This window comes from Leuresthes tenuis, unplaced genomic scaffold, assembly GCF_036924035.1.
Source record: "Leuresthes tenuis unplaced genomic scaffold, fLeuTen1.0.hap1 SCAF_24, whole genome shotgun sequence".
In the NCBI taxonomy this organism is placed as follows: domain Eukaryota; kingdom Metazoa; phylum Chordata; class Actinopteri; order Atheriniformes; family Atherinopsidae; genus Leuresthes; species Leuresthes tenuis.
Genome location: NW_027325378.1, coordinates 8,698,390 through 8,927,130, shown reverse-complemented (window position 1 = coordinate 8,927,130; position 228,741 = coordinate 8,698,390). Strand labels below are relative to the sequence as shown.

The 228,741-nt window shown below is 39.9% G+C and overlaps 12 protein-coding genes across 15 annotated transcripts; 4 read left to right on the top strand and 8 right to left on the bottom strand.

The window, feature by feature from the left end:
* The first annotated feature begins 9,269 nt into the window (after positions 1-9,269).
* On the top strand, positions 9,270-11,451 carry otulina (OTU deubiquitinase with linear linkage specificity a). The gene is made up of 3 exons (XM_072378259.1): positions 9,270-9,486; positions 9,693-9,814; positions 10,821-11,451. The coding sequence occupies exons 1-3, from the start codon at positions 9,370-9,372 to the stop codon at positions 11,242-11,244; spliced, it is 663 nt and encodes a 220-aa protein (XP_072234360.1). The 5' UTR covers positions 9,270-9,369; the 3' UTR covers positions 11,245-11,451.
* Positions 11,452-12,191: 740 nt separating this feature from the next.
* On the top strand, positions 12,192-24,618 carry LOC140284525 (uncharacterized). Its single transcript, XM_072378402.1, has 11 exons — positions 12,192-12,500; positions 13,049-13,323; positions 13,886-14,473; positions 16,410-16,607; positions 16,893-17,201; positions 17,866-17,912; positions 17,999-18,105; positions 18,188-18,331; positions 20,513-20,644; positions 22,446-22,715; positions 23,208-24,618. Exons 2-11 carry the CDS (start codon positions 13,178-13,180, stop codon positions 23,415-23,417), a joined length of 2,151 nt encoding a protein of 716 aa, XP_072234503.1. The 5' UTR covers positions 12,192-12,500; positions 13,049-13,177; the 3' UTR covers positions 23,418-24,618.
* Positions 24,619-25,476: 858 nt separating this feature from the next.
* Positions 25,477-36,136, bottom strand: LOC140284457 (progressive ankylosis protein homolog). The gene is made up of 12 exons (XM_072378320.1): positions 35,515-36,136; positions 34,305-34,521; positions 33,970-34,088; positions 33,653-33,736; positions 33,376-33,546; positions 33,154-33,288; positions 32,453-32,545; positions 32,269-32,361; positions 27,928-28,057; positions 27,697-27,820; positions 27,419-27,518; positions 25,477-26,341 (listed from the first exon to the last, which is right to left on the bottom strand). The coding sequence occupies exons 1-12, from the start codon at positions 35,608-35,610 to the stop codon at positions 26,213-26,215; spliced, it is 1,491 nt and encodes a 496-aa protein (XP_072234421.1). The 5' UTR covers positions 35,611-36,136; the 3' UTR covers positions 25,477-26,212.
* Positions 36,137-40,837: 4,701 nt separating this feature from the next.
* On the bottom strand, positions 40,838-48,785 carry ssr1 (signal sequence receptor, alpha). Of its 2 annotated transcripts, XM_072378217.1 has the most exons (10): positions 48,639-48,785; positions 46,177-46,310; positions 45,453-45,549; positions 45,265-45,368; positions 44,995-45,153; positions 44,722-44,798; positions 44,543-44,621; positions 44,172-44,265; positions 43,894-43,908; positions 40,838-42,816 (listed from the first exon to the last, which is right to left on the bottom strand). In XM_072378217.1, the coding sequence occupies exons 1-10, from the start codon at positions 48,706-48,708 to the stop codon at positions 42,749-42,751; spliced, it is 897 nt and encodes a 298-aa protein (XP_072234318.1). In that variant the 5' UTR covers positions 48,709-48,785; the 3' UTR covers positions 40,838-42,748. The 2 variants fall into 2 exon arrangements, with proteins under 2 accessions (XP_072234318.1, XP_072234319.1); XM_072378218.1 differs by lacking the exon at positions 43,894-43,908.
* A 705-nt stretch (positions 48,786-49,490) lies between these two features.
* LOC140284516 (uncharacterized) lies at positions 49,491-152,032 on the bottom strand. Of its 2 annotated transcripts, XM_072378383.1 has the most exons (73): positions 151,726-152,032; positions 147,715-147,809; positions 124,829-124,913; positions 119,373-120,036; positions 111,069-111,376; positions 110,237-110,308; positions 107,062-107,163; positions 106,781-106,891; positions 106,430-106,540; positions 106,213-106,323; positions 104,798-104,908; positions 104,574-104,687; positions 104,252-104,362; positions 104,013-104,123; positions 102,869-102,979; positions 102,564-102,674; positions 100,963-101,073; positions 100,756-100,866; positions 98,664-98,774; positions 97,900-98,007; positions 97,554-97,664; positions 97,356-97,466; positions 96,868-96,978; positions 96,356-96,466; positions 96,003-96,113; positions 94,099-94,209; positions 93,413-93,523; positions 92,259-92,366; positions 91,912-92,022; positions 91,114-91,224; positions 90,731-90,841; positions 88,316-88,426; positions 88,031-88,141; positions 84,909-85,019; positions 84,219-84,329; positions 83,995-84,102; positions 81,931-82,041; positions 81,448-81,558; positions 79,913-80,023; positions 79,715-79,822; positions 78,820-78,918; positions 78,621-78,731; positions 78,306-78,413; positions 77,588-77,698; positions 75,422-75,532; positions 74,931-75,041; positions 74,647-74,757; positions 74,171-74,278; positions 73,884-73,994; positions 73,654-73,761; positions 73,057-73,167; positions 71,607-71,717; positions 69,435-69,545; positions 67,767-67,868; positions 66,834-66,938; positions 66,470-66,583; positions 63,450-63,554; positions 63,048-63,152; positions 62,846-62,953; positions 61,818-61,928; positions 61,233-61,349; positions 61,044-61,154; positions 60,404-60,508; positions 60,212-60,316; positions 59,964-60,068; positions 59,054-59,146; positions 58,699-58,791; positions 57,539-57,643; positions 56,673-56,850; positions 55,672-55,764; positions 53,823-53,942; positions 53,423-53,556; positions 49,491-52,364 (listed from the first exon to the last, which is right to left on the bottom strand). In XM_072378383.1, exons 5-73 carry the CDS (start codon positions 111,306-111,308, stop codon positions 52,188-52,190), a joined length of 7,776 nt encoding a protein of 2,591 aa, XP_072234484.1. In that variant the 5' UTR covers positions 111,309-111,376; positions 119,373-120,036; positions 124,829-124,913; positions 147,715-147,809; positions 151,726-152,032; the 3' UTR covers positions 49,491-52,187. The 2 variants fall into 2 exon arrangements, with proteins under 2 accessions (XP_072234484.1, XP_072234483.1); XM_072378382.1 differs by lacking the exons at positions 119,373-120,036; positions 124,829-124,913; positions 147,715-147,809; positions 151,726-152,032 and adding an exon at positions 114,704-115,572.
* A 2,646-nt stretch (positions 152,033-154,678) lies between these two features.
* On the bottom strand, positions 154,679-156,410 carry LOC140284513 (caspase recruitment domain-containing protein 8-like). The gene has a single exon (XM_072378379.1). It carries the CDS (start codon positions 156,379-156,381, stop codon positions 154,693-154,695), a length of 1,689 nt encoding a protein of 562 aa, XP_072234480.1. The 5' UTR covers positions 156,382-156,410; the 3' UTR covers positions 154,679-154,692.
* Positions 156,411-163,274: 6,864 nt separating this feature from the next.
* LOC140284979 (caspase recruitment domain-containing protein 8-like) lies at positions 163,275-164,822 on the bottom strand. Its single transcript, XM_072379039.1, has one exon. The coding sequence runs from the start codon at positions 164,820-164,822 to the stop codon at positions 163,275-163,277; it is 1,548 nt and encodes a 515-aa protein (XP_072235140.1).
* Positions 164,823-171,031: 6,209 nt separating this feature from the next.
* On the bottom strand, positions 171,032-171,785 carry LOC140284532 (GTPase IMAP family member 9-like). Its single transcript, XM_072378407.1, has one exon. The coding sequence runs from the start codon at positions 171,765-171,767 to the stop codon at positions 171,084-171,086; it is 684 nt and encodes a 227-aa protein (XP_072234508.1). The 5' UTR covers positions 171,768-171,785; the 3' UTR covers positions 171,032-171,083.
* Positions 171,786-172,490: 705 nt separating this feature from the next.
* LOC140284978 (uncharacterized) lies at positions 172,491-173,343 on the top strand. Its single transcript, XM_072379038.1, has 2 exons — positions 172,491-172,515; positions 172,712-173,343. The coding sequence occupies exons 1-2, from the start codon at positions 172,491-172,493 to the stop codon at positions 173,341-173,343; spliced, it is 657 nt and encodes a 218-aa protein (XP_072235139.1).
* A 2,655-nt stretch (positions 173,344-175,998) lies between these two features.
* ezh2 (enhancer of zeste 2 polycomb repressive complex 2 subunit) lies at positions 175,999-192,402 on the top strand. 2 transcript variants are annotated; one of them, XM_072378399.1, is made up of 19 exons: positions 175,999-176,158; positions 179,233-179,356; positions 180,186-180,314; positions 180,394-180,513; positions 180,632-180,752; positions 182,431-182,610; positions 183,403-183,508; positions 184,347-184,510; positions 184,766-184,863; positions 185,002-185,260; positions 187,254-187,420; positions 187,611-187,746; positions 188,421-188,546; positions 188,638-188,816; positions 188,947-189,042; positions 189,778-189,859; positions 189,943-190,023; positions 190,109-190,193; positions 191,946-192,402. In XM_072378399.1, the coding sequence occupies exons 2-19, from the start codon at positions 179,240-179,242 to the stop codon at positions 192,004-192,006; spliced, it is 2,307 nt and encodes a 768-aa protein (XP_072234500.1). In that variant the 5' UTR covers positions 175,999-176,158; positions 179,233-179,239; the 3' UTR covers positions 192,007-192,402. The 2 variants fall into 2 exon arrangements, with proteins under 2 accessions (XP_072234500.1, XP_072234499.1); XM_072378398.1 differs by having other exon boundaries at positions 175,999-176,995.
* Positions 192,403-195,819: 3,417 nt separating this feature from the next.
* On the bottom strand, positions 195,820-220,349 carry LOC140284522 (cullin-1). Its single transcript, XM_072378397.1, has 22 exons — positions 220,182-220,349; positions 209,563-209,956; positions 206,614-206,788; positions 206,347-206,514; positions 205,763-205,813; positions 205,587-205,677; positions 204,160-204,323; positions 203,841-204,003; positions 203,284-203,414; positions 203,013-203,120; positions 202,803-202,909; positions 202,396-202,444; positions 201,331-201,462; positions 201,136-201,253; positions 200,840-200,916; positions 199,623-199,741; positions 198,108-198,213; positions 197,953-198,000; positions 197,555-197,637; positions 197,360-197,465; positions 197,100-197,213; positions 195,820-196,590 (listed from the first exon to the last, which is right to left on the bottom strand). The coding sequence occupies exons 2-22, from the start codon at positions 209,700-209,702 to the stop codon at positions 196,510-196,512; spliced, it is 2,331 nt and encodes a 776-aa protein (XP_072234498.1). The 5' UTR covers positions 209,703-209,956; positions 220,182-220,349; the 3' UTR covers positions 195,820-196,509.
* Positions 220,350-221,981: 1,632 nt separating this feature from the next.
* On the bottom strand, positions 221,982-227,306 carry LOC140284528 (uncharacterized). The gene is made up of 5 exons (XM_072378405.1): positions 226,718-227,306; positions 224,018-224,076; positions 223,827-223,910; positions 223,666-223,742; positions 221,982-222,436 (listed from the first exon to the last, which is right to left on the bottom strand). Exons 1-5 carry the CDS (start codon positions 227,140-227,142, stop codon positions 222,392-222,394), a joined length of 690 nt encoding a protein of 229 aa, XP_072234506.1. The 5' UTR covers positions 227,143-227,306; the 3' UTR covers positions 221,982-222,391.
* Between the last annotated feature and the right edge of the window lie 1,435 nt (positions 227,307-228,741).

Here is a 228,741-nt window from a genome sequence, read left to right as displayed (position 1 = left end):
TTTACTCTGGCTGAAACGGAATAAAGTCCTCAGACTTTATTCAGACTCAGCAAGGTGAGGCCGACTGATGAGTTTAAGATAAAGAAATGAATATATGTAACACGTGTACAGTATAGTGCAGAGATCAGAGTTTTCACTGTGATACAAATGTTTTTAAAACATCCGGGATTTTATTTTCATCTTGTCAAACTCTGTGCAAAAAGGAAAAAAAAAAAGTTATTGTGAGTGTGAAACAATATCAAATTCGCTGACTTTCTCTTCCTGAGGTCACGGTCAAGTGCATCTCAAACACCCTCGTAAAGCCTTTGTGCTGTACAGCTTGAACTGTATGACATATTTTCAGCAGAAGGATGGGTGAATGATTCCAATGGCCATTTGAGGTACTTTAATGGGACAATGTGCTTTTTAAAAAGCATCTTGGCCTTTTATTCTGATTTATTTTGGGTCGATAGAGAAGAATACATGCTTCTCATCAGAGCATTGTGTGTTTGTCTCACCAAATAACAACAAGACAAGTGTAAAGAAGAAGATATATATAAATAAATGAAGAGAAAGCCTTTTGAAACTAAATTCAAAGTTTGACACAGCTTCCCTGCCCATGATGCCTTTGAAAAACGGGCAGGCTGCTGAAAAGAAAGTAGTAAATAAATAAATAACAATAATAAAAAGCACAGACAACATAAATTATTAACATTAGACTGAAAACTGATGTTCAAGATGCTTTTTCGTCTTCCTTTCAGCTCTCCCCCCTTCATTTCAAAACACTGGGTGTATTTTTGAGCAGTGATGGCTGAGGTGTACGCAGCTCGAGCAAGTTTATTTGAAATTCTTTTGTGTTCCATCTGTGCCATTTCCATTGTCTTCATCATTAACAATGTAATTGTGCAGACGCAGCTTCTGACCCACATCTGTTTTCTGAAGCAGTTTGTGTTGTGCTGCTGATAAAAGTTTACTTTCCCTCCTCTCTCTGCAGCGGCACGGCACAGCTTTTCAGTGAAGAGTAATAACTTAGTTGAAGAGAGATCCCACGCAGATGTTACTAAGTAAATGTTGGGGTTTGAGCTTTTTATCAGTCATTTGTGGATATGAATCTGGTAAGAATGAGTCACACTGAAAAGTTGAGTTCTATTTGTGCCCAATTTAAAGTTTTACTGCATTTAACCAGAGAAGTAGTGAGTTCAAATCACGAAAGTTGTCTCTTGTTTATGTCTCTTTGGATGCTCTTCATTCTTTCACTTGTGTAAACGTGCCAAACTAAAACTATGTCAAGACATCCTAAACACCTGAAGTATTTGTATTAATTGATCAAAGCAATTTCCGTGAGGAATTTCTCTAACTAACAAAATATTTCAGAACATAAAATGATCAAGATTGACAGTGGATGACCTGCACACTTATTGATCACTGAATAATTGTGGAATGCATGAACATCTTTCAAACAGTTAAGTGAAAAGAGAATTGACTCTAAATGACAAATTCTTTGTTTTGTTTTCCTTTTTATATTACTGTAGCAAGGACAAAATATGAAATTGGGATGACGTAGATGCGACCAAAATATAGAAAGCTGTAAGAACAGATGAAACAGGACAGAGGAGAACAGAAGTCACTCATAGTGGCATGCTGACTATGACAAAAATAAAAAAATTAAAGTTTTATAAACTACAAAGCTCACATTTTTGTTTTAGGGTATGTAGCATGCAAAACATGAAGGCAAAACAGAAACTCATTTTATCATTTGGGACAAAGTTGAGTGAAATAAAAACAGGTTGCAGTGATTTGCTTATCTTTTAATCTCTAAATTTTCAGTTAAAATTTAAAGAAAAAAAAAACCTTTTTAAAGATTCTATTTTGATGACGAATCTATTTTTAAAAAGTTGAGGTGAGGTCAAAAAGAATTCTGTGGCTTCTCGGAGCTAACGGCAACAGGTCAGTGACATGGTTGGTTATAAACAAAAAAGAAACTATAGACAGAAGATGCTTGTTTTAGGGGTGAAGTATGAGCAGGAAAGACTCTGGCCAAATAAATAAAGAATTTAAAAATAATATTTCCATCTATTTTCTATACCTGCTTAATCCAATTTAGGGGGGGCTAGAGCCTGTCCCAGCTGCCTCTGGGTGTGAGGCAGGTACACCTTGGACGGGTCGCCAGTCCATTACAGTGAAAAACTGCTGAGGTCATACACTCTCTGATAATCTTGTGAGGATCAAGCAGCTATTTTTCCTCACATTACAAAACCTGTTTTCACATGATGAATGAACGAGTAATTATCCAGTATACTAATTCTGATGAGAAATACCAAGGCATAAAATGAATGAAGTTTGATAATGAGCACAAATTCAGTCCAATACGGGAAGATGTTTCACAAACTGAAACAGCAGAGAAACGTATAAACCATAAAAGGGAGATCTTTTTAATGTTTGACTTTAAAACTAGGCTCCTAGAAAACTGTTTCTTGAAAAACCTACATTTTTCTTCTTATTTTCTTTACTTATCGGAGATGTAAGAGCAGCCTACAGTAGTTTCAGGGTTGCAGCCCAGCCTGTGTGATGTATGATGTTCCTAGTAAAGACAGCTGAGCAGTAAAGAAGAGTTTTGATCTCTGAATCTTTGTGATTCATTGTTTTTGTTTTTTTTCTAACCTACAGAGGCTAACAATTGAAGTTGAGGTCTCCTTAAGATGGATTTAAAGTCAACTTCTTCTTTTTTTTTGTCTGTGTTTTCTATGAAGACATAGAATGACTTGTTGAAATAAAACACTCCCGTTCAACCTGCAACCACCTGAAATTGTCCCGAATGGAGAGAGGGAGGCCGAATAGAAATATAATGACATGTCGGCGCTCCAAATGGATTATGTTTCAATATCAGTCAGGACACAGAAACAGAAAGGTGCAGGGAGAGAGTGCATGTGTTGGATGCAGATGGTTTTAAATTGCTGCCTTTGTTTTCCATCAGGCATGAAGCATTCACTTCCCTTATCTTTCAGACAATATGCGGTGGGCTGATGTTCAGGGTAAATGAACTGTCTGTATATCCCTCACCCTCCACTCCTCCACCTTCTTGTTTTCACTTCTTCCTCAGGGTTGAGATGTTGGTACACTGACTGTGAAGCCCAAGCTGCTCAGGCGTCTCCCACTTTGCTGCTCTGCACACCCAGATGCCTCTGGGGGTGCAATTACCAATCCTCACATGCAATCGAGGTTGGCCATGCATATGATCCCCTTTGCTTTTGCTGCTGTTTCTGTTTTTCCTGCCTTTTTTCAGCATTATTAGCAGTGACACACAGTGAGGTATTTGCAGGTAGAGGAGTTAATAGCCCAGGTCTTTACAGAGACACCTGTCTGACTTGAGCAGCTGATTGCTTCGGCCCATAGTCCATTTAACTTTGCAGCAACCCAGTTTTTGAATGCACCTCTTCAGGCTATGATGTCTCTGTTTTCTAACAGCCCCGCACAGGAATCTTTTCCCAAAGTATCCTAACCAAACGGGTGAGAGGCTGCAGCCGCACACCTGCTCGCACTGCTTTCCACCTGCCTCACACAAAACACAGTCAATAAAGAAAAACGATCAATAATGCTTTATTTAAAAGTTCACATCCACCTCTTTAACACTGGCTCTTAGCCATACAAATACTTTTCCTCTGAATGCAGTAAACATACACAAGGACAGGATGAAAATAACTAGCATCAAAAAACATATTCATCTAGGCTGTTGCATTTCTTTAATTGAGTAAATAGTCAACACAGAGTAAGCATACAAGGTATGCTTGTGGTTAACCGTTAAAAAAATGACATTATGTCCTCAGATCGTCAATCTGTCCACCTAAGAAAACACTAAATCGTTTTGTTTTTTTGCTGAGTGAAATGTTTTAACATAAGATGTACAATCTATTTGAATCTCTGAGTTCTCTTAAAATTTTTAGGGGTTGAATTAATTCACGCAACTCCTGCTGTATACAGTTTGTAGAGTCCCACAGTACATCTAAAACTATGGCTTTTGCTAAGATTCATGAGGGTTGCTTTTGCTATGAGTGATTTTGTTTTTGGTGTGAATCACTCTGCAGAAGCCTAACGGGTCCAAAAGTTTTCTAATAAAAAAAATAATAATAATAATAAATATTGATACAATTCATACAATTCACTTGTGAACAAACTTCGAATGTAAACTCATCATTAAATCTTAAACCTTTTTTTCGCCTTTCTAATGCTCATTTGAAAAAATGAATCAGTAACTTTCATACTGCATACTGTCTGGCAGGTCAAGATAGGTTCAGACCATTATTAGGACCAGACGCTGTGTGAAAGGGACCTGTGTTAACATCACTAGCTTACTTCTTATGGCTAGAATAAACAGAGAAAATCTAGATATTTTTTGTCTTTCTCTCTGTTAGAATAAAACAGAAATAAAGATAATTCACTGTTTCTGTGTCTGCTCGTCCACAAGGCCTGTGAATCTTGTTATTTGCAGGGCCCCCCCTGGCCCCTGTGCACCCAAGTATTTGGAAATGTACAAACTATGACTGTGCATGTGCCTGGATCAGTTTCCATTAAGAAAAACAACTTCTCATATATAGAAGATGAGGCACAGCATGGACTCTTGTTTTAAGGAGAGAACAGCAGGAAAACACAGTGCTTCCAATGTCCTGTAGACCAATTAAATGCCCATGTATTTTACATCTGAGCGTAAAGGTAGTGTGTATGTAAACTGGGTATGCGGGGGTACAAAACCATGCACTCAGCCATAAATATTAACAAATTTGGTTACGCCTACAGCTGTTGTCAACAATGTGTCTTTACTTTGATTCTGAAGAATAAAAACAGAAGGGTCATAGCGTTCACTGTATTTTCTAATTATGACCGCCCCCTATCGTGAGAAATGATGTTGTTACTGTTATGTTTTATCCTATTGTAGTTACACCTGGATGGGTTAGGGTTAGGGTAAGGGTTTCTTCAGTATGAAAGTAATTCAGAAATAGTTTTCAGTACACGTAATCGATCACAGCAAGAAGGATCAGCTAATGCAGCGTGGTCAATTTTCTAAATCATGAAAATAAAGTTTTTTGCTCATGATGTTACTTTCTCTATTCCATGGAGTCATATAGTTCTGGTAACTTTTAAAATGGGACATGTGCTTGCACAAGTGAAAACTTTTGATATGACATTTTCCAAGATATTCAATGACCTCTGAGTCTGTGGATTTACTTACAGGAGTAACAAGAAAGTAGGGTCAGAGTGACTTTGGTATTGGGAGGCAATTGGATAAATTGTGATTGTAGAGAAGAAAAAAAACAACTTGAAACTTGAAAAATCTCTTGAAATGTGTTATTATCAGATATAATGATTACAATTTGATGAAAACTAAATAGTTGAGATCTCCCTGCTTTAATATTTCTACAGTATTTTACAGTTATATATAAAAGCTCATTATACAAGCCTGAAAACTGTAACTATGAGGTTATGAATTCATCTCCATTACACAAACCGTGGGTATGCAGAATAATCCAAAATAGCATATAATCTTTTGTTACATAAAGTCTGCCAGTGAAAATGATTTAAATGAGATATTGTGCCAATGGTCTTTAAGCAAAAAAAATCTAAATCTTATCAATGCTGGTTTATGTACCGAAAACAAATAAAGAAATAAATAAATGAGTAAATAAATAACTATACAGATATAAGATTTATTCTGCTGGGATTCAGCGTTCCTTGTTAGTTTAGTGCTTTAAATATCATAGAAAAAGACGGAATCATCACAGCACATTTTGTCTGACATGGATGATTTTGAGTAAAGAGCAGAAGATAAAAACTGAAATAGTTTTCCTCCTGTTAGGTGGTTTGTAAACAGTACATGAAAAAGCCTTTGGCAAAGTGTAACTCTGCTGCACATGGGTCATCGCAGCTTTAAGAGCCAGAGGAAAATAACCGGCTCTGCCCTCCATCATCCTCTCATCCCGCTGACCTCTGCATAGGGTATAGTATACTTACAGCACATACAGACAGGAAGAGGTGGACGAAGAAGGGGTGAAAAGAGAATGATTGCATATCTGAAGGCATCAAGAGCAGATATGGATGGGAGAGGAGTGACATGGTCGGACACATCTTTGCTTTCTTATTAGTGAAGGCCTGTACGGACACTTTGGGCCCTTTTTATGGGGCCATGATGAAACCCCTCTTGGTGCATCTGCAGAAAATGGCCAGGGGAAATCACAGATGAGAATCACTCAAAGACAGGGAGATGTCAACAGGCACATAATGATAGCTGATGGCCCCAGAACACTCTCCCCTCTCCCTCTCAGCCTTACCTGCACAAGTTGCACTATCCTTGAAAACATAATTAGAGGTAAAACAGAGAGCGACGGAAGCTTTATCTGTCTGTTTTCTGTAAGCAATGCTCTTTGTTTTATACATCTGGGAGCCCCCCCTTCCCAATCTCTCTTTCACTTCATGGAGACAAGGAGGAGGAGGAGAGCTCCCTCTGTGAGACGCCAAGGTGCTCCCAGTCCATTGTGCTGCTGGCTGTCAGGTTAAATTAGGGAGTACAGGCTCCGTGAGTGTAAAAAAATCAATACTTGATGGAAGATTGCTCCCCGGAAAATCTGTTTTGATTCCAGGATTAATTCTTGACCAAAGGCTCCTGCAAAATGACATGCCATTAGCCTGAAAATGAACACATTCTGCAGTGGAAATTGGATGGAAATGTGTCAGGTGATTGCCCCGGCTGGTTGTTTTGACGATTCGAGAGAGGGGACTGAAGGTGTGGCTGCCGTGAACCAGGCCGCTGGGCCGACTCCATTTCCAGAACAGAGACAACTCCAACGTGGCCTCCGAGTATTCTCAAGGCCATTGTTGTCCGACAGCTGCAAATGCACTCCACCAAGGTGAAATGCATTTACCCGCTGTCCACTCTCTCCTGTGTTTTCCATAAAGCATGGCATGAGGAATGAGAGAATCTGAAAATAAAACAAGGGGGAGTGTTTTTCCCCTCTCTACTCAACAGTGAGAAAAAGGGTAGTGAGATGCATTATTGATGAGAGAATAATGTGTTTGTCACGACAGATGACATTTCCTGGGTTGAAAACTTAAACAGAAACCTGTGAATATGCACTGGACAGTGACTTGAACAGCCAGATATAAGCATTGGTACGACCGTTTATGTATTTCAATTATTTCTGTCACTCATTGCAACAATTTTCAAATGACAGTTGGCTCTGGTTGTCATTTGTTTATGGTCATGTTCATGTTTTGTTCATCAGCTGAAGCATCGGTACATATCACAGAACAGAGTTCAAGTTTCTTGTCTATACCATTTACATGCCTTAACAATGCATATTCAAAATATCATTAAACTTCTGTTTGCGTTATCTTATCTTTCTTTTTGTTATGTGTAATTCTGTTTTTACTCATGAACTTTATTTCTTGCCTCGGGCACCAGAGTAATTTAGCTAAAAGTGAGAGTATAATTAATTTTATACATTTGATTTGATACATCTAAATGCCAACAAATACACACACCCAATTCACAACTCATTAGATCTGTTTCAGATGCTGGTAGAACTTGGATAGCATCTCCAAATTGTCATCTTCCCAAAGAATGACTTAAAAAGTCTGACTTTATTCACTTTGATAATGCATTATTACTTATAATCTTTGGAGTTTTTCCATCACAAGACAACTGTCTGAATCTAGGTTTTATCTTTTCCATTTAATTTAAAACTCTGAAATATGAGAAATACTTTTGTATAAATGAACAAAGATAACACAGTTACCATATTTTCTCTGAATCTCTGTTAAGCTTTCATGCAAATTCTTACAATTGTGTATTCAGACTGAGAAGTGTAGATAAGTAGATACATTTGATTGTGTTTTTATTACATTTGCCCCAGTTTGACAGAAATTAAAGAAAGGAAGGCCAGAACAAAATTGTTCTGTCACTAAGAGGATTAAAAACACCAGACATAAACAAAATACAAAAATAAATACACAATGACAATAAAACTTCAGGAGAAGATAGAGCGGAACATGTTGATGATGATGCAGTTGATGATAATGAGGACGATGATGTACTGTGGATAAAGGACCCCGTTCACTTTACAGTGAGGCTTCAGCGCCACCTGCAGGTTTTATCTGTCAAATGCTGGTATGTATTATCCCTGTACCAAAGTGTCAAATTACAACTCCCAACACCAGAGAAGAAGTGAATATATTAGAGCGAAATTCCACACTAAAATAAGATTTGTATTGACTCCTTACTGTGTTCCGTGGATTCGCTCAAGGTGCTTGTGAATCTACACAGAACTCAACAAGGACCAGGAGAAATACATGCAAACAAATGTTCACTGACATTCATAATCAAGTAACAGTTCAAACAATATAGATTTTATACAGGCAGTGCACTGATGTTAGTAAGATGGGAAGGTGACAGAGAAACCGTTATAAATATACAATGAGATATAAGACATTTTTTATACATATAGTCGATAAGCAGTGTGCACATTTTCTTGTCTGTGAGTAGTATTTACTGTCTACTTTTTCTGAGTTTTACCTTTCCATTTTTTTTTTGCAAGCTGTAAAGTCCCCATAAAATGTTTTCGCAACAGTACTTTAAAGTTTGTCATTTCCTGGAAAATGAGGCAAAAATGCTGCGTTCACGGGTTTCAACTAGTTTTCGATCCAGTGACGCACCTTAAAATGTTTAAAAACATTTGATCAGGTAGAGGTCTCTGCAGAGCACTAGAGGGCGCTCATCAGTCAAAGAGTCAACAGGTAGAGGTGGAACAAATCTAAATCATGATTAAGGTTAGGCCAAGTGATCCAGCTAACCATTAATTATTTTTTGTTTTTACTTGAAGAAAGCTCACACTGTATTCAACATAATATGGGCATTGCATGTCTGCAAAAGTTCATTAAAGTGCGTCTGATGTTGTCATCAGAGGAGCTCTGTAAGGACACATTTGAAAATATGCTGTGATGAAAGGTCAGAATTGATCCATTTGAGCATACGTGGAATAATAATTTCTGTCAACAAAAATCTGCTGTTTGATTGTATCCATCCTTGGTCCCTGTAGCCACAATGCGTATATATTCACGCACTTTCCTAACATTTATTTTGATATTATAAACATTCAAACAAATATCTTGAAGTAACATTAAACAAAACAGAAGTTCTTTTGTTCCAATCTCTAAAAGACATTATTACCCGACATTTACAGCACATTTCCCATTTTAGTTGTATTTTCTCTGTCGGTCGCAGGTTGATGACGTTTCGTCAGTGGCTTGAAGTTGTTGCTGAGGCATCAAAGCATCAAACCTGTGTGGCTGTTCTGACGCTTCTAAAACGCGATAGTCTCAGGAACAGGTAATCATTTTTAGCTCATGATGTCTTGGGTGAAAGCTGCGTCGTTCAGCGGGGAAGATGTTTTTGACGAGAATGCGGACGAGCTTAATTTACAAACTAAAGAGTGGACATCCAACATGAAGAAACGCGTCAAGGTAAAGTTAGCATTAGCTTACCTCAGACTCTAACCTTCGCATCTGTTGTTGAAACTGGGTCTGTATTACACAGATGTAAATTCAGTATGTCCCTGACACACAGTATACTGCCCCATGCTTATATTTATATTAGCTATTTGTAGTTACAGTAATGCTAAATGTAGCTAGTTAATATGGGATTCTGGTGCTGCCGGTGTTGTGGACAGGATGGTTATGTAGATGGAGTTGATGCCGGGGAAGAAGCCTCGCTGCAGATCGGATTCAACCTGGGCTTTAGAGAAGGAGCAGCTCAGACTGTGGCTGTGGGCCGCCTCAAAGGAATAGTAAGGTAAAAACACATGTTAAAAATTTAAGAAAACAAAATAGATGAGCAGAAACTATTTCAACTTCATCATGAAGTTAAGGGATGTGACAAGAGGTTAGTGACCAATCGCTCTTCACTTTGAAGGTGTGACAATTCAGAAAATTTAAATAATCCTTCTAATCAGACATGTCTCATATTTACAGTAGTTAGAATTGTTAGTCTTGTTGTATACTAGTTCAATTTGGATGGTCTGACTTTTACAGAAATAGCTGGATCAAACAGAAATATCATATTTTCACATCTTTTTTCGCATTGCTTTCAAATATTTCCATGTTTATTTGCTTGTATGGTTTGAGCCACAGACTATGTGAGGTGCTTAACTTTTATGCAACGTTTTTAGATAATCTACACATTTGAATGTCACGCGTTTAGTCTCAAGCCAAAAACCACACTATTGCTTTGGAGACATTTTGGTTTCCAGTCAAATAAATTCCACTAAAATGTATTTTTACATATGTGCCAGAAGACTCTGTAGGAAAACTTACCAGCAGGGAAAAAATGTCCAATATCAGGACAATGTACTCGGCCAGTATCGTTCATATTAATGGTCAGCATTTTAAAGTTGCAATGGAATGAAAAATGTGCGTCAATTTTAAAAACATCCCAAACAATAATTTTCCTCTTCTCTAAACAGCCATGGCGTAATAGATGGTGTAAACATTTTGAAATTAAGCTTTCGGGACAGAGAAATTGTTCAATTTTTTTGTTTTTCTTTCATATCTGTATCACTTTATGTAGAAATTTTCATGATTTAGACGTTATTTTTCCAGCTTTGTCAAATAGTTTTAAAATATCCCCTGAGGTGTAAAATGTTCTGGAGTTAAAGCGTCTTTCCTGTAGAGAATCATCCTGAGTCTCTTTTGTTTGAATGGTTATTGAAGTCTCTTTTCTGTCCAGTAGACGCCTGTCCCAGTCACTTCTCTATGCCATTGTGTACAACACTGTTGCCTCTTTGTGTCTCCTGCCACAGTGCTATATGGTGCTGGTGCCAAAGCCAGCATCCAGAAAGCCCCGCCCCAGCTTCTGTGACTGACCTCCTCCAGCAGGTCACACAGCACGAAGACCTAATCAGAGACGGCATCAGAAAGGCTTTGGAGAATCCTCCTCCGAGTGTAAGCGACGTTTCAGAGAGCATGGAGGATCTGGAGGTGAAGCAAGCAGATCCGGGCCACTGTGCAGGTGAATGTAAAGAGCCTGACTGCTGCAGGAAAGCAGAAAAAATGGACTTGGACTGTCCTCGCCAGCCACAAAATGTCTGTTCAGGGCTCACTGACTGCTCCTCCAGTTCAGGTGAAAGTCTAAATATCCTGCTGCAGTGCTGTATGGATCTTGTGTCAGAACTGGGACTGCCGCAAGAGCTGATCGGTCACATAGAGGAGCTGAGGAACATGTAATTATCAAGCAACAACATCACAGTGGCACTGAGCCACAACAAAACTTATACTGTTACACAAAGCAGGTTTTAGTGACTTTTTTTTTTTTTTTAATGCAGGAATTAAGTATATCTGATGTACATAATATAAAATATTTTGTATTTGCGGTCTCTCAAATATATTTCGAAAATGTTTGAAAATAAATGCAGAACTCCTGTCACACAGTTACGGTACATTGTTGTCTTCATAAATTGAAATCCAGTCGTATTTATTTCACATTTTTAGACCTTTTGGGAAACGGCGTGACAGCCATTAAATTAAACAAATGAATAGAATTAGCAAAAAGATCCGTTTTGACTGATTTATTTTTTCAATTTACGTGGCTGTTCATATTTAATTTATGTCAGAATATAACAAGAAGCTTAAAAATATGGTTTTATACAAACAAACTTTGTGCTGAACCTTAAAAAGACCCAATGTTCAAATGACTTGTTTTTTGTGACTAAACTGAATTTTTTTACATGGTATAAAATTGGAAAAACAAATTCATCACTTAAAGGTACAATACTGTTTGCATTGTTTGTGTAGCTTTTTCCAGGGTGAATGGGAAATATTTAATCTATTAATTGATTTCCCATCTTTACAGACTTAATAAATCATTTTTTAGATAGTGTTGCTATAAAGGTACCAGCAGCCTGTGGGGATTACTTTATATTACTTGTTTGTTTCAATAAAATGTGTTTTATCAATAACTTTATTAGATATATTTTACTATATATAATATGGACAGGCGGGAAATGATCGTTTTTGGGAAGATGGGTCTTGTGAACAGCTGTGTTTTTTATTTTTAAGGTTTACTGGAGTAGTTTTAGACCTCACAACTACCGGTACAAAGAAAAATTACGACTTTTGATGAGGGCACTTGAATGCTTCAACACTGTCGTCGCACATGAGTATGACGTCATGCGCTCGGACCGAGCCGTGACCTGCTGCTCCGGCTAAGCTAGGGGTCCGTGCGAACAGATGTTCGGCAGAAAATACCGTAAAGACCCGCCTTATATGAAATGTTCTACATTGAGGGATATCAGCGCAGGTTCGAGGAGAGATAAGATTGCAGCAGGAGCGATTTTATTGAGCGGCAGTCACCTTTGTAGCGCTTGTTTGTATGTAAGTTTAGCGAAGCTAGCTGGCTAAAAGCAGCTTACCAAAAGTGAAACAAGAGCAGGAGCTTCATGATTGAAAGCTCTGAGAGTTCACTTCAGCCAAACTGAAACAAGGTTTGTTTGTTTTTTTCATTATTACAGTTTTTAAATGTCACTTATATATGTTGTTAAGTATGTCACTGTCTTTATGAACGTTACTTCCTTTTATTCTGATGAAATTAACAAGGGGGCGTTACTTTTAAAAAAACGAATAAAATAAGGTTAAAAACGCTGCATCAAGTCTAAGCTTAAATTCTTTGGTCCAAATAGGATTTTTAACTATACTGCCACTGCATTTTTTTTTATTAAAAAACGCTTGTTTACTTCCTGTATTGTGACGTAAAAATCCTGGTATATGATGAATTGAGGTCAAAACGGACAACCAAACATTGTGAGCCTGGCTATTTAGCAAACGTTTTATTTTAGGGAAGGCTTTTTAACCACTAAAAGTTATAGTCAAAATTTATTGTCAAAAACTGCATTACCAGGTCTGATAACTTGCTGTGTCACCTCTTACACCACACTGCAGGTGTTTTACTCATCCATTCAGTGAGGCTGGATATTCCGCCTTTAGGTGTCTACACCCTTGGCAAAAATAACCATAGGTGTTTCCTGGCTTACAGATTGAACCACTTCATCATGGACCCCTGAAATTTTTCAGGCTTTGGCGACTCTTCAGGTCGCTCGTGGTTGTTTTGGATCAGAGGCCACAGTCCAGCCTGTCTGACCTCCCAAGTAGAGGGAGCGAGCAGATGGGGAACAGTTGCTGTCACTCTAAAAGTCCCTGTAGCAGTGTGGAGGAAAGAAGTGGTTTGCTGGAAGATGAGTCAAAATTCAAATGCGCGGGTGACAGTGTAGTGGACGGCACTTGCGGTCCTGGAGGAGGGGATGACATGAGGTAAGCTATAGTAACTGAGAAACAAGTAGGGGAAAATCAAACTGAGTGTTGAAGCTGCTGGGCATCAGTAAGAGGACAAACCCTCTGCATTAAAAACATCTTGCCAGTAATGTTTTTTGTCTTCCATCTAATCATGAGTTTGTCTTAGAAATCAAAAATTTAACTCCTACGAGCATTTTATCTCTTAGTGAGGAGATTAGATTTACGTGCACTCATTAAAATACCTCTGAAGAATAAATTAACACTCAGACTTTCCACTTTGGTTTGCGTGGGATGCGCTGTGTGACCAAATCATATTTTATTTGTCCCGTTTGAGGTCACATTTGGGACAGAGGGGATTTCCACAAGTTTAAGGGGTTTTGGAACAGAAACACTTGTCATTTCATGCTCTCATGGGTAATGCTGGGAAATAAAGAAATAAGTGACTCTTCTGGTTTAAGGTTTCTTGTTTCCTCTTCACATACAGCACAAAAAGAAGAACAAAAAACTGTGTTCAGAGCGGTTTGAGGGATGTTTTTTGTTGTGCTCTGTGACACTGCTCATGCTGTGTTATGTTACTTAGGAGGGATACCGATGAGGAAGCTGAAGATGCGCAGATGAAGCGGAGTCCTGAGAAGGGAGAGACGGAGCCCAATAGCGCTCAGGGAAATGGACCTTTGCAGAGGGAAAGAATTCAGACCGCGACACCTTCTCCATGCAAAGCATCTAAACTCAAAGAAAACTCCACCAGAGCACAAAAAGTAATGAAGGGCACTTCTGCTGACAGTGGACAAGCTGAACGTCTACAATGCACTTTAAAGTCCTCAGCTGATAGTGAGGTTGTTGTACCCTCAAATCCAGAACCAGAGGGAGAAAATTCAGCCTCAGTGCAGGACAAAATCCCAGATGGCGTCCTGCAACAAACTGAAGCGGCCTGCTCTGACAACTCTTCCCATGCTGAGACAAACACAACAACAGAGCCCATTACAGCAGACGATGTTGAGGAAGAATGCTCCAGAGAGGCTATCAACACCATAGCCAAACCATCAGGGGAGTTGACTCAAAAAAATGAAGCGTTATCTGTGCCAAACACTCAACTCGCTGCAGCAGCAGGTCTGGAGGCGTCTGTTTCTGTGGTCAGTCAGGAGACAAACACAAAGGCTCTGAGCTGGTAAGTTACCTGGCAAAAACATATTTCATGAGGTTAAATCCAAACCAGTGCAGTAATGATTTGACACAAACAGAGCCAAAATGCAGAAGCAGTGTGCAAATGACTGAGTGAACCCTTACTGCTTCCATAGAAATGAAGAGGGTCAGTGGCAGCCAGGTGCTGCTAATCAAATGCACTTGATTAACTGATCATTAGTAAGTGCGGCCAGTGCAGCCTTTAGAAAAGTATAGCAAAGTATTGTAGAGTCGTATGTGAGGCCATCAGTTAAAGCTTGGCTGAAAATGGATAATGCAACAGTACATTGATCCCAAACACAGCTGCAAATCTACAACTGAATGACTAAAATAGAAAAGAATCAATGTTCCAGTCAAAGTCCACCCAGGTTTAACAGCCTTAACAGTTCATGTAAAAACAGTTAGAGGTGGCATCAGAATCACAATTATGTTTCTGTTTCTATCTGAACAAGCTGACAAAAGAGTGCAGATGATCTGGTTCTGGACTGGATAGTGTAGTGGTAAGATTGCCACCTTTCATGTGGGTGACAAGGATTCAAATCCCCCACATGAAAGGTACTACCTCCACTAGGGGTCCTCAGGCAAGACCCCCGTACCCTGACTGCCTACCAGTGTAAGTCGCTTTGGATAAAAGCATGCTAAAAAAAAAAAGCTAAATGCATAAACATAGATATGATTGGGTAAGCCAGTAAAAGGTGAGGTGTCGGAAAGGCGATTTAAAAGTGATCAAATAATCACATTTCCATGAAAGAAAGGAAATTTAACAAAATGATATATTTATGAGCTGGTTGGAAACCAGGGAGATTTGCAGACTGATGAACTCTTAAGATGAAGAAGCTGCTTTATTTTTTATTTTTATGAATGAATCCTACCAACAGTGATTTGACTTTCTTCCTTTTAAACTTTATATGCATTAAGTTGCACAGCACTTACTGTTGTTTGCTGTCTAAAGTTCATCATCCCTTAAATCAGGTTTATGGTTGTATTGGACCGAGGGGTGGGCGATATGACGATATTAAATCGTGAACGATCGCAACGTGAAGACGATCCGTAACGATCTGTCAAACTCCAGAGATCGTGGGATCGTCGAGGGCACATTCTATAGATTGCAGTTCTATGCTGATGCACAGACGCACCAGACGTATTACGTCGTCAACCTGACCAACGCATCACAGCGAATTACAGGCAGTGACGCGCTTTCTTACCCGCCTCCTTGTTTGTGTAGCAGTAGCCGCATGGAGAGCCGTGGCTGAAAGCCAAACAGAGGAGTTGGTCGCTTAAAAAAAATTCCACCTCCATTATATGGAGTTGGTTTGGATTTTCCGCAACTGATCAAGCGCAAGCAAATGTAATTTACAAAGTTTGCACAGAAAAGGTTCGCATGTCGGGTGGCAACACGACGAACCTGTTCAATCACTTGAAGAGGAAGCATCCCAAACAGTATGCTGAGAGCCAAACAGCGAAGGGCCCGATGGCACCGATGGCACCGCAGGCGGAGGCAGCAGCAACATTAACACAGGCGTCTGACAAAGGCAAGTCAAGCAAGTGATAGAAAGAGGTAACAGAAGCCGTTACCTTTTATCTTGCAAAAGATATGGTGCCATTCAAGACGGTAGAAAAGGAGGGGTTTGAACGCCTGCTGCAAGTAGTTGAGCCGCGGTACGAGCTGCCCAGCCGAAAATACTTCTGCAACACTCTGTTTTTCATTTTTCAATTTAAGATTGTGATAAAATCAAAATCGTGATTTTTTTATTTTTTTTTAAATCGTGATATATTTTTGCCATATCGCCCACCCCTAATTGGACCATCAAATCCATTCTTATGATCAATTTACTGGATTTGTCATATATGGAATGCTTTCTGTAAGAATCTTTATATCTATTTAATGTTAAATGTTGAATTTTATTATATGTTCTCTTCAGTGCTGTGATAATGGATTCGGACAACAGCGGCTCTTCGGCGTGCAAAGAGGATGCCTCTGAGGACATTCAAAGCCATGATGTCTCCAAGTCTTCCCCGGGATTAGATCCCACAGCACTCAGCCACAGTGTAGAGGAGTGGGACTCTGCCAGCTCCGTCACAGGGCCAGAAGCCACATCTGCTGCAGATGCCAAGGAGAGGTCAGAGGTGTCAGAGTTTAGTCATATCAAAACAAGGCACTTTTCTTTTTACAGAAATCGCATTGCTTGTGTTTTTGGTTGCATCGTTGTCACCACTAGAGGGGGGGGAGGTTACAGCTCAGACGTTCAGAAACTCCTCTCATGTATTTTCCTGCAATATTTGTACAACTCAGCACAAGTGTCTGGTGAAATATACATTAACTATACTAAGTATATGATATTGGTTTAAGGTAGAAATAATAAACTTAGAATTGTAAATAAATAAAAGATGCATTGTCTTTACAGATTAAAGTCTGAACAGGAAGCAAAGCTAGATCCTGAGAGTCGAAGTCCAGCGTGCTTGATAGAGGTAATTTCCTCAAATAAAATTAAACAGGATGCTGTGGAGGAAACCGTGTTGGGAGTGCAAGGCGAGGATAATTCCAAAGCACAGGAGGAGGAAGAGGTGGAGGGTGCTCCTGCAGAGGCTCCTCAGGTTGAGAAAGATGCTGAGACTCAAGAAAAGATTGTAGAAGTGGAGCAGCTGACAGGAAGCACAGATCTAACGGCCAACATTCAGCCTGCCACAGAGGAGGAGGACGATGTAGGGAGCAGGTCAGTATAGATGATTTATAGTCCTGAGCTGGATTTCAAAATGGCATCCCGTGTAGTTGCTGTTTTACCTGTTGAAAGATTGAGTGTTGAGGAGGTTGCGATGCTGCTCACTGTGTGTGAAACACGTGTCACACAAGACAGGACGAAAGTGTTTGGAAGTATGTGGCCATGTTTTTATTTATTGTTTTCTCTAAATGCGTTATTAAGAGTGCAAAGAGTACAGTAGTAATAAATCTAAAACAGACTGGACTCTTTGTTATAGTAGCTCTGAGATTTTTATTGTACTGATGTGTCCCAACAGATCGTGTCCCACACACACACACACACACACACGTATCTTCCTGCACCACAGCTGTCAGGCTGAGCTGAGACGAGCTCATTCACTGCACCCTAGCAGGGCTTTTCTAATGCGCTGTGTGTGAACACAGGCTCTAAAAAGAGCCAGAGAACCATAAAAGATTAGCTTGCTCACTATACTGCGTGACTGACCTGACTAATTTGTTGAAATGGATGAGCTTTATGTGTGTTTTTTTTAGCTACAGACTCGAGAGTAAGTGGTAGTTTGTTGATTGGATCTTTCAGTTGTTTATCAATATGTATTTGCTTTGAGGAAAATCTAAGTGTCAGTTTTTTATGGTAAATGTGTTTTTCCTTTCCCCCTTAGTGAAGAAGACCTGTACAGAGGAGCTGAGGAGCTGTCTGCATCACAAAGTAATAAACCATGGCCACCATCTGACTGAAAAACTAAATATTCTCTGTACATTATTATGATTTATGTAATTACGCTCTCCTCTTAGATTTAAAGGTGGAGGACAGATGCAGTTTGGCTCCGGCGGTGGATATTCTGTCTTACAGCGAGAGAGAGTGGAGAGGAAATACTACCAAAAGTGCTCTCATTAAGAAGGTCGGTGCCCGTAGAAGAAGTGTTTCGGATTAAAGCCAGTTTAGGTGCGGAGCGTTAATGACTTCCTGTGGTGTTGCTGCAGGGTTATAAAGAGCTGTCCCAGAGGTTTGTGCGTTTGAGGAGAGTGAGGGGAGACAACTACTGCGCCCTCAGAGCCACGTTGTTCCAGGTGTTGTCCCAAAGCGCCAGGCTGCCTGCATGGCTGCAAGAGGACGACGTTACTATGGTAATTGTTCACTTTGAGATGGTATTTGCTAAAGGCTTGCACGTTGTTGTTTATAATGATGGCGCTGAAACAGAATGATTTATTGATTGAAGTGTGTCACCTCTACTACAATAGAAGCACACTTTCAGGTTTTCCCAATGGACCTATTACATCACACACTGAAACAACTGCAAAAATATTAAACTCCCAGAAAATGTGTACCATGTCAAACAGTGAGTTGAACAGCTTTACATCTCTGTACATTTTGTAAGTGATGTAAATGAGATGCTTGCTATCCTTTATGGTTATCCTCTGCTGTTATCGGCTTTACCTCCTTGTCAAAGCCTGGGGAGGGAACAGTGGCACAGAAGGCACCTGGGTCAATTGAACGGCCCCTAGCTACAACCTGTGGGAAAAGTGGTTTTGGAACACCTGCTACGCCGTAACCTTAACCCCTGCCAGTCAAATTGGATGTGAGCAGAGTTGGGTGGTCCAACAGCAGGCAGAACTACTCGGGCCACTTTTAGTCCAAACGAACGAACAACACGCAGGACTAATTCAACCCGAACTAGCATTAACTGGGTGTGTTAGTCTCAGTTTTGTGGTACAGTTCCGGTCAGACTAACATATTCACATGTATGTTTATTTGTTTTAAACGTTGTGTAAATGCACGGACTGAATAAATCAGATTTTTGCTGAGCTTGCATCTCTGGCAACCGAAAACATCTCATTCGTAACCTGTGTTGTTGAGCAAAGAGTAGTCGGACTCACCTTTGCAGCCGCTTATGGGGAATTTGTTAACAGGACCAGCATAGAAACATATTACATGGCAGCATGCAAAGAATTCCCTACGACAACAGCTTGCGAGATCCTCTCGTACTTCCTCATAACATTCTATGCCTAAGTGGCCAAAACCCAATCTCTGTCCGGCACCACTGTGTCTGAGATTGCCACAACATCTTCCGTTATCACCTTGACAGAGAACATTCTGACCCTAAATAATATGCGGTATGAGCAGTGGCAAGGCCCTGCTCCCTCCCACAGTACATTACTTCCATTTAAAAGCATTGTAAAAATCTAAAAGAAATGGTCTGATAATTTGCAGTGAACTATTTCCTGCTGAGCTTTTATCCTGATACACAGAGACCGTAGAGCTTGGAACATCAACAGGAATAGTTTTGGGGGATCTCAGTTTCTCAGCCTTTTTGATGTAAGATTCCTTTATTGTCACAAAGTACAGGGAATATTTCAAAGCAGTCCATGATGGCGGATTTAGACTCATAAACTGCGTGGATCAAGCTATTAATGAAACCTGTCCTAGACTAAGCCGGCTGTCATATTTCTAAGTGAATAATTGCATGGCCTGATACACATCATGAGAATGATAGTGTTTTTACAAGTAAATCATTAGATGCATGTATATATATTCTTTGTACAGTTTTAAGAGACTCATAAGAGTCTTAATATATGAGATCAGAGGTTTACATTTTTAAGACATGAGCTGCAGAGACATTGTGGTCTTTGGGACTTGCAGGACCTCAGTCTGCTCTTTCACAAACCTGAATCTGCAATCTTCTCCTCTTGGCAAGAGGCTGTGATCCCCTTGTAATTTTGAACACTTTCCGTCCATCTCTTTAGGTGATTGGTGAAGTTAACTGGCTTGTCATCTCTGTTTAGGAGCTGGGCTCTGCCAAATAAACTGGGTTGAGTGCAGCTTTCTGCCCCCCCCGCTCTACATGCACTTCTGCGATGACGTTAGTCAGAAACCCATTTATAACTGAAGCGAAGCAGAGTCAACTCTGAGCATGTCATACCTTATTAGAAGAAGTTGAATTACTGTTGTACACACAGAAATGTATTTTAACAGGGCTGTGAGTGCAAAGTTAAGGAAAACAAACTACCTAGTCATTGATTTTCATTTTCTATTTTGTCGATATCAAACTATCTGCAACAATACCTCCTAATGAGCCACCTATAGTGGCTGAAGACTCTTGTGTATCATTTACTGAAGTTTTCATTCATTTACCACACTGATTTCAAACCTGCTGCGAGTCATAAAAGTGTAGCCCTAAAAAGTTAATACCTGTTACATAAGATCATGCTTAAAAAAAGAGGAATTTATACAACAACTGACTAGCCTGCTGCCTTCATTGCCTCAGCTCTTGTTAACACAGCTTATCTTTTACAATTTTTTGTTTATAGATGCCAATGCAGCTGGAGGAACATGAAGGGCTGATAAGCCAGTGGAGATTTCCTGGGGAATGCATGCAGGGAGACTGCACAGGAGATGCCACCCAGCAGCTTAAGGGCTATTTGGAGCTTCTCCGAAATACGGTACTGACCGCAGATCTGCTCAGAAACATATTGTGGGAAATTATTTTGAAGACAGCACGAGCGAACCGCAGCACTATTTTTAAGCCATCCATAGACACCAGGGCATTGATTCCTCAACAGAACTTTTGGATGTGATTGCTACCATATGTCAAAGGGAGGTAGTTTCCTGAGGGCTGCAAGGCGTTTTTATTTTTTTTCCTGTGTCATTAACTCAGCCTGGTAATTCTCGAAGGATTTGGAGGGATAGATGGGCCCTCAAAGAGCTGTTTGAACTGATAAAAGTACAGTCCGTCTTTACTGTAACAGTCTGAGGCCTGTGGTAGAATTTATAGTCTGTCACTTCCACTGGCAGTATGAGGAATTCTGGAGTTTACTGCACACTCGCTTTTTAAAAGTCAAACCTCTGTTGTTTTATTAGCTGGTGTGACTGTTTGGACTCTTGTGTTACTCTGGTCTGAGCTGATTGGACAGGAAAAAAACATCCCTCAATGTTATAGCTCCTCATTAAATGAAACTGTGTCGACTGACGCTTAAGTATGCAGCTTCAGGTTACATAAAAAACTTCCCATGAAAGCCTTGTTTCTTAAAATGTGGAATTGAATCAATAACCGATGACAGATAAAGAAAAAAAAGGCTCCATGTGAGGCAACACAAACAACAGGAGCAGAGAGTCAGCATGTTGCTCTTGTTGTTTAAGTGGTTATTGTAAATGAGACACGGCGAGTCGGACAGAGAGCATTTTCTAATAAGTACATATATTGTAGCCACAATCAATCAGATAGTAGTTAAACCTGCATATAGAGCTACAGATCATATTTTTGTCTCATAAGATGTCACGAAACAGTGTGATTAGCTCAAAACCATTTGCTGTAAGGTTTTATCTGACCAACAGATACTAAAGATGTTAGTTTGATAACAGAGACAAAGAAGATGAGAGATTGGATGTAGTTGATGCAGGAGATTAAATCAGCTTGAGGCTCGCTTAGCTGTGATTGGTTGACACCTCATTAGCTGCATCTGAGTGAACCTACATCTAGCTGCTTAGTAGCGAGAAGCAGACCAAACGTAGTCTCTGCTTAAAAAAAGCAAAGGTCCGGTCTAAATGAATTCTTCAGTCTGGATGTCCTCTCTACGAGCCGTCTTACAGTCTTTAACTGATCGTGAATGTCATTAGAAAAAAAAATCTAAACTTCATCTTTCTGTTTTTATTATCCGTTGAATTCAAATTTAGGGGTTAAACATGTAAATCGTGTCAAAAACTTCATCATAATTGCAGCTTTTTAAATGCCTGAATTTGCTGCTTTTAATAATTTGGGTTTTTTGTTGGACCAAGCGAGCATCGTCATGGTGTCACTCACTCACTTTGTAAGATTCAGTTAACAGATACAGAACTCATCTGTTCTCCTTAGATTAGTACAGCTGAGGCTGCTCATGGTTTCAGTCAGAAGGGTGAAATTATGATTTAGAGGTTTCTGAAACTTATTTCGACTAAATACCAGCAGCAAATCAGTTTGAAAAACATTAAACTAGCAGATATTTAAGTTTAGATCTGACACAGGTGGCTGCAGCACAAACATTTGTTATTAACAGTTGAACCATGAGTTAAGAGATGGATGAATTTTGAATTAACTTTAATTTGATCTGATTAGAGCTGCAGCATCTGGGTATCAATCCTTAGTAAGCTGTCATTTTGTTTCCTTTAACTGATCACAAATGTTAAAAGCAATGTATCTTTGAAAAGCTAAAATCAGCTGAAGTTTGCACTTTTTAGATGACTTATGCTCCTCTGATTGGTCTCCAGTGGCAGGCAGCAGTGGACTGCATCTCCCCTGAGGAGCGGCTGCAGCTGTGCGAGCGAGTGTTCCAGGGAGGAGAAGAGGAGCTCGGGCTGCTGGAGGCGCTCAAACTGCTGATGCTGGGCAGAGCGGTGGAGCTGCACAGCTGCATGCAGGGAAATGGAGATGTCCCTCTCTTCTGCTGGCTGCTGTTTGCTCGGGACTCATCAGATTGTCCACGTTCCTTCCTCTCCAATTACCTCAGGCATGTTGGCCTCAGTGCGGGGCTGGAGCAGGTAGAGAAACCAAACGCTTCTTTTTTTTTTTCTTGTTGTTTGCTAATCAGCTTTATGATAAAACAAGAGCTACTGGACGGGATTTTCTTCCCTTCCGTTGAATCTAAACTATTTCTCCTTGTATGAATCACTGTCACACGGAAACACAAACAGCAATTTATGTTAAATGTCACGAGTTGGGCGTGAAACGTTTTCAGAATCAGAGAGCTGATCAGTACAACATGCTGATACTAGTGCTGTTTTCCAGTTGCTGTACCTCTTTATCAGCCCCGGGCGTTGAGGAGGTTTCGGGACAGACGGGCTGTTGACTCATTTAATTGTTATTTTCAGTATAGTAAACAAGGCTTTTACTGGCAGGGCTTCCAGAGAGAGGCTCCGCTCATAAGTATTGTATTTGTGTGCAGATGATTAAACACCATGCTATTCGAGAGGTCTGTTGGAGTTACTCTGGAACCCTGCAATTATCTCTGTGCTCTGTGTACTCTCATGCAGGTGGAGATGTTCCTGCTGGGCTACGCCTTGCATTGCACCATTCAAGTTTACAGACTATACAAGGCGGACACAGAGGAGTTTGTCACCTACTACCCAGATGACCATAAGGACGAATGGGAGTCTGTGTGCCTCGTCACAGAGGATGACCGCCACTACAATGTGCCAGTTGTGGAAGCTGCAGAGCCTCAAGAAAAGCTCACCTTCCTCTGATTGCCACTGCAGGGAAACCTCCTGCCATACAAAACACCCCTCAGGTCGATCAAAATGATAGATTAACTCCAATTAAAGGAATAATTTTGGGGAATATGCTTGTTCGCTCGCTTCCCAAAAGATAGCAGCCTGACACCATCCTTGTGTTATTACAGTTTAGATTAAATTGAAGCTTAGGGCCCATCAGCTAAGCTATAACAACAAAATGTAAAGGGGAACGTTTCTCAACCATTGCGCATGATTGGCTGTGATCTCTAATTCCAAATAATTACTACAGTGGTAGAGACCAGAGGAGGTGGAGTCTGGAGAGCATTTTAAACGTTGTGTCAGCTGGATTTCTAGCCAAAGATGAGTGATGTAATTAACTTAGTTTTCTGTGACAGATGCACACTTTAAGTGATCGCTCCTCTCATGGACAAAATGTAATTCCCCTTCAATTAAGAGGGAAGCTCCCTGCTTGCGGCTCATCTTTTCTCACCAGGTTGTGCAGCGTATGGTGCCCTAACCCTGTTTCCATCAACTTTTTTTGGATGAGCAGCTCGGAAGGACTGACAGAAATGGCAAAAACTTTAGGAATTAGTTTTTGTTTTTTTGAAAAAGCCTAGAAATAATTTACGTGTATTAACGTAAGGCAGCGAAAACTTAGTTTAGATACTTAATTTAGTTTTTTTTAAACATTTGACGATTACATGGAATAAAAGACCAGTTTGCATCGCCATCCACAAACCAGAAACCCCTGTGAATGCACAGGGAGCAGATTTTCCTTTTAAAACACTGTAGTTCTACAATAATTTAGTTCCATGAACTTTTATCGATGCAGTGAAATGGAATAGTCACCATTTGTCTCTGACTCTGATCACCAGTTGGTTCAAATTAAATATGGCCTGTCCCTGGAGTGAGTTTTAAGATGTGCCTAAATGTGGGATTTGTTACTTTTGGACAGAGCCAGGCTTGCAGTTTCCTGTTTCTAGTCTTCTTACTGCAACTTCTGACTTTCAGCAAGTAAGCAAACAAGCATATACCCCAAAATGTCAACTTATTCCTTTGAAAATATGCTGATTTCAGACCCTGTGCAAGAAGTGGTTTACATGCTCTTGTACACACTGTACTGTATAGAGTTTTCTACTTGGGTATGTGTACATATCAGTTGGATCCAGATTAGCTTGCTGATTGCCATTTAAGGTAAATAAGTTAAAAGAAACTCGAACCTTGAATGTTTTGATTTTCTCTGCTCGTAATGAGGTCGAGCTGCCAATGACAAAAAGATGAGAAACATCATGTTTACACTGGAATTTGGGAATTTTTCTGTATTAATTTATTGGGGGGGGGGGTTGTTATTGTAAAAGAAAAGAAAAATCCAGTTTAAATGAATAGGTGTAAAAACTCTGGAGCAAACGGCTCAATTAGTCAGTGAAGAGTTTGATTTGTCAGGTTTAAAACCAGATGATGATCTGAAGACTCAGATGATTAATTAATCTGTGTCCGTGTTTGAAGATGTGTGTTAAATGTTGCCTTTAACCAGGCTGTTCTGAATGGAAGAAATGTGCCAACGTTGCTGCAGAAACGGGCAAAAACTTCAAACTACCAGCCTCTGGATTCATTAGACAAAGCTCGCTTGGTCCTCCATGTTGCCTTAGAAATAATGCACAATATGAATGAATGTTGGGTTATTTGTGATAAGAGGATGTTCCTTAACCTAACTGCACAGCAGAAGCTGGGCAGTAACGTTGATTATGCCATTTGCAGGGAGGTACTTGCACTGTCAGTTTTGGATGGCTTTTAAATAAATTTGGGAACGTTTTTTTGGAAAAGTTTGGACTTTCTTACATTTTATGAGCTTTGCTGCAGAAATTCGTGTTTCAGATTTCAGGCTCCAGCTCTAAATGTTCATACTGCATGTCTGAAAATTGGTGTTGACCTTTTCTCTTCCTTCTAACACACATTTTTTCCCCGTTGTTGGCATTTTACAATGTTTGGAAGTGGTCTAAAGAGGAGTATGACCTCACCAAAACATGAAAAAACAAACCAGACAATATATTGCAGTCATCCCAGGTAAGTAAAAGGATTAATTATAATAAAGCACTTTATTTGCCAAATAAGAATGCCTATACAGTATATACAGTACATACGACAGTCTGAATACTACCAGGAAAATGCTTGGCAAAACAAAAGTAGATCCGTTGACCAGACTGTATGGAAAGTGAACAATCATAACTGTATTCTGTTACACGCAGTGATATAATGTGGGATTCCTGACCCCTCTGGTCAATTAAATATACACAATGCATTACCTATAGAAAACGACAATAATCTGTACACCGTTGTATGTAAAATACGATTGCACAACCCAACAAGTCCCACAATGTGTTGTATATTTGAATCCAAGCAAGGCCTTGCTGCTTAATCTTGATTAAGTAACATAAAATAATGAACTCTGTATTTTGGCAATTCCACTACCACTCGACAGACGTCATTCTTGCGGCTGAGGAGGAACAGTTCTCCTGTGTCAATTTCCCTTGTTTACCAGTAAACACATGAAAACGCTTAGTACACCCGCTGATGCAGAACTAAAGAGAAATGCAGAAAAAGTCGGAAGACGTGACGGTATTTACACAGATGGATGAACACTTGCAGGTGCATGGCTTTCTTTACAGTGTGCGTTTTAATGGGTGCGTTGGTCAACACGATGAAGACCTCTGAAACAAAAGCAGGTCCTCTCTCCGGCACCGGGACACCCGGCAGTCTCCTCTTAAGCAAAGTTCCACGCTGAGTTCGACTTCTTCTGCCATAAATGCTCACTCCTGCTCTTCCTCCTCCTCCTGGAGCTCCTCGATTGCGTCCATCTGAGTCCTGGAGGACACCTCGCTCATTGGGGCCGAGTCCTCTCCCTCCACGACCAGCTCGTTTGACAGCTCGCTGTTTCTCTGTGGAAATGACACACGAGTAAAGAGAAATGGAAACCATTTCTGAACAACAAAGTATCATGCGGACGGCACCTCTGAACCTGGGTCGTTGGTAAATTAGAATGGAGGATTTGGCTTTTGTTTCATTTTCAAACTTCACACACATTCAGAGAGCAGCAGGAGAAGGGATCTGTTTCTGGACTCTTATGGACAAACCAAAATAAAGAATATGTGCACAATGACTTTCGCAATTTGAAAGACAGAAATCAAGTATTTTACAGACCATAAGCACTGTAAAGCAGAACTCACTTATTGGGGAGTTATGCATGTCAGATACAAAGAAGAGGAGAACGTGTCCGTCTCTGCCGACTATACAATGATGCAACAGCAATATGTGGGAATGTATTGAGCCAAAAAGGTTTACAAAACTGGATTACTGACCTTTGTCAGTGGAAAAACAGTAAAATACAGTATCACTTCTGTATTTTAAGACGCTACCATCATGGGAGCTTCAATCAAGAACATACGAGTGTGGTACACATCAATCAATACCACATTTTCAGCATTGTCTATTCTTTGAAACACCAGAAACCACCATTTCCTTTAGAGACGTGTCTAAAAGCTTTGAGGTTTCTATGGATATAACGGTCTGAACTGAATATAGATGAAAAAGATTAACCGCAATATTCAGGACAGCATTTATAATGCATGAAGATTATTTTGCTCGCTGCTTAAATGGGAACAAGGACTGACTGTCCTGTCATTTCACATGTTTTGCTTCTCTGACTATCAGTGAGACATGGCCTCGCTGCACAGAGAGGACTAATGGTCTGTGTAGCATCACTCTTATCGTTTAAAGACAGACATCGCTGCTAAAATAAAAAACAAAATTCACACCCAAAATATGGACTAGGTGTACAGAGGTTTTTGTTCTTGCCTGTATTTATGGATGATTACCTTCCTTTTATATTCCAATTCAAACCAAACACCATCATTACCATTCGTAAAGGAAACACCTGGTTCAACTGATCTGCAGAAAACACAAAATGAAGGTATGTGGTCTTGTGTTTGCAATTATCTCAGCCCAGGTGTTCTTACCTGTTGTCGATAAACGTAGCAGGCTGCTATGGCAACCATTGCTGACTCCCCAATGAAGCCGGCTAAGAGGGATCCAACGCCGAGCGTGGCTCCGTGGACCCTGAAACACAGAGAATTACACTCATCTAACGCCTTTTAAAAGCAGTTATTTCACGGCTTTAGAAGTGTGGAAATGAAGCATCGAGGAAGCAGGAACCGCACACAACGTGGCGTTAAATAACAGCAATCCTGAGTCACAGCCCCGACCCGTGTGAGCCGTCTCTGGAGTGTTGACTTACCCCATATAAGGCAGCACAACCAGACTTGTGATGAGGACAATGATGCGGAGAGCAGAGCTGGGGGCCAGCACAAAGGTCTTTTTCAGGGTCATGAGCCATCCAGTCAAATGAGCCCGAACAGTCACTGAAAACGCACAAACAAATTGGAAACATCACCTCACTAGTCTGAGCAACGGCCCAGTTAAAGCTACAGCGGATTCTTCTGATGAAAAACGTGTAAACAAGTCTTACCTGGAAGAGGAAAGAAGGAGAAAATCCTGAGTGGGATCACACACAGCTCAGCGAAAGCATAATCCACCCCGATGATATCGACCAGGATCTTCTCCGACAGGCGAGGAGTCCAGAACAACACAAAGCAAAGCTGGAAAATGGGAAAGGACAATCAATTTAGTTTTTGGCGTTGGTTTATTAGGGCATTTGGACTGAATGTGGGCCTTTGAAGCCCACATAAAACAAGCGACAGAGTGAACACATCACAATGTCATTGTTTCGGGAAGCAGCTGAGGCGACACGTGCTGCATTACCATCAAATCTCAAAGCACTTACTGTGTGGTCAGAACATTAGAGGGGATTCAGCAGAGGTACAAACTGTCTGATCTGAACATGAATAAAACATCCATTTGTTTGAAATTATCAAACAAAATTGACAATTGTCTATTTGTTTGCACTCCGGACTTCAATTGAGGACTGGGAAGCAAGGAGATCAATAACAGCTGTTATTCTAACCAACTGCTTGTTCCAAAGTACAGCGGTTTGTATTCCTAACTTCCCAACCGATGCCTAGCTGCGAGCAGTTTAATGCGTGTATAAACCTGTCACGCCCCAGAGCAGCTCGGGCGACTCAGACACGTCACAGGCTTCCCCGATGCTTTAATCATCAGCAAACTGTTGACTTTTGTCAACATAACTGAACAAGTTCATGAATTAACATGTTCAGAACCATATTTGATCCTGTGTTCATCAGCAAAGGTAATAATCCACATTTTACAGATTTACTTTTACTGAACAAATAAAAGCAGACGAGTCATGTAGAAAAACACATTTATCTCGTTTTAAACTTAAAAAAAAGTTAGAATCACAGCTTCCACATAAAGTAAAAGGAGTAGAGCCTGCTTATTGGATGATGGACATTTCAGAAGTAAATATGTTGTGATGGAACATATTTACAACAATTTACTACTCATGTGATGATAAAAGGCTTTTGAATCATCTAGAGCAAATAATTCTACTGAAAATGGTCACACACTTCATATTACAGTTTCCACTTGGTGCCGGACACGAGGCCGCGCATAATTCAACTTAACTGCAGACTCAAAAGGCGTCTTCTAAGATGCCAACATTTCATCTGCATTTCAGGAGACAATCAGGAGGAGATTAGAGCGAAATAATAACAACTCTGGATTCACAATTCCACAGGAACAGAAAACAAGCTCGAGCACAACCCTAAGACAACCTATCAGATGAACCACCACCCAAGGGCTGGGTTCACAGTGGTAGAGATGTTATGGTTTGGGTTTGCTTCACTGAGACGGGCCATTGTGTAGTTATTTATTCAACTATGAATTCTGCATCACATCATCAAAGACTGCGAGAGGACATCTGCCCAAAGCTGAGGCTGACGTTCAACAGCATAATGATCCTCAGCACATTAACAAATCCTAAACCGAAACGGCTCAAAATGAAGAATCGGATTTGAAACACGCTGAAATTAATCTTTACATTTAATAAAACCCTCAAACATCCTATGAGGCAATACCATAGGAGTAAAGTTCACAGACTTCCACAGTTATGCAAACCACCCAACAAGAAGTTGGAAAATGCTAGCTGCTAAGGCCAAGGCTGCTCTGACTTTCCATCCGACCGTTACATTAATGGAGTGGTATACGAACATATGTACTGGCTTTTTCTTATTATGTACATTATGTACAGGTTACGCTGAAACACCTCAAATTCTGCACGTCCTCCGTCTATGATCATGAGTATGATGAGTTTGCACAATAACCCCCATCCTTCAAACAGAATACCTCCACCTGATGTGAAAGAGCCACAGAATCCTAATAGTTTCCAGCCTTTCCAGGAGTCTTCGCTCACTTCCACCTGCTTATTGTCACATGTTGACATCCTGCCTCTCACTGCAACCTGAAGATGTCCAGAAACACTCATCTTAAGCTGTGCTTTTCACCCATCAGGCTTTCTCTATACCAGGCGAGGACATCTGAGAAGCTTTCTAATTAGCAACAAATGGAAATTCAGCCTATAACCCTCTCTGTGCAACCCAAGTCTCAGCCATAATGATGTCTCCAGGTTAAATCATTCCCCACAGAGTTTCAGCAGATCCTGGTTCCTCTATTGATGGAAAGGCCATTTTAAATCCACCTTAAGTTGAAAACAACCGACCAGTTTCACTGACATCCTATCTATTGTTTAAGAATACAACATTTTCACCTGAGGCTCGGATTTCGAGCAAGTCTGGTTTCGAGACATGTCATACCAGTGAACCCGTAACAACTGCTAATCTGCTACCAGCTTTTGTTCCCATTCACATTAAAGACCTCAGGAAGGGCAGCCGCTTACCAGCACTGAAGGTTAACGGACCTTCTCACTCTGTATGACGAGTAAATGACTGAGCCCGTCCTGTGTGGTCGCAGTGAGGTGAAACTCACTTGAGCCGGCTGGCAGGTCTTTATCTGCCCAGCTTCGGCTGCAAAAAAATATATAAATTGTCATGAAATGACTTGGTGTTGAGAGAAAAGCAGAAAGACACAAACTCTGAAACATTTACCGTCTCACTCAGGAGTTGAGTTGTGCAAAAGCCTTCAGTTTTTCTTTGGTCCCCTGAACCAAAACATGAGTATGGATTACATGATGATATCATTTGGCATCACCTTACCAGCTATCATTACTTCAGCAACATTGGGGCATATATGACCAATTTGCATGGCTCAAGCCAAACCGCCGTCTCTCGTGACTCAGCTTTCTAAACAAGGTGAGACATCCACACTCACTGTCGGTACATCTTCAACAAAGTCTGTTTTCATAAAGTGGAACGATTTGTTACGCAACGTTATTCACAGCCCCCTTTAACATTCACTTAATCTGCTGTACAATCAAACAAGTCCCGACACGAGGGCTTGTTTTCAGCACCACAGCAGACCATACCTACAGTATCTGGCTGTAAAGCAGTGCTGAGCACACACCCTCAAATACTTGTTTACAACTCTTGGTTCCACATCTGGTGTACCATTCTCCTCCTCCTCCTTAAAAAGACCCAACCTTTGCCACAAACTTCCTGTTTTTCTTACTCAAGCTGCTAAGACAGCAAACTGGGGCTGTGTCTTCTCACGGAAATCCAATTTGAATCAATGAATCAACAGTAAATTGTTGACACGCAGCTGTAACTGCAGCACGCATTGCTCAGCAGAAAAGTGGACCTGTGAGGGGGCATTTGGAACGTGTTAACCGGTGTGTTTTATGTGAAAGTCCACTTTATTAAGCTCAAACGTTCAGGTGGGAGAGTTGTGGGATACAAAAGCCCCTTCGCCTCTTCACAAATTCCACCCTAATGTGTCTCCCTCGCCCTCTGCAACCTGAAACCAAGACATGGAGGGAAAAGTACATTCAGTCCGTCTGCAATTAAGCCGCAGACCCCCCCCCCCCCCCCCCCCCCCCCCCCATCACTCTGAACATTAGAGCAAAGTTGTAAGACACGCCGAATGTCATCTTAAGCATTTTCAGAATTCACACAGATCGCTTTTTATCGCAGAATGAGAAATGATCATGTGAGACGCACGTCGTGCAAAGATCGTGTCAAACGTGCTTCTGCACAACACCAGACTGGTTGCGTCAGAGTTGGAGCTGCGACAAGCCCTCTAATCTGCGATGCATCGGAGCGAGAGAAACTACCAACACAGCAGACGACAGCCGGGTTTTGAAGAAAACCTACACATTAGAGAGGTTTTTGTTCCTGGGTTGGTTAGAACCGGCAACAACTAGAATACAGAAGAAAAGAGCCAAAAAACAACCAGTAAAGCTCCAACGGGGGTAAAGGTGTCTGCCACAACAACTGGCTGTTGTAGTTTATTTCTGAAACGTGGGAGGTGTTGCCCAGCAAAGTACTAAAAACATACTCTGCAAATGGCAGCTGGAACTATGTGCCAATACAAATACCCACGAGAGGCTCCAGGTTGGAGTCTTCTGGTCTTTGGTCCTCTGGCCTGCAGATCCAGATAAGCGCTCCAAAAAGTTAAGTCATCAAATGAAAGCTGTTGGGTTTCCAGACTCATGTGAACATAATGCAAAACCCATGTTCTTTAATCTGACTTTATGAATGATTGAGTCTGTCCGAGGGTCATCGGGTGCACAGGATACCTGATCTATCATAAATATTTCAGCTGAAACAGAGGCAGCGTGCAGAAGTTCCTCTCATTGCTTTTAATGCTCCAAATCTCATTCTGGAATCTCTGGATCGTTTCATCACAAACCACAAAAACAAACCACATTCTAAAAGCATAACTTATTCAATTCTACGCCCAAAAAAAACAAAAAAGGAGAGAAGATTACCCCCCGTCTTACCGTGAGTGACAGCGCCAGACAGCAGAATGTAAACTTTTTGATATGCGTCTTGGTGACGGGGCTGCTGGCATTCAGCTTGTTGCTGGGATTGTTCTGTCGGTAAGAAGATCTCATTAGTTGGCAAAGACATAAACACGATCTGTTACCACTACACCAAACACCGACAGAGAGGGGGGGGGGTTACCTTGTCAAAGGCAGGATACACTGCTCTCAGTTCGGTTAACCAGCCGTAGGGCATGTGACCTACAGGGTATGTGGCTGTGAGTACAGCCACGGCCTGGAATGACAAAGACACGACAGCTAGAAGTCCTCAGCACGCTGACACTTAACTTGGAAAATACCACCCGCATCACACAGCTAAATTAATAACAGCACACTAACAATAGCAAGCATGAAAGCAATATGTGTCCCTCTCACTTTCTTTGTATTTTTCATCAGTTTACCGCTGGATGAAAGCCTTGAGCTTGTTATTGTGTCCTGAACAACAATAAGCGGTGTCCGGAACAGTAGAGCCATGTAGGAATGTTTTCACTCAGTGCAATCATGCCCCGAGTTTCGCATGTACGTGGTGAATCACCCAAACCACTGGCAGCCAGTGTTGTCAATGATTTCCAGTTCATTCTGGTAAACAGCTTTGTATTGTCTCTAGTAGCCAGAAAGCCAGAAAGCTCCAGAGGGAGTCTGTTAGCATCTGGCATTGGATCTATAGTAACTTGAAGGGAATATTAGTCCACCAGCTTCACGTGGCTGTAAAGTGTCTCTTTATGATTCTGTTCATCTATAATGTTACCGGTAGTAGGTGATTATGGGACCTTTACAAATAGAAGGCAGCTTGCATGTGAGGTACAGATGTGACTGATGGAATTACATGTCTGATGCACCCACCTCTGTGGCTTCGGAGGTTCCCTTCAGGTCACGAGACACAAAGAGGTTGACGATTGGTCGACTGATGCGCTGAGTGGCCAGGATGAGGGCCAGGGGCCACCAGAAACTCAGCATCTTTTTGATGGTGGCATCGCCCTGCAGGAACCAATTCTTTTTTTTATACTGTGTGAAAAAAATAAGAAATTCTCCATTCATGTTGTACAAGAAAGAGGTAGCACGTACCCCCACGTCAAGTCCACTAGAGTCTGGGATGTTGTCGTGTATGTTGCAGTAGTAACCCAGGCCGACGATGCTGAACCGGACCAAGGCACCCATGTACAAGGAAAGGATGGGGATCAGCAGAGGCTCCACACATTCCAGATTACTGTGCAGGAGAATGGCCACAAACACGATCTGCAGGACAGAGCAGCAGCGATAACCTCAGAAAACAAACTGCGAAACCCCACTCCAGTGTATAAAGCTTTTCTGCATTTAAACGAGAAAATCTGCATCCGATTACCTGGGCCACAACATCGGAGATGGAGGCTGAGCCTACGATGACACTGTACTTGTGCTTGAGGAGTATCCCTGCGTGAATCCATGCCTGGACGCAGAAAAACGGACAGAGAAGTTAGCTAAACATGCAGCTCGGTGCAAAAACAAAAGCCTCATTTGGTCCCTTAGCTAAGCCACAGCTGGATGTGAGGCTGTTTAACAAAGGTGAGCTAGACTTGAAACGAGCATGACCAGAGGATTAAAAACCGCCCATTTCTAGGTCAGATGTGTTCAAATCTATGGCTTCCCGTGTGGATTAATCCTGCCGCTCTGTACACTCACCATCGCATCCAGCAAAGGGAATGCAGCCAGGTATAGGAATGCCTTTCTTGTCTTGCGCCCGACAGAATCATCCACATGGTGAAGCTTATTAATGATGTAGTATCCCAAATCCGTGTAAGCTGCAGAAAAAGAGAGAAAACCACAGGTGAGAGGCGGCTACTTGGATCGCTGTGGACATCCTGGATTCTGAAATTTTCCCAGAGAGAAAGCAGTCAAAAGATGCTGCAACAACAAAGACTTCAGGTTCACCGCAAATACCAAGACTTCCTATTTACAGGATGCGGCTTAAGCAAAGCGTGTCATCATGTGAGCACAAACAACCGTTAAACACACACCTATCAAGATGTGCAGGACAAAAGCGATGACCCCGGCTGCCACCATGCAGAATACAGCCTTCCTTCGGTCCCGCCTGCTGTTGACAAACACCAAGCCCACATTCTTGAAGTCGCTCATGGGACCTGTGAAGAACTTCATCAGGGAGTAGGCCAGACCATAGCTGGCCAGCATTTCAACCGCATCCTCCTTGACTGTGGCTATGCCCCTGTTGAGGGCCTGGAGCAGATGTTACAGGGTGGGAAAGGAGAGGTGAGACAGCACAAAGACAAGTTCAGTATAGAGGCATGACTTGGCCGAATGTTATCTCTGAGCAGATGGCCAGAGCAGCACCACCATGCTCTGCAAAAAAATGCTTATCTGGGTGTGCTTTTCAGTTGAAACTGGGGGGGAGAAGTGCCTTTTAGCTGGTATGAAACAGGTGCAATTTTAAAATCTAGACAGGAAACACCCACAATACCTCAAAACAGATATTTTTCCGTTCACTTTTACTTCCAAGAGCAATGCTACTGCTGCCCTTCTCCTTTGCAGGGCTTTGTGCTATTTATACCAGCAAACACATCCATTACATAAGCTTAATCCTGATATCTCCTGGCTTCAGTGTGTTTTTACACGGTCACACTATCTGCTCAGCGTCCCTCTGCTGCGAGCAGGCACCAAATCTGTGAGCTGGCTGAAACAGAGCAGGAAATGTCCAAGCCGGAAAACATGTCTGCTAAAGGCAAACAATCAGCTGTGCGCCTGTCATCTAAAAATGCATCCTTATTCAGATTTATTGACAAAAGGCAAATGGTGTAGTGCATTTTCAGGCAGCAATGAAAGCGTCACTGTTTGGAAAAGCAAGATAAACAAGGGCCTTCCTCCGAGTGAGGGGTCCACACGCCTCTTCTTCCTCTAAATAATGTACATAAACCTCAATGGAAGCCTTCACAGAGCACTCACCAGCCTACCGGCTAAGCTAGCTCTTGCTATCTAGATAAAAGGGACCGAAATGCCCGGTGACAGATTTAAGAGACGGCGTCTGGTGTTTTAATTCGGATCTATAAAAATGATGCTCTGCAGCCGCACGCCGAAGCACACCGCTGTCAGCAGCGGAATAAAAGCGGTTTTTCGCCGTTAGCGGCTGCTAAGCACACACACAAAAGCAGCCGTTGAGCTCCTTTTTCCTTTTTGATTTAACCCGAAAAACAACAAGCAAAGCAGAGACGTTACCTGTTCCCCGAGGTCGATGGCAACATTGGTGATAGCCAAAGGCACCAGAAAGCGGATGAGAGGCCAGTAGGGACTGAGAGATGGAAACTCCACCATAGTACAAGCCGGGACGACAGAGCGAGGGGCATCTGCCTCGGACTTTGTTGATTAGAGGAAAATCAGAGATTAGCGGCGAAAACCCAGTCAAAGCACCTGTGTTTCTGGTGAGATCGAGGTTATGTGGGGCAGCGGCGGGCGCCGGGGCGCTCCTGTAGCGGCGGCGCGTCACAATGCCTCGGCGGTGCTGAGAAGATCCGAAGGTCAATGACAATTTCAGACCGGCGCATCTTCCTCGCGAATCATCGTCGAGGGGGGAGGTGAGGAGCGACGCAAGGTGTTTCGAGCGGGGAGGCGTCCCGGGGTGTAGCCGCTCGTGATTTGGATGAAAGTGATAATCCGTGACTGGTTAGATTACTTCTGTCGCTCCGCATTTGACCGCGCCTGAGCTGTGCAGTTCGGCTGCTGTCGACCCTCCCAGAGGCTGGAACCCGCTGCTTGCCCGCACGTGGGCCTGGCATCCCAGGCCGTGACATCATCACCCAGTCTAAACCTGGCTTCTATTATTGTTGCACGCGACACACGGGGTAGCATGTGTTTACATTACAGCAGGGGCGACAGGACACAGAAACAGTGCTGTTCCCACTAGCAAGGTCGCGAGTAAACACGCACAGATTTCTGGAATATTGCTCGTGTATGTACAAGTCAACAAAAACAGACAAAAGTCCTGGTTGGTCTGATTAAATCACGCGGTGAATAACGGCAGTATCCACTTGAGTATGCCGAAATTACCGTCACGCTGCAAATGATTTTGATCTCGTGAATGTGAAGTTAAACTTTATTTCTGTAAGCGTGTCGGATAAAAAAGAGTAAGCTCTGAGATGTTGACAAGTGGTTAAATACTGACACCTGGTGGACGGGAGATGTAATGGCGTTTTATGGAAAAAACAAACGTTCAATTCAATTAAATTAAGATCTAATTCATCAAAAACAACAACGATAATACATTTTTATCACTTTAAATGTTTGGTTAATTGTTTCTGGTTGAGTAGTCAATGCTTATTTAAAGTCTTTCAGTTATATTTTATCGATCTATTTGGATATATCTTTCTTATTCTTATTCCTAAACAGTTTTCATAATGAGTATTTGTAGTTTCTGTTTTGATCTATCATCCTTATTCATCACGTTATTCGTGTTTAGTTTTTCAATGCTTTATTGTTTCTCATTTTATTGCTATCATCAGAACTCTTATGATCATTATTCATTTATTCATTTTATTATTAGCATCACATTTGTTTGGTGTCTCATCATCTGTTTAACGCTGTCCCGCTTCAGACGTGCAGGGAGGAAATTAAATTATTGATCAAAATGTGGCATGGTAGCAGAACAGCTATTGATACAACTCAGTGGAAGAGCAGCATTTTCCAGACCTTTCTCTTTTTTTTTTTACCACTTTCTCTCATAAATTGGTTTTTCAATTCTTGCCAGACAAGTTAAATATTGTCTCAAATGTTGTACTTGTTGCATGTGGAAAATTATTCATTTTCACAATGAATAAATGTATACATTGCATATTTGCAGCCTTTGTTTGAGTGTGAGAGTTCACTTTGGAACTTGGGAATAACGGTTTCACATAAACAAAAGACCAAAATTGAAGGTCACACTGCCAGTTTTCTTTTGTTTTTCCTGAGATTTTCACATTCACTGTTTCCTACTGTAGAGTTAAGTTTTTGTTTGTTTTTACCAAATTCCTTTGCTTACTTTGTTTAACCACCAGTGCCAGTAAGAGCTGTGAGTAAAACCTTCCTGCACAATCTCCAGTCAAAACACAAGCTTGTTGTGCCTCTGCCTGGTGCCTGAGGGAGGATCTGCTGTGGTTTTAATAGTTGAAACGGTCTTTTACAAGCAGACATGTCTTTCCTTTCGCAGCTGTAACTCAGGTCAGATGTTTACTGAGGAGCTTGTATCTTGCAAGTGTGCTGTGTGGGCTCAGTCGAAAGCCATAATGTTATTCTTACATGATGTCAGGATTATTTTGTGACTTCTGCTGACCGGCTACAGGCTTTTAGTGAAAATAAAGAGTCTTTAGGTTTTCTTTTGAAAGTAAACAGTGAAAAAGTCCAGTACATTTCAAAACTCCTCATTAAGTCAACAGGTAAAATGTGTTTAATTGCCAAAACATCCGACTGGTAAATTCACATCTTTTGACCTGGTTTCATTCAGCTCTGTTTGCTCTTGCAGGTGTTGGCTTTAGCCGCTTTTTTAAAGATTTTCCATGACTTTGGAAATAAGTGTGCAATAGTTTCCCAGATTATTAAACTTTGTCATTTTTAATCCTTTTCATGATTTGAAGACCTTACTCCTCAGTAGAAAGCCTTTTAACTATGGACTCGCCGTAATAGAGGACTAAAATGCTGTGCATGGTATGAGGTGTGTCTTAAAATACCCGTTTAAATGCTTTCAGCATTTACTGTAATGAAGACCGCGTTGTTTTGCATTGTCCTGATTCCAGGGAATCAATTATTTCAGTGCATTTGGTTGCCAAACATAAAAAGAGCATTTCACACCAGTAGTATAGAGAATAGGACTGTGTCTTTGTAAGCAAAGCTTTGTTGAAAGAAAACACTTCTGAACATACATACATATATAGAACCTTTTTATTTAAAAAAAAGTAAAAAGTGATTATTCAAAAGCACCTACATATTACACATCATTGACTTGTGAATGTGAATTAAAACTGATTTATTTCTGAGTGGGTGAGTGAGAGGAAAATGTAGGTTTTAATAAGTAGTAAGAGTTTTCAGGTGGTTCAATTCGCCCTCTAGTGGCCACACAGGGTACTCAGCGTTTTGTTCACTAACAGCAAGCTAAGTCTAAATGTTTAGTTTATTTTTCAGTTGTGATTAATTTGGTATTGTATTGACATGAAAAGACAATACACTCTCCATAGACACTTTTTGAGGCTTACTTTCCTTTGTAAATGACTCTCTTATTCATTTTTACCTGGTACAGAGTAGCGGTTAATGTTCTGATCTGTTTGTTCATTTCACTGTTTGTTTTATTCTGTATTTATTTTATCATCTCTATAATTCATTGTCCAATTTGATCATACATGTGCTGAATTGTTTAATTCCGTATGTAGTACTTTGTTACTTTGTTAAAAGTGTTCTCTAGTTAAACTTTATCAACATACACATTAGATATTTTATGAAATACCAAATATGTTCTTGCACAAGAATTTTTTTGCTTTTTGTAGAAACTGTATGCTTGATGGCAACATCAGCTTCAACACCTTTGTAATGTTTATAAGAGTGAAGTCTTCTTTGTGCGACTGTGACCTGAAAAAAAAAAGGTCATTTATTTACACTATGACAGCCTTCACTGACATACTGAGAGAGAAGGTTTGGGAATCAGACAAGAGAACAGACCTTCTTTACTGAACACACTCAGGGTTTAAATGAGATTAAGCTGCATGTCTCTCAGTGTGATATGCAGCGTAAGATAAGAACAAGGAGTGCTGCAGCAGCCGATCTCAATGTCATGCAGTCAGTCTGGACTTGAGGAGACAGAGGACCATGAGACAGTCTGAATTAAGATAAACTGTGATAAAAGTGATAAAAGTTCTCAGAGATAATTGAAACTGCCTGCAGTAGTAACTTGGGTTTTCATGCACACACACTTTCAAAAATGTTGTCGTTCAGAGCACAATAGGTGGAAAGCTCTACATTTTCTCCATCTTTACCCAATCAATCATATGTACCACAGGCTTGAAGCATGAAATAATGTATCTGAGTGTTGGGAACATATAAAAGATGTTCTTGATTTCTTTTCTTCGTCTTGTTCCTTTGCCTTTAATCTTTGGATTTTTAAGGTCATCGTCTTACAACTTTCCATCAACTCCAAGCCTGAAACATGTAGATTAACAAGCCCTCGGCACAACCACAAATTCTCCTCTTCCACAGGTCAAAGCCTTTCTGTTCTGTCTGTTGGTGTGAAACTGACCCAAAATACTTTAAGAGGGCTAAAGTCATCCAAAGTTCTCAGATCATTATAGTACTGACTCCACTTTCTGCTAGTCAAACATTAGAAGTCATTTTATAAATCTTTCAAATTAAAAGCCAGCTGCTTTGCAGGACTAGTATTCAGGTGTAATTTCATGTTGCAATTTTCTGTGAATGACTTTAATTACTGTTTTCCATCAAAAACAACAGAGTTTTAATTAGAAAAGAGAGGCCAGTAATTATAACTTACCACTCCTCATTTGGTCAATTCTGTGTCTCTAGAAATATCTTTTTATGGGATCTCAAAGCAGTTACTGTTTGTCCTGTCTGTGCAAGCCAATGCTGTAGACCTTCGACATTCCCTGCATCTAACTCACCGGTTTTCTAATTTTTCCTGTGAGACAACAAAAACTCTCTGGTGATTCTAATCTGTGCAAAATAGCCATATTTCATTTCTTCTAATACCCTGTAAATGTTCAGGCCAAATAAAATGATTGTTACTCATTTCGTGAAGTGAAATCTGCGGCTGTCACAGGCTGCTGACACCAATCCTCCTGTTTTATACTTAAAAACATGAATCACATTTAGCACGACTGGATGTAAATAATTATGATAAATATTAGAATTTATCATTTAAAAAATTAACTATAGTCTCTATAAAAGCTGCAGCCACAAGGAATTTACTTCCGGGTCGTTTCACTCAGAAAAGCTCCTCAGCTAACTGGATCCATTTTCTTTTTAACTCGACGGGGTTCAACCATGTTGGGAAAAAGTGGAAACTTGTTCTCAGGCTTTTTTCTTTCACCAAATACTTAATGTGAAACCGTTTCAGATTCTCAGATGAGACTCAACAGGAAGAGGCCATAACAGGTCACATTAAAACTTTAAATTTCACCAGGTTCAATTAAACAAAAAGTCATTTATACAAGATTGTCTCAATGGATGTGGATCTGAAGCCCATTTCAGACACTAATGGCTCAGTTCATTACAAGCTGCTTAATCATGGAGTGGACTCAGTTTTAATCCACCGATTCTGCACTTTGTCTCAGTTTTTCTTCAATAAACACGAAGAAAATGTGATTTTGTTGACCCGATTCATAAAATCGTTAAAATTCAAAGACTGCGTACTTTTTATAGGAATGTAATAAATAAGCTAGCCCGTAAAAGGGCAAAAGCTTCAGCTGAAACTAAAAGATTTAATCTGTCCTCTATACTCGACTTCCTTTAAAGACAAAGAAAAAAAAAAAAAAAAAAGGACAAAACAGCTTAAAGAAAGCAGCAAACGTACAGCAAATCATCCACATTTATTTTCCTGCACATTGAAAAGCAAAGTTTGTATTTCTGAATTAAAGCCCCCAACATTTTAGAAAAAAAGCAAACATCAGATACGTCTTGTGAATATGTGGGAGTGGTTTCAGCGAGCTTCAGTTTAAAGTTTCTGCAGTTTCTTGTTTTACTGTCAGTAAATGAAGCAGCAGCACAGAATCCAACACAGCACCAGTTCAGACTGAGCTCAGATTCTCCTAAAGCCACAAAGTTTTACTGTAAAAAGCTGTGACACAGAAACCCTAAACCGAACCTCCAGTCAGTAACGCCCTCTAGTGGTAAGTCAGACGAAAACACACCATATAAACCCCCCCATTGAAGACCAATTTGCTTGAATAAATTAGCTTGGTAATTTTGCCCACAACTCAGCCTCCATCAGCCGATATTTACACCAGTGCTTCAGCCACTTCAACATTTATACAAAGCAAAGAAGAAAAGATTCACTGTTTGTTACTTTTGTTTCTGATTTCAAACAAGCTGCTGGAGAAGATGGAAGAAAATTAATTTACACACAAATAAAAGGTAGAAAACGGACACAAACCCAAACTGGTCAGGTCTCAGGATGACACTTCAACCTTTAGATTAACATGATAAAACCTCCGTGGTAACCAAACAAAAAGGGGCAGGTTCACTTATTTAGGTTCACGAGTTCCACGCAGCTCTGGTGGTCATATATCAGAACATTACTTTAAAGGATAAAGAGTGCTGCAGTCCTTCTCTCTTTAAAGCAGATTTCTGAAGCCTGTTCATCGTTTTCCAGATTCATTTTTAGAAAAATGTTTCTCACAGTTCAATCTTCTTATAGTTTGCGTTTGCCCATATGAATAAAGTATTTTTACTTGTATTTGTGTTTCTGACAGCTTCCGACTACAAAGTTTTGGTCTGATTATTTTACAGAAGCTGCAAAGACGGATCAAAACTTTGTCACGAAGCTACTGACTCTACAGTGTTCCGTCTCCACGTTTAGTTCACATCATGAAGCATTTTCCGTTGAAATGCAGCCCGTTACGGATCTCCACGTCGTCACACTTTAACAGCAGGACGGCGCCACGTTCTCAAAGACTCTCAAAGTGTGAACCCGTAAGAAATTCTGAGAACAAAACTTCTCTCAAGGTCAATGGAGGGAAACGAGTGAAGATATGAAGGGCAGAGACGCAGAGAAGCAGAGCAGGAAGAACAAAATCGAAAAATCAAGAAGTGCAGACTGAATCTACACGTCAAACACTCATAAAAAACCCAAAGAAAAACTGCATTTGTTACCGTTATCGTAGCTCCTTAACGCACCAGAGCAGGGCTGCAACTAACCAATTGTTTTTCTGTCAATGACGCTCTCAAAGAGTCCAAAACGATTGAAATTTGGAGTCTTTAAAAAAAAAAAAAAGGACGATTTTAAAATATAAAAAAAACATGTTTAATTTCCTGTAAATCCGTCTGTTCCAGCCCTACGCCAGAGCGAGAGGTAATCAACAAAAACACAATCAATACTGTCACACAATGATAATATCAGCAGTTATCTCACTAAGGCTTTGAAAAACAAATAGAATCTTTAAAAAGAAACTTTCAGAGAAAAATGTCCTTACATGCGTTTTAAACCCAACATGCCTGTTTGAGGATCATCCATCTTTATCCCACATGTGACAGCGTCAGAAATTAAACAAAAAGGAGTGAGTTGTGTGTGAGTGCGTTTGTTTTCAACGGTTCGGAAGCTGAAAGTAGAGCCAGCCGTCGCTGAGCTTGGCACCGGTTAAAGTTTCTCAGCAGACTGAGGCAGAGTGCACCCGGGTGGAGCCTCAGTCCACCTCATCTTCTTCCTCCTCCTCCAGCGTTAACGGGTGGTTGAGGGTTCGCCCGCCGTGGTGTCAGGTGCCCGTCACTCGTCTGAGCCGGCCGAGCGTTTCTGGTTCCTTTTGCGAGGAGATCTTCTCGGAGAGGCCTTGTCTGGAGAAGAAGAAGAGAAGACTGAGCGTGAAAGATCACTGAAACACACAGAGGTGACGGCAGACTCAGTTTGATTTGTGAAAAATAATCAACATTCCACTGCAGCCTTTTCTCACTTAAGATCCAAAATGTAAATATATCAGTGCTGTCTTAACGTTACTTCTCTACTTTTCTTTACGAATGACAACTGCTGCATTAAAGGTCATATATGGACAATGTTACTGTTCCTTCTGTAAACTGATCCTTACTTATTATTTTATACAGTAATCATCATTATTACTGTCTTAAATAGTTAGAATTGAGGCTATGAGGTAAAGGCTGCAGTTTATGTTGGGATGTCAGTGGAGTTTGAATGAAGACAACATGAAGGATATCATGGAAACAATTATTAAAATTAATCACACTGCAAACGTCACTCGTGTCAATCAACAGTCGAGTTTCCATCCACTAGTGATGCAAATCTGCAGCAATCTTTTGAACAGCTGCAAAAAATCTTTTTCTAGCGACTGTCGATTCAATTCAGTTGAAAGAAAACTTTGGGAATGTCTCCAAATCCAAAATGAACAGACAACAGGAAAAGTAGAACAAGCTGAGTGTGGAGATGGGCTCAATGACCAGAAAAGAAATGTTGAGGATGACGACAAACAAAACCAGCAGCTTTTTAAGAGTGAAAACAGTCTCAATGGTCAACAACTGGTTTAAAATAAGAAGCTGTAGACAAACTCAAGTGGGAATAAACTGATTCATTCAAATGAATTCGAGAAATGTGGAAGGAAAATGACTGTTGTTCCAGCATGAAGCCATTTTTGTTGCTCTGCATCATAACTGCTTTCTCTGCTGTAAATTTATCTAAAAAGAAGGTTTTACACACATTTGAGGCAGAGATGCCCAAAGAGACATTTTGTCAAACTTCAAAAATTTGAATGACTTTCATGTCTTTGAGTGCTCCATCAGAACATCTGTACCATAAAACAGAGGATGCAGATGTACACACACACAAAAAAAAAAAAAAGGGGGGGGGGGGGGGGTGTTTCGGAGCTCCGATTCACGACACACACGACATGCAGCAGACCTCACCTCTGCGACTCTGCACTGAAGACATGACAGCAAGGAAGGCAGAGAGAGAAAAAGAGAGAAGAGGGTGAGTGATCCTCATGCAGTGAATGTTAAAGATCATTCTGAAACAGGTAAGCAGGAAGAGAACAGAGACACCTGCTGATTCTGAGGAAAAGAGACATCAAAGGTTTGGACAGAAAGAGGTTCGTTCTTTCAATCATTTTCTGCTTTTCCCCATCATTATTTAAATAAAGCTTCCAGGTGCACGTGTGTGAATGCAGGCTGTGAGGCGTACGCACTGATCTGGTTGAGTGTTTCCTGAGGGATCCAGCTCAGATCGACGTCGTTGTGGCTCGAAGTTCCCGTTTCCACCTTTGGTGCTGGGCGCCTCCTCTGTGAAAAAACACATCCATGTTAGGTGCCTGCTCGCCATCATGATGAACTCACCATTCTGTCATTTCCGTGTAGTTAGAACATCACTCCAATCACTGATAGAGAACACGATAAGCCTCAGAAACTTATGCTTATCTTTATACCCCATTTTATCTGACCAACAATTTTAAATTAGTGACATTAAGGTAGAAAATCTGCAGGTTCTGCAGCTTAATAAGCTGGATCCAACTGCATCTATAGATATAAGATAATAATCATTGAATGAAACAGCGTCCACCTTTCTGGACTCCAGCAGCTGGTGAAGGCCTACGATGACGAGCAGCCCGAGGCCTGACAGGAAGACGTACATGAAGATCCTGCCGGACATGAAGGAAAGAGAAACAAGTGCATAAAAAATGAGATGCAGCAATAAACAAACAGAAGGTTTGAGGATGGAAATATCAGTAAAACTCTTACGTTTCTCCATCCAGTCCATCCTCCCTCTCAGTGACGGTGACTGTCTGGTTGAACACAGCATCCTGGAAAATGTTTCCCTGCAGGTGGGAAGAGAATGAAGGAGTGAAAGGAATGAAAGAAAGCAGGGAGAAGGGTAGAAATGGGCCAGAGAAGATGGAGAGAAAAGGAAAGTGAGGGGAAGATGGGAGGAGAGAAAGTAGATTAGAAATTGATTCTGTATTTTTAACATCTCTGACACAAAATGCAAGTTCAGTTTGATCTGGTCTTTCTTACAGTGCTGTCCTTGTAGTTTAGGTTGATGACGAGTCCAAAGGGCCGCCCACCCATTGGTTCTGCAGGGATGAAGGAGTACTCGAAGGTGGCCTGTCTGCCGGGAGGAACCACGATGCCGAGCTGGAGAGCAGTGAAGTTCTGGATGTAGAACTGGTAATCCTGAATGGGACGATGGCAAACACTTTGCAGGTCAGAGCTCGAGTCCCAGCATTAAAAACATTCACACCTCCTTCAGTTTGTGTCTGAAGCGGGAGATGACTGTTTTCTTACCTGAGGGTAACGGAAAGAAGCATCCAGAGACTCCACGATGAAGTTCTCTGACCCCTTGTTGGTGAAGCCCATCAGGAACTTGACAATATCGTTGGCTGGGAAGTCTGGAAAGAAAAGAGGGCATACAGATCAGTTTTGACTATAGCTCCATCTAAAATGCTGACATTGAAATTAGATGAATCCGAGACCTTCTCCTTTGACGAAGAGGATGGTGGTGTCTGCATTGGGGGAAGCTTTCACCTCACCAACCAACGCTTCTTCCTCTTCATCTTCTTTTTCTTCCGTCTAGACAAAACACAACTTGACTGTTAAGGGGTTCTAAACAAAAATGCAGGTATTTCTCTTTATACATACTGAAAAATGAAGGCAATCATTGTAAAATGCTAACACAGCCCTCCAAAATCTTTAAAAAGACACCAAGGAGCGTGATGAGGGGAAGCTGAGACGTTTCATACAGACATGATCTGATGTGCAGAAACTAAAACTAATCATGTTCAATTCAGTTCCCTCTAAACATAAAAACAAGAGGCGGTTAGTTAATGGTGTGCTGCACATGAGGCTAATCAAATTCAAAATAACTGGAGGAAAAGTCCAATGATGAGGTCAACGCTTCTTCACTGTCCGGGCAGTTTAAGTTGGGTCATGTCCTCTAACATCTAACCGAAACGGACAGGAAATCCACACAAAAAATGATATTCGACAACCTGCTCACAACATTCTACAGTCCAAAGCAGTAAAATCTTCTGCAGTGCTTTAAGCCCTGCCCCTCTCCATCACACAGTAAGAAAGAAGCAGCGTCAGATCAAGTGTTTCATCTTTAAAATGAAAAACTAAAACTGACCTTTGTGTTAAACCAAACTGTTACCGTATTTATTTAGAAGTACGGTAATCTTTAATCAGTCGACCACCTACCAGTTCCGTATTCTCGTCATCTTCCACTTCAGCCTCATCGTCTTCGTCCTCCGCTGTCACATCATCAACAACATCTTCATCCACAGCCTCGGCCTCCTCATCCTCCGTCAGATCCTGGGCATTTGCCACCGGTCCTGAAAAAAGGAACGTTGTAAAGTATGACCACCACTAAATGCCCAGGAACTTTATTTCTTTATATCTAAGAGAGGTCTTGTGTCTTTAAGCCACATAAAAAGTTATTCAGTGTCTGTAAAAAAAATCTATTTTCCCTGCAGAAAATGACCCAATTCTTTGGCCCAGTTATTTAATTTAAATCAAAAGGAGTTATAATGGGTTTTTATCAGTTGTTGTATGGTTTGAGATGTGATGTTTGAGGTCAGTCCTGCTGAGTGGACAGAAAATAAAGAGGCTTAGTGCAAGAAAATAGAGTCTCTGCATACAAAAGACAACTTTAATAACCACTAATCACACAAAAATTCCAATATGTCAGCCTATCCAGGCATTTTTTTTTATTAGAAAAAATATCAGCATCACATAATGATCTAATTGAGGCTGCATTGAGTTTCCATTAAAAATCATCCATTGTGTAAATTCAGCGATTTTCACAGCACATGTCATCGCAACGCACCGTTTACATCCATCTAACACATTTTCAAGAGTGTAGGAATCTTTTAAAACACAGACCAAATAAAACTGTGCTCTGCACTCCTAAAAACATTCATCACCAACCCCAGCAGCAAAACTATGATCCACGAACAACTGAAAAGGAAAAATCCTGAGACTCAACGACTTCAAAACAACGAAGCAGAAGCAAAGACATTTATCAGTGAGTTATGTTCGACTGTTGGTTGGTATCAGTTCCTGGGAGTCATCATTCATGACAATTTATCGAGTTTAAAACAAACTCAATATTAAGCCAAGTTGACTCCATACAGCCTAGCAAATAAACAGCAAAGCTTCTGTCAAGTTTGCAGGATGCAGGCTGATAGTTGATGTGCAGGGTTTGACGATTCATTTACTTCAAAATAAATCCAGCATCAGTGCAGGTCTGAGGAGGTGCACAACTCCTGACCAACAACTGTTCCCACCACCTCCACCAGCACCTGGATATTGCTTGCTACCTTTTCTTTAAAGATCTCTTTTTGCTGGTACTTTCCAATTGAATTTTAGCCTTGGTAAAGTTCAGGAAAACCTGACTGTAATAACTGTATTAAATATCTACGAATCTAACATTGACCAAATCAATAAAATTGGAATTTTTAGCTTGAATTGGGCAGCCCAATATAGGGAGACTTAAATTAAGTTATGGTTAGTTATTAGTGAGTTAAATACAATTTCAATCCACTAAACAGAACGGAATTGTGAGATTAATCTGTAAAAAAGTATAAAATAAAAACGGCAGCTGCAGCCCTTGATTTATATGATGAACAATCTGCTTCTTCTGTGACCCATTGTGAAGACACAGCTTCCACAACAATCACCCAACATCTCTGCAGTAAATCCACAGTATTAGCCAAAAGTGGACATTCCTCACCGTCTGTTACATACATTAAAGGCTGTTAAGACTATCTCATTAGTATGTATACTGCTGGGGCAACATAAACTCTAAATATGTACCCCGAATTTATCCACACGTTTACCTCAGGCTACTGATATAAACCAGCAGACTTCAAATGACAGGAAGGTGGTAAATCGAAGCTTTCAATGTTTCAACTACGCCACAGGTTCCAATCATAGCGAACATGATACTATTGATCAACCAACTCGGCTTCAAACGCCCCTTGACCCCCTATTTACTGAAGATCAACAAATACCTGTTCAGATTACAAACCAAAATGTGGCTATGTGTTTTATAAAGACTGGCTGTCGATAATAATACAGTAACAGTTTAAGGAACAGTAGTTAAAGGAACACAACCAGTGAAACTTCTTTACTGGACCCGTATATATGCTAGCTGAATGAGCTAGCCATTAAACAAGTGACTTTCTATAGTTACTGGAAACATTTAGAACTGTATTTTTGCCACTGGTGAGGTTAATTGGAGTTGTTCAAGATATTAGACTTAAAATAAAATAGTTCCACATCCAGAGAGGAGCTGAGTAACAGCGAGCGAGGTAATAGCAACTTAGCTGCCCTGCTAACGGCTAACGAACCGACACTAAGGACACGTCAGACTAAGCAGGCGGATAAACTGCACTAATTTCAGACAGCTAACGCTAAGTCACATGTGATGTAAAATCAAACACAAAAGGGTAAGAGTTCAACGAAGTTGTTCTAATCTACTCAACATATATAAGAAAGTTATTCGTTTTAAGAAAACACGGTTGCTTTCAGTTAGCACATGTCAAATAGAGAACGGCCTGCCACTGGCTTTGCTGCTAACACTAGCATGCTAATCCTTACTTCCTCCTATAACACTACCATTTCCTCCGTCACGGTGTGTAGCAGTACTTCCAACTTACCTTTGATGAGGAGAGTCGCCGGAAAGGCCAACAACACCAATAACAACAGTTTGGGTAGAAATTTCATCATTTTCAAGTCAAAATCAGTGCGTTCTCATTCAGAATCGGCCAGAGACTTGCTGCAAGCGCCTTTTCCGTCACATTTATTTTCACGCATGCGCTGTGTATACTGACCAGAGGTGTATTGCAAAGTCCGTTTCCTCTCACAGATTGTGTCTACTTCAATGCTTAGTAATAAAAAAACAACTTTAAGACCGACTTTTCATCAAAAATATTTCATTTAGTCTTTTTATTTATTATTTTTTAAAAGTATCAAATAAATCCACGCGGAAAAAAATTACCGGAAAAAGTCAAATATTAAACTTTTAAATCCAAACCATCAAACTAAATGATTAAAATACTAGATCTAGCGGTCGTCTCTTTACGTGTTTGTGAAAACAGGCCAAATTAACTTTTTATTTACATTGAATTTGTTCGGCACCGATAAATCGGACTGAGAAACAGTAAATAATACTTCTTTCATTATTTAGCTTATCGGGATTTCTTTCAGTACAGATTTTTAAGATTGTTATGGAAATTTTAAAAAGATAAATCTTTAAACCATCTTACAATGATAGCAAGATAAATAAATTAATAAAAATGAAAACTTACAACTGATAACTAAACAATGAATCCATGTATAACGTCTGTAAGTACAATCAAAGCTTACTTAGAGGCATGTAGTATTAATGTATTTACTCATGGATCTTTTGTGTATCTGAAATTGTAATGAGCATGAATAAAGGGACGATTACTGTAAATCAAAAATTTAATATGGAAGTAGTCTCACTTCTCAATGAGAAAACATCACTCTTGACTGTTCATTGGTTTTTATTTCTTTCACATGTAACACACTTTAGTTATGGCAAAATAACAACTTAAACTGTGTGATATATTTACATGTCAAATAACATGTAAATAAATTCAGCATAATCTGTGCTGACATATAGACTAAATAAGAAAAAAGAAAGAAAAAAACTTTACCATGGTGACATCAGAAGCCACAATATCCTCAATGCAAGAAAAAAATTAAAATAACACAGAGTTCCTCATCCAAAAGCAACACAATTAGCACATTTAATAAATCATATTCTATTGCATCTATTTTTCTTCAAATTAAAAATACAAAATGCTCTCCAGCTAGAGTGACAAAGAAAGGCTGAGTGAAGGTTTTATTCAGTACACAAACTGGGATGCAATCCACACAGCAAGACAACAAGCCCTAAAAGCACAACTTTCTGGATACATACAAGTGAAAGTGTAAAATATATCTTTCCGAGACTTAGACATAAACCCGTGTATCAAAATAGTCTGCGGCGTACAGAAATCTCAAGCCCTGACATGCTGACACAGTCTGTTCAGATTCTAGTCCATATAAACTGTTACTGTATGTAGAGATGGTGGTTTAATTACCCAGAAAGCAACACGATGTGAAAACTTTAATCAATTCTTAAAAATAGAAAAACATGAACATTTGATACAAGAAACAGAAAAAAACACAGTGTGTTAGTTAAGTCCTTTATAAACACCAGAGGTTAGTGTTGCTGTTTAAAACTGAAGCTCTGCCGTGTGATTGTTCCATCTCTGTATAGATTATTGTAGATCTGAAGTCAAAAACTCAACTACACTCACCCGAACATCAATTAAACTCAGGATAAAGACACGTTTAAATTCAGAGGATCTCTAATTTTTGTTCATCGTAATGTTATCATCTTTAGTTCCTCCCCTTCCTCCTTGGTCTTCCTCCTTTCCTTTGGTTGCATCACTTCGAAATTTATTATTTTTTTTTTACATTTTCAGCATGTGATTTTCTCCCTCTTTCCTCCTTTTCCTCATCTCCAGACAACAGAAGACAGATCACTTTCCTTTCCTGCACCCCTTCTTTTTCTTCACCACCCATCAGTTAAAGTCTGATAATATTCTGTAGTTTTCTTATTGTCAACAAATTCCTCAAATAGATCAAAATCATCAGTCTGTCTGTCAATCCTACCTGACCTCCTCTCTCTACTTTGGGAACTCCGATCCAGACAGATGCAAATCTTCAGCTCTTTGTGTTGTTCACAGCGTGTATACCGAGCTCTAACATTCATATCTTAACATGAAATATGGGTCAGATGGCAACGCTCCAAACATCTCCTCTAATAAGGACACTGGACGAATAAATAGATGACTCAGTCTAGAAGCAAATAGAAAAGTCCACAACTGCTGTCTTTACACGCCTTCCTCCGAATAGTTAAATAAACGTCTTAATGAATGATGCTTTGCTTGTGATGACGATCTATTTTCTAAGTCCCGTGTGCTAGTGGATGTGGATTTAGTGAAAAATGTGTTTTTTTCTCTGCACTGACTCACCAGAATGGAGTTTTCATGGCTGATTTTCGTACTGATCCATGAAGTATTCATGGCCAAAGGTCACATTTTCAATGTTTTAGGAACCCTCTTTTGGAGTCTATTGCTTCTGTTGGTATTATCTTCATATTTTACTGCTATTTGCAAATTGCATTTATGTGCATTGCTTTTTTATCCTTTGAATCTTATATGCTATTCTTTATGATTTTGCTCTGTAAAGCTTTCTGAGATGCATTTGTGTCGGAACATACAATATAAATAAAGCTGAGGTGCGTTGGACATATTTGTGGTAGCAGGATGGTGTATCTGGGATTAAGTGACTGACTACAGAATGTTTTAGAACATGACAGATGAGAAATCTTCTTACACACGAGTAACTGTCGCTGATACCCTTCGGTGTTGGTTTAGGTCTTGTCATGGGTGTTGTTGGCAATGCGAAAAACACAGAATATCAACAGAATTGTATTTTAAACTCAGACTGACTTGTTATTTAGTTTTCAAATATTTTTTTAATTATCTCCTTCGCTTTGAGACATGATTAAACTTTGTAGCTCTTTCTAATCTCTGATTTTCTTTCTTCATGCACCCGTCTTTCCCTGCTTTTGTTGTAAATGTTGATATATGTATGACAGCATGCTAGATTTATGCCTCTACTGGTTTTCGTTCTTTATCCACTTGTGTTTCCTCTTTAACAAAACCACCCTCAGACCAATGTCAGACCAACCCGATGTCACCAGTCTGTGATGTTCAGTGCATTCCAGTTTCATTCCAATCATATGTTTACTTCTTTAGGTCATTCTTTAGGTTCCTCACAGACAGCCTCATTATTTTGTGGTGGCCCATGTTTCCCATCTCGCTGTATTGCATATGTGGAGGCTGCTCTCTATATAGAATCATTTTAAAGAGCTCTTAATATAAAACTGCTTTACAACCCAGTTTCAGTCTCTGCCTTAAAAATCCATAAGAAAAGCTGAAAACATGTAGATGTAATGTCAATGCATCTGTTTCCCATTGGAAGAAAAAACATACAAAATGCACATGGATCCTGAAATGCAAAGAACATCAACAATTTTTGCTGTAATAACACTGAGAGTGGATCTTAATCTGTAAATTTAGCTCCTGCCTGTCTTCTTCTCCTCCCCTGCCTCCCTCCTCCATGCTTCAGTTGCAACACTCCACGTAATTTGCCGGCAGCATGCCAGACTTGCCGGTTCTCTGCACCGTGCCATACATCCAGCCTTCGTCGATGGGCTGAGCGTTGATGATGACGTCACCGTCTCTGAATGACACTTCATCGTGGTCCTGAGCTGCGTAGTCATACAGCGCTCGGTATACACGCTGTGAACAACACAAAGACACAAAGTTAGGCTCCAAGATGAGATTACTATCATGTGAAAAATACAGTACAACCTATCAGGATAAATAAACAAGTAATGATCTGGTCATTAACCAGGCCTTGAAATGAGGTAAATCCAACCTCAGATGAACAACACATGACATAATGCACTGAGTCATTATCTATTGGACAAAGACTAAGACAAAACACAGAAGCAGTGTGTGAAAAATTAAGTGAACCCCATGATCCAACAGCTTGAATAACCACCTTTAGCAGCAATAATTTGAAGTAATGGTTTTGTAATGTAATGGTTCTGTATGTTATCAGTCTTGGCTGTGGTTCACATGGTTTCCAACATTGCTTCAGTTTATTCAGGTTTGAAACCCTTCCAAACAAGCCATACTTGTTCAGTTTTTTTCTAATTGTGCTGCCACAAACTTTAACATTTAACATGCTCACTGAGGCCTGTAGAGTCTGAGGTGTAGTTCTTGGGTTTTTGAACTTGAAGTGAACTTGCTGGGACGTCCACTCCTGGGAAGATCTTGAATGTTTTCCACTTGTGAATAATATTTTTGTCTGTAGAATGATGGACCCTGAATAGTGTGGACATGGCCTTATAACCCTTCCCAGATTGGTGATGTCTTTCCTCCTTGGCATTGTGTTAACACACACCTGAATGCTCCAGACCAGCAAAGTGACAAAACTTCTGCTTTTATAGAGGTGCTCACACAGATTTGAAAGAAGGTGGTATTTTTCTCACGGCTGTATCAGTTGAGTGTCAAGTAGTACTCTGACTTTAAGTTATATGGTCCACATAACCTATTATTAGTCTGCCTTCATTGGTTGCCACTTTTAATTTTTCTATATTGCGTGTAAATTTTCAACAGCAGCAGCGACTAAAATCTCCAAAAAGGCATCATAAACATCTCCTCAATATTTTTAACAAAAGACACTGTTATTTGGACAGTAGTTCCCTAAAAGAGAGAATGACTACTGATGGTGTCCGACATTTCAAGGCAAAAGAAGGCTGTACAACATTCATGTGTGGACAAGAACGTACCATGGTGGCTGAATGCGGCGGTGAGGTGACGGATCTGACAGATGACATGCTGGTCTGGTGCATGTAGCCGTGATACTGCTGATGCTGCTGCATCTGGATGCCCTGATGATGGTATGCTCCGGGGAGGACAGGAGCTGAGTAAAAGATACACAAACACACACAGGCAGAAGTCACACACCCAGAAAAGTGTCTCCAGTATCTGCTTGATTATGTAGGTCGACACTCTGCTGTGAATAAAACAAAAGAATGATGTGAGTTGTTACAGAAGATAAAACCTCAGTGACGCTCATGCACAAACCTGCAAGGAGACAGTGGATTAGTCTTATTTATCTGTGGATTAGGGACATATGCTGGTCCATGCTTTCACCAATCAGCAGGTCAGAAACATGAAAAGAGATACCAGGAGTGCTGGTGCCGCTGCGGTCCCACAGGTCAGAGGTCAGCGAGCTGACAGACTGAGCCTGGCTGTGGGTGAGCGACTGCTGAGAGTGCTGCCTGCTCAGTCTGCGGTCGGCCCGCTCTGACAAACAGCCGCCACCAGGAGCAGCACAGGACAGAGGTAATCCCAGCAAAGACCAGTAACGACGAGGAAAGGATGGAGAAAACAGAAAAAATGAGGGATCCAGCTAATAAGAACAACCAAAGCTATGATTTAACTGAATATAAATTCAAAGTTTTTGGACAACAACTATAGTACAAACAAATGTCTTAAAGTCTGAGTAAAGCAGATTCAGGGATTTGCATGGAAACACGTTACATGTGTTAGACACTAGTTGCAAAAAATGGGTAAGTAAATAGCTAGCTAAGTGTTCTGTCTTCATCATGGAAAAAAGTCTTCCTTGTTTGCCACAATTTGCAGAACTTGTCTACTAAAATTGTAAAGTAATAATGAGAACAATAAATACTGGATTCATTTAGTTAAGAATGAAGCTGAAAAGCGGCATCACAGATCTGGCAACAAACCAGTTTGGAGGCCAACTTCAGTATTATCCAGCACAGAGAATCAGATTAATACTCGGCGGAGTGTCAGTCAAGTTAACCATCTCTCAACGGCTGTTGTTACGGACTGTTTGTGCATGACATCATAGATTCATTTTTGAAGAACCAATGACGCACTGTGGAGGTTTCAGGGCCGTGCACCTGCTCAGAGAACCAACGTTTTCGGTGTAATTTTTTTGTGAAGAGAAACGGTGATCAAGTGTTCAGGGTCACTGCACCTATTTTTTCACCTAGTACTTTTACAAACTTTTATCATTAGTGATAACGATAAAAGATAGTTGAGATTAATAAATACACTGCTGTAAATACCCGGCTGAGTCTGTCACTCTCCTGCTTGCATGCTCACGCTACGCTAATGTGTGTCTGCTGAATCCTCTGCTACTAGAATATACCTGCCAAACGTATTCAAGTAGACTGCACAATGTTGTAAACTTAGGTCATTTTCACTCAGTTTGGCCCCGTCTTTTTCAGTCATTGTACCACACATGAACCTAACATAGGGAGACTTTCTGCTCGAAATCCTGAGAGAAGCAGCTGCAGCTCTCACCAGCACATGCACTTACTCAGGTCACAGCATATACTCCAGAATATTTGCTGATTCGTGTTATGTGCTTCTCACGTGTCACCGCTCTGGAGCATCTTTAGAACAGTTCAGGACTCGAGCTTTAGTCCACAGCTAGAAGGAGACTAAAATATTAATTATTTGTAGCGTGCGTTCGGGATTTTGAGTCTAAGCAGTTTATTTCAGTTAAAATGAACTCAGGGCTGAGATAATCATTTATTTTTTCATGATTTTGAAACCCAATTGTATTTACTTGATTATTGTTTTAGTAATTTATGTTTGGCTAGATTGTTAATTAACTTTTTGTCTATGATGTGACAAACACAGAACTTATTTTTTGCTGCGTTACTCTGACTTTAAGCTCAGGATGGAAAACTACAGCAGTTAGTTGGATTAATTCAATCAAATTTTTTGCCCTTTGAAGAAAATGACAACATCAGGGTAAATTTACCAACATAAATTAGAGGAAAATATGTTAATATTTTAATGTTCATGAGTTGTTGTGGTATTGAAAAATAATAATAAAATGGAGAGAGTGAATTAATGAAAAATAAGAGTAAAACAGACGCAGACATCTTTTGTTTTATGTCATCTCAACTTCTTCTGACTTTGTTGTAATCAATGGCCAGAAAACATGAATTTCTCATGTTTGTTTTGTTAACATTTTGTGGGGACTCGGGTAAAGTACCAGACATCCTGCGGAGGCTCTTGGACTGAATGTTGTCCTCCAGAGGGTCAAAGTCAAAGATGGAGCCTGGATCTGTCCTCCACACCTTCAGGTCTTCAGAGAAGATGGAAAAGTAATTTCTCTTTACACTGACTGCAATAATCCTGCAATGTTCACGTGAACATATTAAATAAAAATGAGCTTGTTTATAATTGGTTTCCTCTGTGTTTCCTCTCCACCTGTGCAGAAATTAATCTACGACATTTAAACATTGCCACTGTGAAATCAGTTAAAAGTTGTTATAAACATAGAACACAACAGATGGATAAAAAAGCCAAAGCTGAAGCTTGTCGACTCACCCTGAAAATCAGCACATCAAGTTCAAATAAATTATACAAAACTCTGAGCAGCACTGAGGAAAGTTTTAGTTACAGTTTGTCTTGCTGTCACATGAACAGCAGATAATATATTGGTACTTCTATTAAAGTTTCAGTATGTAACAATAATTATCTGGGAGAAAATATGATTATATTAGTATCTTATCACTTTGCAAAATACATGTTTATTTATTGAATTAGAAGTAACCATTTATATCTCTTTGTGCAGCAGCTCCTTTTGCACAGGAGAACTGTCAAATTACCAGAATAAAAGACACATAAAGAAGAGTTGTGCTAAGAGATTCAAAGAAGAAGCAAGTGAAAGATTCAGATGTGGATGCTGTTAAGTGAGAAGTTTTCAGGACATATATTTGATAAATAAAGAAACATACTCATTAACATGACACCAAGCTTATCAAAGAGGTAAAAACATGAAGAAGTGAAGTGGGGACAGACAAATACAGACACTTAGCTGCTGCAGTGATTACAGACTGTCTCTGGTCAAAGAGTATCTTGCTAAACTGACTGTGTTTTTGCTTTAGGTCTTTTTCCTTTTCTGCAGTTGCATTTTGTAGTTTCTAATTTGCAATTCTGTTTTCGAGTATCTAAACACATACTAATACACTTAAAGTGTGGGTCACTGACCAACAATGATGCCTCCTGGTCGTCTATCCATCTCCATCGCCTGGGGGTGAATCCCTTTGCTGTAGCCCGCCTCTGCTATCATCTGATTGGCCCTCTGGTAGCGCTCCATGCTGGGGTCATCCAGCCCTGGTGTGAAGCCTCGTCCACGCGCCCGCTCGAAGTCCTCGTGGTACTTCGCCTATTGATGGGCAAAACCAGCAAATGCAGAGGCATCAGTATCACCAGTGATGACAAGCAGAAGGAGCTCATGCACACTCCAGCGTGAGAAATCACAACACACACACACAAGTCAGGGTGCGTTTGGTCAGTGAGCAAATAAAACACACACACACACAAGGTTTTTAAAAGCTTTATTCATTAACTCTCTCACCACACACACTTTTACACACTGTTTTGGACTCTTGCACGTGCACACTGGAGATTTGTTAGCCAAACGGTTTTAGGACCTAAAAAACTGATCTTACAAACACCAAAAACTGAAGTCCCGAGTCTTAATAGTATATAAAAAAAAAGACAATAAGCATGTTATATGCAACTATATACAAATTTGAATCTTAATGTTTGTATTTTGATTGTATTTACAAAGGTCAAAAAACTTAAAGTGTCAGTCTTTATTTTAACGTTTAATAAAAATCTCTTTGTGAAGGAAGTTTGTGTGCATAAAGCCCGGTTTGCCTGGTTTAAGTTTGATAAGCTTAAACTTTGTATCTTTTCTCTTTTAAATATGTCTAATGAATTTACACACACACACACTCCTCCCTTTGGTGGGGATTAATATCAGTGCAGCATTCCCGCCTGCGGTGCCACGTCACTCATGTTAGCTCCTCCCATAGCCAAGATGAGAGCCATGACAACCAGGCTGCTACCATGGAGACCGAGTCTTGTGTCCTCCTAACACGCCTGTACTCAGGTGTGTCCAGCTCAGTGCAGCTTCGGCCCCTCAGCTCCTGCAGCCCGCGCTGATATTTCACCTGTTCAAACACACAATTCATACGCTGTTAACCTGAGAAACACACAGCTTTGTCAATGCTTGTGTGTGTGGGCCTGTCTTTGTGAGGACCAATTAAAATTGCAAGGAAATTTTGGCAGAGGGGACATTTTTGGAAAGTGGACATTCTACAGTATTGTGCAAAAGTATGGAGACAAACACCCCTCATTTTTCAATATATGTCCAGGGAAACAGGAAAAGGCAGAATCTATAAAGATAAATATCGTATATAAGGCAAAATAGAGTTTGTACCATTCTAACAAGCTTAAAAGTCAATATTTGGTCTGAGCACCTTTATTCTTCAACACAGCCTGAACTCTCATAGATAATTTTTCTGTCATTTCTTTAAGTAGTCTTCAAGAATAGTTCTCCAGTAGATGCTACTGTAGATAGTTTTTTAGGCCTGACACTTCTTCTTTTGTCCTCCACTTGTCCAGTTTCCTCAGATGTTTTAAGGACACACCGCATACCATGCTGAGATATGCCAAGTTTTCAGCTAATAGCTCTTTGGGAATCACCTTGTTGATGCAAAAATACTCTTTTCTGTCTGTCGAACTGTGTTATCTTTGGTGTTTTTCATAGATGAAACTAAAGAAATGGGAACAAATGATTAACAAAGTGCCTAAAGATACAATTTAAAACTGGTTCTTTTACTAAGTTGTCCGTTATGTGTCGACACAACACTGGTTCATCCCTTGAGTTAGGAGCCTTTTTTCTGCTTGAATGATTCATAGGTCAGAGTTAAGTGGCTTAAGAAAGAAAATTAACTGGACTGAAAATGAGTGAAAAAGCAGCCAAAGACCTTCAGAAAGCCTGGAGAACTGTTGCTCAAGACCACTTTAAAAGATTTAGAGAACGTCTGGCTGCTTGGAAGGAAAAAAATCATTTTAAAATAATTGCTGGATCAGGTTTTTGTACAGGACTGTAAATAAATCTAACTGATATAGATAATGGAATGTTATGCTTGGTTTAGGTGTTAGACATACATCTTTCTCACATAGGTAGTAGTACAAATGTGTGTGTTTGTGCGTGTCTTGCCGAGCTGATGTTTTCCTGGTTTTGTTTGACTCTCTCCACCTCTGGAGTCACTCCAACACTTGTGGCCTTCACAACACTCTGTTTGTATTTCACCTGGCGTGAAGACAGACAGGAAATCAAACTAACAAAATCATATTTTCTTAAGACAGTTGCAGTGTCCTCTGACACAATCTGACCAATCTGAGCTCACAGAGTTTCTCCCACAGTTGTGCAGACCCTGCTGGGTCATCCTTGATTTCCTGCTTTTGGGCCCCTTTTGGTTCATCACAGCCACATACAGAACATTACCAGCCTCACCAGCTCTCTGATCCCTGAGCTCCTCTGTTTTCAGCATCATGAGTGTCTCTGTACTCACTGAGCTGATGTTATCCTGGTTGCGTCGGACTCGTTCCATCTCAGGTGTGTTCATGACAGCGGTTCCATGGCCCACGTCCTCTCTGTACTGGACCTGAACAGAGACTGACGTGAAGCAGCTGCTGCTCACAGTTTTAACAGACATCTCATTTATTTTTTTAATGTTCGGAATGCTAAAAGAGAAGGCACCTGTGTCTGTCTGAAGATGTAACTGTTCTGGTTCTAGCAGTGTTGCTACGTCTTCCTTTAGTGGGTTTTTAGGTTTAAAAGAGGTAGTTTTGTCCTGGAGAGGGCTGCTGTTGTCTTCTCTTTAAGCACTTTGGACTACTATGACCTGGGTGGTGTTTGTTTTGTTTTGTATTTAGCACCTGTCATTATTGATGAGGACAGATATGAGCTTATTTTACTTAGTGTTGGTCGTTTGGCATATTTTGTTTGGATTGAACAGCACCCAAAAATGTTCAACTTTTAGTGTCTGAACAGGGTCACAGGAAGTTTAATCTGTCAGAAGCTGACCTTTTAAGTGACTCCAGAATGAAAATATCAAATTCAACATATTTTCAAACAAGCATACAAACAAAATAATAAAAATTCTTATGTATAAAATAAATAGTTAATTAACAGCGAGATTCCAAAGTCTAAAATCAAAGTCAAACTCTTTTAAAAAGTCTGACCTTTTATTGCATTTGAAGATTAGGAAAAATAATTAGTTGAGGTTTGGACTCTGCAGGCTAACATGTAAGATCCTTTTGAGAATTCTGAACTACATTTGGCCATTATATAGATTCATCCTCCATCAGAAGAAACAAAGTAACAAAACAAAGTTTTAACGGACAAACAAACCTGTTAGACTTTTCTGTGAAGTCCATTTTCTGAGCATTTTGTGATTATAGAACTATGAGTAAACATACATTGCTAATCTTCTTGGCATTCTCTCTGGCGAGGACGATCTCTGGCGTCTCTGTGACCGACGCCATCAGACCTCTCATCAGCTTGGAGTCCCAGCTGTACCGCAGCTAGGGGATGACAGAGAGCTGCTTTAACACCACTCAGAACGCATACAGGGAAACAGGCCATTTCAAATGGATTAGAGGTCACTTTTGGGAAATTGGAACACTTTGACTATTATAGGACGATCAAAATAAATGTGCGTTCTCACAGAGCTGATGTTTCTCTGGTTGGTTCGAACTCTCTCCATTTCTGGGGTTTCTGAAACAAGGCTGTAGCTTCCCTTCAGACGCTCCGCCTCGTCCTTATACTTCTTCTACAGAAACACACAGAAGTTCTCAGAGGCAGAACTTTTTTTTCAAACATTTTCTTTAATAAGAGTCGGCATAGTGTACTCGCAGACCTGGCTATAGATGTCTTTGAGGTAGGAAGCGTGCAGCAGTTCAGGGGTGTCTGTAACCGTCCCGTATGAGTTTTCTCTGAGCTGCGCTGTCTGTTTGTAAGAACTCTGCATCACAGAAACAGCTCATTTGTTGCACGGTTGCACTAACAACTACTAAAAAAGTGGATATGCAGATAAATACAACTTACAACATACATAAAAAAAAGCAATACTACTTTAATTTAAGCCAATTACACTATAAGTCAGAACATTGTACTTAATCTATAAATAAAAATTGGACAAATATAAGAATTTGAACAAGGGCAACTTGCTGGTGCCTCTCTGCTGTGCTGCAGCTCTGCCTCAACACCTCTCCTTTAAGCGAAAGTTATTTCTATTCAAGATATTAAGTTCTACTTGACAGTCATTTTCAAAATAATTGCTAGAGTATACTGTTTTGTCAATTTCTGCATTTAAGAGTTGAATTTGGTCAAAATGAGCATAGTACAGAAAGTACCAATTAAGTACTAAAATGATCCTCTTAAGGCTCCTTTAAAATTTAATAAAAATTTCTTGGTGACTGGGTTGAATCTGACATGTAATGTGAGGATCAGCAGAGGCCCATCAACCATCTGTGGGGGGGGAATCTGAGCCCAGATACCTGACTCTGGATCTCCGAAGCTCTCTTGGCTCTTTGCATCTCCAGGACATCAGAACTCAGCTCCATGCCTTTGCCCATAATTTCCCTCTCCAGATCCCTGCGATATTCCTTCTGTGGGTGCAGACAAACAATCACTGCGGTTAAAGTCAGATCTATTGTCTAAATGTGTGTGTCTGGAGGGTGCTTTACCTGGTTCAGTATCTGATTGGCATTCTTAACCCTTAGAAGCTCAGGCGTTTCTTCAAGACCAACACCAGACAAGCCTCGCCCCTTCACTTCCTGCTCAAGGTCCTTCTTGTACTCTTTCTGCAAAGAGACAGAGGGTTTATTGAGAATAGTGATCTCTGAAGGATAGCTGATAGTGTTTATTTTGACTTTACTTCATGCTTGATGGCTTATTACCTCAATAAATCCTCAATAGTAATATTTGTAGAATATCAGATATGTTGATAGGATATGTATGATATGTATGTAAAAGTTTCATAACACTGACACTTCCACCTTCACTGGTCTTTAAATATCGTGAAAATAAATCATATATTGGGTACTAGCATGTTCTATCGGATCTATCGGATCCCAAAACAACGATTTTCTTTTCACCTTTTCTGGTCTCTAAATGAGTTCATTCAAATTTGATTACCAGTATGACCACACTTTGGCCATAATCTGCGATGATCACAAATTTTCTTATTTTAGGAGCTCAAACCACTTGCAGAAGTTTTAATGCGCCTCTCAGAAACAGCTCAAAACACAACATGTCTGAGTGTTTTATACCTCACTCAGAAGGCTGCTAGCGTGGCGGGCTGTCAGGTATCCAGGTGTTTGGTCGACGTCCACCAATGGTTTTCCCTTTATCTGCTCCTCGTAGTCCCTCCGATACTCCCTCTGAGAGTAAAACAGGGACACAAAGCAGAAAGATATAGTAAAACTAAACTATGTGGCTTGATTTCAGGGATGTTAGAAACCTTTCTGAATGGTGTCTTTCTGTGAATTTCTAACTGTTCAGGTGTATCGTGAGTCTCATCATTACATTTGTATGATAATTCAGACCTGCTTGCAATATTAGACCAATAAACAGCCAAACTGCTTCAACATGACTTTTCTCTCTAAGTGACCTCATTTTATTAATAATCTGCTAAACATGTCAGTGACATGTAAGGGAAAGCTGACCTTGGATCAAACGGGGACACAACAACACACAAACAGGAAAACACAGAGAAACACATTATGTTTTCAACATGACAGCACAAGAGATCCAGCTGAACGTGTTCAAGCCAGAACCAGATCCAGAACATCAAAGTGAGCAGCAGGATGTATGTTTGATAAATCAGTAGCTGCTGCTGTGGGTAACTCCGTGTTTCTGAGCGGTTGTAAAAGCAACAAACTGATATGTTCAGTTGTCTTCTGCATACATTTATCAAGACAAAGTACCTTTAGTACCCTTGGCTGCATTTTCACGCAGTGTAACCATGATATTCGTACTAAAATGCATTGGTAACACAACAGACATTTGAAAAAGTTTCACTCCCTGTTTGAGTTACAGTGTTGTCCTGGAACAACCTTGAATATATTTCCAAATTAATACCTGTGTCCAAGCTACAATATCTAACTGGATTTAACTGATAGAAGTCAAAACATCCTGAACATTGGACCTTAAAATATGTCGAAACCAAAACAAAAAGTAACAGACCATTAACATGTTTCATGATGCTTTTAATAGAAAAACATAGGCTGTTATTATCTCACACTAATACATGCCTGCAGTTTGGATAAGAGTGCAGGAATAATCAAAGAGTTTTTACCTCACTCTGCATCTTCTGTGCTTCCTTGGACACTTTGTATGTCTGTGTGTCTCCAAACTCCATCTGAGAGCGACCTTTATTCTTCTCATACTCCTCTCTGTACTTCACCTGAAACCACAAACACACAAACCAATCAGCTACTGAAACAGGTGGTAAAAACACAGCAGGAAAAATAGAATAAAAGTGTGTGCTCGTGTGTAACCTGGCTGTGCAGTACTGCGTTCTCCCTGTGGTGGAGCTGTTCAGCCGTGTCCAGAGCTACGTGGTAGTGGGCCTTTGTTTGCTCGTACTTTTTCTTGTACTCCACCTAAAAAAATGTCACAACAAGAACTAAGATCGGCAACCATGAAGACAGAAACACAAGAGCATAATACAGTGATACATCGGCCACAGTAATAAACTCTTTGATGGCACCTGAGGTTGTGGTGTGTGTGTGTTATCAAAATCATTATCTTTTACGACGTAAATCGGCTAATCTGAACACTTCTGGTGTTATATCCCATAAAAGTGTAACATGTTGGACTTTTCTGCAACAATTGTAATAAGAGGTGAGAGAAGATGCTGTATTGTCAGTTTCTCTTGCATATGCAGTGTGTGTTTGTACGTTGCTTTGTAGCTTGCTGGCATGCAGGGCGTGCTCCAGCTGCAGGAGGTTCGGCAGGTCGGACCAACCTTCTGGTTTCTGGTTCTGGTTGGACTTATACTTCACCTGAAGGACAGAGGAGAAGATATCAAGGTTAAACAATGTCCAGTGATTTCAAGATGATTATTTCAAGAGAATAATGCACAAGAGTCTCAAGTAGTTCGTCCTTTGCGATAAATGACTACTTTCCAGGAGTGTACAAAGTAAAAATCAACTGCATATAATAATATGATGCAGTAATTATGTTTAAAAACAAGCTTTATGATATCTAAGGAGGAAAAACACCAAACATCCAGAATAATCTGATTTTGTTCATCAGCTGGATATCTTAAACCAGATATCTGAGTGTGCATGGGAGTAAATGACTATTCATACAGCTGACCTGATGTTATTGTAGCTTGCAGAGTCTGCCAGAAGTATATGCTGCATACAACCACCTCTGCATTGCTGCTGTGACTTGGTGTTCTGTAACTGGGCCTACAGTCTCTTTATTAAATCATACATTTGTACTAACCTAAGGCAAAACATTTCTGAATTATATATATACACAACAACTGTGTGAAAGAGGAAAAGTTAGAACTGAATTTTTTTCTGTACATCCTTTTTTCTCCTAAATGTTTCTTCTCACTGGTTCGAAGCCAGAAACTCAGGCTGAAAATCTGCCTGTATCATGATGCAGAGAGTCTGCTCAGAGAGGCTTTTCTAAAATCGGCTGAACGTTCAGCATTCCCAAACACCAGGCAGCGTTCAGCACAACAAGCTGTTACATAACTCTGTGAAGTGGGGAGGCTCTTTTCTGTGGCTGTGTGGGCTGCAGCGGTGCTAAAACTGAACTGCATCTGTGTGTGTGTGTGTGTTTGTTTGTGGATATGTGCATGCTGGCAAGTGTGAAGAATGTGGATGGACATTTCTGCACTGGTAGGACCTTTCTTATCTGTCAGACTGAGGGTTCAGATGTGGTTTTAGGGTTCTGGTTAGAATCAGGTTTAGGTCGGGGCTGGGATTAGATGTCTGGGATGAGTTTTTGTCAACAAGTGTCCTCACAGCGACAGTAAATCCATCATATATGTGTTTTTCGTGTGCATGTAACCTCTTCAACTTCTCCAGCTTTCATCCTACAATCCCCCTGCATTTGCCTTAGAAAGGTTGCCATGGTTACACCCACACAACAGCCTGAGTTATAGAGTGTATTTCAAAGTGTTAGGCGCGCGCGCACACACACACACACACACACACACACACACACATGCGCACACTAACAGACAGTTTGCCTCTTGGATTTGTTTATCTCTGAGGCTGATAAGAAAATAGAAGTGTCTGCCGGTGACCTGAAGGAAACAAACGTGAATATTCTCTTCTGTTCAGTTGAATTGTTGTAGATCTGTCGGGAGGGCATTCATAAAAACACAGCAGAAAAATCAACTCGTTGCTTTTACCTGAACAGTGCATTCATCCTGTTTGTCTCCATGAGAAAACTCTAAATAAAAGCTCAAACCAAACACCAAACACCTGAACAACGAGGTCTGAACAGCACCTCCACCTCCCAGGGGAATATTCATTTAATGGCATCGTTTTAAACTATCTGTGGTATCAAAGTCAGGAAACCTAAAGAAACCAATTTGAATGATTAAACTGGCAGACTGACAGTAATGATGGATATGTTCACGTTTCTGCACTTTGCTTTGACTTGAACAAATTACACTTTAAACTACCGATCAAGTATCTTTAGTCAGTGTTTAAGTAAAAATAACTAGGCCTTTAGTTATCTATATTTCTCAGTCTTACGTGCATATATGTTTAACTACTGCTTTTGTTACCAACAAGCCTTGTTATTTTTAGAGAATTTTTAGTTCAAAGCTACAGTGTCTTACTTGCATTTGCACTTTTATACGTTTTGTGCACTCCATTAACTTCAGTTCTAATCATTTTAACAGCGTTCAATTTAAGTGTTTACATATAGTTGGATTCTTTGACACCAAGTCAAAACTGTGCTGTCTTTGTAATGCCTTTTATCTTAAAAGTAGATACAAGTTACATGTCTTTCATGTTCTTTCTTTAGACTTAATTATTTTACTTTAGATTTTACTTTTTACTTTAGTAATTATGGTCTAATTTAATGTGGTCTAGTTTTATGTGCAACTTGACTCATTTTCCTGGGCATCCTGGGCCAGATTTATTGTAAGTTTTACACTTAAATTAACCTGAACAACCACTCTGGTAGGTTGGTATCTAAAATGGCCTGTAATGTTGAAACAAGGTGTGTTGTGGGTAAATGACGTGCTCCAGTTTTTCAGCAGGTGGACTTTTGTAGGCTGCTTTGATCATTACTAGAATGAGCTGGCTGCATTTGTGTAGATAGATGAAGTGAAATGTTAATCTCAATCAGCAGAACAGTCCACTTCAATCAGGTCTGTTTCTGAATTGTAACCACATGCTGATTTTCCTGTTGAAGTTAATCCAGCCTCATTTAGACATACTCACTTACTACATGCAGTAGCAGTCCAATTTAAGCAAACACATACATATTCATTTTTTGTGCTCTAATGTTTACTTCTCTTATTCGGAAATAAGAGAAGTAGGAGGGATGAAACATCGTTCTTCCAAACAACATTTCCTAATAACTTATTTTGATGATGACCTTTGGATAACACGAGTTAAAAATCTTCAAAGTGAAATTCAACTGGATTATGATCTTATCAATATATTGATATTGAAGTAAATTCACTGCTATGCTTCAGTTTGTTGACATTTTGATTAATTAATGAAAATTCGGTTTCGGTGGAGGTTAGCACTATTTTTTTCAGCTCTCCTTTGTGGTGTGTTCAGGTACAGTCTGACACCCAACACAAAAACATGAAGTGCGTGAAAGAATTTGCTTCATGTTTTAGTAAGTTGAGTGAAAATCCAGTCATGGACAAACATGATCATGGCCTGAGTTGAAGCTGTGTGAGACAGATCATGTGACCACATAAAACACCCACCTGACTGGCCAGGGCAGAAGCAGCTTGTGTGTGTTTGAAGGAGAGGCAGTCCAGCGGGTTGTAACACGGTCTCTGGCCCTTTAAATGTCTGTCAAAGCTTTCCTTATACTTCACCTGCAGGTCAGAGAGGTAAACACATCAATCCATTCATCCATCCATCATCTGCCGCATCAACCTCTGATGTAAACACATCAAATGTTCCCTGATATCACACTTACAGAGACTGACTGATGGGTTCCTACAGGCACAGGCTGTTAAATCTAATAAGTGTGTGTTTTCCAAGTCTGTTAACACCCCAATGTACTGGTTCTGGTTCCATATCAACAAGGTCAGTGCATGATGGGTAGCTATGTGTTTGTGTTACCTGGCTGGCCAGTTTTGAAACCTCGTTGGCATGCAGGATGTCGGTTCTGGAGAGAAGGGAGCCATCACTGTAAACGGGCTGTTTAGTATTGTTCCTGTAGGCCACCTGTGAATGTACATATATATTTTGTAGGAGAATAAATGGAGGGGGGGTAGACAGAGAACCAAGTTAGAGTCCCATCTAACTCAGTATTGTCCAAAATCATTTTACTTTGCTGTCAGTTTAGGTTGGTTAGGGCCAGGAGTAAAAAACACACGGTTTGTATCACATCACCAGGACGTTTCTCTATACAAACGTTTCTCCTCTAATAGACATCAGAGACAGTGGAGACCTCAGGTGGAGTAAAAGAGCATGTTTTTCTCAGATTTTTAACAACTATGCTTTGACTACAGCACATTTAAATTCTAACTATTATAAGATTGACAGTTCAAAAAGCTTAAATGTGGCTTTGATTCAAATCTCAACTGGAAAAATTTGTTAAAATTCCAGGAACAACAGCCTGTAATAGTGATCCTGTTTGAATGGTTTTAGACATATACACACAAACTGGTATCCTGATTAAAGTTGTTCCTGTGTCAGATGCGCTCACTCTCTCAGACACACACAGCAGCCCTTAACCAACTTTTTATTACTCTGACCGGAATCTGATCCTAACTTCAACACTCAGTCCTTACTTTCCACAAAATGCTCCCAGTCCCAAGATCTGAAACACTGTCCTCACAAAGATACGCACACACACGTACAATCTAACACACACTTCCCGTGAAGATGGATCTTACACAACAGCAGATTTGTTTTAAGAGCAGAACATTTTCTATAATTAATCAGCACTTTCCTTCGGTGAATAGCTGGTGAACGCGACTGTTGTCATGGAAGCTAATGTACAAAAGGAAGGGACATATTTATATACCACACACACACACACACACTCACATCGCTGGCCAGTTTTGTTGCATTGGTGGCGTTGACTATGTCAGGTCTGTCAGGCATTGTGTTGTAGTGATGAAGCTCCTCTTTACCTCTTCTGTAGCTGACCTGAGACCAATGGAGGCAGTTATTATGAACAACAGTCGTGATAGAGCGGACTGTAACATCAAACCACAGAAGAAGATACACTGCACTGAATTCAAAATAACAAATCTAAAGCAAGACATAGAGGAGTATAAGAGAGATACAACATGAAGGAGCTTAAATAATTTAACCTGGAATGGGTTGTAGTGCCTGCAGATAGCAATTTAAAACTAAAATATAGGTAATGACCAATCTTTGATTCGTACAGTATATGATATAAACCTGTCCAGGGTGTAGCCCGCCTCTCGCCCAATGACCGCTGGGATAGGCTCCAGCCCCCCTGCGACCCAACAGTTGGGTTAAGCGGGTAAAGAAATTGATGGATGTATATGATATAGGTGTGATGACACAGATCTCCTCAGGCATATCCATTTAGTTTCAGTTGTCTTTTATTGTTAATTTTATACGGTGACTGGTTTTAGATCTGTGGTATTGGCACTATTGACTTTCACACTTTTGCTGCAAATCAGACAGATTTTACATTTATGTGTTAGACTGCTATCTTTATGTCTGGAGCCGTCTTCTTGTCATATTTATCAGTCATATGACAAATGTGCTGAAATGACATGTTTCTGTTGACCACATCTCCTCTACCAGTCAAATATGAGTATGGTAACATATCTTCATATTAACCAGTATCATAAGTGTTTATGTTTTGTGGGTATAATTATCTGTCTGTATCAGTGTTGTCTCTGGCAAACAGTTCCAATTCCAAAATCATCTGAAATAATGACCATTTCTTTTTTGTATTCAGCCTCTCCCTTTACAAATATCCCAGTGTCATATTGTTGGCAGCAAACAGCCAGTATGGTTCCATGTATTATTTTGACATTAAATGTGCTGAAAAAAAGTATTTAGATGTCCAGACTAAATCATTTTCAACCAAAACTCAGTGGTGAAATCAAGGTTGGTGCTTTATGATCTTTGTCAAGATTCACAGACTTCAGTGTGTATCTTACAAGAATGAACATTTGGAAGAAAGATAAATATTTGGAAGCAATGGAAATAAATGCTGAGATGCGTATGATACTGCAATAGTTATGTACAGGGCTGGACGAACCTATATTGAGATCAGCTATTTCTCTTTATGCTGCCAATCCTGGTGATATCTGGGATATCTTCAAATAGATGTTGAATAAAACATAAGATGCCTGCAGTCCAGATCTTTGTTTTCTATGTTTTTTCTATTGTGAATTAAACACTGGTTTATCAAATTCTACTTCCATTTTACACAATTTCCCAACTTTTTTTGGAATTGGGATTATAGATGAAAATGTATAAGAAATTTTCATTTCTTTGGGATCCACAGAAAGTAATTTGTTGTGTAACAGCTGTAAAATTAAGGATTTTCCTCTTGACTCATGGACTAGAATTAAAAATGTAATACTCTTTCAACAAGACAGATTGAATAAATTTTTAATGGTTTGTGTTTTTCCTTCCATTAAACATGTGTGAGCAGCTGCCTGCACAAACATTTCACAGTATTGTTTTATTACGCTGAGCATGTGCATGTTGTGTGAGTATATTCACATCGCTCTGGTTCCTGTTGACCTCCATAGCGTGCTCCACCTCAGGCAGCGTCTTCATGTTGGTGTAGTTGGACTTCCCCTTCTCCCGGTTATACTTCTCCTTGTAGAATTTCTACAGAGAGACAAAGGCAGGAAAAGGATGTGAGTGGGATTAAAAAGAAAAGAGAAGGCCTGGGAAAAAAGAGGGATAAGCAGAACTAAACACAAATGTAGGGAATGAGGAGAAAGTTGGAAAGAAATAGATGGAAAAACAGCAGTTTGATAGGTTGAGGGTGAAAATATCTGGTGACTGATTCAGCCTGGTGTCGTCTAGGTCCTGAAAACTTCCAGCTGTTCACATTTAGCTTCAGTCAACTCGTGAGTTATGAGAGTTAAAATCAAATAAATTTAATGGATTTGTCAGTTTGCAGGAAATACTGTAAACTTTACATTTTGCATATAAACTTAAATCAGAGATGAGCTCAAAAAGTCAGTTTTTCCAATATGAATACGAGCCAAAGTAGACAAACTCGTCACATCATAAAGAGAAAAAATTTAAAACTGTATTTTCAGCCACACAGTTTAATGTAAAAGTCATTTTAATAAATATATCAACGGTATTGTTCCATGATTGTCCTGAGGTCAGTCCTTCCAGCGTTCTGCAGACAGTTAAGCTGTCTGAGCTGCTGTTGTGTTGTGCGCATACGTTATACGCTCCAGTTAGTGTAGCATTGCTCGGTCAGGAAACCAGGAAAGCATCAGGCCTGTGCCCCAGTTTACCCACAGCTCTCATTTTCTGCCCCCTGGGCCAACACCAAACAATTATCCTCATCTGTAGCTCACAAAGTCTGCGCTCCCGACATGAAACACAGTGGGGGTTTTTTATTTGTGGAAAAATTCTGCAAAAAAAATTTAAATGTATTCATAAACTAAATCAACAGCAGCGCCAAATCCCTGCAGTCCCATTAAAGTTGTGTAAACAGTGAAAGGAGATACACTTAATGATCTGTTTTAATAAACTGCTTAAATATCTTCTTTATAAAATCAAGCAGAAAGCTGCAGCTAACCAGAGTCCTTAGATCAGAGCAGCGGATCACATCAGTCTGTACTGCTCTGTAATAATTGGTCCAAACCTCCCAGGTGTTCTGGAACAGATGTGTTTGTTGCCCCATAGTGAGAACTAAACATACAGAAACACTATTCCATTTTTATGATCCAAATATCTGAACAAACAGATCTGTGCAGCACTCAGTTCCCTTTAAATCAGGGCAGCAGACTCTTTTGTTGCTGCTACATGATTTAATCTGCTCCTTTAAAATCTATTCTTGTGTTTCTTTCTTCACAAATCAGCTGCAACATTAAAGCCTCTGGCAGGGGAAGTGAAGAACAATAATCTTGTTACAATTCTGCTGAAAAACCCTGTGTCCTGGCATTCATGTGAGCGTTACACTGACTTATACTGCCCACCTAAATATCAAAAAGCAAGCATTCTCCCTCAGGCCAAAACCCCCCCATTGGTACAACAGAGACCTTCCTAAAGCTGCTCAGGAAAAATGTAATGAACACAACAAAGAGCTTAAGGTGTCGACCCAGACTCCAAACTCTCCAGATCCAAAACTGAACATCACACCACTCATGAAACCAAAACTATCAACGCCCAGAGGTCCCATTGTGTCCATTCAGCCGTTCGGAGCTCTACAGCTGCACTAACAAGGTGACAGGGAGCTTGTGTTTCTTTTAAATCTCATTTTGTTGTTGGTGCAAACAAACTTTTAAACAAATTGGCAGCATTGCAGGTGATCGCCAGTGGCTCAGAATCACCAGTGTTCTGAAGTTTGGGCGACACACTCAGTTTTCAGCAGCAATCCAGCAATGTGTCTATGTCCCAGTTTGTCTCCTCTGTGCACGTGTGTGTGTCAGCATGTGTGCTGTGGGTTATAGGTCAGCGTCTGTGTCTGTGTCCTCAGGCTGTTGAGCACAACACAGCTGCTCCCATTGTTCATGTTTGATACTACCGCACACTCTCCCACTGTGTGTGGTTTTAGGGTGGATTTTATTTCAGCCTGTGTGATATTTGTCTGAAGACGTTCGCTATAACTATGGTTGACACAAACAGCCAAAAAAGCTGCCCTTTACCCTCTGTCATTTTATGAACAGACTGGTTAACATGATTCAAAGATCACATCAGACTCACATCGCTCTGCACTTTGGCCACTTCCTTAGCAAAGACCGTCTCAATGGTTTGGGGCATCTGAGCATACAGACAGCATTCAGCATCCTTCTTCCCCTCCTCCCTGTAAGCTTTCTGCAACACAAAACACATTTACAACAACAGAAGCCAAATTATTGTTCCTTTAGGGAGGCAGCACAACTACATTTAGTTCTGTGGTGCAACCATTAGTTGCCTCAATATAATATTCAAATATACAGTACTCTGCAAAAATCTTGAGCCAACCTTCAGTTCTTTATATATTTCCAGGAAAATAGGAAATAGTTCCCCCGATTCACTGAAATATGGTCAAAAATAAATATAAATACAGCATATAAGGCAAAAAAGAGTGTAATTGTGTAACTCCAAAGAGCTCTAAAGTGAATATTTAGTCTGAGCACCTTTATTCTCCAACACAGCCTGAACCCTCTTAGACAAATTTTCTGTAATTTCTTTAAGTAATCTTCAGGAATAGTTCTCCAGGCTTCTTGAAGAACATCCCAAAGCTCTTCTTTGGATGTTGGCTGCCTTTTGTTCTGTTCTCTTTCAAGATGATCCCACACTGCTTCAATAATGTTGAGGTCTGGGCTCTGGGGAGGATTCATCCCTCCATAAGACCTGTTGCCACTGATTTTCAGTCCACTTCTTGTGTCATTTGGAATAGCTCAGCCTTTTCTCCCTGTTTCCCTTCCTTAAGAATGGCTTCTTGACAGCCACCCTTCCATGGAGACCATTTCTGATGAGGCTTGGGAAAATACTATGTTCTGTCTGTCAAACTGTGTTATCTTTGGTGTTTTTCATAGATGAAACTAAAGAAATGGGAACAAATGATGTGTCTTTGTGACAGGCTGCTAGTAACAAAGTGCCTAAAGATACAATTTAAAACTGCTTCTTTGCTAAGTTGTCTGTTAGGTGTCACAACACTGGTTCATCCCTTGAGTTAGGAGCCTTTTTTCTGCTTGAATGATTCATAGGTCAGAGTTAAGTGGCTTGACAAACAACAAGGTACAAGAACTGGTCTGAAAATGAGCGAAAAAGCAGTCAATGTCCAAAGAAAAACTCTGAAAGACCTCCAGGAAGCCTGGAAACTATTGCTCAAGACCACTTTAAAAGATTTAAAGAAAGTCTGGCTGCTTAGAAGGAAAATATACAGAAATGAGGGCTGGATCTGCAGTTTTGCACATTACTGATATTTTTTGTATTTCTGTACTTTCTGGAGGAGAAAATCAATGATGAGACAGCTTCACAGATATCACAGACGGCCAACAACTCGAGTTTAATGTCTCAACATAGTTTTCATGTAAAGATTTTATTTCTTTATTGCAGTCACATGAGCTCCTGTTCCTGAATAAACAGACTTTAATCCTCAGTCGCAGACAGTAAAACTGAAGTTGAAAATCAAACTGTTTATAGAAAAGTGTAAGTTAAAATGTACCTCACTGTACAGCTGAGTTTGCTCTTTGGCATGCTGAGTTTCTTTGGTCTCAGGCAGCAGCGAGTACAGAGAATTAACCAGCTCCTTCTTACCGGCCTCCTTGTATTTATTCTGAGGATAAATAAACACTTTAGATGAATGACTGCACAATGACACAGTGCACACTCCTGTAGACCACATACCAATAACTGATATTAACAGACAATGTCCTGCACCACAGCTCATTGTGTTTTCTAACAGGTCAATGTGACAAGGAGTTAAACAAACCTGTTTGCAGATGATACGAAATACTGTTTAGCAAAATGACAACTACTGATGGAGACAGAATTAAAAGCAGATAAAATGCACTAATATTCATGTCTTTTATAACAGACTATGTAATAATAACACTTATTTGAATCAATCAGGTGGATTGATGGAGAAATATTTAAGATAAACAAAAACAGTCAACACAGAAGTGCCTTCATCCACTGCCCACGAAGAGATTCACACACATTCACAAAGAGAACCTGGTTATCAACATTGCATCTTTTGATGATTTCCTAATGTATAACATTACAAAAACAAATCAATCAAAAGCACACACAGTTTCCCCACCTCACTGTGAGTCTCTGCCATCTCTTTAACAAAGTGAGTCTGCAGAGTTTCAGGCAGCAGCGAGTACAACGTGTTGGGAAGATCGTCCACGTCTTTCTTGTACTTTGACTAAAAAAGTAAGAGGTACACATACAAAAATACATGAAAAGTTAGATTAAAAGATTAATTTATTTACTTTGTCAATCAGAGTCTGCCTCAGAACAGCCTCATCATGAAAAGCTTCATCCCACCTCACTCTGAAGCTCTGAGATCTGCTTTACAAACTCCATTTCTCTGGTCTCTGGCATTTGGTGGAAAACAGTGCTGCTGATCTCCTGTCGGCCTTTCTGCTTGTATCTATTCTGGATCACACAAACACTGAGATGAGACCATGCAAATCCAGCACGTAAAAAAACTCCAAAAAGGCTAAGTGTAAAATATGTGAGCAAGGTGTTTTTTTTTCTTTATTCCAAAATTAAACAATCAATCAAATTTAAAGTCATATGAAAGTTCTCCAGGGAAGCAGTGATCCGCCTACCTCGCTCTGAAGCTCCGCGACAGCTTTAGCAAACTTAATCTCCTCTGTCTCAGAGAGCTGGGAGTACAGGTTGGTGCTCTGATCCTTCTTGCCTTCCTTGTACTTCAACTGGACAACACAAAGAACACAAACTACAGCAAAACTGACAGCAGATAAATACAGTGTTTAAAAGCTTTCATCCAATCAGCTGATTCTAGCTACGGTGAATAAATTCTGGACGGTTAAACAGCATCTTCCATCAAACTTGCATTTTGGTGCATTCAATTTAAAGGAAATATCAAAGACCTACCAAAAATAATTGACACTAAATTGTGCTAAAAGATTCCAATAATCAGCAAAAATTATTCAAAAATGAAACTAGTCAAAATCCTTTACACATGACTTAAAACATCCAAAATGTGTAGCAAATCTTCATTTGTCCAGTGTTTTCATAATATGTCCTGTATATGTGTGACTCTTTGTGAGTGTTTGTGTACCTGACTTTGTAGCTCAGTGGCCTCTTTAGCGTGTAGCGTCTCCAGAGTTTCAGGCAGTTGATGGTACAGACAGCTGCTTGCCTCCTTCTTGCTTGCCTCCTTGTACTTAGCCTGAAAAAAACCATCCATTAAAAGCATTTGCCTGCAGGTAAAACAGCTGCAGTGTTTCTATAGGAGCTGTTAGGTCTGGAGGTTTCTAGATTCTAATTCAGTGTAATTACAAAAAAAAGATTAAAAAAAATAAATCACAAAACAATTAAAGGAAGTAGGCTTTTTTTTCTCACCCCGCTCTGCAGCTCAGAGACAGTTTTAGCTAACTGAGTTTCGGTGGTTTCAGGTAGCTGCGAGTAGAGACTCTGAGAGAGACTCCTGATTCCCTCCTCCTTGTATTTACTCTGAAGTGAAAGACAGATACATAGAAGACTGAAGACAATGTGTGAGAAATCTGATTAGGACATCAAGAAGAAACCAGATTGAAGGAGGCCCTGTGTTAAAATCCTCAGGTGGAACTACAGGCAGGTGACAGCTCAAAGGAAAAACCAACATGAAGTGTAGTGAGATGCTGGACCCCCATATCAGCTAGAACAGCTTCACTTTGCCGTCATACTGTCATCCAGGAAGAAATATTTCATTATTACTTTAATGAACATCTCTGAGGATGTCGGCAAATCATTCCACAGCACAAAAGATCCTCTAACTATAACTGGGTTCAGGTTTTCTTTTCATTTGTCCCCATGCGTTAGAGCAGGTGTATCATGTGTCTGTATGTGTTCACCTCACTCTGCAGCTCGGACATCTTGGCGGCAAGCTGCGTCTCTGCCGTCTGCGGCAGCTGAGCGTACAGACTGGATGACATGGACTTTTTCCCGCTCTGCTTGTACTTGCTCTGAAAAAAAAGAGCACATAGAACAAAAGTAGATGAGTGTCATTTATTTTCATGTTACTACTTTTCACACGAGGCAGGAGATGAACTGTCCTGGAGTATGAGGCGCTTCTTGTTTCTCAGTGAGAGGCCAATAGATGCTTCTTCCCCCAGGGTTTTGCTCCAAAACTAATTTTACAAAATAAAATGAAATATTTTTTATGCAATTCTATTCCCCCAAACATATTTCTGATTTTTTTTTGTCAGAACTGGTGTATTTCTGAAGCTTTTTCTGGGATTTAAAGGAGGAAAATTCTTACTGCTGGTGAGTTCTGCTTTTATTGGTAACGCCCCAGTCACAGCGCAAAGGTGTAATTTCCAGAAAAGTTGGGAAAAGTTTCGAAATAAGATAAAACCTCAAATCTGTAATTTTATATTTTACAGAAGCAATTGCAAATAAATGACTTTCAGTGTCTTCACTGACCAACTTCATTTTATTTAGAAAACAGAAACAAATCTAGAATTTGATGAGCAAATTTTTTTGATGAGTGGCAAAGAAAAAAAGTTTATAGAATCTACAGTAACTTCGTTCTGGAAGATTCTCCAACCATTAGATTAATTGGTGCCCGGCAAGGGTGTCAGGATTGGGTATAAAAGAAGCATCCACCAAAGGTTTAGTCTTTCCTATAAGGATGGGTCGTGGCTCACCACTTTGTGCCAAACGCCATCAGACAATCATCAATAAGTTCAACAAATATTTCTCATTTCAGTGTGGAAAGGCCAAGGACAGAAACCGCTGTTGGATGACTTTGGAGCCCTCAGGCAGCACTGCATGAGAAATCATCATGCCACCATGATCAATACAGCCACATGGGCTCAGGAGGCACTTGAAAAACTATTTTCACTTAGCACAGTCCATGGCTGCATCCAGAAATGTAACCTGAACCTGTATTACACAAGGAGGAAACCATATATTAACTGTGTGCAGAAACATGGCCGAGTTCTCTGGACACAAGCAAATCTCAGATGGACAGAAAGACAGCGGACACGTGTTCTTTGGTCAGATGAGTCCACGTTTCAGCTGCTTTTGGGAGAAACTGACCTCTGCTTCTACAAAGATGAGAAAGAGCATCCAGGCTATTATCAGAGAAAAGTGCAAAAGCCAGGGTCTGTGATGGTATGGGGGTGCATCAGTATCCATGGCATGGATGACTTCATAGATGTGAAGGTACCATTGATGCAGAGGTGGATGTTGGAGTTTTCGAGAGACATATGCCACAATCAAGGTGACATCTTTTCACGGGAGGTCATTATTTCAGCAGGACAATGCCAGACCTTATTCTGCACAACTTCCATCAGCGTGGCTTCATACACACAGAGTGTGTGTGCTTAACTGGCCTGCCTGCAGTCCACATCTGTCTCCTATTAAGCATCATGAAGAGGAGAATCAGACAACAACAACCACGGACTGTTGAGCAGCTGAAATCTTGGGTTCAACAAGAATGGACACAGATTCCTTATGAAAACTGCCAGAGTTTGAAAATTTCCCAGCTTTTCTGGAAATGGGGTTAGTAAATCACTAGCCCCACAAAAACTCCTGACCAGCACACAGATGTGAGGTGTCTAAAGGTGTCTCTACAAACTTTAATTAATTTAATTAATAAACGCTTCTGTTCTTCAGTGACAAAATGCAGAGAAACTTTTGCTCTCACAAACAGCATTGCAAATGTCTCAGATTCCTTACTGAGCATCTTCAAAGCACAACATATTATTCATTCATCAAATCTGAGGAGTTATATATTCATTTTCAGCTTCACTTGTCCGAAGAATGCAATACAGTGACTGTGTGTTAAGTGCTGGAGTGATAAGATGTTTGTTCCATGACTCCAGTCTGTCTTTACATGAAAATAGACCAAGTGTTCATTTAAACTGCTGCTAACCTGTTCAAATTGACTAACAAGACTAAAAAAAATGACTACACTCCAAAATGAAAGGAAAGAGTCACTCTTTAATGTTTTTATGCTAAAAAATTCAGTCATGAAATGTGAAAAAGAGGGTGTGAATAATGGATGTATGTACCTCGCTCTGCAGCTCAGTAACCTCTTTAACATGCTGCGTCTCCAGAGTCTCAGGCAGCTGGTGGTACAGAGAGCTGCTGGCTTCTTTCTTCCCTGCTTCCTTGTACTTAAACTGCAGGAGAAAAAAAACAGTATCATGTTTTTATGTATTTTACAGTTTCTCTGACATTCTGAGAGACAACAACATGCCTGCACATCCTTATCAAGGCTCACTTTAATCATAGATTTACTTTTAGGTTTGTTGAGTCCGCTTAACATTAAAAAAACAATCCAGGAAGCAAACTGAGAGAACAAGATGAGAGCTGATGTCACTGATGTCAGCTGATGTTTCTGCAGCTAAAGAGGAGGTAGAAAACAGAGTGATGTAGGGGAAGTATCCAGCAGCACTGGCGGGCTTTTGATAACAGGACCAGAATAGACAACAGCCGTCAGTTTATCTATGTTGTGTTAACATGCTGGCGTGGCTGAGATGGGACACACACCCAATTTTGCCTCTTAGGGCATTGCATAGCGATGCAGAAATTCTGTGTAAACTGTGTTTCAGTTTGTCTCATCATGTTTGTGGTTCTTTTGGTTCCCTCTAAACACATTTAAATCTTTAACCTTTTGAGAGTTGATACAACACGCAAGTTTTCCAGTTACTGTTTGTACTGGAAAACAAAGCAACTTACAAATAAGTGGTTTCATTTTTATGATGAGTAAAGGTCACAGTTTCCTACCTCGCTGTGTGTCTCAGCCATCTCTTTCACAAACTGAGTCTCCAGAGTTTCAGGCAGCAGCGAGTACAAAGTGTTGGGCAGATCCTCCTTGTCTTTCTTGTACTTCGTCTTGCAACAAAAATAAACATGGAAACATTTGAGTGACTTAAAACTTGATGCAAACTGACATAAAAGGAGAAAAGAAGAAAATTAATTCCCATTGATTCATTTATAGTTCAATAATCTTTCGAATAATTAAAATAATAATTAAAAGATCCTGATGAGACCATCCCCCTGCAGACCACCTGTACTGTACTAGATGTTCAGGGTCCTCACCTCACTCTGTAGATCTGACATCTGCTTGGCAAACTGTGTCTCTGCAGTTTCTGGGAGGCACGAGTACAAATTTTTACCAATTTCCTTCTTTCCCTCCTCTTTGTACTTTACCTGAGGGGGAAAAAAACGCATCTGACTTTAAAAATCATCCAGACGGACACCCGGTAGGGATACCACTGTCTGTTTGCATGTTCATCACCTCACTGTAGATGTCTCTTAGATCTTTAGCCAGCTGGGTCTCTGTGGTTGCAGGTAGCTGATGATAAAGAGAACCGCTCATCTCCTGTTTATACTTCACCTACAAAAAGATGACAAAACATAATTTACTTGAACATTTGGAGGTTGATTGGTGTGATGACCAGCCACACATGATAGTATCCACACCTCACCACCAGTGTATTTCCACTTTAATTTACTTTTCTGTCACTATTCCAAACATTTAGACACACTACTTAACCCATTATTTCTTTACCAATTTGATTTATTTTCTCAGAGGTGTTATGTAGTGCACACATGCCGACACTGCAAGGTCAAATTCTGTTTATGTTGTATTAATACTCCTTTCTTTCTAATGAGTTATCTGGGATTAAGCTTCTCCCTCCTGGTGCTGCAAAGGGTGTGGCCAAGGACTGTAATATGCTTCAGCCAGCCTTATTCGACAGATCCATGTGCTGCATGTTCATAGGAGCGTTTGGGGTTTATTTTGTGTTTCTGCTGTTTGTTAAGAATGGAGCAGCCATTTTGTTTCCCCTTTGCGTTCTACAGGGTTTCGCTGCACCAGTATTTAAGTTGCCCTTATGGGTCTGTGTAAGTAGGTCAGTTTGTTATGTTATGTTCATTTGTTTGTTTGAGTTTCTTTATTCCTGAGTATGTTTTAGTATAGTTCTATTAGGTTGACCTCTTTTATGCTCCTGTTTAGTTGAACTTTTGATTTGTCAACACTTTTCACATTTTTGGGGGGGGTAAATAAAAACCCAGTTTTGAACAAAAGCTCCTGTGTCTTTGTACCCTTACTGCTTGGTCCCTGACAATGGGAAAGGACGAAACATTTAGAAATAGTTGCCAGGACCTGAATACGTCGTGATTTTACATACGTGACTCTGCAGCTGTGAGACCTCTTTAGCATGCTGAGTCTCCAGAGTTTCAGGCAGCTTCGAGTACAGAGGGCTGGATGCCTCTTTCTTCCCCTTTTTATACTTGGTCTAAAAGATGAGGAAGGGATACAACAGTTAGAAAGTCATACTGAACTGAAGCTTTTTATAAAACATTTTCTTTACATTAATGTACCGTACCTCACTTTGTATTTCAGATACAGCTTTGGCAAACTGAATTTCGTTGGTCTGTGAGAGTTGGGAGTAAGCACTCACAGTCTGGCTCTTCTTCCCACTTTCTTTATATTTGCTCTTGAGATTAAAAGACAAGAAGATATCTTAGCTACCAGAAGCTGGATACACTTGTTTTGTTTTGTAAATGGATTGAACATTTTTGTACAGATTGCACCAACAGAAACGGACACACATCGAGACGACTGAAGTATGAAGTATCAAACACAATCCCAAACAAAAATTTTTAAAAATCTCAAATATCCTTTTAAATGAGCTTGGACCCTAAGCTTCTGGAACAGGTTTCTATGATTTATTTGAAGATTTATTAGACAATCACTTTCAGAAGTGTTCTCTATGCAGCGAAGATCACCAACATTCAGTATTAGTTTGAAGTCCTTTGCACAGAGGTTTCTCTAATTCTCTGAATCCTTTATAATATTATGAACCGTAGATGATGGATTTGCTAAATTTACTCTAGGAAACATTATTCTTAAAATGTTTAACCATCCGCCCACATAGTCTGTCACAAAATGGTGAACCCCTCCATCTTTACCTCTGAAAGACTCTTTGTGATGCCCCATTATAGTCTAACTTGTTATTCTACAGATGCCTCATTAAAAATTCATAAATGCTTTATTTATCCTAAAGGGAAATTCTAATGTTGCAGTATTTTTTCCTTTTTTGATTAATTGGCAGAAATGACCTCCTATATCTCTCCTGTATCTTACAGCATAGCTGAAGAAACCTCTGACTGAACACACTTATAAAGGGTGGGCAGTATTGTCCATTATATTCATCAGCTTGTGCAGTATTCTTCTTCTCACAATCAGCTCCAGGGGCGACAGAGCAGTTCCCGTTTCTTTCATTTAAGAGATGTTCCAGTGTCACTGTTTGTGGATTACACAACTGCTCCACCATATTGTTTTCCCAATCTCAAATTTTATTTTAAAACAGGTTGTTGGTACAAATATTGGCAAATATTAACTTGTTTTCAATTACAAATAGAGTTTAAATATTAATTTCTAAATCACTGAATTATGTTTTAATTATATTATACACAGTGTCCTTTCTTTTTTTTTGTAAATTGTGTATACAGTTTAGGGCTTTCATTCTCAATTCTTCTGTCCTGTAATGTATATACCATATGTGACACTTTGATTTCAAGTGTAATGCAAGAAGAAACAGAGACTAGAGCTTAAGATCCACTGACACTCTGGTTAAGAGATTTAAATTGATAAACAGGCAGCAGGTAAACAATCAGTACTTTGTCTTGGAAGCACTTCTACGCTGAGATGTTAACATTCATTCTATGACAAACCAGAACATTCCTTTCTATAAAGCCTCAAAGTAACCAATACATGCTGTCCAAAGTCTTTATGTTGAACAACTGGGCAGCACTTTTTGCTCTTTGTTGTAAATCCTTGAAAGGAATATGGCTAACAGAATAACAACCAAAGGCCCTCAGAGTTCAGAAAACTCAGGAAAAAGAAGCTGTTTTGTACCTCACTCAGTATTTCAGTCATCTCTCGTGCAAACTGAGTCTCTGCAGTTTCAGGGAGCTGAGAGTACAGAGATGATGTCATCTCCTTCCTTCCTTCATCTGTGTACTTTTTCTGTTAGGGACAAAGAGCCAGAATGATGCATATTCACTAAAACTACAGTTAGCTTTATCATACTGAGGGTTTAAAAGGATAGTTTGCCTACATTTCAATGATCACAGAAGAAAACTTAAGTTTGATATCTCAAAATGTTAACAAATAAAGCCTAAAGATTACAATATGACAGGAATAGATGCTGATCTTTTTCTTAATCAACTTTTTTTGCTATCAAAAAGTGATTGCACCATTTTGTAGTGAGTAGTGTGCATATGTGAATTCATTAACATGAACTTGAGTGTAACTGAAGCAAAACATGAGAGGGAAGCAGAATAAAGGAGCACAGGTAGAAACAGGAGTACAGAAAGAGGCAGAGAGACGAACACTCACTTCACTCTGCAGCTCAGTCACTTCTTTAGCATGTTTGGTTTCCAGAGTTTCAGGCAGTTTGGAGTAAAGAGATGATGCATTCTGCTCCTTCACCGCCTGCTTGTACTTCACCTGACACACACCAACACACACTTTAAATCACCACTTTAACAGTGAAAAAACTGCTTTGTGAGCTTTAAAAATGACCCACTGCCCCCCCTGAAAATGTTCTTCATCTTCTTAAGACTTGGAAAATCTTTCTTCTCTGGCTGGTGTTTCTCCCCTCTTCAGCCTATATATTTGTAGCTGAAACATTCTGTGACATCACCAGCTTTATCAGTTGTCAACCAACGGGATTTCAGTACAATGCCCTGTTTGACCCCTACATAGTTAACACTTGACAGTAGGATAATTGAAAAAGCTTCAGACATTCATGTGAAAGAGCCAGTACTCCATCTATCAATTTTAAGGTTTTACATATCAGGACACAATAATAATAATACAAAAAGACATATTAAACTGAAGGAGGAATAATATATTCAGTATTACATATTGAACAGAAAGTAAGAAAAAATGCAGAAATAGTGTTTAAAAAAGCCCACCCCATGATCCGACAGCTTGTTGAACCACCTTTAGCAGCAATAAGTTGAAGTAATGGTTTTCTGTATGATGTTATCAGTCTCTCACATGGTTGTGGCGGAATTTTGTCCCACTCTTCTTTCCAACTTTGCTTCAGTTCATTGAGGTTGCATTCATTCATGCTAACTGAGGCCTGTTAGTATGTTAAATGCTAACAAGTCTACATCTGAGAATCTTTCTCTCTGTCGATTGATGGACTCCATATATTTTGGAAATGGCTTTATAATCCTTCTCAGTTTGATGGGCAGCAACAGTTGCTTCTCTAAGATCATTGCTAATGTCTTTCCTCCTTGGCATTGTGTCAACACACACCTGAATGGTCCAGACCAGCAAACTGACAAAACCAAGACACAGCAACAGATTTAAGTCACACGCTGTCACACATGGAAGTTGCATAAAACTAGTCCCTTTAGCAACCTGATCTCTAGTTAATACTAGTTAAAATTCAAATTATGCCAATGATTCTCCAAATGAGGCTTTAATCTTGTCTTGTACTTTCCCACAACATCCTTCTGCATCATTTAGAGTCCTGGTTTGGTATTACGGATTAAATTCTCACATTATTATGCTCATATTTCTCTAATAGAACCTTTCCTGACACTCTGAACAACTTGATTACTTAACAGTTCAGCTGACTTGTGGCATTCCACAAGGTTCAGTCCTTAGCCCCTTTCAGTTCTCTATTCATCTGCTACGTCTTGGTAAACTTATTCAAGGCCATAACATATATTAGAATTTTTTGTGTTGACTTTTAGCTGTACATGTAGATAAAACCCACAGGTCATAGCAGCCTTGTTAATCTTGCAGCTTGTCTTTCTGACATTAAAACCTGGATGTCCCATATTCTATAAACAGTAAATCAGAGGTCATTCTGTTTATTCCCCAAAATGTTTTCAGTCCCGTCGGTGCTAATCTTGGCAGTCTATCATATAATATCTCGTAGTCAAGGAATCTCAGAGTTATATTTCATTCTAACCTAATTTTTTATTTTTTGCCAGCTTAAGACAATCTAAAAAAAAATCAGGGCATTTCTTTCAACTGCTGACTAACAAAAAATGATGTAAGTTTTTTTTTTTTAATCTATTCTCACCTTGACTACTGCAGATATCAGTCAGAGCTCCCTCCCTCACCTCCACTTGATTCAAACCTGTGTAGTTCAGCTCATTACGGGGACAAAAGTGTAAGAACACCTCCCTCCTGTTTGCCTCCCTACACTGGCTCCCTGTTAGATACCACATTGAACTTACTGCTCACGTTCAAAGCCTTATATGTCCTCAAAATACATATCAGACTTACAAACTTGGTATGTTCCTTCCTAACCATTGAAATCCACAAATACTGTTCCCAGATCAAAGTTTGATACAAACAAAGATCAGATCTTTTCCATTTGAGCCCCATTTTACGAAACTCATACACAACAAGTCTGTCTATGTTCAGAGTTCTAACCTCGCTGTGTGTCTCAGCCATCTCTTTCACAAACTGAGTCTCCAGAGTTGCAGGCAGCAGCGAGTACAAAGTGTAGGGCAGATCATCTTTGTCCTTTTTGTACTTTGCCTTCAGAAAAAAAAAAGATACAATAAATGTTACATGATATAAAAGAGCTGTGACAGAAATAAAAGATGAAAAAGATGTCAGAGTATGATCAGAGAGGGAATGAAGCACTGCTGCACCTCGCTCTGGATCTCCGACATCTGTTTGGCAAAGTGCATCTCTGCCGTCTCAGGCAGGAGGTGATAGAGGGATGAGGAGGCTTCCTTCTTACAGCCCTCTTTATATTTCACCTGCATCACAAACCAAACAAACAAACTGAGCAAAACTGAAAATAAAGTGACAAAAAAACAATTTGGAGCTCATCTCAAATTCAGATTATACCAATTCATGATGTTGGGATACATTTTTTCTTCACTTTAATTTCAGTCAATGACTTCAATCAACTAAAGTTAGCTCAAGTGTTTGTGGAAGCAGCCTATTTTTCAACCACTCTCTTCTCCTGCTCAGATATGGAAACTGTAGCAGGGCTCTTTATGCAACATGAATAATAACGTGGCCTCACAAAAGGGACACTAAAAAAGCAAGAATAAACATTTCCGTTGGACTATTTGCACTGAAGTTTTTGAAAAAAATGTGACATTTATCTTTTAATGACGAATTGTCAACAGAGGCTTTGAGTGTTTAACACAAACTGACCAATCATAGAAGGAGGGAAAAGTAGTTTAAAGTTGGATTTCATCAATATTTAAAGCAGAGAGAAAAACATAGAATTATTACAACTCTGCCTGAACTAGAAACATTTTTTTTTTAAATAAAAAACACCTCTACTGATGCACATGAGCAGTTGAATGATGGAAAATATTTGTTACCTGACTCTGGAGTTCTGTTACTTCTTTAGCCAGTTCAGTCTGTAGGGTTTGAGGAAGGCTGGAGAACAAACTGGACGACAGCTCCTTCTGCATGTTTTCTTTGTACTTAACCTGCAGGATCAGCGTCACAAAGAAAATGTTGTAATGTCAAGAAAGGGTTTTGTGTGAGATTCTTAGTGACCATGAAGTCAGCATCATGTTGTCTGCACTTGCAAGCCAGAGACATTATATAAAGGGTGAAAATGTGGCTCTGTAGTGGCTTTCTTTTTGTGGAAAAACGCATCTCTTTTACAGATTTTACAGTTTAACAAACTCTAAATTGGCTCCGGCACAAATCAAGTACCAGCAATTGGTCAACAATGGGTATCTTCTTCCCACAAGCAATTATGTTCATTCACACAGACTTTGAACAGTACGCTTTATCTGTACTGGACCACATCTCCACCACCATAGACACTGTCACCACCCAGAAACAGATCACCATGTACCCCAACCAGAAGCCTTGGATGAACTGGGAGGTCCGTTTCCTGCTTCAAAACCACCTCCATCGTCCCAATACCCAAAAACTCCGACCCATCAAGACTCAATGACTACCGCCCGGTAGCCCTCAGCCCCATCATCACAAAGTGCTTCAAACGGCTGGTTCTAGCACACCTCAAATCCTGTCTCCCCCCCCACCCTGGACCCTCACCAATTTGCATACCGCCAGAACAGGAGCACAGAGGATGCAGTCTCCATAGTGCTGCACTCTGTCCTCTAACACTTGGACAATAAAAACACCTCTACCAGGATGCTGTTCATAGACTTCAGTGCAGCATTCAACACAGTCATCCCCTCAAAACTCATCACAAAACTCACAGACTTAGGCATCAGCTCCCTCGTGTGCAACTGGTTACTGGACTTCCTGACCAGCTGTCCCCAACATGTCCGGCTGGATGACCACTGCTCATCCACCATCACCATAAACACCGGTGTACCACAAGGCTGTGTGATGAGTCCCTTCCTCTACTCCCTCCTCACCCATGACTGCAAACCTGTCGATGGTTCCAACGCCATCATTAAGTTTGCAGATGACACCACGGTGATCGGCCTCATCAAAAACAACGATGAGACCGCCTACAGGGAGGAGGTGGATCGTCCGGCTGAGTGGTGCGACACCAACAACCTGTTGCTCAACACTGAGAAGACAAGGAGCTCATCGTGAACTTCAGGAGGAACGCTGACCCACACCCACCCATCCACATCAAGGGGACGGCGGTGGAGCGTGTGATCAGCTTCAAGTTCCTGGGTGTCCACATCTCCGAGGATCTCACTTGGATGACCGGCTGCTCCAAGCTGGTCAAGAAGGCTCACTAGCGCTTCTTTCTGAGGACTCTGAGGAAGAACTATCTGTCCCCAGACATCCTGGTGAACAGTTACCGCTGCACCATTGAGAGCATCCTGACCAACTGCATCACAGACTGGTAAGGGAGCTGCTCTGCCTCGGACTGGAAGGCGCTGCAGAGGGTGGTAAAAGCCACCCAGCACATCACCGGAGCACCACTTCCTGCCATAGAGGACATCTACAGGAAGTGGTGTCTGAAACAGGCTGGGAAAATCATCAAAGACTCCTATCACCCAGCACACAGACTCTTCACCCTCCTGCCCTCTGGGAGGCGCTACAGGAGCCTCCAGACTAAGACCACCAGGTACCGGGGCATCTTCTTCCCCACAGCTGTCACACTCCTGAACTCTGCCTCCTGACACCTGAACAATAACCATGGACTGTATCCCCATATACACACTAATAACACATGGACTACTGCATATACTGTATAAATACTGTATATACTGTATAGATAACTTACTCCTGTTCATAAATACTCTCTCATACTTATATTCTTTTTGTTATAGTCTATTTATACCCCTTCATATTTATAACTTGTTTATAGTCTGTACATTCATAGCCTGTATATACTTTTACTTATAGTTATAGCATATTCACAACAACTTTACTGTACATTTGTAAAATATATATTTATATTTTTGCTAAAGCACTTCTGGATAGATGCAAACTGCATTTCGTTGCTTTGTACTTGTGACATGTGCAATGATAATAAAGTTGAATTCTATTCTATTCTATAATGTCATTTGCTAGATTCATTCCTTCTGATCAGTGTGCTGCTCATTTAGATAGTTATCACATTTTTGTCTAATCAGGCTTCATGCATTACTCCTCAGCTCCTCCCTTTTGTCCAAACATGATCACCTCTGGCTAAAGACTAAAATAGGTGATATCACAGTGGCCACATCCACTTGTTACATACACACACACACACTATATGGCTGAGTGGCACTCTTAAGTGTCAACCAGAACAGAACACACATTTATAAGACATAAGAAAAACATTACAAGAGTCTGGCCAAAAAACAACTTTCAAAATGCATGTAAATATACACTGACTAAAATGATATGAACCTGAGCTTCATCTATGAGGATCAAATCACTCCTGTAAGTTTGCATTCAACTAGACTCAAATGTGCTCTGTACAAGCTCCAAAGTTCCATCTTTTTGCATCTTAAATCAAAATGTATATTAATACAGCTGAAGTCCCAAAAAAGCTGCTCTCATTCACATATTTTTTATTTCTTTTGTCAGACAGCTAAATGCATCAGAAACTGGGACTTAAAAATCCACCCATTGGGATTGTCAACTGGTAGCCACTTAAAGCATTTCCTGATTGTTGTTCTGCTCTAATAAAATCCTGATTTTATAACCGAAGTCTCATCAGACAAAGTCATTGTACGTACCATGATCTCCCACAGAGAAAGTTAGAAGCAGCTAAAAATCTTAAACATTTTCTGCAATTATGTTGATGAATTAGGTGAGTAAAGTTACTCAGTTACTATCCACAACAAAAAAGATAGCTGTACTAAGGTTATGCTCCTCCATGAGAGGGTGCTGGTCTTTAGTTGACATGACTATTTCTAAGCTTACGTTAGCTTGTGCTTCATGCTATTGGCACTACAAGGTGAATGGAATAGAGGCATTGAAGCACTCTGGAGCAAGCATAAACATCACATCGACAGAAGTAAGATAATGTGTGTGTATGTGTGTGTTATTGTGTATGTGTGGTCAGTACCTGACTCTGTATCGCTGAGACCTGTTTGGCGTGTTGCGTTTCCAGAGTTTCTGGCATCACAGAGTACAGGCAGCTGCCGGCCTCCTGCCTCCTCGACTTCTTATACTTTGTCTGTAAAAATGCACAGATGTCAGAGCAGAATCCTTCAATTTGTACAAAAAATTATTTCCTGTTTCAGAGGACATTAACTGCCCATCTACATGCAGCTGTGGGGATACAATTGTTTGAATTTATTCTCCCTTAAACACATTTGTTTCACTGGCAGTCATTTCATGTTCCACTCACCTCACTCTGCAGCTCAGAGACAGTTTTAGCAAACTTAGTCTCTGTGGTTTCAGGCAGCTGAGAGTAGAAGCTCTGAGAGAGGCTCTTTATCCCCTCCTCCTTATACTTGTTCTACAATCAGAAACAGAAAACATTTTGAACAACAAGCAGTTTATTATTTTTGTTGGAAGTTGTTGCCAAAGTCTAAAAAAAAGGGAGATGATTGAAGGTTACAGCAGAGAGCATTTTATTTGCTCTGCAGAAACTCAGAAAAGTCCCTTATTCATAATAGATTGACTCATTCATAACTAAACCCAGCAGTCTGTTTTACAGTGGATCATCACAGAAATCCATCGCACAGCTTTGAGAGTTGACTTGGTTGAAAATGTAAGTTGTAAAGAAGCTGCATCAGAGTTGCAAACCTGCTGAAGAATCCAGTACGACACCATCTCTGTCGACATTACACACATACAGGTCAGCAAGGACTGAGCTTGCAAAAACAGATTACAATTTCAGAGTATGAAAATGATTGAATAATTAATATAACATAAAAATTTGATATGAGGTTGCTTTTTGATCAGTAGAGTGGCTAAACAACCGCCCTAAGATGAGGCTGAAAGCTTTGAGGAACCTACAGGAAGTGGAACCGGTGGTCTGTTCAGAGTGAAAGATTGTCATAAAAACTGCTTCAGAGCTTCATGAAGCCCTCTGGGTTGTTTTGGAAACTCTCCTATTTGTGATTGTTCATTCCTTAAATTCAAATGTGTCATATTCTGTGACATGCAGGGAAAGTCAAGATCGCTGCTCACTTTTACACTCCTTAGATTGTAACTCTGTTATTTTAATTTTGGCCCTACTGGTCATGTTGTCTTAAACCATGACAACCAAGGCTATGTCCCAGGTAAGTATAACTAGTCGTCATAATTTTTCTAGCTTTTCCTCATTTTCAATCAATCCAGTTCGAGGAAACCCCATGAGAAATTAAAACGGGTCAGAGAAGGTAACGAAATTATGAACATAAATACAGATGATGCTGATTCATGTGCAGGTATTAAATTAGGTCTACACAAAGATGCGATCTCAATTAATCTGCTAGTTACAATGTCAAAAATATTGACTATACTATATAACTATAAAAGCTGTGTGCATCCATCTAGAAGCTTCAAAGGCATCTCAACGGGAGTAAAATACATTAATATGAAATTAGAAACTGCTTTTGATTATGTAATGCTCAAGCACAAGTTCTTTAACACGTGCTCATCCCACAATACCAGAAGGACCAAGTTACTACACAGCTCAACCAGTAAAGATGCTGGTTTAAAAGTGGCAGATAGTAAGGCTGAGATTACCTTAAGCCAAATATTCTCTCACAAACTGAGGACTGGTATAACCTGAGGTACAACCCCAATGTCAAAAAAGATGGGACGACATGTACAATGTAAATACAAACAGAATGTAATGATTCACAAATCTCATAAACCGATGTTTTATTCACAATGGAACAAAAAAAACATTAAATGTTAAATTTCTGACATTTTACTATATAATAAAAAAAGTGTTACTAATTATGTAAATTTGTCAATTTTATGTAAAGTCAGTAACATGACTGGGTATAAAAAGAGCACCTTAGTGAGGCAGAGTCTCTCAAAGAAAGACTGTAACTGTCGTTAAAAGCAGAAGGGATGCTACACTGGTTAATATGGCCATGTCCCAACTTTTTAGAGAAGCGTTGATGAGCTAATCATTTTCATGAAATAGTGAAATATCTCACTTTCAACATTTGACACGTTTCATATGTTCTATCGTGAATCAAATATTGGTTTATGAGATTTTATTCACATTTTACACAGCGTCACAAGTTTTTTGGAACTTGGTTTGCAAAATTCTAGGCTGTCTGAAACTAAAATGTTGGACTCCTGTGTGTAATATTCTGACAAAACTGTAAACATGTTGTTCATGTATCCACTTATGCCTGCTAACATTGCAAATATCCCGGTTCCAAGTCAGTTCTAAATATTTTATGTCATGAATTATTAAAGATGAGAATTTGGTTTGTTCTAATCAGAAAGTCTGTATGAGTTTAACTGAACAGAGCTGCTGGCATCAATCACTCAAACTTTAGTTTAGTGAAAGTAAAAAATGGATCCAGTTGTGAACATTTAAATGAATTGGAACTGATGCATGAATTATCATAAACAAAAATACAAGTTCTAATCATTTAGAGTAAATAAAGACAAACTATATGAAAACTACAGTTCACTGTTATATATGCTCTCTGTCAGAATATGTAAATGTATTCACACAGAAATCCTTAGCTACGTTTTTGTAGTTGGACAAAATTAAAGTGTGAGGGTGTCAGTGTTGCTGTACTGTCACATGACTTTGAAGTAAGTCCATGTTGTTCTCAAACCATCTCTGTGGAGTCTTTGTTCTTACTTGGCTCTGTAATTCGCCGACCTCCCGGGCAAACTGGGTTTCCAGAGTGTCTGGGAGCTGGTGGTAAACTGGACATGACAGCTCCTTCTTAACAGCTTCTTTATACAAGAGCTACAAGACACAGAGCGGAGAAAAAGTGAATTTCAATGAGGGAAAAACAGCAGAGTAACATAAGCTGCAAGGTCTGAAAGTTTACTGTTTCTGACATGACTCTATCAATTGACTGTATTCGGTGATATTTTACTATGTTCTGATAAAAAAGACTTTTTATCACCACTGTGTGTGCCGCACTACTGGTTTCTTTGCAGCGATGTTAGAGTTTTAGGGTTAAAGTTTTAAATAAAAAAAGGGACTTGAGCAGAACAATGCGAATCACTGTATACCTGACTCTGCAGCTGGGAGGCCTCTTTGGCATGCTGTGTTTCCAGAGTTTCAGGCAATAGTTGGTACAGAGACGTTGAAGACTGCTTCTTACCGGCCTCTTTGTATTTAGCCTGAAAGACACAATGAGTTTAAGGATCAACAATCCTCTGAAGCAGCACTGTGGGGACAACAGTCAGGAAACAAAACACCAGTTTTAAACCACTGCTTCCCCAACACATTCCTTCGACACCAAATAAGAATGTTACAATATATATCAAACTTACACTAACACAGGAAATGCCTCTGTAAATACAGATTTATAATCATTTTCAAACCCAACTTGAGGATCTAAACAATGTCTCAAAGACTCAATAAAATGCTGTTGGCATTGGGTCCTGTAAAGATCAGTGAAACTGAAAATACTCTAAGCCAATTTTTTTTTAAATTATGGAATGTAATCCCAGACATTCATGATCCAAGACATCTTTCAGATTTAATCCTGAGCATCCTGTATTCCAGCGCACCCTGAGGTCATATACATATTATTCCAATGTGGATCAGCCTCTGAATACATTTGGGCCTTTTTCTTGATTTTTCTTTTCCTTTCTAAGTTGAAAGCAGTTATCAAACCTGTCTGCAAATTTAAAAAAAATATTCTACATCAAGACACGTTTAAAGGAAGGAAAAGCCCAAAATTATCAAAGGAGAGATGTGCAGAGATAAGACAGGAAACTATTTTCTGTTTCACCAAACCTCAAAGACAAGTGAATATATCTGATCAGTATAAGATTCTGCAGGGGCATATTCAGTCCACCCACCTCACTCTGCATCTCCGTCAGCTCTTTAGCATGCTGGGTGTCAAGGGTGTCAGGTAGCAGAGAGTACAGGTTGACGCTCATCTCTTTCTTGCCATCTTCTTTGTACTTGACCTTGTCAAGAAAGAAAATACAGCCAGAGGGGTGAGAACAAAGCCGGTGGATGATTCACTTCTTCATGTAACAGCATTATAACACAGAGAAACATCATTTCTGCACTATGCAGATACAGAAATATGTTAGCAGCGGTCACTGTTGGAAACTGTGAGGTGGGACAAATTGCCTCAAATACCAGAGTGGACGAGGATCAGCAACACATTCCCACCTGACAACAGGCTGAGCAGTCATACCTCACTGAGCATCTCCATCTGCTGTCGGACAAACTGAGTGTCGTTGGTTTCTGGCATCAGGTGGTAAAGACTGGAGGCGTCTTTCTTCAAATTCTGCTTATACTTCAGCTGTAACGGATGTGATTACAGCACATGAAATTGGTTACAGAGAATTAATTTTTTTTTCAGTTTAAAAACCAGATCAAAGAAAAGAAAGAAGAAAACAAAATCTGAATTTGTTTGCGTATCCTTTACTGTCTCCTTGTCTGACTGTTGTGTAAGCTCTGGCTTGGTTTGTGCTTTTCAGGTTTCGTGCAGGCACATCTTTATAAGCTCGTAAAAGTTTGTTCACAGTTTAAATTCTGAACACACCTAGATGAGTTTGGACATCCAATAATCTAAATTTACAACAGTGTTTTTGAGACACACCGAAGGACAGTCTAATTACTGGAAGCCAATTACTGTTGAGACGGAAGTGCTGAAGTTTCTCTTTACATTAGCACAGCTCTCTAAACTGGAGTGAAGCCTCCTCTGACTCGACATGTTTCTCCAGAATACTAAGACAGACTCCAATCAGAGTTGTGAACAACTAACAGTTTGCATCTAAAGCCACAAACATTTTCCACATTAGGACGCTGATGCAGTTACTTTGACATTGATTTGCAATCCTGAGTGTTTAACCTTAAAAATACACAAGAACAGGTTGCTGACTGACTGTATTTTTCATTTCAGGCCCACTCAAAACAATAATTTTAAGCATTTCCAGCCAAAAAGAAAATTAACCATCATTCCTCTGTCGCATATCTAAAATCCTATTTTTTTGAAGAAATAAACGCATCAGTAAACAGTCCTCCAAGGAAACTGTGCTGTTGCAATGACACCATTATGATTGACTTTAACTAGTCTTTATCAGAGTGTTTGTCGTGGCGTGTTATTAACGTTATAAAATACAGATTCTGATCGTGTTTTCGATCGCTTTGTCAGGCATTAGCATAATCATTAAAAGCTCAAGAAAACTGTTATGAGTGCTCACTCAGACATGACTCTGACACCTTCAGATTAATGGAATGCTGTGAATGTCTGAGAGAGGCGACAGCCAATGGGCAGGGAGGAAATGATGGGTCCTGTGGATACCTACTGTATCACATGAGCTGTTTGTGAGTGTGTGCAGTTACCTGGCTCTGCAGCTGGGACGCCTCTTTAGCGTGCTGCGTTTCCAGAGTCTCAGGCAGCGTTGAGTACAGAGAGCTCGTCACTCCCTTCTTTCCTGCTTCTTTGTACTTCATCTGAACACAAATCAATAGAATGAATTCAATGATAATAAATGGCTTCACGCGTTCTCTTCTAAAAGTAAGTGATTTACATAGGACATATATAATTGTGTGTCATCTGGATAACTGTGATAAGTGACCTGGGATTTATTCAGTTTTGTATATAGCTTGGATACTGTGGAGGGGATTTCCACCTTTGAACACCATACACATGTGTCTGGCTAAGAAGGACACATTAAATGTGTCCTCTGGTTTGTGGTGCTGTTGGATTTTGCAGCAACACAGAAAACTCACTATCGTGGGGTTTTATGGGTCTCTGAGATATTATGCTTTGCAGCATGTTCTCTGTTTCTTGTCTTATGATAACCTTGTTTTTAAAAAAATTCCTTGAAGAGAAGTTTATTCCCAGTTTCACTTTGCATTCTGCCTTGTTTCACACCTGATCTCACCTGCATTTAATTTGTTATTACTTCCCTCTGTATTTATTTAACTTGGTCTCATCTGTGTGTTTATCATTTATCATTACCATGCATTTTTGTCTTTGTCTTTATAAAACAAGCAGGACCTTGATGAGTTATCCTCTTCCTCACCTCACTCTGCAGCTCAGAAACTGTTTTGGCAAACTGAGTCTCTGCAGTTTGTGGAAGTTGAGAGTAAAAACTCTGAGAGATATTCCTCCTCCCGTCTTCCTTGTACTTGTTCTGGAAAGATGAGCACATAAGATTAAATATGATTTGTATACACAATAATCTCATAACTCCAAGCAGCGTTACAGATGCTGTGAATTTGTGACTACAGTGCAGCTCCATCAGGACTTTTGAGTCCATAATACCAGATACATTTCTTTGATTGTGTCCTGAAGATAATGGAGATACAAATCTGGCTTCCCATCTTTCTGTGGCCACAGATGAGACTTTGTTAACACACACTTTACAAACAGCCTATATACTCTTTGATGTTGTTTCTGATGCTAATCTGGCCTCTGATGTGTGTCTAAGGTATAATCATCAGAGAGCATTGGGTAAAGTAATTATTTATAACCAATCAAACAGCATTCTAACTGCAGCTCTCTGTGCTTTTTAGCTATTTTCAGGAAGCATCTGCTCTAAACTAATACACATTTCAGGTCCCTCCAGCATTTTGGAAATCTCATGTTTATTTGATCTCCATCCAAAATGTGTGAGCAACAAAGTATGATTCAGTTTATTTCGCTGAATCACACACAGCAATTTAAATGATAGTTCAAAATGGATTTATCTTCCTAAGAGCCATCCATTTTATAGAAATTTTACCCATTTGTCATATCTAAATGAAAAAGCTTTAAACAGAATACAAGTCAAAACAAAATGCATGTATAAGACTTAATTTAGAAGGTGTTTTCTAAAAATACACTTCAGAGAAACATGAATCTTTTTTTCTCTGTGCAGTTGGAGAACAGACACAGTAGAAAAGGTATCGAGTCGCTACTCTTATGTTTGCTCTGCCAGGAAATCTGAATGAGTTATACATGGTTCTCGTAATCACTGTAGGCTGAGTTGTCACACTATAGAGAATCAAAATGATCTGACCATGAACAATGTCCACACTGACAAAAGTTTCAACATTTATACGTTTATAGACAAAGTTGAACCTATTTGAGCTGGTGAAAACTTTTCTCATGTAATCTGGGGATGTAAACCATGGGTTTGGAAATTCCCTTTTTCTGATGAGCCATGTTTATACTAGTGGGCGAGCTGTTGTGTGCCAGGGTCAATAGAGTCTCAACTGTAATTTCAGGGGCTTAGATGGGTCTTGATCGAGGCTTCATCTGGCCAATGGGATAGATACAGTGACCTGATAGTATAAATGTGGCTATTGCAAAGAAGGTTGCTACTAATAAAAAATATATATATGACTTCAAATTGAACTTCAGCCAACCAAAGGAACAGCACTGGTGGTTAAACTGTTTCACGAGTTAGCAGCTGTATTTTTCACCATATAAGTCATAAGATTGTGTTAATTTCATGCAATAAAAGCTCAAGTTTTCTCGGCTAAACAGATCCATGACATGAGAGAAAAGAAGCAGTCACTGAATCACAGATGTGGTACATAGAATGTCATTATAATATCAGCAGTTTATCAGGAAGTATCCTGAAAATTGGACAAAAATCTTTGGAAAACAGCAAATATTTCAATGTGTTCCAATAAATTCCAGTTGGTGTCTAATCGTTCACGCTAAACTGTAAAATGTGTCATGCTTTAAATCAGCATATACAATATATGAAGGTTTCCAGTGAGACAAAAATACATTTTTACACATAGAAACCAGAAAATAGATAGAAAGTTAACACTTCATTATAAACTATCAACTTATCTGTAAATATTGTGGATTTCACATGTGGATTTCTCTAGATATAACTGGCAAATATTCAGAAACATGAGCCAGACCTGTGAGTTGTAGCTGTGGGTTTTAGATTCTTCTTTGGGTTCTGGATTATGTGTTGGTTTTATTTACCTCACTCAGCACGTCGCTCATCTCTCTGGCGAAGCTGGTTTCTAAGGTGTCGGGTAGAGTGGAGTACAGAGAGCTGGACATGTCCTTCTTCCCATTTTCCTTGTACTTTACCTGTGGAGATGGAAAAGAAAATGCTACTGTGAAAATGCTGCGTTGCGTATTGACGGTACACTCACATTTGTTCTTTATTTTGTGTCAGTCCAATGTAAAGTCAGAGTGGAAGAAGTGCTCTGACTTTAAATCATAGCAATGATTGAGGCAAATTATTAGTAGTGTCAGTCTTATTCTGCTCTCTGGTAAAAAAAAAAAACTGTGTCCGGCTTACATAATACTACAAGAAATGAGCACATTACCTCACTGAGCAGCTCTGCAGCTTCTTTAGCTCTCTGCGTCTCAATGGTTTGAGGCAGTAGGGAGTACAGGCAGGTATTCCCCTCCTTCTTACCTGCTTCTTTGTACTTGGTCTAAAAAGTTCAACAAAAAAAAAACAACAGTAGAGCTTCAGTATCACTGATTTTTTTCCTGTCACACAAACACACACACGCACACACGCACACCGTAGCGCTAGTTATTATTTTGCTCACATGGAATTACATTTTGCGAGCAAGTGACCACAAATCGAGTAGTTTTATTATAGGAAGCAGAAATGAAATCGATTGAATATACATCACACAAAAGTGAGAGGCTACATTATGATTACATAGAAAAAAACACTGTCTGCATCTGAGCCTCTGGTGTTGAACAAGAAGAACTGGGTTCAAACAAGAGAACATCACAGAGAACCTGTAGAGAGTCCCTAAACAAACAAACTATTGTTAACAAGGAGCTACAGGAAGACTTTTAGACCTCCTGTGTGTCAGCATACCTCACTCTGCAGCTCAGACAGCTGTTTGGCCAGCTGTGTCTCTGTGGTCTCTGGCAGCCGATGGTACAAACTGCTCTGCACCTTCTGCTTCAGACCTTCTTTATATTTTACCTGCAGAGTATGGAGGAGGATCACATGATGTACAGTAACTCCTAAGATGCTTTTGGATAAGGGAATCCAAATGTATGTTGAGACTTGTGATGGTGGTTTTGGGGTTCCCGTCACAATTTAATCGAGCTCATGTTTTCAGCTCACAGTGGAATAGTGTTTGGACAAAGAATTTAAGAAAAAGAGATTCTACAACTTAAATAGAACAAAAGTGTTTACAATGAGTGTAAATTAATAAATCTTGGCCTACAACAAGAAAATAAGTAAATAGTGCATTTTCTCTCCATTAAAAATCCTAAAACTTCTAAGAAATTCGGTTTTGAGAACCAGACATGTCTATTTAAATGATGGCATCAGCAAGAAATAACTTGTCAATGTACCTCACTCTGCAGGTCTGACACTTCTTTAGCATGTTGTGTGTCCATGGTCTCCGGCAGCAGAGAGTACAGGTTGACATTCATCTCTTTCTTACCATCCTCTTTATACTTCACCTGAAAAAGCACCAGGATGGTGAATAATAATCAACTGAAGCTGCTGTACTTGATGCTCGTATCATTTCTGCATGGTTCTCCTGGTACCTCACTGAACAGCTCAGATGCTTCCTTAGCGTGGGCTGTCTCTAAAGTCTCTGGCAGCTGATGGAACAAACTGCAGGAAAGACCTTTCTTCAGGGCTGCCTTGTACTTCAGCTGAACGTGAACACACAGGTATTGATAAGGTGTCAGGGCTTGCCAGAATATTTCTAAAACCCACTGCATTCAGAGTAGAGGGTTCAACTTGGCCTATTGTTGTTGTTATTTTTATTTTTATTTTTTCCATAAAAGGCATAGATGCCTTATTTACAGTATGAAAAGCAGTTAGAGTTGAGTAATATGTCTGGCAGGTGCTACATAAATGAGGTGTACTGTCGGGATTGGTTTTCACCTCACTCTGCAGCTCTGAAGCCTCCTTGGCGTGCAGCGTCTCCAGAGTCTCAGGCAGAGTGGAATACAGAGAGCTGGTCACATATTTCTTTCCCTTCTTGTACTTCATCTGAAATTGAAACAAAAATCGTTCTTGTTGCCTGAAGAGATTTCAAGGACCAAAATAATTAGGTGATAATTAATCTAAACCAAAAAAAAAACATTCAATAAAATGTGACAAACTGAAGTGGCTTTCCAAATCTGCACCTACTGCTATCAATACTGTAATACTAACTGTTTTGTCTCAGTTTTTGTTCAGTAAATAATGACACACAGTATATTATTATGTGCTGATAACTTAAACCTTTGAAGTCTTTTTAACATGATTGTATATCAAATGGTCTCTGTATATGAACCTGCTAAATTTTTTTGTCAGCTGTCAGTGAATCTGTCAAGAAATGATGAAACCACAGCTGGACTCCTCAAACAAGTTGGTCTGTCTCGTGGCTGTAATTATCATTAATTGACTTGATAAAGTGATATTGTTTGGTTGCACTTTAATACTGAACAGCTGTCCCTGAGTTGTATAACAGATAAAGTAGTTTTTGTGGAGCGTTTGTTACAGTATGAAGAGACATTCATCAAAACTAGAAATCCTTTTTTGTCTTAACGTTTGACACCACTGGAGGATGAGGAGGAGCAGCTGATTTTTCAGCGCTGCTCTCTCTCCATCAGCAGGATAGAACACATCAGATTAAAACCATTTTATCCCCACAGGTTTCTCACCTCGCTCTGCAGCTCAGCGACATTTTTGGCAAACTGCATCTCAGCGGTTTCTGGCAGCTGACTGTAGATACTCTGAGAGAGACTCTTCAGCCCGTTCTCTTTGTATTTAGTCTGTCACAAAAGTCACAAAAACACAGTTTCTTCTCTGAATTTTCAGTTAAGCAATTAATATGTTAAATGTCTTAAATATGCACCGAATCCTAATGGAATCTAACAAAAATCTACTTTTTTTCCTATTCATAAATGTCGTTTCCTTGTTTTCTGCAGTTGAGTTGAACACATATTTGTGTCCTCACAGATCAGTGTTGACAGCGATCCAAGGCTCATCAGTGCACACTGCATCTGCACCACAGCGTTAAAATGCAAATTAAAATGGCTGCAACTCAGATAACCACTTTCATTCTTTTTGTGGAGATAATCAGAATTGTGATGACCAATTCCTGGAAGAAACATCAGAAACGATGAGCTGTAACGCTGCACTCAGCAGACACGCTGTCTGCATTCACTAAGGAGACTTTTTAAAATTCAAAACACAAAGTGAGTTTAATAAATCTGAACTCATTTTTATCTCCTTTTCTGTCCTTAACAGTGATAGCTTACTGTTGGCCATAATTTGTATCACATAAGAGGGTATATGAGTCATTTAATCACTGTTTTTATTCTGTTATGTGTCATGTTGTGGGCCTTTACTGTGATCAGTTTTTAGAGTATCTGCTTTTTTGTGCTACTTCTAGTCTTTCTTTTTCTGTCATAAGAATAAAAAGGTGCAGGCTTATTCCCAAAGTGTTGTCAACCCCCCTGATGTCTGGGAAGTTCATTTTGACGAAAACAAGCATGTTCCATGCTTTGGTGCTTTTTTCAAAGAGCTAAAATATTATTTCAGCCCTAGATCTCTTGCATTTGCACTGAGGCCTGAGGTACAGGATGGATTAGGTGATTCATACTAGTTGAAGAATGAAAAATGTCTCTCTGCTGCAGCCACTACGATGCACAGACATGTGGAAAAATGATAAAAATAATATTGATACACTTTATCTATATGGCACTACATGCACCAATGTCACAACATTAAAAAATCAGTACAATAATATAAAATGTAATGAAAGTGTATGGTAATTTACCAATACATCAATAAAAACAAATTCAGAAAAATCAAACAACATCAAGAAAGGGTCTCCGATAGTACGTTTTAAGAAGAGACTGACTCTGCCGATCTGATCACATCAGGTAGCTCGTTCAAGAGTATAGGGGCTTCGACCTCAAATATTCTATCACCTCTTAAACTGGGTCTCTGCAACAAGTAAAAGTATCTATATTCATACAGGCTCATATTTTACTTTAAAAAAAGAAATGTTCAAAGTACTGGCTAATTTCAAAAGTGCCACCTCAGTGCTGTCTTGGGTCCTGCAGTAGTAATGTAGGCAGGAAGGAAACCTTGAGAAGTCCCTAGTAATTTTAAGATTGTCCTGTGAGCTTTTGAGCAGTCCCTTGAGTAATCATGAACCCCTTTCAAACACGTACTGCTTACCTTCTTACCATCTTGCAGATGGTGAAAACCAATAAATCTTTTCTCTTTTGGTCAGTTAGTTGTTTCTGTCAGTTTCAGAGCCTCTGTCTCAGACATTACAGTTGGTAAATGTGTTTCTGTAAAGATAAAGCGATCTGTGGCCACTCTTTTGGACCAAAGCCCGACACCCTCAGAGAAAATGAGTGTGTTCACCTCTGTTGAGTTCCCATCAACGCTGACCAGGACTGGAGCTGATAAATATCCACAACTAATGAAGTCATTTGATGCACGACTGCATGCAGAAATAATAAAACAGGATTTTGAATACCTCTGCTGAAAAATAATTATCATTATTTTTATTGACCAAAATCACACTGACTCACATTTTCACCTCTCACAAAGGCACATATAGGAGGACCCAAACTAAAGCAAAGAAATGCAACTCATTTGTCCTCCCAGGTGAATATCATCAAATATACATCAAATTTGTTTTGTTTTTTTAAATCAAGCTGAGGCAACTTTCACATATCTCTGATTACCCAGACAAAGTGAAATGGGTGACGTGATGTTCATCAGTGTTGGTACCTTGCTCAACACGTCGGTCATCTCTCTGGCAAAGTTGGTTTCTGAAGTATCAGGAAGAGTGGAGTAAAGGGAGCTGGACATCTCCTTCTTCCTGCTCTCTTTGTACTTGACCTGAGATTTACATAAGGAAACAAACATAATCTTCATCCAGACATTTCACTTTGTAAAATAACACAAGTGCACTGATAAGAAAAAAGCCGCTCGGACCTCACTGAGCAGTTCTGACGTCTCTTTGGCATGTTGAGTCTCCAAAGTTGCAGGCAGCAGAGAGTAGAGGCAGCTGTTCACCTCCTTCTTTCCTGCTTCTTTATACTTGGCCTGCACAACACAAAATAGGTTCTCAAACAATTGGAGCTGAATGGCTTCTGTTCAGAGATCAAAGTCTAAATGATCACTGAACATTGAACAACAAACCGCAGTGTCTGATTGTTTTCAGGGTTTTTTATTATGATTAATGATTCACTAAAATACCTGTTTGTGTAAATGAGACGTATTTAACTTCCAGTGACTCAATCTGGTGTCAAAACCCCAAATCTAATTTAGAGATACATGTCCTAAAAGCACATAAGCAAAACCATAAAAAAACAGTACAGCTGTGTGCATATGATTAATTGATATTGAATAATATCTATGCAATTTGAAAACAGTTGAAAACACAAATCCAATTAAGAGGAAATGTATCATTTCTACCCAGGAGCAACTTAAATCAACAGCTAAGGGCCAAAACGTTTAATGTTAAACAATTATTTAAATTCTCCTAAAACAGACAAATCTGTTTAAGTCATCTGACTGATTTTTGAAACCTGTGACCCATCATACAAAAGTGTTATATCAAAAGCCAATTAAATGGCATCACTGTAAAATACAGAAGCATAATTGATTAAGTTTGAATCATTTTATACATTTTTCATTTATAAAAATACATTTTAAACATGCCAATGGCCCCAAAGATGATTAGTCAAATTAATTTAAAATTTAGCAACAGAAGCCACAACAAAGGGAAGAGTTCATGAAGGCTGTAAACCAGCTGGGCATAAAACCTATTTTGGTCCTTCTTCACTCTCATTTAAAAGTCTTAAGGCTTGGAAAACTTGGCCCACAAGAATGAAAATGATTAACTATATTAAAATATATAAATAAATAAAGATTGAATTTAGCAATTAGGTGTGACAAGAACAAATCAGTTTATTAATAATAATTAATACAGCACACAATGACATTGGCTTATAGTTTTTTCTTCCCTTCCTGGTCAAAGTTGCTGTGTGTGGTTTTGTCATTGTCAAGATTTGGAAATGTTCTACAAAGGAAAAACCCTTAAATCTGTAATTTGTTAATTGTTTTAAATGTTTATATTTGACAGACACAAGTTCAAAGAAATGACTTTCAGGTTCTTCAGAGACCAACCCCACGGTATTTAGAAAATTCTTCAGGAATTTAAGATAGAGTCATGTTTCCCATTGTGTTCCATCAGCTTCCTTTTCATGACACTTTCTAATGGTTTGGAAACTGAAGATAGTAATTGTTGCAGTTTTTCAGAGGACTCTGTGTCCAATCTTGCTACTTATTCAGTGTCATTTTTAATGAAACTTTAAATGATTAACTGAGCTGATGGGAGTCACTCTACAGAATATTAATGCCTGCAGTTCACTGCTGCTGCACTGCCACTGTGACTGTGTGGGAAAAAACTTTAAGTTCTCTCTTTTCATCTTTGTTTTTCCACTCAAAACCAATAAACTAACTATTAATAATTCAGTCTGAGTGAGAGCTGAGAAGAGAAAAAAACAGCATTGAGGGTAAAATGACTGTACCTCACTCTGCAGCTCAGACAGCTGTTTGGCCAGCTGTGTCTCCGTGGTCTCCGGCAGCTGATGGTATAAACTGCTCTGAATCTTCTGCTTCAGACCTTCTTTATATTTTACCTGCAGGTATGAGTGGATCAATGCACTACAGCTAACTCAGTTTCAGTTTTAAAACTGAAAATAAAGAGAAACTCAACAATAGCAATCCAATAAAAGCGTGTTACAACTGGCAAATGGCAGTTCTGAATAGCAACAGACTTTCTCCTATGTATTATTAAATTGGATCACGGCTAGCTTTAAAACTTTGAGAATACCTCACTCTGCAGGTTTGAAACCTCTTTGGCATGCTGCGTGTCGATGGTCTCAGGCAGCAGAGAGTACAGATTGATGCTCATCTCTTTCTTACCGTCCTCTTTATACTTCACCTGCAACAATACAATATAAAACTCAAAGAACATCCAGACAGAGGATTAAACAGTTTCTTGGAAAAACTTTTGTTTGTTGTGCTGCTAAAAGACGTTATCATGTACAGTCAACATTCAGACCAAGGTGAATTCTGCAGGTCAAGTACGAGAAGAAATCCTCCAACAGAGCAGCTTTAGAATAACAATAGTTGTCCCAACCCAATCAACAGTGGAGCCTTCAACTGCTGTGCCATGCTGAGAGAAAAACCCCAAGAGCTACATCTCAGACTCTACAAGCCTCAGTTAGCATGTTAAATGTTAAAGTTCATGAATGTCAAATTAGAAAAATACATAACAGTACACTGCTAAAGGTCACTTAGTTTTTCACACATTATTTTTGCTTTTTGTCTTATTTTTGTTCAACAAATAATGACACAGTGTAATTTGTAATGTGTTGTTGTTCATCTCAGGTTGTATTTACATCATTTTTAGGCCTGGTAAGGACCAGATTATTTGAATGATGTCCTGACGCATAAAACCTTATCACTAGAAGAGGATGTAGTTTTCTTTTCTACTTGCTGAAGAGGTTATATTAACCTCTGTACATGTCAGTTCATGCCAGAATACAGCCTTGAGCATGTTTTACTTTGATGCTCAAAACATTGTATTAATTTTTCTGTGTCTGATTCAAGTATTCCCGCTCAATATCAAACCCATTTCATACATTTTCTTAAATATTTGAACCCAAAACCATGTGAATGTAAGGCCCAGGTATATAAATAGCAGAATGTTCCTGTAGGTGTTGAGCACTCCTGTTGAGATAGACTGTTTACAGTACTGTAAGGTGATGCCTGTCGGGCATCTTGATGAAATCTAAAAATATTGTTGACATCATCTTATCATACAGTAGATGGAGCAAAATCACTATTCACTCTGCTGTCTTCTGTTGTAAGCTGTAGAACAATGTTTGTATCTGAACATGCCATGTAAATCTGATTGTGTCACAGTAAAACTAGGTGTTCATGTTTTTTGTGTTCTGTGATAGTTGCTGCACCTCACTGCAGAGCTCAGACACTTCCTTGGCATGAGCTGTCTCTAAAGTCTCTGGGAGAAGAGAGTACAGACACGAGTTCACGCCTTTCTTCCCAGATTCTTTGTATCGCATCTAAAAACAAACACACTTCTTAATATCAAATGTGTAAAACACTTTTAACATATAAAGTATGTGCACAAGTTTATTTACATTTCTAATGTGTGTGGTGGTCTGGTTTGTTTCCTGTGAGCATGTCTCACCTCGCTCTGCAGCTCAGCAACTGTTTTAGCAAACTGAGTCTCTGAAGTTTCTGGAAGCTGAGAGTAGAAACTTTGGGAAAGGCTCTTCCTGCCGCCCTCTTTGTACTTACTCTGAGAGAAGAGCAAACAAAATCATCCGTCAGCATTACGGTGAATGTCTGCTGTTAGCCCAGAGCTACTAAAAGTGATTTGTCTGGATGTATTAAACTCAACCAGCTGATTCAGGGAAGCCAATCAAATCAAAATTAATATTTTATACATTTGTTCAATCCTGATTCAGGAATTAGTGTTGAAGACTGAAATCTGTGTGTCGGTGCTGTACCTCACTCTGCAGCTCGGTCATCTCTCTGGCGAATTGGATCTCTGCGGTGTCGGGAAGCTGAGAGTAAAGAGAGGATGGGATTCCTTTGCCCAGAACCTTTGCTCGATAATTCACCTGGAGGAGAGATGAGAGACGTCCTGACATCAGATGTATCATGCAAAAATTATTAGATTCACATGAATGAGAGCTGGAAAAGTCCTCATCCGAGGTTTGTGTGTGAATACCTCACTCTGGAGCTGCGACACCTCCAGAGCGTGTTGTATTTCTGGAGTGTCTGGAAGTTGGGAGTACAGGGAGATTGAGGCCTTTCTCTTCCCGTCTTCTTTGTACTTTTTCTGCGGCAGAAACAGGTCAGATCAGCTCCACTAGTTTATTTCAGTTAACCTGTTCTTAATAAGAAACAAGCATGTAAGTCATGATTAATTAAGCACAGACTCATAGTAAGCAGTGTAACACGTGGCGTCACAGTTAATTTCGTTCTCGAAAGCTACAGTCCGTCAGCCATACGTCATTTATTTTAATATTGTCAGCAGAACAGGAAAAAGTTGCAGTGATCTATTGAAAACTGGTCAAGCATGAATGTAAATACAGTATATATGGTAAAAACAGAGTTTGTACAATTCTAAGGAGCTTGAAAGTCAATATTTGGTCTGAGCCCCTTCAACACAGCCTGAACCCTCTGAGATAAGCTTTCTGTCATTTCTTTAAGGAGTCTTCAGGAATAGTTCTCCAGGCCTCTTGAAGGACATCCCAAAGCTCTTCTTTGGATGTTGGTGGCCTTTTGTTCCGGTCTCTCTCAAGATGATCCCACACTGCTTCAATAATGTTGAGGTCCGGGCTCTGGGATGATTCATCCCTCCATAAGACCTGTTGCCACTGATTTTCAGTCCACTTCTTGTGTCATTTGGCATAGCTCAGCCTTTTCTCCCTGTTTCCCTTCCTTAAGAATGGCTTCTTGGCAGCCACCCTTCCATGGAGACCATTTCTGATGAGGCTTGGGCCAACAGTAGATGGATCAGGTGAAGGTCCAGATGCATCTCTCAGGTCCTGTGTCAGGTCTTTGCTGGATTTTTTCCTCTTTCTTAAGGACATCACTTTCAGATGCTGTTCCTCTGCTGTAGATAGTTTTTTAGGCCTGACACTACTTCTTTTGTCCTCCACTTGTTCAATTTCCTCAAATGTTTTAAGGATACACTGCACATCATGCTGAGATATGCCAAGTTTTCAGCTAATAGCTCTTTGGGAATCACCTTGTTGCAACAAAAATACTATTTTCTGTACAAATGTACAAGAACTGGACTGAAAACGAGTGAAAAAGCAGTCAATGTCCAAGGAAAAACTTTGAAAGACCTTCTGAAAGCCTGGAGAACCATTGCTCCAGACCAATTTCAAAGATTACAAGAAAGTCTTGCTGCTTGGAAGGAAACAGAAAGAAGGTTCAAGCCTTCTGAGCAGTACTGTAAATCTTAAAAAAAAAAAAGAAAATTCTGTTTGCTTTTCAACCAGACCTGTAGCTTAATAAAATGCAAAAGCTCTTGCATTAAATAAACTTGGAGCTGATGGCCAGAGAGGACTTGAATGATGAAATATGTTGAAACAGCGCTTTTATAAACTCAGAATAATTATCATGTTTAAGTACTTCGCTCTGAAACTCGTGGACAGTCTTCGCCAGCTGCGTTTCGGTGGTTTCAGGGAGCTGAGAGTACAAACTGCTGCTCATCTCCTTCTTTCCTTCCTCTTTGTACTTGTTCTGAGGGGTAGAGACAAGCCATTCAAGGAATAAACTTTTAATAAGTTTGGACAAATTCAATAAAAAAATATCAATAAACTTCTATTTATCCATCGCTAAGTCTGACCTCGCTCAGTAACTCGGTCAGTTCTTTGACAAACTGTGTCTCTGTGGTTTCTGGCAGCAGAGAATAAAGAGAGGAGGACATCTCCGTTTTCACATTTTCTCTGTATTTAATCTGCAAAACATATAACAAGGAAAACAGTTTGATAATCTATAACAGTCTACTATTTCAGAGGCTAAGCTTTAGAACCAGCAATTAGAGCTCTAAACTCTAAATTCTAGCTCACATCTTTACAATGTTAACCTTATGTTCAGTGTGACTGCTATCTCTGGGTCTTTTGGCTCTTCTGATATGGACATTCTCTGTGCAGCACAGGTACATAAGTCAATCAAATCTCAGTGTGCCGAAGTGTACCTCACTTCGCAGCTCTGAAGCCTCTTTGGCATGTTGTGTCTCAGAAGTCTCGGGCAGGATGGAGTACAGAGACACTGAGGCCTCCTTCTTCCCGTCCTCCTTGTACTTCGACTGAAACAGTCACACATCAGAGCAAAAAATTATTAAAAGATATGAGAGGATGTGTCAACGTGATGAGACATTTCAGACCATGTAAGGGAGAATATTTCTTTTTTGTCATAACTTCTTATAACATGAGTGTCCTCAGAGTTACTGAAGTATGGTCATGTCTGTGTTCAGACCTCAGATATGACAGAGCTGATGTTCTTGGAGTGGATGAGTTCAGCTCCAGGAACAAACAGACTCTGACCCTTCATCTTCTCAAAGTCCTCCTTATACTTGACCTGCAGGGAGGAGGAGATATGAGTGAGTGTTATGAGCTGAACTTCTGCGGCACTTCGGCTTCATCCTTGTGAAGCCTGCTGTGTGACTGCAGAGACTACTCTGTTATTCAGAGTTCTCTGCAGGCTCATAAAGAGGCTGTCCTGTCAGGCTCTGCTGCATAAAGTCAAATCTTTTTTAATATCTGCTATCCTGTAATCAGATCGTAGTTAAAGTACACTAGATAAAGCCCTGTCAGAAATAAAGATATCTGTGTATTTTCCCCCTCATATGTGTTCATAAACACATTGGACCTCACACGTCAAACACAGATCATAAAGAATCATAAATCCGATAACTTATGCTCAAACCTCAAAACAAACGCAAAGGCAACAGAGATAACAAAGCAGAGAAATGGCAAATAAAAGTAGTGAGAAATTAAGTTAAACAAAAAAATTAATAAAGATTAAATAGTCAAAAGAAAACAGCAAAATAGAAAAAATAAATAAATAAAAAAGTGAAAATAAATTAAAAAGCTAAAAATTGTTTTTTAGATTTACATTTCCACATTTCCATTTGTTTATTTGTATTTCTGTTCACAGATTGTATGTACAAACTTCAGGTGCAAACAAGAAGCAGAGGTTTGAGTTTGGTCAGCTTATTGTTGCATCTCTGCTTTTGGTGGATGATGTGGTCCTGCTGGCTTCATTAAGTGGGCTCCTCCAGTAGATTGAGCTGGTCAGGATGCCTTCTGAATGACTCCCAATGGGGGTGTTTCTGACATGTCTCACCAGAAGGATGCCAAGGGGCATTTACAAGAGACTGGAAACATCTCACAGTTGAGTTGGGAACGCCCCAGTGTTTTCCAAAAGGAGCTCTATCCCTGCTCAGACTCCTGCCTGAGAAATGTGGACCCAGATAACCACAGAAAATAGATAGATGTAAACTTTGGGCTCTTTTGGATGCAATGCTCAGCAGCACTGTTGGTTTGTGCCTTTAATAAAATCATTTGTTTGATGAATGTGAATGTGATGGATTACTTCATACAGCAGCACTTTAAAGAGGCCTGGGCTCACTTGAGTTTAGATGAGTGTAAACATGTATACAGAACACAATGTATGCATAACACAATAGATATGGGTTTTTTTAGCAATATGTAAACATGCTTTGCTAAGTGTTTGGTTCAGAGTGACTGGTTAGTTAAGCTACTTGGCATGCTGTGGAACACAAACTCTGAGAGGAAACCAGCATGAGCATGAAACACTAAATACTTAATGGTACCAAATTCAGGTTTATTGGCTACAGATGAGCAAGCATGTGAAGCTGTCTCATAACATTTTAAAAAATAAAAAGTATTTATTCTATTTTATATCAAAGAGAGTTTCTTCCGTTGAGAATGCCACAAGCACATCTTTAGAGTGGTAACGTTGCTATGGTAACAGTAATCTATGGTCTATGGTCTATGGTAATATCGCCTTCAGGATTTTGATTAGTGCAGAGCTTCAGTAAAAATATTTGGACCGACACATGAAAGTAAGTCCAGAAAGATAATTCAGACTCTTCACACCTACTCACATGAGGAGTGAAGAAGATTCTTTAGAAAGAAGTCAAATTTTGGAGTCTTTCTGTGTGAAACTCCTTAAAGTGAAGCACAGAATTCTCTCTCAGCATGTGATTATTATAACTGATGTTTGAAGACAGCTTTCCTCAGATATGATGTACAGCCACGCAGCAGAGCAGCAGCAGCTGGAGGCAGAAGTGAAGATGATTCTATGAAAAGGGTTGACTTGCCTCCACTGTAGCTGATGAGTCATTCCGGTGTTATAAACAAGTTGGCATGTTTGACTCACACCAGGGAATCAATATCTCGCCCACCTACTTCCTACAACATTCGCTCATATCCATGAGTTTACCCTGAGATATTTGCTCTAAAAAGCTACCGCAGAAGTCAAAGAGCAGATTTGATTTGAGTATATGCCACTGGATCTTTGGGACGTTACCAATGGCAACGCTGCCTTCACTTCATAGTGGAAGAGGTGGAAAAGAGGATCACATATTCCTGTCAAATGTATCCAAGAGTTCACATCAAGACGTGGTTTAAAGGGAAGCTGCAGCAGAGGTTACTGTATACATCATTCTCACACAAAGCTGGCATCATTTGCATCTCGGCTTCATGAACAGTAGTATAAGACGTTTGACAGTTGGTCCATTGAATGCTTCAATATGATGAAATACATCTGCAACTATTGATAGATTGTAAACTGATAAGGATTTTCTGAGACTGTAGCTGTTTTTTGGTTTGTGGGTTTTGTTGTATTTGGGTTTGGATTCAGTAGTTTCTTGGATTACAGTAGATTTAAGCGTTCTCTACTTCGTGCCATCATCCCTATTTATGTGTGTGCATGCTGGTAAGAGTTCTCCTCCAAACCTCTTTCTGCTGACTGTATGTTCGTGATGACTATTTCAACAAAAAAAAATGACAGTCATCAGCAGCCTCATCCACTATTCTTAACAGATTTCAACAAAACAGGGCATGTTTGTGCCATGTCTCGCCTCATCTGTGCCCTCCATAATATTTCCAGCTGTGATAACAAGTATCCAGACATCTCCAGCTGGGAAGTGCTTGTGTGATCTGCAACTGTGTAGAAAGTCTGAACTGAATTGTTGCCTAAAACTCCAGAATATCTCTGGTGTTCATGTGTGAAGACAATTCTACTGACTTTTTCTGAAATATTCCTCGGGGATCATACGATAGATCTTAAAGCTAATGAGTATAGCCTTTAAATCTGATATTTTCAGACTTCCATGCTTCCCGCAGGATGGATTCCTCTTATCTCAGGTCAGCGTGTTGGGCCAGCAAAATTTTTTGGTTGATTATTTTTACATAATTTTGTATTGACGAACTTTGAAAGGATTTAGAATGAAATGGTTTCACACTTTCATGTCCCAACAGGTATTATCACAAAGTCGTTTTGATTCCTTAATAAATGTTTGTTTTTATGATAACCAGTAGATGTTAGCTTTAAGATGACAACATTACATCCACCAAACATCATCGTTTACGTGGTCATGGAGCTATTGAAATAAGGAACTCACATCACTGACGATCAAGCTGCATCTCCTGTTAAAGGCTGGGTCTGGCAATGGAGGCTTTACATCTGAAGAGGCCTGAAAACAAACACACACCACAGCCAAAGTTTGGCCAGAATGGATTTAAACCGTTATGTGCTGAGTAACAATGTGTTAACCAGGAGAAACTTCCCTCATTCACACTTTAATCCCATGCATCTCTCAACAGGCCGGATTCAGTCCCAAAAATCCCACTATCAAAGGCTAATAATGGTGCATTTTCATTTGTAGTTCCAATAATCCTCTCTCAGCCTTCACAAAAACCTGCAGTGCCAGGCGATGCCCCGTGCCAAGGTCAACATGACCATGCACAGTCAGAGCTGAGAGGAAGTAAATCTGCCTCTTAGCAGATTTCATCAAAGAAAATCAAAATCCTCAAAGATATTTGAGAACATTGTGCTTTACAGTGGAAAACAGGGAAATTATTCAGGACAAAGTATAGCCAAACTACAGTATGAGCTCCTGCTGACTCTGTTTCTTAAGTAAGTTGAGGATCAGCAGCTCGTATTTGATTTAATTGGACTAATGTTAACACATTTAACACAGGAAAACAATTTCAGTCTGCTCAATATTTAGTTCGAAAGATCTGATTTGTCACAGAGTGCCTTTACAATAGAAATGGTGAGAAAAATTTTAAATAAACTCACATTTTTCAAACCTTTCTCACTTCTTGAGTTTCCAGAAAGTATAATTAAAGCACAGAATCTGAATGGGTTTATCCACCTTTAATCTCAACTCATGCTTCCAGTTATCTGATTATTGTTTCTTATCAACTCTAGTGAAACTTCTACAGTCTTACCTCTGACTCCCAAGGTCCCAACAGCCTCTTTACTTTAGTCTCCTCATTTTCTTCCTCCATCTCATCTTCATCATCTCCCTTCTCCGTCTTCTCCTCTGATGTTGCTTTGTCACTTTCAGCCTCCACCTTCTCCTCCACTTCAGTCCTCCCAGCAGCTGAGTAAACAGCTGTGGTCACAGTCGTCACAGACGTTTCTGTTGTCTCCTGAAAAAAGTTCTCTCTCTTTCCCTCCACCACCATAACCTCTTCCAGCCCTCCATCCAGTGCCGGAGCAGCAAGACTCTCCTCTTCCTCTAAACTGATCACCTCTGAGGTAAAAGAACATTTTAAGTTTAGCTACAGTTTATCAATAATCAAAACTTTTATATATTGTGCAACACTTCCTAAACACTATTCATCATAACAAAAAGGCTATTTAATACAAATAAAAAATAGAGACTACTACAGTGAACAAAAAAGGAGCAGAGGAGAAAAGTGAAAGATAGAAATAGACAGTTGCTGAGTGTTGAGTTGGATTAAGTGCTAGAAGTGTTTTTACAATCTTTTTGCCAAGTCTTCTTTGCTACTGCTTTCATTCAAAAGCAACCTCTTCACACAGAGATATGTGAAATAATCTATACTCCATTATAAGGAGGGAACAGTCTTAAAATGACCACCAAAAGCAACAAGCTTCATCCCTGATTGCAGCAGATTAAAACAGACATGCTCAGTTCACGTCTATTTGTCAGAACAGCCTGTTTGGTTACCCAGCTGACGATTCCACCAAAGGCAGTAATTCTATGAAAAGGTCAGAAATTCATCCATTCAGAGGAGAAAAGAAATGCGACTGCCCAGACCATTTCTTCTGCACCACTTTATCTCTACATAGGAACTAGTTGTTGCTGCACTATTAAAGTTCAAACTATCAATGCTACAATGGAATTGTCAAAATTTCAGTTGTAGAACTAAACCAGAGTTCAGTTTATCTTGGTGATAAATTCTTGCTCTTTTTCTATACCATCACCATCTTTACTTCACCCCCAAGGGTGGATTTTTTGGGACTTTACCTACATTTGTTTTCGTTAGTCCAACACAACAAATCTGCTGGTGGACTTTCTATAGGCTCTGTTTCTGTGGTGCCACCGCAATACGTGTCATTGGTCAGGTCGTGCTTACTTTCGGGATCTGTGTTTTACATTCTGAGCTGAAATCACCCTGAGTGTGGCTGTGGCCGTTAAAGACACATTTACAACCCAAAACCCAGTTAAAAAGAGAAACAAAGACTTCCGTCCTCGTATTGGAACGACAAACGTGCAGGTCAGAGCTCAGGTTATCTACGGTACTTATTCCAGCGCATTTAGTTGCAACTTGCAGTAACTTAAACAGCATTTAATCCTCCAGTTAGTCAAGCTGAAACACATCACACACCAGATTATCCAGTTTCTGAACTGTTAATGAACTTGCATTGACACTGAAGAGAAATTATATTGCTGCAGTTTAATATCATTGTTAAATATATCTACCTATAGCTGTTGCTATAGGTAGATAACTAAATAAAATTAAATGAAAATGATATGACAAACATTTACTAAGTTGAAGGGTAGCAGAGAGAGATGTGGAAATCACTGGAGATCCCCATCAATGGATTCGGGTGTTGTTTTTGTAACTTGATTTAATTAGCTGGCAACACATGGACAGAAATCTACAGCCCAACACTGGGGGTGTAGGAGATGTTGCTCCAGGGACACATACAGGACCACGCCATCAAGCACCGTAATCCCTCCTCCGCCACTGCCACCGCTGATCCTACACTCCCTGTCTGCCCATAAAGTCTGACAAATGAGCAGAGAGGTGTTAAGAGTTGTTCCTACAGCCAGGTCTTGATGAAACCAATAAATTGCCTTCCTAATGTTCCAACTGTATCCTTGACATCTCTCCAAGCTCATCCATTTTATCCATCAGTGATGTCCCACTTCCCATGATGACCAATAGAAGAAATAATAAAACTTCCTCTTTGTTTCTTTGTTTTATTTCAGCTCTGCATTCTTAACACCTCCACCTTTCCGGGATTTGACTTCTTACTTGGGCTTTGAAAAGCTCAGTCAACTTCTCCAACGTGATAACAAAGTTTCCTGTTGCCGTGGTTAAAAGTCATAACTTAACAGATAAAACTGATTTAAAAAGCATCCAAACCAGCATAGAATAGATGTGCTTTCACAGAAAAAAGCTCATTTGAAAATCTCATGAAGATCCAGAGATAGACACACAATGTCCAGAGCTGCTCACCCTTTATTTATGAAGGATTTCTACAGAAACAGTGGGATTCTGAGGTCATCAGCTCAGATTTTGCTTACAGTGCATGCTCAAAAATTGTAAAATGATCTGCTCTCTGGGCCACAAAATTGTTATTATATCATATATTATTATATTCTGAACATACCTGCATTTTACAGGATACAGAAACATGTTCAAAAAGTTGCAAAGTTCCTACATTTTCAAGGCTCCATACAAAAAAGATAATGAAAAACGTTACCATCACACAGTTTCTGGTCTTCACTTTACTCATCTTACTTAATGATTTAAATAGCTATAGCTGGGTCTGTGCATGTCTGAGCAACAGAATAAGGGGCAGCAAATGCATCATCATTTTAAGTGCAATTCCACACAAGATCCTTTTGCTGTCAAGTCTGTCAGTAACCACAGGAGTAAATTGTTTAGATGGAAAAAACGTTACATTTAGCTGTGTTCACTGACTAAAAATAGAACAGAGGAAAAGATAAGCTAGAGTATGCTGAATGAACCTGCATGGCCCACTTATTCCAACTAAGCTTTCAGTGGGCGGCTGTAGCTCGGGAGATGGAGCAGTCCTCTGCCAATCAGAAAATTAGGGGGTTGTTAGTTCAATCCCTGTCCAAAGTGTCCTTGGGCATGATACTGAACTCCAGGTTGCCCTTGATATATTCATGTGAGTGAGTGTATGAGGGGGAAAAGCTTAAAAAAAAAAAAAAGTTTAGATGAAGAAGATCTGTGTGAACGTGGGCTGAAGTGTGAAATGCTTTGGGTGTTCAACAAGCCTAGAAAGTGTTATATACAGTCCATTAAATGCCACAGGTGGCTATTTGTTACAAAGTCCAATGAGTGTGAAAACAAATGCGGGAAACTTTTTTATTCTTTCAAAGGGAAGGCCCCTAGATGCTCTGCTAATTATACATCTTTCAAGGTTTCTTCCCTCATTTTAAAAAATAACCAGGCACCCAAGAGTGGACCAGTCTTCACCCCAGAGTAAATCTGGACTGTACTAATAAGACTAATTTAAATTGGAATGAAACAAGAGTTCCCCACTCTCATGAATCCGTAGTTCGGTTAATCAGAAAGCAACTCAACTGTGGGCTGTCACTCATCAACTTTCCTGCTTCTTAAAACCCAATCAGTCCAGAGTCAGAATCCTTCGGTGGACCTTCAACCGGTCATTTTCAGACTGCAGACGGCTCTATCAAACACAAAATGTGTTCTTCCTCACGTCAAGGTCACCTCCTCAGCTTCAGTCACTCTGTTGGATTCCTTTTGAGGTTCCTCAAGGTCATAGTTTGAGTACTTTTCAGCTTCTCCCCAAACATTTAAAGGATTGTTTCCCTAGAACTCAGTGTTGTACTCACCTTCAGCCTGTGGTTGTCTCTCCATGTTCAGGTTTCTCCTTTGGCTTTCTCTGTTTGGGTCAGCCTTGCAGTTTCCTGTCCGTATGTGATATCTCTCACTCTTGAGTACTTATCAGTATTTTCACCTCCTTCTCAGTTGTGATCCCTCTGTTTCCTCAGTATTTTCTCAAACTTTATCTCAGGTTGGTCAGGTTGCTTTAGTTTCACTGTTCTGTCTCTTTCTGTTTGTCGACTTTGAGCTTCTTTTTAACCACTGACTTCAACTTGTATGTGACTGCTCTGCCTCATCTATGACTAAATGTCAGTTCATTGGGCACCTCTTATCACTTTTGACTTCTACATTTAGCCCTCTACTCAAGACCCTATCTCCACCGTGCCCTTCATCTAAATCACAGTGCCAGTTATGGGTACAGCGCATGTGTTTGATAAAGTGTGCATAGACTAAGGCGCTGAATGTGAGTTTTTATTTCCTATAAGGAATGTACATGTTGCTTTCAGTGGAGAAACTGCAGTAACTGATTTGATTATCATTTAGGGGCAGCAAAAAACAAAGGAATTGCATGAAAGTAAGAATCGTATTTTCATTACCTTAGCGGGAGCCATTTAAACCAAAAGTGTGGGTTACCTGCCTCACCACTCCATGTGGAGAAACTATATAAGCCCAAAAGGGTAAAATCAAAAACTTGCTCTAAAGAGAGACTTCCACCATTTTTATGGCCACCGAGCTTTTTCATTAACACTGAGGGTCAAGTGGAGCCTTAATTTGGTCGCAGTCTGAAATCTATGCCACCAGATGTCCCATCGCCCTACTAACTGAATCTTCAACATTTTAATCTGTCAGATGACATTGAAATTGCATATTATTACAACCTCAGTTAAAAAAAAAAAAAATTTTTAAAGTTGTATGCAAAAGTTAAATATAATTAAGAGTGCAAAATCACAATAGAACGTAGAGAACAATATTTTGCTACTTCGTGAAAAAAAACATCTTCAGCTCATCTTGAATCTGATGACAGCAATACGTCTCAGAAAAGTTGGGATTGGGCAACAAAAGTCTGGAAAACTAAGTAATCGTTGAAAAAAACCAAACAGCTGGAGGAACGTGTTGCAAGTAATTAGGTTAATTGGCAACAGGTCAGTAACGTGACTGTGTATTAAAAGAGCACCTTAGAGAGGTAAAGTCTCTCAGAAGTAAAGAAAGGTGGAGGTTCAGCAATTTGCGACAAAAATTCATCTACAAATTGTAAAGCAATTTCCGGAAAATGTTCCTTGGACTTTGAATATTCCCTCATCTTCAGAAGATAACAACATAAAAAGATTAACAGAATCTGGAGACATCTCTGTGAATGGGGACACAGCTAAAAGTCAGTCCTGGATGTCTGACCTTCAGGCTCTCAGGCAGCTCTATATTAGGAACAGACAAATCCCTGCATGAAAGGGAAGTGTGAATTAAAAAGTTCCTTCGCTGGTGAAGAAAGTGTCTTTGGCTGATATCAGTCAGAATTATCAGTTTGATATTCTTCTTTTCCATTTAGTTTATTTGGGATTCAACAAAAACATCTAATAAGCAGATAAAGTGTCAAACAGACAAACACTGTAAATGCCCTCCAATTTATACCAGCATCAAAAGGCTCTGAGTTTGTGTGCCTTCCATAATCATGAATATCCAAAGAATGGATATTCACTCAAATTTGAAAAATTCTAAAAATGTTTTCTTATTTCTCTCTGTAATGGATCACTTTAATATTCCACTATAGTCTGAATCTAAAAGGCAGCGGGTCGTCTGGCAGTGGGATCTTGGTGTCAGATGGCTGTTGAGGTAAACAGGACATCGACCTGATAAATAGCGACCAGAGCAGATCTGAGTGTGTTTGAGCCAAACCACCATCTGCTACCAAATCCCAGCTTGACACAACAACAAAGGATTCACTTATCACCAGTAACTCAGCATCATCTGCATAATGTAGCACACAGATCTCGAACAAAGAAAGACAAATCAAATAATAAGTGTGACATTCAATGAAAACGTTGAAAAAAAGTAGGATTAACAAGCTCCAGAACTCAACTGAACAATAACAACTCTGGGTGTTTATTTCTAAAGGGGTGGCTGCACACCGGAGCTCTTGAACTTTAAAGTTCATCCATTTAAACTCAAAAATATCAATGAGGTTGACATTGTCCAACATTTGGCCAGATCAAATCAATTTTTGTTGCCGATTCAAATAGAAACTGAACAAAACAGGTGATGTGATCAGCAGGTGTTGCCATGGTAATCTATGCAAAGTAATCAAAAATTCATGAAAAAAAAGCGCTAGTCGCTACTAAGATTAATAAAAAAGAGCATAATCTGTATTTTTACTTCTCTTCTTGTTATAATTTATCAGAATTTAAGCAGCCAAAACTGAACTCGACTCATAAACTGATCAAACACATTAACTACATAGAAATAATGGCCTTCAAAGTAACCATAAAACTAAATCAACACTCTCAAAAAACACTATTGATAAAAATCTAACATTACAAACTTCAAAATTAAGACATTTGTATTAGACTGCTTTTGTTTTAACCAAAAAAAGAAAAGAAAAAAGAAAATAAAAACTGTATGAATTGGTAACCAAGATGATGAAAAACCAGGTTTCTTACGTTCTTTACACTTTAAAGCCACAATATCTGCATGTAAACAAGCAAATTGATCAATTTTCCCCACATCAAGCAATAGCCATACAAAAACATCTACTATGGCAGCTGTCACATGACATGAAATCGAGATAAATCCCGATTTATTCATTGAAAAATAATTATTCAGGTCCTGCCAGTGTCACCCAGAGTCACAGTTAACACCCCTCTGAAGCACATCTGCGAAGCCTCTTGAAACAGGGAGATGCTGTTTTTTTTAGGTAGTTGCAGAAAAGAGATTAAGCCGTTTCACTATCAAGCAGCTTTCTCTTCGTCTCCCTTCAGATTTTGTTATTGAATTCTGAAACAAAGCTTTTCCTGGGAGAAATCCCTGTGATCTCATCCCTATAAGAACCAGCTTCACTGCCAACCACAACAGATGTAACACACCAAATTCCTCTCAGACTGACACACTGCACTTTAGAATTAAAACCCAGACAATATCTGAGAGATCAGAGGTTTTTCTCAAGCAGAACAAGAAAGATTTTCAAATGCACAATTTTGTCATTTCAATGTGTTGTAATCAGTTTGTTTGCTGTGATGCAGCTGTACTCAGACTGGAGTAAGCCCAACCACTGTTCATTCTTTATCTTTCAGTCATTTCTCATAGTTCAGAGCTTTGCCTTATGCCTCAGCTGCCTCTTCACCTCTAAAGCAACCATCAAACCATCCATCCTACATCTGATCTCAAGATACTTCTCCAGACACAGACTCACTCTCTTAGCATGAAGGTAGCATGACATGTGGGAAGCAATTTGGATGTCCAGTTTGAGAGGTTAGCTATTACTTGTAGTATACAGTTCTGATACTCTTACGAGAAGAAATGCTTGATAAGTGACAAACTTTAAGCTGTACCATATAAACAGTAAAATAGTACCCAAAATCCTGAGGTCAGGACATAACTTAGACTATAAACATGGATCTACAGCCTCAACAAAAGGAAAATAAAAGGTAAATAACTGTCAGCTGTGTGTGACATCAGCAGCAACATCAGAAACAAATATGTGTGTTCACTCAAAAAGTATGCAAGGCTCATTTCTTCTCTCATTCCTCCTCTTCAACCTCCCTTACATCTTCCTCCTACAATACTACCCTCCTCCTTCGCCACAGCCACCAGGTCAACCTTTAAAAGAGCTGAGTAATAAAGTAGAAGTGCGTGGGCTGCTGAATGTCACACTGTTTGAGCAAGAGGTGAAGTGTGTGTCTTAATTACAGCAGAGTAAATGAGGTTAGAGAATCGGTGGTGTGTTAATGCCGTGGAATAATGTGATCACCCGCTCAGGTAAACAGAGGAGGAATGAGAGGAGGAGAGTAGGAGACAGACAAGCTGAGAAAAGACAAAAGGAGTTGGAAAAATATGAGAGAAGAGGGAGAACACTAAATAAAAAGAGACATTTAAAAGAAAACATAATCTATTCACTGCTACAATCCACTTGAAGGAGCTTTCACAAGCTGACACAATTTCCTGAGGTCTTAATGAAATGTCTGTGATTTGAGTTGGTCAAAAATAACAAATAGACACGGCAGTTCCTTTCTTTTCTCATTAATTTACACCTATGTCCAAACAGATCAATTTGGGGCATGGAGGGACCCAATGGATTGCACTCCTAACATTTAGAACAGTCGTTTATGAGACCAATATCCTACTGATATTTGTTTTTCTGACAGCTGTTACTGTGCTACCCTGATGGTGCATTCAGTGACAAATAAGATATTGGAATTTCTACTTGTGAAAATTAAAAAACGACAATTAAAAGTTAGTTACTTGTCAGTTTCTAAATCATGTTAATATATATTTTAGAAAGTACTAGTAGAGCTTTATTGGCTCATTTATTTCTTCAGTTATGTGAACTATAACCATGAGATTTGAGGTTAAACATGTTGAACATGTTTGTACATGTGCAGGTCACATAAAACTGATAAAAGTGTTTAAAATGTGAGATGGACAACAACAAAAAACAAAGGACAACAGAGGGATCAAACTCTACCGTACCGCAGCATCATCTGGGTCACCGGGACACACAAGAAGAGCATCTGTTACATAAACACACACTTTCACATACACAACACAAACGATAAGGTCATTAAATGTTTCATTAAAATGACGTGATTATACTTAATCACCATCCTGCTATCTGCACTGATTAACTTTATACTAGAGTAACAAAAGGTTTTCTACGTTGTTCATCTCCGAGGGGGGAAAAAACATGACATTTCACTCTTTAGTAAGAAGTAAAACTCAACAATTGATACAAACTTCTCTATATACAGTTTAGCTCAAAACCTCATTTATCTGATGGTAACTGCATCTGTAATTGAAACACCATGTTAGTTTTATGAATGAAAGAAAACTCACTTACACTAAGAGTTGTAGAAGAAGCTCCTCTTCAAAGAGCCAGCGTCTTCAGTTGTGGAGTGCTCGATGATGATGATGAAGACATTTTGTGTATGTGTGTGTGTTTGTGTGACAAAGGCAGACTGTGCTCACTGACCAAATGCACCCTCAAACTTCACATCACATATACACTCATTTAAATAAAGAAACATACGTTGCTGATCTGCTGCTGAGTCTTTCTGAGTCTTTGCATCTCTGGAGTGTCGGACACGATGCTGAACCCTCGGCCTTTACTCTCCTCAAAATCCTTCTTATACTTCACCTGTAAGAAGGAAAGAGAAATACTTTGGATAAAGTAAATGGTAAATGGTAAATGGACTTGTACTTGTATAGCGCTTTTCTAGTCTAGCTGACCACTCAAAGCGCTTCACTACATGCCGCATTCACCCCACTCACACACATTCATACAGCACGTCTTAAGATATAACTACATGCTTTTTAAGCATTCACACACATTCATACCCCCAATGATACACTGGGGGAGCAACATGGGGTTCACTGTCTTGCCCAAGGACGCTTCGACATGTATCCTGGGGAAGCCAGAATCGAACCACCGACCTTTTGATTGGTGGGCGACTGCTCTTCCTCCTGAGCTACAGCCGCCAAAGTGTATTTTCACTTTTAAAATGATCCACTAGGGATGAACTCTGAAGTCACATATGATATTTTTTCCCCTCTGAGGTCATTTTCTTTTAACATCTTACAAACAATCAGAGAAGTCAAACAGTTTAGTTCCCTCAGCAACAAGAGGGACAAATAGACCAGAATGCATTGCAGCTACAACACAAAGAGGTTAGAGGCTGCAGTCATGACATAGTTTATGAACCGACTGGATCATTCAGTTAGACGTTTAGAGGAGCAACAAAACCATGATGTTTAATGAGATGAAATATCTGAGGGTGGATTCTACCTTTGAATATGCCCACGCAGTAGAGATAATTACACCACTCACCATTCAGATAGACTGCAGCAAAAATCAACTTCACACCACGTGAGAACATTAAATATTCTGTAATTGTGCCTCCAACAGTTTGAATAGTGATATATGGGATTTGACAAAGAAAGCGTTTCTATTTTTGGGTTTAAAGTCGAAGCCTTCTTAAAGCTCATCTTGTGCCACAGAGACATTTTGGAAAATTTCAAGCTACACTTATCCTCATAATAAAGTTAACCTGACTGATTAATGGGCATTTGCTCATTGTAAAGACAACTGATGATTAAATCAGACAGAGGTATTGGATGTGAATAAGAAACTGTACCTCATTTTATTTATAAGGTTTTTTAAGATAAATTTTAAAAATCTGGTCCTTACCAGGTCCTAAAATTAGGTTTTAAAAAAAAAAAACTCTTAGATGAACAAAACATGAGATATTACACTGTCATTATTTTTTTTTACAAAACTGTGACAGAACACAGAAGCAGTGTGTGAGAAACTAAGTACAGTTAGACAGCACAATCAGACAAAGAAGGGCTGCAGGAGAAAGCCTCTTCTCTCTAAAAAGAACATGGCAGCACAGCTTAGGTTTGCAAAGCTGCATCTGAACAAACCACAAGACTTCTGGAACAATGTCCTTTGGACAGACCAGACCAAAGTGGAGATGTTTGGTCATAATGCACAGCAGCACGTTTGGAGGAAACCAAACACAGCATATCAGCACAAACACCTCATAGCAACTGTCAAGCACGGTGGTGGAGGGCTGATGGTTTGGGCTTGTTCTGCAGCCACAGGACCTGGGAACCTTGCAGTCATTGAGTCCACCATGAACTCCTCTGTATACCAAAGTATTCTAGAGTCAAATGTGAGGCCATCTGTCCCACAGCTAAAGCTTGGCTGAAACTGGCTCATCAACAGGACAATGATCCCAAACACAGCAGCAAATCTACAACAGAATGTCTGAAAAAGAAAAGAATCAAGGTGTTGCAATGGTCCAGTCAGAGTCCAGACCTCAACCTGACTGAAATGCTGTGGTGGGACCTTAAGAGAGCTGTGCATGAACCAATGCTGCAAACCTCAATGAACTGAAGCAACGCTGGAAAGAAAAGTGGACCAAAATTCCTTCACAACCATGTGAGAGAAAGATAACCTCATACAGAAAACCATTACTTCAACTTACTGCTGCTAAAGGTGGTTCTGCAAGCTGTTGCATCATTCATCTGCCTCTGTGTTGTGTCTCAGTTTTTGTTCAGTAAATAAAGACTGAGTGTAGAATGTCCCGTGTTGTTGTTCATCTGCGGTTGTTTTTAAGACCCGGTAAGGACCAGATTACTTGTTTTGTCTAGATACGTAAAACCGGAGAATTATCAGAGGGAATACTTTATTTTTCATATTCCTGTATTTTTTCTACTCACCTTTGCTCAGGGAAACTTTTTTTTTATATACCTCTCTGAAGAGAAAAAGGGATTAATTGAAGATGTTTTGGCTTATTTTGTTGTTCAGAAACAGAGTGTCAGCGATTGTATCGCACAATTGCTAATATTTTATCTAGATCTGCAAATTACTGCTACAAGCCAACCAACAAACAGATTGGACAATTTACAACCCATAGAAAACAACAACAAAAGTAAAGGAGCAACAGGGGGTCATGTCATTCTCTGCTCCTGCCTGCACTTCAGCTCGACCTTCTGAGGAAACACTGCAGCTCATCTGGACATAATGCCATCCCGCTGGTGTCCATCAGTCATCAGTAACAGCCCATTAGGCACCAGAACAGAGTTATATAACACTGTAAACTGCAGAAATATGACTCACACACTTCGGGTGTGTCTGTCCTGCTATTCTGCTCTCACAGTGATTGTCCCTGTTCTCGGTACAAAGCAGAATTAATTCCCATTCAGTCCACAGTTCCCTGCTGAGCTAAGATGACAAGCTAATGAGCTAAAGCACCAACACGCATGCACTCAAATGAACGTATCTGATGCTGCACACTTACATCTATAAAAGGTTTTAAAGAATAAATAAATAAAATTTTAAAAAGGTGATAGTTTGTGCAGTGAACCGGAGTCGTTGCACTGGTGATTCAGTCCTGAAGTCAGAAGTATCACAAACCTGAAAACCTTTGTTCCTCAACAGATCCTCATCTTCATCTCAGCTGTCTGTTTACTGCATAATGTCAAGTTTATTTAAGTTACAGGCTATTCTCTGTTTTTATTTTCTTTGTTTTATGGATTACCTGCCCACTTAATCTACATGTGAGCTGCTGCTTTGGCTGTGAGACACCAGAAAACATCATGAAGTCTAATGATCGTGTCTCATCCACTCCTCTGTACAACTACCCAAATAGGTCGGTGCTGAATATTTGTGGAACTTCCCACTGTGTCTAATGTAAAATAATCAGCTTTCTTTACTGGAACTTGTAGGCTTCAGCGCTAATGTAAAGCGAGATCAATGTGACCTCCAAGGACGGCAAAGGCGTGGAACGGAAAAGTTAAAGAAGAAGAGGCGGTATGAGAAAAAATGTACAAAATGCAAATAATCTTTAAGAAAATCTAAATCTATTGTGATGCAAATTCAAAAGACAAGAGTTTCCCTTCATGTTATTTCTTTCATGTTCCATACCACAATAGAAGAGGTTACCCTCAAAAGGTTTTGGAACCAGCTTCTGCTTAAATTAATCTAGTCAACCCAAAAAATAAAATCCACAGAGACTTACGTGGCACCCAGTGTGCATCTCAGTGGACTGCACTTCCAATAAGACTGCTAACTGAGTGGGACTTTATGGAGTGCGAGCTTCAGCAAGCAAGATGTCAACAAAAAGATCAGCTAAAACAGTAACAGTTACAGGACGTCACCCAGTACGAGAGCGCTCACAGGGATCATCTAGCAGCCAACAAAAACAGGAGATAATGAGAAACACTGAACTTAGAGCCGAAGCTGAGAGATCTGCTTTATATAAAACTGTTCATGTACAGGAGCAGTGTACAGACACATTATATCTGTGGTCTGGAAATGACAAACAGGAAATAGGTGATCTTTATAGAGCAGGACACAAACACGGAGAAGAAACAGCATGTCCCCTTCTGCAGACTGCTGAGTGGACATCTGTCCTTTTGTGTATTAGTCTGATGGGCTGACACACACAAAACACACATACAGGATGACGACATATGGCACAAGAGAAGAGTGGCTGGTTTATTCTTTCACTTGTCTCCTTTGGATCAGTTTGTATGTCAGTAAATCAACACAGTGACTCATCTCGCCTTCAGGAGTCAGAATTGTCAGAGCAGCTTTTACTGGTGCACCTGAACATTTGTTTCATCTCCCTGTGGTGCCATGAGCGAGGTGACATGAGGCAGAAAGCTGCGTTATACCACATTAGTGGGACAGAAGCTGTAAACTGTGACTAATCCAAGGAGACCTGGATGTAAAGTAGCATATCTTTCTTACAAATTCAACACCCAGGCATCCTTTGTTAGCAGGATGCACCTCTGACTGAACACAAAACTGTACAGCAGTCAGTGAAGAGAGTCTAGCTCTTTTCCCTGCAAATGTAGCACAACTTTAACTCAGAAAATAGCAAAGCGTAAGTTTTTGCTATTGACACAGTCATGTGGAACTGGGCACACTGAGATAAACAGCAAAATCTTTAAATAGTTGCTTAAAAACTATTGTAGAAGAACAGGGCATTAAAAGAGCTCCAGTGAAGCTTTAAACTATTAAACAAAACCAGAAACATTCAGGAAATAAGGTTTTATTCTCATATTATTGAATTATCATTTCATGGCTCCAAATGGAACTGATATTTTTGTCTGGATATTTAAAGTTAGTCTTCACTGTTGTGTTTTGATTTCATCCCTTTACAAACATTCTAACTTTTTGGTATTTTTGTAATATTGTCTTTCAAAGCATGGTTAATGTGCCAATATCACAACTACAATGAAATCATCAAACCTGCTTGGGATTCAAAAGAAAAGAAAACTGACATCATCTGTGATGGACAGAGGTGCACGCAGAAGGATGCAATGACATCATCAAAAGCATCAAAAGCAGGTCAGCGATAGCAGCTGCCCTGGTGACACCTGATGCCTGGTGTGTGTGTGTTTATGTGTGTGTTTACCTGGCTCTGTAACTCGCTCTGCTGTCTCAGTCTCAGATTCTCTGGTGTGTCGGCCACGATGGTGAACGACGTCTTGGGGTAATGTCTGAAAAGTAAAAGGATTCCATATTAAATCATGTAAGGTGGGAAGCTTCTCGTGTAGACAGGGGGAGACAAAGATGCTAGAAGGAAGGCCATAACATAACAGTTATTCATACACTGAACAGCAGGTAGTTTGGGATTAAAGTCATGATTCTGTGAAACATGAAGCTTTACTTATTCATTAATCAAATGTGTCAAAAGGAGAAAGTAACAGAAGACAATTGCAGAAATTTGGTCTAACAGGACAGTGGACTGCAGGAGTTTTATTTATTTTGCTCATAGAAGTTTTTCCAGCTTTAACTTCAGGCCTGTTTTTGTTCTATGGAATATAAACATTTTAGTCAGCTTTTCATGTTAATTTTCTTAGTGATGGTTCTAATATCATAGTCGGGCCTGGTCAGAGCATTCCGGGCATGTTTGCACAAGGAAACACCAGGTGTGGTTGTTAGATACTTTTCCCTGGAAGTAGCTGATTGTTGCTGCTGAAAACAAAGTTGATAAGACCCAAACAACACTGCTGCTGGGCGTAAAACAGTGAAGCAGGATCCTGCGTCATACATGACAAAGTGACTGCAGTCACGCAAAAGTTCTGTGGGTTCATCAATATGGGCAACCACTTTCACGAGTCATTTGATCAGTTGTGAACAAAATGCAATGATTATGTTAGCTTTAAACAAACAAACAAACAAAAAAAAAATATATATATATATATGATAATCTGCTGAAATATGCCTTTCCCAATGGCAGTTGGATTAAGCGTGTATAGAAAATGGATGGACAGAAGGATGGGTGGGTGGATCAATTTAGCCATTTATTCCTCACTGGCTCAGCTCACCTATAACTGAACCTTGTGAAATAAAATGCAACCAAATACAGGAACACGTTTTCATTACAATCTCAAATTAAAAAGCCCTTTGAGATCTTGCGATGTAAAGGGCACTACAAATAAAATGTATTATTATTATCTTATTATTAAAGACAAGTCTATGATCTCATCTTTAAAATAACAAATGCGCTTGGGGACCATTCACAGTATTCTTCTAATTTAATTTCAACAATAAACGCTGTGGCTTGAAAAATGTCAGAGCCCCTTCCATAACTGAGGGTAACCTTAAAGACTTAATGACCCAACAGGACGATGACATTAGCAGAAACAATGACCCATTGAGAGGTCTTAAATCTAAAAAGGCAGCACAATTCCATGACTCTCGTTATCTCACTTGACCTTTTGGTGTGTTGATAATGCTGAGAGGATATGTTTGCGAGAACAGCATCAGTTTGGATTTAAAGCTTTTGTCTGCATGAACGGAATAACGTTGGATCTGAATGACTACAACATGAGGACATGAGACAGAGGTGGAAGCACTTTAGCTCTAAGTGTTTTAAACAGAAGAGAAATTATCATTTTTAATAAAATTATTGTTTAAAAAAAAAACTGGCTAAGATCACACTCTTGAGCTTTGTCAGAGTCTAAAATCGCTGTGGACATCGGTCCTTTCCTCATATGATAGCTTCTAAAGAGTCGCCATCAACCATCAAAGTTATTGGGCCTTTGGGAAGTCTAACAAAACATCTGAGGGGTCATGATTCACAATAAAAAAAAAGAAAAATTTGTATTTTTAATTAGTTTTCTACATATTTTTCCACTGAAACACTGAAGAGCTTCATGAATTCTGCACAATTTAAATCAAACTATGATTTAAATGTGTTGATCATGAATCTTGTCTTGTGTCTGAATGAGATATATATATATATACACCATTTCCCATTTTGTTAAAACAGTCCAGAAAGCAGGAAAGGAGGGCTTCCCGGATTTGAGAAATTGGAAAGCTTGTTGGAAAGTTGTAAATTTATACTGTACATCAGGTATCTGCCTGCTACTGGTTTACATGTATAAGATCAGAAAAGCAGCACTGAGAGCATCTCACATCCTGACTCATGACAACCTTTGTTTTTAGAAAAATACTACGAGTCACAGGTAGAGGTGGACCATTGATCAATTGGCTGATTAAAAATACAAATAAAATAGCAGCAAACAAAGCTTGGCAACTGCTTTGGTCTGTGAGCAGATTGGAAGCACTGGAGGAGCTCTACAGAACCAGGAGAGAAGCAGCGTCCTCACCATCTGAGCAGGCTGATTCGTACAACCTTAGCTCTGAACGTGTGTGTGTGAATCATCAATGCCAGCAGCATATTCAGCTGCACAGTTTGACCACTCCACTGAAGTCCTCTTTAACTCCCACATTTCAGCTCCCACTCTGATTCTTTCCTCTCCCACACAAACACATAGTGTATCTCCCTGTTTAAGGCAATAACCACCTGCAAAGGGAAAAATACCAGGTTCCTGCTTATAGCATTTATACATTTAGTATTTCTGTGTGCAATCTTTGTCTCTAGGTTTAGTGTAACAGTGCTGAGATACCCAAAATTATTCTCATATTTCTCTCAAAATAAAATCTGTACAGCCAGCTCGTGACATCCACAAATGAAAACAATACAACTTACCCCATAAAAAATATCAACAAAACCCAGGATTTAGTAAGTAGTCACTGAAGCTAGTGAAAACAAAATGTTTACATTTGAATAATAGTAAATTGTTATCAAGCTGTGATAAATTGAGATTATTGATTCAAAACAGAGATAAGAAGACTATAAATTGAATATTACATTAAGTTTAAATCTGCCAGCGAATGTGAGGGATTCCGGAGTAAAAAGTAAAAACAACCCCACAAAACAAAAGTCATCATTATGGTGGTAATTATGGGTCACAAATCATCTGCTATGGCCTGTGACTGTTAACTGATGATCACTGGGAAACTGTAAACATTCATCTTCATCTTTGTCCATCCTTCTCTGTGTTTTTCCTTCACAATCAAAGTAAGACTACAACCACAATGAGGCCTTTATACTTTAAAAAACGCACACATACAAATACACCAGAGATATTAAACTGCTCCTGTCTGTGTGTGGTGAGATTGTTATCAATGTTCAGGATTAGGAATATTTTCGTAGCACCAAAGTTTATGAGTGGGACCCAAGTTATCCTTTGTTTAATCACACATGCACTTAAGCACGAGTGCACATATTAATGCTACATGTGTAACGTTATTCAGCCTGAAGGGTGAACTGTGAAGTCGGGCTTTCCTTTGTGATGCTCAAAAATAACCGAAACCTCATCCCAGAGATAACAGGTACTGCCTGACTTCTCTCTGAGTCCAGACTAAGCGTGAACATGCATTATGTGATGCTTCTTCTGAAAAAAAACTACACCAAAGTGAAACTTAAGTGAACAGGTTATATGAATCCTGACAGCAACAAAAAAAAAAAAAAATGCAATCAGAAAATTGCTTGCTGGCTGTGCAAATTATTCCGTTATTAACTCCCTGCTGTTCATGTCTAGCACAAAGCTTTTAAACCCAACATTATACCCATGAAGTGCACGTAGCTCCAACATCGTTTCATTAATGTGGAAATCATCCAAATCTCTGAGTGAAATCAAAGCAGATTTCATATGATTGAAGATACTCTCCATAAACAAATAACTTCCCAATATGTGTTGGATCCAACAGCAGCACTAACCATGCTAAACCGTTTTGTCAGTGGTTGCTATGGTAACATGGCACTCAGTCTTTAAGCTTTTTTGGTATTATAACGTATAGTACAGAATGTATTCCCTCAGCAACACCGAGTTCTGGTAAGAAAGTTACCAAGAACTTAAAAAATTAAATGCCAACATTTGATCAAAGTCTGAATTCTCTGAACAACTGTTCGAGTAAAGGTTAAATTATTCATTCTGTGTGAAGTTATTTCACAATCTGACATTTATGGAGAGTCAGTGATGCACTTCTAATGAGATTTCAATATATTTACCCAACATACCTGGCTAAGTTAATAATACTGCTTGTACACCCTGTAGGAGCTGCAGCAGTGAGTCACCAACAGCAGGTTAACATGGATGTAAACAGGGGACAATTCATGATGAAAGAGCATTTATTAGACCTCAAGAATCCAGGCTTTGGTTCATAAAACAGTATTTTACCCAGCATTTAACTGTTCTCTGAAGTGAACCTGCACATTTAAGACTCAAATGAGCTTCAAGAAATGTGAAAAATTACTTTTTAGTATTCACAGAGGCTCCTTGAAATTTATATCAAAGAAATTATCAGCAGCATCGGGTGACTCTTTGGTTTTACTTTTTCTTTTATTCTCCTCCACTTTTACTATTTCTCACACTTACACCCATGTGTCCTTTAAAATGAGTGAATCCCCCTGAAATTACCGGCTAAATGCATCAAATAAAACATCTTCTCAATGAGGACCAGTCAGAAATCTGAAGCTGTTGTAAAGCCTCTGCAGCATTGTTTTTTCTCTTAAGTGCCACACATCTCACTAATCTGGGCATCATCACGAAAACCACTTTTTTAAAATCATTAAAAGAATATTTGCAACATGTACATGTATTATAAGGCATGCCCAAAAAGATAGAACAGACTAAGAAGGAACATCCTGCTGCCACAGATCATAAGTCCTTACATTAACCACTGATCGTTTCAAGATCTCATGACAAATGCTTTACTTTTTCCTGTATAAAGCCCTGAAGTCTTCATAAAACTTCTCCGAACTACCAACTTTAAGAGCTCCAACATCTTCTAATTGTGACAGTTAAACAGAAGTCACCAAAGTTTTAGTTGTTTATGGTCCTTTAAGATTCAACATAATTCAGATTTGTAACAACATTTAAAGAGACATTCCTGCCTTTTTTTCTGAACCTGACATAATTTCAAATGAAATGTCTGCGACTTGCTTTGACACCACAGCTCCATTCATACCAGCTGGTTTTCACTTTTGTGGGGGGGGGGGTTGCCTTTTCTTTAGAGCTGTCCAGCAACTTTGACCCACAATGTAATGTGGATATAAATGACACTCAATAACTTCTGACACACATGCGCATACCACAGAGCATACAGTACCTCGCCTGAGGGCTCAAACCACCACCCACACCAACATGATAGAAAAAAACTTGACTGGCAGTTTTATTTCATAACACTTACATTTCCGTCCTCTGCAGTGTAACAATGAACAGTTGATGCTGATCCATCTTTTAGGCTCAATCCTGTCATGATTCACGTGAACAGGCCCAAGCTGGGAAAACACTGCACCAGAAATAGGAGCAGTGAAGTAACTAACTGGACAGCCAGTTCTTCAACAACATGTTGTAATTTCTCTGTTACATCTCAGTTCCATAAACCTTACATGTCACGTTATAAAGTCAAGTAAGTAGAAAGGACTTGCAGCGAGCATTAATAAGAGGGAGTCCGTGACAAGCAAAGGGCAGGTGTGGTGGTTGGCTAACTGAATCCAGGTGTGCAGGAAGAGCAGAGAACACAAGACTGACTGAAACAACACCAGGAACAGACAAAGAAACAAAACAAGAATGCAGGAGATGAACTTAACCAAGTAACCACGCAAAAAACAAGTCAATCAGAACGACTAAAACTTAACCAAACACATAAAACAAACCCACAGAGGACTGTAACACCAGGCTTCACTGTCGCTCCATTTCTCTGTGCTTCGTGTAAGATTTCAGAAGCTGACATTGTTTATATGACCTACATTTCACCAAAGTTTACACCAATTTTTTCTGCATTGTTACTTCTTACAGCTGCCAAATGCAGTATGTTCATGTAGTGATTCCTTTCACCTCTGGCAGTTATTGCAGTTTTGTGCTGTGTCTCAGACGTAAGCGCATCTCTAATAAAATCAGTAGGTTAGCTTTTGTAATAGCTGGTTCCAGCTTTGCTGATGCTGCAATTGGAAGAGAACTTCCAACTGGGAAGAAATTAAAGACCACCAAGCAGAGGTTAGACTTCTTAGTGGAGATATAAAACATTAAACAAACTACTGATAGAGCATTATTACTGACTTTCTTTCTCAAGGTAAATGGCCTCTGTATAACTGCTGATGAGAATCTGCTGTTAAATTAAAGAAAGAAAAGAAAAAGTGTTTTGACTTCCCAGTTCTGGGATGTAGTGAATGCAGATGGGGTTGCTAAATGATTCTTCTCTTAGCTGTGACACAGAAATTTACTTCAAATATGAAGGTCTCACTGAATGACTTATTTTCAGACACCCAAATATATGCTGCAGACAACCTTCCAACTGTGCTGCATTTGTTTTACTGGGTTTGTTTTCATGTAAATCTGTGTTATGTGTTTCTCTTATGTCTTTTATGTCAACTCTGGCATGAAGTGCATCACAAATAAATGTGTCATAGGTTTTACGTGTGTATGATGTGGGGACATAGATGTGTTTACCATGACCCACTAAGTGAAGTGAATCAGTTAAGGTCCCACACATGCTCTCTGGTTTATCTGCAGTGTTAAAACGATGTATCATCAAATTAAATGTCATCCAAAGCGCAAAAGAAAAAAGAGGTATACACATATTTTTGTGTTTTTACGTAGAAGGTATCCAGATGTCTCAAACTCTTATTTGCAAGACCTTTTTTTCCACATCCTATTTTACTTATAGGTCACAGTTTAGAATTTCTTTTTATCATCAAATTCTCCAGGGAGTGTATCCACTGCGAACATACTAAAAGAAGCCGAACAAAGAACAAGTGATCCGTTGGTACTTTTCAAAGCAAAGGGCTTTGTTTTTGCCTCAAAGATTCTTTTTGGTTGTGAGGACAAGTTTAACATTTTCAGCAATCAGTGGATGTGGTTTGTTTTTCCTGGCAAGCAACACAGTTTGGTTTGTTCAATACCCTTCATGTACAACAGTTTTAGGAACAAGGACCAGTAGATGCTGATTTGCAAGGAGACTCAAGCTGAAAGTCGAGGCTGTTTCAACACTAAAAGGATGCGAGTCTGATTCACAAGTGGTGAAACTCTTTTAAATGTCTGTGCTGTGTTGGCATTAGACCTATGAAGGGATTTTAGTCCAAACATCATGGCTACAGTGAGTGAAAAGGAAGCTAAAGGTGCTAACGGTACTCTGTGTTAACAAATTCACACAAAAGACAACTGAACGTATCCATTTGTTGCTTCTACAACTGCTCAGAAACACATAGCTACTCACAGAAGTAGGTACTGAGCAGATTTACCAAACAGAGACGTCCTGCTGAAATCTTCATTATGATGGTTCATGCTGCTCATTTTGATGTTTGGGGTCTGATCCTGGCTTAAACATAGCATGTTTTCAAAGTGTTTACTTGTATATGTAATGTTTTAGCTTCTAACTTTTGTAGCATGTGTTCATGAGTCACCATCATCCTCTTCCCCACCCCCTCAGCAGAATCAAACAATCAAAAGACCCTTTAGCCAGATTCTCTCATTCTCAGGAGGAGGCTTCCCTCAAGAGAAAGCTCTTCCTCGTTCTGGACTTGTGACAAAGTTTGTAGTTATGAAGCCTGCAAAGCTAATCTAGAGAGACCAAAGATTTAGAATTAAATGGCTGGGACTGATCATTGCAGGTCCAGTTTAAATATCTGGGTGAACTGGTTTGGGTTTAGAAAATGTGAGTATTATGTAAGTAGTAATTATGGCTATAGTTAGAACAAATTAATGAATGCATGTCAGTCTCCCCTCATTTTGAAAACAGAACTGTGTTTGAGGAAAGTGTGGCTGTTTTTTTAAACAACAGTACATTTGTTTCACTTCTGCTGGTCTTAGTTTTAGTATTAAAAGCCCACACACACAAACTAATTCTGGCCTTAGGTTTCATTTCACCTGCTCCAGTCGGTCGCTACTGGCAACCATGGATGCTTTGTTAGGTTGTTGCAACCCAATACTTTTAGACAAAGACCTGCTCTGTGGGATGTTTTTCAAGCACACACACTCACACACACACGCAGAGCAAGCCAAGGTAACTCTGTTCTGGCTGGACAAGCAGCTCAGGACAATAACTGAGTTTGTGTGGAGTCTTTAACAGCCGGCTGACATTCAGACGCCTACAGGAGACAACCAGACCTGTCTGCTCTGTTCACATACATTTACAGGCCAGAATCAAATAAAAGATACATGTTTCACATTTGAGAGAAAGACTGAGTAAGATTTAAAAGAAGACAGTAAAAAATAGGCTGATATATCCAGACTTGACTGAGTCAAGCTTCCCAGTACTTCCAAAAATGTGATCCTGTCTTTAATCCTAATGTTTCACATTTTACAGTAAAGTCTTTGAAACCTCATACAGTTGCTTTGCATTGTGTGATTTCACTAAACAAGCTGAAGCACTGACAGTCCTGATTACAACACCGACTAAGATAATTTAAAACCAGTAAAACTTACAAAGCCATCTGAGACTTTATCTTACAAGGCAGCAGGATTTTTAATAAGAATCACAACATCACAATCCTGAGAAAACCCAGCACCAAGCTCAAACCTATCAGTAGCTAACAACACAAACGTCTGGCCTAAGCATCCAACAACAGGTATGTTTTAGTTGCAACTAAAATCCGCTGTGGCATGGCTGATCATATTCACTGACTGGTTCAGCGTGTAGTGTTTTGTTGATTTGATTGGTTGGAGTTGGCTTGTAACAGTGAAAGATCATCCAATCACCTATTTTCTATTTTCCTTTAAATGCCTCCCCTTTTCCAAGGGGTTTCTATGTAGAGCTTCCTAGATGGTCCTGTGAAACTAACCATCTGGCATGTTGTGTGATTTAAGACTAACCATAGTTATTAAGCTGATTTTAACTTTTAAATAAACTGTTTTAAGACCCCTTTTGAGCCAGACAAATTGATCATGATCTCATCTAACAAAGAATGTTCTCTCAATATTCAATAAGCTTATTTTTGTGTTATTTTTTGAAAATTTTCACATTCAGTGTCAGATTCAGAATAAATTGACTGATTCTGAAAAGAGGAATTAATTTGCAATCACCCTCCCAACACACAACACTCCTAAACTCACCATAAGTCACATGTCAGAGACAACCGTTAAACATACAGAGAACAGACCCCTCAGATAAACAGGCAACACTGCTGCAGGTAGAAATGTTAGTTTATAGAAGAAAAGTGCAGTCCATCAAGGACAGTCAGAGAGTGTGAGAGCTGAATGAATGAGACATTTGAAATCATGGTTTGTTCTCCCCAGTGGCACATCAGCCAGCCTGCAGCAACGTGAATCCACAAAAACTGACACAGAAACTCTGACTTCTAACTCTGGTTCAAAGTCTGACACAACACAATCTGTCAATTATGTCAAATAAATCATTGCTGTTGAGAATCTTCAGCACTTCCACATCCAAACAAATCCTCAAAAAATCATGATTTTAAAGCACCGACGAGCTTTTGACCAAGATCCAACAATGCCAGGGAAAAGGAACAAACAACCCCTGTGTTATACGTGAACAAGCCACCGTCCCGCTAATGTGTGCTGCCAGCAGAGTTAAGGTGATAACAGGGAGGAAGTTAGAAGCTGAAAGTTTCCACTGTGAAGAGCTCATCTTATGTTTGAGTAATAAGACCCGAAGAGAGGTGGAAAGGCCTAATAGTTTCACTTTGTCTCATTTATACAAGTAGACAATAGCACATAAACTCTAATTACACACACTGCTTAACAAACACTAAGATGTTTCTACGACATTGGCTAAATATAACCTCACACTCACACAGTGCATTAAAACACACACAAAATGTCCTTTAAACTGTTTTCAATAATACCCTCAGACACATCCTGCCTTTCTGTTACCGCTTGGTTAAGACATCAGATTTACAATACACCAGAGTGTGTGATGTAGTGCATGGGTGTGTTGTGGATACAGATTTAGACTTACCATTGTCTATAATGTTGCTGTGGCATTTGCCAAACAACAACAGTCTCCTCGCTCCCAGCAGCAGTGACGCACAAGAGTCTAACTACTCATTCAGATGCAAAAAGTCAGTGGTTAGGTCCAAAGAAAAGCACATTTAAATCCAAAAACTGCAGTGTTTTTTGGTGCCCATCTTTTGTGTGTGATGACTTACCTAAGAGTCATAGATTATCTTCCTTCATCAGCAAAAATGTAAACATCTCTGACAAAGAACTGTCATCTTATGTTTGTGAAGATGAAAGTTTTGAGGGAGAAAACGTTCTAAAACATTTAGTCATGATTTGGTGCTCAAAGTCAGCTGAAAGAGCACAAAAAAAAAAAAATTTCTCTCCATTTTTCATCACAGGGACTGTGATCATTGTACTGTCATTACATCTTGTACAACAAAATTACCTCTTTGTTATTGCTGGTCTTCTGCAACTCAGCAAACCTCCTGAAGCCCCATGCTATCTTTAAGCAAGACATTTTGTGCTGGTCAGTAATCATTTCAGTGTAAAAGTAATAAAACATACAAAAAGACAAAAAGTGCTTATCAAAAACTCTTTATTTTTTCTCATACTGTAAACTACTGCAGCAGATTGGGCTTTGAAAGGCCACTTTAACTAAACGCCCACCCCTTGTTCTATATCCCAAATTGGACTCAATTCCTTCACCTGACCCTTCTTTGTCTCTCCCACCAAAAATGTGAGTAAAAAAGAGAGGAGGCAGAAAAGATTTAACAAAATAACTGGTCTTTACTTCCTTGTGTCTCCTTAGTCCTTGATCTTCTCTCTGCTTTTCAGGACTTGAGATATCTGTGTCAGTATAACCATGGATGACACAGTTACAGTATAACCCTGGTGTTATGTTGTGTTCTGACATTGGAAAGAGCTTTGTGACACCAGGTCGGAGCAGACAACAGGGGAACAGTCCTGTCAGCTGTCACTGCAGTTAAAATGGGCTGCATGATACGCTCATCACAGTGCTCAGTCCTCCTCATCAACAACAATACAAACAATAAATGGACAGGGAAATGGTGCCACGTGCTCACATGCTGACAAGTAAGGCATGAGAGGCTGAAGTTTCCCAAGGAGCCGTCATCAGTCAAAGCATGCGGACATAAAGCAACATGGATGCTCCTTTGGTGAATCACTGGAAGTGAGACAGATGAAGAGGAGGAAGAGTGGCGAAGGCAGCTGAATGTGTCAGTATGGTTTGGGGTGTTTGTGTTCTCTACTCAGTCTGGCTGCTCTCCATCTTCCTGCTTAGGTGTTGATGAAAGTCTCAGTGTGGGCTCAGGACAGACTTGGCTCTTATGAACCTTTCTGACAGTGATGTCAGGGTTTGTGGTTTTTCTGTTTTATTTTTTGACCTTGGATTTGATTTCCTTGCCTTGGATTTTCTTTGTTTTGTGTGATTCAGTTTTTTTGTTTGTGGTCTTAGCATTTTGAGTTATTGGTTTGAACTACGATTAATTCTCAGCTTGTATTAGTCTATTCTTGATTTGCCTTTTTGGACGTATTTTTATGGTTAGCCTTAGTTGTTATTCTTCCTTTTGCTTTATATTTGTCTGGCCTCAGTTTGGTTTCTAGTTCATTCTGTTTCACATCCTCACCCCTTGTTGTTCTCAGTTCCCCTGTTTGATCCTCAGCTCTACACTCACCTGTTGTCTATTGGTCACAGTCACTTGTCTCATCAATCCCTTCCGTATTTCATCAGTCTGCTCAATCTTTGTCAGATCTTTTCTGTTACTTTCACCATTGTTCTTCTCAGCTGCTCAGTTCCTCTCTCGTCTGGTAGTTCTGTTATGAGTCTTTTGTTTTTACAAGTTTAGTTTATGCTTTCTTGACCCTGCCAGGCTTTAAACTTCTTTTAGATAAAGATTATAGTCAATTATTCTATTGCTTTCAAATATTTATCTTCCACCACCCACTAACCTCGACATCAGGAGCATAACAGAAGATTATGAAGCTGTGTTATGATTGTTGCAGACTTCCATAATTTCAAGATATCTTTCAGCTCAACATCAACTATTTCAAAATAAAAGTTTTTCTTAAAGAAAAGCCTAATGACAATAATTTTTCAGGATATTAAATATCCAAATGTTTCCTTAACATGTGCACTGAAGATAATATTTGGATACAAGTTAGTTCAAATACTTTAAATAGTGAAAACCTGTGAATTCTACAGCATTGTTAAAAATCCCGAACTCTGTTTGAAATCGTATGAAGATCAGGTTACAACCAACAATACTTGTCCATAAATTAACTAATCATGTCTGTAGTTGCAACCATCTCATGCTAAATGTCAGCAAAATTCCAGGCCAGCAGATGACCATGAATTTTAAGGTCAAAACAAGCCATTAAATATCACCAAGCGAAGAGTTAAAAGTCAATACAAATCTTCAAATGGCCACAAGGGGAAAATATTAAACCCCCATCAAACCTGGCTTCAGTAAAATTAACCAGATGTTTATGCGTTTGGCAGAGGCTTTTATCCAAAGCAACTTACACTGGTAGGCAGACAGGGCAAGGGGGTCTTGCCTAAGGACCCTTACTGAAGGTTCCTTTCATGCTGGGGATTTGAACCCAGGTTACCCACATGAAAGGTGGCATTCTTACTAATACAATATCCACTCCCAGATTAATTAAAAATGTACAATTTGGCTGTAAAACAGAGAGAGGGGGAATAATGAGGATGAAAATAGATCAGACACACACTGTAGGCAGTTCAACAGTCTGTGATGTATGAGTGTTGCTGCTTCAGCTTTATCCTCCATAAAAAGCCTCCCTCTGAGCTACTTGGCTGAAGGAGGACCTGACACAGCTTTGTCTGCTTTTCATGCAACAGATGATAACAAATGTATTAAAGATCTAATCCATCAATTTATTTGTCACTCTATTCAAATATTCAATTAATAAAGCAATCAATACACCTGTACGAACACTAGCTATCAGTGACTGACAAAAACTAAGAAAAAAGAAGCAGTGAGTGGAAAAACTAAGTGAGCCCTTACTGTTTCCACGGGAATTAAGAGGGTAACTGGCAGCCAGGTGCTGCTGATCATTGCACTGATCAATTGATCATCAGTAAGTATGAGCACCTCTATAAAAGCAGAAGTTTTGTCAGTTTGCTGGTCTGCAGCATTCAGATTCAATGCCAAGGAGGAAAGATGTCAGCAATGATCTTAAAGAAGCAATTGTTGCTGCCCATCAACCTGGGAAGGGTTATAAGGCCATTGCCAAACTATATGGAGTCCATAATTCTACAAAGAGAAAGATTATTGTGGAAAACATTCAGGACAGCTGTCTTATTTTCCCAGGATTGGACGTCCCAGAAAGTTCACCCCAAGGTCAAAAACCCAAGAGCTACATCTCAGATTCTACAGGCCTCAGTTAGCATGTTAAAGGTTAAAGTTCATGACAGCACAATTAGAAAAAGACTGAACAAGTAAGTCTTGGTTGGAAGGGTTGCAGGAGAAAGCCTCTTCTCTCTAAAAAGAACATGGCAGCACAGCTTAGGTTTGCAAAGCTGCATCTGAACAAACCACAAGACTTCTGGAAAAATATCCTTTGGATAGACCAGACCAAAGTGGAGATGTTTGGTTTTTCCCTGCTGTGTCGTCATGCTGCTGTTCCAGAGTGCCTGAGGGGAATCAAACCTGATTGAAATTTACACAGTTTCACTCTGGAAAAACCTGAACTTCTACACCATCTCGTGTTTAATGACTTCACCCTCACTGCCATCATTTAAAGCCTATAACCACTTTCTGTGTCTTTCTGTTGGTGGCAGCCACTGATAAAAGGCCATGACAAATGAGGGTAGATAATGAAGTCTGTCCTTATTTAAGTAAGAGATATTATCACACTGCTTAGTTAATAGCAGGCTGCCGGGCTAATGTTCAGCTGAGATTAGAGGAGTTGAGAACAGACGCCTCTGACTTCAGCTGAGTCGCATAGAGGAGATGAAGAGGTAGATAACCTAAAAGGTAAAAACATGTAAGATTTTAGTTTAAGGTCAAGTTTAAGTTAAGACATTTGTTCACTTATTTTAAATGTTTCTTAGCTCTTTGAAAATAGTTATTATATTCTGCCTCCAAAGTAGGAAATAGACCTTTTTGTTCTGTTATTACCCAAATAAACTGAAATGATTGCCAAAGTGAGTCTTCTCTTAAATTACCAAGACTTCCATATTCTGAAGCACAAATCCCCACCTCATCTCTGTTTCAGCTAGGAGGAAATTAAGTTTGTGACATAATTTAATCCAATAAATTATTATGCCTTAAACACTGAGGTCACAGTCTCTCCAAAATGACATAGTTTAGGTGTTTTAAAAACAGCTGAATGAGGACGTTTATCTGAGTTGCAACGTTTGAAGCTTTCTCAGCTAATAACTCTTTGTAAATCACTGAGCAAAAATCTTGATTTTGCCCTCATTTCTTTTTATATTTCCAGGAAAATAGGAAACATGTACAGGGACTTATTGTCACGTGCAAACATGAATGTAAAAAGTATATAAGGCAACGTACAGTAACATTGTGAAGCTTTGTCCTCATCGTTGCAGGAGAAATAGGTTGGTGCCACAAACTGCACTCAAAAAGTTAGACTATTATGGGCCTGGAACAATCACACTCATTCAGGTGATACTGCTGTGTGGACAGGACCTTTGTCCGGTTCATCAAGAACAGTCTCACTCAGCAAACTGGGGTGTTTTATAACTATATTAAGCAGGAGACAAGAGGCTGTGGTGTCCTCAAAAATTAAGTGTTAAGACACTTCATCTTTATCAGACAGCAGAGAGTAAAAGATGGAAGATGAATGGAGAGAGGAAAGAAGAGGTAAGAAGTGATAAAGTGTACAGGAAAGGAGAAGGAAAGATGAAAAAGAAATTAATGACAGCAGAGGATAATTGAAGACGGAAAAGCAAAAGAAGGAAGGAAAAGAAAGGACAGGGACGAAAAGAAAACTGGGATGGGGAGGAAAAGAGGAGGATAGCAACTAATTTTAATGAAAGGAATGACATGAGTGGACAAGAGAGGTCAGTAAACGAAAATAAAGGACATGGGAAAATGGGAAAATAGAAAAGGACTGGTATGATAGAAAAGAGTAGAGAGGAAGAAAAGTATGGGAAGGTTACAATAAGGGAAAAGAGCAAGAAAGAGCAGGAAGAAGAAGTACAGTGATAAAGATAAGGTAACAAAGTCAAAGGGAATGAAAGAAGAGGAAAAAATGGAAAGACCGGAAACAGGAAAGGAAAGAACAAAGGATGAAAAGGATGGTGTGAGGTAAAGGAATGACAGGAATTGAGGGGGATAGAAGAGAGAGCAAAAATTTGGAACTATAGAAAACAAATAGAGCAGAAAAAAAGGAAAAGGAGGAGTGTCAGCCTCCTGAAAGCTTTTTTATTCCTCCTAACACCACGGAGCCTGAGACTGAAAACAAAACCAAAAACAACAGCTTACTGGAGGGAATACAGACAACTATCTCAGTTCAGGGCTGTTTATAGAGACGCAGCACTTGTAACACCACAAAACTGTCTCTCTTCACTGTCCTCAGTCTTTCTGTTCACTCATTCATGCGTAACGCTCTCAGCCGGCCTTCAATAGAGCCGCTGCGCATCCCTCCGTCCTCTCTTCCTCTTTCTTTTCACACATGGTGGCGACTGAGCCTCCCTGTTGCTGTTTTGTCAAATCTGTCTCATTTTTATGTCATTTGCAAAAACTCTGTCTCAGTTTTTGCCCCTCTTTCAGCTCCCGTTCCTCTCCTCGTCCCCGTCAGCAGACTGCTGACTCGAACCGTGACAGAACAGACAGAGGATTACATAAGTTTTCCATCGTTATAGGTTTCAGCAGCTCCATCTCTCAACACACTTTCATCAGCTGCGCCCTTCTATTCCTCCAGCTGTTTAGTTACAGCACTAAACAGTCTGTTCCATGAGCTTATTTCCCTCCACTTGTTTATGATTATTTATGCAGAAAATCAAAGTCAATATATTTGGCCAAAGAAGAAAAAATTATATGTTGATTCTGCAAAGAGGAAAGAGGAAAATACAGTGTTTGAGGCATAATAAGGAAAACAACAATTGTATATTTCACAATTGGAGCTCTGATTTGTTCCTTCAGTAACTTCATCTAATTGTGTCCTTTTGTTTCTTATGTCATTTGGGTGGACAATCAACCACCAGCTGTTCATCTCCCTGAACTAACAACTATGTTTGCATATATTTATATCACCGGTGGATGGACAGTGCAAATTATCTTTCTTTAGATGATCTTCTCAAAATTGGCCTATAATTTCCACTACAATTAGATAGAAACCCAAAAATTGTTGAAATCCCTTATTTCTTTCTTTATTGCTTTTAACTTTTTTTTTTTTTAATTTTGCTTCTTTATATTTTGAACAAATTTGAGTTTGTATCTTTAGACACTTTGTTACTAGCAGCCTGTCACAAAGACACATCATTTGTTCCCATTTCTTTAGTTTTATCTATGAAAAACACCAAAGATAACGCAGTTTGACAGACAGAAAATAATATTTTTGCAGCAACAAGGTGATTCCCAAAGAGCTATTAGCTGAAAACTTGGCATATCTCAACATGGTGTGTGTCCTTAAAACATTTGAGGAAATTGAACAAGTGGAGGACAAAAGAAGAAGTGTCAGGCCTAAAAAACTATCTACAGCAGATGAACAGTATCTGAAAGTGATGTCCTTAAGAAAGAAAAATCCAGCAAAGACCTGACAGGACCTGAGAGATGCATCTGGACCTTCAGCTGATCCATCTACTGTTGGCCTAAGCCTCATCAGAAATGGTCTCCATGGAAGGGTGGCTGTCAAGAAGCCATTCTTAAGGAAGGGAAACAGGGAGAAAAGGCTGAGCTATGCCAAATGACACAAGAAGTGGACTGAAAATCAGTGGCAACAGGTCTTATGGAGGGATGAATCCTCCCCAGAGCCCGGACCTCAACATTATTGAAGCAGTGTGGGATCATCTGACAGAGAACGGAACAAAAGGCCGCCAACATCCAAAGAAGAGCTTTGATATGTCGTTCAAGAAGCCTGGAGAACTATTCCTGAAGACTACTTAAAGAAATGACAGAAAGCTTGTCTAAGAGGGTTCAGACTGTGTTGGAGAATAAAGGAGCTCATACCAAATATTCACTTTTATGTTTGTACATGTTTGGTAAATCTCTGCACTTACATTTAAAGAAATGACGAGTGGATCAGGATTTTTGCACAGGACTGTAAATCAGTGTTATTTTGGTTTAGATGAACCAACTGTTTTCTGGGTGAAAATATGGCAAAGTAATGATGTTATTACCTGGAAGTGTTTTTTTCTCTCTGTGTTTCCTAATCTCTTTGCATATGTCATGAATGTCGCAGCTGATCCAGCCACACGTATGTTAAGTGAATGTGAATCTGTGCCGTGCCGTAGAAAACAAACAAACTTCTAGATTTTCCATTCAAGTAAAGAGCCTCTACAAAGAGGGGTATTAAAGCAGAGACCAGAGTCAAGAATGCTCTGGTTTTTCAGAGATAATCAGTTTTAATAAAACACAAACAAACGTGAGGGTTTTTGTAAAGTTCTAAGATGCTTTCAATAAACTTAAAACTCCTCAGACTTTTCACTCACTACAGCAGCGATACTCCTGCCCCAATCTGACTTTTACTGATAAGTGTTAGTTTCACGCAGGTTACACTTCGAGGTTGGAAAAGAGCTGAATCTCACTGTATCTTAGAGCAAATAAAGAAAAAAGAACCATGCCTCTCAGCTCCCTCATCCAAACATGATAAAATAACTGGACAGTGGAGTTTCATTTAGAAAGAGACTGCCCTCATTGGTCAAGTGGGATTTAATTGTTTTGATCAAGATGTCCCATCATCCTGGAGAGACTGAACTAAAACAAGAAAGTGAGGTTACAGGATACTTTCACTAGCAGAGGCAGGTCTCCATCAGTGTTTGACACTTTCTGTAATGATGAGTCAACAACAGTCTAAAAACCAAAAAGCATCTCTTATAGCAGGTGTTTCTTTCTGGGACAGATTCCTACATTTACACTCAGCATCCACCTGCTCTCTCTGACTAAGACCCTTGAACATAAATGATATCCTACAGTTTTCCTTTCAGTTTTTTTCTGCCACGGAGAAGCAGAAATGAGCAGCCTTCTCTCTGCTGCTGAGGAGCACAATAAGACTGGAGTAATCTGGGTTATGTGGGCAGCCGCGTTACATAACCACAAAAAATCTGAGCTCATGAAAGGCTGTTAATGTGCGCACTACATGTGAAATCATATTAATGTGCACATATACACACAGAAGGAGCTCCTTTGTAAGATCACTTATGTGTGTCTCCTTGTTCACATGAGCAGCTGGTGTGCAGTGTTACATAACAAGCTTTGATTATGACTAATTTGCATAAAGGGTGACTTAATTAAACAGAAATATCTCGTGCAAGAAGACGCCTGCTGAAAGCAGTGTGTGCTGCGACATGCTGATCCACTACTCTGTGAGATCACAATGAAACAGATCTACTACAGTTTTTGGTGTTTCTCATTCATTTGGAATACGACTATCTATCTATCTATCTATCTATCTATCTATCTATCTATCTATCTATCTATCTATCTATCTATCTATCTATCTATCTATCTATCTATCTATCTATCTATCTATTTTACTTTCTGTGTGATACTTATTCTCACTGTTCACTTAATTTGAATTCCAATGCAGTTGGATAGAAAAAGCTCTGCCCTGATTTCTGAATCTACAAAGCATCCAGGACCAGACTTAAAAGTTTCATATGTGGAGTATAGCTTTAGGATTTTGCAAGATCAAAGAGAACATGATTTTTTAAAATGGATCCATGCTGTGAAGTGTAAGGCTCAGGTCATGATTGACTCAGATGCATCAAACAGGTGAGCAAGACTAAACACTGAAATCAGACAGTGTTGTGTTTTACTTAGGCTAAAATGGCTTGTTGATGTTTAAAACAGCTGATTGTTCTGATTTACAGACACTGTTTGCAGTTTGTGACACAGTGTGCCTGAATTTCACATATAACACAGAATTAAACCGATGATAGAGAAAGAGAGATAAAACAGCTCAGAGTCCATCCTGGTTCACAGAAGGCAGCCATACACCACAGATTAAAACTCATCCCATAACCTGCCAGAAAACATTAATCTTTGTGTTAGAGGTGAGAGTAAGAGCCACCATGACTGCTTGTGAAAACTGTTCTCCTGGTTATATTAGTCCTTTAATTATCAAAGTCATGCAGCCTTGTGTGTTAAAGTGTCAGCTCTCATGTGCCTCCATAATCCCTCTCCCCACTTGCTCCCTCCTTTCTGTCTGCCTCCCCTTTTTGAGCTCCAGATAAGTTGTAAGAAGCACGGGACCAGGACCATAGAACTCACAGGCCTTCAAGTCCCTCTGATCTGAAACACAAGTACATTTTGGCCAATCTGAATTCTATAATCAAACCTTGCAGTATTAAAAAAGCTTCTTTAATTACTCATTCATCTCGACAAATGCTGGCACTACCCTTAATAACTGGACTTGTTCAAACAACAGAATTCAAAATGTTTCATTCATCCATCCGCTCACTTTCTACCATTCATTTAGAAAAATTCCTGGAACGGATTAGATGTATCATATCACAAAGTGGATGTACGAAGAAAACGTCCAACAGACATCAATCAGGAGGCGTCTCTGTTCACATGATAATTCCTGAGGCTATCTTTTAAAATGTCCCTTAATTACAAAACCTGTTCATTAACTGGTGTTTATTCATCTGTTGTCATTATTCTTTCATGTCAGCGAACATTAAACATGTTCATTTTCTAGATAAAGAAACGTTTTGCAAAACTGAGTCATATATTTTGGGATTTCTGTATATCCATCTTCCTTTTTCTGATGTGCAACTTGAAAGGTGTTGATTGAGTTTCTTGCTGTGTTTTTTTTTTTTGCAAACTGGGTGATCAGATAAATGCTTAAAACAGTAGAATTCTGCGATAAGAACTGATCTGAACTCCATTTCCCTCCATATAAAATGGCTACAAAACATTAGAGTGAGCTCCAAGCGTCAACAGAAGCAGCATGCTTTGGAGGGGCAGAACCGATGCCGTCAATTCAGATGTTATTGTTGCTATCACAGTGGTCACTGCAGTCACAGCTCAACAATGGATCAGAAGCATGACACAGACAGCCAAGAAAAACAGAGCTGTTTTTTTCACAATAGACACAGCAGTAAAAACAAGCAGCATCACAGGGAGCCTTACAGAGAATCTTTAATTACAGGACGCTGGTTTGAGCACTGAGCGTTACATGTAGCACTAAGGCACAAAAACAAAACTCAGTGCTGAGTCAGAAAGCCCTGCCGGAAGTGTTTTCTGCCCAGTAAACAATCCTGACACACTAAGTTTGCTAACAGACACAAGAGATGAGAGCGAGCAGGCAGCTGTGGAAGAAACTCATTAAACAGTGACGTGCTGTTCATCAAAAGTTTGGAAACGAATCATCTTCCAGGAACAAACTTTTTTGGATATCCTTCATTTGCATCAACTCACAAGGGTTAGTTCATCATTTGTTCATTAATTTCCATCTAATTAAAATATATTGTATGAGAAATAAATATCATCAGAAGAAATATTGTACCTCATGACTCAATTCACCAAATGCATTTGCTTGACATCAGTTACAATTATAATAAGAAAAGATTTTTACGTTCACAGCATCCAAATATTATCCTCACAAGTTCATACCAATAAACCTAAAACAAACATACACATGAATCTCTATGATTGTGTATAAATTCATTTGTAATCACAAGGCTGAAGAGCCAAATGTTGAAAGCCCACATCACAGTAAAATGCTCTCAAAAAAAACAAAAAAAACAAAAAAAGGTCTTTTACTGACCTCCTATAATATTATTCAATACACTCCAAACACACTCAATCACACACCATTAGGTCCATTAACCAGTATGCCCACTGTGTGTGTGAAGCTGTGACACTTTAATCTAAATAAATCTCCATGATAACAAAGGCCACAAGCATGTGCCTGCATGCCCATGAGTTCTACTACTTAATATCTATTTAATCAGGAACAATGTGGGGGTTCAGTATCTTGGCCAAAACCCCCTCGATGTGAATTCTGGAGAAGCTGAGGATTGAACCAGAGACCTTTCAGTTGGAAACTGTAGCTCCTGACCACAGTTTCTTCCATTTAAAAGGATAAAATGTCTTGATTCGCCATATAGCAGAGAGTATATTGTAACATATCTGTTAACTTTAACAATAAAACATGTTCAACTAGCCACAAACAGTTGGAGGAAAACAATACACTAAGTAAAAATATCCTAAATAACCTTATTTTCAGCCTTAGCTTTTTTACTCTGAAATTATCCCACAATGCAGTTTTTAAACATCAAATCACAAAACTGAAAAAAATAGAAAACTGCATCTGAGCTGCGGTCATTCCTCAAAAAGGCAACCATGCTGGAGGTGATTTTTCCTGTTTTTTGTCTGTTTGATAGCAAAATTACACAACACTGCAAAACCAGCCCAGTCTGACAAGAAACTGTGTTACAGGTCCACATGTCGAGAACGTAGAGTCATGACAATGTGCAAAGTAAAAGGCTTTTGAGGCCAGGAAGTGTGGAAATTTTACTATTTTTCTACCTTTAATGAGAAACTGCACTGTTTTGCATGTGGGCGTAGGGACGTTGTGTGGGATCACATTTCTGCTTGCTGAGGAGACATTACTGCCCCATCAGGAGGAAGCTTTTGTGCATGATTTTATGGTGCACGTGACTGCTCTTCACATATCTGTCTTTTGAAGCCAATTAAATGCCACGCCATCGCATTTCCAGATTTAAATGTGAGTCTACTGAGCTAAGCCGTTTTTCCAAACTGGACGCCACTATTCAGAATGATGTATAAGTCTTATTTGCATTTGTGTGAGGAAGGGAGAAAAATGTGGAGACACAATGTAACAGCAGGTGTGACTGACGTACTTCGACGTGTCCACTTGTGTTCAGATCAGTGAGGGAAGATCAGGAGGGGAGGAGACGTTTCACAGGAAACAAAGACGCTGTGTTCAACAAGCTGACAGGAAACACCTTCTAAGCCTAAAAGGGTTGGAGGTCACTTTAACCCCTCTGCCATTAAGTCCAGCTTGTGTGCGTAGCCTCACAGAGTCAGAGCTGATTTGTCTGACAGAGTTTGCTTTTCTTTTCCAAACTTATGTCTGAGATCTTTCTTTGTGATAAAACTACAAGGAATTTATCTAATGCATTTATCATTTTATTCATCTTTCTGCTATCAAACAGCGGAGGGAAGTCTAGAAGAAAATGCAGACTAAAATAGTAAAATAAAAAAGCTGAGCAGTTAATGTGCTCCTCTAAAGCTGCTTCAGCCGACACCACAGATACTGTAAGCCTCAACCCTCAGATCATCAACATTATAATCAGCTAACAGTTACATGGTCATGGGTCAAAGCTGAAACCCTCTCTGTAAGTTACACCCTGAAGCACAGGCTGTAATTTACTTCCAACATCTATCAAGCGCAGATATAAGCTCCGCCCTCTTGCAGGGTTTTTAATCTCGCTCGAGTCTGTGAAGGTCTGGCCACGCAAACCCAAATATTCTTAATGCACCATAAGTGGCAGAACAGTGTGTAAAGCTGTGAGGATAATGACAAGCAGAGCAGGAAGTAAAAGGCAATGATTCAGAGCTGTAGACTGCAGTAGAACCTGGGCTGGGATCAGATCCAAAACCACTGAAACCAACAAAACCCCAAAACCACAGATGCTATTAAAAACCTGCGATATGAGCAGCCTGCAGGCCGAGTACAAACAAGCATAATGACACAGCAGCTAAGGAGCCTGAATGGTGTTTTTACTCAGAGAGAGTCCATGAATATAAAGTTGGAACGCTTTGGGATGAAGAAGCAACAGCAACACAGCAGTCATGACAGAAACATATAGAAAAAGAGTGTGATGGGAGTCTGGACTCACGCGTTGCAGTAGGGTTTCTTGTCATAGCCTTTATAGTTCTTCATGTTCAGGGTCATCTTGCAAACCTCGCAGTGGAAACATCCTTTGTGCCAGTTCTGAGGACACAGCACACACACAATCACAGTGGAATTGATGAGTCAATTCAGACCTTATCATGAAAATCATGAAAAAAAACAAACAAGCTTTTATAGTTGGACCAAGTACTTCAACTTCAAGGTTAATTTATGTTGTGTTTCTGGAGCTGTCAGATTATGTTGCTGAGCTATCAGGGGATGACTTGGTTGTTATCACGAGACACAAGTATGGAGGGCTGAGCTTCTAATAAGATACTGTCATGGATAACAGCAGATGGGGAACCATCTCACTGTTCTGGAGTCAGATATGAGTGTTTTCTTTTGTTTTAGTCTGGCATTCACACACAGCTGGGGTTGTTGTGTTGTCCTCAAACTACATCTCACATGTGGCATCACACAACAAGGACGCACTGAGCTGTTTAGATGGCTGGATGTTCCAACATATGGGAGATCAATTAGGATGTTTCAACTTCTGGGACCACCTGCTATCACATGACCGCACAATAACAACTGAGCCATCTCCATGACAACGGAGCAGCTCCATCTGCAGCGTGGGAATGCGGCTCAATGTGGCTGAAAGCTTCAGAAACACCATTTATATATATTTTTTTATAACTTCACTATAACTTAGTAAATGGATCAGTTTAATAGGACATGTTACTACATGTTAGTACTTGATCTAAACATGTAAAACACGCGATAAGAGGCTGGATGTAAACTGACATTTGCTCTGATGAAACCATGACAGGCTGCAGAAAGTCAGCTCCGTTTGCTCATTCAAAAGCCTGTTCAGATCATCCTCCATCTGTTCTGCATCAGGATTACTTAAATCCTAAGAAAAGGACTAAATTCTGTGTTTGAGCTGTCAAAACAGACATTTCACTTCTACATTAATCCTCTACTTAACTGCAGTGAAAAAGAATGTCAACAGTGATGATGAAAAATTAATGGCTGGATAAGAATCCAACTGTTGAAGTCGATGGTAACTAAATATCATATATATTACACTTATTGCAAACTCAACTTTACAGAAAGTCTGATAGACAGGCGACACACTGGACAGGTCGCCAGTTTAGACCAAACCCTAACCGTGTACTTTAAACTCCTAACCCTAACTAGGACTGGAACTTTTACCTGGAACATTCAGTTGACCTAATGAATGCCCTGGTGTGTTTTCTTAAAAGGAAAATCACAACACCAAATAATCTGAGAAGCAGTGTTTGGAAGTATCTTTGATTTTACACATCAAATGGTGTAGTAATGTGGAAAGATGAGGTAGATTGTTGACTTCCTATAAATGCAGCTGTCTCACGCTATAATGACAACAAATCTGAGGATTCACCTGCAAGCTTTACACGCATGTGAGGAAGCAGAGACACCATATAAAAGCAAGTCAACATCGAGTGTTCGCACCATCGTTGACTGTCTGTGATTTAATAGAGTCAGAACAGTCAGAGGCTAATGAAGATGCCATCACCACCAAAATAGCTAGACTATTACACAAAGATGTAAAGTTCATTAGCATTGTGTCAAAAGAGTGGTTAAACGAACTTTTGATGGCTCTGGAGTCAAAATATACAATTCATCTTCACATAGCACAGCTAACTTTAACCATTCATGGATGAGAGCACAGTAGAAACGCACCAAATTGTCTTGCATGAAAATTTGCCAGTTAGCACGTTTCATCATCTTGTCCTTCCTTCTTTACTGTTTGTAGCCAATTTAGCACTAGCGAGGTAGAGAAGAAATAGAAATAAAATAAAAATAGACAAATACTTTATTCATCCCCCAGTTAGGGAAATTCAAAAAAAGGTATGGACAGTGACGTCCTGACGCAGCAAAACACATGTGCTGACAAATTGAGGCTGCTGCATCGATGATGGGAAGTAGGTCAGGAAAATGAAGTAATCCTACCATTTTGGAGCCTTTATTGTAACCCTACAAAGTTGGCCTGTTGGACTACTCTCACATTCTTTCATGAGATTAGCTGCTTGAAAAGTGGTGAGGATCGAGAAGTATTTAACAGTCAATGAGTTTGATCATTTTCAGTTGTACTCACATATCCATCAGGAGTCACCACATATTAATGATAGTGATTCTCAGTAAGTGCTGGATGTTAAACTTAAAAGGTTTGATTTAATACCTGTCTGCAGCGCATTTCAAAGAATTTCTAAAGATTGCATTGCTTTCCCAATCATGTCCTTTACTCCTTTTGTTAAATCTAAATAGCAATATAATGGAAAAAACATTTAAACTTCTAAACTGGCAAAAGAAAAAAACTGTTAAACTTTAACAGCCTCCACTGGACAATAATAACAACTCTAGTAACGCGCTCTCTTCCCACTCACTTCAGCCTGTAACTGACACATGAAGTGTATCTTTCACAGCAGGAATTCTCAGTGAACAACACTTCATACAAATCTAAATCCCAGTGACATAAAGCGTCTTTGTTCTTAAGTTTTATTCTCTGACTTTGTCTCCAAATGTAAACGATGTGTCACCTTGTTTTGCAAAAGGTCTGACTGAAAGGGCATTTAGAAGTGACAGCCGGGAACTCTGAAGTCTTTGGATGGTGAAATAAATTCTTTCTCTTACTTTCTCACTCTGTTTCTCACATTGTTTCTCTGCCAGCCTCCTCCTCCTCTCTAAATCACCGCAGCTCATGCTGTTTCCAGTCTTTTTTTTTAACCTCAGCATCTCTTCAAACATGCCAAGTTTAAAACTTTTGGTTCTTTCTGCTCTCTTATTTTCCATCTTGTGATTTTAGAAGCATTACAACAAAGTTGGACATATTTTTTGTGTGTTTTTTTGTGAGTGTTTTTTCGCCAAAGCTGTGGGAGCTAATAATACGAGCTGAGCCTACATGCTGTTGTGTCATGTGATGCCTCACAGGACATACAGTGAATGCATGAGACTGCTGAAGATAAATTAATAATTCATCATCATTATGCAAGAGACTATTACAGAAGTGTTACCCTGCAGAAAATTTAAAAAGCGCTTTGATCATATACAGACATTAAAAAGCAGAGCTGTTTGTCAGAGTGGACCTTATATATCTAAATGGTTCTTTGCAGGAGATGTATTTATTTGTCCCAATATATTTGCATCTTTAAGGTGACACTATTCTATATAAAGTTTCACATAAAAATGTTCATATTTAGAATGAGTGAGACTGAAAATATAATACCAAAATATGAAAATGTGACCACTGACGACAGAGGACACTGAAAGTGACACAACTGGGCAGATCATTTGCAATGAATGTACAGTAAGCTGATAACTGTGTACAATACTGCAGGCCTCCTTTGGCAAAGATATATAAAATCAATATTTTACCTTTTTTTATTGATGGAGTAAAACATGTATTTATTGGGGTAAATTGAACATAAACGAGCATAATTTCACATTTGCTCTGCAGTTTTGGATCATTTATGACTGCAGGAGTTAAATTATTATCATGGTGACAGAGGATATATCTAATAATTCATTGCAGTTGTATCATTATTTCTCGTGTACAATCAGGAGATGACATATAGAATGTTTTACAATCATTGCAGCAATGTAAATCGATTATTTTTTCGTGAATCAATTGATAACCTGAGTTCTCACTTATTCCTCACGTTTTTTATTTTCCTGAAACAAAATGACGGAGAATAACTCAATGTTAAAGCATACTTATTTGAACGTGCCACAGCTTGCTATGTAATCTTTTAATCTTTGATTTCAAGCTGAAAAAAATAATAAAATCTCAAATTCTGTCCTACGGTGCTCAAAACTACCTGCGTCTCTGACAACTTCACTCATCTTCATGACCTCCACCTCCAGCCTGAGCCCAGTTTTGCTTGAACTTGGACGCCATTCTCAGACATTTCGCTGACGAATACTTACAGCTTTCTTTATTCTATCTGTTTGCGTTGGTCAAAAATGAAGTGCTCACCTTGTCCAGGCAGCTGACTTTCTCCGTGGGGTAGACGATCTTCCCACAGCGGGCACACTGAGGGTTCATTCTCCAGACTTCCTCTGCGCTTTCCAAACAGTTCAATTCCACTGGTTATTCAGAGCCGTAAAGGAAGAGCTTCTTACTGAGTCAGACTAAAACATAGAATTATTTAAACGCTGTGAAGAAGCTGACAGGCTGACGGGGAGAGGGTGTCACGGCTGCTTCCCTGAGCGCAGCACCGTCCGGTCTGAGGCTGGATGCTGCGCTGGAGCTGAACCCTCCATCTGCAACAAGCTGGAGGTGGTTAGGATGAAACCGGAAGTGGGTTCACTTCACATCAAATTAAGAGGGATGATTACAACACGACATATTACACTGTAACGTTATTAATCTAAAAATACTGAGACGAAATACAGAAGCAGTGTGTGATAAACTAACCCCATCCTTTCTGTTTCCATAAAGTTAAGAGGGTAAGCAGCAGCCAGTGTGAGCGCCTCGATAAAAGCAGAAGTTTTGTCAGTTTGCTGATCTGGAGCATTCAGGTGTGTGTTAACACAATGCCAAGGAGGAAAGACATCAGCAGTTATCTAAAATAAGCAACTGTTGATGCCCATCAATCTGGGAAGGGTTATAAAGGCATTTCCAAGCTATTCATTATTCTTTGGCAGGAACGATTATTAACAAGTGGAAAACATTCAAGATGTCAATCAAGGACTGGACATCCCAACAAGTTCATCCCAAGGTCAAAAACGCAAGAGCTTCATCTCATACTCTACAGACCTCAGTGAGAATGTTAAAGTTCATGACAGTTCAATTAGAAAAAGACTCACTGGCTTGTTTGGAAGGGTTGCAATCATTCATGTTGTTATGCTATTCCATGTGGTTTATAAACCTTTGTAATGCACTTTTTTTTTAACTAACCAATCACACCGTTAGATGGGATCAGTGTAGATAAGTGCTGCAAAACAATTCCAAAAAACAGGAAAAGACTACTGTTTTCATTTTCTTTGGTTGACTTCAAGTGAAAATTAAAATGTTTGTTGTATGTGAATTTATTAACAATCAGGCACTGAGATACATCACAGCTTTTTTTCTGAGTACAGATCTGCAGGAGCTGATCGGTTGCTGGTTCCCAGATTTCAGACTCAACTAGATGAGATGGATTTTAGTCGTTATGCCGCCCTCTGCTGGAATCAGTAAACTCTGGAATTTATATTTTTTCCAACTTTTGTCAATATTGTAGACAAGTAACAGACTCTTAAAACAAATACCACTTTCATAAATTAACACTTCCCTTTTAAGAGGGATGCAGCCAAGCAATAATTAGTCATTGTGATTGATTGCAAATACTAGCAATCAACTGCATATCAATCATTTGACAGAACTATTGCTAGTTAAAGTAACCATAAAAACTAGCTGCATTGTTCAAGTTAATAACAATCATTTTACTCTTCCAAATGTTTGCTGTTATTGACAGTTTATGTTCTTTAACTTCCTCGGATTTGATTCTTAATAACATGGATAAACTGCCTTGTTGGCTATAAATCTATTTTCCAGGAATTGCCTCCACAATCTGTCTCTAAAGAAAATGTTATTTGTGATTATTTTTGTGGTTTTCAGAACTTCATTGAACTCAGTTATTATCACCTGCTCACACCTAACACAGTGAAAACAGAACCAGATCTTTTTAAGGTGGACAGAACGACAGCTTAGGTTGTATAAAAGCATATTTCTGTCTATGGGCTTGATGGAATGAGTGTTGCAGAAGTCTCTGCCATTATAGAGTTACTATAAAGGAAAAATATATAATTTATGTTATTGAAAATAATATTTCATGTCAAATTAAACTGAAACTATATTTTTCAAAAGGTGTAAAGAAGCCTACATATTAAGTTTAGAACCGATCCAAATCAGAAATTTAATAATTTAACTTTTCCAAAAATCAACAATTTTCAAAGTTGATCTTTATTGTTCACATACTGAAAGACAGTTGCACAATCAGACACAGAGCTTTCAAACTGTGTATCAACACAACTTCAGATCAAATCAACTACATGTGTATTAATAAATATGGTGAAATAAAAATGTTTAATAACAATGAATACAAGAAAAAAGCACTAAAAAACACTTATTAGTGTCCTATAATGGGCACTTTGTATAATTACATCATGATGTCTAAATCATGTAATTTGAGAATGTATCTGTGCTGCAATTTCTTGTTACACTATGTAAAATACAGTCATATCAGCATGTGGAATCGATTATACTGCTGAACCAGATGTAGTTCACAAACATTTAAAAAGACAGGTATTCAAGAGTACATTTAAGGAACAAGGAAACAAAACCTTCTGGGAAGAAATCTAATCAGCATTGCGTCATTTCAGCTGGAGCCAGCAACAAAATGCACTTGTGGAGCAACAATCAGCCAATAAACCCATGAATCCATTTAAAAGCTGTTCAGTCAGCTCAGAAAATCTACTGATTTTACTTTTTACAAAATGTAAGAACAAACATGAGAAATGTACAACAACGTCAGAATATTTTGCTCAAGGGTTGAAATTAAATGATTCAAGTTCAACATTTAAAACATTTACTGATTCATTAGAATGTGAAAAATAAACTGATATATAGATTAACTGTCATGAAGATATATGAATTCAATATAAAAACAGTATGAATAATTTTTACCGTTGTTTTCTAGCACTGTGGGAACATTTACATCTTGAATTAAAAAAAAAAAAACCATGTTAAACAAAAAAATCAGTTATTGCCAGGAATTAAAAGCTGAATATAACTGCATCATACAACAAACATCATACATGAAGCTTATGAGCAACCTGAGAGGAACGTCCTGACAGTATGTTGTTGATAAGTGACAGTGACTATTTTAGGGAAAAGTCTTCCATTACAGTACAATGATGATCAGTTTCCAACCACCACATCTACATGACTGAACAGTTTGTTTCACCGTTGCATTTCTCTTCGGGTCAACCCCACATATTCACAGAAGAAGGGATCAGCCTCACAGAGGAACTGGATCATTGTTGAACTGGCAGCGTCACCTTTCCCCCTCACAGTATTGATAACATATCGAGCTTTGTCGCTTCGGCTTTGCCTCTCCTCTGCTGCCTCTCTTTCAGAATCAGTGATCACCTTTGTCTGCAGCAGTTTGTCCACCAGACTCTGAAGAACAGCTCCTGATATCCCCTCGATGAAGCTGCTCCGTATCTCCAACAGTCTATTGACTGGACAGACACTCTGAGCTCTCACTGTAGATGGGAAAAGACAAACCTCTCTTTCCCAAACACAGCAGGAGCTGCTCTTGTTTTCCACTTTTAGGTTAATAACTTCAACCTTGGTTTTCAAAATCACCTGGAATGATGTAAAGTAGCTGTTGTGAGACTCCTCATCAAATTCTGCTTCTGTTGGTTGAACTTTAACCAACTCACTTCCAAGATCAGAGGACAGACTGTAAGTTTGCTTCGGCTGCAGTTTACAGTGTGGAGATACATCTATGTACCTCTCATTTCCAATCAGTTTCCGTCTGGTGCGCTGCAGATCTCGGATCACAATGTTCCTCGGTAAGAACAACACATTAAGTAAAGACCTGACATTATGATCATCTGGGAGTTTATAGAACAGCAGAATTAATGCTTGGACCGGGTCAGGAGGGGAGTCTTCCTCCTTGACGTTACCGAAACCAGAAAACCCTGTGATGTTTATGATAACATGAGTTTCTGTTATCTTATGAGGGCTGATAAACTCGATGCCCTCATCAGTCATATGAGCCACTGACAAGAAGTTACATGCACCTGTGGAGAGGATCTCACAGTGAGGGAGATGAAGCTGACACACAGACTGCTGCAGACATTTAATGTCAAACAGGGGTCCTGCAGGCTTCTTGTGATGTTGACTCAGTAGCCTCCTGTTCCACGGAACAATCCTGTAAAGCACTTTGCCTTCTCCCTCCATGTGAAACACCAGGCCGGTCACCTCGCACTGGTACAGGCCTGGACTGGAGCACTGGAACCTGTAGGTTTCATCATCAAAATCCTCTGTGAAATCAGGTGTAAACATTTTTTCTGCTTTTGTGCACAAGTTTTGTGGCTCAGTGAGAGAAGGCCTGGAAGGTGATGCTAGTTGTGGGATTTTATTCTGACTTGAGGGTGAGAAATAGTTTGGAATTTTGTCTTTTTCTCCTGAGAGTTTACCAGAACCATCAGACGTGGTTTCTGATTGCATGGATGAAAGTCCACTTCCAGTGTGTTTTTGCATTTCATCTGCACAGGTAGAGCATTTGTTCAAAATGCCAGCCTGACATGAAGGCTCAGCATCTGAGGAGGAGATGGAGTGGGAGGAGGTCGAGGAAGGAATTCTGATGTGACTGTTTCCGGTAGAACTTCTATCTTTAAGTAACTCATAGCAAGAACCTTTTGTATTCAGATTCTTGTAGGGGTGACTGACTTTCTCAGGGCGTAATGAAGGCAAAGTGTCAAAACCAAAATGGTGTGCTGTCTTTTGAAATCCAACGTTTTTGGTTTCTTTTTTCCACTTTCTTTGGTACAACTTGTACAGTTTTCCCTCATCATCTTTACTTTGAGAACCCATGTGTGGTTGTGCTCCTCCAAGTGAGAGTTGGGTGGAGTTATTCATCCAGGAAGGGAACTCTGAAAATTCACAAAAATCTGATTTGATGTGATCAGGCAGAGCAGAAAGGTCCTGGGGTATTGTGCTACTGATGGCAACATCTGCGTTGGCTCCTGTGGTTATTGTCTTTGTTCTTGTTTTAAGCTTATGTTGTTTTCCATCATAATCTTTAAAAAGATGACCCGTCGGAAATTCTGTTTGAGGTAAACAAACCCCTCTATTTTTTCTTCTTTTAAGCTTATGTTGTTTTCCATCATAATCTTTCCATTGAGGGACCATGAGTGGTTGTACAAGTCCAAGTGAGGGGTAAGTCCAGGAAGGGAACTCTGAAGATGCACAAAAATCTGATTTGCTGTGATCAGGCAGAGCAGAAAGGTCCTGGGGTATTGTGCTACTGATGGCAACATCTGCGTTGGCTCCTGTGGTTATTGTCTTTTTTCTTGTTTTAAGCTTATGTTGTTTTCCATCATAATCTTTAAAAGGATGACCCGTCGGAAATTCTTTTGGAGATAAACAAACCCTTATCATTCTTCTTCTTCTTTTAAGCTTATGTTGTTTTCCATCATAATCTTTACGTTGAGAGACCATGAGTGGTCCAAGTGAGGGGTAAGTCCAGGAAGGGAACTGTGAAGATGCACAAAAATCTGATTTGCTGTCATCAGGCAGAGCAGAAAGGTCCTGGGGTATTGTGCTACTGGTGACAACATCTGCGTTGGCTCCTGTGGTTATTGTCTTTGTTCTTTTTTTAAGCTTATGTTGTTTTCCATCATAATCTTTAAAAAGATGACCCGTCGGAAATTCTGTTGGAGGTAAACAAACCCCTCTATTTTTTCTTCTTTTAAGCTTATGTTGTTTTCCATCATAATCTTTCCATTGAGGGACCATGAGTGGTCCAAGTGAGTGGTAAGTCCAGGAAGGGAACTGTGAAGATGCACAAAAATCTGATTTGCTGTGATCAGGCAGAGCAAAAATGTCCTCTTGCCTTGTGCTGATGGCAACATCTGTGCTGGATCCTGTGGTTTTGTCTCTTCCTTTTAGTTCATATTGTTTACCATAATAATCTCTTCTTAGAGAAGCTAACTGTGGTTCTTGTATAATTTCATCCCCTGTTTTATTCTCTGTTCCTTTTAGCATATCATCTTCTTCATCATAATCTTTATCTAGCCAGTTATCCAATGTCTGAGTTGCTGCTGTTTTAGTTGTTACTGTCTTATACACAGAAACATCTTCTGAGTTGCACAGGTCAATGTTTTGTAACCGAGGTGAAAAATGCAAAGGCACTGAAGAGCGATAGCTAAGAGGAAAGCTTGGTAGCTTTCTGCTGTAATCGTCAGCATCTATGTCACCTGTTTTACCTTTTACTGTCCTCTCCCTTCTTTTTAGCTTATGTTGTTTAGCATCATCATCGCATAAATGCATCACAGGATCTGTGAAACCTACCTTTAACCCTTTTTCTTTAACTATTTTAGACTGTGGTACATGGAAATATTTATCTTGAGAATGCAAATATGGATTTGCTCTCATTTTATTCCACGCTGTCTTTTCTCTTCCTTTCAGCTCATGTTGTTTTTCATTATAATATTTACCTGGAGAACTCATCTGAGGTTCTTGTCTCATTTCACTCACTGTTTTCTTCTTTTTTTCTTTTAGCTTGGGTTGTTTTACATCACCTTCACCTGAACAAATATCCAATGTTTGAGTTGCTACAGTTCTAGTTGTTGCTATCTTATACGCAGAGAGTTCATCTGAGCTGCTCTGGTGAATGTTATGCACCCGGGGTTCAAACAAGTCCAAATCATTGCATTCCATTAATGCAGCATAGTCCTGAAACCGTGCATCAAATGAGCTAACATTTGATTCGTATATACCTGCACTTTCAGTGTAAGTTTGACTTTTTGAGTCTTTACTTTTCATTTCATGTGTTTGCCCAGGAAGCATTTTCTTTTTTTCCTCTGATGGGTCGGTGGATGTTCCCTGACCTTGGGACACCAAGGAGCTTATGGATTTCAATCTTCGTTTCATCTTGGATAATGTTTCATTTGACCCATGTGAAAGGGACCCTTGTGACCATTTGGCTCTTGTTTTTCACCACCTGAAAGACAGGATTTAAAATCAGAAACCATATAAGATATATTTTTTTGCAGAAAATTACGTCAGCAACCACAATAGTATAGCTGGGATTGTTTGCATCTTGTGTGTCTGTATGTGTGAGATGTTGGGAAGAAGGATACATTGACAACCAGATAAACGTACAAATGTTTGTGAGTTTATATCTGCCAAATCACATTAGAGAGAGAGACAGACAGACCAAAAAACAGAAATTTTCCTTTTTGCGATCCCTCTTGTGATATCTCTGACCCTGACACCAGCAGACCACAGCACATTATATGGTTTTACCACCACAAACTGGTCAAATGATCCAAGTTTCCTCAGAAAGAAGAGTTTGCTCATTCCGCCTAAACACAGCACCAGTTTTGCTCCTCCAGTCCAGTTAGTCATTCAAGTGTACACTCAAGAAACACTCCAACTTACTTAAGAAGTTGATTGCCTTGGCTGCAGTTTTTGTCCAGCATCACATTGGTCTTGGTGGCATGAAGTGTGATGAGTGAACAACACTACCACATATGTCAGTCTTTTTTAGTTATTGTGTGTTACTTGTGTTCCCACTTCATCAGACAGGAAGCTCCCTAGCTGAACAAACTTATCAGTTTTGGACTAATGTTGCTCAACTTTTTTTTAATTAGGTTCTACCAAAGCAAAAGGCGCTTCCACATATCAGTTGTGCTTTATAGGCTGAAAAATTACATCCTCAACAACAAGCTGCCTAGCTCCTGGTATAAACCATGGTCACTGACTACCTTGACTATCAAAATGAGCTCCTTACAGGCCTCCCGACTCGTGCGATAAACCTGCTACAGATGCTCCAGAACGCGGCGGCACGTCTGGTCTTCCATCACCAGAAAAGGGCACATGTCGCCCCTCTGTTCACTGAACTACACTGGCTACCTAGCTGCTCGCATCGAATTCAAATCTCCAATGCTAACCCACCAATGCTGATTTCTGGGTCTGCTCCCACCTACCTCAATGGTCTCATACAGACCCGTGTTACTCCTTCGTTCCTCCAAAGGACACCGTCTGGTGCTGCCAACTCCGTGAGAGCAGCCCTCCAGTATAAAGACAAACTGCCTCTCTGCAAAATGACCCAATTGAAATAGACATTACTGGTGGTGTAGTGACATGGTTCTGTGATGGCTCTCAGTGAAAAAGCAAAACAGTGGAAATTAAATTCCGGCTCGGTTCACATCCCATCTGATTCAGGATCAAAAGAATATTTCCAGGAGAACGCAGACAAAATGTGTTTGGCCTTCAAAAGACACGCTGTCTCACTCAGGTTGGCCAAATACATCTTTGGCCCTCTTATAATAACAACAACAAAAAAAAATGGAACATGCTGTCACAGACATCACACGTGACACATCACGGACAAGAGTGTACAAGTTGAAGATGGTCATAATTTATTAATTTGTTTATTTTTAGGGAATAAAATATTCTTCTGGAAATGGCTTCGGCAGTAAAGAATCACAGATGATAATAATAATAATAAGGGTGGCTTTTAAGCTTTTAAGGTTAAGGACCACAGGATTAAACTTTGGCTGGTATTATCAGAATGAAATTGTGCACGGTTAAAATGTAGTGATAGTTTTTGTTTACACATCAATATAATATCTTTCTGGTATTCAGAGAAACTCTATAGGCACTGTTTTGTCATTTAAATATCATATATAGAAAGAGAAACTGCTACAAGTTCATACCAGGCTAATGGCAGCGTGACGCTGGCCCCATTTATATTTAAGAGAGAAAGCATTTCCTTTTTTAACATGCTGTCTGCTCTAGTCTCATAAAAACAATCGAACAATCAATTTGGGTAGAAAACAGGATCATATTAGGACAATACGTCTAACTTAAACGAATAAATGTACTACCTCTAATAAAATCAAAAGCGATTTTGTATGACTCAGCTTAAAGTTTCGGACAGATCTGCTCTTTAGCGGAAATGTAGATTCGAATTTAATTTAATTCAATTCGAACACAGCAGCAAAACCAAGGAGGTGATGCTCAAAAATTGTTTACTAGAGGTGAAAAAGAAAGAAATAGAAAACACATGTTGAATAATCATCTCACCTTTGTTTGGCCGCTCCGACGTTCAACTTCCGCAAATAAGTTTCCACATCGAGATGAGTTACTCCTCCAGCTCTGCCGCGTACACTTTATACAAAAGATGCGCGCTTGCTGAAACCTCGCCCCCGACGTACTGCGCTCGTACCATTACTCCCTACCCCCGAAATGTGAAAACCATAACTTGTTTCTATAGCTTGTTTGGCCGCTCCGACGTTCAACTTCCGCAAATAAGTTTCCACATCGAGATGAGTTACACCTCCAGCTCTGCCGCGTACACTACATGCAAAAGATGCGCGCTTGCTGAAACCTCGCCCCCGACGTACTGCGCTCGTACCACTACTCCCTACCCCCGAAATGTGAAAACCATAACTTGTTTCTATAGCTTTTTGTAAGAGTGTGAATGCGAGAAAGAAACTGACTTTTTTGATTTTATATTCTCAACAAATTGATGTCTTTAGCAGTAACAGATGGTGTAATGAACACAAGACTTTTAAAATAGTTTAAGAGTTTTCACTTTGAACGCAGACTTGATAGGGAAATGAGCACTCATACAATACATTTAGTCCTGGCTAAACCTGCCCGAACTTTTTTAGAGAATCTTATATCAGACAAGAATGGGAAACATTCTTCTAAAGGTCCAGCAGCTGGTCTCCTCAGTTCCAGATGTTTACAGATGTTGTTAAAAGAAGAGGGGATGCTACACAGTGGGAAACATGGACCTGTCCAGATGAGCTCATTCTTTCACGATATTGTAAAATATCTAGTTCAGTTTCGTTTTAAGATATTTTTCTACTTTGAAAAAAATATTGGTTTGTGAGATTTATAAATCATTTAATTCTGTACTATGTCTCTCGGCTGGCCTGGGAACGCCTCGGGGTCCCCCCGGAAGAGCTGGAGGAAGTGGCCGGGGACAGGGACGTCTGGGTTTCTCTGTTAAAGCTGCTGCCCCCGCGACCCGACCCTCGGATAAGCGGCAGATGATGGATGGATGGATTAATTCTGTCTTGTTTACATTCTACACAACATCCCATTTAATTGGAATCGAGGTTGGGTGGGAATAATTTTGAATATTACAGGTTTTTTACAGTTACTTAAACACAAATGTCATTAATATCCCACAGTTAATGAAACCCTAGACTCAGGGAGCAACACCAACAGTTTACAATCAAATGCCTTCTAACATGCTTTTCTTTCCCCATCATAGAGATTTTTCTCAGGATGGTAATTAAAGGTCTCGGATCCCCAGCCCTATGTCCAAATACCCTTCATACAAGCCAAGAAAGAGGCCAGTGATCAAACTGACGAAGCATCTGCAGATGAGTTAAATATTCAAGGTGGTTCCTCCCACAGTGTGCTGCTGATAAGAAAACAGCTTGAGACATGACAAAGTCAATTTTATGACAACAGAAATGGAGACTTTTCTGTTTTGTCTTTATTTTTTGCTGACTGAATGATGTTTTCTTTTGGAATTATTTTTGCTTGACATTTAACATAATGTCTCAGTTTCAGTGCTACAGTTTCATATATGCTAATACATATCTGTGCTAAGATAAAAATGATTTATGTTTACATTATTGAAACATATATAAAATTGCTATAAAATATATACTCCCACAGTAAATACCTTTATATGCCATTATGATATGGGATATAGTAGAGTCCAGAGGTGGAGACTGAGCTAAGCTGAGATGGCCAACTTGCCAAAAAAGTATATTAATCCACCAAAAATGAGTCAGAGGAGAATGGCATAGCAATAACCAACCATATGTATAAAAAATTTGATTCACCAAATTGTTCAAGGCAGAAGTGTGAAAAGGGTCAACTTACCCACACAACCATAAACACATTTTCCAGAAGACATCTCTGAGACAAAACAAAGTATCTGCTCAGAAAAGTACACAGATCACTCACTCCTTGAAGAGGGATGATTTACTTCATGAATTTGACTGTGTATATCATGAGGACAGTTCAGATGCAGTCGGAGACTAGCAGAAACTTTAGTAATATTTTGCTCAAGGGTTGAAATTAAATTATTCAAATTCAACATTTACAGCTGATTCATTAGAATGTGGAAAATAAACTGACATATAGATTAATTGTCATGTAAATATTCATCCATCTATTTTCTATACCTGCTTAATCCGTCGGTCAGGTTGCTGGAGCCTATCCCAGCGGTCATCAGGCGGGTTACACCCTGGACAGGTCATCAGTCCATCACAGGGCCACATAGAGACAAACAACCACACTCACTCCTAAGGACAATTTTAGAGTCACCAATGAACCTAACATGCATGTTTTTGAATGGCAGGAAGAAGCTGGAGTACCCAGAGAGAACCCATGCATGCACAGGGAAAACATGCAAACTCCACACAGAAAGGCCCCAGCCAGGAGTTGAACTCGCTTGCTGTGAGGCGACGGTGCTAACCACCACACCACTGTGCAGCTGTCATGAAACAGCACTGTAGGAACATTACTACATTTACTACATCCTGAATCTCAAGCTTTAAGAAAAAAATCATGTTAAAACAACAAAATAAACATCAGTTATTGCCAGGAATTAAAAGCTGAATATAACTGCATCATACAACAAACATCATACATGAAGCATATGAGCAACCTGAGAGGAACGTCCTGACAGTATGTTGTTGATAAGTGACAGTGACTTTTAGGGAAAAGTCTTCCATTACAGTACAATGATGATCAGTTTCCAACCACCACATCTACATGACCAAACAGTTTGTTTCACCGCTGTATTTCTCTTTGGTCAACCCCACATATTCACAGAAGTAGGGATCAGCCTCACAGAGGAACTGGATCATTGTTGAACTGGCAGCGTCACCTTTCCCCCTCACAGTGTCGATAACATATCGAGCTTTGTCCCTTCGGCTTTGCCTCTCCTCTGCTGCCTCTCTTTCAGAATCAGTGATCACCTTTGTCTGCAGCAGTTTGTCCACCAGACTCTGAAGAACAGCTCCTGATATCCCCTCGATGAAGCTTCTCCGTATCTCCAACAGTCTATCAACTGGACAGACACTCTGAGCTCTCACTGTAGATGGGAAAAGACAAACCTCTCTTTCCCAAACACAGCAGGAGCTGCTCTTGTTTTCCACTTTTAGGTTAATAACTTCAACCTTGGTTTTCAAAATCACCTGGAATGATGTAAAGTAGCTGTTGTAAGACCCCTCATCAAATTCTGCTTCTGTTGGTTGAACTTTAACCAACTCACTTCCAAGATCAGAGGACAGACTGTAAGTTTGCTTCGGCTGCAGTTTACAGTATGGAGATACATCTATGTACCTCTCATTTCCAATCAGTTTACGTCTGGTGCGCTGCAGATCCCGGATCACAATGTTCCTCGGTACCAACAACACATTAAGTAAAGACCTGACATTATGATCATCTGGGAGTTTATAGAACAGCAGAATTAATGCTTGGACCGGGTCAGGAGGAGAGTCTTCATCCTTGACGTTACCAAGACCAGAAAACCCTGTGATGTTTATGATAACATGAGTTTCTGTTATCTTATGAGGGCTGATAAACTCGATGCCCTCATCAGTCATATGAGCCACTGACAAGAAGTTACATGCACCTGTGGAGAGGATCTCACAGTGAGGGAGATGAAGCTGACACACAGACTGCTGCAGACATTTGATGTCAAACAGGGGTCCTGCAGGCTTCTTGTGATGTTGACTCAGTAGCCTCCTGTTCCACGGAAAAATCCTGTAAAGCACTTTGCCTTCTCCCTCCATGTGAAACACCAGGCCGGTCACCTCGCACTGGTACAGGCCTGGACTGGAGCACTGGAACCTGTAGGTTTCATCATCAAAATCCTCTGTGAAATCAGGTGTAAACAAGTTTTCTGCTTTTGTGCACAAGTTTTGTGGCTCGGTGAGAGAAGGCCTGGAAGGTGATGCTAGTTGTGGGATTTTATTCTGACATGAGGGTGAGAAATAATTTGGAAGTTTGTCTGTTTCTCCTGGGAATTTATCAGCACCATCACTAACGTCAGTGTTATGCAACTGGTGTTCAAACCAGTCCGAATCTTTGCAATTCATAAATGGAGCATTGCCCTGAAACAGTGCATCAATTGAGCTATCATCTGATTTGTGTATACCTGCACTTTCAGTGCAAGTTTGACTTTTTGAGTCTGTATTTGTTATTTCATCTTTCTGCACTGGGAGAATTTTCTTTTTTTCCTCTGATGGGTCGGTGGATGTTCCCTGACCTTGGGACACCAAGGAGCTTGTCGATCTCAATCTTCGTTTCATCTTGGATAATGTTTCATTCAACCCATGTGAAAGGGACCCTTGTGACCATTTGGCTCTTGTTTTTCACCAGCTGAAAGACAGGATTTAAAATCAGAAACCATATAAAAATATAATCTTTTTCTGAAAATTTCATCAGCAACCACAACAGTATAGCTGGTATTGATTTTATCTGGTGTGTCTGTATGTGTGAGATGTTGGGAAGAAGGATACATTGACAACCAGATAAACGTACATGTGTTTGTAAGTTTATATCTGCCAAGTCATATTAGAGCGAGAAAGACTGAAATTTATAGAAAAATAACTGAAATTTTCCTTTTTGCGATCCCTCTTGTGATATCTCTGACCCTGACACCAGCAGACCACAGCACATTATATGGTTTTACCACCACAAACTGGTCAAATGAACCAAACTTCCTCAGAAAGAAGAGTTTTCTCATTCCGTCTAAACACAGCACCAGTTTTGGTCCTCCAGTCCAGTCTGTCATTCAGGTGTACACTCAAGAAGCACTCCAACTTACTTAAGAAGTTGACCGCCTTGGCTGCAGTTTTTGTCCAGCATCACATTGGTCTTGGTGGCACTTAGGAGCAGATGATTCCTGCAGGACCACCTCACAAAAATGTTATTCCCTGTTCTCTGACTGCTGACTGCTAACCATCTCTGATACACCCGATTACTGCGGAGACATCAAAGAACTTCAGCAGGTGGCATAACTCACAGTTGTACTGAGAACCTGAATGTGCCAAGTGACCAACATCAGTCTTTTTTAGTACCTTGTTGGGGTCGCAAGGGCCAGTGTTCTCTTTTTTGGGGGGTGGGGGGGTCACTGGTGTTTGAAAAATGAAAAGTAGAAAGATCAAGGGTGGCACGGAGAAGGCGAGAAGAAAGCTCTGGAAACAGACGCATCTAACTAGGCACTAAAACCAGCTCGCAGTTTGTAACGTCAAATGAGGTCGATGAAACAGATAAGGCAATATGTAGAATGCCTGCAAACCACTGTTCAAGTTAAATAATTATTAAGTCAGTGAATTGTATGGCATTGTGGTATATAACGTAACGTTATATAATTTAAATAATTGTACGATGCGACGCCACATAACTGGGAAACTTTGTCTTGTAGCTCCTCAAGGTCAGAAGCAAGATACAGCACCAAGCACCAGCCATGAGCCCACAAGTCCAGAGTGGACAGGTAGGATTACTCATTGAGTAAATATTATTAGAATTGATAATGAAGAGTATGGTGTAGACCTGCTCTACATAAAAAGTTCCCTGAAATGCTAGATGAGTCAGCACTACATTAATGAAACCGACCTGAATTGATCAGAAGGCTCTGTAAAAAGAGGAGATTTGTGCTGAGAGTTATTACTATTTTTAAAACGGAAATATTGTTTAGAATTTAATTCAATTAAATTAGAACACAACAGCAAAACCAAGGAGGTGATGCTCAAAGTTATGTACTAGAGGTGAAAAATTTTAAAAAGTTTGAAAACACTTGTTGAATAATAATATCACCTCTGTTTGGCTGCTCCGGAGTTCAAGTTGTGAGTTACTCCTGCTGCTCCGCCGCATATACGCGACAAAAGATGCGCACTTGCTGATAAGTCGTTTCTGACTTATCTGTTACCATGGCTCCTCCCCGGAAATGTTTAAACCAAAAAACGTGTCTTCTATAGCTGTTTTTAAGAATACGAAAGCAGATTGAAAACTTTGTGAAAAAACTGACTTTCTTTATTTTATATTCTCAACAAATTTGTGTATTTAGCAGTGACAGATGATGTAATGTACACCAGACTTTTAGAACAGTTTAAGAGTTTTCACTTTGAACGCAGACGAGGAAATGAGCACTCAAATAAATGCACAATACAGTTTGTCCTGGTTAGAGTATCTGACAACAATGGGACAACATTTCTGGTCCAGCAGCTGGTCTCCTCAGTTCCAGATGTTCCAGATGTTGTGAAAAGAAGAGGGGATGTGTGGACACGACATGTTGACATATTTTGAGTCATTACATAGCCACTCGACAACAAAGGCTAAATGAAGCATTCCCAGACAGAATTGTTTCATTTTTATCAGAAGATATATCGTGTTAAGCTTTTGTGATAACTGGGAACAATTAGTTTCTTTTCGCCGTCTCATGGATTTTACTGTATATCATACCATAAATATTTCCACCAGCTGATTCATCTTGTCTGTCAGGAGTCACGCTTGGGTGCAGTCTAATGCTCGTCATCCCTTGGCTCACTAACCACCATGTAGTTACAATTTCCGTGTGGTTATGAATACTTTTCCTCTTATCTAGTTTAAACTTTATGCACATTACATTCATTTTGTAAATGGATCAGCTAACAGCTGAATAAGACCACAAAGATTTCCTTTCATAAACCGTAGTAAATTAGCACGTTTGATTTCTGTTTTGTTTGTGTAAAAGGTACAAATTCCCTGAGGCTCGTTCACAGTTTTGCAGTGCAGTGCGAAATCTGATGATCAAAAAGTTGGTTATATGTCAAACTCTGATCAGCTGCAGACCATCTTTTTGGTCCAGCTATAAAACCAGACTAATCACAAAACTTTCAAGCATGTGTTCATGATTATTCAGTTACAGGCAACAGGTTTTATCAGCTGTTATACTGTTGATCACGGTTTGCTAGAATCTTGGATCTTGTTAAAAGACATGTTTTGGAAGGAGGTTGTTTTGTTTTTATTTGAAGTGGACAGATATATTAACATTCAGTTATGTCGAGTATAAATTTATTCATTCCTGATTTTAGAGGTTATTTTTGCGGTTTGTGTTGAAAATGATGTAATGCTCAATAAGAACACAAAGATATGAATGCACATATGAACAAAGAGAACTGAAAGCCTTCGATCTGCTTCAGAGAACATTCCCAGACAGCGATAGGTTAAGTGACAAGCATCAGTTTTTATCATATCAATATTGACTCATCAACTCAGTGTTGTTGTCTGATTGTTTTCTGGTTGTTGTTTTTTGCATTACAGTGCAAAATATTATTGTTTATTCAATGTGAACACTACTCCTGTCAGTCAAGCAGAATGTATTCATAACACATTTTTTATTCAGACTGAATGTATCAAAAACGTGCAAATCCCAAAGCTAGGGGAAACTACTTTTGATAATAAGCATTAAAAACAATACATCCCAGCACATACCATCCTGTACATATTACATTATAACACTCAATTTGGAGAACTGCGGAAAAGCTTTTATTTTTAGATCTAAAAATCTTATAAATTTGTGTCAGAAAACACCTGAAGAAGAAAAAAACTTATTTGATAAAAATCAATTAAAAACCACAATTAAAATAATAATTAATATAATGATAATAATATTAATAACATCAAATAGATATATATCCCAGCTGTCATTGGGGGAGAGGCAGGGTACACCCTGGACAGGACCAGTCCATCACAGGGCACAAATAAATCATATAAAGTCTATTTGATGACAGACTAAAACGTTAGGCCTTGAGTTTGGTTTCTGAACTGACCGACCTCTCCTCTGCTTTTGGCTCTATTTTTCTCCCTCCATCATCTTCATTCCCCTGATTAGGTTCCACCATATGGCACTATTCAAGGACTTCACTTGGTTTCACTCACTCTTTGAGCTCTTACTTTCAGATGGGGTGGCAGTTCTGGTTAGTTCTAATACTATGGTCTTCGGTTTAGGACTATTCAGTCATCTAAATTTGATTTGTGAGCCTAATTTGAACTGACCTTAAAGCAAACAATTGATTTTACAGTCCATGTGCTTTTGAGCCCCCTTTTATATTGATGATGAACTTGTGAACACCTGTTTCATTGGACTTGATTCTCATGTTTTTGACACCAGTGTAGATATTTTACATTTCTGTAACATATCACAAATGCCAGTCTCTGTGATATGCACGCACATAGGTACTTACAAACAGTAACACAGATGCATCAGGCTTCCTGAATGGGCAGACAGTAAAAACAGGCATCAGATGAGGAAAGATATTTGGTAGAGAGCTATCTGCCCCATACATCATGAGCTGAGGCACGCAACAGCTTCCTTTCGATGAAACTGCCATCAGACTGCAAAGCCATGAAGCCAAGTTACTGTCTCTGTCTCTGATGTGTAAAGTCTCCTCTTTCTGCTGTGCTTGTACCTCTTCACTAGAATTATAGAGACAAAGCCAGCCAGAGGAGGAGAAGCAAGACCACACAGAGTCTTGCAAATCAGGAAAGCAATCTTATTCTTAATTAAAATTTCTCAATTAAGCAGAGTTCATGTTTGTAGAATATGACAAAGATGGAAATGAAGTGGTCTATTATCTAAAATCTTAAGTGATTTTTGTGTTATGTTTTTTTTTTCTTTGTCAGACCAGCATATGATACCAAAGCTAATGTGAAAGAGAATCCATCCATTTTCTATACTCGCTTTTTCCAACTCAGGGTCACTAGAGTGCAAGCTTCTCACAGAAAGGCCCCAGCCGGGATTCAAACCTGGAACCTTCTCGTAGTGAGGTAACAGTGCTAACCACCACACCACCCCTGAAAGAGAACCATTCAGTCAAAATAAATCTTGGTAATCCTGTTAGAGAGTCTCTAATAAATATCAAATGACTCAAGTTAGACCTTAGTACAGTTCTGTGGTTCTTTAATTCAAGTTTAAATCTTAAAGCTCTAAATACATTACATTACATAACAATTCAAGCAATGTTTGATGAGCCAGCATGTGATGTTTACCATAACGTCAAAGGAGTGCTGATGTTCTGATCCGATCACAGGTGAACATGCTGCTGTCGTAATGTTGTCTGTGTTTCCTTTTAGTCACGCACAGTGCACGTAAATGTTTATATATATAAGTATATAAACAGGTTTTATTGATTTAATTACAGGAATCAACCACAGTTTCTGTCTTCTCTGATTTACATCCTTCCAACCTGAGCAAAGGTAGAAGGTATTGTAATGTTTTTATTATTATAAACTTAGGTCAAAAACAGAAAGAAAAAAAACTAAAATAACATTCCAAAGTCTAATGAAAGATCAGCTGCTGTTTTGTGACAATTTTACAATATGGAGTCAACTGGACATGAAAACTCATGTCTGTGGACACAAATCTATACGTTTATCTTCATTCCTTATTTTGTATTGAGACTGAGTTGCATAGACAGAAGCAAAAATATTAACAAAGTTAGATAAAAGAAACAAAGCAAAGCAACTGAATAGTGTGAAGAAATGTGTCAACATGCGTTATGCTTGCAGACAACTACTGCGACTGAACATTAATGAATCTGGTTCCTTTCAATCATCAGACAGCTGATTTCTTCTCTCAGGTAAAAAAAAACCCATGGAATCTTTGGTAAAATCATTAAATCCACTTTTCTAACTTCTCTTATTGTAGAGCAGTGGACAGCACTAAACACAAAGACTTTAAAAGCAGAGACTGGAACACTATAGAAGACACTGAAAAGCTTTTGTAGTTGTGTATCATATACTAATATCAAATATTATTTGTTTGAAGTTGAAAGTACTGGCCACTGACTTTGAATGCTGTTCTCTGCAGTAAAAATCCCAATGAGCATGACCAACTCCGTCTGCATGCATCTAAGAATAATGCCAGTTCCCTTCTAACAATTTCCAGATATTCAGAAATTCATTGCAATAAGCACTTCATTGACTGGGAGCTGAAGATGTGTCTGAACATCTAAGAGAATAAATCAATAAAAATAATTAGACTGGATTTATAACACATGATATTTATTGACAAGTTATGCAATTTGAACCATACAGCCACAGTTTGTGCTATTGACATTACAATTAATATTTATTTGTGCCGAGTATAACATTAAGTAGGCTACACTCTTTCATTTCTGCCGCTCAAGGGGAATCATTCATTTGTTGTTTTTTTTATTCTCTACCTACATAAGTAAACAAATCATTATCATTTAAACAAAAGATAAATTGCGTTATTACAACAGAGAATTGATCAAAATCGGATGCATATTCTATGGCATATATAGTCATACAGACATTTTACATAGATAAGGGAAATTAAAACAGCATACAGTTCATTTTTGACATATTAAACCATCACAAAACACAAGACTTGAATGTGTAAATGGAAAGATGCTTTTTAACTTTGTAATTGAATTAGAAATGAGGTGTTAATACAATACAAGTCTTTCTAGCTTTTTAATACATTTCCTGTCTGAAACAGTGTCCCCTGTTGTCCCCTGTTGATTATATATAAGTTATGAGTTCTGGACAGTGTTTATGTTAACTTAATCTCTTTGGAGAATATTTACAAAACGTCTAATGCGCTGCATAAGGTCACCAATAAAGCTGTATTGGTTTTCATCCACATTTGGACGTGCAGCTCTTCTTGCCGCCTCCACCTCTTGATACATGGCATCTGTGTAGAATCTCCCGCCATTGACTGCCACCATGTCATTGATCTTCCTGAATAGCTCGTCTACCTGGAATCGGTCCCTGCTGGTGTTTTCAAAGACGTGGAATCTGTTTCCACATTCCTGAATGAGTCGTTGAAGCTCTGAGTCACCTTCTCTCAAATAATCTTGGATAGTTGAGTCGAGGCAACCACCATGTGAAAATAGCACAATCATGAACTGTTTTGCCTCTGGACCAAACAGCTCCTGCAGGGCTTGCACAGAGTTTCTCTCCTCTTTGGTGAATCGACCCGCCTGGATTACTAGGAGAAAGACATGTGGACCAGGAATTGAGACTTTGACACATCTCACTATTTCTGTTTTTATGAGCTCTTCTGTTTTATCAGTGTCAAGGATTCCAGGTGTGTCCACAACATTAATCAGTCTATTGTTCCACTGGATTTCTTCCTTTTGACAGGTGATAGTGACCGATCCTGCAGAAGGGCGAGATTCAAATCTATCTTCTCCCAGAATGGTGTTTCCAGTGGCGCTCTTGCCCACACCAGTTTGCCCAATCATCACGATTCTCCAAGAATCACCTGGAACAAAATCACAGTTTGTCTTTAACCTGTCTAAAGTATACTTTAGACAAATACTGTAGCGAAAATGAACATTTTTTAAAATTTTTAGAGTAGACAAATAGCTGATACTTACCTGGTTGAAATGAAGCCATGTACATATAAATATATTTATATATACAGATATATATCTGTATATGTTTTTTTTTTTGTTTTTTTTGCTTACAGTGTTGATACACTGTCACAGACCAGACACTATCAAAAAACCGATAGCCAGTGCAAGACTATGATATATGACATTTGCTTGAAAACCATAAGTCACGCCCTCAAAAAGTTCAACAAGCATAAAACCTGATCGCACATAGATCTGATAGCACAAGTCTCCTGGATGTTGTAGTACAGGACTGAAGAACCTGTTTTACAGTGAGTCTTACCAGTAACTTCTTATTCAGCTTAACTACTGACTGTAACATTTTCCTTGGTTTGTGTGATAGATATGTACATGCTACTTAAGAACAGAAAAGTATTTTCTAATAATTGAGACTCTGATATGTGTTGTCTGTGGTTGATAATGAGTTTTTACAACAAAGGAGTTTACTTGTACTGCCTCCCAGCCATGAACATGCAGATTACAAATCAAAATACGCTTTGTAAACACTTGTTTGAATATAACTTGGTTTTACTCCCTCATTAAAGGTGTGCAGTTCATCCACAATCAACTAAAATGGAGGTGAAAATAAGGGCGAAAAGTAAGTCATTCTCTTTCAAAGCGTCACACAACATCATCCACTGTGTAGTAAATGTGTCTCTGTTTGTAGCTGATTCTCTGTTCAACTGTGAGAATTATGTTTGATTATTACTTACATTTAATAATTTTACGTTCAGGTCAGTGCCCTGGATAAAGTAGCTTTTTTAAATTTTAAAACAAAATTTGTACCTATGCAGGAACGACCAAAGTGAACCTTGTTCTGGTGGGAATGACAGGGACTGGAAAGAGTGCATGTGGGAACACAATACTTGGAGAAAAGTACTTCACATCTAAGTCCAGTTCAAAACCAGTCACCACAGAGTGTCAGTGGGCAGAAAAAGAGTTGGAACATACACTTTGCTGTGTGATCGATACACCAGACATCTTTAATGATGACACTGAATCATCAGTTAGAGACAAACATGTGAAAAAGTGCAAAAAGCTCTGTGATTCAGGTTTTTGTGTGTACTTACTTGTGGTGCAAGCTGGCAGATTTACAGCCGGTGAGAGAGATGTTCTGACAAAGTTAGAAAAAGCTTTTGGGAGCAGAGTTAAAGAACAAACCATCATCTTGTTCACTCATGGAGATGGTCTGGACCGTGCAGGAATGAGCTTAAATGATTTTTTGCATTCGTGTCAACCTCAGCTGCTGAAAATGCTCCAAAAGTGCGGCTACAGGTGCGTTCTGTTTGAGAACAGAAGCTCAACTCCGTATGGAGTACAAGATCTAATGATGACAGTAGATAATATGTTAAAAGGAAAAAATGTTGGGGCATACATTAAATCATATCAAGAAAGTGCAGCGAAGGCATGTGAGGTTCAAGCTTAGTAGGGGAGGATGATGCAATGATGTAATTCAAAATCATATCAATACATATATGATTTATGTACTTATGTACTATGTATTTGAAAGTTTATTTGAGAATGTGATGGGTTTTCTTGAATAAACAAATATATCACTTAAATGGTGAAACTATCACTTTATGCTGCATTTACCAATAAAAATTGTTAAATTCTCTTTTGTTTCTGATATTTCGACAATAGACTGAGATTTAAATACTATGCTCCTTCTTTATATTGACATTTTTCATGGCTCATTCGTGGGATAAAGTACAGTTTACATGTACATACAGACACGTGTTTGGAATCGTGTAACTTTTCTGGTGAAGAAACTCACAGTAAAAAACAAAAAATAAAAATGAAAAAGTCGAAAATAGGCCGTCAGTGTCGTAAACAAAAAAGTGTCTAAAAAGTACGAACTGGAACATCCAGAAAATCTCCATCCAATGAGGTTGGATGGAATATCAGTTCCTGTTCTCCAGAGTCTGCTGGAGAAAAAGGTGTTAACTGATTCTGACAGGGAGGAAGCAGAGGGGATGAAGAACAGAGGAGACAAAGCTTGATATGTTCTCGACACTGTGAGGAAGAAAGCTGAAGCTGCCAGTTCAGGTTCTTGAGGTCGACCGCTTCTGCTGTGAACATCTGGGGCTGATCTGAGGAAAAAAGAAAAGAGTACTACAAGTTTTTTGCTGGAGGGAGGAAATCCTGAACAAGTTATGCAAGATCTCCTCATCAACATTTGTTTGGGTAACTTTGATGAAACATTAACTGTGCTGTGTTGTAGACTGGTATGAGTGCTACTAAAAGCTGAGTACAGTTGTATTTCCTGTCTGTCTTTACTGTTGATCACAATGACTGTGTGAAGTTGTCTTGTGCTTCAGGGAATCAAGATTAAAATTTGTGAAGTTTACAGCCATCTGATGGCCGACATTAGAACCACCTTCCAATAACTGGATTCATTCATCTAACCCACATTGTCACAGAATGTAGATATTCAAATTTTCACATTTCATGCTTTTGCTAACTTAGAAGTGGAGATAATCAACTGTTTTCCCGAACAAATGTCAGGGTGTACTTTTTACTAACTTCTATAAGTAAGTTTTAACTCTGTAATCATACCTGTGACATTACAGTCCCTGGCAGCAGCCAGCTGTTCACACTGAGAGACTACTGATTGTAAAACAACTTCATCAGACAATAAACAAATCTGATTTTTGTTTTACTCTTTATTTAACAGACACAAGCCCGAAGAAATGATTTTTAGTGGTTTCACTGATAAACTTGTTTGGATGTAGAGAATGAAACTAAATTCAGTTTGATACCAACAATACATTAAGAAACTTTTAAGAGAAAGAGAAAGAACAACAGAAAGATTTAAAGAATCTACAGTAAAAGAGTTCTGGAAGATTCTCCAATCAGCAGATTAACAGGTGCCCGGTGAGGGTGTCAGGATTGGGTAAAAAAGGAGCATCCACCAAAGGTTTGGTCTTTATAATAGTTTATATCAGGGTTATAGCTCATTGCTTTTTGCCAAACCCCATCAGAGAATCATCAATAAGTGAATATATATATATGTGTGTGTAAGATTGTAAAGAACTTTGGTTTTTCAGAATCTACAGAGCAGAATATTATGAACAGATTCAGGGAGTCTGGGGAAATGTCAGTGTGGAAAGGCCAAGGACAGGAACCACTGTTGGATGAGCTTGGAGCCCTCAGGCAGCACTGCATGAGAAACTCTCATTCCACCATGATCAAGTCCAATTAATTCAGTTGAATTTATATAGCACCAAATCACATCAACTGTCATCTTAACAGACACAGTCCAATTCAAGATGATTATAATCCAAATAATTCTAATAGAATCATAATTCAATTAAATTCACATAATTCTGCTTCTACAAAGATGAGAAAGAGCATCCAGGCTGTTATCAGAGAAAGGAGCAAAAGCCAGGGTCTGTGATGGTATGGGGGTGCTTCAGTGCATAAGTGTGCATCAGTGCGTTGATGCAGAGGTGGATGCAAGGTGATGTCTTTTCCTGGGAGGTCATTATTTCAGCAGGACAATGCCAGACCTTATTCTGCACGACTTCCATCAGCGTGGCTTCATACACACAGTGTGTGTGCTTGATTGGCCTGCCTGCAGTCCACATCTGTCTCCTTTTGAAAATATAATGAGCATCATGAAGAGGGGAATCAGACAACAAATGGACACAGATTCCTCTGAAGAACTACAGCAATTAGTATCCTCATTTCCCAGACCATTAATGATTAATAAATACAAAATCACAGCTATAAAACTCAAAACATATAGGGAGGGAGGGAGGGGGAGGGGGAGGATATAGGACCCCTTTTACAAGTCTGAGATTATGCTTATGGTTTCATTATCCCCACAAACACGGACATCTGTATTCGATATTTGTGAAAAATCAACACAGAGGAGGTCGTGATTTAACTATGAAAATATCTTGATACATTCAAATACTCTCTACGCCAAAAATTCTTCACCTTTTTCATATATTTCATGTTTACACAAATTCCCATTTCAACCTGAAGGCATCATTAGGACGTCATTTAGCTGTAAACCAATGGTTATTTAGAGAGGGCGTGGTCAAATAAACCTGAAGACCCTTGTCCAGCTGACTGACTGTGGTTACAGAGTCCCATTGAAACAGCGGAGTTTAACAGCCTTGTTTTTATTTACAATATATGCTGTTTGTTAGTAGCTAACATAATTAGCTTCTAAAATCACAGCTTTTCGACTGTCATCTCGCCTCGTGCTCCCACCTGAACAGAGGGCAGGTGAGGTGAGCTAGCATCTCTTTTTTTAAAACACTGCGAAGAATTTCCAAGCACACGGTTTCAAGGCTATCCCCTCGGTGGCCATTATTAATTCAATAGAGTCAGACGGAGATATATTGTTTTAATTTAATTTCAGTCGGTTTGGACGTTGTTGCGTTAGACATCAATGTGACAGGTGACACGAGTTAAAAACGCTAGTGGAATATTAACACTGAAGTATGTTCGTTACTGATTTAGCTGTCACTTTGTGTTTTGATTTTTATTCCTCTGACAAGTGAGAGAACAAAGGAAACCTATGCACATGTCTCCGCTGCAGGGCTCCGGTGTATCTCTAGGTCTCATTGGCTGTTACCGGTATGCCGTCAGACCTATTGTAGGACACCACACTTGAGAAAAAAATAACATCAGTTTCTCTAATTGGTCCAAATGTTTGGCGCCTCTTGAATCTGCTGCAGCCGTAGTGGGCGGTTGAGTGCGAGACGGTAAGCAGTTTGAACCGCGTCTGTGTTGAGGCGGAAACATTGAAATTAAACAGTTTGTTCTGAGGCAAGATAGAACAAAACTATACGTTTATCAGCCACAAACGGTGTTTCGTACTCGAGTACCAAAGTAAGAAAAGGGCAACTTTTATTGTTTGCCGCCTCTGGGTGTGTGAAGCCGGTTGTCGCGCGAAGCGAATCGCTCCCTCCTGCCGAGCTAATTGCTAGCTAGCCGCGGTGCTAACGTTAAGGCTAGCCGGGACACGGAGCCAGCTAATCCCCAACACAAAGGACGACTTCGCCGGTCTTTGTCGTATCACTCCCGAATCTCTCCGTTGGATGAGGACTGAGCCTTCCGTACAGGTGAGAGAAGCTGTCATTGCCAATGTCTTTATTTACAACGCCTTTGTTGCTATTCAAATGGCCCAGGTTTGTTCTTGGTGCCTGCTGAATGCCCCAGTCTTTGTTAACTAACCAACTGTTAGCTCGCCGGGGTGTCGTGACAAATTTAGTATCTCTGTCAAAATGCATACCCCCGTAAAGTCATTTTACCGTAGTTTCTTTAGATTAAATCGTTTATTATGAATTGCAAGCAAGTGGTTCTAAAAGAGACACTGATTTATATTATGTGTTACGGTTAACCGGTTTGTATGCTAGGGGAAGCACATTTTGAGGGGGTCCAAACTTGGCACGACATCGGTTAGGTTCCCGTTGCTTGAGTTTTGTTTTCTTAATGTGTCTATTTCACCCTGACATTTAGTTATTACTCACCCACTATCACATTCTTACGTTTCCGCATAGTTTACTGTTGGGGTTGTTGATGTATATGACCAGCATTTCCTGAATCTGGGGGGACTTTTCTGCTTTGAAACATCTTGCATTTTAATGCCCGCATCAGTATAATACTTTATTATGTGTGATCAACCCTTGGGGATCCAAACTGTGCGAACAGTAGAACATTTACTTCCTCTTATTTTACCTTGTGGGGGCGATGTTCAACCTTTGGCGTCATTATGAGCCTCATAACCTTGTATGACCTGCAATTGTTGCGTTGTTTAAAGAGCTGACATCTGACCCAGGAAGATTTTATTTCACCTGTCAAGGGAGGAGAAGTGTCAAACAGCCACAGAGGATTACATATGCTCAGCTGTTGGCACATCCAACCTAATGTAGACTAAATAACACCCTCATGTGAGTTCTAGTATTTAGTTGTATAAATTTAATATTTTCAGATTCTGTCCACATATAGATATTTGCACAGGTGTCTTAAACTTTCCTTTTTCTTTTTTTAATCTGCTCACAATCTTTCTGCAATCTTTCTGTGGTTTAAAGCTTAAGTTTGGTCAAATTTGACATGCTTTTGCAGTCCTGTACGTCCTCATGGCATCTGTCTGACACGACTAATCTGAAGTGCGAGATTTGAGTCAGACCCGGCAGGCTGGTTGGCAGCATCTCCTGCTCACTGCTGAGGTGGCAGATGGATCTTGTAGCTGTACGAAGACAGACAGCTGTTGTCATTTTCACAAAGTGGATTTCTTATCTAACTTCCGATTTCAGATCAGAGCAGATTTGTCAGCCTCAAAGTTAACTCTTGAATGCAGAAGTGAGAGCTGAATTAAACTGATTTTTCTTTTTTTTCTGTTGATGTTCATCAGCCCATTTGCAGCAATTTTAATCACAGCCAGCCTTTTTTTAAAATCTCTAATTGATGTAACACTTGCTGATCTGCTGTCATTATGCTGCTGTAAGTAGGGATATCATGATCATAACATTTAAAATCCTGGTTATTGCACAAACATTGGAATGAATTATTTAATCTTTGTTTGTATTTGTTTGTATCTACTGCTTTCGTAATACTACCGTTATAATACAAGCCTAACAGTAGTTTAATAATACATATTTTCTAAAGAAAAAGAGGAACCATTTATTGGCTGTAAGAATTACATTTATTTGGGTTTTAGGCTTTGTGAACTTAAAATCCTGGAACTACAACTCCAGTTGTCTCTTCAGATTCACTAAATTGGATGGGGGATGGGAGTATCATGTGGGGACAAAAAACTAAAGAAATATGACGTTTTTGGGCGTTTCATCCAGCTGTTATAAGACATGATTAGAGACGGTTATGTGAAATGATTACAGTCAAATTCAAGTAGTGAGTATAGGGAAAGTATTGATTGATTTGACAGTACATCTAGTGAAAGTCCCACCTGTTGGTGGATGTTTCCATTTCCATGCTTTTCAATTTTAAATTGTTAATTTGCAAGTTACTTTCTATTTAAAAGTATAGTTAAGTGTCAATTACTCAACTGTTACTGAGAATAAAGCGATTGCCATTGTTTCAAACAAAAAAACTCACACAGGTACTTTGGCCTACCTTGCTGTCTGAACCAGTAAGATCTCAATTTTCTGCAGGGTTCTACGCATAACTCAGTAACTATAGTTGAGTTTTGGTTTTTAACGTAAGTTTTTCAGGCCTGATTTTTACCTTTTAAGTGTATAAATGATGACAAACTTGTGGGAAAAGAGTGAAAGCAAAGGACATGTGAAGACAGTTTGTCTCTATGTTTAAAGACCTTCTTTGTCCTTCTGTCTGGCTGCAGGTTAATCATGGTGCTGACAGGGAAGCGCTCAGAGAAAGGTCCTGCCTGCTGGAAGAGGAGGGTAAAGTCTGAGTACATGAGACTTCGGCAGCTGAAGCGCTTCAGGCGGGCAGATGAGGTCAAGGTTTGTTCACACGCAAAGGCCTTCATTATGCACAAATATTCAACGAAGCCGGGTTATGGTCTCGTTCATATTAAGACAGACCGTCGGACACCAGGTTACCTAAAAACATTGATAGGTCACAGTTTACCTTTAGACTTTGACTCAGTTCCAAAGTTAGATTGTAAAAAGTTTTGATGAACTAAAGGCAGCAACTTGACGATAGAATCCAAACACGACTCACCTTCTTAAAGTCTTATCTTTAGTGTCAAAACTAAAATCCTGTAACTAGACTTCCCAGATGGACACAAGTCAGTAATCTGATAGTTAACACTTATTGGGTCAACTAAGCTCCATTTTTAGGAGGAAAATAAATAGCAACTCTGTTGTTCTTGTGTGTTGTCCACTTGCGTTCAAAAGCTGTGAACCAATCAGTCTGTTTGGGATTTATGATGTCAAACAACCAGCTGAATTTAGGTTTAAATGTTCTTGTAACCACATGAATTAGACGAAGTTTGTGGGAAAAGTTTGATGTTGGACGTCTTGAACAGATAGAACCAAACTGTCCCATTTTTCTTCTTATTGTGTAAGTTGGGTAAAACTAGAAATAATCAGAAAACATTCAGTAACTAGTGATATATATTTACATGATCATATTAACACACCAATTTTACAGGTTGATACTTAAAAATACCAGAAATCTTGATCATCTTGAATACAGCACGTCCGACTTAAATTGTGCGATATATTTCTGGACTTGGAATTATTTTTATCCCTGATGTCAGAGCTCGACTCTGCTGCTCTTTGTTCTGTACAGAAACTCTAATTAATTTAAGTCCTCACACTCTTCCAGAGCATGTTCAACTCCAACCGTCAGAAAATCATGGAGCGAACCGATATTTTGAACCAGGAGTGGAAGACCAGGCGGATCCAGCCGGTTCACATCATGACGTCTGTCAGCTCCTTACGAGGGACCCGAGAGGTGAGCGGACGTTCTCAGAAGCCTGTGATGATGCAGTTGAACTGTTCTGAATGCACGTCCTCTCGTCTGTTCCTTGCAGTGCACGGTGGACAGCGGTTTCTCTGAGTTCCCCAGGCAAGTCATCCCCCTGAAGACTCTGAACGCTGTGGCCTCAGTCCCTGTCATGTACTCCTGGTCACCACTGCAGCAGAACTTCATGGTCTGTATTAACTTTATTTAATTTAAAACAAGAAAAATAATGCTTAATACTAGTACTTTGCAGCCTGTGCTAGTGGTTTGGACAGTTGAATCACAGCTTTTATTGTGTGATGCTTCAGGTGGAGGATGAGACGGTGCTGCATAACATTCCCTACATGGGAGATGAGATCCTGGACCAGGATGGTACTTTCATCGAGGAGCTCATCAAGAACTATGACGGAAAAGTCCACGGAGACAGAGGTAAGGATCAGTAGGCTTTACACTCTCTTTATTGGGTTTAGCTGATGGCCGTTTCTTTATGAAATATGAACTCATCTCATTGTGCTACACTAAGGGAAACGAGAGTTTCTTCTGTTTCCACATTTTGTTTTGGATTCAGAGTGAAATAAGCAGTTTTAGACGAGCTTTGAACATCTGCTGCTGTGGATGTTTTCCATCTAGAACAAAATAACTGGTGAGAAGACCAAATGTGATTCTGGACATCCAGTTTATTTAATTTCCCTTTGGGATAAGTAAGTTATTATTTGATTTATTTTCCCATTTAGTTTAATTTCTGTTTGAGTTGTGGATTGACGTGTATAAGAGCATTATCCTCACTCAGCATCCTGACACAGGATATTTGACTTCTATAACGCTTTCATTCCAAACCTTGCAGTGATCACTTTTCTTTCCCCACATAAATTCTGACATTAAAATGTAAGTTGCTGATAAATTAGCCATTTTAGTGCATTTCATCGTGTGTGATTGGACAGTGCACAGGCTTGCAAAAAGATGCTGTTTTGGGCACTTTTTTGTGTCATTATGCTTCCCTTTTTCCATAAATCTCATTGTAGTATCTAACTGGTTAAGTTGGTTTAAATAAAAAATAGAGACTGTTTGGAACATGCAAATTGGTAAACTGAATACAGAGAATTACTTTTACTTTTACTTCTGTGCCGACTGATGAACTTGTTGTTTCATAGCTCAATTAAATTTGTTAATATGCATCATTTTTGCATTTAAGGCCTGCAACACACTCCCAAAAAGGTACAGAGGTTAATTAGGGTTTGTAATGAAAGTAAGGATGTTATTTGAAACAGCGGGTGTCATCGGGTGATTCTGGTACATAAGCTGCATCCCTGAAAGGGCAGAGGAATTGTTTGTCTACAAATGTGTGAGAAAATCATTAAACTGTTTGAAACCAAAGTATGATTGGAAGCGATTTGCACATTTCTCCCTCTACAGTGCCTCGATCTCTGATGCCTCAGGCTGCTTTTAAGTTGGTCGCCTTGGTCACTGGGCAAGCTAAATGTGACATGAACAAAGCACGGTAACCGTTTATTCTGGCGTTTCAGGCATGCTGAACATTAGGCATCACTACTGAGAAAATGGTGCCATAACACCACAAGGATATTTTGAAAAGAAGTACACAGGCCATACACAGATGAAACTGCAACTTCTCTGTTCCACTTCTAATGACGCTTCTGTAACATTTACAGCAGTTTGAACCTTTGGTTTTTGATATTTCTGAGAGATTCCTGTAGAGATCTCATACATTCTTACCTGCGACTTCTTTTGTTTTTAAACGCATCGCCTGTGGCGCTCGTGCCATGTTACAAAAATCAAGCAGGGCGCAACTGCTGTTGTAGGGGGGAGCATAAACCAAACACCAGGCAGCACTGCATCAAGAACCTCATTCATCAATAATTGATAGAGCCACGTGGACGAGGGATTACTGTGGTAACAGAGGTTCCTCCATTAGAGAATGTGGAGAATATTAGATTAGATTAAGTTGATGAAGCAACAAATGGACACATTCAAATAAAAGTTCTTAATCATTAAATGAGCCTTTTCCATACTGACCCAACATTCTTCTCTTCTTTCTTTTTGATGATTTCATGCTCTGAAGTAATTTAAATGAACGTCTTGTGTTGTGCAGAGTGTGGCTTCATCAACGATGAGATCTTCGTGGAGTTGGTCAATGCTCTGGCACAGTACAGCGACAACGAGGATGACGAGGAGGAGGAAGAACAGGAGTTAAAGGTAGACAAGATGGACATGTGTGATGGCAAAGACCACCCAGAAGATCCCCACAAGGATGGGCTCGTGAACAATGAGAGTAAGTCCAGAGCTGAGGTGTTACTGATGTGTGTCGTGTTTTTTTGTTGCTGTCTTTGGGTTGAACGTGACAACATTAATTTCAGATACCGCAGGAAGTATATAACATTTAGAATATGTCCATCATGAAATCAGGTTTTCTCTAAGATTGTTGAGGCCCAAAGAATTAATAACGGCATCATTAAGCTGTGTGATCTCAGCTCTATATGAAGCTTTGCATTTCTTTTATTTACTCCAAAACAGAGACGAAGCAAAGAAAATGATCTCATCACACAGACCTCATAAAGGCTTATATTGGAAAAAAAAAAAAATCAGTGTTGCAGTCAAAACTTCCAGCGTTTCATCCAAATATCAGCAACATGATGGATCTATTCTGTCATTGAGGAAGTGTGATGAAAGCATGTTTGTTTTGTTTTTTTCCCTCCCAAGTCTTATTTCAGCCAGTCTGAAAGATCTAAAGCCTGTCGTCTCCAAAAGACATGCTTGTTCACACAATAAATTCAGGATTTTAGACATGTTTGTGTCAGTTATTCTCACCACATGCAGCTGTTGACAGATTTGGGGCGCTCAGTGTAAAATAAATCACCCAGGTTGGCCTCTCGGTCAGGATGTGAAACTTTCAAGGTTTAAAAACACGTCTCCTGCTCAGATGTGGTGTATTCTACGGTTTCCTTCATGAATAAAAACACAACCTTCATATCAACCTAAGTTAATCTATTTTAGAAAGTTGTACTCCTGGGAAAAAAAGAGTAAAGTTTTGCACCCTGATGGAAATCGTGTGTGTTGTCTCCAGGCAGAACCAACAGTGACACCAGCAAGAAGTTTCCCTCTGACAAAATTTTTGAAGCCATCTCCTCCATGTTCCCCGACAAGGGCTCCACTGAGGAGCTCAAAGAGAAGTCAGTGGGTTTGTTTGTCCCTGAGTGTGTTGTGACAATAATAATTTAGAATAAATGTTTTCTTTTGGTGGAAAAGGGCTGCACATACATGACGGGGGGAGCTTGATGTATCTGTGTGAGATATATTCCTGTAATGAAGACGGATACACAGCTGGATTACTACTCTTAACATTACACGTTTGCTTTTTTAGCATCTCAGATACCTTCTCGCTACCTCACTGGCTTCTGATTTCAGACCAGATCTAAAAATCCTGAGCAGAAAACTAATAAACTGAAACGGTTCAACGAGACACAGTTCACAAACATGTTTTCAGTGACTACAAATAACACGTTTCCACGTAAATGTCAGAATTAGCTTTGCTCTGACTTTATAAGATGAGAGTTTGAACATTCATGGAGTTTTTCCCCATATTTTCTAATGATCAAATTCACTGTTGCTGCCTTTCATCAGAATGTTTCACCTGGAGTTTATATTTTCAATATTATTTAGTTATCGTTTCATAAATGTTACCTTTTTTATGAAGAACATTTCTAAATGGAATCAAAATGTCTCTGCAGCTGTGACCCCACCAGCACAAAGTGTGTTATCTTAACTGAAGGAGTGTGTGGGCTCTTAATGAGAGATGTGGAAGAGAAAGAGAAACTGTCACACTTTTAGTTTAGGATCTTTTTATTTGGTAGAAAACTGTTGACAGGCTTTTGCAGACATAACAGTCGTACTTCCTGTTGTTATACAACAGCAGGGGTTTCCTAAACATGTGAAAGTGTATTTTTACTCTGTTGTATAAATGTCTCAACCAGCAGAGGAGTAACAATCTCGTGTCTGTGTGTATTTCAGGTACAAAGAGTTGACGGAGCAGCAGCTACCCGGCGCGCTGCCGCCTGAATGCACGCCGAACATCGATGGACCAAACGCTCGCTCTGTGCAGCGCGAGCAGAGCCTGCACTCCTTCCACACTCTGTTCTGCAGGCGCTGCTTCAAATACGACTGTTTCCTCCACCGTTAGTACACACACTTCTCAAACAGCCAGGAATAACATGATCTTTGCAATTACTAACTTCCAGGTTATTAACTTGGATTAAAATATGCACTGAATTTAGCTTCTAATATAAGACGACACCCGGTGAGAAACTCTCATCGTGGCTAATTTTAGGCTTTAACAGTTTATCTGTGGCTTTCTTGAAGGTTTCTAATATAACTGGCCATTTAAAAATTGTGTGTAGCATCTTTTTAACAAGTAACTTTCTCTCTTTTAGCTTTCCATGCAACTCCAAACACTTATAAGCGCAAGAACTTGGAGAACCTGGTGGACGGGAAACCCTGTGGCATCGACTGTTACATGTACCTGGTCCAGGTGAGTCTTCAAAGTTACAATTTCTGAAATAATTAATACTACTGTTTTTTTTATGTTTGTGTTTTCAACTGATTGTCAGACATGAGTAAAGGAAGAACTGCTTTAATGTGTTTAACTAAAACCACCTTGTTTACTAAGGATGGGATGGTGCGGGAGTACCCCGCTGGTGTGGTTGCAGAGCGGGCCAAGACTCCTTCCAAACGCACAGTGGGCCGCCGCCGCGGACGACTGCCCAACAGCAACAGCAACAGCCGACCCAGCACCCCCACCGTTTCTTCGGAAACCAAAGACACAGACAGCGACCACGAGGGAAGCAAAGAAGACGAACGAGACAATGATGAACGAGACAATGACAAAGACGATGAAGACAAGAAAGACGAGACCACCAGCAGCTCTGGTACAGTCTCGCAGTCACCCGTTATACGATGTGTCAAACAAGCTGTTTTTCTTTTCTTTTTTTTTTTTTTTTTAACAGAAAACTGATTTACAGATTTAAAGTGGACATGGCAAGATCATTTCAAATTTCTTAATATTTATGGAAAACAGAAACAAGTAAACCCTTTGAGCAACGCGCACAAAGTACCGTTAGCACCTTTAGCTTGTTTTACGCGCTAAAATCATTTCACAAATCTAACCAACACAACACAGAGATTTGAAACAGCTTCACTCGCTGTTGGAGGTTCAGACTTCATGTGTCCTTTTAGTGTTGGAACAACCTCGACTTTGAGCTTAAGCCAGCATCGTTCTTGTCCATTTTTTTTTTATGGAAGCTGAACTCAACCTGTCCTCACAACTAAAAGCACATTTTCCTAAAGACATCACTGAGGCTAAAACAAAGTACTGTGCTCTGAAAAGTACGAATGGACCACTTGTTCTTTGCTCTGTGATAACTTCCACTTTTAAAATGCTGCATGCTCTCGCTCCCCTGGGCACACACGCACTGTCTAAAAGGAAATCCTGCCTTTCACTCACTGTGACTTGTGAGTCGGAGGGTTGTAGAAAGAGTCTTTGAGTTTTAGACTTCTGGGTAAAATGAGTTGCTTCTACATAAAAATACTAAAACAGTCTTTTTTTTTTTTTTTCTTCCAAGCTGTGAATGACTTTTACGGTGATAATACATCATTTTTACAAACAAGAAAATGTGTGGAAAAGCTTACCGTAGGACCTTTAAATTGTTTTATTTTATTTTTAAGGCAGACCTAGAATAGTATCCATCAATTTTCCATCGTCAATCAAACCACTTCCTGATTAATTGTGAGACTTCTTCATAATTTCAGTAAATCTACCAAATAATTTGGGAAATTCCATCACTCATTCACAGATGTATCATGGAATAAGTTTAATTTGACATACGGACCAGCCTCCTCCTCTAAGAACTCACTTAGTGCTCCTGCTCTATATGTTTTTGCTGCTGCAGTTGCAGCATCTCTCAGTTATCACTGACAGAATTGATTGATATGAACTTTAAGGGTTTGGTATGTCCAGACTTCCGGTAGCAAACGGGCCATGTTTTGATTTCTCTGCGTTTGGTACAAGCTGCAGACTTCTCACTGCCACCTACACCTGCCATGTGCACATTTTGTGCTCGGACATAGAAAGTTGTTGTTAGCATCAAGGAGCAACTCTGCTGAGCTGTAGATACGAAGGCAACGATGTGGAAGCAACGGTAGATGAGGAGGAAGAAGAGTCCTCCTGTTTCTGTAGCAGCAGATGAAATGCTGCTTTGTTTGCTTTCCTTTCCTGTTTGGGGAATGAAGAGGCTCTTAGCTAGCAGTTCTTTTCATTTTCAACAATGCCACATTTCTAAGGCAGACCTTTGTCTTTGTGGGATTACTTTTAAGTTCTTTTTACAGCAGATGCATAGAGATCTAAACTAAAACCGTTGGATAACGTATCATAGTGCTAAAAAAGTAGTTAAATGAGATGACCACAGGAGAGGAGGGATGGAGCAACAACAAAGTACATCACTGCGTTTAGATCAGAAAAACCCTCATGTTGGAATGGAACAAAATGGAAACTACTGTCCGAATACGACAGGAGAGGAACCCCCCCCCCATGTGTAGAATTAATTTCAGGTCCTGATAATTAGAGCAACATTTAGTCCTTAAAATTTTAAAATAAAAGGCACAAGAAGTAATGTATAAATTTGATCCTTATGGTCTTGCTAAACTGCTCTCACTGACTGAACCATTTGCTCCCATTTTTGTGAAAGTGATGCCGTGTTTTAAGATTCCTGTGATGATGAAGAAAGAAACAAGGTGTCTGTTAGACGACGAAGCTTCTGAGACTTGACGCTTTTTTTGTTGTCTCATTTCATAGAGTAGTTTGGTTCTGGTTTATTTTGGCAAAATGCAGGCAGAGATCTAAGTGTGGATTTAACGTGTCTACAGAGGGTAACTCACGGTGTCAGACTCCGGTAAAGATGAAGCTGACCGGTGAGGCTGAAGCAGTGGAGTGGAGCGGGGCTGAAGCGTCTCTGTTCAGGGTTCTCATCGGGACGTACTACGACAACTTCTGCGCCATCGCACGGCTCATAGGCACCAAGACCTGCAGACAGGTGAGCTGTCGCTACCGATATGAAAGCTGTCGCCTGATTAAAATCGTGCATTCAGACTGGAAAAAATAGTTAGATTTTTTTAGCTGTTTAAGAGCTTTTATCTTACCTTATTAGCTTCTCGTAAACTTACAAACATACGGCAGTGTTCTGTTGACTTTAAAGGTCATGCGTTCTTCTCTTCGTCCTCCAGGTTTACGAGTTCCGGGTGAAGGAGTCGGCCATCATCGCTCGCGCTCCTGCTGAGGACGAGGACACGCCGCCGAGAAAGAAGAAAAGGAAACACAGACTGTGGGCCACTCACTGCAGGAAGATCCAGTTAAAGAAAGGTCAGAGGTCACAGCTTTATCTCTTCATTTTAAGTCTCTTACAGAAGGAAGCGTGTCAAAGGGTTTATTACGGTGCGTTTGAGCCAAGTCGAACATTCGGTGTTCTCATGATTAGAACCTGTCATGTCAACAGTGAATCTGTGATGGGAAATATTGATTAATGTTTTTTAACTGATATTCAGATAAATATCCAGTTGTTCAGTTATAAACTGAATTATTTCTGAATATATTAAACCTGTGTGACCTCTCAAAATAAAACGTTTAATTCCCTGACAAACTGACTGCATCAGGTCCCACTAAGATTAGCATCTCCATGGTTGGAAACAGTTTAGCCTCGAGAAGCTAATGTTCTCAGGTAAACGAAAAGTTTAAGTTGTTGTTCAGCAAAGCAAAGCTTATTAATGAACACAACCCCCAGATATCTATGACTTTAATGCTGGTCAAAACTGAGTGGACTTCTGAAGGTCGCATGGAAAGAGCAGCTCATCCCCTTCAAGAAGACTCAGTCATCATATTTTAGGATGTGTCTGTTTAAATGTTTGATGTGACTGCAGTTCCTATGCACAAACCCAAAAGAGGGTAGCTGCTGTTAAAAGGAAAAACCTCAGACGACTGTTTAGTGATCAGCTGAAAACAAAAACGTTTGACCTCTAATATCTCACATTATCACACAGATGGATCATCCAATCACGTGTATAATTACCAGCCGTGTGACCACCCTCGGCAGCCCTGCGACTCCTCTTGTCCCTGCGTCACCGCTCAGAACTTCTGTGAGAAGTTTTGCCAGTGCAGCTCCGAGTGTAAGAACATACACCTTCACAGCTAAAAGATGGCTGAGATGCAAGTTCTGCTCTGGATCTGACGTTTCCTCCGTCTCATGTGCTTATGCAGGTCAGAATCGTTTCCCGGGTTGTCGGTGCAAAGCCCAGTGTAACACCAAGCAGTGCCCCTGCTACCTGGCTGTGAGGGAGTGCGACCCGGACCTCTGCCTGACCTGCGGCGCCGCGGACCACTGGGACAGCAAGAATGTGTCCTGCAAGAACTGCTCCATCCAGAGAGGAGCAAAGAAGGTAAAAATGCTTTAATCGTGCTTATAGTTGGTGTAAAAACAACTGGAGCTCGAACCATCTTGATTCTGCAGAAAAGTATCGTGCGCATATGCGTTTTTGTAATAAACTCGTTCTCCTGTCCATCTCTTAGCACCTGCTGCTGGCCCCGTCTGATGTGGCGGGTTGGGGTATCTTCATCAAAGAGCCGGTCCAGAAAAACGAGTTCATCTCTGAGTACTGTGGCGAGGTAAGGATGTGTCCCCCGTCTCCCTCAGGTTGAGAGCTGATGATGTCCGAGGTGCTTCCTGGAGGCCAGCATCAAACATTTTACCTCTTTACTTCTCATCAGCACAAACAAAAGCAGGTCACATTTGCAGCTTTTCATTTGTTAAAATTGTCAGGGATGAGCGATGGGCGCCACCTGGGCAGCCCCTCGTCACTGATCCTCTTTGTGATTTTCATGGACAGGATCTTGAGGGGGAGTCGGTGAGAGGAGAGGCGTCTGGTTTTGGAACCTCAGGGTCACTAAGTAAATGAAGTTAAAGTGAGGAAAAGATTGGAAATGTGAATTGGAAAATCTGATTTGCACAACTGCACCTGAATGCACCATTCTTAGGGATCCTTTATAAGGAAGTTTAGGTTTTGAATAAAAAAATTTTTAAAAATAAATTAAAAAAAGATTAAGATCAAGAGGTCACGGTCATGTACAGGGAAATACACAAAATTTCTCCTTCGCATTTAATCCCTGGAGTTAAACACTGGAGTGGTGAGCAGCCATTCACAGTGGGGAGCATTGGCGTACAGTGTCTTGCTCAAAGGCAGGACTGCCACCCCCCCCAAGCTGTCAGTTCACCAATCTTTGAGTGGCAAATGTGGCGTTTCCATGCCGCTGGTGTCTCTAAAATATAACTGAGTTTGTACATATGTTTTTCAATCTTAATTTGCTCTGAAAACATTAAATCTTTAACGTTTGTCTGTGCAGATTATCTCCCAGGATGAAGCCGACCGCAGAGGGAAGGTCTACGATAAATACATGTGCAGTTTCCTCTTCAATCTCAACAACGGTAAACCAGGGTCTTCATTTACTCTGATTGGTTCGATCCCTCAGCTTCTGGTGCTTTTTACAACTGTCTTCTGCTCTCTGCAGACTTTGTCGTTGATGCTACGAGGAAAGGCAACAAGATCCGCTTTGCCAACCATTCTGTTAACCCTAACTGCTATGCAAAAGGTAAGAAGATGAGCACATGTGAGCTCAGTGGAGGTTGTGTGTCTCTGTGTGCCTCTGCAGTGACTCATGTGTCTGTTGTCTGTAGTGATGATGGTGAATGGGGATCACAGGATAGGGATCTTTGCTAAGAGAGCCATCCAGACTGGAGAGGAGCTGTTCTTCGACTACAGGTCAGTAACAGATAAATCAGAAGCTTTCCTCTCGTCAGGCTCTCAAAGCTCAGAATGATTAATGTTCTGCCTCCTGGCAGGTTAGTTCCTGCCGTAAATATGTTGGGAGGACTTTTAACTCGTTAGTACTGTATTTTTTGGGCTATAAAGCGCACCGGGTTATAAGGCGCATTAAATGAAACAAAACTCAGATAAGTCCAACTTGATTCAGCTCACCTGTTGTACTGATCCGTTGAGTTTGAAATCCGCTTCGTGAGCATGTCTCTTAACAGGAGCCATTTTTAGGGCAGCGGGTATAGAAAATGAATGAATAAGGCACACATCTTACTGTTGAAGCACAGATCGTATCACTCCGCGAGGCTCTGACTACGGTGGCCGTAATGCTCAAACCATCAACCAGTAAGCTTCGTAGCTTACCAAGGCCGTGCTAAAACATTTTGACAGATTTTCGAGCGCTGTGAAGCACATGAAATCGGTTCTAGGTCAGAAAGCACAACCAGAATTAATTCATACAAGGCGCACTGTTGATTTTTGAGAAAATTTAAAGGATTTTAAGTGCGCCTTATGGTCCGAAAATTACAGTATTTGCTATATATTGACATGTTAGCGAACCAAACTGACTCTGAACGTCTTACAAACTGGTATGTAAGATGACTCTTTTGCAGGAAAATGTGTCATCTAAATATTTGTACCAAAATAGCTCTGTTCAATAATCCAGAAAAGAGAAATGCTATAATTTGCTGTGTCATGATTAGTTAGCTGCTATTATTTATTTACCGCCTTGTTGCTTTTAAGTTTAAACATGTGGCGCCGTTATACTTGTTAAGGTTCTGAGGTTCTGGTTTGGTTCAGTCATTCAGATCATTCATGTGAAAGAGATGATGATCAGACAGTGGAACACTTCTGATGATCAGTCAAGTCATTCGTCAAGTTCCTCATTGTGTTGGTGTCACAATCTGCTGCATTCAACCGTTTTATTTCATTAACACAGTTCTGTGTAAAACTCCTGGTCCAGCCCTCAGTTATTTATATTTTCCTTCCAAGCAGCCAGACTTTCTTATAATCTTTAAAGTGGTCTGAGCAACAGTTCTTCAGGCTTTCTGAAGGTCTTTCAGAGTTTCTCTTTGGACATTGGCTGCTTTTTGTCTCATTTTCAGTCCAGTCCTTGTTCCTGACCATTTTCAGTGGAATGTGTTTGATTGTTAAACCACTTAAAAAGGCTCCTAACTCGAGGGATGAACCAGTGTTGTGTCGACACATAACAGTCAACTTGGCAAAGAAGCAGTTTTAAATTGTATCTTTAGGCCCTTTGTTACCAGCAGCCTGTCACAAAGACACATCATTTGTTCCTATTTCTTTAGTTTCATCTATGAAAAACACCAAAGATAACACAGTTTGACAGACAGAAAATAGTATTTTTGCTCCAACAAAGTGATTCCCAAAGCTTGTCTAAGAGGGTTCAGGCTGTGTTGAAGAATAAAGATGCTCAGACCAAATTTTGACTTTCAAACTCCTTAAAATTGAACAAACTCTGTTTTTGCCTTATTTACTGTTTATATTTGTTTGACCATGTTTCAATGAATCACTGCAACTGTTTCCTGTTTTCCTGGAAATGTATAAAGAATACTGGGTCAACAAAGACTTTTGCACAATGCTTTTAGTGGGTTTTATCACAGGAAGATTCCCATAAAACACCCATATCTGTATTCCCAGAATAGATTAACTTATATGAAGTGTTTTCCTGCTGCTCAGGTACAGCCAGGCCGATGCTCTGAAGTACGTCGGGATCGAGCGCGAGATGGAGATCGCCTGACGCTGCCTTCTACCTCCACAAAGGCCTTACACTCAAACACAAACACACCTTCACTTCAGGAAATCCAGACGACTTGTCAGAATTCTAGAAACTTCAGGAAAACTGGGAATATTTGGAGCTGAACTGTTTTGAGGTGTTTTTTTTTTGTCATGTTTTTTAACTTTCCATACCTGTTTTTTTGTTTTTTTCTTCCGTCAACAAGTCCTCCTCTTCTGTCGGGATGTTTGGATACATTACTCTTCCCTCTGCTGAAGGTTCAGATCACTTGTTTTTCATTGGTTAAACATCCCCACGGCAACAGGAGACGAGCCCACACCTGTCTGCGTCTGAGTGATTTTTCAAAGCTTCAGGGACCAAAGTCCTCCACCAGCCGCTTCCACACCACTGACTGGACTCTGCTGCGTGTGATTCTGTGTGCAGACACTTGTGGGTGGCTCAGTGTCGTGTTGCACTGTGCGTTTTTGTGACCTGAACCAGCCGCACGCTCCTCAGAATGCCACATCGCTGTCAGGTTCACAAAGCAGCGTCCCACTGCGAAACAAACGGGTTTGTAGTTGCTGTCCACATTTAACGAGCTTACAGAACACACAAGATGGATGTTTCCTGTTTGTCAAAGCTGAATGAGAAAGCTGCGTCCACCTTGAGTTTCGTAATCCAACAAAAGGGACTTCAGTTTTCCTCGTGCTCTTGTTTTGTCCGTTTTTCTTTCCCCTGAAAACATAATGGAATCATTTTGTAAAAGCTTGAAGTTGTTCCTTTAAGTCGTCTTGGAAAACATAGTCTTCAAACTAAAATTAAAATCTGAGAATCACCACGACAGCAAAGCATCTTAGAGTTGGTGACGCCTCAGCTTCAGGTGCTAACGTGAAAGGTCTAAACGCTGTGGCGGCTGATGTCGACCTTCCTGACGCTGCCTTTCAGCTTCCTCTCAGACACGAGCTGCTCGCCTCAGAGCAACAAAGACCAAACCGACAGCTTTTAGTCACGTTCTCTTGATGCTCTGCTGTGATTCGGCCGTCTGTTAAAGGTTTCCCAGCATGCCTCAGGAGCGTCCTTTTCGACCAGCGTGAACCTGCTGCAGGTGCTCGAGCCGGCTCAGCGTTGTCATTATGTCGATTTTAATCTTTTCCACGCCGCTTGTGTCGTCTGATCCGCCCTCTCGTATATTCTCACCATTTGTTGTCCAGTGTGAACAGATTGTTTCCTCAGATCAGTGTTTGTCTTGTTTGATCTGCGTCTTGATATCTTAAAGTAACGATTACCGAAATCTAGTGGTCATGTCTGAGATGGCAACCATCTCAAAAGCTGCCCATCCGTCAAGCGGCATCTGTATCGGTTTGTTAAAATACCTTTCGAGGAGAAAATGAGCAGCTTCAAGATGTTTACTTTTCATCTGGGATTTCAATTTGAGGAAAGTGGCACCAAACAGTCAGGTTTCCTTTATCTGGTTTGAAGTGAATAAACTACACTGTGTAATGTCACCAGAGGGTGGCGGTACAGGCCATGTTAGGCTAGAGGTTGTAATTCAGTAGAAGAAGTAGTTGGCTGTGGTGGACATCCATGAGAGGAAAATGGACAGAGCTCTCTTTCAGGAATAACTTTAACTTCTGGGATATTATATCGTATCTGGAGAGACAGATCAGTTATGAGTTAGTTTATGAACAGCTGGCGAGTGCAGTCATTTTAGTCTTTGCAGGTCAAACACGATTCGCTAAAGTTGCTTCCCTTCTTGTTTACCTTCTTCTTCATTGTCTTCTGAGCAGCGCTCTTCTTCTACCTGCCTTTAACGGCAGCAATAAGGAGACTTTCCGTGTTTAAAAACCTCCTGGCAAATAACTTTGCCTGTTTTTAACACGCAGTTGGGATTTTTAAGCATTTAAAAGCAGAAAATAAGAGGAAATCTGAGCTTACATCAATGCTGAAGTATTGAAATGGATCTTAAATGATGGACCTTACTAACATCAAACATCGGCTTTGCTTACACACACGTCCATAAGACCAAACTGAGGCACTGCCAAGTTAACCAGCAGCATTTTCTGATCACTTTGACAAAAATAAGGCCAAACTCAGAATAATAGCCCGTTTCCCCTCAGTTCAAACCTTCAAACCTGACAGCAGAAGTCGTTTTAAACATCGAAGATTGATCTGAGGCTGCGAGCACTGACAGTTCAGCACAAATATTTATCCAACAGACAGCAGAAGCTGTGATGGGAAACCTTTTTAAAGAAAATCTGCCCCTCTGCTGTGCCTTGAATGCTTTACCGAACACCCACCAGAGATCCCCTCATGGGTCCGGTGCTCCTGTAGCGGACCTTGGATCGCTGCACTTCCTCCTCGTGATGTCCAGTCTGTATTATGTTATCATGTTATTATTCAACAAGCCTGTCAGTAATCACTCTTAGACTTTTTTTTGTGAATTCTGGTGCTCGCAAAGACTCGTTAAATGTCTTCAAGACTCTTGGCAATAGCAAGCCCCTCCCTGACCCTCTGTTCCTATAATTTATTACAAACTTACGGTAAGAGACAGATGAGTTATTTCAGGGGCTCTGAAACATGGTGCTTCGCTCGCAGGATTCCTACACCTTTCTGGAAATGTCAAATTCCACCTCAAGTGTGTGAATTCTTCCGATGGAAACCTGCAGGGATACTTTTTCCTCTTTTTAAAAGACGACCACAAACCTTTCACTGCTGATCCAGATGAGCCTTTGTGGAAACCTCTTAACTTCCTTCTGTAAAAGGTGCTGCAGAGATACGATTAAGGTGCTCCAGCAGCTTCGTGGTGGTTTAGAGGGCTGGGTGACAAAAACCAAATGTCTCTCCTGGGTGCTTGTTGGTCACCTGTGAGCATCATGATGTAAAATATAAAACTAAATACTTAAACCATGTGAATGAATAAATCTGCTGTGACCCGGCCCTCCCTGTAACTGCTGGTTATTTATCAGTTCCTCTTCCTCCCTGTCAGACCAGGACCACTCTTTCCTCTGATGACACAGGTGCTGATTTTGTAATGTTTACAGGGATTTTGTTGTTCAAAGTGATGCAGATTAAAATATTATAAAAAGCTGAAGTTTTGGGTTAAATTTGTGTCATTTTAGTTTTGTCACGGTAAACTTAAAGGGACATTTTCCTCGTTTAGAAGTTGGGTTGTGTGAAGGACTTAAGCTGAGTTTGACTCCTCGTTTCTCTGGCATCAGACCAGCACTCGGCGTAGTTTAAGATGATGAAAATTTGCCCATCTGGAAGTATTTTTGGAGTAAATCTCATACTTCACACAAACCCACTTCAGAGAGACGAAAATATTCCTTTAAGACCGTATTTAATGCAATTGAACCTGTTGGCACAGTATGGGAATGTGTATTTGCACTTGTTTGTAACCTGAAAATCCAACAGGAATCACTCTTTGCTATCGGGAGCATCGGCCACTGTCTCATAGCTGCTGATGACAAACTGAATCAGTACTGAGGAGATATTTCAGGTTGACAGTTACAAGCAGAAGTCATTTCAGGTGTTAGTTCATATTAAACCCATCTGAACAACAACAAAGATGGATAGAAAAAGGCCTGGTAATGACTCTCCGAACATTAACTAGAGAATTATTTCCTAAGATGTGTTGATTGGACGTCCTGGTCAGCAGCTGCATGTCTCTGTAACGTAGATGAGTCATTACACAGAAGAAATAGATACAAATGTTAAGTTAATTTTCTTTAGAAGTTAATGTCCATATATGCGGGTCTTATTTTCGAGTATTCTGTGTGACAACACGGCTGCGTGCATGACTTAAGTCCATAGAACAGAGTCTCTGAGAGGCGAATGTTAGAGAAATCTTTCCTTGTTTTTATTTATCACACATTTAGAAAATGAACCACACTATACAAATGTCCACCGTTCAGCAATGAAACAGGCCTCCTGCATGAACCCGACCTCAAACCAAAACTGGCGCTTCAGATGAAGAAGCGTCACGGCGGCTCCAAACTCACCACCTCCTCTGGTTCAGTCGCGGCGTTGATTTGATCCTCGTTCGGTGGACTGCGTGAGCTGCCCAGTTACTCAACTCATTTTTACTTGGTAATCTTTTTCGCGGTCACTGTGGCGCAGGTAGGCAGTAGCATGCAGAAACCTTTGGATGCGGCTCTCCTCTGATTGGCTGTAGACTAATTTATTACGTTTGCACTATGCAGAGAAGGGTTTGTTTATTCCTCTTAGAGTCTGTTGTTATTTACAATATGACAAGGGAGTGAGTGTTTTGAGTCATACGGATGGGACGGGACAGGCGAGCGTGTAAACGGGGTTTCCCAGCCTCATCAGGAGGGGTGTTTGTTCCTTCATCGCTGCAGAAAGTCTTCCTCCTCTGGTTGGTGGTTTGCTGTCATCTCGGTGCGGCCACAAGTCAGCCGCTCAGAGGGATCCACACTTTATTACTCAGACATGAAATTAAAATGATTACAAATAAAAATAAAACTGAGGAGAGCCGGCGGGCGGGTAGGTGTGTGGAGGCGGCAGCATTCAGGCCAGGTAGCTGTACGTGTCCTTCTCACCGTCCACTCGCTCCAGGTACTCCTTCTCTATCAGGATGTCGATGCATTTCTGTCCACAAGAGGGAGACAAAACGGATTCGCAGACATTTAAAAGCCAAATAAAATTGCAAACAAAGCTGTTGAGCATCAAGTTCAAACCAGAAAATTAACTGATCAACTACTAATTACTCTACTTTCCTTCCCAAAGAGACACAATCCATAAGGAGGATTAATCCACTTTGGTTCCTGACTGAATTTAGAGACATGTTCCTCATTCATACACCAGGAAAAGTGCTGTGATGTCATCAGACATGTGACTACTGAGTGGGCAAAAGGCCCCTATCTGAGCAGCAGGAAAACTGAGGACATGTTTCTGATGGTGAGGAGCAGACTCTGTTATAACGCCAGATTCAGAAAGAAGTCGGCTTTTCTTTTAACAAATCTGACCCCCGTCTCCCAACAGGGAACAAAAGGAGCGCCATTCCGTTCAAACACGGGTTATAACCCGAGTACGCTTTCCCGCTGCAGTCTGAGAGGACAAAGGGAGTGTGTGAGCGTGTGTGTGTGTGTGTGCGCTACCTTTATGACGGGGACTCTGGGTTTGAATCGGGACGACAGCTGGTTCAGGACTTCAGCCAGGAGCTGCTGGTGCTTCAGGACCTTCCTCATCTTCATGATCCTCACTATGGCAGCCTACAAAATGCACATCAACGTCTTATTTTACACATTAATGTTAATCTATGATTCAAAAAAGAGACGGACAGTACAACCCATCTGAGCTGGGTCATTTCAGCATCTTCAAGTTAGATCATCTCCAACCTCCTGAGATATACACTGACCTGGATGAGGAGCTTTCTGTCCTCCTCGATGTTCTTGTGAGTCGTCTCCTGCTCCTGTTTCTGCTCCGTCTTCATCGGGACGTTGATGTTCACCCTCAGCTTCTTACTGCAGAGGAGAAAAGACGATTAAAAACTCCAATAAACGCCAAACAGCGCAGTACGCCTCTGTATTTAGGCTGATCAGCCATCCCTCACTTCTTGTATCCGAGGAAAAGTTTGATGACGGTGTCAGGTTTGAACTCCACCTCGTCCACATTGGCGTTCTCGTCCTCCATAACCTGACGAGCAGAAAGTTTGGGTTTAATTTGAAACCTGCTGTAAGGTTTTGTCCTAAAAAACAAAAACAAAAAAACAGCTGAACTCAGCTTTAGTTTAAGAGAAAAACACGAGATTTTACGTGTATTTGATCACTGGAAGGATTTTAAATGCATATTAATATAAATCAGCTTCTCAGGAAATCAGAGACTTGAAGCTAAAAGAAAAAAAAACGTTTAATTTAATCAGATTTGGTGCCCTCTGCTGGTCGTAAACTGGGTTTGCATGTTTTACAGATGACTCGGTATATTCATTTAAACAGACTTAGTTTTACTCACCAGCAGCTTCGACTTTAACAAGATTTGCAGAACTTGAACCAGAATGTCCTGAAAAGAAAGCAAACTCTAACTAAACTGTAATATGAGCATCATCTACATAATAAAGCGGTACGGCCGTGTGAAAGTGCCTTTGGCTGTTTCAGAGTGCTGCTTACAGTTTTGATCTGTGTGCTGTCGGTCAGCTGCTGCACAGTGTAACTGTCCTCTGTGTTGTACTGCAGCAGGATGGCCATCTGGAAGGTGGAGGCCTGCAGCGTGTACCTGTTGACCACAGCAGGATCAGCATGGAGTGGACTCCAACAGCAACATTACTACGACTTTAAATTAACCACAGAATGACACGCAGCTGCATAATTAAAACTCAGCGACCAGTACATCCTTCACTGGAAAAGTCCAAAAAAGTCCACTCTGTCCTCCTGCTGGATTCCAACCAGCTGTTTCAAGCATGAACTGAACTGTGAGCGGTTTTCAAAGGTTTACATCCTCAGAAAGAACCAGTGTGAAGCCAGAGCTGCGAGCTCAGGGGTGAGAAATCATCAGCTGATGACGGCGTGCAGGAGCGAGCGCTGCAAAAACGCTTCCATCGCTTCCTCTCCGTTTGCTCCGACAGCACAGAAATATCAAACAATGACATTTAGAATTACTGTGAAACAACAGGCAAATACATCTGGTCGTTTCCATTTCCCTCACAGTCGAGGAGGATCCAGCTGTTCAAATACTGCAACAGTAACCACTGAAACGCCTTAAATGGCTTCTAAAAAAGTCTAAACACCCAAGTGTTTGCAAACATTCCTGAAGTGTGTTGTAAGAGTGGCCATAAGGAGGCAAATAAACAGCTTCACCCCTCAGTTTTCCTTCCCTTCATTCATATTTAACCCTATTTAGAGATAAAGAAGGCTGTAAATGGGAAAAATACTGAGTGAGACCCAAAGTCTCTCCGGGTCGGGAATGAGATCCTTCCCCAAGTGGAGGAGTTCCGGTATCTCTGGGTCTTGTTCACAGTGAGGGACGAATGGAGCGGGAGATTGACGGGCGGATCGGTGCGGCGTCTGCAGTGTTGCGGGCTCTGCACCGACCCGTCGCTGTGAAGAAGGAGCTGAGCCAGAAGGTGACGCTCTCTACTTACTGGTCAGTCTACGTTCCCATCCTCACCGATGGTCACGAGTTGTGGGTAGTGACCGAAAGAATGAGATCGCGAATACAAGCGGCCGAAATGGGAGGAGAGGAGTCAGCATTGAGAGGAGTCAGATGAGGTGGCTCAGGCATCTGGTTAGGATGGATGGATGGATGGATGGACCCAAAGTTTATGGCGTGTAACCACCTACTTTGCATGTGACGACATCGCTGACGACACATTTCCACGTGGTTTTCACATTTTTTTACCGATCCTTTTCTGATCTCATGTACACAACTATGAACAAAGCTGTTCCAAGTTATGACATTTTTTCATTTTATCCACATAAAAACAAAAGAAAAATGTCTTTCAATCAGATCTTGATTCCTTGTTCTGGTTTTTATCTCCGTTAGTTTCATTTGTCCTGAAAGCATCAGTCAGGAAGAAGGACAACATCTCCCCCTCTGAACCTTCATCAGCAAAGATTTCTTTGATATCGTGATCAGTGGCCATTTGACTCGGTGGGGCTGAAACGCCACAAAGTCAGACTCCGTACCTGTTCTTGAAGCAGTTGGTGACCAGCTCTCCTTTGGACAGGTGATAGAGCCAAGTCAGCTTCCTGCCGCTGTGTCTGCTGGCGTAGAACGCTGTAAACCGCTGATAGCTCCGCTCCAGCTGCACAAAGAGACAGAAAAAGGAAGGTTCAGAGACTGGCTGCCTGAATCAAATCTAAGACACTGATGCTGCCTGCAGAGTGACGTCTGGCTCTATAAAACGCGACCAGAGAACATCTGCCAATCTGCACTCATTGTACTTTCATTCTGTCATTTAAGCCGATCAAGCACTTAACGTGAAGAGCAGGGTTTCTATCTGCAGTGAAGCTTCAGTGAGCGATAAAAGCATCTGCTAAATGACTAAATATTACTGTCACCGTGCTGAACATTGATGAAATAATGAGCCTGATGTGTGTTCAACATTCACACATAAGTTGAGCTTTCGTTAAAGCTCAGCTGGACCTCAACAGCTCAGTATGTTCCTCGTGTGCTACATGCTTTATTCTTACTATTTATCTATTAACTTGTAGTTATTCTCTGCAGTTAGCACCTTCTTCTGTTTCTTATGGGTCAAAGCTCAGGGCGGGAACTGTGGAGCATGTGCAGAGGACAGAGTCGAGCTAAACGCATGATCGCAGTGTGTTCGTCCACCTTTGAGAGATTGGATTTCAGTCATGTTTACGACTCAGACAAACACACCCAGATAATGCAGTGGGGGTTCAAATCAAAAGCTCCATCTTTTTGCATCTTTTAGTAAAAAACAGAGTAAAGTGTATATTAATACCGCTGAACTCTCAACAAAGCGGCTCTCATTCACATATTTTTACGTTTCTTTTCTCAGAAACTGGGACTGAAAATCAGCCCGTTAAGCCTACCTTTCAACTCACTCAAATCATTTCCCGACGGTCGCTCTGCTCTAATAAAATCCTGATTTTATCTGACAACATCTGTGCAGTGAATCCAGCTGAGCTTACATGTACCATGATCCCCCACAGAGGAAGTGAGAAGCAGCAGAATGTTTCCTCTCAGACTACAGCAGTCAGACCCTGATTTCATCTCTGTTTGTGTACACTGAGCGGAGGGCGGTGCTCCAGTTAAACAGCCGAGTCGAGCCCTAACTTTGCTCAATGATGCGTCTGCTGACTTTGAATCATTGAATACATTTCTAAAGGTTTACAGGAGCTGCTCAGCACAGAGTCGGACACACGTGTCTGATTACCTCTGATGGCAGTGCAAAGGTGCACGACTGCTGGAAAGGCCAAGATCCGGAGCTCAGAACCTGGATACTGAAGTCCACTAAACAAAAAAAAGAAACAAAACAAATCCATTTCAGTTCATGAGCCGTGACACACTCGAAACAGCACAATATTAACTTACTGGATGAATTTCTGACAAAACAAAACCTCTTGTGAGCTCCCTGTCCAGGTGAATCATCTTAATGATCCATTTAAAAGCTCTAAAACCTTAAAAACTGAACTGAAACTGAACAACAATGTGACAGAAGTGTGCGCTCACAGTCCAGAGGCTCCGAGTTAGTCAGGTGTTTCTTAAACTGTTCGTTCAAGTCTTTACTGACTCCGATGTCCTGGAACATTCGCTGCAGCTTGGACGTGTACTCGAAGCCGCACGCTTGCTGCAAGAGAAGAAGAAACTAAAACGTCAGCCGGCGGACTCCAGGTGGCAGTTTTCATTCCCTGCTGTGAGTCAGACCTTGAGTTTGGAGATCATGCTGGCCTCGGCGTCGTCACTGGCACTGTTCTGGTGGACGAGACGCTTGGCCAGCATCTTGGCGTAAAACTTCTGGAAAACATCTTTGTCCTCGATGTACTTGAACACAACCATCTAGGAGAAAAGATAATGCACTCAAAACAATGAGGTGACAGAGTTTAACTGTTTAAAGAGTAATTCTTGAGTTTAAATACAGTGATGCTGGGATTTATACGAGAGGAAGGTCACTCCTGTTCCAGACAAATAAAACCTTTCATTGTAAACACCCTGATATATTCCTTTATTCTCCAACACAGTCTCTTAGATGAGCTTTCTGTCATTTCTTCAAGTAGTCTTCAGGAATAGTTCTCCAGGTTTCTTCAAGGACATCTCAAAGGACAGACTGCACACCATGCTGAGATATGCCAAGTTTTCAGCTAATAGCTCTTTGGGAATCACCTTGTTGATGCAGAAATACTATTTTCTGTCTGTCAAACTGTGTTATCTTTGGTGTTTTTCATAGATGAAACTACAGAAATGGAAACAAATGATGTGTCTTTGTGACAGGCTGCTAGTAACAAAGTGCCTAAAGATACAATTTAAAACTGCTTCTTTGCTAAGTTGTCTGTTATGTGTCGACACAACACTGGTTCATCCCTCGAGTTAGGAGCCTTTTTTCTGCTTGAATGATTCATAGGTCAGAGTTTGTTGGCTTAACAGACAACAAGATACAAGAACTGGACAGAAAATGAGTGAAAAAGCAGCCAATGTCCAAAGAAAAACTCTGAAAGACCTTCAGAAAGCCTGGAGAACTATTGCTCAGACCACTTTAATGATTATAAGAAAGTCTGGCTGCTTGGAAGGAAAATATAAAGAAAAGAGGGCTGGATCAGTGATGATGGTTTCAATCGTGGATGTGGACCTGTCTTTGTTGACTCGCGTGCATCAGGAGGCAGGGTTCCCGCTGCCTGATACCGCAGCTGCATTTAAGTTTCACTGTGATAAACAGGAGCCGTGAAAGCAGCACCTGCATGTAAACAGCTGCACAGACAGATAAAAGGATCGTACCACTTGGTTGAGTGTGTCCTCCAGTTCTGCCTCCTCTGGGTTTTTGGAGCTGAGAAGGAGGAAAAAAACACAAAACCAGAGTAAATTCATTTCTTTTTTTGTTCCTCACAGACAGTGAAGATGTCTCAGATATTTGAACGCAGTAACAGCTGCTGATCAGACTCCCTTTAAATCTAAAGGAAAAAAATAAACAGCTGAACAAACAACCACCACTGGAAGGTCCCTCTTCTCGTTTGTTTGAGGGATTGTGGTTGTTAGTGATTTGTTCCAACTTTAGCAACTTCCTGTTAAACCTCGGGTTGCTGTTGACTGAGCAAACTTATCCATACAGGTTTTTCTCTGCTTTCAGTATTAATCTGATTAAAAACCCCGTGGACTTTCCCTTCTTGGGGCAGTGAGTAACCCACCTCTTCTTCAGCAAAGAGTCGCAGTATCTGGCCAGCAGCTCGGGGGACTTGCTGGATGACTGAGCCATCCTGGTAACAGCGTTGTTGTTGATGAACCGGCCGCACGCCTGTGAAGAGACGAGTCCTCAGATGTTTTCACCTGTCTTGGTCTTATCAGATTTAAAGGACAGACAGACATTTCAGTTTTTCTGTAAACTCTGATTTACTGACCTTATCGAGAGCGGCAACGAAGCCGGCGTCGTTGTTGAAGGCAGACATGACCAAGGCGTTGTACTTCTTATGGACATCCAGGGTGGTCTGGACGTAAACTTTGGGGTCCTGTGTGAACATCGTTTGTAAGTAAGCAGAAAAGACTCATTCAAAACTCCTAATCTGCCTGTCGTGGTGTCAGAGGACTCCTCCTCTTACTGTTAACACGGTTTATGACCAGTACGGTGAACTACTGAGTAACGGCTATCAGCGGTGAGAAAATGGTCTTTACGTTGAGCGCGGCCTCTCCGCACTTCTCGATGGCAGCCAGGCCCTGGTTGTGGATATGAGTTTCTAGAAGTTTCTTCAGTTCACCCAAACCGTCTGTGATCCGCGACACCAGGTTGTACATCCGGCCCAGATCTAAGAAAAGAGACATGACAGCTTTTATCAGAGGGCTGATCACGTGACACAAGACCAGAAAACTATTCGAGCAACTCGATCAACTGTTTAAGACCTAATTTCACATATTCTGCTGCTCATCACATTTTCTGGTTGTTTGTAGTTTCAGAACTTTTAGATGAACTTGACTGGAATTTGAAGAAAATAAACCTTTGTGAGATTCTATGAATTCAGGACGCTAAAAAAATCTAATCTTGTGGATGTACAGTCGTGATTTATGGCTGTATAAATGCATAAAATCATTAAAACCATAAAACCACAAGCATGATCCTGTAAAAACCCTTTTGTTGCTAAAGAGCTTCGGTGCTTCGTTTCCATCTAACTTTTTAAAATATTAACTTAAAGTTACATCAGCACGTTTCTGGTCGACTATCAGCTGAGGTTTACCTTCATTTTTGTCTGCATCCAGCAGGTTCTGAAACTCTGTGTGGAAGATCTCCAGGTGTTTCTCGATGAGGACCTGCTCGCACTTCCTGGCCAGTTCGTCCTGTGTGGACTCATGGAGGTAAACCTGCACACGCCGCTGCTCCTCCAGAAGACGGGCCTCCGCCTGAGGAAACAAAAGCAGCAAAAACACTCACCGACAAGTGACAAGATCATCATCCTCACTCAGTTTAAAAGATCTTGTTTGAAAAGAAGGACAAGAACTCCTTCATGATCCTGAGGAACCCATTCGTTGCTCCTCTGCTGTATGCAGCCACCTCACCTTCTTCATGTACTCTGTGACGGGGTTCTGCTGCAGGAACTCTGTGCTCTCGCGCGTGTAGAAACGTTCTGTGTCAGTGAGGAACTGACATTCGAAGTACTCTTTGTACACGGACAGCGTGGGGCCTTTGGCGAAGGCATCCTCCTCGTTCAGACCCAGCTCAACTGGACGAGACACAACAGAGAGAGGCCGTCAGTGAAAGCTGTTGAACGGAAACATCAGACCACTGGAACATACTCAGTTTCATCCTTTCATTACAGGCTGCAGATGAACATGATCTCATCCCGAAGCCTGCACACACTGATGTTTTTCTGAAATGAGGCTGGTTGTGACCATCAAGAACACACAACAGAGGGCTGCAAAACGAATTTCTCAATCACAAGATGTGATTAGCTAATTGGACTTAAAGCTGCTGCGGAGTTTGCATTCAGAGGGTCACAAGGTGAATGGATATTCTTAAAAGGCAACAATTTAGTCTCAATTTTAGACTCGTTTGATGTGAACACAGAGCAGAGGAGACCTCAGCTAAATAGCTGCCAACTCTGTGCTGCTGCCATGTTGCGCTGCAGCTCACTGAAAGCTGTTTTATAGCTTCATGGTGGCATCTGTCAGAACACTGTCAACAGACATGTAGTCCTCCAAATAGCTGACAAAGCATAAGATCCAGAGATAAAGCTATACGTTAACTGAATGCTAAAACAATCAATTTCTAAACAAAGAGGACGAAGCGGCAAAAAAATAAAGATCCGAGAAGTGCCGGTAAAAAGCTCAGGAGCATCACTCCATCACAAAGCAGATCTGACTCCAGTATGACTCTTCTGTCTTTTCTAAAGCAGAGCAAAACAACAGCAGTAACTTAACCAAGAGCAGCCCACAACTTATTTAGCTTGTTTATGTTGGAAACGTTGTAAAGATTTTGTTCTTCATAGCTTCCATGAGCACAAAATAACTGGGACTCTGCAGAAGTACACTGTAGAGGTGTGGATACCACCGATTCTCTGGCAAAGTCTCTCCTAGAAACAAACGCTCGCTGTTCTTCTGTAGATCTGATTTTGTCTGCTTCGTTGTCTTTAACAGAGCTTGAGCTAGGCAGGTGTGTAGCTGGCGTGCTCAGTTATGATAAAGGTGCTGCCCAACCCCGGTGGATCCTCACGGACCGATAAGGAAACCATGACCTGGCTATACAATAAGGAATTAGGAGGGCCCGGTCGAATAGTCCTACAAATCACCTCCTATCTTATTACCTTTTGATTTTAGCCTCACAGCAGCTGTGGTTTACAACAAAAATATGTTCACAACACTGGTCTCAACATGCAAGTGTTGTTCTTGCTCTGATGAAACATCAAGAGCTCTGGCGTTTGATTTTCTGATGTCTGCCAACAACAGAAGGACGTTTCTCTTTACTTCTTTGTTGTACTTGGACCTACCATAAGACTGGACGACACCACTGATCAGTCTGGTGTTAATGGTCTCGCCGTTCCTCTCCCTCTCTATCAGCTTCAGAACGGCGTTAGTTACCTAAAGGAGACAAAGGTTAGCTTAGCAAACAACAAAATGTTAACACAGTGTGTAACTTCACATCTATAAAAAGAATCGAACAGACCTGTTTGTTGAGGGGTCGGAATAAACACTCTCTCCAAGTCACAAGTGCCAGCTGTGAGGAAAGAGAAGCGTTAAAGGGAGGAGGAGCAGGAGAGGGGGGTAGAACGGGAGTAGAATGAGACGTTAGCAAAAGGTCTGGTTAAACTCTCCGGTCTCTTTGGGAAGACCATATTCTTTTATTTTGAAAGTGAGGTCTTGTACAGTGACATTTAAAGTCTGAACATTTCTCTGAATTGATAAAACAATCAATACACCGATGCTTAAAGGGCAAAAGTCTGCGACACTGCACATTTTCTGCTCCGATCATAAAATCAGATAATACTGAAAGATCCGCGGCATTTATTTGACAAGTCCAACACCTTTGTTTGTGTGTTTAATGGCAGCTTAAAATATTTTTTATTATCAGAAATCAAAATTGATCTAATGTAAACACATAAAAGAAGAACAACCATCTGGTCTTTCCTTTTAAGTCTTTTTTGCTTTTAGAACTCCGCAGATATCTTCACTATCACACCAGTTCCACCCATGAACCGCTAATCACAGCTCACTCGTAAAAATAAAAGCTCATGCGTAGATCTGACTTACTGAGTATATTTCGTAAATACCCTTGCGTCCCTCATCACACTCCCGTCTGACCCAGTGGCGGTTGAGGTAGGCACAGATCCCGTTGAGGACTTTACTTGAGAAACGATAGTCCTCCCACTGCTGGGTGTAAAACTTCAACACACACTCGTCCATTAGATCCTCGCCGTCCTGCACAGACACACAGGAAAGGAAAAAGCAAGGATCTGTAAAACGACGGGACACAGAAAAGGGTAAAAAGTCTCAATAAGATTAACTCCATGGACTGACCTTGAGCAGGCTGGTCAAATAGTTCTTTAGGAACTCCTTGAGTCGCTTATAGAGCTCCAGGCCCACAAACTGAGCCCCACCTGGAGTGGTGGACTTTTTGGAGGGCTTTGCTGGAGGCACAGAGCCCCTGCCCTGGCTGGACTGGTGGACGCTGGTACAATAGTTATATACATGCCTGAGGGAGGGGTTAAGGAATAATCACATGAACACCGATTATCACAGATTAGCAGTGAGTAAAATCTGCAGATGTTAGCATAGCATTCCTCACATCTGGTTGTTCTTTAAACAAAAATTGAGGAATAAACTTCACTATGAATTTTAATTTCCTTTTTCCTTCAAGCAGAACAGCAGCATATAAGCACACCAAGGCCTGAAGTAATCAACAAAGCAGCTCCGGAGGGCAAACATGCCATGCCCAGATATTAGCTTCTATATGCCTGGATAACATTACAACTTTGATCTCATGTGACTGGATGTATTTTATACTTCAGGGAAGTTGAACATGATGAAATGAAGACAACAAAAACACTCGCATTCTGCACCGGTTACATTAGGAGCCACAAAAAGAGTGACTTTAAGACATTAAAACCATTATAAACTCTTAGAATAACACTAGTAGATATTGTGTTTCTTTATGTGAAATAATAATAAAAAGAAATGCTTGAAGTAAATCTGTCATCACATAAAGTAAAGATGTGTTTCCTGTTTCCAGGAGTCTCTGGTGTCGCTTTGTCACCCAGTCAAATAACAGGTTTTAGAGAGAAGGAAGTAACAAACCGGTGTGATTAAGCAGACAGCAACACACAACACACACAGCAGCTTGTTACACCTTTGTGATGATTAGCATCATCAGCGCTGAATACCTAACCCTAACCCTCACCCTAACCCATAAAACTAGGTTTTGACCCTCTAAAGTCCCTTTAAACCTGTCAGATCCCAATAAAACATATTGGACCTCACAAGTACAGTGGGCTGCTCATTTCTGGACCTTTTTAATACAGAAAAGCAGGTACAAACACACACAAAGGATGGCTTCTGGTAAACGCTGGTAAATATTTGCTCAGCGCCACTGTTAAGTAACCATCGCTGTAATTATTACCTTTAAGGGAAAAATTATAAATAAAAACTACTAGACATCCTTACTTTTCAAGCTTTAAACAAGGTAGTGAAGTGAAGTTCTCCAGAAGGATCCAAAGTACAAATAAGAGTTGTGGCTATTAAATAAGAGTCCAGTGGTTAGGGGATAATTGTGACCCAATTATGACATTAGTGATGTGTATACTTCGATACACAAACCCCTGAAACATAAGGTTTTCCAAATTTGGGTCAGAGTAGGTGCACAAAGTTCACACATCGTTTCATGTGAACCTTTCACTGAAGAACCTGCTCAGATCAAATGGTGAACGCAGCACACACACCCAGAGTCACTGCGTGTGAGGTGATGTCCGACAACCAATGCGAACCAACCAACCAATGTTTATGATGCAACAGCAAATCTAATGTCCGGAAATCATTTTGGGTTTCATTAGAAGGAAGGAACATCAAACCAAACTCTGCAGCGCATCGATTAGGACAGATCTGAGCGGTCATGGTAAACCCCAACACGGATATTCAACACTCTGTGAGATCAAAGGTAATAACAACTGTGGTAAAAGACTACTAATTTGGCCACATGACACAGAGTTGTGGTCAAAGGTCTGAACTCGACAAAGAAATGTGTGCCAGATCACATCAAATCTTAGTTGTATTGAGAGGAGGATTTGGAAGATTTAAAGTCAGTTCACAAACGTCAAAAATGGATTTCTATACATCCATCCATATTCAGTCTAAGAAGCAGGGCTTTGACGCCAATCCCAATGTGAAGATATGTTACTGACACAGTGATGCCCACACTCTACAATGAGACCAAAAGTTCTGAAATAACCAAGGAACACAGAACCGCTCCAACGTGTGAGGCGTGTCAGACTCATCGTTACCTGTGAGCTTTATCACCCATGACTGGCAGATAGCTTCTCCAAATGTGCTCCCAACTCCACCAATAGCGAGTGATTTTACAGCTCATTGCACAGAACAGGAGGGTGTTGATTAAAATTGTGATGATTTTGTTCGTGATTCAGAATATGCTGACGTCTGTATTAATTTACTGAAAGCATGCTGCTGCAGACACATCCCTGTTGTCACCTTCCAGCTGACTCACCAAATCTCTTCTTTATGGTTTATAACTACAAGATATTAGAAGTAAATCAATCATGCACTGTTCCAAATATTTTCCTTGGATGTATCGATCATTGTTTTATAAACACACTGCAGAACTTCAAATCAACTCCTATGGTGCTAAAAGTTCTTTCTATTTTAAAATTAATTGTCATGTGAATCGTATCATATGTATGTGGATGCATATCTAATCGGCCTCTAAGGGACACACACTAACAGTGGTGTAGATTAGTTTTAATACAGCTTTTCTTCCGTTCTGTTCCTTTTTCACAGCTACACACCTCTAAGAGTCACAGTTGTTTTAGCTTCACTTCAGATTTCTCAACTTTACTTGAAAGGAAAGGGGAAAAGTTGCATGGTGCTTGCTCTAGTATCTATGGGGGGGGTGAAGTACAACGATGCCTGTCAGAGTGTATTTTATAAAGATGGAGGATGAAACCATTTTCTCACAGCTCTGGCCACTGTTCTCACACTTTCTCACAATACTTGAAACAACTGAAACTAGCTGTTTTCTATAAAATCCCATGATAGCAAACGGGTCAATGTTGGTAGTCAGACTTGACATCATAAAATTACTGTTAGCCTACTACTACTACAGGTATTTACACAGCTGGACACAGTGAGTTTGAACACTAAACTGATCTCTTAAAAACAGCTGTGCACATGCATGCATATAAACATCCACACCACAGTCACAGCCATGCAGCATCAACCTCCCCCCATCTCACAGGATACGTGTAGAGTTCCATGTAGCGTGACTTGGCCATGCTTTGCCGTGTGTACACCTGCTGGATGCCTGCCCGCAGGTCGTCCCATATCTGGTCCAGGCCTATCTGTTTCAGTCCGTGGGGGTTCTGGGTCCTGTTTGACGACATCGTAGAGCCCCTTGTCTTTTCCTCTACTCTCCCGACCTTTCCTGCTCCGGTGAGCGTGCTCCCCCCCGGCTCCTCTCCTCAGATGATTTCGGTCCTTGCTCGCTGTACTCTCAGAGCTCGCAGTCCATCTGGCAGCTGCGGTGGAGCTTCGGGAAGCTGGTCGTCGGCTGTGAGACGGGATGCAGTCCCACTCTGCACGCCTGGATGGCGCTGTCTGCCACTCCTCAGCCTAAACACACTCGTCACCAGATGACCTGAGAAGGAAATGAAAGTAAAGACGAAAAACATTTTCAAGAGTGATCTTTGACAACAAGGTGGACCCAAAACTGGTGTTTTAAACCCCAGGATAAAAAATAAAAATCAACAAGAAGAATTTCAGGTTTCACTGTGCTGTTAGTCATTAGCCAGGTAGGTTACATGGATTTATCTGCCGACACCTGGCTATGAGCCCTGTGGGCGCAACACTGACCTGATCCTGACGTCACTCGGCCAAAGACAGATTAGTCCACTTCTACACCTCCATGATTTCCCCTTCAGCAAAGTTAAGACAATACAAAGCTGGTCTATAAAATTTCACCAAAACAATCCATTATTTACATCTAAGCAACTTGTATCTGAAAACTTATGGCATTACGGTGTTATAATAACGACACGCCAGCATTTTAAACTGCCTAACACTTCAGAACAATCTGAAAACAGAGCTCAAATCCCAGTGTCAGATGCAAGGTCAGGTCATGGCTGTCACATGGGTTAAATCAGAGGTGAACAGTGGACTGACTAAGCCTGATCATTAAGGATAACAGACCCAAAGCTGTAATTTCATCCATGCTGACGGGACACAAGAAGGTAAATGAGCGCCAGACAGCGTTGCAGCATCAACATTTTTCAAGCCAGAGAGACGGAGGAAGAATGAGACGCACAAGAGAAAAACTGAGGAAATACAGCAAGGTGACTACAGTTCTGGACTATAACATGTTATCGATTTATAGCATTAAGTGGTTGTTTTGTTTACTGGACTAAAAATCTACAGAAATGTAAAAACTGTGAAACCAAAGCTGAAACAATCAATCAGTGACCAGAATACTGCCGCTTTCAGCTTGATCGGTCACAGATACATCCCTCTATCGGAGGCTGAAATACACTCAGTGCTTCACATCAAGGTCTCACACACACTAACATGTCATCAGCATGAAAGTTTGTAACTGGAATTAAAGAGACACAAAGCTCACAAAGATATGGGAAACTTTCTCCACCAAAGCATGAAATGCACTCACAGGTGAGACAATGTTCAAACACACAGATGGTAACTATATACAACCTAATGCTTATTAAAAATGAACCATCCTCTGAGCTGGGCAGATAAAGCACTCTTTATTCAGCCGGCTGTGACGTACAGGGATCATCTCTAAAGAGCAGCAGCCTCTGCTGCCTTTCATGGAGGACAAAGTGGGATACACTGGATCTCAATTTCAGCTGGATTTCATTTGCATGAACAAGCTTAATCCAGGAAAACTACAATCTTATTCTACCCTCACACCATAAATAAAAGAAAATGTTCATCACACACAAACATGACAAACACACTGCGTAATGAAAGTGGCTGATTTTGGTACCCGATGCTGAACCAAAAACCTGCCCTGGAGCAGTTTATGTTAAGAGTTTCAGATTAAACAGTAAAAAGCGTTTACCAAAAAAAAAAAAAAAAAAAGTGTAAAAATCGTTACCAAGACGCTAAAAATCAGAGCGAAACGACATTTAAAACTTCTGAATCTAAGCTGACGTCTGGCATTAGAGAAGTAATTTGAAGTGACTGATGCTGGGTTGACAATAACTGACAGAAAACCAACAAATGAAACATGTTGAGCTGTACATCGCAACACCGAAGACGCTTTGCTGTAATCAGTAATGCAAACAGCAGGCTGTGTGTCATGTTACCACGGTAACCACGCATTAGCACAGATTAGAGAGTTAATTAGACTACATATCATCAGAAAATATTGGATCAATGAGCTTGAGGTTTCTACATAAACATGGAACAGCGTCAGAGCTAAACACACTTCTTATGTGTCAAGTTTAAAGCTTGTCGAGCAGCTAATCTAAATTAAGTCCAACTACTGAACTCACTTTATAGCACACCCTCTCTAGTTAGATTAAAAACAAGCTATACGAAGTTGTCCACCGATTTAAGAAAAACAGTTCATTAGTTGAACCATCAAATATGATTTAAAGATCAAATGATAAATAAAACTATTAGTTGCAGCCCTGGTATTATAATGGTGGGCCTTCACTTTTCTACATGAAAATAAAAGAAAGCTGGCAGATTAACCCAATGAGCTTTACTGTTTAATGGCTCATATTAGAGTAAAAGTATTTAATGGCACTGGAAATTCATACCAAGGACATTTAAGAACATGTAGCTGCTGCTTTGTGAATGCAGCCAAAAAGTCTGCAGAAGGCGGGTGGATGAGTAGAATCTGCTGTGTGCATGTAGGCAGCGCTGCTAAATTTAGACGCACCAGGCGGCGATGCCAGTCTCTGGCCATTCCCAGCCATTAGGGCCGGAGACTCAGGACGTGACACAAGTGCAGCAGTCTTTTAGTGGAAGAGGGGAGGAAGCCGAGCTGAGCCACCGGCTCTGTGCAGTTCCTGTTGGACTGCTGACAATGAAGACATGACGTCTGAGCAACCTGGCAAAAATAAATCCGGTGGGGACTTTAAAGATGCGGGCAGGAAAAAATCCTCACATTCGAGTTTTTAAACAAGACAATAAAAGTGTCCTTATTTGCAGTAAATATCCAACAATATTTAGATATTCATGAACACAAAGCAATTTATTCTTAGAGTATGCTGCATTTCGTTGTGCTGTAAAGAGTATTATAACTTTAGAAATTACAAAAAAAACTACAGGACTAGGTCCTAAAACTCCCTTTGTCAGAGAGTCCAAACCTAAACTTATATTTTCTACAGCCTGTAACTATGTAATATAGACAGTTGAAATTACTATCTAATGATTTAATCTTTGAAACAACACAAACACAGTAATATTTAAGTGTGAATGAAAAATGTGCAGCTCCTCAGCTTAATCATTTTGTGTAACCAAATCAAACCAGAGCACCATCCAGCAACCAAATCTCAGAAGAGAGCATACGACGTCTGTTCGTTTTGCATGAATAACCCTCACCACCTCAACCTCTCAGTTCAGCTGCTGCAGTGCGTTTTCTACTTGTGGTTTTCAGAGCTACACTCTGGGCAAAGATGATAAAGAGAAGCACTTAAGCCACTGAGGCAGAGAAGAAGAGACACCACAGCAGTGAGCTGCAGGCACATCAAGACTTTGATTAAGCCTTCATCAGTCACTAAAATCTGCTCCACACCCAACTTCTGTCTCCATCATCCCTCCTCCCGTCCACAGCACTGCAGCTGCTGTTCTACCCTAACATCCACCAACTTCTTATACAACCTCCTCACACACAAACCACAGAGGCAAAGCCCTCGTGTTTAAAATAATTCTGTCACAGCTGAAAACAAAGTTTGATCCACAAATAGGGTTATACCTGGTGATTTGCTGTGCAGGGAGCTCCATTAAACATCCCTGCCAGGACTGATCAGCTCGTTAATTGAGTCACTCCTAAACAAACTAATCTGCTGCTTTTATTCAACCGGCGGTCACTGTAAACTGAATATGCAGGCGATATTTGAAAATATCTAAAAATAACTAGTTTGGACATTAACCAACACACAGTTTTCGGTACAATGGGAAAAGCAGAGCTTCAGCAACGTGTTGTCTTTTTATAATCATCTCACATGGGTACATATCAAATGTGAAGCTGAGATACAAACTCTCAGAGCAGTTTAACTCTCTGAACATTATAGTTTGTAAACCCATAAAGACCTAAACAGGGAGCTGTGACTAAGGGGCAGTATACAGACTTTGAAATTCATTTCCACTTCTTTTAAAATAAGCTATAAAAACAGAAAACACTTTCTAACAATACAGACTGACCCTGCACTGGATAACCTGTTTCCCCTGTGGACTCAGTGGTCTGGATGTCTTTTAATTACAGCAGAGCCCCACCCATTCTTTTCTACTGTGTTTGTGAGCAGCAGAGTGAGTTACAGACTAGTTTATCATTTCTTCTCATTGTTGACAGTTCAGCAACTTTGTCTATATGCTTTTGCAAACAAGCAACTCGTGTTAAATGCGGTGAAATGTTGGATAAATCACATCTATCTCTCTTTAAAAATGGCCACCTGAAAAGTGTGAGCACTCGCTTTTGGAAAGTTTCACACAAATTTCACTAATTATATGAAAATAAAAGTTCAAACGCTCTTAAAAACTTGCCTGAATAACAGTTGCATCAGTCTGTGTACCAAGCTTCTTACCATCAACTTCAAGGCTGACTTTAAGAATGATACATTACACTCTGCAACAACCTAAAATGTCAGCACACCAAAGCTGGAAGGATTAATCTGGACTTTTCTCATAAACACATTATCAGGAGTTAAAAGAGTGAATATAGCAAGCAGTTCCAGAACAAAGATCCACATACAAAACATAAAATAAACAAAAATACTGGAGATCTCTAATTCTAACTGAAGTATCATAAAAGCAGACCGATTAACTGATTCACTGAACTTCAGGTAGAAGATCTGTGGTAAGGAGCATCACCTCTGCTCTAAGTAATTCAAATCAGATTTCTACTATTTGATGCTTTCCACTGTTACAGCCGTCAGTCAGTTCAAGACAGGAAGAATACGAGTTAAAATCCAACATTATTCTTCCAGGATGGTGTTTTTATGCATAAAGCTGTAAATCTGATGTTTCTTACTCACATTTATATCTTTAAAGTGATGCTAATTAAGAGTTAGTTTTAGTCAAGTAATGAAGTTATTTGCTAAAGTTTGTGTTCAGAAAACATGTAAACGAAAATCTTCCTCACTGCAGATTTGCACTTTATAAGTGATATGATACGATTTTACTTATTTATTTTGACTTTGTCCCAACTTTTTAAGATTTCATAACATGGAGACAGGAAATAATGGCGGTTGAAGCCCACTTTTGCTCACCAAACATTTACAAAGTTCTCATAAAGTTGGGACACAAGTGTAAACAAAGCCTTTTACCTGTGCTCGGTAACTCTCTAACTTTCCCACCCAGCTCTGAACAGCTTCAGGATGCTGGTTGGCGTCTTTACTGATGGAAACCGAGCTGGGCCTGACAGCAGCGAGCTCGGCCCGGACTGTAGACACTCCCCATCCTCGCTGAGCTCAGGAAGTCAGCCCTACCTGAGTTGCTCCAGTAGTTGCCATGGCAACAAGGGCAGACAATAGCTCCAAGTAGCCATTGGACTACATACGGTAGAGTGCTCAGTGCATCTATTCACTGACAGTAAGAAAGGTGCCCTTCATAGCAGCACCGGGATCAGATTTCAGATTCCCACACCAGAGGGTTTTACATACGTGCCACTCCAGTGTCTGACCTATAATCAGCTCCACGGCTATGTGACTGGGAGTAACAGGATGTGGACAGCTTGCCGAGTGGCAACAGTTTCTAGTAAGCTTGTTGTGAAACAGGAATCTCAGGCCTGTTCATCATCATCAACAACATGTTCATTACATTCCTCCTTCACCGGTAGCAGGAAGGCAGTCGGATTCAGGTATCATGCCTAATTTCAGGAAACAATAAAGCCGCACGAGTCCGATCCACATTAACTGAACTGATACGTTTCTGCTTTTCAGAGCTTATCTCTCATAAACTGGGTTTTGGGGTTTGTTTGATTATGCAAGTGAAGTTAATGCATCACTTTGAACTCTTGAACTCTGAGAAATCCTAATTTAACACTTTTTACAGACAAAATTATTAATATGTTAATAATCAGATGTATCAATGGTGGCAATATTTGGTAGTTTTATTCAGTAGGGAGCAAGGGATGCAAAACAATATCATCTGTAAACATCATAGTGTAAGAAAATCTAGAGTTATGTTAAATCAAACCCGAAAGAGCAACCATTCATGACAAGACCAAACCGGGGACAAAAACAGAAACAGTAAACCTGACATCAGCTTTGGGCTGAAGAAAACAAATCAAAACAAACCTTTTCTTTACAAGTTTCCACTGCAAACCATTTCTTTTCATTCAGATATGACTGCCCACAAAAACGAGTTCTTACCTCGCTGTCAGCAGCAGCATTTTGACGCCAACATCCCATCAAACTTTCATATAATGGTTCTACATGGTGAGTGATTGTCTGCCAAAGACACTGGCAGACAAACTGAAAGACTGAGCTCCCCTGCATTTAGTTGTTTTCTGCTCTCCAAAAATCAAGTCTTTACAGCACTTGTAGTACAGCTGAGATATTTGCTGAGCGGGAGGGACGCAGGGAGTGGTGTCGAGAGAGGCTAAAGGAGGAAAGAGAGGAAGAGCGGTGCTCGTGGGGAAAAAAAAAGCTCAGCTCAGTAAATCAGATTACCCTGGTCACCTTGTGTCCTGGTCAGACTCAACAGCCTAATTACCCACATTTAAAAACACAAACAATGCAAACCACAGTAAAAAACAACAACAAAAAAAAAAAAACACCTGTCATCACACTGCAAAGTCACCATACAAAAACCTCACTCGCTTTAGTTATAGACTGCATCTCCTCCCCAACAAAACTCCTACTGAACACTGTGGGTCATAGTACTCTACTTCTTGAACACTGACAAGCTTGCAACATACATTTGTGTACAGAAACCATTGTGGGCCAGGTTGGACTGCAAAGATGGACGTTCATTAGCATAAGCTGCTTCGCATTTCTGCTGCTCAGCGTTCGAAAAAGAAGTCAAATGGGGACTCCTGGCCCCTTTAGGCCGACTTTACAATCACGGTCCTTAGTGACATACTAACCTGACAAACCAAAACAGCTCTGAGAGGGTAATGGAAGAGGGAGCATAGCATGGAATAAAAACCTTTTATGAGAGCAGAATTTTTTTTACATACTGCTGGTTTGTAAATATTGGGTCATAGAAGGTTCAGTTGTCATTTTCCCGCTGCTGACCACACACAGACTAACTTCCACTCAGCACATCAGGTGCCACACATGCTGCCTGTGGTGTAAACGTCTCTGTAGAAATCACCTTCAATATTTCTCTTCACATCATATATGGAAATCCAGCATTGTTCTTAAAGCCACAAAAAAAAGAAGAGTATTTAAAAGCAACAAACTACTCAATGACTTAGAAGATAGCAGACAGTGTTTTTGAGTTATTTCAAGCTGTGAAGAAGCTGATGGGGACAACAGGCTTCTCCTCCAATAGATTCCACAAGATACGACAGAGCAGATGTTAGAGAATATGAGCCTTTTCCTTGCTGTTTGTTGTCACTGTGCATCTAAATAAAAACCTACATAAAAGAGGGAGGAAAAGTCAGTAGATCTTTAATAACAGTAAATAAACAAAGCTGCTCTGTACCGTCATTCTCGAATCACAACTCCTTAACAGCTGGGCATCCAACCCCATGGGGTCACACGTGAACAACAAACTTTTTTATTCACTCTCTATGTGTTTTTTCTGAGACTTGATGAACATTAGGGGAAATGAAACAACTTAATGAATCACACCCAACCTGACAAAGATTTTTAAAAAATGTGACTCACCAACCATTTCTGCAGTGAGCCAGAAAACAATGAAACTCAGACTGAGCAGCATATTCCCAGATTTAATATCCCAAACATTCCCAAAGATGAAATTAATTCCCAGAGAACAACCCTGTCTGACAAAAACAATTGCCTTTCCCGCCTCGAGGTTGGTTTCCTGTTAGGACTAAACCATCAATAACATCACCTATACTGCCAACCAGTGACAACACAACACATCCTGGTTTATTTCTGTGCAATTCCCAAAGTTTTTGCAACTTTTTAAAAGGTTGCCAAAGATTTGCTTCACTAGCTCTTAAAGATTTTGATCCTGAGAAGATAAAACGTGTCTACAAATGTAAAGTGACCGATGACTGAATGTCGTCGCTTTAAAAGACCAATGAAACCATTAACATTACAAATCTGGTGTGAAAAGTTTCTGTCCGTATGACATGGCAACAGAAATTACAAATGTATCAAATAATCCAAGACAAAAGGCAGCTACAAAACCTTGTCAACCTTTTAACATTTCCTTCCCCTCTTCCCGGTTGGGTAAAACTTTCCTAAAACTCCAATTTATGACATTCACAAAGTAAACAGAGAGCTGGTCGACAAACATGTGGAGTAAACATAAAAAGAATTATACTTTTTAACCAGAAAAACAGTAAGAATCACAAAATTATACTGAAATAGAGTTACAGATGTTTGAATACACTGAAGAACAGAATGTTAATTGTTTGATTTTGGGTCTTGTAGATGATTACAGCTGGGAGCTATTAGCTAGAAAACAACACATCAAACCACATCCTGAGGCCTTACAGTGAATCAGTCCAAAAATCGATAACAATAGCAGAATAAAAAATAAATAGTATTTTACAAGCTTTTCTGCCGTTATGGAGCTCACTCTTTCTTTGTCTGATATTTCCTCCTCAGACTAAGCAGCGGCATATTTAAACGTCTACAAATGGAGATTTAGTTTACGCTACATGCACACACAGGACTTATTGCTGCCATCACACTACTTAACGCAGGACTTTCTTTGTTGAACATTTAAAGTTTAGCATGCAAACAGCATGTCAGTGTTTTCAGAGCTCATTTACAGCCTGCTGCGTGTATACACAGAAAAAGAGGGACATGCACTTATTATTTTTCAACATATAGTCTAGTTTGCTCTTGCAGTCTGTCGACATAACAGGGAAGCTCCTATAGTCTCAGTGAGGTGTCAACTATAAGCCAGGTAGGCTGGCGAAACTTTGAAATCACTGTATCAAGATGTTTACACAGACACCAGACTTTAATAGAGAAGCTGTGACAGATTAGGCAAAACTAGCTTATCAGAAATGTAGCAACAGCAAACTAGAAATATATTGAAGAACAATTTTTAGGGGGCTAAACGTTTTACCAAACCCGATCAGTGGTACTCCGGCCAATGTTTTAGTCCAGCAGGCTTTAAAGTAAGCTGCCACGATGTTGTAATTTTTGTTTTGATTGTTTGTAGGTGTCGATTGTGCCCGCTGTGGTCACGAGTCATGAAATGCTCTGCATACATCTATTCACAACAAACTTTACTTTCCAGTAGTTTGTGTATAATGAACTTGAATCTGTCGATTTAAGACAACTAAAAAGGTCAACGGCAAACATTTGTTGTCCATTTTAATCCATCTATGCTAGCAGCCGATGATATTATCCAGCAAAAGAAAGGTCATGATTATTGTAAGGAAACAGAAATTACTGTAAAACTGTGCAGTTGTTGTAGAAGAGCTACTTCCTTATTTTAATCTCTTTTAAGTAACAATTTCACCAGGCAATATGGGTACAAACATTTTTCAATCTAATGTGCGTTTAACTTAAACAGAAAAAAAAAAACAAAATGCAACTTATAACTTCTGAAATTACAGTGTTGTATATCTGTATGAGAACCTAAGGATACATTATTTAAGATTACAGGGCTGAAAACTAACAGAATAAACATTTATGTGATGCGAGTGGAGGAATCTTATGCTTTCTAAACTGAAAAACCACACATTCATGTCTAGGCATCTACATGTAGAGGTAATGAATGTTAATTTACAGTGAACAACTGTGATTGATGCCAACTGAGATGCGTTTTAAACTTAAATTAAAAGAGAAAATAGGTTCAGCAACCAATAATTTTCTCTCTGCCAGCTACAAAAGGTCTGATCAAGTCAAGAGAGACAGCAATAATGAACTCTTTCCGGTTTAACAATTATTCACATCTCTCCAGACAAGACAGTGAGTGGTTTTAACACTTCTTGGCTTTTTCCAGGTACTGCAGGAGTGTCAGGTTCAAATCACTGGCCAGCAAGCGAAAACGACACAGGGCCGATCGGTTCTGTTCAGGGGCGAGTCGTTATAAAGTCAGCTTAATAAAGACATTATGATTATGTGAAAGAGACCCTCGAGCTATGTGTTAACTGCTCCTTAAAATTGTTGTTGCGATCATCTTTCCGTGGGCTACGACTGGAGTCTGACACTACTACGCAACACTGCTAAGTCTCATTAGCTTCTTTAGATTAGCCAGTTAGCTCGACTGCCTGGCTGCCGGATGAACTTGCTTTTAATCAAAGTACAGTATTTAGTTCATACTTATCAATCGATTGGATACAAGTGTAGTATTTGGGATATTTTCAAGAGAAACGCAATCTTGTCCGAGCCAAAGGCAGTGGTCGGGACACTAAGTGCCTGGTGTAAAATGGCAGCCTAGCTTCTCAGGCTGTTCAATAATGAGTCAGGAAAACAGTTGGCTAACCGTTTAGCATTAGCCAGCTAGCTCTTAGCTACACTGGTAGTCATTTAAGAAGAGCGCCAACAACCTGCGTTAGCAACTCTTCAGCGTCTTCTTACCATTTTAAGGCCGTCACCGTGACTGTATAATCGCTGTTGGGGTGAATTTTTGGGCCCAGAATCGGTCTCCCCCGCTGCCTTTCGTGTCTCTGAGTGTGCCTGCTGTGCGTTGCTAACTGCGACCGCTTTGCTGCTTCGTTCGCACAAAGATCAGCTCAGCAGCAACCGAATCATGCTGCCTTCACGTGCTGTGGGAAACACGGCAGTTGCAATGAAAAGTTCATACGCACACTCAGATAAACAAAAGTCATTGTAAGGGGAAAACGATCAAAGTTAGAGGTTTAATATATTTAGAGGTTGTATGTTGTTATGAAAATAAGAAATAGGTGCAGTGATTCATTGAAACATGTGCAAAGTGGCTTAACAAAGAAAAAAAAAAAACAGAAAATGGCCATAAACAAGGAATGGACTGAAAATGAGTGAAAAAGCTGCCAATCTCCAAAGAAATTAGGGTTATAATTAGGAAATAAATTAAATTATGTCTTCATACATGGAGAAATAACTTATCTCTGTTTTAGCTGCTTCAACTACAGCTGACATATTGTTTAATTTAGTCTTATGTCTTAAGTTAAGTTTGGTAATAACTTAAAATTCTTCAATCCAAAATGTTTTTTTTTTATCAATATAGAGAAAAGTAAAGAAAATAGAAATATTTCAGTGTATTTCAGTAGGTTCTAATTTCTAATCTCAACAGTGTTTGCTGCAATCCATAAAAAAAAAAACCATAAGATCTTAGCACACCACTTGACATACTCAACTTGGAACTTCTGAGCTTACAAACCCCTCATTGAACGCAGCATCTGCGTCACAGAAAGCCCTCCCGTGGAGGACTATAATCATGGTTTCACGTCTCTTTCAACTACATATATCGCAATACCTGTTGCGCATGCGCAGTTCACTGTTGTCCAACGTGACATTTGAGTCATGGATGCCGGAGGCAGAAGCACGACTCTGACATTTAGGTCTCTTTGCTTTTAATTTGTTTATGTCTGTGTGATGCAAATTACATAAATGCACCTTACAAATAATTGCAATGAGATAAAACTTAAATAAATATTTAATTCCTATTTTTAAAAACTTTATGATGTTTGGCTGTGACGTCACCTTGTTGGCAATATATAAATCCCATACTCTGACAGTGATTCTGGACTGTGTCTTGAAATGTTTCCAAACACGGTGATCTTCATCAATATCGCACCCTGTCTCTGAATCATGCGGAACACGACCTCTGCTGGTAAAGGAGGGAACAACAGAAATAAATACAACTTGCTTTTCTTGGTATAGGGGGAGGATTTTTACTTTGTATAACGTGCTTGTAGATTTTATCATTTCCACTTAAAAATACCAGTGAATTTCCGCTTACAATAAACTAATAATAAACTCCATTAATGATCTCTGCAAAGTTATTATGAGGCTGTCGTAATTTGTTATGATGACGTGTGAAAAGGTAGACTTAAGCTCTTCGCAAATATCTGTTGGAAGTAATAGCACTGTTTTTATATCCTAAAGTTAAAATGTTAGTCTCAGATTAATTTTCAACCAATTACATGCAAAATATCTATCTAAAATTGGGAAAATGCAGTCTATTCCAATAAAAAAAAAATTTAAAAGCATGTGCAAACATACTCTATACTCCTTAAAGCATACAAGTCTAGTTATACAACACGTTGTTTGTTGTCTAAAAATTTCCCATAAGTAAACATAAATTTTGTTGTCCAGAAGCTGTTAAAAGCACATCAGTGAGCCACGTATAACTGGATGAAATGTCGAAGGAAAACATAAAGAGACAAGGGCTGGATGAACACTTTTGAACAACACTTTATAATTCAAGTTCCTGGTCAGAAGTGGGTAAAACTTTCTGATGTGGAACAGCTCCGCAAATCAGTTTGTAATCTTTAATCAAACAGTTTCTGTGAGAGATTCTCCTTCTCATGAGAGAGTACAGATGTTCACTTTTAATTCCACTGAGCTTTATGAATTGTATTTAGCATAAATGTAAATGTTAACACATAATACACAGTATACTAAACAACTTATACAAAACGTATGATGAATGCAATCATTGGAAAGTCATACACATTAATTATGTTATGGTTTTGATTAATAATTTATGTAAATTATACATTCAATTACACATGTTTAATTAAGGTTTAGTCTGCAGCTGCAGTGAGGAATTGAGCTGCCGGCAGAAACGAGACGAGACACGACGATCAGCTCGTCAGAACAGGTGTTTCCTCCATCAGCTGCGCCTTTATCTGAAATGAACAAGATGAGAGCAGATGTGATATTCAGCTGGTCGGGACAGGTGAGTCTTTCCAGAGATGTTTTTTTATCAAAAACTGGCAGCTTTAGCTCTGACCTGTATCCCTGATACGGTTTAGGTACAGCCATGAGCAAAGAAATCAAGTATCACTGTGTTGTTATATATATTAGAAAAAGTTTTTAAAAAACCCACAGAAGCAGTGTGTGAAAAACTTCCTGCTTCCACAGAAATTGAGAGGGTAAGGAGCAGCCAGGAGCTGCTGATCAATGCATTGATTACTGATCATCAGTAAGTGTCTCTATAAAATAAGTTTAGTCTCTCTCGCTCTTCTCTCTAAAAAGAACATGGCAGCACAGCTTAGGTTTGCAAAGCTGCATCTGAATAAACCACAAGACTTCTGGAACAATGTCTTTTGGACAGACCAGACCAAAGTGGAGATGTTTGGTCATAATGCACAGCAGCACGTTTGGAGGAAACCAAACACAGCATATCAGCACAAACACCTCATACCACCTGTCAAGCACGGTGGTGGAGCGCTGATGATCTGGGCTTGTTCTGCAGCCACAGGACCTGGGCACTTTGCAGTCATTGAGTCCACCATGAACTCCTCTGGATACCAAAGTATTCTAGAGTCAAATGTGAGGCCATCTGTCCCACAGCTAAAGCTTGGCTGAAACTGGCTCATCAACAGGACAATGATCCCAAACACAGCAGCAAATCTACAACAGAATGTCTGAAAAAGAAAAGAATCAAGGTGTTGCAAAGGTCCAGTCAGAGTCCAGACCTCAACCTGACTGAAATGCTGTGGTGGGACCTTAAGAGAGCTGTGCATGAACCAATGCTGCAAACCTCAATGAACTGAAGCAACGCTGGAAAGAAGAGTGGGTCAAGATTCCTCCACAACCATGAGAGAGAATGATAACGTCACACAGAAAACCATTACTTCAACTTACTGCTGCTAAAGGTGGTTATACAAGCTGTTGGATCATGGGGTTCACTTAGTTTTGATCATATTCTGATATGTAAAACCATAGAATTGAGAGTGAGCTTAATTTTTATATGACTGTATAAGTTAACAAGTCACCTTTTATCATGATAAACTCTCATGTGTATCAGATGTATCAGTCTGTGTGGTTTGTAATCCCATGTGTGATGTGGCAGCTGTTTGGTGTGACCCCGGAATAAAAAAAATGAACCCATGAGCCCTCTAAGATGTCACACCTGCTTCTGTTTCCTCTTTGCTTGCATCATTTCCTGCTGCTGTTTAAGTCGTACTTCCTCCAGACTCATGCAGCCACCTGTTAACGTGACATAAACACACAGTCAGAGAACATACAAGTCAACACAATGAACAGCGAACATTCCGTTTGCAGGTCTCTCACCAACACTACTGGGATTAATTGACACGTAGGCCATCGCTCTGCTCAGCCGAAGCTCCTCTAAAGCGGCGAGCTCCGCCTCCGCCTCTGCTCCACCAATCAGATATGACACAACGATGAACAACAACATGGACAATGATTTACATCCAGCTGCTTTAAGACATTACTGATGAACTACAGAGAAGACAACTCACTTCTCTGGATCTCTCTTCTCTTCTTTGGATTTGGGGGGATGACTGTGAAAGCTTTAGAACTGAAACAAACAAAAAATGTCACTAAATCATTCCCTTTAACTTATCTTATCATGTTTTAATCAGTCTATTTATTTATATCCTTTTAAAAAAATGTAAAACTCATACACAAAAACATACACAACAACAAAAGAGGGGATTGTAAAAAAAGAAAGGAATCATCCTAAATTATTCCTCATCCATCATCTCAGCTTCAACACAGCCTGAACCCTCTGAGATAAGCTTTCTGTCATTTATTTAAGAAGTCTTCAGGAATAGTTCTCCTGGCTTCTTGAAGGACATCTCAAAGCTCTTCTTTGGATGTTGGCTGCCTTTTGTTCTGTTCTCTGTCAGATGATCCCACACTGCTTCAATAATGTTGAGGTCCGGGCTCTGGGGAGGATTCATCCCTCCATAAGACCTGTTGCCACTGATTTTCAGTCCGCTTCTTGTGTCATTTGGCACAGCTCAGCCTTTTCTCCCTGTTTCCCTTCCTTAAGAATGGCTTCTTGACAGCCACCCTTCCATGGAGACCATTTCTGATGAGGTTTGGGCCAACAGTAGATGGATCAGCTGAAGGTCCAGATGCATCTCTCAGGTCTTTGCTGATTTTTTTCTCTCTTTCTTAAAGGGGAACTCCGGTATTTTTAAACCTAGACCTTATTTCTGGTATGAAATACGTGGTCCCAGTAGAGTGCCTGTGTAGAAATCTCTCCGTTAGCTCTCCTGTAGCCACAAGTAGCCACATAACAGCACCTATGAGCGAACAGAGCTATAGTACACGTTCGTTCATTCATTCGTCTTAAACTATTGGTGAAATAAAGACAGATAATGCCTTATTTAGAGGCTGCATCGTCTTTGCCCCGTTCACTCCGTTATATGGATCGCGAGTTATCTAAATAGCTTCCGAAGGACGCCGACTTTCGACAAACTGTTCTCGGTGAGAAGATAAACGTATTTCATGCCAGAAATAAGGTCTAGGTTTAAAAATACCAGAGTTCCCTTTTAAGGACATCACTTTGAGATACTGTTCATCTGCTGTAGATGTTTTTTTGGGCCTGACACTACTTCTTTTGTCCTCCACTTGTCCAGTTTCCTCAAACAGCTCTTTGGGAATCAACCCTTGTGGCCAAACATCAGTTTCTTCTGCTGCTGTCGACCTCACTCTTGTTATATTTCTCCACTCCAGACTGTTTAGATGATGTGAGGTGAAGGTCACAGATCTTCTGTGTAAGGATGCTCCACAGGTTCCCAGCAGAGTCAAGAACACTTTATTTGCTGTTATTACCTTACTTATTAAAGCTCTATTGAAGTTTTGTGAATTGTCCTGCAGTAAAGAAGCATGCATGATGATTATTTTTTTCTTTAGCCCGGCAGGAAATGGTTCCTTTTGAGGAGGTTATCTGAAACCAAAAGGGACCTCCTATCTAATTTCTTAATGTCATCACTACTCTGCCTCTCTGTTGACATCACAGGTTGGGAATTCATCTTTGATCCAGAACTCTGTGGAACTAAACCATCCAGTGTGGCACAGCTCTCATCACCTACTGCAAACATTTCCAAGAGAACTGCAACTTGCCTGACTATGGCCAACCTCTGTATGTAGGTTCACCTTTTCATCATTGTTTCTACTGAGACTGAAATAAAACTTGCAAAGATTTAAAGTGAAAAGATGGACCCAGACATGTTACTACAACAAGAAAACAAACCTTATAATAAAGATTCTTTATATTTGCAGTAAAAGAATGTGAACTATAAAAACCAAAATACGTTCAAATGATGTGGCTCATGTGTTTTTGACGCTCAGCTCTGCAGCAGTCGACCTGCAGGTCTGTTAGGCCAGTGGGTGGTAAAACTTCTGGGGATTAACCTGCTGTGACAGATGGCCGCAGACAGCAGCGGGAAGCAGGATACTTCAGGACTGTACCTGCCTTTTACAGCAGGATGCACCTAAATGTTGTCCTGGGCCTCAACACACGCAGGTAGAAATAAATGCACAATGTCTATGTGATAACTTTCATGCTTAAATTAGAAGAAATTATGTGGATCCTTATAATGATGCTGGAAGCTTTCTAAAATCTTTAAAAGAATAATAAACAAGATTACATTCAAACTGACAAAAAAAATGCTTAAGTTTTCATATAAAGATGCTTCTCCACATACGAAACAAACATTTTGAAGGTGAATGCTGAGGATTACATGACTTAATCTTAGCATTTGTTTTAGTGTAAACATTCAGATTTAATGAGCTGACTCTTTCAGTACAAGATTATCTTAACATCGTTAAAGCTATTTATACCGAAACAAAATGACAAAAACTACACGTTAAACAGTTGAATATGACGTCATGAGCACCTTTATCCATTAACTAAACTCCTTATTGGTACGTCTGAGGTGTTTAATTTCAATTTAAAGTCAACATGCCTCTGGTGGTAGACTGGCTGGTTGCTTAAAAGAATACTTTTACAGTCGGACAGCAGAAAAGTCATATAATACCCCGAGAAACACCTCTATGTTGTTTTTCGGGGTATTTAATAGGTATTTAATACGTTGTCTTGCAGTTACACGTTTCTGAAGTGGAGCAGCTGATAAGAGGATAAATTGACACTCAAACCTCTCAAACTTCTGTCAGCACTCCACTGAGGCCCATCCTGTCCGTCTCACCTCTGAATTGCACAACGAGTCTCGGCTCTGCCCCCCCGCAGCTCCTTCTGACCCGCAAACACGCTCGTGTCCCGGCATTTTGGGTTGACTGCAGTCTGTCTAACGGAGCTGGTCGCCCTCCGGTGGTCCGGGTTGGTTCGGGGGACCTTCTCTGTGAGTTTTGGGGCAATGGATGTGGACCTGGCTCTCCTCTCGCAGCCCGGTTTGGAAGCTAATCCCTGAACACCGGCGATGGTCCTCTCGCACCTGCCCTGCTGCTGCTGCAGGTACCTCGGGCAGCTCGACGCGCGGCTTTTACGCACAGCGGGCACTTCGAGTTCACTTTCTGCCCCGCTGGTTGCTTTTACCTTCACAGGTTTGGTTTTATCCAGGGTTTTCTTTGTCGCCTCCACAGGTTTGGATTTAATCACTTTTGTTGAGGGCATTTTTATTTCACGGCAAAACTTCTCTTTCCGCTCTGGATTTATTTGAAAGACGCGTCATCTTCTGATGCTGCTGCTCATTCCCTAATATTCAAAGATAAAAACGTAAAATCTCAACTTTCCTTTTCTCGTGATCCGGTTGCTATGGAGTTTGCGCCCTAGCAACTTCGGAGTCAAATCTAACAGATTGGAGATTAACACTTCCGGTCAAGACTTTTGCAATAAAAGCCTTTTTGTTTTACCTAAAAACGTTTGAATAAAAATAAACTCTTGGATTTACCTGGACTCGTTAAATCGGTGTTAGATCGGTGTCTATGGAAAGTGGCTAACAGTTATTTTATCAATAGTTGCAGGATGTAAAATATGGACAAAAGCTCCTCATGACACGACAGCAATTTTTTCCAGATTAACTATTGATTTTAGTCAAAAAGAGACTCCAGGGGTCTGTCATTGTACAATTTGCAGTTTTTACCAAAAAAAAAAACAACAACTCTTCATGGCCTTAAAATTACTCTACACCTTTTTCTCTAATCTAGTAAACAAATGTGCCAATCTGGACCTGCCCAAATATCTACCTCTCATAAAATGAGAATTTAGTGCAAGATATGAGGAGAAAAAAGCCAAGGGCAAATCAAGCAATTGATTGCTTGGATACATCACTGGTAGCAACTCGTATCCACTCACTTGTTCCAGCCCGCATAATCTAAGCAGGTAGTGGCTGTTACTGCTCACTGTGTGTCACTGACTGATGTGAGGCGTTTAGGTACAAGTACTGTGGCGTAATGTGAATCAGTACAGTTAGATACTGGTGACATATTACCAGCAGCTGCAGGAGAGGCCATAAGACATTTTAGGAAGATTGCTGGTTTCCATCTCAACATTCTCTGCAGAATGTTTGTGGCACTTTATTGATCTCTATGACAATTTGAAGTTTGTTCGTGTATATTCTCAGTAATCTGTGTTATGGTAATCCTAAAATCTTGAACAAAAAAGTTGGAACATCTCTTTTAGTCTCTGGGATAATGTTCCTTTCGTTCGGGCATCCATGTGGGGGAACATCAAGAATTTCCTGGGATGTTCATTGGACATACTTGTGTGTATATGTTTGTGTTTTATCTTTCTTTAGATGTACATAGAAAAAAAAACTCAATGAACAATGGTTTTTCAGTGACTGTATATCAAATTACTTCTGTCAGAAGCATTTCTCCATTCTCCCTGAAATGTCTGATGTAAAATATACAGACTTACAGGGAACCATCCTTTTCTCCGTGAAGTGAAAACAGTCGGGTCAGATTTTTTAACCCGGTTTACTTTAAATTAGAGCACATTTTGTTTTGAAGGCAGAGCTACCTTGCTTCCGGTGTGCTCGTGATTGACAGAGCGACTGCAGATTAAAGTGAGTGACGCAGCATAGTATTTATCACTGGGTGTTGGTTCAGTTGTCCGTCCAATGACAGAAGCTCATCGGATTACTGACACGCGCGGGTCACATGACCACACAGTGCAGGATTACAGTACACAGCACGACTAGATTCAGTTTGTCTTTGTTTTTGTTATACAAACATAAAAATGAGCAATTCTGTGCCATTAAACAAATATAAA

Bases quoted from the DNA above. Each gene is read 5' to 3' on its own strand.
- LOC140284522 (XM_072378397.1), bottom strand. From the start codon at position 209,702: ATGTCGTCAAACAGGACCCAGAACCCCCACGGACTGAAACAGATAGGC. The intron at 201,463-202,395 runs GTACGATCCTTT...CTTTTCTCCTAG, and splicing joins AGGACACACTCAACCAAGTG to ATGGTTGTGTTCAAGTACAT. The intron at 198,001-198,107 runs GTAAGCAGCACT...CTTTCTTTTCAG, and splicing joins ACAGCACACAGATCAAAACT to GACATTCTGGTTCAAGTTCT.
- LOC140284457 (XM_072378320.1), bottom strand. From the start codon at position 35,610: ATGGTGGAGTTTCCATCTCTCAGTCCCTACTGGCCTCTCATCCGCTTT. The intron at 33,737-33,969 runs GTGAGTGTACAG...TTCTGCGTCCAG, and splicing joins TCCCTTTGCTGGATGCGATG to GCATGGATTCACGCAGGGAT. The intron at 33,289-33,375 runs GTACGTGCTACC...TGGTTCCTGCAG, and splicing joins CTAGTGGACTTGACGTGGGG to GGCGATGCCACCATCAAAAA.
- LOC140284525 (XM_072378402.1), top strand. From the start codon at position 13,178: ATGGGGAACAGTTGCTGTCACTCTAAAAGTCCCTGTAGCAGTGTGGAG. The intron at 13,324-13,885 runs GTAAGCTATAGT...TATGTTACTTAG, and splicing joins GGAGGAGGGGATGACATGAG to GAGGGATACCGATGAGGAAG. The intron at 14,474-16,409 runs GTAAGTTACCTG...TGTTCTCTTCAG, and splicing joins AACACAAAGGCTCTGAGCTG to TGCTGTGATAATGGATTCGG.
- ezh2 (XM_072378399.1), top strand. From the start codon at position 179,240: ATGGTGCTGACAGGGAAGCGCTCAGAGAAAGGTCCTGCCTGCTGGAAG. The intron at 184,511-184,765 runs GTTAGTACACAC...TCTCTCTTTTAG, and splicing joins ATACGACTGTTTCCTCCACC to CTTTCCATGCAACTCCAAAC. The intron at 188,547-188,637 runs GTAAGAACATAC...GTGCTTATGCAG, and splicing joins TTGCCAGTGCAGCTCCGAGT to GTCAGAATCGTTTCCCGGGT.
- LOC140284513 (XM_072378379.1), bottom strand. From the start codon at position 156,381: ATGAATAACTCCACCCAACTCTCACTTGGAGGAGCACAACCACACATG.
- LOC140284979 (XM_072379039.1), bottom strand. From the start codon at position 164,822: ATGAAACGAAGATTGAGATCGACAAGCTCCTTGGTGTCCCAAGGTCAG.
- LOC140284978 (XM_072379038.1), top strand. From the start codon at position 172,491: ATGGAGGTGAAAATAAGGGCGAAAA. The intron at 172,516-172,711 runs GTAAGTCATTCT...GTACCTATGCAG, and splicing joins GGTGAAAATAAGGGCGAAAA to GAACGACCAAAGTGAACCTT.
- LOC140284528 (XM_072378405.1), bottom strand. From the start codon at position 227,142: ATGCCCTCAACAAAAGTGATTAAATCCAAACCTGTGGAGGCGACAAAG. The intron at 224,077-226,717 runs GTGAGACGGACA...TGTTTGTTTCAG, and splicing joins ACTCGTTGTGCAATTCAGAG to TTCTAAAGCTTTCACAGTCA. The intron at 222,437-223,665 runs GTGTGACATCTT...TGTTCATTTCAG, and splicing joins CAAAGAGGAAACAGAAGCAG to ATAAAGGCGCAGCTGATGGA.
- otulina (XM_072378259.1), top strand. From the start codon at position 9,370: ATGATGTCTTGGGTGAAAGCTGCGTCGTTCAGCGGGGAAGATGTTTTT. The intron at 9,487-9,692 runs GTAAAGTTAGCA...TGTTGTGGACAG, and splicing joins ACATGAAGAAACGCGTCAAG to GATGGTTATGTAGATGGAGT. The intron at 9,815-10,820 runs GTAAAAACACAT...CTCCTGCCACAG, and splicing joins CGCCTCAAAGGAATAGTAAG to TGCTATATGGTGCTGGTGCC.
- LOC140284532 (XM_072378407.1), bottom strand. From the start codon at position 171,767: ATGATTGGGCAAACTGGTGTGGGCAAGAGCGCCACTGGAAACACCATT.
- LOC140284516 (XM_072378382.1), bottom strand. From the start codon at position 114,728: ATGGAGAGACAACCACAGGCTGAAG. The intron at 80,024-81,447 runs GTACAAAACAGC...TTTAATCTCAAG, and splicing joins TGACTGAAATACTGAGTGAG to AGCAAATATAAAGAAAGTGG. The intron at 53,943-55,671 runs GTACTTTACCCG...GCTGTTTGTCAG, and splicing joins GAGCCTCCGCAGGATGTCTG to AGCGGGCCGACCGCAGACTG.
- ssr1 (XM_072378217.1), bottom strand. From the start codon at position 48,708: ATGATGAAATTTCTACCCAAACTGTTGTTATTGGTGTTGTTGGCCTTT. The intron at 45,550-46,176 runs GTAGGTGGTCGA...TGTTTTGTCTAG, and splicing joins ATGACGAGAATACGGAACTG to ACGGAAGAAAAAGAAGATGA. The intron at 45,154-45,264 runs GTAAGAAAACAG...CGTCCCATTCAG, and splicing joins CTTCTTTCCGTTACCCTCAG to GATTACCAGTTCTACATCCA.